The following is a 225,420-nucleotide window of genomic DNA, read 5'->3' on the forward strand; positions in this document are numbered from 1 at the left end:
ACTATTCTTGAATATATATCATAGCAGAACTCAAGGGCTTTATCAAAGCCGTATTTGCTATATTTCAAGTTGTTAGAAGTAAGAACAATTTTGCTAATTATCACTATGTTCCGGATTTGGACTTCACTTTTGGAGATGAATCCTTTCGCATTGGTTGATGGATGACACAACTGCTTTCAAGAACTTCAAAAAGTACATTTCTTCACTCCGGTTGTTTTTACCTTATATGTTTTTCTTATGTATATGCCAAGCTATTCACTAGCGTTTTAGCTTCAGTATTTTTATGTTTCAGTTGGTGGCAGTATTGAATTCCTAATGCCTTTTGGAAGAGTTATGAGTCCTATAGAGAAATTTATTCACGGGTTAACAAAGACCTTCTTTGCACGCAATATACTTTTAAACTCTAAAAAAAATTAAAAAAAATGTGCATAAATCGATTTATATCTTAGTTGAAGGATTTGGAACTTCAAAATTATCATCCATTAGTCAAAATGAACATATGATAAAGATTGAGTGATGGTAAAGTTTGATTATTGAGTATGGGTTTATTGATAACCTTTAGTTTTATTATTAATTTCTTCTTCTACTTAATGGTAATTATGCAATAGAATAAAAATGACAATTAACAATTAAAATATAAGTTAGGTGTAGAGTGAAACTATGTAGGTTCAAATAAAATTTCTCTTAGTCTAATAAATTATTAGCTAGTGCTGTAGTTAAAGCTTGTGTCGTGGGGAGTGGACCCGTAAGAAAACGCAATTACAACAATCATGGTTTTGTTTGTGTCTTCCACTAATGACGGGATTTGATTTCCAGCACATGTTCTCTCTCCCACACGCTACTATATACCCGCCATTAGACTACACCCAACACTGCACGTTTCTACCATTAGCGCATTTGTAAACCTAGCACTGCACGTTTCTACACCCAACACTTTCAAATAGAAGCAATCAGTCCAATTTTTCACTACTAATTTATTCATCGATCCTCACATTTATTGTGTAATTAATAACTAATAATTATATATTGTATTGTTTTTTATGTTTGAGCAACTGAGAAAATTAACCTACTCCAACTTCTGAAGCTTTCTTTCAGCTGAGAAGATTTGATCTACTCTAATTTCTAGTTTCAAAATGAGGGTTGAGAAAAAACAAATAATAATAATGCTACTCTTTTGCTAAGTGTCTTCATCTCATAAGGTGTAAGATGAAATGCTAAAATTGCTTGATATAAGCTTGAATACTGCCAAAACTACGTAACCATTAGAAGACTACCAGTGAAACAACATTGTATACTAAAAGTAAAGGGATGATGAGATATCATAATGTTCATTTATGTTGATAATATAATATACACTAGGAGCTGCAAAGAATTAATGGATGAATTTAAATTAGTTTCCAGAATCTACAATAAAAGTGATGAGATATTAGTATTATTATTATTATTGTTATTATAGATTGGTTTCTAGAATTTTAGTTTATTTATCAGATGCTATGAAATTAGCCTGAGGCCATCATACAAATGGAAGCAAGTACTCTGAAGGCTCTCCATTTTTAATGTCCTTCTCAGAGGACAAAGGCTAAAAATAAATGTTTTAAAGTAAATTTCAAAAAACTCTAATAATCTCACACAATTCGAATACTTTTTTTTCTCCATCTCGCAACTTTCTCTTGGAGTCTTGATTTTCATGAGTATAATCACTGATTTTGAGTGAACTCCACCTATTTTTTCACTCTTAAAAAGTTATTAAATGATCAAACTGTGGAATCAAATTCTATTTTTTCACTCCCATTCCACTTTAGTAAACATACAAAATACAAATATACCATTCCGAAGAAATTTCAAATTTAAATTTTGGTTCTCCAATTAATTAAACAAAATTATAACCAACTTTTTCACAAGTTCTGAACGGTTACAATCAGACAATTAATTTACAGACCATCTTATGTGGCCCCACTAACATGTTAACACCTGTAATATAAGATTATCACCAAACACCATCCTATCTTGCCAACCAAACATCCTCCACTTCCTTTGAACCTATAACCAAACATCATGCTTCATCCTTCACCTCCCAAACTGCCATGCAAGGAAGAAAATATCGGTAATATCGGAAATATCGGTAGTCCGAAAACACGGAAATATCGATGGAAATATCGGGATAATATCGATATCGATAAAAATTACATGGAAACCACGGAAATTGTAAGAAAAACTTGGAAATTTTTAATGAAACTTTGTAGGATGTTTATTTAGTCAATTATCTATTAGTTTATCACAAAAAATTGGAAGGAAATGCATTGCATGATGGATTTAACTGATTTAAGTTGATTATATAGCGAGCTGGCAAACATTGTGAGTGTAGAAAATATGTAGTAATTAATGAAAGAAGTTTAAACACACCATAATCATTTATATATAATTAATTAGTACAATATTTGGAGGTTTTATTTAGGATATTAAAAAAAAAAAAAGGGAAGTGAATAAAATGATGAAGAATAATGTGCCGAATTTGACAATTTAAATTTCTTACACATAAGCATGCGTCTAGGCGTTGAAGTTCCAAATTATAGTATATCAATTAACGATTGAAAATCAATACATTGAATAAGATTAAACTTTAATTTGGATGCCGATTATGTTTTTTCAACTTGATATAAAGTAAAAGTATTGAATTTTGGAAGCTAGGAGTGTGTCAATTGAATTTTGGCTGACGTGCAAGGTATCAATCTCTTCGTCTCTTCGAGGGCTACAACTTTCCTTTTTGTTTCACTCAATTTCGTTGCGTATTGAAAAAGTTATACTCATTTGAATCTTACCCAGTTTCCGGCGACCTCAGTAGATTTCGAGGCAATTTCCGGCCAAACCACAACGAGTCAGACGTCGTGTGAGGTACCATTCTCTTCGTCTCTTCGAGGGCTACAACTTTCCTTTTTGTTTCACTCAATTTCGTTGCGTATTGAAAAAGTTATACTCATTTGAATCTTACCCAGTTTCCGACGACCTCAGCGACCTCAGTGACTTTCGAGGAATTTTCCGGCCAAACCACTACGATTCAGACATCGTGTGAGATACCATTCTCTTCGTCTCTTCGAGGGCTACAACTTTTCTTTTTGTTTCACTCAATTTCGTTGCGTATTGAAAAAGTTATACTCATTTGAATCTTACCCAGTTTCCGACGACCTCAGCGACCTCAGTGATTTTCGAGGCATTTTTCGGCCAAACCACTACGATTCAGACATCGTGTGAGGTACCATTCTCTTCATCTCTTCGAGGGCTACAACTTTCGTTTTTGTCTTGCTTGATTTCGTTGAGTTTTGACAAAGTTATGGCCGTTTAAAGTGGGTGTAAAATTTCGGCCGAAATTTTGATTTTTTCCCCCATTGGGCGAGTCCCACATCGCCCATGCAAGGAAGTGAGCAATGAATTTTTCCTATAAAACTCACACTCCTCTGGTGAGATAACCAAAACTTGTTTGGCCTTTGGGCCATGATCAAGTTAACTATGTGTTAAGTTTTCTCAACATATTTAAGTATTTATTTAATAAAATATGTTGATATTATCGATAATTTCAAAAATATCGCGATATTATCGATATTATCAATAATATCGCGATATTTTGACGAAAATAGGTTGGATTGTTAAAAAAATTTCGGAACTTTAAAAAAACGATAATATCGGCGATATTTTGCCGATATTATCGATTTTTTCCTCCTTGCTGCCATGGCATATTTATCGACGTCGTACACACCGACCCAACGCCATCACCCCCTCTAATCTGATGCCTTCCTCGTCGACCCAACCAACCCACCCCTATTTCTCACCTCCGTTGACCTTCCTTCGTAACACCCATATTAAACCAATAAATTTGACCGGCAAAGAGGAGTGGGGTATCTGAATAACCAACTCGTCGCCGTCGACGAGGAATGGAGTGGGGTATCTGAATAACCAACTCGTTGCCGTCGATGAGGAATGGAGTGCGGTCGCTGTCGAAGTGCACTGGAGTGGGGTCGCCATAAAAGAGAGGGTTCGACATGGGTTCGCCGGTGAACAGAGGCGTTAGGGTTGTCGAGGTCGTCGGAGAAGATATGGGCGGAGTGGGGTCGCTGGAAAAAGAAGAGATTGGTGGCGATCTCGCCGAAGAAAAGAAGGGTTGGGGGTGGGCTTTCCGGAGAAGTGAGGGATTGGGTTGGTCTCAACGGAGAAGAGAAGGGGGAGAATGGAGGGGGATGAGGGTTTCCAGCACATAGACAGGAAAGAAGATAGAAGATGGATAGTGTTTGGTTACGGAGATAGTAGGAGTTTGAGAGAGGTTTGAGAGAGAAATTTCTTTTTTTTTTTGGTAAAAAGAGAGAATTTTCTTTGACTGGTGTTAAAATTTTAATGGGACACGTAGGATGGTGAACAAATTGAGTACCACCCGGTGAGGACCCAAGGATTGTCCGACAAAGAAAGTCATGAAATGGGATCCATTTGGAACGAGGAAATTTCAAACCTCAATCCAATGTCGATTTCAATCAGACAATGAGGATCCAAGGGGATCCTCTTCCGTACTTTTTATACCCATTTAGTCTAGTGGTATAATAAACTAAAACATAATCATTCTACTTTAGGGGATTTGATTTCCAACAAATGTTATCTCTCCCACTCCCTGGGGGCCTACACGCTACTGAGAAAATTAGATCTACTCCAATTTCTAGTTTCGGGTTGAGAAAAAAACAAATAATGATAATACTACTCTTTTGTCAAGTGTCTTTATCTCATAAAGTGTAAGATGAAATGCTAATATTACTTTGATGTAAGCTTGAATACTGTCAAAACTGTATAATCGTTAAAAGAGTACCAGTGAAGCAACATTTTACACTAAAAGTAAAGGGGATGATGAGATATCATAGTGTTCATTTATGTTGATGATATATCTTCGCTAAGAGATGCCAAGAATTCATGGATGAATTTAAATTGGTTTTTAGAATCTACACTAAAAGTAAAAGGGATGCAAGATATTATTATTATTATTATTTATTGGTTTCTAGAATTTCAATTTATTTATAAGATGTTATGAAATTAGCGTGAGGACCAGCATCCAAATGGGAAGAAAGCACCCTGAAGAGCTCTCCTTTTTAGAGGATATAGGCAAAAATAAAAGTTTTTGGGTAAATTTCAGAACTCTCTAGTAATCTCATACAATTCAAATACTTTATTTCTCTCCATCTTGCAACTTTTTCTTGGAGTCAATATCTCATGCCCCCTCAGTATTAGAATTAATGATTTTTCATGAGTATGATTATTGATTTTGAGCGGACTCCGCCTATATTTTCATTCCTAAAAAAATTATTAAACTTTTAAATCGCAGAATCAATTGAGAAAGAATTCAATTCCCGTTTTTCCACTCCCATTCCACTTTAGTAAGCATACCATTAATCTATGAACATTTTTGTTCGACAAAATCTTAAATTTAAATTCTGGCTCTCCAATTAATAAAACAAAATTATGATCGATTTTTTTTTCACAAGTTCTGAATGGTTTAACATATTGTGACAGCCCGTTCCGAATTAAAATATATTTTATCTTTGAATGCATAGAAATGACGATTTTACCCTCGTAGGGCTTGTGGCGTGGATATACGTAAATAATTTTAAATCATTTTATGTGGATGAAATTAAATTATATTTGATGCCACGGGAGTATCGACATTAATTAAGGGCCTAGTTGGGTTTGTAGTGGAAAAATTGTGAAGAAATAGGGGGAATTTAGGACCATTGAAATTGCCCAATCCGGGCATGTACACACACACACCCACACGTGCACCCCATCTCCTTCTCTCTTTCTTCTTACCCTCTCTCCCCGTCTGTACAACCAAACCCCATAACCCTTAAACCTCACTTTTCATCCACATATCGAGCTTGAGGACAGTGCTTCCCTTGACCTTACTAGTCGAGCCGTACCGTTGGTTTGAGGAGAAGACCGGTAAAATCCGAAATACCCGAGCTTCGGCGAGGTACCCTGTTACTCCGACGTGATTGTGGACGTTCCACGGTATTTTAAGGCTCATAAAGGGTCCTAAACAATTATTCTAGGATCCTGGGTTAGTTTTGGAATGGTTAGAATGTCGAAAATCTTGGATTTGTCGAGGTTCAAGTTCGGCCGGTTGTGTCGAGTTATTTTCCGACTGTTTTCCGTCGGTGTTAAAACTTCAAATTGTTTCTGGCGACGCAGATGACGGCCAGCGGCGGAGTCCGGCGAACCACCTGAGAAAAAGGAGGAATATTCTGTCAACTTTGACGAAATATACTTAACGGCGTCAAGTGAGACGTTTTGGGAGGACGAGCGCAGCCAGGCGTGACTCAGGGGTTACAACCCAGCTACATACCAGTGAATGGGCTTTTGGTTTTCTATATATACGTATATATGCTTACGTTTTCCCATAAATGAATTTAAATGGTTTTACGTTTTAAAATGCGATGTCATGTTTGCTTTACATTTTAGCATATGATTTAGTATAGCTTTGCATAATATTGCATGCTATTGCGGAGGCTAAGGTAAGTTCAGGTAAGTACATATTGTTGGTATGGTTGCACAGTAGTTAGTTATGAATCGATGTGTGTAGAATTCATTGTCCTGCATCCCGGTGTTAGTGCTTCACCCGAAGCCAGGACCTAGCCTTCACGTGATCGTTCACCTCCCACACCACACGCTCACCTTGGATCTAAGGCAGGTGCTAGCCTATCGTACATACCACATTAGGTGGTTTCGACTCGTAGGTGACTTGCGATACTTCGCATAGCCTTCACTTGATCGTAGCACTTGAGCATATTTATTTACACCTAACCTGTCGTACAGACCACATTAGGTGGTTCCAGCTCGTGTGCAGGACTTGACTGATGAGTTATAGACTCAGCCGTACAGGTCATGTTAGGTGACTCCGGTTGATATGTCATTTATTATTAATTCATTTCACTTGGTTTACTTATGCATTGTGGAGATAATTGACATGGCATACTTGGAGTTTTTACTACTATCGAGCATAGTTCTTATATATGTACGTAGTACTATTTTCTGGGAAACTATACGGGTTTTATAGTGAGGGGTTATTACTTTTGGAAAGATAAATTGTTTTGAAAAGCTTTGTTTTCGCCCACTCACATTTTCTGTTTTGTGCCCCTCCAGGTTCTAGGTAGAAGTTCGTATTGGTGGCTCACGAGGACTCATCGGCGGTTCTGACAGACATCTACCAGTGTAAGGTTTCTATCATGTTCTGTATAATCAGTAGTTAAACTTCTGGACTGCATTCTGATACCTATGCTCTGAATATGTGTGTATCTACACTCTAAATACTTTCCCTAGTACTTATATACTATACTAGTGTAAATTAGTTAGTTGGTTTTTATTTTATCCGTATTTTTATATCACGTACATTTCTGCACAGCGCACATGGCTGCGTCACCCTCACGTGATGGCCCGCATGCCTCGATCGAGGTCGGGATGTGTCACACATTCTATATCTTTTCCAAAATCTAAGGTTAAAAGCCTAAAACCCTCAATTATGAGAGTTGAGATCCTCTTCAGATCTCTCTTGAAAGGCCCAAACTCCCGAGTCCGGCTATTCTGGACACAAAAAAGGACATTTGTTTATGTCTTCCACCAATCAGGGGATTTGTTTACGTCTCCAATTTCTGACGCTTTCATTTTTTTTTCAGCTGCAAAAATTAGATCCACTCCAATTTTTCTAGTTTCAAAATGAGGGTTGAGAAAAAAAAAACAAATAATAATATTAATTAGATTTTATTTTTCAATGTTGTTTGCTACATTATCGTGTTACTTTATTATTAATAATACTAATTTGGTTTTGTAGATTAAGATTTTTAAGCGAGAAACAAGTTCAAAATTCAATTGAGGTATGAATCTTTTTGCTTTTTTGGGCTGTTGAATTCATCCTAGCCTTTACTGCATTTTTTTTTTTTTACCGCTTCTCTCTGCATGCTTCTAGCTGTTGTGTGTGTGTGTGTGTGTAGTATTCAATTGTTTTGCATTTATTTTTTGGAGTTTTAACGAAAAGCCCGCGGTACTCTTCACTTTAACGAAAAATCATATTTTTACACTAAAAAGTCAAACCTGATATTATTTACTTTACCCTTTATTTTGTCTTTGTCGTTAAAACTCAAAGTTTTCAAGCCATTTTCATTAGTTTCCTTTTTATTTTTTCCTTTCATTTTTACTCAATTTTTGTACTGTTTCTCCATGTGTTGCTTCATGTATGTTTCTCGATTGTTTGAGTTTACTCTTTGCCTTCAGTTTTTATTGAATTTTTTGACTTTTTGTGCATGAAATAATCTATTTGTTATATGTCATGGTTAAAGGTTTGGTTTCTTTCTTTTTTCCCTTTTATCAAAAGAAAACTAATGAAAATGGCTTGAAAACTTTAAGTTTTAATGATAATGACAAAATAAAGGGTAAAGTGAATAGTACCCAGATTGACTTTTTAGTGTAAAAATATGGTTTTTCGTTAAAGTGAACAGTACCGGGTGTTTTTCGTTAAAGTTCCATTTTATCAATCCTCTCTCTTTACAATTTAAGTTGAATTACCATGGGATGTACAACAAGGGAGGCTAAAAAGCAGTCTAGCCCCAGGAAAAGGCCATAAACAAAGAAAGAGACCAGTGCTTAAAAGAGGCTAGCGATGGTTAAACTTAAAAGAGGCTAAGTAGTCCGAAAGAGATTTAACAAGACATAAAACGCAACTTTTGTCCAAATCCTAGACATCCCACTAACCCAAAAAAAGTACAAAATGACAGCTGGCTACTCCAACGTGATCAACACCTTTGGTTCATTTTCCACGTTGGTGGATTACCCTAAGCCCCTCAAATAATTAACAAATCATCCAAACGTGTTTCACGTTGGTGGGTTATCCTGAATCTCTTAATAATTAACAAATAAATCAGCATGCTTTCACAGTGCATCTGCACATTTTGGTTCCAGGAAGTGATAAAACTGAAAGTTGAACAATGTTTTTACATCAGCTCCACAACATCATTAACTTTTGACACCTTCAATTATTTTGAATTAATAGCACAATAATAAAGCTACTTTAATTTTCTTCTTTGGGATTACTTTAATTATGCAGGCATCCTTGGTTGCATTGCCTTAAAAATGCATGCAATCTCGGACACTTAACAAAGTTGCTTACTTTGATGAGCAATTTTCCCCCAAAAAAGAATTGAGTGCATCAGGCACAGATCATGGCCCATAAATTATAAAAATAGTTACGAAAAACTACAAAAGCAAGTGCCCACTTAATATACGTCTAAATGTGTGTCTAAAAATTTAAAGGTGTGGTTTACTAAAAATAATAAATAAATTAATTAATTAAATGTGTGAACAAAAGTTTAAAATTATGTGAAAAAGTCTAAAGGTGTCAAAAAAATAGTATAAATGTGTATGTAAAAGTCTAAATATGTGTGTAAACGTCTAAAGCTGTGTGAAAATAAAGACTTTTGAACACTTATATTTTATGTTGTCGTGTAAAATCTCTATAAAAGAGATGTCTATGTATGTTTGTAATCAATCACATTCCAGCAATACGAAAATAAAATATTTTTGTTATCAGAAGAAACTTGTTGCTAATAGTCTGAAAAACATTCAAACTAATTTTCTAAAACCAGTGAAACATAATTTCACACTAAAAGTAAAGGGGATGATGGCATATCATAGTGTTCATTTATGTTGATAATATAATCTACACAAGGAGCTGACAAGAATTAATGGATGAATATAAATTGGTTTCCAGAATTTAGGCTAAACGTAAAAGGAATGTTGAGATATTATTATAATTATTATTATAGATTGGTTTCTAGAATTTCAGTTTATTTATCAGATGCTATGAAATTAGCCTGAGGGCTAGCATCCAAATGGAAGCAAGTACTGATGGGCTCCATTTTTAATGTCCTCCTCAGAGGACATAGGCTAAAAGTAAAAGTTTTACGGTAAATTTCAAAACTCTCTAATAATCTCATGTAATTTGAATACTTTTTTTTACTCCATCTTGCAACTTTCTTTTAGAGTCAAAATCTCATAGCACCTAATGATATTTATTTTTATTTGTAAGTGAAAGATTTTAAGTTCGAGTCTCGATTCTCAAATTAATTAAACAAAATTATAACTAACTTTTTCACAAGTTCTGAATGGTATTCATATTGTATCCCTTTTCCACAATATAGGCTTAAACGCCACAATTACAGGGACAAAGAAAGTCATAAATTGGGGTCCATTTGGAATGAGGAAATTTCAATGCTCAATCCAATATTGACTAGCAGAGAGCATACACTTTGTGTGTATGAACAACCGCCCACCTCTTCTCACGTTCTCATCAAACGAAACTGCTTCAGTTCATTCAAACTATCCAAAAAATATTATGATTTCACTTACCTGTATGAAAAAATGAGAGTGGGACAATTTTTCTTAATAAGTGCATATTTTTTTATTTTATGTAAATATTTTGATACAAAATTACTATTTTACCCTCCTCATCTCAACATTGTGTATTCAAAAGTGAGAGGCAAAATTAGAAAAAATAGGCAAAAAGGTTGATAAGGTGTATTCTCTTAATAATAGTATAGATTACAATATGAGGATTCGAGGGGATCCTCATCCGTACTTTTTAAACCCATTTGCAATTTTATTGGTATTCACAGTTTTAAATTTACCCATCGATCCTCACAAATTATGCTATTAAATTTAGTACACTACTAGCCTTCACGCACGTGCGTGAGCGCGAAGAAGGTTTTTTTTGAATCACAGCGCAACATGCGTGCGTTTTAAATGTATTTATAGACGTAAATTGACAAAAGGAAAATTAAATATTTGAAGTAAATGAATAATTTTCAATTATGCTAGAACAAACCTCTTATAAACCAATTAAAATCGTTGAATTAACATAATAAAATCAATTTCTATAGAATTTACATTAGGAATAGAGAAAATAATATTTAATAAACAATTGATTGAATCACATTATTACTAGCCGATGTACTAATTATTAAAAAAACAAAACAAAAATTGTACAGGAAAAAGTTAAATATTAAAAAACTGTTTAAAACTGTACACTGAATAGTTAAATATTAAAACACTGTTCATCACTGTAGACTATATAGTAAACTATTAAAACACTGTTTATATGACGAAAATACCCCTGCATTATTTGTTGTATTATTTTGAATTACTTTGTTTGGAGGGCAGTTTGGTCCTTGTAGAAGCTGAAACACTGTTCACACTATTCACCTTTCCTCCGGCTTTCTATATAAAAGATGAAATTTCTTTGATTGAAATCCCAATCATTCTCTAGTCGCATAATGAACTAAAACGTAATCATTCTACTTTAGTCTACAGTATTTGATTTCCAAGAAATGTTCTCTCTCCCACTCCCTGGGCCCACACGCTACTGTGTATTGCATTGCGTTTATGTTTGAGCAACTGAGAAAATTAGGTGATCTCCAATTTCTAGTTTCAAAACGATGGTTGAGAAAAAAAGATAATGATAATACTACCCTTTTGTCAAGTGTCTTCATCTTATAAGGTGTAAGATGAAAGACTAATATTATTTTGATGTAAGCTTGAATACTGTCAAAACCATGTAACCATTAAAACTTAAAAGAGTACTAGTGAAGCAAAATTATACATATTCTAAAATCCAACACAAAAAGCACTGTTCATTAACAGTGAAAGGCCTGTATTATAGATATGTTTTTTTATATCAAATTTTAAATTATCGGTGTTAATAAAATTGATTTGGTTTTCCAGATCATAATTTTTAAGCAACAAAATCAACCTGCAAATTCAGTTCGGATATGAATGCTTCTGCTTATTTAGATTGTTGAATTGATCTTTACCTTTACTAGATTTTATTTTTCAATGTTGTTTGCTACATCATCGTGTTACTTTATTATTAATAATACTAATTTGGTTTTGTAGATTAAGATTTTTAAGCGAGAATCAAGTTCAAAATTCAATTGAGGTACGAGTCTTTTTGCTTATTTGGGCTGTTGAATTCATCCTTGCCTTTACTGCAATTTTTCTTTTTTACTGTTGTTTGGTACATTCTGGTATTGATTTCATTGCAATTTTTCTCTTTGCCTTCAGTTTTTATTGAATTTATTGACGTTTTGTGCACGAGTTAATCTATTTGTTATATGTCGTGGTTAAAGGTTTGGTTTCTTTCTTTTTTTCTTTTTATCAATCCTCTCTATTTACAATTTAAGTTGAATTACCATGGGATGTACAACAAAGGAGGCTAAAAAGCAGTCTAGACCCAGGAAAAGGCCATAAACAAAGCAAGGAAAAAGACCAGTGGTTAAAAAGGCCAAGTAGTCCGAAAGAGACATATAAACAAGACATAAAGCGCAACTTTTGTCCAAATCCTAGACATCCCACTAACCCAAAAAAATAAAAAATGACAGCTAGCTACTCTAACGTGATCAACACCTTTGCTTCATTTTCCACGTTGGTGGGTTACCCACCCTAAGCCCCTCAAATAATTAACAAATCATTCAAACGTGTTTTATGTTTGTGGGTTATCCTGAACCTCTCACTAATTAACAAATAAACCAGTATGCTTTCACAGTGCATCTACACTGTTTGGTTCCAGGAAGTGAGAAAACTGAAAGTGGAACAATGCTTTTACATCAGCTCCCACTATATCGTTAACTTTTAGCCCTCAAGTCTTAATTAAGTTTTTTCTTTGTTAAGTTTTGTCTGCATAAAAACAAAGTCACCAGCTCCCACTACATCATTAACTTTTGACACCTACAATTATTTTGAATTAATAGCACATAATAAAGCTACTTTAATTTTCTTCTTTGGGATTAGTTTAATGATGCATGCATGATGCATCCTTGGTATTTTCTTCTCTGGGATTACTTTAATTATGCAGGCATCCTTGGTTGCATTGCCTTAAAAATGCATGCAATCCCGGACACGTAACAAAGTTGCTCACTTTGATGAGCAATTTTCCCTAAAAAAAAATTGAGTGCATCACAGTCACAGATCATGGCCCATAAATGATAAAAACAGTTACGAGAAACTACAAAAGCAAGTGCCCTTTAGTTTACGTCTAAATGTGTATGTAAAAGTTTAAAGATGTGAACAAAAGTTTAAAATTATGTGGAAAAGTCTAAAGATGCGTAAAAAAAAAAAGTATAAAAGTATATGTAAAAGTCTAAAGCTACGTAAAAGTAAAGACTTTTGAACACCTATGTTTTATGTTGTTATGTAAAATCTCTATAAAAGAGATGTCTATGTACGTTTGTAATCAATCACATTCCAATAATAAGAAAATAAAATATTTTTGTTATTGAAAGAAACTTGCTGCTAATAGTCTAAAAAACATTCAGAGGAAGCAGCATGCTGTTAGAAAATTAGTCTGAAAGTTTTTCTTACTATTAGTCTTCCGATTACAAAAACATTCTCTTTTTTTATTGTTGGAATGGGATCGATTACAAACATACAATGTTATCATTTGTTGTTCGAACTAGAACAATGTTTCTCCATATGTTTTGCATGTGAATAGGCCATTATAAGATCAGTACCCCAATTTTTTGTGTAAAAGGACAATCTAATGTTTTCAAATCTTTTATCTGCAACTACTGATGTGAATCAAGAACTAGGATGACTGCCAAGGGAGAATATCATATATAACCATCTGTGTATGTCAATGACAAAGTGTTTGCTAATTTTTTTTTTTTTGTATAAAATGTATAAATCTAGACATTGGCCTGTAAAAAATATTTGCTACATTATCTATACAACCTTCATTATCTTTGTGTAAATAGTATTAGCAGACACTCACATATATTTCCATGTATAAAATGAAACGAAGACCAGTCAATATGTTACTGCTGGTCTTAATAATTGAAAGTTGATTGTTTGCTAGTGCTCTGGTAAATGGGAAGCCACAATCATTCTACTTTAGTCTAGTAAGTATTGATTGATTACAATCAGACAAATTGGAAAACTGTTTGGGCTCAAAATAATAGTTTGGCCGAGGGTAGGATCATTCTCGGCCCGGGAGGCCGTGCGGCGAAAGGGCCATGGATCGTTCAGCTCATGGGCTTCCAAGCCTAGGTCGGTTAAATCAGAACGCAAGACGAGTCCTAGTACAACAGGGAGTCTCGACGGGATCAGTAATCCAGAAAGTGAATCCGGCTCAGTTAAAGACTAGGTTTGTAGTCCTAGTGAAGATAGGACTGGTCGAGGTGATGTTGATCCGGAGAGGGAAACCTAGTCCGAGTAGGATTTTAGCTCGGACTCAAGGTCCAGTGCTATAAATAAGGGAAGCTGTGCATCAAGGAGGGCCCTGCAAATCAATACAAAATTGCCCTGCGCAAATTCTCACAACTTGGGATTTTTCTTTTTCCTTTTTCGCTGACACATCTTCCGTTGGCATCAACAGCACTGTGGAAGCAACCGGTGATATCTTAAGTCGGCATAGATAGCTCTGTCACCATAGAATTAGTCGGTCTCGCAGTAACTTCTGTTGGCATTAACAACACTGCGGCGAGAACGATTGGTTACCTATCCGAGTCTCGGTCGAGAAGGATTTCTGAATCCTTATTAGCCGAGGTCATCTCATCAGCCTCCTCGGTGAAGTGAGGTGTTACAAGTGATTACATTCGGCACGTTGAAAGCCGAATTTGATATTGAACTTCGTAAAAATAGTAACCTTGTCTTCAGGTTCGAGAACCCAAGAGGCCGAGACGTGTTCCTTTCTCGGCCGCAATCGCAAGACGCAGAAGTCAGCCGCGCACCCAACGCAACATCAACAAATTTACTCCTCGGCCGAGCTCGGCATACGAGTTGGCACGCCCCGCAATCACCGAAGGACGTAGTTAGCTTATAGATTACTCGGCCTGCGCGCCACGTAGGCTTGGTAGTTTCTAGGGTCAACATTTTGGCACGCCCAGTGGGACCCAGTGCTAAACTACGAAGTTCATGCCAATTGAAACACGATCGGTAAAAAAGAAAACAGCTATGGGAAAGTCGACAGCCGATTTGCTGAATCAAAGCACGGGACAAAGTGTGCCACAGACGCAGAATCCCCTTAGCGCTGTGACACCTGAGTCCACAAGCGCGACCCGCCGAGAGAGAGAAGTTACTCTCGGCGGTCAGCTCCGCGGTCTAGAAATCCCTAACAGAAACACCTGCGTTTTCACTGAAGGGATAGTCGAGCAGACGTTTAGTCGAGGCATTAACAAGCTGCATGACGTGATACTCAGTTCCAATGAGTGACAAACTAGATTGCTCGAAATGCTGGTTAGTAAAGTCAGTGAAAGCAGGCCTTTCGATCTTCTCCAGCACTTACCACCAGGAAACAATCCGTTACCAATTGTACCAGCCGAGCCTATTCCTGCTCGGCTCAAACCAATTAACTTGGAAAAAGGAGGAGGGTCGAATAGTAGGTCAGACGGAACCGACCAGAGAGTCGAGGCAACACCTGTCGATATGACCGAAGTCCAGCGGATGATCGACTCGGCCATGAAGAAAGGGCCGAAGTTTCCTAAGTTTATTCATCCGTACCCATCTTACGTGGAAACGTTCGGATACCCGAAGGGTTTCAAAATCCCAGATTTCAGCCTTTTTGCCGGTGAATCATCCCTGTCTTCGTTGGAGCATGTGGCTCGTTTCACCGCGCAATGCGGGGATGTTAATAGTGATTTCCATAAGTTACGGCTGTTCAATTTCTCATTGACCGGATCAACATTTGCCTGGTATATCAATCTTCCTCCTAATTCCGTCCAAAACTGGGAGGAGTTGGTCGAGAAATTCCACGAGCAGTTTTATCGGCCAGGGATTGAGATGTCAGTTTCTTCATTAGCACGGATGGCTCAAGCGTCTGATGAGTCACCAATGGATTATCTTACCAGGTTCAAATCAGCCAGGAATTGGTGCCGAGTGCCTTTACCTGAGGTCGAATTTGTCAGGCTTGCTTTGAACGGCCTCGATGTCGAATACAAAAAGAAATTATTGGGGGAAAACTTTCGGGATATGTACGAATTAGCCCAACATGTCGAACAATATGATTATTTGCTCCGCGAGGAAAAGACTTCGAAAGCTCCAACTCGGGGGACGATTTACAAGAATCCTACTGTCAATTATGCATCAACTGAGGATGAATATGTTAGTGTGGATGCAGCTGAGATAGTGATAGATAAGCTATACGTTTGCAAGGCATTGACTCAGGTTGATTCTAGGGAAGTCAAAAGCCGCTCGGCCACGGAAGGAACATTGAAACCGTCAAAAGTTTACAATTTTGATATTACAAAGGCTGACGTAATTTTTGACCAACTGTTATCAGCAAGAATCATCAAGCTTCGGCCTGGTCACAACATTCCCAAGGCCGAAGAGCTTAAAGGAAAGGTGTATTGCAAGTACCACAATTCAAGCAAACATACGACAAACAATTGCGTCGTGTTTCGCGACAACGTGCAAAGCTGAATTGATAACGGCAAACTGAAATTTCCAGAGAAGAAGATGAGTGTTAATACTGATCCGTTCCCCACGGCAACAGTAAATATGGTCGATACGTACCTACTTAAGGACAAAAGGAAAGGAAAGGCTGAAGTTGTTGCAACGCAATGCTGGCGAAATCAGAATTCTCGGCCACGGTTCATGGTCGATTTTCGTGCAAACGAACCACCTACAGCTTTAACAGGACCCGCTATTGTCAAACCTATGATGGATTATAGCACCGATGAAGACAGTGGGACGGCGGTTTTGTGCAGAAAATGTAGAGCAAAGGTCGACAGTGAGCCAGGGGAGAAGCCCTCTTCGCTTGTAACAGAACGACCTATGGACGCAACCCGGCAAAAGGTAACTAACGTAGGCCAACATCAAAGGGTTTTTGATAGGCTCGGTCCTAAAGTACGGATGGAAGAGACACCCCCGGTCAAGCGGCGCCTCGATTTTGATGCTTCATTCTATGACGATGATTACTATAAACGTAATTCTAGCAGTTCAAAATCATCGCGGAGCCAAAAAACCTTCAAACCTCCCGAGCCTAGAGATCAACGTTGGTATACATATCATTCTTCGAAAGGTGTTTACACCGCGTTGTCCAAATCCCAGAAACGTCGGCATCAAAGGATAGATTGCATGGCCCGCCGACGGGCCGCCCAAGAAACTTCGGTCCTTAAATGGCGGCCGAAGGACACAATTGCTACTGATGATGAATGACCACCTCCAGCCATTATGACAGAGTTGGTTCAAGGGAAACGGTTGGTCGACCAAGATGTTGAAACCACGTTTGAAGAGGCCGATAAACGGATCAAACTTCTTTTTCGACCAGGGGAGATGAAGGCACGCCTTGAACATTTCAGGCAAGAGGCCGAAAGCAAATTAGCCCCGCCGGCTATACAAGAACCTTTGATTAAGATTCGACGGAATTTGCACCCCCCGTTCCTTGGGGAGTCTTTGGAATATATGCGCGAATTCCATAAGAAACATTCGGCCAATGATCTGTATGGCTTGCCAAAGGCATGCCAGGACACCATTGATCTAGTCCTGACTTGTCCTGATGCCGAGCGAATCATCCAGAAAACCTCAGACACAGGGCTGAAAGCAAGGTTCCAGCACATACGAGAAGCTCGTGTCCTTGGATTTGAAGTCGACCCATACACTGATATTGATGCAGCCGACCTTCCTTTCTCAATGGAGGACCTTCAGTATTTACGATATCACTTCGAAGTATTCTCGGCGATTTCGCTCTTCGGCCTTACGACCGATGAAATAGCACGTGTTGCACGTCTGGATGCTTATCTCGACACTAGGGATGCCCGGCTACGTTACCAGGAGCAGGTCCTGACCCCGAGCACACTGTCGATCTCAACCTCACATGAGGTAGGTACACAGACCCAACAAGTTGCCAAAGCAGCACCGCAGGATCAAACCATCGAAGAAGGAACAGAAGAGTCTTGTTGTCCAACCTTGACAGCAACAGAGTTCGTGGTTGCCGACCAGACAAGAGATGAGGATAGTGAGGAGGGTCCTAACCCGATGGGCTCGTCAGTCTTGGATAACATGGAAATCAGTATGGTCCATGTGTTACCCGCTGATTTTCAATCAAGCACGACCCAACCGAATTTCCTCGATGGTGACGTAGTCGCTGAAGAAGCCGGCCATGTTGATTTTGTATCTGTTGCTGAAGTTGAATCAACGACAAAAGCTGACAGTCTAAAGGCGGCTTTGGCCGAATTGTTTCCTCGTTCATCATCGGCCAAACTTCGCCATTTAAAGCCTTTGTATGTGACGGCCCATATCGAGGGGTATCCAGTTTCTAAAGTTTTCGTCGACTGTGGAACTACCGTCAATATCATGCCTCTAAACATCATGAAGGCCTTACGTCGCTCGACTGACGAGCTTATTCTGTCAGGGAGCACAGTGAGTAGTTTTGTCGGCGAAAAATCCCAAACCAAAGGTGTACTTCCGTTAACTGTAAACATTACCGGTCGCACTCACATGACCGCCTTTTTCATGGTTGATTCCAAAACCGAGTATAATGCACTGCTCGGTCGAGACTGGATTCATCAAACCAGTTGTATTCCTTCATCATTGTATCAAGTGCTTGTCTTTTGGGATGGCAACTCGGTCACTGTTCACCCGGCCGATAGCCAGCCCTTTGAAGCTAAAATGATCCAAGCACGGTATTATGATGACCACGTCGACTACATTACATTGCAAGGCTTCAATGAAGAAGGACGGCCGACTCGGATTTCGGTTCAGAAAGCTATCGAGGTTGGTGCCGAGACTGTCCAGCAGGATTCGGCGAGACTCGGATTAGCCAATTTCCTCCCCGAAGCTGATGTTTGACACCGATCGGGAAACACGTAGGGCCGCGGTTTCATCTACTATGGAACGACTGCTGGCCCATTGGTATACTATATCCAAACAACCAAATTCGGGCGTTAACCTCGTCGAGTTCCTTACCGAAGGAGATAATGGTCCTGTCTTGTCTCTTGATAAAATTCAAGCCGCCCCGGCCGAACTCGAAGATCATCGGCCCCAAGTTAAGGACCCCTTGGAAGAGATTAATATTGGGATGGCCGATGATCCACGGCCTTTGTTTGTTAGTGTGTTACTTCCCCAACAAATGAATGACGGGTTTCGTGCCTTGCTTACGGAGTTCAAAGATTGTTTTGCTTGGAGCTATCATGAAATGCCCAACTTAGAGCGTACTCTGGTCGAGCATGAATTACATATTAAGCCCGGATGCAAACCTTTCCGTCAGCCACCTCGTCGATTCTCGACCGAAGTGCAACTCGGCATCAAAGACGAATTGGTTCGGCTTTTGAAAGCCAGGTTCATTCGGACAGCTCGATATGTTGAATGGTTGGCAAATATCGTGCCTGTTTTAAAGAAAAATGGTGCACTACGCATTTGTATCGATTTCAGAAATCTGAATCTGGCAACTCCCAAATATGAGTATCCAATGTCGATTTCAGACCTGTTAATCGATGCTGCGGCAAATCATGCAATCTTATCCTTTATGGATGGACACGCCGGATACAACCAAATATTCATTGCTGAAGCCGATGTGCACAAAACTGCTTTCCGTTGCCCGGGGGCACTCGGGACTTACGAATGGGTTGTTATGCCGTTCAGCCTCAAGAATGTCGACGCCACATACCAGCGGGCGATGAATACCATCTTCCATGATTTAATTGGAACCATCATCGAAGTTTACATCGACGATGTTGTCATCAAATCTAAACGCCGACAGACACATCTGGACGATCTCCGACAAGCTTTCCTCCGCATGTGTCGGCACAACCTCAAGATGAATCCTGCCAAGTGTGCCTTCGGCGTATCGGCCGGAAATTTTCTTGGCTTCCTCGTGCATCACCGTGGGATTGAAGTCGATGAGAATAAGGCCCGCGCAATCATCAATGCCCCACCCCCAACTACGAAGAAACAACTCCAATCCTTACTAGGACAGATCAATTTCCTCCGCCGATTTATTGCCGACTCAACAGGTAAAATGAAAGCGTTCTCCACGCTTTTGAAACTCAAGGACTCCGATAAATTTGTGTGGAACGATGAGCATCAGGCGGCGTTTACGCAAATCAAAGTCTCCCTCACGAACCCACATGTCCTGGTTCCTCCTCGGCGCGGTAAGCCTCTTAAGCTCTACATCTCGGCGGCCGAAGAGTCCATCGGCTGCCTCCTTGCGTAAGACAACGACGCCGGACGAGAGCATGCTATTTTTTATCTCAGCCGCAATCTCAGTCAACCGGAGATCAATTATCCAGCCGTCGAAAAGCTGTGCCTGGCCGTGTTTTTTGCCGCTTCCAAGCTTCGACATTATATGCTCCCATCAGTCACCCAAGTTATTGCTCAGACCGACGTCATCCGCTACATGCTCACCCGACCAATCGTAAAAGGCCGCATTGGGAAATGGACCATGGCACTGTCCGAATTTAGCTTGCAGTACGTAGCCAGAAAGCTATCAAGGGCCAGGCACTGGCTGATTTCCTTGCTCAACATCCCTCCCCATACGGTTTTGGGGGCAACGACGTTGAAATCGGCATTGTTCAGACGCGCGACAACCACTGGACGATGTACTTTGACGACTCCAGTACGTCATCTTCGACGGGCGTGGGAATTGTCATTCAATCCCCGAACCACGATCACTGGTTATTTTCGCTTAAGTTGGATTTCGAATGCACCAACAATCAGGCCGAATATGAAGCCCTAATCGTCGGCCTTGGAATTCTTCATGACTTGCGGGCGACCCGCGCCCTAACATTATCAAGTTGATTATATAGCGATCTGACAAATATTGTGAGTGTAGAAAATATGTAGTAATTAATGAAAGAAGTCTAAACACACCATAATCATTTATATATAATGAATTAGTACAATATTTTACACTTTAGTACCACATAGAGTTCCTATGAGGTTCAAATTTTTCACTATCTTCATCATCTCTATGTGTAGAATGAGTGTATTGTGAAGAGTAGTTATCAAATGATAAATCCCCAAAATAGTTTTGCATGTAATTGTTAATATGCCACCCATATGGATCCGAGATTGGTTGAGGTTGTCCATAAGAAAAAACATTTGAAGATTGAGGCTGGGATTGTTTCCATGAGTCGCTCGATTCCATCCCAACAGGAATGGGATATGAAGGGTAGGGAAATGGTTGGTTATGAGTATAACCATAGTTACTACTTCCCAATCCAACAGAGTCTGAAGTTCTAGATAACGAGTCATCTTCTTGACTTGACAAAATCCCCTTGCCTCTTTCTCTGCGAGTATAGTCCTTCCCTATGGCACCAATTCCTGGTCCTGCCCGCCTACTGCCATGGTCATCATCCTGTGTTGCATGCGTGAAGTTTGCCTCACCAGTGAAGGGGCTCATATATCCGGGAGATGGTGGTCCATAATAGTTTCCATATCCACCACCACTACCTCCAACTCCACTACCTCCAGCTCCATTATGTCCTTCATCATTCCCACCTCCGGTGGTAGGTGAGTCTCCTGATCTTGTACTAGAGCTATCATTAGTATGAGCACGATGTTGTGGTTGTGTAGGATTGGAAGAAGGTGGAATTCCAGTGTTTCTTGGTCTTGGGTGCAAAAGTTCTTCGAAAGAGTTAGAGCTGCTAGATCCCACATCCTCCTCTAATACTCTTTCTACATTTATCCCTTCATTACGTGCTTCTTCAGCAACTCTGGGAGCTGGGTTGCCTTCATCATCATCTAAATGAAGAGGTCTAATCCATTGAAAAAATTGGTTACCCTCCGTATCATCATCTTCACCAACAATATCAAACACATCTAGTGGGTCACCACGGTCGACATGATCGATTTCTGCTTCCTTATCTCGAATTTGAAGCTTCATGTTGTAGTAGCAATAAACTAATTTTTCCAAGCTACTATGAGCCAACTTATTTCTTTGCTTTGTGTGTATGAGTGCAAATGTGCTCCAATTTCTTTCACAAGCAGATGAGGAAGCTGTTTGTGATAATACTTTTATTGCTAACTTTCTCACAGTTGGTGCATCGGTCTCATACATGATCCACCATTCAGCTGCAATGAAAAATAATGTTGATAAGCCTAATAACTCCAACAAATTCTATCATAAACTTATAGTGAAATATGTTTATACTCACTAGGAGACATATTTGTTCGAGCAGCAACTGATGTTGGTTCTCCAAATGTTCTTCTTGCATCTTTAAACCATGTTAGCTGAATACAATAAATTATGTTAGTTTAATCCAACAAAGTAATTATTATAAATTAAGTAATTGTGTACCTCATTTCCAAATTGGCCAACTGCTGGTGATGCAGGGTCTAATTTAGAGTATACATTATGTACAGCACGTATAAGGTCACCATCATCTCCAACACCGGGTTTGTATTGGTATCGGGGATTCAAATAATATGCTGTTCAAAGAAACACATACTCTAATAAGAGAAATAATACTTATGCAACTAAAGAAATGAATTGCAAATTATGACATAATTTATACCTGTTGCATGCAAATCATGGTATAATGTTTTATACCATCGGTCTTCAATTATTTTTATGACCCACCTTGCACCATGTTTTCTTTCCAATTCATCCTTCACTACACGCATCAACTCATATACTGCCCCCATAGTAGGATACACTTCTGTGTCAACGATCCGTAAAACTTTGTAAAGAGGTTCAAACACTTGACACACATGTTCTGTTTGAGTCCAAAAAGCATGATCAAGCACTATACTTTCCACCATACGACCTGTATTTGAGCGGCTGAAATTGTGGTTGGCCCAATCGTCACTAGTGAATAGTTGCTTCAACCCTGCTTTCTTCTTGAGTAGGCTGTTTAATGCAATATAGTTGGTGGCGAATCGAGTGGTAGCTGGACGAATAATTTCTCCTCTGCAAAATTCAAGCATCTTTGCCAACAACCAACCGTGATTGTAAATATAATTTGTGATCGTTCTAGCTCTTTTGACCATAGTAGCAACAGTCTCTCTCTTCCCCATTGCCTCAAACATGAGATCAATACAATGTGCTGCACATGATGTCCAAAACACATTATGATGCTTCATTAACTTTTTTCCAGCTTTGACAAATGCAGAACCGTTGTCGGTCACGACTTGGACAACATTATGCTCTCCCACCTCCATGATTACATCCCTCAATAATTTGTAAATATACTTGTAATTCTTTATATGGTCTGAAGCATCAACAGACTTCAAAAAAATTGTCTTTCCCTTGGAGTATACCATGAAGTTGATGATAGATAATCTGGTCGGGCCGGTCCATCCGTCACACATGATTGTGCAACCATTAGTTTCCCACTTTGACCTCAACTTGTTAACATACTCGCCAATGTCTTTATACTCCATATCCAAATATTTGTTTCTTATCTCATAGGGAGTGGGAGGTTGTACTCCAACACCGGCCTGTTGACATCCCACTACCATATTTTTGAAATGATGTGATGATGCCTTCGCAGCAGGGACATTTTCATAGATAAAGAACTTGCTAATTAGACGCCTCATTCCCTCCTTCACATTACCTCCCTTGAAATAACTCCAAACACTCTTTTGACGTGCGTTGGATGACTTATATAAACTTGGGGCTATTGGTGGTGTTGGTTGTGATTCTCTAAGACTGCCTCCCCGTCTCATTTGTGAACCACCACTTGTCCCGGAACCTTGTCCCCTATTAGGAATTTTATGAAGGTGTTCTCTTTCCCATGCTGACTGTTTGGAGGCACGTAATGCTTGTTTCAAACTGCGTCGTTCTTCAGGTCCCATGTCATCATTACATTCGTCCTCATCGTCATCATCATCACTGTCAACCGCTTGGCCATAGATTTCTCCCCGTAGCCCAGCTCGAATATTTTCCATTCCCTGTGTTATCTTTTCCTTCTGCTGTTTTTTATTTTTTAATAATGTGCTGATGAATGCCTTCACTTCTGGGGGGACATTATCGCATCGTTGGACATTTTTTGATGGATCTAATCCACCAAGATGATACTTCAGTCGTGTCACTCCGCCACTCTTCATTACCCGACCACAATATTTGCAAATTGTGCCATGTTTGTTTCCGTCTATTGGGTCTCCATATTCCCAAGCTGGATCACGTTTACTGGACATCTTAAACGTACCTATATTTATTTTTCATGAAAATTAGACAATTATTTTTTGATAAAAATAAGAGAACCTAAATAATAAAGTTATTCTACAGAAGAATTAAATACAAAGTAAAGAAAATGATTGTAAAAATTTAAGTAATTATACAAATAATATGGAATAATAAAACCTAATATTAATGAATAATAATCCAATTTGATAATAATTCAATTTAATGAATAATAATCCAATTTGATAAAAACAAAATCCTAATATAAAACATGGTGATGAATAATAATCCAATTTGATAAAAACAAAATCCTAATATAAAACATGGTGATGAATAATAATCCAATTTGATAATAATCCAATTTAATGAATAATCCACCAATTTGATAATAATCCAATTTAATGAATAATCCACCAATTTGATAAAAAAAAATAATCCTAATATAAAACATGGTGATGAATAATAATCCAATTTGATAATAATAATCCAATTTGATAATAATCCAATTTGATAATAATCCAATGTAATGAATAATCCACCAATTTGATAAAAAAAAATCCTAATATAAAACATGGTGATGAATAATAATCCAATTTAATGAATAATAATCCAATTTGATAATAATCCAATTTAATGAATAATCCACCAATTTGATAAAAAAAATAATCCTAATATAAAACATGGTGATGAATAATAATCCAATTTGATAATAATCCAATTTAATGAATAATCCACCAATTTGATAAAAAAAATAATCCTAATATAAAACATGGTGATGAATAATAATCCAATTTGATAATAATCCAATTTAATGAATAATCCACCAATTTGATAAAAAAAATAATCCTAATATAAAACATGGTGATGAATAATAATCCAATTTGATAATAATAATCCAATTTAATGAATAATCCACCAATTTGATAAAAAAAAATAATCCTAATATAAAACATGGTGATTAATAATAATCCAATTTAATGAATAATAATCCAATTTGATAATAATCCAATTTAATGAATAATCCACCAATTTGATAAAAAAATTTCCTAATATAAAAGAATAATAATCCAATTTGATAATAAAAAAACCTAATATTAATGAATAATAATCCAATTTGATAATAAAAAAATCTAATATTAAAGAATAATAATCCAATTTGATAATAAAAAAAACCTAATATTAATGAATAATAATCCAATTTGATAATGAAAATGGTAAGGAAAATAAAATAATAAATAATATTAAACATATTAAAATTATCCTAGGGAATAATTATACAACATTACTTAATTACTTAAAACAATTAACATTAACATTACTTAATTACTTACAAAAATTAACATGCAAGTATTAATTACTTAAAAAGATTAACATACGAGTCCACACAAATTTATTTGTTGTTGTATAAATTACAATAATATAAATTTAAGTTTGTAAACTTACCTTAAATATGGAAGCCTTTGTGTTCAAGCTTTGGAATGGATTTGGAATGATTTTGAAAATGGTAAGGAAAATAAAATAATAAATAACATTAAACATATTAAAATTATCCTAGGGAATAATTATACAACATTACTTAATTACTTAAAACAATTAACATTAACATTACTTAATTACTTACAAAAATTAACATGCAAGTATTAATTACTTAAAAAAATTAACATACGAGTCCACACAAATTTATTTGTTGTTGTATAAATTACAATAATATAAATTTAAGTTTGTAAACTTACCTTAAATATGGAAGCCTTTGTGTTCAACCTTTGGAAAGGATCTGGAATGGTTTTGAAAATGGTATGGGAAGAAGAAGAAACGAAATTTCTGTGAATGCTTCTGATACTCCACTGGGTGAAAGAATGTAAGTATATAACAGACATTGACACTGTTTTGCATGTGAAAGACTCTTACTGACTGTCACACGATTTCATTATGAAAGCAGTATTATTTGTTGTCCATGTTCTGAAATTGCAAAAAGTTATTTGGATCATTGGATCAGAGAGCTAGACATAGGTTTGGAATGATTTGGTTTTGAATAATTTGGAGCATTGGATGCTTTTTTTTTCTTACACGCCACCACTCAGACAGTAAAAAAGAGTGAGGAACTCACACTCCACCACCACACACACTTCGAGACCCCCCACACCACACCACACACGCACACCACACACGGAGCTCAGTCTCTCTCTCGATCATTCATTTCCCACTACCATATTCTCGAATCCTCTCAATCTCTCTCTTCTCTCTTCTCTCTCTCTGAGGTCTGAGCCTTCGTTCTCATTGAGAACTTCTCAGTCTTCTCCCTCCCTTACCCCTTCTCCAGTTCTTCCACACACACACAGAGACATCATCTCTCGAATCTCGATCCATCTCTCGATCCTTCTCGTCCGTGTCTCCGTGTCTCCCTCTGCTCCTCCCATATCACCCGCCCTAAACCCAGCCGTCAACACCACTCGATAACCGCCTTCTAAACCACCTTGATCCATGGAGATCGACCGGAAATCATCGTAGTCCCAGCCGTCGACACCACTGAGGAGCACGACGTTGTCCCAGCCGTCTTGGATTCGTGAGGAAGACGTGTTCCCAGGCTCCTACTTCTCTTCTTCTCGGCTTTTACTTTAAATTTTTGTACAGATTTCAATTTTTCTGCATGTTGCACCTTTGTTGTACTGAAATCGATTTTAGGGATTTAGGAATTAGGGTTTCTATTTTTGTACATATTGCGATTTTTCTGCATGTTGCTTGATTTTTGTACTGAAATCGATTTTAGGGATTTAGGAATTAGGGATTCAGTTCATTTGCTTTGAATTCGAATTTGGGGATTTAGGGATTCGGTTAATTTGCTCCGGCGTTCTTCTCGGCTTGTAAATTACAATTTTTGTACAAATTGCGATTTTTCTGCATGTTGATTTTTGTACTGAAATCGATTTTAGGGATTCCTGTATTGTAGATTCAGTTCATTTGCTTTGAATTAGAATTTTGGGATTTAGGGGTTTGGATTATTTGCTCCGGCTGTGTTCTCCGATGAGTCCATACCAAATATCGCGATAGTTTCGAAAATATCGCGATATTATCGATATTATCGATAATATCGCGATATTCTGCCGAAAACAAGTTGGATAGTTAATAAAATATCGGGGTCCCAAAAAAACGATAATATCGGCGATATTTCACCGATATTATCGATATTTTCTTCACTGGATGTGACTCAAATTTTGAATATTCGAGCTGCCTACGTATCCCTCCAAAGAAGAGATCAAGTCGTAACGTAGTTCAAATACATACATATTTTTTTTTGGTACTTTCTTTTTGTGCCGTTTGCAATTTTAACTCATGCAGGCAAGGAGTGTTGGTGTCGTTTGCAGTTTTAACTCGTGCAGACAATGAGCATTTGGTGCCGTGTTGCAGTTTCAACTCGTGCAGGCAAGGAGCGTTGGTGTTGCCTTTTATGCTCGTGCACACCAGGAGCGTTTGGTGCCGTGTTGCAGTTTCAGCTCGTGCAGGCAAGGAGCTTCGTGTCCTACAGTTTAGGCTCGTGCGGACAAGGAGCTTTTGGTTCGTGCAGTTTAGGCTCGTGCGAACAAGGAGCATTGTGTCTTGCAGTTTAGGCTCTTACAGACAAGGAGCTTTGGTGAATTTGTCAAGCAATTTTGGAGAGGCGTTCCTCACAATCTTCATAGCAAGGAGCCTTGACCGAGTGATTGAAGAGGTCTTCGGGTAAGAAATCACGCATCGTGATGGGGATGGGTGATCTATATGTCGAAATTTCATCATCTTCAACACGTTCACGTTGCTTTGAAGGTTGACAAGAGATGCTTTGCCCCCTTTCCGATTGGCGGACTTGTGGAGGAGACGTATGCTTCTTGTGCAATTTCTTATGAGTGACTTGAGTCCATCCTTCAACTTTGCTTGTCTTGGAGGATGCCCCCAATGGTTGAGGTGAAAACTTTGAGTCGGAAGAGCCAAAAGTGATGGTGGTATAGTTTGACTTCACCACATCATCAAGATCTAGCTCGATGATTCCTTTCTAAGCCAGCTTCATGATGAGATCTTTCAGCACGAAGCATTTTTCTGTCGGATGACTGATAAAGCGGTGGAATTTACAGTATCTTGGACTGTCGGTACGATTCATCTCTTCCGGCCGTCTGCACTCAGGTAAACCGATCACCTTCTTGTCCAACAGGTCATCCAGCATGGCAACCACATCAGAGTCGGGGAATGGATAAGTCTTCTCCTCAAGCTCCTTCAAAGTGCGTCTACGCATCTCTTGATCACGAAAAGCTTCGACTTGAATCGCCTTGCCTCGTGTAGAGATTTTGACGGGAGATGTGTTGACCGTCATCGCTTCCTTGGTGGGTTTCCATGCAGCCTTCTCCACCTTTGTCTCAAGAACTTTGTCGTTCTTGTAGTCGGCGATCGGTTCTTTCTTCCTATGATAGGCGATGCTCAACTCCATGTCATGGGCGCGAGTGGCCAATTCCTCGAAAGTCCGTGGTTTAATGCCTTGGATGATGTATTGCAAACCCCATTGCATGCCTTGGATGCACATCTCGATTGAAGAGGTTTTCGAGAGCCTGTCTTTACAGTCGAGGCTTAGAGTGCGCCATCTGTTGATGTAGTCAATGATTGGCTCGTCCTTCCACTGCTTTGTGCTCGTTAGCTCTAGCATGCTCACAGTGCGGCGTGTGCTGTAGAAGCGATTAAGGAATTCCCGTTCTAATTGCTCCCAGCTGTTGATGGACTCAGGCTCTAGGTCCGTGTACCACTCAAAGGCGTTTCCTTTCAGCGAGCGCACAAATTGCTTGGCGAGGTAGTCTCCATCTGTCCCCGTGTTGTTGCAAGTTTCGACGAAATGTGCAACGTGCTGCTTTGGGTTTCCTTTTCCATCAAACTGCATGAACTTTGGTGGTTGATAACCCCTTGGCATCCTTAGGGCATCAATCTTCTTGGAATAGGGCTTCGAGTAGAACAAGGAGGTATGTGAGCTCCCTTCGTACTGTGCCTTGATGGTGTTGGTGATCATCTCCTGCAGTTGCTGGATAGAAAGAGATCCCATGAGTGCCGCTGCTTGGTCTGGCTCCGGCTTCCCATCGATTTTCTTCACCAGGGGTTCTTCGTCCCCGCCAGCTCCTCCCTTTAGTGGATCATCCTCTGGGTCGGGTTTATCGCCGTCATGCGCCTCCAGTCGGTTGACTAGTGCTGCAATTTGCAAGTCTTTTTCTTCCACAGTTCGGGTTAGCCTTGCGATTGCTTCATTCATTTGAGCCAGCTGCTCATCGATTGAAGTTGCTCCAATGGTCATGACTTGCATGGCTGAACTGTCGCTTGAATCGGCATCAGAGAGCATGGATTCGGAGTATTTCCTTGGGCTTTCCCCCCTTGGTGCCCTTAGTAGGCTAAGGTGATCAAAGGCTCGTGCCTTGGGTGCTTTTGTTCCCTTGGCAGAGTTGATGCAGAGGTGAAAGAGGCAGCAGAAGTAGATCTTGCCATGCTTCGAGTCGTGATGCCCAAAGTGACACCAGTTGCGACGAGGACGCTTTTGTTCTTTGCGTCGGTTGCGGGAACAGTTTGAGCCTTCCTTGATGCCATTAATTTTGGAAGTGCGCTTGAATTTCTTGAACGGAGAAAGAGATGAGAGGCAGAGATGGTCCCACTGGGCGTGCCAATTTGTGAACACGGAAAATTCCTGAAACGAAAGAGACAAGAACAACGCGCACAAACAAATATTTGTGTTTGATAATTTTGGGTTACAATCTCTCTCTATTTTGATCCTCTGATTCGATCTCCATAAGGTGTGTATTTGTGGATGTGTGATTGATCCAAAGGGCCGTTGGGCTTGATCTAAGGATGAACGTTCTTCAAGGGCCGTGGACTTGATCTTGAAGGTGGATTTGAGCGGATCTTCAAGGAGCCGTTGGGGCTTGATCTTGAGTAACGGTGATGAACGGATCTTCAAGGGCTTTTGGGCTTAATCTTGAAGAAACAGTGATGAACTGATCTTCAAGGGCTTTTGGGCTTAATCTTGAAGAACGGTTGGATGTGTGTGGATTTGTCGACGTTTGTTGATCCAAAGGGCCGTTGGGGCTTGAGCTTGGATGAACGGATGATGAACGATGGTGCTTTCTTCAAAGGCCGTCGGGGCTTGATCTTGAATTGGTGGATGGTTGATCCAAGGGACCGTTGGGGCTTGATCTTGGAAGAACGATGAACGAAGAACGAGGAACACTTTCTTCAAGGGCTGTCGGGGCTTGATCTTGAATTGGTGGATGATTGTTGATCCAAAGGGCCGTTGGGGCTTGATCTTAGGATGAACGATGAACGAAGAACGCTTTCTTGATTCTTCGGGAACCTGGATGCTTGAGAGCTTCGAAGTTTCAGAGCTTCAGGGCTTCAAGAGTTTTGCCTAATGATTTTGGTTCCCCCCAAATGAATGAAATGGGCTTGTATTTATAGAAATTTCCAAGGCCTAATTTTGAATATAATATTCCAGATGAAATAAGTCGTTTCTGCCAGGTGTTGACACGTGTCCTATTTGATGACTTTTCCAACTCATTTCAATTTTCGTTGAGTCACACGCTACGTGTAAAATTTATGTAATACATGAGCGTTGAAACTTTGATTTATCGGTCAACATTTATTTACCGAAATTTCGATGTCTACAGCAGTACCTCGACAATCCCAATGGTAAACATGATCGCAAGACGAGAGTTCACGCCACAAACTATGTCATGTATCAGAGCGAGTTATACCGAAAAGGCGAAGATGGTTTGTTATTGCTATGCCTCGGCCCCCAAGAGAGTGTTCGGGCGATTACAGAAGTCCATGAAGGGATATGCGGAGCTCATCAATCCGGACGGAAAATGCGATGACTACTTCGACGGCACGGCTATTTTTGGCCAAGGATACTAAAGGATTGTATCGAGTTTGCACGAGGATGTGTACAATGCCAAATCCACGGGCCTATACAAAGGGTCCTGGCCGAATCTTTGCATTCGGTCATAAAGCCATGGCCGTTTCGAGGATGGGCCATGGACGTAATCGGCAAAATCACGCCGTCTTCTGGAGCCGCTAAGCACGCATGGGTAATAGTCGCAACTGATTACTTTACTAAGTGGGTCGAAGCGAAATCATACGCCGAACTAACATCTAAAGAAGTTTGCGATTTCATGGAGGAACACATCGTGACCAGATTTGTCGTACCAGAAACGATCATAACTGACAATGGAACAATCTTCACAGCCGAGAGGTTTAAAGAGTATACGGCAAATTTAAAAATTCGGCTCGAACAGTCTACACCGTATTATCCACAGGCGAATGGGCAGGCCGAGGCAAGTAATAAAGTGTTGATCGGCATCCTCGAAAAAATGATAAAAGAAAGGCCTGACATGTGGCATTTGAAGTTGAACGAGGCATTATGGGCATATCGAACATCGCCCCGATCGGCGACTGCGACAACCCCGTATGCATTAACCTACGGACACGATGTAATGTTACCAGTCGAGTTAAGCATAAATTCGTTGCGATTAATCGAACAAAGTAGTTTGTTTAGCGCCGAATATAATCAGTCCATGAGACAGGAACTCGAAGATTTGGAAGAAGTACGACTTGACGCTTATAACTTACTGGTGGCACAAAAACGGATTGCCGAGCGAGCCTATAATCAAAAGGTACGACAGAAAACATTCGGCGAGGGTGAATTAGTGTGGCAAACGGTGTTACCCGTAGGACTAAAAGACCCTAGATTCGGCAAGTGGTCGCCAAATTGGGAAGGACCGTTCGTTGTGCATAAAGTATACGGAAAATGGGCGTATCATCTTAAAGACCGGACCAGTTTGGTTCACAGATTGCCGATCAACGGGAAGTTTTTAAAAAAATACTACCCGGTCACGTGGGAAATGCGGGAATAGAAAATTAATTTATTAATGTGCAAGACGACTGAATTGATCGTTTTTACATCCAAGTGCCTTTAAGGCGAAGAGGGTAGGAGGGTGCCGAGCAGGGCCTTCAACTCCAACCACCGCACCTCGGCCATGATAACTTCAGCTTGCCGATTCCTCTTGTCCAGCTTCAACCGCTCGACCCGTTTTGTGGTCGCCGCGTACTCAGTTAGGCAATCCTTTCCGCCCGATTCGAAGTCTTTAGCAAGCTCGGAAGCAATGGCCGACCGACGTTTTGCTAGTTCGGCCATCTGACGGTCGAGCTCGGCTAAGGCGTCTCCTTTTGCCCTTAGATCGTCGATTTTCGGACGGAGAGTGTCTTGAACGGTCGTGGTAGCTTACAGGTCGTGTTCGGCCTTTAGAGCGGTCTGGAAGATACTAAATGTCTCCCGAACCCGTTCCAAGGCAGACGATGCCCGAACGATGGCATCTCCGCTCAGGCGACCGTCGGCTCCAAGGTCGTTCAGACATACGCCAAGCAGATCAAGACCGTTGTGCTTGAGTACTTGCGACGTTGAAAGCGACAAGACTTCTCGCAACTGAGTCAGAGCGCTTGGATCGGCAGCTTCAGTCGTAGCGGCCGAAGGACCGGACTCTGCAGTTGTGCTGGAGATGAGGGCTTTGAATTCGACCTCCCACGAAGCCTGCACATACAAATCAGGTTAAGCTTAAAAGAAGTCATGACAAGAATAGCAAGAAGGTTTCATTTTTTAACCTGCCGAGAGGAGACCTCGGCCATATCTCCAGGATTGTTGCTCGAACCTAAAGAACTCAATGGCCGAGCCCAGTGTCTCAGGGTGCTTCTCAGTTCACGCGGCCGATGGAGGTTATCTACGTTTGATGGCCACTGAGGCGACCAAGAAATATAGATAACGCCCTTCGGTGCGTAGAATTTTCGATGAAAAGAGTGTACAGGCACCTGACATTTAGTATTTTCTTCGTTTAGAATTCTAAAGTAGAAAAGCAATCAAGGAAAGACGGTAGAAGGTACTTACGAAGGCCGAAGTAACCTCCTGCGGAGGAATGTAGAAGCCCTGGTCTTGAGGATGAACGGGCGACTCCGCCGTTGCCTCGGGTTCCTCGGCCGGTCGTTTGCCACGGTCGGCTATGGAGGGGCCGACCGGGACAGCCGCTTCGGATGAGGCAGGGACATCCTGGTCCTGAGAATGAGCGAGGGGTTCGGCCACAGCTGTTGGTTCCTCGATCGGACGCTTGCCACGATCAGCCGTGGAGGGGCCGGCTGGAACCACCATCTCGGAGATCGGAGGAGGTTGTCGGCGAGTATGAGGACGATTTGCAAGTGGGACCTCATCGCTCCCCTCACTCTCTTCCAGAATGAAGACCGAGGGCTTTGGATTTTTAGGGGAAGTTCCCTCGGTCACAGAAACCGCCTTTTTCGGAACAGGTGCCTCCTCGACAGAGGGAGGCACAACTGGTGTACCAGCCCCAGAAACAGGCCGCGTTTGAACTGTTTCTACGGCCGGAGCTGGCGGTTTCTCGACCAAGGGTTGACCGACAACAGGAGAATGGGAAACACTGGGAGTCGTCGCCCCTATAGTTTGACTGGAGATGATGTGGATCTCCCGTGCGCCCTTCTTTGCCAGCTGTTTTACCCGCTTGGCAGGCGGCGGAGGTTCGACGGCCGGCTCGGCCTCTTGGCGAGGCCGTTTGGTCAGCGCGGCCCGACCAGCAGTTTTGTCCTTCTTAGTTACGACCAATTTTTTCTCGGCCGTAGCCACGGCAACTGCCTCCGTTTTTCTCAAAGGGTGACTACCTGAGAAGATAAAAGCAATTCAGTAAAGCAAATCAATATGCAAAGTTAAAAAAAAAAAAAAAAAAAATTGAACAGGTACCTGGAGCTTGGGGGGCCGGGGCCTTCTTAGGTCGATCACTGAAGAGTTTCCCCAACACATCTTCGACCGGAGCACCAAAGAACTCCTGGGTGTAATTTTCCCACCAATCACCGAAGGTGTCAGTGCAAAGGGTTTCTGGGGTGGCCGGTCGAAGGCGGAATTTTTGGCAGTGCTCTTGGAACTCCCTCGCAGCAGTTTTACATTCCTTCTCCGAGGAACGAGGTTCACGTCCACGGCTTAGGACTGTTCGGGAGGAGAGAAGGGGAACCAAGCAGCCCTGGAGGTAGCCGAGCTGTCGAGCAAGGAAGTTCGGGTGGTACACTTCCCAACCCGATCGTTTTCCATCGCAGCCGAGAGGGAGGTCGCGAGTGAGCACAAACGACCCCCAGGTCTGATGAAGATCGGCATCCTCCCCCGCGCCCCACATGGAGGTAGGCAGTCTGATGGAGGAAGGATAGTCTCGACGACGACATATCAGGAATTCGTCGTTCGAAAGGTCATCAAGAGCGAAGAGGTACCGAAATACCTCTTCGGCTTGATGATGAGGTGTTGGTCGGGAGGCCAGCTGAGGTCCAAGCGCCTCTGTTGGCGAGAAGTCAGCTATAGCCGGCCGAAGGGAAACGAAGTAAACTTGTAACAAGAGTTGGAAGACCCAGAGGGGACCATTCTGGTGTGGGTCAATCTTGTGGAGGGTCGCCTCAGCCATGCAACGGAAGAGATGGGCGAGAATGTTGGAGCTCAGTGCCAGGACGTGACCACTAGCCAGGGCCTCGGCTACCGGCATGTTCTCGACCAAGCATTTGTTTGACTTGGTACAACAAATGTACTTGTTGTACCAATAGAAGAGGAACGCTTCATGTTCCCCTTCTCGCAGGTCCTCTTCTCCTCGGCCGGCGAAATGGAGATAGAGGGTGTTGTAATTGAAGAAGTTCTTGTGGAGCTTCTGAATGTCTTCTTTCGACGGGATTTGACCTTCACGATTCAACGTCTCGAAAGCCTGTCGATCAAAAAGCGTCTTCAGGTCGATATTCGACGGGTACCCAGAGAGGGCCGCGTCGATAGGGATCCCAGTTGCCGAAGTGCCCAGAATGGCGGTAACATCAAGAATGGTGGGACCGATGGGCCCAAAATAATAGTTTAGGCCGATGGTAGGATCATTCTCGGCCTGGGAGGCCGTACGGCGAAAGGGCCATGGATCGTTCAGCTCAAGGGCTTCCAAGCCTAGGTCGGTTAAATCAGAACGCAAGACGAGTCCTAGTACAACAGGGAGTCTTGACGGGATCAGTAATCCAGAAAGTGAATCCGGCTCAGTTAAAGACTAGGTTCGTAGTCCTAGTGAAGATAGGACTGGTTGAGGTGATGTTGATCCGAAGAGGGAAACCTAGTCCGAGTAGGATTTTAGCTCGGACTCAAGGTCCAGTGCTATAAATAAGGGAAGCTGTGCATCAAGGAGGGCCCTGCAAATCAATACAAAATTGCCCTGCGCAAATTCTCACAACTTGTGATTTTTCTTTTTCCTTTTTCGCTGACACATCTTCCGTTGGCATCAACAGCACTGTGGAAGCAACCGGTGATATCTTAAGTCGGCATAGATAGCTCTGTCACCGTAGAATCAGTCGGTCTCGCAGTATCTTCCATTGGCATCAACAGCACTGCGGCGAGAACGATTGGTTACCTATCCGAGTCTCGGTCGAGAAGGATTTCTGAATCCTTATTGGCCGAGGTCATCTCATCAGCCTCCTCGGCGAAGTGAGGTGTTACAAGTGATTACATTCGGCACGTTAAAAGTCGAATTTGATATTGAACTTCGTAAAAATAGTTCAATATCAAATTCAGCTTTCAACGTGCCGAATTTGATATTGAACTATTTTTACGAAGTTCAATATCAAATTCGGCTTTTAACGTGCCGAATGTAATCACTTGTAACACCTCACTTCGCCGAGGAGGCTGATGAGATGACCTCGGCCGAGACGTGTTCCTTTCTCGACCGCAATCGCAAGACGCAGAAGTCAACCGCGCACCCAACGCAACATCAACAAATTTACTCCTCGGTCGAGCTCGGCCGACGAGTTGGCACGCCCCGCAATCACCGAAGGACGTAGTTAGCTTATAGATTACTCGGCCTGCGCGCCACGTAGGCTTGGTAGTTTCTAGGGTCAACAAAAACACAATCACTCTACTTTAGTCTAGTAAAGTATTAGCTGGTGCTCTAGTAAAGCTTGTGTCGTGTGGACCCGTAAGAAAACGCAATTACAACAACCATGGGATTGGTTTGTGTCTTCCACTAATGGCGGGATTTGATTTCTTGAGATTTGGATCCTCTCCTGAGCCCAATGAGAGGATCCTCCTGACGAACACACGTGGGCTGTTGGATTTTTATCCAACAGCTACAAACAAATGGATCTTTTTAGAGTTATAATAATTATAATCGTTGGATGAAAATCCAACTTTCCACATGTGTTGGTCAGAGGATCCTCTCCTGGGACTCGAGAGAGGATCCAAATCCGATTTCCAGCACATGTTCTCTCCCATTCGCTGGGCCCACACACTGCTATATACCCGCCATTTGCGTATTTGTACACCCAGCGCTGGACGTTTCTACACCCAGCACTTCCAAATAGAAGTAACCAGTCCAATTTTAGTGGTATCTTCACTACTAATTTATGCATCGATCCTCACATTTATTGCGTAATTAATAACTAATAATTATATATTGTATTGTTGTCTATGTTTGAGCAGTTGAGAAAATTAATCTACTTCAACTTCTGAAGTTTTCTTTCAGCTGAGAAAATATAGAACTACTCCAATTTCTAGTTTCAAAATGAGGGTTGAGAAATAAAAACAGATAATAATAATGGGGCAAAAGACTGTTTACTACCTTCATGTTTCGTGGTTTTCAATATTTAGTATATCAAGTTTTTTTCATCCCAAAATCATACCTAAAGTGTAAATTTTGGGACAATCTCATACATCCATTAGTCAAATTGTTAAGTCTCCCGTTAACTGTGACGTGGCGCCCATGTGGACAATGACTGGGCGCCACGTGGAAATTAAAAATTAAAAAAAAAACTCAAAATTTCAAAATTCAAAACCACCTTCCCATTCCTCCTCTACAACACCAATTCTTCTTCCAATCCGCCAACCCCACCACCACCATGTCCCAAAAATCCAAATCACGATGCAAAAACGCAAAACTCAAACAAAGCCCAGCACCTCCAATCTAAAACCCGACCCCTCAAAACCCTAACCCACATCGCCGTTAAGTACATCGGCGCCGTAGCCTCAGTCTAGGCCTCCTACGCCGCCATGGCCAAGCTCATCAACACGAACGTCTTCGACTTCGCCAACGCCTTTCCCTTCATCTTCCCCCACCTTCTCTAAATTTACCATTTCTCCAGTCCTCCATGGAACGCTCTCAGGCGTGAATCGTCACTACCAGAAGAGGGTTGACGCGGAAGCACGAATAAGACTTCAGAGATGAAATGATCGAGGGAGAACTGGATCGGAAAGTTCAAGCCGTCGTCGAAACGCGGGACGATCGCCCAGATCTCGTCGGTGGGTTTGCGAGCAGGTCCGGATTCTGGAGTCCATATTCTCATCCGCGTAACCCGACCGCCCATGGCCTCGCTCTCACCGCCAAAGAAGGTAGCATGCTCGCTGTTGTCTTTTATTTTGGCCAGTGTTCTTGGAGTTAACTGTTTGTTCATCTTTAATCTGAGCGAAATCTTGTGAGATTGTTTGGGGCTTAGGTTTTTTTTGGTAATTTGTATGCAGATGAGCTTGTGGACATTGTGGTGGACTGTGGAGCAGTTCCAGCGCTTGTTAAGCATCTGTAGGTGCCTCCGCCGGCCACAGACAACCGAAAAAGCCCGATCCCGTACGAGCACGAGGTCGAGAAGATGGTGGAGGGATGGAGGGCGAGGGAAGACGAAAAGGTTATGGGTGTGTGTGGATGAGGGAGAAGACGACTGTTTTTTGTTTGTTTTTTTTTTAATTATTTTTTTAATATTAAAGTGGCCCTATATTGACACGTGGCGCCCAGTAATTGTTCGTGTAGGCGCCACGTCATCAGTTAACAGAAATTCTAACGGAAAACTTAACGGATGTATGAGACTGTCCCAAAATTAAGACTTTAGGTATGACTCTGGGACAAAAAAAACTTCATGTATTAAATGTTGAAAACCACGAAACTTTAGATTAGTAAACAGAGTTTAACCCATAATATTGCTACTCCTTTGCCAAATGTCTTCATCTCATAAGGTGTAAGATGAACAGCTAAGATTGCTTTGATGTAAAGCTTGAATACTGCCAAAACTATGTAACCATTAGAAGACTACCAATAACATTGTATGCTAAAAGTAAAGGGATGATGAGATATCATAACGTTCATTTATGTTGATAATATAATCTACACTTGGAGCTGCCAAGAATTAATAAATGAATTTAAATTGGTTTCTAGAATCTACAGTAAAAGTAGAAGGGATGATGAGATATTATTATTATTATAGATTGGTTTCTAGAATTTTAGTTTATTTATCAGATGCTATGAAATTAGCCTGAGGGCCATTATCCAAATGGAAGCAAGCACTCTAAAGGCTCTCCATTTTTAATGTCCTTCTCAGAGGGCATAGCCTAAAAATAAAAGTTTTAGGGTAAATTTAAAAAAACTCTAATAATCTCACACAATTCGAATACTTTTTTCTCCATCTCACAACTTTCTCTTGGAGTCAAAATCTCATGCCCCCTAAGTATTGGAATTCTTGATTCTCATGAGTATAATTATTGATTTTGAGTGGACTCCGCCTATTTTTTCATTCTTAAAATGTTATTAAATGATCAAACTGCAAAATCATTTTAGAAATAATCCAATTCCTTTTTTTTTTCACTCCCATTCCACTTTTTTTTTTTTTTTTTGGAGAATTGCATAATAGCATAATCAGGGCCGAAGCCAGAGAAGTACAGAAAGCCACCACTGGCCAACACGAAAAAATCTCAAATATACCATTCCGAATAAATCTCAAATTTAAATTTTGGTTCTCCAATTAATTAAACAAAATTATAACTAACTTTTTCACAAGTTCTGAATGGTTACAATCAGACAATGAGTAATGAGGAAATTTAAGGCTAAAACCCTTTATTATGGGAACAAAGAAAGTCATAAATTGGGTCCATTTGGAATGAGGAAATTTCCAACCTCAATCCAATATCGATTACAATCAGACAATGAGAATCCAAGGGGATCCTCATCCGTACTTTTTAATACTTTATTCACTGATCCTTACAAATTATATTATTAAATTTAGTATACTATGAAATTTCTTTTATTGTATCCCCATCATTCTACTTTAGTCTAGTGGCATAATAAAGTAAAACATAATCATCCACTTTAAGATAAATTTTTAGTTGTGACAGAAATACAAGTGGTACACCACGTGTTTTAATAGGAGTGGCAAGAAATATTATTTTCTAAGTTATTAACTTTTTAACACACATATCCCACCATTTATATAGAGACACATGGTGTATTACCTGTGTACCAGTCATACTGAAAAACCTCTCATACTTTAAGGGATTTGATTTCCTTCTCTCTCCCACTTCCTGGGTCCACACGCTACTATATATTGTATTGTAGTTTATGTTTAAGCAACTAAGAAAATTAGATCTACTCCAATTTCTAGTTTCGGGTTGAGAAAAAAACAAATAATGATAATACTACTCTTTTGTAAGTGTCTTCATCTCATAAGGTGTAAGATGAAATACTAATATTACTTTAATGTAAGCTTGATTATTGCCAAAACTATATAATCGTTGAAAGAGTACTAGTGAAGCAACATTTTACACTAAAAGTAAAGGGGGATGATGAGATATCATACTGTCCATTTATGTTGATGATATAATCTACACCAGTGAAGAAAATATCGATAATATCGGCGAAATATCGTCGATATTATCGTTTTTTTTGGACCCCGATATTTTATTAACTATCCAACTTGTTTTCAGCAGAATATCGCGATATTATCGATAATATCGCGATATTTTCGAAACTATCGCGATATTTTCGAAACTATCGCGATATTTGGTATGGACTCATCGGAGAACACAGCCGGAGCAAATAATCTGAACCCCTAAATCCCCAAATTCTAATTCAAAGCAAATGAACTGAATCTACAATACAGGAATCCCTAAAATCGATTTCAGTACAAAAATCAACATGCAGAAAAATCGCAATTTGTACAAAAATTGTAATTTACAAGCCGAGAAGAACGCCGGAGCAAATTAACCGAATCCCTAAATCCCCAAATTCGAATTCAAAGCAGATGAACTGAATCCCTAATTCCTAAATCCCTAAAATCGATTTCAGTACAAAAATCAAGCAACATGCAGAAAAATCGCAATCTGTACAAAAATAGAAACCCTAATTCCTAAATCCCTAAAATCGATTTCAGTACAACAAAGGTGCAACATGCACAAAAATTGAAATCTGTACAAAAAATTAAAGTAAAAGCCGAGAAGAAGAGAAGTAGGAGCCTGGGAACATCGTCTTCCTCACGAATCCAAGACGGCTGGGACAACGTCGTGCTCCTCAGTGGTGTCGACGGCTGGGACTACGATGATTTCCGGTCGATCTCCATGGATCAAGGTGGTTTAGAAGGCGGTTATCGAGTGGTGTCGACGGCTGGGTTTAGGGCGGGTGAGATGGGAGGAGCAGAGGGAGACACGGAGACACGGACAAGGAGGATCGAGATTCGAGAGATGATGTCTCTGTGTGTGTGGAAGAACTGGAGAAGGGGGAAGGGAGGGAGAAGATTGAGAAGTTCTCAGTGAGAACGAAGGCTCAGACCTCAGAGAGAGAGAATAGAGAAGAGAGAGATTGAGAGGATTCGAGAATATGGTAGTGGGAAATGAATGATCGAGAGAGAGACTGAGCTCCGTGTGTGGTGTGCGTGTGTGGTGTGGTGTGGGGGGTCTCGAAGTGTGTGTGTGGTGGAGTGTGAGTTCTTCACTCTTTTTGACTGTCTGAGTGGTGGCGTGTAAGAAAAAAAAAGCATCCAATGCTCCAAATTATTCAAAACCAAATCATTCCAAACCTATGTCTAGCTCTCTGATCCAATGATCCAAATAACTTTTTGCAATTTCAGAACATGGACAACAAATAATACTGCTTTCATAATGAAATCGTGTGACAGTCAGTAAGAGTCTTTCACATGCAAAACAGTGTCAATGTCTGTTATATACTTACATTCTTTCACCCAGTGGAGTATCAGAAGCATTCACAGAAATTTCGTTTCTTCTTCTTCCCATACCATTTTCAAAACCATTCCAGATCCTTTCCAAAGGTTGAACACAAAGGCTTCCATATTTAAGGTAAGTTTACAAACTTAAATTTATATTATTGTAATTTATACAACAACAAATAAATTTGTGTGGACTCGTATGTTAATTTTTTTAAGTAATTAATATTTGCATGTTAATTTTTGTAAGTAATTAAGTAATGTTAATGTTAATTGTTTTAAGTAATTAAGTAATGTTGTATAATTATTCCCTAGGATAATTTTAATATGTTTAATGTTATTTATTATTTTATTTTCCTTACCATTTTCAAAATCATTCCAGATCCATTCCAAAGCTTGAACACAAAGGCTTCCATATTTAAGGTAAGTTTACAAACTTAAATTTATATTATTGTAATTTATACAACAACAAATAAATTTGTGTGGACTCGTATGTTAATCTTTTTAAGTAATTAATACTTGCATGTTAATTTTTGTAAGTAATTAAGTAATGTTAATGTTAATTGTTTTAAGTAATTAAGTAATGTTGTATAATTATTCCCTAGGATAATTTTAATATGTTTAATATTATTTATTATTTTATTTCCCTTACCATTTTCATTATCAAATTGGATTATTATTCATTAATATTAGGTTTTTTTATTATCAAATTGGATTATTATTCTTTAATATTAGATTTTTTTTATTATCAAATTGGATTATTATTCATTAATATTAGGTTTTTTATTATCAAATTGGATTATTATTCTTTTATATTAGGAAATTTTTTTATCAAATTGGTGGATTATTCATTAAATTGGATTATTATCAAATTGGATTATTATTATCAAATTGGATTATTATTCATCACCATGTTTTATATTAGGATTATTTTTTTATCAAATTGGTGGATTATTCATTAAATTGGATTATTATCAAATTGGATTATTATTATCAAATTGGATTATTATTCATCACCATGTTTTATATTAGGATTTTTTTTTTTATCAAATTGGTGGATTGTTCATTAAATTGGATTATTATCAAATTGGATTATTATTCATCACCATGTTTTATATTAGGATTATTTTTTTTTATCAAATTGGTGGATTATTCATTAAATTGGATTATTATCAAATTGGATTATTATTCATCACCATGTTTTATATTAGGATTTTTTTTTATCAAATTGGTGGATTATTCATTAAATTGGATTATTATCAAATTAGATTATTATTCATTAAATTGGATTATTATTCATCACCATGTTTTATATTAGGATTATTTTTTTATCAAATTGGTGGATTATTCATTAAATTGGATTATTATCAAATTGGATTATTATCAAATTGGATTATTATTATCAAATTGGATTATTATTCATCACCATGTTTTATATTAGGATTTTTTTTATCAAATTGGTGGATTATTCATTAAATTGGATTATTATCAAATTGGTGGATTATTCATTAAATCGGATTATTATCAAATTGGATTATTATTCATCACCATGTTTTATATTAGGATTTTTTTTATCAAATTGGATTATTATTCATTAAATTGAATTATTATCAAATTGGATTATTATTCATTAATATTAGGTTTTATTATTCCATATTATTTGTATAATTACTTAAATTTTTACAATCATTTTCTTGACTTTGTATTTAATTCTTCTGTAGAATAACTTTATTATTTAGGTTCTCTTATTTTTATCAAAAAATAATTGTCTAATTTTCATGAAAAATAGATATAGGTACGTTTAAGATGTCCAGTAAACGTGATCCAGCTTGGGAATATGAAGACCCAATAGACGGAAACAAACATGGCACAATTAGCAAATATTGTGGTCGGGTAATGAAGAGTGGCGGAGTGACACGACTGAAGTATCATCTTAGTGGATTAGATCCATCAAAAAATGTCCAACGATGCGATAATGTCCCCCCAGAAGTGAAGGCATTCATCAGCACATTATTAAAAAAAAAAAACAGCAGAAGGAAAAGATAACACAGGGAATGGAAAATATTCGAGCTGGGCTACGGGGAGAAGTCTATGGCCAAGCGGTTGACAGTGATGATGATGACGATGAGGACGAATGTAATGATGACATGGGACCTGAAGAACGACGCAGTTTGAAACAAGCATTACGTGCCTCCAAACAGTCAGCATGGGAAAGAGAACACCTTCATAAAATTCCTAATAGGGGACAAGGTTCCGGGACAAGTGGTGGTGCACAAATGAGACGGGGAGGCAGTCTTAGAGAATCACAACCAACACCACCAATAGCCCCAAGTTTATATAAGTCATCCAACGCACGTCAAAAGAGTGTTTGGAGTTATTTCAAGGGAGGTAATGTGAAGGAGGGAATGGGGCGTCTAATTAGCAAGTTCTTTATCTATGAAAATGTCCCTGCTGCGAAGGCATCATCACATCATTTCAAAAATATGGTAGTGGGATGTCAACAGGCCGGTGTTGGAGTACAACCTCCCACTCCCTATGAGATAAGAAACAAATATTTGGATATGGAGTATAAAGACATTGGCGAGTATGTTAACAAGTTGAGGTCAAAGTGGGAAACTAATGGTTGCACAATCATGTGTGACGGATGGACCGGCCCGACCAGATTATCTATCATCAACTTCATGGTATACTCCAAGGGAAAGACAATTTTTTTTAAGTCTGTTGATGCTTCAGACCATATAAAGAATTACAAGTATATTTACAAATTATTGAGGGATGTAATCATGGAGGTGGGAGAGCATAATGTTGTCCAAGTCGTGACCGACAACGGTTCTGCATTTGTCAAAGCTGGAAAAAAGTTAATGAAGCATCATAATGTGTTTTGGACATCATGTGCAGCACATTGTATTGATCTCATGTTTGAGGCAATGGGGAAGAGAGAGAATGTTGCTACTGTGGTCAAAAGAGCTAGAACGATCACAAATTATATTTACAATCACGGTTGGTTGTTGGCAAAGATGCGTGAATTTTGCAGAGGAGAAATTATTCGTCCAGCTACCACTCGATTCGCCACCAACTATATTGCATTAAACAACCTACTCAAGAAGAAAGCAGGGTTGAAGCAACTATTCACTAGTGACGATTGGGCCAACCACAATTTCAGCCGCTCAAATACAGGTCGTATGGTGGAAAGTATAGTGCTTGATCATGCTTTTTGGACTCAAACAGAACATGTGTGTCAAGTGTTTGAACCTCTTTACAAAGTTTTACGGATCGTTGACACAGAAGTGTATCCTACTATGGGGGCAGTATATGAGTTGATGCGTGTAGTGAAGGATGAATTGGAAAGAAAACATGGTGCAAGGTGGGTCATAAAAATAATTGAAGACCGATAGTATAAAACATTATACCACGATTTGCATGCAGCAGGTATAAATTATGTCATAATTTGCAATTCATTTCTTTAGTTGCATAAGTATTATTTCTCTTATTAGAGTATGTGTTTCTTTGAACAGCATATTATTTGAATCCCCGATACCAATACAGACCCGGTGTTGGAGATGATGGTGACCTTATACGTGTTGTACATAATGTATACTCTAAATTAGACCCTGCATCACCAGCAGTTGGCCAATTTGGAAATGAGGTACACAATTACTTAATTTATAATAATTACTTTGTTGGATTAAACTAACACAATTTATTGTATTCAGCTAACATGGTTTAAAAATGCAAGAAGAACATTTGGAGAACCAACATCAGTTGCTGCTCGAACAAATATGTCTCCTAGTGAGTATAAACATATTTCACTATAAGTTTATAATAGAATTTTTGCACCCAAGACCAAGAAACACTGGAATTCCACCTTCTTCCAATCCTACACAACCACAACATCGTGCTCATACTAATGATAGCTCTAGTACAAGATCAGGAGACTCACCTACCACCGGAGGTGGGAATGATGAAGGACATAGTGGAGCTGGAGGTAGTGGAGTTGGAGGTAGTGGTGGTGGATATGGAAACTATTATGGACCACCACCTCCCGGATATATGAGCCCCTTCACTGGTGAGGCAAACTTCACGCATGCAACACAGGATGATGACCATGGCAGTAGGCGGGCAGGACCAGGAATTGGTGCCATAGGGAAGGACTATACTCGCAGAGAAAGAGGCAAGGGGATTTTGTCAAGTCAAGAAGATGACTCGTTATCTAGAACTTCAGACTCTGTTGGATTGGGAAGTAGTAACTATGGTTATACTCATAACCAACCATTTCCCTACCCTTCATATCCCATTCCTGTTGGGATAGAATCGAGCGACTCATGGAAACAATCCCAGCCTCAATCTTCAAATGATTTTTCTTATGGACAACCTCAACAAATCTCGGATCCATATGGGTGGCATATTAACAATTACATGCAAAACTATTTTGAGGATTTATCATTTGATAACTACTTTTCATAATACACTCATTCTACACATAGAGATGATGAAGATAGTGAAAAATTTGAACCTCATAGGAACTCTCTGTGGTACTAAAGTGTAAAATATTGTACTAATTCATTATATATAAATGATTATGTGTGTTTAGACTTCTTTCATTAATTACTACATATTTTCTACACTCACAATATTTGTCAGATCGCTATATAATCAACTTGATAATGTTAAATCCCTCATGCAATCCATTTCCTTCCAATTTTTTGTGATAAACTAATAGATAATTAACTAAATAAACATCCTACAAAGTTTCAATAAAAATTTCCAAGTTTTTCTTACAATTTCCGTGGTTTCCATGTAATTTTTATCGATATCGATATTTTACCGATATTTTCGTCGATATTTCCGTGTTTTCGGACTACCGATATTTCCGATATTACCGATATTTTCTTCCTTGGTCATGCATTGGGGTCCATTTGGAATGAGGAGATTTCAAACCTCGATCCAATATTTTTATGATTTCATATAATATGGCATGCTTATTTATACATAATAGGAACAAGAATAATTTCGATTCTTCAGTTTCACGCGTTTACTAAAACAGGACATGTTGTATTTATAGAGAATAAGAATTAAAACATTTCGACGAGCTCACTACTAGTTTTATAGGTTTTCTTAATTAACTCAATCATATAGTAAAAATTCAAATCATTATGTTTTAATCACTCCATCCACGTGGACCCTTAAATTATACCGGTACTGAAATAGGTTTAAAATCACTGTTCACCTACAATGAAATGACTGTTTTGCGCCTATTTCACTCTACCTATAATATGATTATCTTTCCTCATATTACCATCATCTTCTTTCACTTCTCTTAGACCATCTCCAACCCTTGAGCTAAAAGCCAAATTTTTTAGCCCGGAAAATTTAACTTTTAGCCCAGAAATATCTTTTCTGCTCCAACCCTTCTACCCTAAAATTTTAGCCCGGAATTATTAAAGAATGAAATTAGCCTAAATTTTTTTCTTAAATCAATTTTTTTTTAAAAATAAATATGTAGATTATTATAAATTAATTTTATGAACATTTTAATATAAAAAAATTTAAATTCCGATAAACATTTCACATTTAGCCCGGGGGAAAGCTGGGGGGTATTTGACCCAAAAATAGCATTTGGCATTTAGCCTAAAATTTTAGCATGAGTTGGAGAGTGTTTGGGGTAATTTGGCTTTTAACCCAGAGTTGGAGATGATCTTACACTTTACTTTTTATCTTTTTCTTTATATAAAAAGTTATATAAAAATGTTAATATAATTTAATCATAATTGTCTAAATAAAACAGGAGATAAAGGAAAAGATATTAGAAGGGAAAAGAATTTTACAGCGCTCCCGAATTCTTAATTCCACCTCTCTCGATGAAAACACTACGACCAGAAAACCTCATCAAGTTGACCAAAAAAAAAAGGGTCTCTCCTCTCAACCTGCTATTCCATCTCTCTCGCAGCGGAAGTGAGATTCGTTCAAGGTAATTCCAGTTCAGAAGGACAAATTTTTCCAATTTCTGGGTTTCTTTTTGCTTCTGTTCTGTTAAACTCATCCTGAAGTTATTTGTTCAAAGACTAAGTATTGTTGTTCAATTAAAGATTTTTGGGTTTCTTTTTGCTTCATTTCTGTTAAATTACTCATCTTGAAGTTAATTTTGTTCAAAAACTAAAGTATTCTTCTTCAATTAATCTTACAAGAAAGCACATGAGAACGTGGCACACTAGATGTTCGATGAAAAGTGTCAATATTTCAATTTCTAATTTCTGTGTATATAATTTGTGACGAAGCAGAACGAGTAAAGCCAGCAGCTGTGATTTGTAAAGTGGAAGATTGGATGTGTTGATGTGTGGCATGCTCTAATTAGGTATATTTTTGTGTAGTAAGAAAGCCATAGAGAGAGAGAGAGTCGCGTTTTTTTTTTTTTTTTTTTTTTTCGGATTAGGTTGATGTTTCAGTCGTAAACTTGATTAAGCAATGAAAGTTGAGGACATACAAGTGACACATGTAATTGGGAATTTGTAAGTTACATGCAAAGCTCATGGAAAGTAAGCTTTTGTAATGTGTCTCTAATGTCTACTCTACAACGATTGTCTTCGAACACTGTTGTCACATTTTTGGGGAGAAATTTCAAAGTAAGGTGTTAATGTCTGATGTAAGACTATGTTGAAATTTCGAAGTAAAACGTTTATTTAATTGTTTCGTTTTTTATATGAAAAAACATTTACTATTGAAATTTTTCATGGTGCCTTGTTTTATAAAAGATTCAGGGCGGGAATGATTTAGATTTCATTGATTGGCATCGTTTTTCAAGTTTTGTCTGTGCTTTTGTTTGTAGGATCAACTTGCAAAAGAACATAGCAGAGAACAAACATTGTCAATTTATTTGTTGAAGTATTGCAGCTATCTGCACGACTCCAACAAGCCACACCAAGCATACAATGGAAAGCTCCATCTCCCTCTTTCCCTCCCTCCATTTTCTTCTTATGAGTTTCCTGCTAACATCAATTTGTATATCGATAAAATACGATTTGAACAACTCTTTATATGTATATAGAGTTGTCAACAACTACTGTATATTTATATATATATATACTTTGGCACTCGTTTTGGCACACCATCTAAAAGATTATGGTGGTGACGGAAAATTCACAATTGGAACTCAGTAAACAAAGCAAAATGAGGATCTTGTCTCACGGTTTAGAACAGTTCAAATTTATCACTGTATCTTTGATCCCAGCGAAAACTATTGGCATGTAAACTCCCTCCCGAGACGTAAATGAGTGAACCTTCAAGGTCACAAATCACAATTCATAGTCTTGTTTATTAGCAAGTTCAGTACACGAATTTCCTCATTTATCATACAATTCAAAAGCTTAAGATCTTTGACCACTCAGCTTTATGGGTTTCGCGCCTGAAGAGACGACAAACCAATGACAACAGCCAGTGCCAAAGATCTGCTCTGGCTTTTCCTCGCCTAAATAGCGCTTTGACATTGTTTTCATCCCCTGCCAGTACCTGCGAGCATTCATTCATCCAATTACAGTTAACACAGTTGCATTGACAATTTAAGGGTATTCATGATGAGGTAAATATCTGCCAACTCCAAGCGAAACAGAAAAATCAAATAATAGACGTTAGTTGCCTTGACAATGTACGGGTATTCATGAAAAAGGTAAATATCAGCCGACTCCATACTACGCAGAAAAATCTAATATTAGACGTTAGTTGCATTAACAATTTTAAGTCATAACAGCCATATAGTTTGAACAACAGGATGAAGCATGGTTAGTAACATACCAAAGAGACCGTCCGAGTACCACAGGACCTAAAATTCGATTATTGACTGAAGCATGGTTAGTAATAGGTTTTGTAACGGTAGTTTTATGAAACATTCAAAACAATAATGTAGAGGACTTATTGAAGTTAATTATGAGTTATTGATAGACCTGTTGTACTCCTAATAGATGGAATAAACCCACATCTCGCTCTTTAGCCTTGCTCTTACGAGGGAACAGGTCACTTTCATGCTGGATTAAGAATTACTCTTTTCAGTAGCGTGTACGTATCATACATACAAGAGTAGCATTTTGGTATTGAAAATGAAGAACAGTAGCTTTTTGAAGTGCGAGATTGTGTCTGAAGTTAAATTTTTTGATGATTGGCTATCCCGCCTTCTCTGGCTTTTCAGAACTGGGGAGGATAATAAGTGTTTTTATGTTTTGAGCAATTTTTCTTTGTTACAAGCTTCTCTCTTTCATCCTCCTAATCATTGTGTTTGGTTAATGCTTGGAGTTTTAGTTGTTTTGAACATGAGTTTCTCTTCAGAAATGTTTTAATTCGGGGCTCTCTTTATGTTCACTAGTTAATCACCCAAGCATGTTGGCATGATGGCGAATTTCTTGGGAAGTTGTGAGGTGTCGAATGACTAAACAGGTCCAGTAAAGTATAGATTTAAGAAATGACCAAATATAGAATCTAGTATTGATAGAAAATCACTAAGAGTGCCGAAGATTTTTTTATCTACACTGAAGAGAACACTCTTGATATGTTGTAATGCAGTGGGCAAAGAGATTGAGTAGAAAATAGGATGTATTCCAACTGACATTCAGAAATGAGTACCCAATTAAAGTTCCTAGTCCGTCGCTTGCACCAGGTAGGGTTCCGATGAAGTTTTTCGTGGCCGTGACTGTATCAAGTTCTATTTCTGGAAATAGAGAAGAGTGTAGAAAACTTATTATGTTGTAGTCTGCAAAGTCAGCCTTGGCACTGATGTAAATTGAAGTAAACTTCACTAGGAAGTTGGTTTAGCATATAGTGATCGAGGCACTAATGTATTTGCTTTCATTTCATTTCCTTGTTTCTACTTTATCTTTTGTCGTAAAAAAATTTACAATCCAAAATAGGAGGTTTTTCGAACTGGCCTTCCGAAATGAGCAGCAAAGAATAAGTTTCTATTCAATTTCGAGCACCAGTTGGGTTTCCGTATGAGTTTTTGTAGCCATGGTAAAATGTCAAGTTCGGCCTTGGCACTGATGCAAACGGGTTAACTCCCACTCACACTCCAGTTCAATATGATCGACGTAAACATGTTCAAGTTAATCAACATTTTAATTTATTTGACTTTTTGTAAAGTATGAGGATCAACTGACAAACTTTCCAATTGAGTTTATCATAGCTCACTAGAAAAAGATGGGCATTGATTTGTGCACTCCTCAACTGAGGTTACTTAGGGCCTATTTGGAATCTTATTTTGTCTAATTTTTTGTTTAAATAAATAATAAATGTAGCTAAATTACTTAATACGCATTAGTTTCAAAACAAAAAATTGGATAAAAATATAATACCAAACATCCCCTTACATATGAGTTAGTTTGAGCAAGAGGTTTCTATATCTCAAGAGATTGACGCCAAATTAGTAAGAGATGGATTGCAAAATGTGAGATTGGAGAGATTAGACCATTACAAAAGCATGTAAGAGGGTTTTGGATGCAGTTGAATATCAGAGTGCGCAACGAACGAGACTAACAAAATAATAGAAATATTATTAAACAACCGAGAATGCCGGAACGGCTACAAAACCCTAAGAGATTACATTGTGACTAACTTGATTTCGAATGAATAACAAAGCACTTTATTTATAATAAACTAACCCTAAACCCTAATGCTAACGGGCTAAGCCCAGAAAACCAAATATTAAGTAAACCTAAATACTAATATTTTCCAACACCCCCGTCAAACTCATGGCGGTATACGACATGGGTTTGCAAACAAGCAGATGCGGACTGGCTCCGTTAGGCGGACAGACAGACAGGCAGGCTCTGCCGCAACGCGGACAGACAGACAGGCAGGTATGCAAACTTGACTTGACTTGACTTGCGAACTGGTGAACTTGCGAACTTGACTTGACTTGACTGGCAAACTGGCAAACTGGCTAGTATTGAAAGTATGGAGAGAACCCATCAATAAACGGACGATATTTCCATATCTCAATTGTACCAACAAACAAACAACGCCTACAACTTGTGTGGGCCATCAAACCAAAAAATGGGTTGCAAACAGCCAACTGCCCGTGTGGGCCAAAACAAACAGCCAATTTTATTTATTTTTTTGTTCTTTTTTCTTTCTTCCTTCTCTTTGTTTTTTCTTTTCTCCTTCCTTTCAACCACTCTTTCTGGGCTGTGGTTTTCTAACAAACAAAACAACTGCGAGTGCAGTGATTAGATGGAGGTGCGCATACAGTGGGTATGAGGATGGCGTTGGACAGAACAGCAGCAAACTGGTGGGGTGTGGGGGCGACAGTGACTGGGTGCAAGTACGGTGCTGGTTCTGGGTTTCCGACTGACAACGAAGGATGAATGGTCGCTGCGATGCGGGTGCTGAATAAACAAACTCCAAACTTCCTTTTTTTTTTTTTTTTTTCTCAACTGGGCTTCTTCATACCTGCAAAACAAGCACAGCAGATGCAGGTTTGGAGGCATGACAGGGTTGCGGCGGGACGATTAGGCAGGAAAGGGGATGCGGGTACCATGCAAAGACAAGGCAGTGGTGGGTAGATCTGATTCTGCGATGGTGATGGCAATGGTTTGCGGATCAGAAAGGCGGCGGATCAGCGGGGGTAACCTACGGGTTCAATCTTCAAGTTGCTGGCGGCATGGTGTGGGGTTGATGCGAGTGAAGTAACAAGGCACAGATGCAGACGGGTCGAACTTTTTCCAGGCTTTTTTTTTTCTACCAACAATCAAACACAACTAGACATTCCGAACACGACAAAAACAAGCAAACAGATACCAACCAAAGCAGATTAAATCCCGAAGAATGAAACCTGCTCTGATACCAAGTTGAATATCAGAGTGCGCAACGAACGAGACTAACAAAATAATAGAAATATTATTAAACAACCGAGAATGCCGGAACGGCTACAAAACCCTAAGAGATTACATTGTGACTAACTTGATTTCGAATGAATAACAAAGCATTTTATTTATAATAAACTAACCCTAAACCCTAATGCTAACGGGCTAAGCCCAGAAAACCAAATATTAAGTAAACCTAAATACTAATATTTTCCAACAGTGTAGGTATTCAGTTTTCCAACATATTGTTAGCAAAACACAGTGTATAAGTAAATACATATTAATTGCTTGGTAAGGAAAAATCTAGATTAAATCATGATCATAGGATTGTTATCAATTGTCAATATTAAATATATGTTAATGATACAATGTCGCATGACTTGAGCTGACTTTAATTTAACCAAAAATCATATAACAACTTTATTTAATGAAAAGGATATAAAAATTAATGATGAGGACAAGCTAAAAGAAAACAAGCTTAAATAAAGGGCCACAAACTGGAACTAAGTCCAGCGTGCAAAACATTTTTTCTTTTTCAATCCATGCCACTGACGGAACATTACCTTCCATCAGCCCAAATCGTTAAATTTTGAATTTCAAACAGGAACTAAGTCCAGCGTGCAAAACATTTTTGCTTTTAACGATGACGGAACATTACCAAATCGTTAAATTTTAAATAAAGGCAAACTGGAACTAAGTCCAGCATGCAAAACATTTTTTCTTTTTCAAATCCATGCCACTGACGGAGCATTACCTTCCATCAGCCCAAATCGTTAAATTTTGAATTTCAAACAGGAACTAAGTCCAGCATGCAAAACACTGCTTTGAAGCTCATGTCGACTTATTGACCAAAAGACTTGGAGAGCTTGTTCATCCATCACATGTCGACTTATTCTTTGCTCATGGACCAAAAGATTGCTTTGAAGCTCATCAATAGATAAGGTGTCCAGTGTTGGAATATATTAGTATTCTAAGTATTATATTGTTTGAGTTTTCTTATAAGTTTAGTTTGGGCTTAACCTGTTAGCATTAGTGTTAGGGTTAGAGTTAGTTTATTATAAATAGCATGCTTGTTAGTCAGTTGAGAACAAGCTATTCACAATGTAGTCTCTTAGGGTTTTGTAGCCGTTTCGGCATTCTCGTTTATTTAATAATATTCTTATTTTGTTAGTCTTGTTCGTTGCGCACTCTGATATTCAACTTGGTATCAGAGCAGGTTTCATCATTCGGGATTTAATCTGCTTTGGGTTGGTATTCGTTTGCTTGTGTCCGTTGTCGTTCATGTTCAGATTGTCTAGTTGTTTTTTACAGTTTGCAAGGAAAAACAATGTGTTAATTTTTTTCAGTTGTGTTGACGGCCTGCTGTTTCGCCGCCGTCGTCGACCACCACCCATTGCCAGACCCACCTGAACAATCCACACCTGACCCATCTCTGTCAAGCCGTACTAGATCCTTTTGCACCACTTTGATCCGCACCTATTAAACCTGCATCTCGCTCGCCTCGAACCAGCCTCGCCACCTGCTTGAATCTCCCGCGCCGACCCATCACCTGCAACTCAGTCCTAAATCTCTTCGTCCTCGCTGCACTTGCTCGCACCCACCAAGCACCAGCACCGACAGAACCATACATGCTCCATTCGAACCAGACCACCAGCCATCCTCGTACCTTGCACACCTCCATTTGAATCTGTTGCACTCCCTGTACCCGCATCCTCGCCGCTGCTTGAACCGCTGCACTACTTCCGCAAGCCCAGACGACATGACCTGCTTCCTGTTGCTAGAATCACCGAAGCCCGTATCTGCACCTGCGTTTGTTTTGCACGAATTGAGCATAGAAAAGGGTTAAAAAAAAAGGAAAAAAAAAGTTATGGAGCCCACGATCCGTTGGCTATTACAATTTGTTTGAAGTAATAGTAATTTGTTTGTTCGTTTGTTGCTACAATTGAGATATGGAAATCTCGTCCGTTTAGTGACGGGTTCTTTCTATACTCTCAACACTAGCCAATTTGAACTAGAATTAGTTTGCCAACAAGAATCAAGAATCAAGAATCAATTGTAGATTTGCCAGTCAAGTCAAGTCAAGAATCAAGTCAAGTCAAGTTAAGTAAAGAATCAAGAATCAAGTCAAGTCAAGTCAAGTCAAGTTTGCATGCCTGCCAGTCCGCCTAACGGAGCCAGTCCGCATTTGCTTGTTTGCAAACCCATGTCGTATACCGCCATGAGTTTGACGGGGGGTGTTGGAATATATTAGTATTCTAAGTATTATATTGTTTGGGTTTTCTTATAAGTTTAGTTTGGGCTTAGCCTGTTAGCATTAGGGTTAGGGTTATAGTTAGTTTATTATAAATAGCATGCTTGTTAGTCAGTTGAGAACAAGCTATTCACAATGTAGTCTCTTAGGGTTTTGTAGTCGTTTCGGCATTCTCGTTTATTTAATAATATTCTTATTTTGTTAGTCTTGTTCGTTGCGCACTCTGATATTCAACTAGATCGTTGGATTCCTCAATGGAGCAAACTACATAATCATATTTCGGGGTCATGGACCTCAAAATTTTCTCTATGATTACCACATCATCCATCTTCTCCCCATGAATTCTCATCATGTTTGCTATAGCAAGTGTTCTCCCAAAATAATCATTGACTGTTTCTCCATTCTTAATGTGCAGCACCTCGAATTCCTTGCGAAGAGCCTGCAGTTGAGCACGTTTTACACGTGCAGTTCCCTGATATTTTTGTTTCAAAGAATCCCATATATCCTTCACAGTATCCTTCTTCATGATGGTCTCCAATATTAACCGATCTATGGCTTGGAACAAATAGTTCTTAGCCTTCAAGTCCTTCAGCTTCAAGTCATCCAGAGTCTTCTTCTGTACTTCACTGGATTCCAAACCTCCTGCAGCAGTGATCCCAAACTCCACCAAGTTCCAATACTCTTGGAACGAAGAAAGTTTTCCATCAGCATACTCCAATGGTCGTAGTGTCCATCGAACCTTGGAATGACTGGTTGCACAAAACTGTTCTCAGACGCCATGTCTTGTTTCTTCACTCTAGCACCTAGGTTGCAAGCTTTTGATCAGGCCCCGTAGTGGGGCTCTGATGCCAAATGTTAGAACCAAGAAAAACGCAGGAGTTTCTGCAATGCAACACTAGAGAGCTTTCATGAAATCAGGGAGAATTTCTTATTCAGTGAAAACTACCATCATGGCTATTACACTTGAACTGAAAGGAAATAACAACTGCCCACGATTTTACAGTTCCTATAATCGTGGTAAAGACTACGTCAAAACAGAAAATGCATAGTTATCCCTCAAGAATAGGGATTATTGAATAACAACCCTTAAAACTAGGAATCCTAGCTATACGGGGAACCCTAGCAGTAACGAAAAACCCTAACAACTTTAACATGGTGAGGCTTATGTTACTGTTGATGGGTTTGGTTAACAGGGTTTTCATTCCTTTTCAGATTTGTTTCGACACACACTTCTCGAAATTTGCAAGATGCTATGTGATATAATCAAATGAACAATTTGATGTCAGTAGTTTGAGGGATCTGACCGCAACACACAGCAGCAGCGATGGGGGAGGAGAAGCGGCACCAGTTGATGCAGAACCTATTCGGTGATCAATCTGAAGAGGAAGAGGAAGAGGTTGATTCCGAGCATGAGTCCAATCCCCAGCCCAATTCTGTATGATTCTCTAATTTCAAGTTTCCTATCTATTCTGATTCCAAAAGCATGTTTGGGAATGATAAGGGTTTCAATTTCTGCTTTAATCTTTTAGCTGAAGGAAGATATAGGTTGTTTTTCTGTTAATGGCGGTGGATGATTTGGATGAAAGTGTGAATCTTGGCGATTTTTTTTGCTTGCAGTTGTTTAGGCCTAACTCCGCCTATGTCTTACATGGCCGGTCCCAAGCCCGGATAAAAGAGGAGGGGGAGGGCGTCAGGTAGTCGACAGCCGGCACTCCATGATCACGTCGAATCCTTATGAAAATGAATCCAGAACAAAATCGCGCTAAAGCTAGGGCGTCACCCGTAAGTGGCGCGCTGTGTGGCCCGAGCACAGTGATAAGTGAGCAAGGGTCGCTGTATCTCCATCGGCACCCGGATGCAGTGTTAAATGAGCAAGGGGGCCATAGAAACTTCTTTTCGAACGACTCCACTCAAAGTTGTTTGGGAGCATATGCTCCTATCAACTTTACCCGGGACACACAAAAGAAGTACTTTGATCCTATTAGACGGGGGAGGGTGAAGAAGCTAGGACAGAAGGGTAGAGTTTAAGAGAGCAAAATGCGTTTAGGAACGTGGAATATAGGAACCTTAACGGGAAAATCTATGGAAGTAGTGGAAGTTATGGTGAGGAGAAGGATAAATATTATGTGCCTACAAGAAACTAAGTGGGTTGGTAGTAAGGCAAAGGATCTAGAAAACTCAGGGTTTAAACTTTGGTATTCGGGCACAAATAGAACGAGAAACGGTGTTGGCATCATCGTGGACAAGACCTTGGTACAAGATGTTGTAGATGTCAAGAGGGTCGGAGATAGAATCATGGCAATCAAGATTGTAATAGGACAAGAACTTATCAATGTGATTAGTGCGTACGCACCTCAAGTAGGGTTGGATACGAGTTCAAAGGAGAAATTTTGGGAAGATCTTGGAGACTTGGTGCAAGGAATTGCTCAGACGGAGAAGTTATTTATAGGAGGAGATTTAAATGGACACGTGGGCAGGGAGACAGGCAACTATGGAGGTTTTCATGGTGGCCATGGTTTTGGGGAGAGAAACGAGGATGGGGAAGCTATCTTGGATTTTGCAATGGCATATGATCTCTTCTTAGCCAACACCTTCTTTAAGAAGAGAGAAGAACATGTGATCACCTACAAGAGTGGATCGTCAAAAACACAAATAGATTTTCTTCTAATGAGGAAAGGGGATCGTATAACTTGTAAGGATTGCAAAGTTATACCAGGAGAGAGCGTGGCTAATCAACATCGCTTGTTGGTGATGGATGTACATATCAAAAGAGTAAGACAAAAGAACAAGACTTGGAAGTGCCCAAGGACTAGATGGTGGAATCTAAAAGAAGAAAAACAAGTCATTTTCAAAGAGAAGGTAATCACCCAATGTGTGTGGAATAGAGAGGGGGAAGCTAGCCAAATGTGGGATTCCATGGCTAGTTGTATCCGAAAAGTAGCAAAAGAGGTATTAGGAGAGTCCAAGGGCTTTGCCCCACACCAAAAGGAATCTTGGTGGTGGAATGAGGAGGTACAAACAAAGGTGAAGGCTAAGAAGGAATGCTGTAAAGCCTTATACAAGGAGAGGACCGATGAAAATGGTGAAAGGTATAGAAAAGCGAAGCAAGAGGCGAAGAAAGCTGTCAGAGAAGCTAAGTTAGCGGCTTACGACGATATGTATAAACGACTAGATACCAAAGAATGAGAGTTGGATATCTATAAACTATCTAGAGCAAGGGAAAAGAAGACAAGGGACCTAAACCAAGTGAGGTGCATCAAGGATGAGGATGGAAAGGTTCTTGCTACAGAGAACGCGGTTAAAGACAGATGGAGAGGTTATTTTCATAATCTTTTCAATGAAGGACATGAAATGAGTGCTTCTTTAGGGGAGTTGAGTAACTCAGAAGAGTGTAGAAACTACTCTTTTTATCGTCGAATCCGGAAGGAAGAAGTGGTTGTAGCTTTGAAGAAGATGAAGCATAAAAAAGCAATAGGCCCAGACGATATACCAATTGAAGTGTGGAAACTTTTGGGAGAGACAGGTATAACATGGCTCACTGACCTTTTCAATAGGATTTTGAAAACGAAGAAGATGCCAAATGAGTGGCGAACGAGCACTTTGGTGCCTATCTACAAGAATAAAGGCGACGTACAAAATTGCATGAACTATAGGGGTATTAAGCTAATGAGTCATACAATGAAGCTCTGGGAGAGAGTCATTGAGCATAGATTGAGGCAAGAGACACGGGTTTCGGACAACCAATTCGGGTTCATGCCAGGGCGCTCAACCATGGAGGCAATCTATCTTTTACGAAGATTGATGGAAAGATATAGAGATGGGAAAAAAGATTTACACATGGTCTTTATAGATTTGGAAAAAGCGTATGATAGGGTCCCAAGAGACATTCTTTGGAGGATTTTAGAGAAGAAATGAGTACGAGTAGCATATATCCAAGCTATAAAGGATATGTATGAAGGAGCAAAGACTGCCGTAAGAACTCATGAAGGACAAACCGAAAGCTTTCCCATAACTGTAGGATTACATCAAGGCTCATCCTTAAGTCCTTACCTTTTTACGTTGGTAATGGATGAGTTAACAGGACATATTCAAGATGATATTCCTTGGTGTATGCTTTTCGCAGACGATAGAGTGTTGATAGATGAAACTCAGGAAGGGGTAAATGCAAAGCTTAACCTTTGGAGAGAAGTGTTGGAATCTAAAGGTCTTCGCCTAAGCCGATCAAAGACAGAATATATGGAGTGCAAGTTCAGTGCAAATGGAGGCCAAAACGAGTTAGGGGTGAGGATCGGAGATCAAGAAATACCAAAGAGCGACCGTTTTCGTTACCTAGGATCTATCTTGCAAAAGAACGGAGAATTAGATGGAGATCTCAACCATAGAATACAAGCTGGATGGATGAAGTGGAAGAGTGCATCCGGCGTGTTATGTGACCGCCGTATGCCACTGAAGCTCAAAGGAAAATTTTATAGGACGGCAATAAGGCCGGCGATGCTGTATGGCACAGAATGTTGGGCGGTGAAACATCAACACGTACACAAAATGGGTGTAGCGGAGATGAGGATGCTTCGTTGGATGTGTGGGCACACGAGAAAGGATAAGATTAGGAATGAGGATATCCGGGGTAAAGTAGGAGTAGCCGAAATTGAAGGAAAGATGAGAGAAAATCGGTTACGGTGGTTTGGACATGTGCAAAGAAGGCCTACTGACGCTTCGATTAGAAGATGCGACTATGGGACAGAGGTTCAGGGCCGAAGGGGTAGAGGAAGACCTAGGAAAACTTTGGAAGAGACTCTAAGAAAAGACTTAGAGTACTTGGATCTAACGAAGGACATGACACAGGATCGAGCGCAATGGCGTTCTAAGATTCATATAGCCGATCCCACTCAGTGACTTGGATTTTCCAAGTCTCCAACCAAGAAGTTTTCCTCACTTGAAAAATTAAGGGAACACTACCCCAACCTACATGCTCCACTCAGAAAGCTTCAACATACAAGCTTCAACAAAAGAAAATTCAAAGAACTTAGCGAAGAAGGCTTTGGTGTATTTAACACAATACGTTGAAATGAAGGAAAGCTTATTTATTGATATCCCCGATAAGCTACAAATATGTCCATATACATGAATCAAAATAAACACACAAGAGGGAGCCTTCACAAAGGTTGCTTAGGAGAAGTCTGAGCAGTCGGTAGAGCTCCAGAAAGAGAAGGCACCGGAGGGGGATCATTTGGAGCCTCAGTACTGGACAGAACCTTAGAAGGAGGAGGCATCAGAGGTTGATCATTTGGAGCTTCATTACGCACTACAGCCCCAGAAGACGAAGGCAATAAATGCCTTTGGAACAAACCCACAAATCTCTGATGATCAAGTAAAACCTGACCATCAGTTTCCTTCATCTGGTCAAGCTTCCTCTTCATGTTTGTAGCATAGTCATGTGCGAGCCGGTGCAACTGTTTATTCTCATGCTTGAGCCCCCTAATCTCCTGTTTGAGACTCATCACTTCAGCCGCCAATGATTCAACTTGGCGGGTTCGAGCAAATAGGCGTTGGGCCATATTAGACACAGAACCTGCACACTGAACACTAAGAGCCAGCGAATCCTTAACAGCTAACTCATCAGACCGTTTGGAAAGTAGTCTGTTATCTTTGGGAGTGAGAAGGTTCCTGGCCACCACCGCAGCGGTCATATCATTCTTCATCACGGAATCCCCAACGGTAAGAGGACCAGTAGGGGAGACGAAGGATGGGCGCCATATGTTGTCTGGAGAAGGCGGGGCTGCCTCTTCAACAAGGTTCAAGTCAAAACGACGGTCAGAGGGGCCAGACATTTTCAAAGGTGTTGAAGAGAGAAGAGGTCGGACAAATCAAGATCTTAGAAGTGCAAGAATGAAGCTTCTACTGGTGGAGATTCAAGTGTGCTTTGGAACTTAATGCTTGATTTAGCCCCTATAAAAATCTGCACTCGACGGAGCTTCAGATATCGAAGAGGCGCCTGCTCAGAAATCGAAGAGGCGTTTGCTTTCTCAAAAGCTGGGCTGCTTAGAGATCACGAGGGTTGATCTCAGAAATCGAACAGGCGTTTGCTTTCTCAAAAGTTGGGCTGCTCAAAGACCACGAAAGCCGATCTCAGAAATCGAAGAGGCGCTCGCTTTCTCAAAAGCTGGGCTCCCAGAGACCACGAGGGCCGATCTCAGTAATCGAAAAGGCACCTACTTTTCCAACCTTGTCAGCACCTGTCACACGCACACTCAGCTTTGCGGAAATTATGGGCATTCTGTCGAAGACTTCTGGGGAAGGTAGAAAACACATGAATCTTACTGTTCAATCACCCACTTCCCACACGCAACAATAGCTCATGGGTACCGCAGATAACTTTGCCAAAGTTCTCTGCCAAAGTTGAGCACGTGAAGCTTGCAGCTCCCACTACATCGCTCTGACCAAGAAGGGTAAAAGAATAGCAAAGAAACAGCACTAACAAAGTTTAGACCCATAAATTTTGAAGGTCTAGCTACCATATTATTACCCACAAGGGTAAAGGAACAGTACCACTGCTGGATAATTGGAAAGTCCCTGTGTGTCAACCTCTGTGCTTCGCGGCAAGATAGACTAGCAAACATGCCCAACCTTTACTCACATTCGAGAAAACACTCCCAATAAGATTGCTTGCTCCAAAATCGAAGAGGCACCGTCCTCCGAATCTCGAGAACTAAACTCCCAACATGACTACTTTCTTAAAAATCGAAGAGAGGGTAAAGGAACAGTACCATTGCTGGATAATTGGAAAGTCCCTGTGTGTCAACCTCTGTGCTTCGTGGCAAGGTGGACTAGCAAACATGCCCAACCTTTACTCACATTCGAGCAAACACTCCCAACAAGATTGCTTGCTCCAAAATCGAAGAGGCACCGCCCTCCGAATCTCGAGAGCCAGACTCCCAACATGATTACTTTCTCAAAAATCGAAGAGACATTGCTCCCCGAATCTTCGAGAGCCAGACCCCCAGCATGATTGCTTTCTCAAAATCGATGAGGCATCGTTCTCCGAATCAATCGAAGAGGCGCTCGCTTTCTCAAAAGCTGGGCTGCTCATAGACCACGAGGGCCGATCTCAGAAATCGAAGAGGCACCTACTTTTCTAGCCTTGTCAGCATCTGTCACACGCACACTCAGCTTTGCAGAAATTATGGGCATTCTGTCGAAGACTTCTGGTGAAGTAGAAAGCACATGAATCTTACTGTTAAATCACCCACTTCCCACACGCAGTAATAGCTCATGGGTACCACAGATAACTTTGCTAAAGTTCTCTGCCAAAGTTGAGCACGTGAAGCTTGCAGCTCCCACTACATCGCTCTGACCAAGAAAGGTAAAAGAATAGCAAAGAAACAGCACTAACAAAGTTTAGACACATAAATTTTGAAGGTCTAGCTACCATATTATTACCCACAAGTGTAAAGGAACAGTACCACTGCTGGATAATTGGAAAGTCCCTGTGTGTCAACCTCTGTGCTTCGTGGCAAGGTAGACTAGCAAACATGCCCAACCTTTACTCACATTCGAGAAAACACTCCCAACAAGATTGCTTGCTCCAAAATCGTAGAGGCACCGTCCTCCGAATCTTGAGAGCCAGACTCCCAACATGACTACTTTCTCAAAATCGAAGAGAGGGTAAAATAACAGTACCATTGCTGGATAATTGGAAAGTCCCTGTGTGTCAACCTTTGTGCTTCGTGGCAAGGTAGACTAGCAAACATGCCCAACCTTTACTCACATTCGAGAAAACACTCCCAACAAGATTGCTTGCTCCAAAATCGAAGAGGCACCGCCCTCCGAATCTCGAGAGCCAGACTCCCAACATGATTACTTCCTCAAAAATCGAAGAGACACTGCTCTCCGAATCTCGAGAGCCAGACCCCCAGCATGATTGCTTTCTCAAAAATCGAAGAGGCATCGTTCTCCGAATCTCGAGAGCCAGATACCACAGACCATTTTTTCAAAAGTGCTCTGACAGAGTTAAAACATGTGAAACTGGCAGCTCCCACTACCGTGCTATGACCAAACAGGGTAAATGAATAGCATTACTACTTGTTGTTAGGAAGACTCCTATATATGTCGACCCCCATCCCCAACGGACAGGCAGACCTGCAAAAATGCTCAACCCTTCATCATATCTGAGAGGACACTCCCAACGAAGCCTTTCGAAATATTCAGCTTTCTTTCCCCCCGATAATACCTCTACAAACAAGCTATACTAGAGCAAGAATATCTCATATCATCAGGGTTAAAAGCAAGAGTATCCCATATCATGCTTTTTCCCTATCTTTTCCTTTGGCCTTGTTTTTACCTGCAAGACAAGGAGAAAGAGAGCAATCAGTCAGCACTTGGAATCAAGCTTCCAGCCAGGAACTGACTGCCTGGAACCCCTTACCTGATTACTTACCTGGCATTGCTCTCGAGTACTCATCTTCAACATCTTATGTTTCCAGGGAAGATTCCGCATCTGCTTGAGGAACAGATAGGGCAAGTGCGAAGGATATAAGGAAGCATGTGGAGACAAGCGTAACAGCACACGTGCCGATACATCCATTACTCTGTCAAAAGCAAAAGTATCCCATATCAGCAGGGTGGAACGTACTCTAGATTTGATGGACTTGTTTTGACCCTCAAATTCTTCAGTCGGCCTTATACTCTGGAGGAAACCAGAAAACCCTCCAGCTCAGTTCAAGAATAAGCCTGTGGAAAGTTACTTCTTCAAAAGCAAAAGTATCTCATATCATCTCTTCTCATTTTTCTTCTCTTTATCCTTCATGCTGCTGCAAGATGGGGAGAAGGTGAACAATCAATCGGAGCTCTGATTGCTTACCTTGTCTGTCACCTCTTTCAGCAGACTCCTTAGCTCGGCGACTTGGGGGACTCCTACTACATGGTTTGTATCGCGCTTGACCAAGCCTGAAACTACAAGTAAGCTTCAAGTGAAATTGATACATTACCTTGTGCATCTCCACCAGTTAAAGATACCACCCCTGGATGGAGGAAGAGTACTTCCAGAGAAGATGCCACATCTACCTATGAGACAGATAAGGCAAGTCAAGACAACACCATACTCCGATACTTAGAAGTTTCGTGATTACGAGATCATTCTCACACAATATTTCCTAATGTCATTTGTACTAAATCATTCACTTGTACTCACTAAAGGAGAGCTTGAACCTATGTACTTGTGTAAACCCTTCACAATTAATGAGAACTCTTCTATTCCGTGGACGTAGCCAATCTGGGTGAACCACGTACATCTTGTGTTTGCTTTCCTATCTCTATCCATTTATATATTTATCCACACTAATGACCGGAGCAATCTAGCGAAGATCACAAAAAGCGACCGTTTTCGCTACCTAGGATCTATCTTGCAAGAGAACGGAGAATTAGATGGAGATCTCAACCATAGAATACGAGCTGGATGGATTAAGTGTAAGAGTGCATCCAGCGTGTTGTGTGACCGTCGTAGGCCACTGAAGCTCAAGGGAAAATTTTATAGGATGGCAATAAGGCCAGCGATGTTGTATGGCACAGAATGTTGGGCGGTGAAGCATCAACACGTACACAAAATGGGTGTAGCGGAGATGAGGATGCTTCGTGGGATGTGTGGGCACACGAGAAAGGATAAGATTGGGAATGAGGATATCCGAGGTAAAGTAGGAGTAGCCGAAATTGTAGGAAAGATGAGAGAAAATCGGCTCCGGTGATTTGGACATGTGCAAAGAAGGCCGACTGACGCTCCGGTTCGAAGATGTGACTACGGGACAGAGGTTCAGGGCCAAAGGGGTAGAGGAAGACCTAGGAAAATTTTGGAAGAGACTCTAAGAAAAGACTTAGAGTACTTAGATCTAACGGAGGACATGACACAAAACCGAGCGCAATGGCGTTCTAGGATTCATATAGCCGACCCCACTTAGTGGGAAAAGGCTTTGTTGTTGTTGTTGTTGTTGTTGCAGTTGTTTAGGCCTGGACTGAAGAAGTTTTGTAGAATGAGATTCTTATGAGTAGTCAATTTTAGTGGGATTGTTGTTTCAATCTAGATAATGAATGATGTCGTTTCCCTATTCGGTCTGTCCTTTGACAGTGTAGCAGATCTGGAATTTTGTGAAATGCTCTTTATTGAGAATGAAGAGCCACAAATTGAAGACGAATAAAAAAAATTTGCACATGTTCTGATTAGAAATATAGAATTGGTTTTAAATTATTTTCTTGACTGTTTGGTTCTGATGTGCTTTACCGATAAATCATGGGTTTGCAAGATATTTTTTGTTGTTTTCTCTTGCCGTTGACTGGGGATGTGGGTGATCCTGTTACCCTGTACACCGCAGTACAGGGCGGTAACAAGATTATCTATTGTGCTACTGCACTCTCTATAATCAGCGGAGACCTCTATAGGGCTGATCAAGGAGGGGTCTACAATCTTACCAAAGCATTTCAGGTGTGGTCGTTATTGCCATATCCTTGAAATGCTCCTTTTTTACATTTAGTAATCTGTTTCGGTTTTGATGTCTTTTAAGTTCTTGGGTTTGTTCAATGTTGGATTTGAATTTTACCCTTCGAGAGTCGCTTATGTGAAGCTTTTGACTGTTTGCATTGCAGGACTATAACAACAAAATGGCGCAATTACGAGCAGGAAAGAGTGGCAAGAGCAAACTTACAATTGTAAAGTTCAAGACTCTGGAGTCAGTGGATGGATGGGAAGTTCGTCAGGGGACTTATTTTCAGGATGTGGTTGCTTCCAAGTATGATGGAGGAATGGATGCCAAGTTCGAATTCACTTCACCAGAGATGCTGTTTTCTTTTACTCTATTTCTTGCTGCATTGTAGGATATGTTTTCACCACGGGAGGGTATATTGAGCTGTCTGAAAAGCTTTCACTTCCTTTGGGTCAAACCCTCGACCGGTATATGCCATATTTGCATTCTCAAATGGAGCTACTAAGCTAAAAGCAGCTTCCCAAAATAAAATTCATGGTATTTTTCTTATTATTATTTTCTTAGAATTTGAACACAAAATGAATTCATTTAATAGAAAATCATTTGCAACAGAAATTACCTGATGAATTTGCTGCACAGCTACGACATTCTAACAACATTTAGTCAATTTGAGAAGCAAGCTGTGCAAGTTAAGTTGCATTCTGTTTACTTAATTTTCTGTGTTTTTTCTTTTGCTGTTTGGATTTAGGAGCTAAAACATTCGTCTTTTGCAATGTTTTTAGGTGGATGATGCTATCTGGGCTGCTGAAAAAGCCACATTTAAAGCTGAGATGAGTGGAAAGAAGCTAATGCACTCATGGAACAACTTCAGACATTTCAAGCGTGGCTTTGGGATTCTGCAACAGTCCCGGGTTTGAGGATTACATAAAAAGAGGGCTGGAACCCAGCTAGTCGAAGCTGGGGGGCTAGGCCCTCACGCCCATAATATATTACTTGAAAAAAAAGACATACAACGGGAGGGACATAATACTTAAACCCCAATGATAAAAAAGCAAAATCATATACAACCACTCTAAGCAATCAACATGGGCATCACATATTGAATCCAAAAGGTTGACGCCCCATATAATTGAAAATAAGGAAATTAAAGAGACTAAAAAAGAATAATTGAAGTTGGTGGGTGAGAAAGCAAAAGTGTGGACGACGAAATCTTTGATCCATATGGTATGTCATCTGAAAAGAAAAATAAAATGCTGGTGACAATGAATGAAGAATTGAAAGTAAGAAACGAGATTGGCATGTATTTCAGAGTTTATACTGAATTAGGCTAGTGTAAATTGAAATAAGTTAGAAAACGCACCTTAACGAATGTCAATGTGTGGGATGTGTGCAATCTTAGGCCAGTCCTCACCTGTTTCTTTCCGGCACCTTGCGCTTAAAATGGGGCAACAAAGAATGTGCAATGTAGAAAGACAGGGGAGTGCACGAGTCCCTTCTGGCAGTGAAGTTAGATTAGGACACCAGTTGATATACAACGTAGAAAGACAGGGAAAAGAAGGGAACGACATATTTTCCGTTGATGAAGAAGAAGAAGCACTGTTTTGAGTGTGCGCCCTCCACCATCCCTTCAGAACAGGGCAATGTGCTATGGAGAGCTGCTCCAGGGAGGGAAAGAGTGAGATCCTCATCATCTCATCACTCATACTATTACTGCTCTCTTTCTCTGATATGTACTCCAACTTCTCCAAACATCGAAGTTCAAGGGACTTAAGGGAAGGCAAATGATCCAAGGGTGGAAGATGTTGGCATCTCTCACATCCATTCAATCTGAGATTAACAATATTAATGAGAGAAGAAACCCAACTCGCAAACCTCACACCACCATATAAGTTTATGGACAACTGCTTTAGATTAGAATGGGGTTGCAATACTTCCATTGACTTTATAATATCCTCCTCATCAACTGCGCTTACATCTTCTCCAAGTTTCCAGGATAAATCCAACGAATGGAGATGCTGTTTGTCCTTGAGAGGTGTACCAACATTTGATTCTGACACCACATCTTTCTCCTGCCTCAAATTGCTTATGACTAATTTTCCCCTTAATTCGTTAAGGGTCCCCAGCTCAGCAAGACCAGCACTACCGCCCCTCCCCAAACAATTGCTTTCGCTCAAAACAAATCTATTCAATGTACGAACACCTTTCAATTCACCAATTCCACGTGGCATTCCACTCAATCCCCAACAGCCTTCCAAGATGAGATGCCTTAAGTTGAACATTTTTTTAATGTCTCTAGGCAATTCCACAAGACTCTGACACCAACTGAGATCTAGTGTTTCCAAATTCGAAAGTCCAACTATCCAACCTGGAAGTTTATTGATGCCAGAATTACGACTAAGATCAAGATATCTCAAATATTTCATTTTTCTAAGACATTTAGGTACTCCTTTAATTCCTAATTTACTGAGACTCAATATACGCAATGACTTAAAATTTGAAACAATTATAGCACAAAATGAATCACATAATGACCCATCTATATCACTCAACTCATTCTGGCAAAGAAAAAGAAAAGTTCGTATCTTTTTTGCTTTTGGCAACGAAGTTGGCACTTCCCATTCTGACGGATCGACTTGAAAATTGAAAGATACATGACGAAGCTTTTCATGAAAATTCTTTTGGTCTGGTTCAACTACGACGCTTCCAATCCCCGACACTAAGATTGCAAGTTCATTCATGAGATCATGCATTTTACAACTTCTTATTATACCAAACTCATCTTTTTCTTCTTCTTGAAAAAACGATCTCCACAACAACTCCCTGTAATATTCATACGCAACATCCTCCAAACCCTTGTTTTCATCGGATGACTTAATGAACCCTTGCGCCACCCAAAGTCTAATCAATCTCTGCACAAAGATCTTATAATCAGGTGGGAACAAGCTACAATAAGCAAAACAATGCTTCAAATGTGATGGGAGCACATCATAACTCAATTTAAGTGTTGGTAAAATATCATTTTCTTCTTGACTTATTTTTGAAAGTTCCTTTTCTTTGAAATTCAACCAATCACTTTCGTCATCTTTGGCAAACAACATCCCACCTATCGTCCTTATAGCAAGTGGAACTCCCTGACATTTTCTTGCAACCTCTTTCGCAACTGCCTTAATTGTTGAATTCTCTGTCTCCTTTCCATCTTTATAAGCCATTTTCTTAAATAAAGACCAACTTTGCTCTTCATTCAAACCCTTTAAGGTGTATGATTTAGCTGTGTCTGATATCGTCGCAACGGTTTTACTACGAGTGGTTATTAGTATTCTACTACCTTCTCCACCACCCATTAACAAGTTCTTCAAGCTAAGCCACTTCTCTCGATCCTCATTCCACACATCATCCAACACAAGTAGGTACTTCTTCCTAGCTACTTTTTTCCTAAGATCTTTTTGCAACTGCTCAATCTCGTCATGATTTTTGGATTGAAGGATTTTCTTAACAACTATATCCAACTCAAATGCATTAGAGACGCATGTCCATATTTTCAACTCAAAATGATTTTGAATCACCTTATTGTTGAATATGAGTTGGGCAAGTGCAGTTTTCCCCAATCCCCCAATTCCAACTATGGAAATGGTTGACACATTCTTAGTTGAGATAGGATCCAACAAAAGTTGGATAATAGCCTTAGTATCTTCATCCCTCCCTACAATATTTTCCTCAGGGACAAATGAGTGAGTGACCCTCTCTCTCTTTATAAATCGTGTATCTTCATGGTTGTCTTTTAAGTCACTGGGTCTACGAGATGCAACCTCACTAATCCTCTTGTTAATGTTTTTTATCTTGTGACCCATCTTTAGCCCAAACACAAGTTGATTTGAGTTAGAAAAGAAAAGGTGCACCTATAAGAATTTGAGTAGACATAATCATTATTTTGATAGAAGGATATTAATTAAGTTAATAGAGTTTTGTAATAGTAGGTTATATGAAACATTCAAAATAATAATGTAGAAGACTTCCTGCAATTAATTATGAGTTATTTAGAGATCTATTGTATTCCTAATAGGTGGATATCAATAGGCTTATGTGACTATGAAAAGGTTATACGTGATTTAACCGCACAAAGCCTCTCGTTAATATCTTTTTAGTCAAATGACTTTGGATGTGATTCCTAGTCACCAATAGTGTTTGACAGAAACCTTGTTAGCTTTTTTTTTTCTTTCTTTTTTTAATCAAAATCATTGACTTTGTACATCTCATTATATTGATATTAATGTATTTCCATGTCAACTATCTATTTTTGAAATTCCTTAATTTATGGACTTCAAACTTTATAATAAACTATTCCCTTAAAAGAGTATAAAAGAAACAATAAATAGTAAAATTTGAAACCAACAAAACATTAATCTACTAATAATCAAGCGAGTACCTTCTAAACACATAAAAAAAATGTTTACATATAATTGGATTCTCATAGACACGAATCCAAAACAAGAATTGCAAAATCATACATATATACATATATATATATATATATGGGTACATTTTGCATAGAAATGTATCCATGAGACTAAAAAATGCATTCAACTCATATATCATATATGGGTACATTCTAAACTCATAAAAAACAATAAATGCTGCTAAATCCACCCCATTATCTTATTTTTCTACTCACTTTTTAGTGGAAGTGTTAATTACATATTTATTCTTTTATAAAAAGACTTTTAGAGCATCTACAAAAGATATGTCAAATATAGTATGTTAAAATTTTATTTGATGGCTGATGTGGCAAATTGAATACAAGTGTTAAATCTTCTTATTTTACAATGGATGTGTCAAATATTTATTTTATTATTTTATTGTGCCTAGAATTACATTAACTACTAAAAAATAATCAAAATTAGTTTTAATTTGTATTATATTGGTTGTTAATGAGATTCATGCATTAAAAAAAATATTAAATATATTTGACTCCTTCTTTATTTGCTGTTAAAAAAGGCAGCTAGAAAGCAAAAAGTCAAATGACTCACATGTCATATCATATATGATATATCTATTGAAGAACACTTGAATATCTTTTAATCCTATTTGACATATTTAACATTTCTTTTGAAGATGGTCTTAGACCCTTATTTATAAATTCATTATAATTTTTTTTTTTAAGAAAAGAGAACAAAAGGCCAAACAACCAAAGCCCACCATACATCCCGACTTACACAACCCCTCTCCTTACCGCCGCCGCCAAAACCCCCCATTTTCCAGGCGCTATCTCTCACCTGCACCAGTATACCATATCCAGATCTAAGAAACCTCCCAAGGCGCCAAACCCACTCACACCCATCAAACAAAGATATCAATTCCTCTCAACTACAGATCTAGGAAAGCAGTATACATGAACTTGGATGGAGAAGTGTGAGAGAGTAGGTCTTTCTCTCAACACAGACTCATAGTCTCTCTCTTTCTCTCTCAAGTAAACCTTTCACAATAGGTAGATTATGGATATGGGTGGAGAGGTGAAGAGAGAGAAATGGAGGTTTTACCGTCCGGACGGGATACGTCAAGAGATTGGGTGGATCGGTGGTAAAGGAAAAGTGGAGAAAAAGAGTGGCTTTTTTTTTTCTTTGAAGTTTTCATTTGAAGAGCGAGACAATGTTTCTTTCTTTGTTGGATATTTCCCAGACGTTATTTTAGAAATAAAGTGAGTGAAAAAATAATATTTTAATTTTTTACGCTTTTTAAGATAGATGAGATTATAATATGAGTAAAAAAATATGACAATAAAGAGAGTCTAGCAGCATTCAAAACAATTGCAATTGTACCTATTACATATATACGGAAGGTATAATTGTAGTGTTTTTATTTTTGGACAAAGGAAGGTATAATTGTAGTTACTTGTCAAAAGAAAGTACCCATACAATTGCCATATATAATTATGGTACAATTCCTGCATCCTCCCAAAAGTAAATTGTTTTCATGTGTGCACCCCAAAGTTTTTTTTTTATAAAAAAATGTACCCGTATAATTAGACACAAATTTCAAAAGAATGTACCCATTTAGATTTATAAAAAAAAAAAAGAAAAAAAAAGGAGGGCATCCATAAGCGTTCTAGCAAATAAAATGGACCCATGATTATTAATAAAAGATTGATAAATTCAGTCAAACGAAAAATGAGATGAAACTATTGGAACGTATAAAAATTCATATTTTAGTTTCAAATTAAAGGGATGTTAGGGATATCTAGCTGCAATAAAATCCCTTAAATGATGTAAATGATCAATTATCCTAAACAGAAATGATATAAAAGGAAATGTTTAAATAAAAAGAAAAGGAAAATCTGACATGGAATTTAATTAATTTTAAAAATTTGATATGGACATAAGTCAAAGGCCTTCAAACAAAAATTTAAAACTAAAAATGTTTCATCAATAAACATTAGTGACTTGGGATCAGACTTAATTATCCCCATTTTTTATTTTATGACGCATCTTTAACCCAGTAACAAGTTCATTTGAGCTAGAAAAAAAGGGCGTAAATGTAAGAATTTGGGTAGACACCATCATTAGGTCAATAGAATTGTATTAATTAAGTTAATAGAATTTTGTAATGCTAAGTTATATGAAACATTCAAAACAATAATGTTGGGGATTTATTACAATTAATTATGAGTTATTAAGAAACCTATTGTATTCCTGATAAGTGGATATCAATAGGCTTATGTGACTACAGAAAGGCTCTACGAGATGCATCCTCACCAAGCTTCTTGTTAGTATCTTTTATCTTATGATCCATCTTTAGTCCAAAAGCAAGTTGATTTGAGTAAGTTAGAGAAGAAGAGGCGTACCTTTTTTGACACCTTTGTATTTTCTGGCACCATTTGTCTTTGTTGAGCTTTAGTATTAAACTCATCCAGCACATCATCGGCTTCATAGACTGCATCTTCTACGCTTTGGAGCCACAATTTGACTTCATTGTTGGCTTGCTTTTGCTCAGCGTCAAGAAGAACAGCTTGGAATGCTACAACTGTCTCCTTAAGCTTCTGGAACTCATCTTGGACACCCCAGATCAATCCAATCTCTTGGAAAGCAAGGGAGCCTAGCCTTCCGATGATCCCTTCTGCAATGTTGAAGAGAACTCCTTCCGCCATTTCTTGTATTCAGGACAAGCAAAAACACAAGTGAAGTGAATTAAGGTAGAAACCTATAACTGAGAATATGGTTTTGCGTAGTACTAGATAGCTCGTCCCTGCTCGTCTTTATATGCCCACTCATCCAACCACTCATACGTTATTCCATGAATAAATTAAAAACAAAGACTTGTCACCAATTCACTAATGCCAACCTGGTCCTTAACGTTTAGTTGCATTTTTTAAACCCATCTGCAATTTTATCAGTTGGTGAAACACAATTATAAATGGACCAAAACTAAATATACGCCACCAATATATATTGAATTAATTGCACTCTTGTCCGACTACCCATACACCATTCCATACATAAAATAAAAACAAAGCCTTGTAGCAATATCACTAACGCCAGCTTGCTTCTTAACTTTATGTTGTATTTTTAAAATCCACTTGTAATTTTATGGTTTTGCGTCGTGAAAGATGCCCCTCCTGATGGTCTTTAATCTCTGTATGCCCTTCTCTCATCCAGCCATTCACACATTTTGACCGATGGTTTGGTTCCACTGGTTAATATATTAAAGGAAACTTTAACAAAAAGTTTTCGATACTATTTATTTTAACAAAAAATCATATTTTTACTATAAAAAGTCAATCCTGGTACTATGTATTTTACCCTTTATTTTGTTCTTATCATTAAAACTTAAAATTTTCAAATAATTTTTATTAGTTTTCCTTATATTAAATCCATTTGCAATTTTGTTGGTAACTCTTGTACTAATTTATTTATGGAAAAATTAGGTTCTCATCCTTCATTTTGCTACTTCATTGATTAAAATCATATTCCTTTTCAAATTTTTATCAAGGTCCTTTGGTATTAATAACATCATTAATTATTTTAATAATAAAATATTTTTTTATTTCTAAATATATTCATTTAATTTTAAAAATGTTACAATTAGTATATTTATATTTATGACTTAATTTTTTATCATATATTTTTAGTTTTAGTTTGTACCCATTTTTAATTTGTAATTCTTTTTTAATTTGTATCAATTTTCTTTTCAATTTTAATTTGTACCAATATATATATATATATTTTTTTTGTGCCCATATTTTTTAAAGTTTATTTGTATTTGTACCCATATATTTTTTTATTTGTACTTTTTATTTTGCTAAATGTACACATGCTAATTATATGTACCCATTCATGTAAAACTTTTTAATCTTAAAATGTACTTATTCTTAAATATACCAATTTGTTATATTTAAAATGTACCCTTTTTTTTTTATATAAAATCTATTCAATTTTTTTCTAATCCATTTTTAAACTTATATGGGTACATTCTTTTTTTCTTTGATTTTAAATGTATCCATGTCAAGTTTAATCGAAGAAGTTTACTAATGTTATTAAGCTATTATCTTCTTCTTCTTTTTTGTGATTTTGAAGAATGTACCCATGTTTTGATACAATAATTTTTTTGGTTAAATTTGATGAATGTACCCATGTTTATATATACACACACAATAGTATATTTATATTTTAATATTTTTAATCCCACAAATTATGGTTTTTTATTTAAAATCTCATTTATATAAACAACTAAAATTTCTAATTTTTAATTTAAAAAATATAGTAACGTACATAGAAATAAATTATCACATTAATTTCAGGGACTTCGATCAAAAATTAAAAATCAACAAGATTTCAATAAAAGAATATTCATAGCTAAGGACCGCATCCAAAGTCTCCCTTTATTTATTCATCCATCCTCACAAATTAATAAATTATAGCCGTTGGTTCGGTTCCCCTCCTTTTATTTCCCTCTACTTTTGTGTTCCCACGCCATCACGTGGCCACCCCTTAAATCCGGCTCTCCCCACAGGATTTAGAGAGATTTTTCAATGTGACCGGTATATGGGATGATACATCACGTGTCACTATATAAATAGTGGGATATGTGTGCTAAAAAGTTAATAACTTATAAAATAAAATTTCGCACCACTTCTATTGAAATACATGTTATACCACTTGTATTCCTATCATAATTAAAAATTTCTATAATATTTGGATCCAAATTCCTCCCCACATGTTCTCTCCCACACACCCGGCCCACACTCTACCATATTAATATACCCGCCATTTGCTCATTTGTACACCCAGCTATGCACGTTTCACACTCGGCACTTCCAAACACTCACACATGATTTCATGTATAAAATAAAAACAAAGACGTGTCAATATGCTATTGCATGAGAGATTTTTCAATGTGACTATCACATGAGGTGGTACATCATGTGTTCCTATATAAATGATGGAATATGTATGTTAAAAGATTAATAACTTAAAAATTAAATTTTTTTACCATTTACATAAAAACACATGATATACCATCTGTGTTCCCATCACAACTAAAAATTTCTCTTATTTGCTAGTCTTAATAATTCAAATTTGATTTTTAATACCAGCTGGTCCTTCACACTTCTTAACTTTTCGGCAGGCTGCTGCACGTTCCTTATTTTTGGGCAAACCGCTGCACGTTTTTTTTTTTAATTTTTGGGCAGACCGCTGCACGTTTTTTTTAAAAAAAAATTTGGGCAGGCCGCTGCACGTTGTTTTTTTATTTTTGGCAGACCTCTGCACGTTTCTACTATTTTGTCAAGTATCTTTATCTTATAAGATGTAAGATGGAAGATTGAGATTGTTTTGATAGAAGTATGAAGATTGCCAAAACTATGTAAAGTTAGGACACTAGTAGCACGTTTATTAATCCGTAATCAGATTGAGAGGAATTGAATTGAAAATGAATTGGATTGATGAGAAATTATAATGAGGTGTAATCAGAATTAGATTCTTGTTGAAGTTGTTTACCAAAACTGTCTGAAATCGGAGTAGGAATGACATTGATGCATATAAATTATTTACTAATTCACATGAATCAGAATGATAACTAATGTGATTCCTAAAGTACCCCTACTTAAACTAATTTATTGTATATGCTAATTATTTTTAGTAAAACTTTTATTCTTTTATTTTTTTTTTAATTTTTTACTAGAGAGAATAATTTTTTATCTTTTATAAAACTTTTAAATTTTCCTAATCGCATAGATTACTTCCAAATTTGATATGAAAGAATAGTTTTTTATTTGCTTCTAACTCTTAATCACCCTAAACCCTATTAGAAATAGGGAACTTTAATGAAAAGTGTAGACATCGAAATTTCGGTAAATAAATGTTGACCGATAAATCAAAGTGTCAACGCTCATGTATTGCATAAATTTTACACGTAGCATGTGACTCAACGAAAATTGAAATGAGTTTGAAAAGTCATCAAATAAGACACGTGTCAACACCTGGCAGAAACGACTTATTTCATCTGGGATATTATATTCAAAATTAGGTCTTGGAAAATTCTATAAATACAAGCCCATTTCATTCATTTGGGGGGACCAATTCATTAGGCAAAACTCTTGAAGCTCTGAAGCTCTGAAACTCCGAAGCTCTCAAGTATCCAGGTTCCCGAAGAATCAAGAAAGCGTTATTCGTTCATCGTTCATCCTAAGATCAAGCCCCAACGGCCCTTTGGATCAACAATCATCCACCAATTCAAGATCAAGCCCCGACGGCCCTTGAAGAAAGTGTTCTTCGTTCATTGTTCTTCCAAGATCAAGCCCCGACGGCCCTTGGATCAACCATCCACCAATTCAAGATCAAGCCCCGACGGCCCTTGAAGAAAGCACCATCGTTCATCATCCGTTCATCCAAGATCAAGCCCCAACGGCCCTTTGGATCAACAACGTCGACAAATCCACACATCCAACCGTTCTTCAAGATCAAGCCCAAAAGCCCTTGAAGATCCGTTCATCACTGTTCTTCAAGATCAAGCTCAAAAGCCCTTGGAGATCCGTTCATCACTGTTCTTCAAAGATCAAGCCCAAAAGCCCCTTTGAAGATCCGCTCAAATCCACATTCAAGATCAAGTTCACGGCCCTTGAAGAACGTTCATCCTTAGATCAAGCCCAACGGCCCTTTGGATCAATCACACATCCACAAATACACACCTTACGGAGATCGAATCAGAGGATCAAATTTGAGAGAGATTGTAACCCAAAAACATCATCAAATACATAATATTTGTTTGTGCACGTTCGTTCTTGTCTCTTTCGTTTCAGGAATTTTCCTTGTTCACAAATTGGCACGCCCGGTGGGATAATCTCTGCCTCTCATCTCTTTCTCCGTTCAAGAAATTCAAGCGCACTTCTAAAATTAATGGCATCAAGGAAGGCTCATAACTGTTCCCGCAACCGGCACAAAGAACAAAAACGTCCTCGTCGCAACTGGTGTCACTTTGGGCATCACGACTCGAAGCATGGCAAGAGCTACTTCTGCCGCCTCTTTCACCTCCGCATCAACTCTGCCAAGGGAACAAAAGCACCCAAGACACGAGCCTTTGATCACCTTAGCCTCACTAAGGGCACCAAGGGGGGAAAGCCCAAGGAAATACTCCAAATCCATGCTCTCCGATGCCGATTCAAGCGACAGTTCAGCCATGCAAGTCATGACCATTGGAGCAACTTCAATCGATGAGCAGCTGGCTCAAATGAATGAAGCAATCGCAAGGCTAACCCGAACTGTGGAAGAAAAAGACTTGCAAATTGCAGCACTAGTCAACCGATTGGAGGCGCAAGACGGCGATAAACCCGACCCAGAGGATGATCCACTAAAGGGAGGAGCTGGCGGAGACGAAGAACCCCCGGTGAAGAAAATCGATGGGAAGCCGGAGCCAGACCAAGCAGCGGCACTCATGGGATCTCTTTCTATCCAGCAGCTGCAGGAGATGATCACCAACACCATCAAGGCACAGTACGAAGGGAGCTCACATACCTCATTGTTCTACTCGAAGCCCTATTCCAAGAAGATTGATGCCCTAAAGATGCTAAGGGGTTATCAACCACCAAAGTTCATGCAGTTTGATGGAAAAGGAAACCCAAAGCAGCATGTTGCACATTTCGTCGAAACTTGCAACAACGCAGGGACGGAGGGAGACTACCTCGCCAAGCAGTTTGTGCGCTCGTTGAAAGGAAATGCCTTTGAGTGGTACACGGACCTAGAGCCTGAGTCCATCAACAGCTGGGAGCAATTAGAACGGGAATTCCTCAACCGCTTCTACAGCACCCGCCGCACTGTGAGCATGCTAGAGCTAACGAGCACAAAGCAGTGGAAGGACGAGCCAGTCATTGACTACATCAACAGATGGCGCACTCTAAGCCTCGACTGTAAAGACAGGCTCTCGGAAACCTCTTCAATCGAGATGTGCATCCAAGGCATGCAATGGGGTTTGCAATACATCCTTCAAGGCATTAAACCGCGGACCTTCGAGGAATTGGCCACTCGCGCCCATGACATGGAGTTGAGCATCGCCCATCATGGGAAGAAAGAACCGATCGCCGACTACAAGAACGACAAAGCTCTTGGGATAAAGGTGGAAAAGGCTGCATGGAAACCCACCAAGGAAGTGATGACAGTCAACACATCTCCCGTCAAAATATCCACACGAGGCAAGGCAATTCAAGTCGAAGGCTTTCGTGATCAAGAGATGCGTAGACGCACTTTGAAGGAGCTCGAGGAGAAAACTTATCCATTCCCCGACTCTGATGCGGTTGCCATGTTAGAAGACTTGCTAGAAAAGAAGGTGATCAGCTTGCCTGAGTGCAGATGGCCAGAAGAAATGAATTGCACCGACAGTCCAAGGTACTGTAAATTCCACCGCTTCATCAGTCATCCGACAGAAAAGTGTTTCGTGCTGAAAGATCTCATCATGAAGCTAGCTCAGAAAGGAATCATCGAGCTAGATCTTGACGATGTGGGGGAGTCAAACTGTACCACCTTCACTTCTGACTCTTCCGACTCAAAGTTTTCACCTCAACCACTGGGGGCATCCTCCAAGACAAGCAAAGTAGAAGGATGGACTCAAGTCACTCCTAAGAAATTGCACAAGAAGCATACGTCTCCTCCACATGTCCGCCAATCGGAAAGGGGGCAAAGCAGCTCTCGTCAACCTTCAAAGCAACATGAACGTGTTGAAGATGATGAAATTTCGACACATAGATCGTCCATCCCCATCACGATGCGTGATTTCTTTCCTGAAGACTTCTTCAATCACTCGGTCAAGGCTCCTTGCTATGAAGATTGTGAGGAACGCCTCTCCAAAATTACTTGACAAATTCACCATGCTCCTTGTTCGCACGAGCCTAAACTGCACGAATCAAAGCTCATTGTCCACACGAGCCTAAACTGTAGGACACAAAGCTCCTTGTCCGCACGAGCCTAAACTCGTGCCTCGTGCCTGCTTGCCATGTGTTCGAGTCAACCTTCAAGAATCAAGCCTCAACGGCCCTTGAAGAAGCTTTCAGCCAAATTCGAAATCAAGCCTCGACGGCCCTTGAAGAAATTCCAAACAAAAGTTCAAGAACAAGCCTCAACGGCCCTTGAAGAAATCTCAAGCCCAATTCAAGATCAAGCCTCGACGGCCCTTGAAGAAATTTCAAACAAAAGTTCAAGAACAAGCCTCAACGGCCCTTGAAGAAATCTCAAGCCCAATTCAAGATCAAGCCTCAACGGCCCTTGAAGAAATCTCCAGCCCAATTCAAGATCAAGCCTCGACGGCCCTTGGATCGACATCTACAGTAAGGGACTTCAAAACGCATCTCCTACACGTGACAATCACATGTATACGACGTGCTTTGAAGTGGGGGCATTTGTAGACATCGAAATTTCGGTAAATAAATGTTGACCGATAAATCAAAGTGTCAACGCTCATGTATTGCATAAATTTTACACGTAGCATGTGACTCAACGAAAATTGAAATGAGTTGGAAAAGTCATCAAATAAGACACGTGTCAACACCTGGCAGAAACGACTTATTTCATCTGGGATATTATATTCAAAATTAGGTCTTGGAAAATTCTATAAATACAAGCCCATTTCATTCATTTGGGGGGACCAATTCATTAGGCAAAACTCTTGAAGCTCTGAAGCTCTGAAACTCCGAAGCTCTCAAGCATCCAGGTTCCCGAAGAATCAAGAAAGCGTTCTTCGTTCATCGTTCATCCTAAGATCAAGCCCCAACGGCCCTTTGGATCAACAATCATCCACCAATTCAAGATCAAGCCCCGACGGCCCTTGAAGAAAGTGTTCTTCGTTCATTGTTCTTCCAAGATCAAGCCCCGACGGCCCTTGGATCAACCATCCACCAATTCAAGATCAAGCCCCGACGGCCCTTGAAGAAAGCACCATCGTTCATCATCCGTTCATCCAAGATCAAGCCTCAACGGCCCTTTGGATCAACAACGTCGACAAATCCACACATCCAACCGTTCTTCAAGATCAAGCCCAAAAGCCCTTGAAGATCCGTTCATCACTGTTCTTCAAGATCAAGCCCAAAAGCCCTTGGAGATCCGTTCATCACTGTTCTTCAAAGATCAAGCCCAAAAGCCCCTTTGAAGATCCGCTCAAATCCACATTCAAGATCAAGTCCACGGCCCTTGAAGAACGTTCATCCTTAGATCAAGCCCAACGGCCCTTTGGATCAATCACACATCCACAAATACACACCTTACGGAGATCGAATTAGAGGATCAAATTTGAGAGAGATTGTAACCCAAAAACATCATCAAATACATAATATTTGTTTGTGCACGTTGTTCTTGTCTCTTTCGTTTCAGAAATTTTCCTTGTTCACTGGTGAGGCTTATGTTACTGCTATGATTGGTGAGGCTTATGTTACTGTTGATGGGTTCGGTTAACTGGGTTTTCATTCCGTTTCAGATTTGTTTCGACACACACTTACAGAAATTTGCAGGATGCTGTGGTGATATTTTCTATGATTTAATCAAATGAACTATTTGATGTCAGTAGTTTGAGGGCTCTGACCGCAACACACAGTAGCAGCAGCGATGAGGGAGGAGAAGCGGCACCAATTGATGCAGAACCTATTCGGTGATCAATCTGAAGAGGAAGAGGAAGAGGTCGACTCTGAGCATGAGTCCAATCCCCAGCCCGATTCTGTATGATCCTCTAATTTCAAGTTTCCTTTCTATTCTGATTCCAAAAGCATGTTTGGGAATGATTAGGGTTTCAATTTCTACTTTAATCTTAGCTGAAGGAAGATATAGGTTGTCTTTTTTGTTAATGGCGGTGGATGATTTGGATGAAAGTATGAATCTTGGTAATTTTTTTGCTTGCAGTTGTTTGGGCCTGGACTGAGGAAGTTTTGTGGAATGAGATTCTTATGATTAGTCAATTTTAGTGGGATTGTTGTTTCAATCTGGATAATGAATGATGTCGTTTTCCTATTCGGTCTGTCCTTTGACAGTGTAGCAGATCTGGAATTTTGTGAAATGCTCTTTATTGAGAATGAAGTGCCACTAATTCAAGACGAATAAAAAAAATTTGCACATTTTCTGATTAGAAATATAGAATTGGTTTTAAATTATTTTCTTGACTGTTTGGTTCTGATGTGCTTTACCGATAAATCATGGGTTTGCAAGATATTTTTTGTTGTTTTCTCTTGCCGTTGACTGGGGATGTGGGTGATCCTGTTACCCTGTACACCGCAGTACAGGGCGGTAACAAGATTATCTATTGTGCTACTGCACTCTCTATAATCAGCGGAGACCTCTATAGGGCTGATCAAGGAGGGGTCTACAATCTTACCAAAGCATTTCAGGTGTGGTCGTTATTGCCATATCCTTGAAATGCTCCTTTTTGACATTTAGTAATCTGTTTCGGTTTTGATGTCCTTTAAATGATTGGGTTGGTTCAATGTTGGATTTGAATTTTACCCTTCGAGAGTTGCTTATGTGAAGCTTTTGACTGTTTGCATTGCAGGACTATAACAACAAAATGGCGCAATTACGAGCAGGAAAGAGTAGCAAGAGCAAACTTACAATTGTAAAGTTCAAGACTCTGGAGTCAGTGGATGGATGGGAAGTTCGTCAGGGGACTTACTTTGGGTCGGACCCTCGACCGGTAAATGCCTGTGTGCAAAGGATTGTCATGGCAGCGAGATCATGTCGCTCTGGGAAGCTCTTTTGACGGCCGCCGTTGTTGGAGGTCAGTCTCTTCCTCTGCTTCCACTCCACTCCATTCATTTTAATTTTAATTTTTTGTTTATAGAGAGAGGACTTAGAAAAACAAAAAATATATTTATTTTTGTAATGGTTGTCATGAATTTCCTTTTGACTAAACAAAACATAATCAGTTTATTTGCTTTACTGAGAATGTAGCGTTTATTGTGATTAATTTCGGGTTTTGGAGCTGATATGAGTTCCGAGCCGTATCCAGAGTAGATTTTGGGGTTGCTTGGGTCTAAGAATATTCGGTTACTCTAGCGCATTGACGATTAATAGACGTAATTCTTTTTACCGTTGTTTGTGTATAAGTATGCGACTTATATGGTATAACGTGACAAAGGTTGTTTCTCTTCCAATACATCAACATATATTAAAAAGAAATATTTAAAGAGGGCTGGAACCCAGTCGAAGCTGGGGGGCTAGGCCCTCACGCCCATAATATTTTACTTGAAAAAAAGATATAAATGGGGGACATAGTACCTAAACCCCGACGATCAAAAGCAAAATTGTATACAACCACTCCAAGTAGTCGCATCACATGTTGAATTCAAAAGGTTGACGCCTCATATAATTGAAAAGAAGGAAATTAAAGAGAAACTAAAAAAAATAAAAAATATTGAAGTTGGTGGGTGGGAAAGCAAAAGTGCCGACAACGAAATCTTTGATCCACACGGTATGTTATCTGAAAAGAAAAATAAAATGCTGATGATGATGAATGAAGAATTGAAATTAAGAAATGAGATTGGCATATATTTCGTAGTTTATATTGAATTAGGCTAGTGTGAATTGAAACAAGTTAGAAAACGCACCTTAATAATTGTGAATGTCAATGTGTGGGATGTGAGCAATCTTAGGCCAGTCCTCACCTGTTTCTTTCTTGCATCTTTCGCTTAACATGGGGCATTTCTCAATCACCAATGTATTTAAACAGGGGAGTCCACGAATCCCTTCTGGCAGTGATGCCAAATTAGAGCAATCCTTAATTGTAAGCTTCTGAAGTGACGTCAGATTGCTTATTTCTTCTGGCAGTGATCCCAAATCCTCAATTTCTTGGAGCCACATAAATGTTAATTTGGAGAGATGAGGGGAAGAAGAAGCGGCAGAAACATCAACACCAACATCATGTGGAATATCAGATGCTCCTCTAACAAACAAGGATTCAACAACCTTCCAGCTGCTCCCCTTGAGAAGTATTCTCTCCACATTTGGATACAGAGGCATGGAAGTTAGATTAGGACAATTCCGGATGGTCAATGCAGAAAGAGAGGGAAAAGAAGGCAACGACAGTATTTCCGTTGATGAAGAAGAAGAAGCAGTGTTATGAGTGTGGGCCCTCCACCATCCCTTCAGAACAGGGCAATCTGCTATGTAGAGCTCCTCCAGGGAGGGAAAGAATGAGATCCTCATCATCTCATCACTCATACTATTACTGCTCTCTTTCTCTGATAGTAATATGTACTCCAACTTCTCCAACCCTTCAAGTTCCAGTTTCTTAAGGGAAGGCAAATGATCCAAGGGTGGAAGATGTTGGCATATGTTACAACTCTGCAATTCGAGATTAACAATATTAATGAGAGAAGAAAACCAACTCGCAAACCTCACACCACCATAATACGACACGGTCAACTGCTTTAGATTAGAATGGGGTTGCAATACTTCCATTGACTTTATAATATCCTCCTCATCAACTGCCTTTACATCTTCTATCTCTTTCCACCTTAAATCCAAGGAATGGAGATGCTGTTTGTCCTTGAGAGGTGTACCAACATTTGATTCTGACACCACATCTTTCTCGTGACTCAAATTTTCAATTTCCAAGTCTCCCCTTAATTCCTTAAGGCTTCCCAGCTCAGCAAGACCAGCACTACCGCCCCTCTCCAAACAATTGCTTTCGCTCAAAACAAATCTATTCAATGTACGAACACCATTCAATTCACCAATTCCACGTGGCATTGCACTCAAAATCTCACACTTATCCAAGATGAGATGCCTTAAGTTGATCATTTTTTTAATGTCTCTAGGCAATTCCACAAGATTCCAACACCCTGTGAGATCTAGTGTTTCCAAATTCGAAAGTCCAACTATCCAATCTGGAAGTCTCTCCATGTGATTCCTACTAAGATCAAGATATCTCAAATGTTTCATTTTTCTAAGACAATTAGGTAATGTTGTAATTTCTAATTCATTGAAACTTAACATCCGTAATGACTTAAAATTTGAAACAATTGTAGTACAAAGTGCATTACATGGGGAACTTAGGTAACCATCCCAAAAATCTTGCTGAAGAAAAAGAAAAGTTCGTATCCTGTTTGCCTTTAGCAAGGACGTTGGCACTTCCCATTTCGACAAATTAATCTCATAATTGAAAGATACGTGAAGAAGCTTTTCATGAAAGTTCTTTTGGTTCAGATCAACTACGGCGCTTCCAACCCCTGACACAAATATTGCAAGTTCATTCATGAGATCGTGCATTTTACAACTTTCTATTATACCAAACTCATCTTTTTCTTCTTCTTGAAAAAACAATCTCCACAACAACTCCCTGTAATATTCATACGCAACATCCTCCAAACCCTTGTTTTCATCGGATGACTTAATGAACCCTTGCGCCACCCAAAGTCTAATCAATCTCTGTACAGAGATCTTATAATCAGGTGGGAACAAGCTACAATAAGCAAAACAATGCTTTAGATGTGATGGGAGCACATCATAACTTAGTTTAAGTGTTGGTAAAATATCATTTTCTTTCTGACTTATTTTTGAAAGTTTATTTTCTTTGAAATTCAACCATTCTGTTTCGTTATGCTTGGTGCGCAGCATCCCACCTATCGTCCTTATAGCAAGTGGAACTCCTTGACATTTTTTTGCAACCTCCTCCCCAACCGCCTTAATTGTTGGATTATGTGGCTCTTTTCCTTCTTTAAAAGCCATTTTCCTAAATAAAGACCAACTTTGCTCTTCATTCAAACCCCTTTAAGGTGTATGATTTAGCTGTGTCTGATGTTGTTGCAACGGTTTCACTACGAGTGGTAATCAGTATTCTACTACCTTCTCCACCACCCATTAACAAGTCCTTCAAGCTAAGCCACTTCTCTCGATCCTCATTCCACACGTCATCCAACACAAGTAGGTACTTCTTCCCATCTACTTTTTTTCTAAGATCATTTTGCAATTGCTCTATCCCATTATGCTTGGATTGAAGGATTTTCTTAACAACTATATCCAACTCAAATACATTAGAGACACATGTCCATATTTTCAACTCAAAATGATTTTGAATCACCTCATCGTTGAATATGAGTTGGGCAAGTGCAGTTTTCCCCAATCCTCCAATTCCAACCATGGAAATGGTTGACACATTCTCAGTTGAGATGGGATCCAACAAAAGCTGGATAATTGTCTTAGTATCTTCATCTCTCCCTATAATATTTTCCTTAGGTACAAATGAGTGTGTGACCCTCTCTCTCTTTACAAATCGTGTATCTTCATGATTTACTTCTAAGTGAAAGATTCTACGAGATGCAACCTCACTAAGCCTCCTGTTAATATCTTTTATCTTATGACCCATCTTTAGCCCAAAAACAAGTTGATTTGAGCTAGAAAAGAAAAGGCGCACCTGTAAGAATTTGAATAGACATAATCATTATTGCGAAAGAACTGTATTAATTAAGTTAATAGAGTTTTGTAACGTTAAGTTATATGTAACATTCAAAATAATAACATAGACAACTTATTGCAGTTAATTGAGAGACCTATTGTATTCCTAATAGGTGGATATCTATAGGCTAATGTGACTATGAAAAGGTTCTATGAGATGCAACCTCACCAAACCTCTTGTTAATATCATCTTAAGACCCATCTTTTAGCCCAAAAGCAAGTTGATTTGAGCGAGAGAAAGAAGAGGCATACCTTTTTTGACAGCTTTGTATTTTCAGGCACCATTTTTCTCTGTTGATTTTTAGTATTAAACTCATCCAACACGTCATCGGCTTCATAAATTGCGTCTTCTACGCTTTGGAGCCACAGTTTGACTTCATTGTTGGCTTGCTTTTGCTCAGCGTCAAGAAGAATAGCTTGGAATCCAGCAACTGTCTCCTTGAGCTTCTGGAACTCATCTTGGACACCCCAAATCAATCCGATCTCTTGGAAAGCTAGGGAGCCTAGCCTCTCAATGATCCCTCCTGCAACGTTGAAGAGAACTCCTTCCGCCATTTCTTAGATTCAAGACAAGAAAAAACACAATGAAGCGAATTAAAGTAGAAACTTATAACTGAGAATATGGTTTTGCGTAGTACAAGATGGCTCGTCCCTGCTCGTCTTTATATGGCCCATTCATCCATCCACCCACCCATACGTCATTCCATGAATAAATTAAAACAAAGACTTGTCACCAATTCACTAATGCCGGCCTGGTCCTTAACCTTTAGTTGTATTTTTTAAACCCATCTGCAATTTTATCAGTTCGTGAAACACTATTATAAATGGACCAAAACCAAATACACGCCACCTCCAATATACATTGAATTAATTGCACTTTCATCCAAGTACCCATACACCACTCCATACATAAAATAAAAACAAAGACTTGTCACAATATCACTAATGCCAGCTTGGTACTTAACGTTATGTTGTATTTTTAAAATCCATTTGTAATTTTATCGGTCCATGAAACATTAATATAAATTGATCAAATTAAAAAACACACCACCACCACCAATATATCATGAACTAATTGCGCTTTCATCCAACAACTCATGCATCATTCCATAAATAAAATAAATATATTAATAAGGATGAGAAGCTGGAATAACAATAAACAACACAACGAACACGTATGATTGAAAGTTTACTTTCTAAACACATTTGCAATTTCATCGGTCTCCAACATGACCAATACTAGTTTATTCATCCACCCTAATGTAAATATAGATTTTATATAGCTAGACGAGAAATGCTAAGAGGACTCTCTTAAAAATGGCACACTTATAAGTTCATAACTCTATATCATCTCATATTTTTTGCATAATACTATATAATGTTGACGCAATTTCATTGGGCTCCAATACCAAATTTATTCATCCATCATTTTTATATAAAAGCATAAAGCAAATGCACTAATGTCATACTATAATTTTTTTTTAACAAACGATATTATATACATTAGGGGAAAAAAAAGTTGGGTTTAGCCTCACAATAAGCTAGTAATAATGTAATTCACATTCCCCTACGGTGAAAATCAAACTTAAAACTTTTCACTTACAAATGAAAATAAATATCAATAAAAGTAGTACAAGTGACAATATACCATTATATATATAAGCTGAAAGCAACTGCATTCAAAATTGAAAGAGAAAGAGCCAATTGCATAGTGGTGGGTCAACCAACGACATTAAAATTTGAAAATATGAAGAAAAAAAACCACCCGTCAAAATTCTCATCTCATCAAACCAAATTGCAACCGTTGGTTCCCTTTCCATTTCTTTCTCACTACTTTTGTATTCCCAAGCAGCGTGGCCACCCCATAAATCTAGGAGGATCTTTTTTGTCGTATATTGTGTATTCAATTTTCGTTAGATATTATTTATGTTCTTCTATGTTGATGGATTCTACATTGGGGAGCTGCCAAGAATTAATTGATGAATTTAAATTGGTTTCCAAAATCAACACTAAAAGTAAAAAAGGATGCTGAGATATTATTATTATTATTATTATAGATTGGTTTCTAGAATTTCAGTTTTTTTTTTTTTTTTTTTCAAATGAGATGTTATGAAATTAGCCTGAGGGCCAACATCCAAATGGAAGCAAGTACTCTGAAGGGCTCTCCATTTTTAATGTCCTTTTAAAAAGACATTAACATAGGTGTTCACACGTTACTGCGAGTTTTAAAAGCGTATAAAACATGCAAAGAGTATTATGTATAACCATATTAGGCATGTATGAATATAGGTTGAATTTGTAAATTTTGAAGAATATCTTTATATACAGAAGAAGAAAATGTACCCTCTTATAAATTCTGAAAATATACTAAAAGAAGAAAGAAAAAAATATGAAGGCAAAATTGCGTCATAACGATGTATAATGTACATTGATTTTGAAGTGGATTGCATACAATTGTTTAATTTTCTTAAATTCTTTAAAGCATATTTAACCGATAAATAGATTCTTCACAAAAATAATACAATTACATTTAGTGCCTAGTAATTTTCATAAAATGTCTATTCACATTTGCTCACAACTTGAGTGATGTCTAAAACAAATGATAGATGAGGGTTATAGGTTATGACATTCACATTCACATTTGCTCACAACTTAAGGGTTATAGGTACATTAACGAGACTCACACAATAAAATAATTAACAAATTTGACATATGAAAATTCATATGTCAATCCACATAAGATTGACATATCGATTGGAGTTTACTTCTACCTTTAAATTTGATTACATGACATTTCACTTAGGATTTGTCATCTTCTTAGCAGATGTTTTAAGTGTAAAAGATTAAAAAATGTCAAATGCGTTTAGGTATTTTTTCCTTCGAGATACAAATAATTATGATTAGCAAAAGAATGAAAATGTCCCTAATGGACTGCAATTCAGATACAATTTGATTTGAAGCACTCAAGCAATTCAAAAAACGCTTGAAAGATGAAATTCAAACACTGATTTAATCTGCAACTCATTCACATGAGTCAAAGTATTTCGGGACTGGATTTTGGGCTTTGGGCTTTTGGGCTGAAATTTGAGAGTTTTGTGCTGTGGGTTAAAATTTGGGCTTTTGTACTAAATTTTTGTCACCCAATTTCATATCAATTGAAATTAAGTTTTTTACCTCATACCATCTAAGTTTCGAAGTTCCAAACTACTTAATTTCATACTCCTATTTCTAATATAGTTTACTATCAAACTACTTAAATTCAACACTTATGCATGCAACGCAACGCAACTAAAATATATATATATATATATGTCGGTTCGTTTTGAGATTCCCAAACCATTGAATACGTAATCCTAATTCCAGTACCCAAACATTCGAGATCGATTCAGTATAGAGTCTCGAAAATTTCGGTATTATCGATTTGAGAATTTTTCGGTATTGGATCGGGATTTTTTTTTTGTTTGGTTTCGAATTTTCGGTAAAAATTCCAGTGAAAAAAAATAAAATAAAATAAAAAATGGGACTTTTCAGCATATGGTATATGCCAAAAGGACAGTTTATACAAATAGGACAGCCCCACGAGACATTTTTCTTTTATAGCCCCTTGTTCAATGGAGTCTCAACGCGTTGGCTCCCCATGTTCCTTCCAATAATGGTTCAACTCTTTCATTCAACCTTGATCATCACCACCACCATATCACTCTTGCAGAGTTGTAGTAGTTGTAGGAAATTTTAGCTTGAGCTCATTTGGCCGATTCCTCGAGTCCGAATCTCCGAGGAGAGTATCCGGAAAATGTATGAGCCAGTTAAACATAGTATTCCTCTATTCATATGTATGGAAGGCCTCATTTGTACATGATAGACCTCGCGTACATGTTTCGAGAGAAAGGTTATAAACATGTAAAACCTTGTCCGAACTATTACCCATGCCCTTATAATATCGTACCATTGGAGAAAACGGGGCTCCAATCATGGTTTACCTTGCAAACCGGCGGGGGACTCGAGGCGTGGGAACGACTACATCTCGACCAGATTTCATCAAAGCGAGGCGATCCTTGATTGTGTTGTCAAACAATCTGTTGTCTGGATTCTCTGCATAGCAGACAAAGTAACTACCTACACAAGCATGTGGTAGTGCCATGGCTATCCTCGTCTGGAAAAAGCATCAAATTAATAGAAATTTGTTAGGTTAAGGTGTTAATTAGGTATTTAAATAACTAATAAGCAACAAAGATTAGAGAATTAACAAGTTGATCACATCGTTCATATGCATAAAATGAATAATAGAGTATGAAAAGTGACCAACCATAAGGTATCCAATGAGGAATGTAAGGAGGGAAATGGTGGCTGTGAAACCTTGGTGCACTCTAGCAGTCCAAGCCGCCACAATTATGACACAGATAGAGCCGCTGCAGACGCCGGTTAGGAAGCAGATTGAGCTGGTAATGTCGGAATCAACAATTGGTTCCATTTCTTGCCGTTCAAAGAGCTCCCAGGTGTCTTGTGATGCCCTCACAAAACCTTTCCCATACACTGCTATCTGCAGCAATTGGTCATATTGTGTTGTTGAAATATTGATCAGCTGGCAAAACTAGTATACTTTGCTGTGCAAAATAAGGACTCGTTTGGAAGTATTTTTAAAATGACTGAAAGAGCTTTTGGCAATGGTTTTTGGTACCAATCTTTAGCAAAAATGGAAGTGAATCTTGGAAAAGCACTTGAATTGCTTTTTGCAAGAAGCACTTGGTTGGTATGCAAACAGAATCACAAAGTCAATTGACAATGGCTTATAAATGTACCTGTATGAAGGCCCAGCCGTTGCCATATCTGAAGATGCACTCCATGACTTTGAGACAGCAATGTGCACAAGAAAACATGAACTCATCTTCTCCCTTGAGTAAATTTAAAGCCCGAGCAACAATTCTCAGTGCTTCAATTGAAGGTACAAAGAGTGAACCCAAACAAGCACTTCCAAGATTTTTACTCAAGGCTCTCTGGAAGCAAAATTGAGTATTAGATTGCATTCCTCTGAGATAATAAAGAGAAATTACCCTACTGACGGTCATATTTGCAACGTTCCTCATTACTTCAGCTATCCAAGCTAAGCTCAAGACCAACAAAATTATGATCAGTGGAGGAAAGTAGAAATTCAAGGCTCCTATCACAGCTAGAATCAACAGGGACATCCACAGAAATCCGACCCCAAGCATCCAATAAGTGGGTTGATTCAAATCGGGGAACTTTGATACGGGTTCGAGCGATTTGATCAATATCTTGCTACAAAATCCTATCCGCTGTGTGATCCAACAAGCGTATAAGCCATTGCCTATCGCAAATGCAATAAAGCAGACTGCAACGCCATCGGTGGGAGGCTTTTGGAAGCAAATTAGCAGAATTCCGGCAGATAGAGACATGACAAAAGTGGTCCATAGTATGAAATGAATAAAAAACTTAGGCCATAGCCTGACTGCCTTTTGCCATGCAAATGCAAGAACAATGCTTAAAAGAGATGCAGCTTCGACTTGTGGTAGAAAAAACTTCAACACTCGTTTCTCGGCTCTTTTAACCTTGTTGTCTGATGCTTCTATCAGCCCTTGAACTCCCTTGAACAGAAGGAAACCGACTAGCCCAATGGCTGCAACCATGTGCAGAAGAAACAGAAACAGAGACATCTTGTTGGTGTATTTTCTTGAATTCAGTGTTGTAAAAGATGGCTGGTCAAAAAATTGAGACAAAACCCATTAAAATATCAGATTGATAACTCAAAAATTCTCCCCAAAAAATTCATGCTCTACCAGATAAATGGCTGCCAAACTGATTAAAAATATTTAGGACCACAAGTTCTACAATTAATCTTTTTATGTCAGTGGGATCGGCTATATGAACCCTATAACGTCATTGTGCTCAGTTTTGCACCAAGTCTCAATCTCAATAAACAAGTCCCAGAAAAATGGCTTGTATCATTTCCTTTCCAAACTCATCAAAAGATATTTAGGATAAAATAACTTATTTCTCAAATTTTCAAGAATAAAAATGAGATATCTTTGTCTAATCTTTCGTAAACATCACTTAACTGACAAAACCTTATATCACTAAATGGATCGGCAATATGAACCTAGATTGCCACTGCACTCTGTTTTGCGTCAAGTCTCAATCTCAATAAACAAGTCCCAGAAAAATGATCTGTATCATTTCCTTTCTACACTAATCAAGGATATTTAGGAAACAAACATAAAAATCTCAAATTTTCAAGAATAAAAATGAGATATCTTTGTTTAATCTTTCTTAAGCATCACTTAATTAACTTGAAAATCACTCAAATTGCTTTAAAATTACAACTGAAGAAAGTTGGTATCCTAAGTCGTTTAAAAACTTTAATTTTGTTTTGATGAGAAAGATTAAAATAAAATATAAAAAAAGAAAGAAAAAGAAAACTTACTTGTGGGGTTGGTGTAGAACGAGGCTGAGAATGCTGGGGAGTGTTGGTGTGAGAGGCGAACTGAGGAGGGGAAGGAGTAGCAGTAGCACCACCATGACCACCACCAAAGCCTCTGATATTAGAGAACCGAGCCGGCGGCGGCGGCGGAGTTGCAGCTCTGGTTTTGCTATTTATTACAATTCTCAAAGGGTTTGTTGGATTCAGCCTCTGCAGCATTGACATATGAACATCTCCTTCACTCTCATTCTGATTGATATTATTATTTCCATGATTAGTATTAATATTAATGTTTCTCTCAGCTGCCACCGCCTGTTCTTCAAAACCCACCTCCCCTTCCTCAACATCTCTCACATCCTCCTCCTCCTCCTTCCTCCCATAGTCCTCTCTCTCCTCAAGCTGCTCTCTTTCTCTCTCCTCCACCTACATGCCACAGCAAAGTGGACCTTTTGGCATTAACTGAAATGTACACAGAGCTAATAAAAAACAAAAAAAATTTAAACAGCAAAAAAGAAATGAGAAAGATGGGTTGCTTTACAGGCTCTGCGGCACCCATGCCGGCGGTATGACGTGACACCGGTGTCAGCGGCGGTGGTGTTGTCTGGAATGTTTCGTGTTTTGTACGTATTTGTGTAATTATCTCTCCGAAGTCTATCTATCTATCCATGGTTGTGGTGGTGCTGTTACTGGTGCCGGTGGATGCTGACTCTTCTCTCCTATTTTTCACAAACGTAAATACTGACCTCAGAGGATCTGACTGTGTGGGACCCGCCCGGTCATAGCACAGGTATGGCTAACGTGCTCCAGTGGCGCGTGTGTGACTTTGACCAATGAGAGAGGGCCTGGTGGGTTCATGTCAGATTGAGGATGAAGCACGTTTAAAATAGAGTTTTTCTGCGGTTGGTGTCTGGGAGTGAATTGTCAAGAAAAAGCAGCCTCTACTGGTAAATGACCAATGTTTTCATTAAAAATACGTTTGAATATATAATAAAAAAATTAAGGATTCGTTTGGATGTTCTTTTAAAATGACTGAAAGCGTTTTTAGAGAAAATATTTTTTTATTCCAAAAGCCCTTAAAGTGCTTTATGCAAGAAGCACTTTCCAAAATATACTTGCATTTTTACTAAGAATTAGTTCTAAAAATATTTTCAATAAAAGAGCTTTCAGTCATTTTAAAAGAACATCCGAACGAGTTCTAAATGTTTTTTGAAAAAAAAATATGCAATATGCGCTTTTTAAAAAAAGTGCTTATGGAACACTGGTAACTTCTATGTGGAAGATAGTTACAAACACGGAAATTTTTCATTACTATTTATCAATCAATGAATGATAAATAGTATGCAATATGTGCTTTCAGTCAAAACTATTTATCAATCAATGAATGATAAATAGTACGCAAAATGTGCTTTCAGTCACAAACACGGAAATTTGTTCCATACTATTTATCAATCAATGAATGATAAATAGTATGTAATATTTTCAACAAAAGTGCTTTTAGTCATTTTAAAAGCACATCTAAACGAGCTATAAGTGTTTTTTGAAAAAAGTATGCAATATGTGTTTTTTTTTTAAAGTGCTTATGGAACACTGGTAACTTCTATGTGGAAGATAGTTACAAACACGGAAATTTGTTCAATACTATGTATCAATCAATGAATGATATGGGAAGAAATTACATACATTAATAACGAAATATTTCTAACAAAAAATATGAAAAATTAAATTTAATAATAAAACACTCGTAACATTAAATGTTGTGCAACATTAACCTTATAAACGTTTTTAGTTGTAAAAACAATTTTGGCCCGTACAAACACAATTGTTTCAAATTGGATATATCTATCTATTCTATTAAGAGCACCCTCATTGTCAACTTTTTTTCCTCTTTTTTTTTCAATTTTGCCCTCACTTTTTGATACACAATACTTATATAAGAAGGGCAAAATAGTAATTTTGTATCTTTTGAGAAAATGACAACCATATCCTCATTTTTCTTATGGGAGATTATATTCACACACTCCAAATTACTTCTTTCATACCCTTTTAATTTTTTAATAATTTTTTATCAAGTGTTAGTGGTGTGTAGAAAATATTAAAAAATTAAAAAGGTGTGGAAAAAGTAATTTGGGGTGTGTGAATATAATCTATCTTTCTTATTTTACCCTCACTTTAGATACATAATATTTACATAAAGAGGGCAAAATGGTAATTATGTAATATTAAGAAAAATATGCCCTTATTAAAAGATTCCATACTCTTTTTAAAAAATGTAAAAACTAATTACACTCCTTAATAAAAAAAACAAAAAAGAAAATGAAATTGTTTACACACAAAGTGTGTGCTCATCTTCTAGTACTTATAAATGAAATGAACATTAACTTATTCTGAAATATAAAACTATTTATTGACCTAAATTAAATTTATTACCATTTCTAAGGTAAATGATAAACTCACATTTTTGTTCCCCTTACACAGCCACTACAAGCCCATGTTTAATCTTGTTCTTTATTTTCGTTTAATTTATTCAACTTGTTGGCTAAAAATAAAAATTAGTATTTGAGACAGTAGAGAGGGTGTGTGAAGATATGCTGTTTATTTTCAAACAACCCTCAATGCATAGAGAAACTTTCTTGAAACACCACCGATAATATAGATAAGTGTCATCAGTTGTATGAGAAAATTCATTTTCATCTTCAAATGAGTTGTCAAATTTTAAACATAAAATTCAAATTCTGCAGATTATGTGGCACTTTGACATTTTTAAAGTTGTATTCTCCACTCTATATGTCAAATTAAACTATTATTTTATTATATTATTTTATTTTCAAAATTTCTGATTTATATTTTAAAAGTTACATTTATAATAACTCATGATAAAAAATGATAAAAAATGAAAACTAATGAAAATGACTTGAAAACTTTGAGTTTTAATGATAAGGACAAAATAAAGGGTAAAGTGAATAGTATAAGGATTGACTTTTTAATGTAAAAATGTAATTTTTCATTAAAGTGAACAGTACCTCGAGCTTTTCGTTAAAACTTTCTAATAAAAATTCTTAACAAGATATGTGTGCTGAAGCTGCAAATACGAAGAAGCTACAGGATGCGTGTTGCCGGCTTGTCAATCAAATACGAAGAAGCTGCAATGTATGTTGAAGCTGCAATTCGAGACATCTGCAAACTCATTGGCCATTTAAATTAATATAAATTCAGTCTAAATAAAAGCAGACATGAAACATCATAAACCCATTAATTAATCAATAAAATGCATTAAATAATTAATTAAAAAAATTTGAAGCTGCTGTTAATTTTGGCAGCAAGGGTGACATATGTCAATCTATGTCATGCCACATCAGATTTAAATTTTTGGTTAGAAAATATTGTTGCTGTCTTGTTTGAATGTTAGTGCTAAGTTAGACATTTTGACATCTCTTTTAAAAATAGTTGAAGGGTTTAGACTAACGGAAGTTTGGATTTTATGGTTGCGGAATTATTGGACAGATGAGATGAAATTATAAAAATGAGTAATGGTGGCATAAGAAGCAAAGCATTGACTTTTGTGTGAGTAAAGGAGAAAGAGGCGTATGCAAAAAGAAAACAAAAACCCACCTTTTCGTATGCTTGTATTAATGTTGCATGAAATTCCATAAATTGCTTGCGTTTACCAATTGGGAACAAACAAGCAAGCAAAGTATAAACTTAGTCCTCAAATTAATATAGTTGTGTTCAACATTAAAAAAAAAATGAAACCGCTTAAGTGGTGTTCACTCATTGGTCGCTCAAGTGTGTTAACACGAGGTTTATTTATATTTTGGTCAAATTGGATTAATTATTTCTATGGTCATGTGGTACTTGCATGATGACCTATATGGTAAAAAAAGAAAATTAAGATTTAACTCTTATAGTGAAAGACGGTTATGAATTTTAACTCAAAAATGTGATTTCTATTAAAAGTCTGTTAAGAGTAGGGGTAATATTGTATTTTCGGCCCCAATTAGCATAAAAAACAAAAACAAAAAACAAATAAAAATCATACTATTTAATTTTACAAGAATAGAAAGAGAAAAAAAAGCACCAATTGAGAGCTCACGAGTCACAACCGCCATAACCTCCTCATTCACGCCCAAATTCCCCATATCCCAAAATTCTCAATCTTCTTATCGCTTTGATTAGTGATAGTTCAAGGGATGGTTTATTGGTCTTTAATCTTAAAATTGTGGTTAGCTCGCCGGTTCGGATCTAAAGCAACGAGACACATGAAAACAAAGAGAGTAGACGAAAATGTTGAGAAAAGCGACGGCAACGGTCAATGGTCGGACCCATCACCAAAGTTCACGTTGTTGATCAATGAAGATGTTGGGGTGTAGACTGTGTAGTTTATCAGTAGGAGCCATATTATTATAACGATAATGTTAGAGAAATTAAATTTATAGACAAAATTTTGAAAATTAAATGACTAAAAGTTAATGATTAGTTTATTATTTAAGCATGATAAACATGTTTATTCATATTGATGACATATTATTTAATTTAAAATTTTTGTCTTTATATTTAGGGAACTTTAACGAAAAACTTTCAGTATTGTTCACTTTAACGAAAAATCATTCTTACACTAAAAAGTCAATTCTGGTACTATATAAAGGAAAACTAATGAAAATGGTTTGAAAACTTTGAGTTTTAACGATAAAGACAAAATAAAGAGCAAAGTGAATAATACCATGATTGACTTTTTAGTGTAAGAATGTGATTTTTTGTTAAAATGAACAGTACCATAAGTTTTTCGTTAAAATTCTTTATATTTAATCTTCCTAACAATACATGTATAATAAAGAAATACTTAAAAGGTGAACTCTTTAATATATTTCATCTTATTAGTCAAGACTAGGGGTGGATTCGGTTTAAATTGGTTCGGTTTTTTGCCAAAACCGAAACTAAACCGAAATTTCGATTCGGTTCATTTTTTTCGGTTCGGTTTCGGTTCGATTTCGGTTTTTTGTTTTTTTTTTCTTTTCAAAAAATGAAAAACATTGAAATTTTAAATTTTAACATATCCAACACAATCATAACATAAGCATTCTAACTAGAATCAAAGACAATGAAAATAAACATTTAAAGTTGAACTAAAATCATCAATCAAGTCTTCCAAAGTCCAAACTAACAACGTCACAACACAAAAATCGTACAAATGACTTAGAAAAGTTAAATTGTATGATGTTGTTCAAAGATCAGGGTTGTTTGCTTGTAACTGCAAGTTGACAACTTGATTAGTAAAAGTAATACGTGGGTGGATTTATTTAGTGTGTGTTGAATTCTTTTCCATCACAAATTACCCAAGTAATCTACCCGAAATAAATGTTTATGGATTATGTTACATGTTATATGAGAGTAGATTTGGAAAAGAAAGTTGAGGCAGAAGTAGACAGTGCTATGGAGATGGATGTAGGTACTTCAGGAGGAGGTTTGGTTCCGGAACCTTATATGAGGAGAAATAATATGTTAGGGTTTAGAGTTTTTATAGGCTTTTTTTTTAATATTTTGAGCTTAAAGTTTGGCAACACATTGGGTTTAGCACATTTTAACTTACAAATTGGGTTTAGAAAATAATACCAAAACAAATAATTAAATAAAAAATTAATTTAATTAATTCGGTTTGGTTCGGTTTCTAAATCACTAAAACCGAACCGAACCAAAAGAATTCAGTTCGGTTCAATTTTTTCAATTCAGTTTGGTTTTTTCGTTCGGTTCGATTTTTTCGGTTTCGGTTCGGTTTGGTTTTCGGTTTTTTTCGGTTTTCGATTTTTTGAACCCACCCCTAGTCAAGACTCAAAGTATTATTGTTCTTTACTACGCGCATCACTGAATTTTCGATGCTAGTCCAAGTCGTGTAAAATCTCCATAGTTCCATATGCTTACCCTTTTGACCTGTAACAAAGTTGAAGTTGAAAAGTAAAAATTGAGAAAAGTCAAAGCGAAATTGGAGAACTACATGCACCAGAAACTCCACGTGGATGTGACAGACCATCTGGCGGGCCCCACCTTCGGGTGAGAAGATGTAAAGGTGTTGAGATTAGTGGGCCTGGCCCATCAGATGGATGACTCAGATACACCTCAACTTCGTTTTATGCGTCTGCATCACAGTCCCGTCCTTTTGTATTAAAGGACGGAAAATTATTGTATTACAAAGTAGAAATAGACAGCATCAATTTTTATTTTTTTTATTGAACAATATTATCTTCGTTGAAGGAAAGGAATAAGTTTAACTTCACAATGAATTAACAATAATATAATTAAATTCGTATTTGATGAGAATCGAACTTAAGACTTCTCACTTACAAATGAAGAGAAATATCACTAGACCATAGTACTAAATGACAAAGAGCACCAATATTAGAACTAAACGGTTTTTTATTTATAAGTAAAAGATCTCATATTCAACTTACATGAATGACAATAACGTATTATAATTGTGTGATGTTTAATACCTAGTTTGTGACTAGCCTGTTGTGTGGTCTAGCCCAGATATCCCTCCACTAGAATAGAATATCCCTTTAAAGTAGAATATCGTTGTATTTAAAATTAAAAAAATCAAAAAGTGAAAGATTCATGGTTCGACTCAAATTAATGACGTTTTCAATAAATTATAATCTTTTTGTGGCTTAGCTCAATCTCCCTCCCCCTCCTAGAGTCCTAGGGTATAAAACCCGTTTAATTTCACCATAATATTGTAGCGACATTGGTAGTGCTATGATGAAATCATACTTAATTTCACCATAATATAGTAGCAACATTGGTAGTGCTATGTGTAAGAACTTGTAAACAAACAAACACCAAGACCAAAGCATGAACCACAAACAAAAGGAAACCAACCCAGTTATGTGCACATAAATAACCAGAAAGGAAAACATACCTGCAGCTGCACCAAAACCCGTAGCCATTGCAGCAAACTTTCAGTGATCCTTCTCTTCTCTTGCAGATTGTCAAGAGCTCGACTCACAGATAGGTTATGGTCCAATATGAGCGTTAGTTCTGTGAGAAGAAAGGTCACTATATATATACATATAGACTTCACCAAAATAGATCAGGATTTCCTATCAAAATCCTCATCGGAAACAAACACTTGTTTCCTAATGCTAACCAAAATCCTTTTCAGTCAAGGATCAACATTCCTTTCATCAATAGGACTTTCTATCCAAATTGAATACCTATAACTGGTCCTAAAACTTCTCTATCTCATACTCATACTCATATTCTTACATTCTCCCACTTGAGTATGAGAACAGTTTCAAGTACTCAGTTTATCCAATCATACTTAGATAGAAGTGATCACTAACAGATAATCATCTCAAATTATTATAAAGGTGATCACATAATTAAGTCATTCACCAACACACAAGTACATAGATACAACCAGCTTACATAAACCAAAACAATGAATTTATAATTGCCTCTGCAACACAAAATACAGATTTAACTTACAAATCACAATGTCCAGTTCATGTTCATAGCAATGTATCTAAGCTCAAAAGTAAACCAAGACGTCTACTCTCACTCATATAGCCACCAAATCTTTTGGATAACAAAAGCTTAACCTCACATACAACTTACCCATGCATTTTAAAATATTGAACTTAAGAATTTTTTCTGTTACATCGCAGAATTAACTCAAAAGTTACAACATACTTAATTTGCACTTTGTAATTATGTGAACCAATATAGCAAAAACCAAACCAATTTGCTCCCACTTATCTAGGCTATACTTAACACAAACAAGTTAAGTATAAGTTAATATCAACTGTATTAACTAACAGTCATTGCAATACACTAAATGTCTTATCAATGTGATCAATTGCCGCAACCAATATGCAAACAAATTCCATGATCACATTCATCCAATTTGTATTTACAACAATGTGATTTTACTTGACCAAAACAAACACATAAATTGATTTGCTCCCACTATATCAAGTTAAGTTTAGTTCCAGCAAATAGCACTAAACTTCTCATTACTTAAACAAATTAAGTAACATAAATAATTACCAATTGCTTCAATAAAACCATAATCTGGTTTTCAAGCATCCAAATGAATTATAATGGCCGGCCTAAATAACCTTATGCTTACATTCGAACATATGATTCTCCCACTTAAGCATAAGCAGAATGTACTGCACAGCCAATAAAGAAACTGGAGATATGAACCAATTGATTCCCGATTCCTTACCAATTGCATAATCTCAGTTTAGTCAAATACACCTAAATCATTATGCAAACAGTCTATGTATCAAAAAATAGTCACAATCCATTCGGAAAAACTTATCTCACATAAACCCAAAATCACCAGTTTCAACAATAATCAAAATCAGAATAGCAAGCACAATATTCTTGCATTCAATTTGATCCTAACTAGTTCAATACCCATCGAGCAAGATCAACTAAATTTTGATAATGTCTGGATATAAAGGCACAAGTCATCTTGATTAAAACAAGATAATCAAGATGATCATCCAATAAAATTTAGTGTACTTATAGATTTAATACATAATATCAAATCTCTTACACTTACAATATATCAAGTGAGATGAGTTTCAGAATACATTCTTGCCAACAAGGTTTCACTAAACAATTTATATCATTTCATGCAGGTACTAACACAAGAGTCTTCACATGTTTTTGGTTATACAGTGCAGATATTGGCATTAACGAACCCAAAAATTTCGAACTACATCATTCACATATATGGCAACACCCCCAAAACCTATTATATATAGTGTAACCAAAATTGGGATATGAATTACACTCATAATTTTAAAAACGTCATTATGGATACTCGTATAATCCAATTTTGCTTTTCTAGAATAATTCAAACCAATCAGACCCACATAAAAGCCACAGGTATTTGGTAGCAACAATAAGTCAAATTCTATTATCATAATTCATAATGGAAAATCATGATGCAAGCTTCCAAGTTTCAAGCAAGTTAATGAGAAATCTTACATCTGCTTGAGACAACAAAATAGCAACAAAACATTATTTTCCACCCAATCCAATTACACAGGCTCTAACTCAAAAATAGAAGAGCAATGTGTACACCAAATATTAGTCTAATGAATCTTTATGCAGAAAGAATGATTCCAGTCATCTCACATAAATCATAAGTTGACATCTATAGGGACTTCGAGTTTAATTGTGCCTTCACAAAATAAACAAGCATACTCGGAATAGCAAAAGCCCTGATTCATTATGCTCCAACTCATCGCACTATAATCACGCATATAGGAGAACAATTAATTATGCATGAAACAGTGAATTGAGTTACCTGAATGCATCATTGGACTCGTATTCGACAACCCGATTGCAATTCCTTTGCTCCAAATCACGAAACAAATTATCCATCAATGCTCGAGACTCATCCATACGGATTGCCATGGTTACAGACACGCCGAACCAAAATCATCGCCAAACCATGAACGTTAATATCTCTTAGACAAACAAAAACTTATTAATGTCGTCATAATCAAGATTTCATCTTTCTTTTATCTTACTAATATTTGGTCAGGCATATTTTATACACATCTTTATTCATATAAAGGATTAAGAAACCACAGCTACCTCAATCTTCAGACATCATAATGAACACAGCGGAAGCAATAATTCTCAAAATTAGAACTATGATGTTTAAGATAAATGTGTTTTGCTAAATCACTTTATTGATCTCCAAAGAAGCAAGCAAGAATAAGTTCACCCTTTCCCACGTGCAGCATAATATAAATTGTTATCATACCAGATTTATACCTGATTCACATAATCTGCAGAAGCAAAGCATATTCATATACGCTAAAACATACACAGGTATTGAAAGAATTAAAAGCAATCATACCTTTTAATCACTGCAGACTTATAGACAACATATGCAACAACAGGCATCAACAGACGTCTCATGCATAATGATCATTTTTCATGGTTGTTTAAGAAAACACAAAACCATCAGTAGAAAATGCAAATCAAAATTTTTCCGCATATATGGAAAAATTCAGCCTTGATTATCAGCTCTAATCAGAAATATCAACACATACCTCCTGCAGATTTCAATTTGGAACAGCGCAATGGAAATAATTATCCAAATTGAAAAAATTAATTTAAGAGTTGAGAGAATCACAAAACCCAGAACATGTTTTGATCAATGAAGTTGCTAATCAAAACCCCAAATTGAGAAAACAACCTCAACCAATAGATTTGCAGAAAAAAAAAAACCAATGGTAATAGTTTAAATATATTTTGTCATTATCTGGAGATCACATACCACCGATGCATCTAAGATGAAAACATTGAGGTTTGCACCAGCAATTGGCCACATATCAATCCCCAAAAATCCTGACGGTCAATTTTATTTTATTAATTCTCTGCATATTGAAAACGCAATGTCGTTTTTGTGAAACTCTTTTCCAGCGAATTCGTTTAAACCAATTTCGAAACCTAGAAGTCGCAAAATTTACTTATCTATTTATAAACACATTCGACTTTTCTCCTTTACAGATTTGAACTCATGTTTGGGTCTTGTGGCTCTGATACCACATGTAAGAACTTGTAAACAAACAAACACCAAGACCAAAGCATGAACCACAAACAAAAGGAAACCAACCCAGTTATGTGCACATAAATAACCAGAAAGGAAAACATACCTGCAGCTGCACCAAAACTCGTAGCCATTGCAGCAAACTTTCAGTGATCCTTCTCTTCTCTTGCAGATTGTCAAGAGCTCGACTCACAGATAGGTTATGGTCCAATATGAGCGTTAGTTCTGTGAGAAGAAAGGTCACTATATATATACATATAGACTTCACCAAAATAGATCAGGATTTCCTATCAAAATCCTCATCGGAAACAAACACTTGTTTCCTGATGCTAACCAAAATCCTTTTCAGTCAAGGATCAACATTCCTTTCATCAATAGGACTTTCTATCCAAATTGAATACCTATAACTGGTCCTAAAACTTCTCTATCTCATACTCATATTCTTACACTATGATAAAATCATACTAAACGGGCCCTTATGGTATGCAGAAGAAAAAACTGTAGTATCCAATCCAATTTATCGTAGTCGATTAATTAACATATTGACTACCAATTATCAATATGTTAGCTGACATTCACCTCTCCCAGACCCTGCGTAAAGCGGGAGCCTTGTGCACTGGGTATGACCTTTTTTGACTACCAATTATCAACCCAATGGGTTGATTTGTCACATTCTCAAGTATCAAATGAGGGATGTTTCACGGCATTATATTAGATGAAACAATATGTAGTATTGGAAATGACACAAACAAGTCTCAATTACCATCCCAAAACTTCGAAGCCTAATCGAATGATACAAACTATTTTACGAGTTGGAGCGGAACACGAAATCTAACAAGACCACTAACATAAACACCACAAAATTTTCAACCATAGTTTTTCAAGTGTTTCCTGACAACCTATCAGTCTCCGCATCCATAGTTCCGCAAGCTTTGGAAACTACTATTGCTTTGTAGTGTTACCGGATGCTTGAGGTGTTTTGACAATACTTAATTGACCGCCTTCCTTGTTTGCAGCAGTGGCCGCCTTCATCTCATTGCAGTGGTTTATGAACTTTGTCATCTCCTAAATCCATCAGATAAGAAAGTAAGAACCAAGAAGAAAGAAGAGATGTAAAGCAAAATGCTAGTTTTCATAAAGGAGATACCAATCGATATCCATATAAAGAAAAAATGGAATTACGGCATAATATGAAAGGAATCGGGAGTAAAAGTTGCACACAAAATGTTAGGGTTCCGCATCCTATATATTCAAAAACAGATAAATGCCGATGGAATCCATGAGCACATCCAACGCGTTACAATGAGATAAATATTCAGATTAGTGAATTTGAATATATTGTTAGGGAGGTATTGACTCAACAATATATCTGGTTACTAGCACCTACTTCAACGGGTTTATGTACTAACACGGATGTAGCAAGGTGACTAGAACCCCCAACTTCCCACACTACGGTTCCCTCGTCTCTGTAAACCTCATATGACATCAACAAATTTCCGGTACTCGGTAATTATGACAATAGATGGTAATGCACAATTTACTAACTTAAGAAAAAATGTTATGCATTGGAACAAATGGCAAAATAGCACCACGGTTCCTAGGAAATAAATAGACTGGCTACACTCAATATCATTTAAGATTTGGGGGAACAATGTCAGCTTATTAACATTTGATGTAGCAAGCAACATACTACAGTTGAAAAAATGGAACAACAGAACGCCTGTTGCTATTTAATACGCACGACCGGAAATCCATAGTAGAAGTTGTAGCATACAGTTGTTTTTTCAAGTTATTCCATACACCGGTGAAACATAAACTTCTCCCCTCCCCTCCCTTCCCCTCACACTTTTTCTTGTCTTTCGCTCTCTATAAAGAAGTCAACACAAGAAGTTGATGTTGCTTAATCATGACCGTTCAAATAGGAGGGGACGGAAGGGGAGGGACATTTAGAGGGGATGGAATCCTTCTCCCAATAAAAGAGGTAAGAAAGGAAATGAATCAGAACAGAGTTTGGGCCCGTTTACAATTCCTTGTATGGAAAGAACTTCCACTAGAAGCGCTTTCTATGAGCCCAAAGCACTAATAATTTTTCTACAAAACGCAACCAAAAGTGTTTTTGGCTGTACGAAAGCGCTTTCGGCCCTCTAGAAGCAATCCCAAACAAAATCCTACGGAGACATCAGTACAAGAGGATTTGATTTTTCCTGATATATGAACCAAAAGAAAGACATAACCTGCTATCCTCAGAGAAATAACTGCATTTGGAGCAATTCCTTAATTAAATGTGCCCCAAAAAAATACTCTCAGTTCAATCTATTTAACTCTCCAATATTACTAATTCTAATTAATAATAAAGAATCAATTAATGAGACTGAAATTAATCAAACAACAAATGAAATAAAACTTATAGATGCCGTTTTATCGCAATAGCGGAAAGCAATAATGCAAGCTCGATCCCCACCGGTCCACCTCCCCTTAACATTTAAGAATTTAACTCACTAACGCTATCGTTTGAAAAAATAAAAAAGAAATGAAATAACAATTAGGTTCACTTGAAGCAGAACAAAAATTGATAATTCTGGACTGAAATTAATCACCAATCAAATCAAATAATACAAAATCATGAGAGAGAGAGAGAGAAGGGAAAAAAAACATACCCGATCGGAATCCATCTCGCCGGTGACCTTCGAAGGCTTGATTACTCGCTTGCCTTTGCGAATTTGAGTCATTTTTCCATGGCGGTTGGGAGGAATCGTTTTCCTCTTCTGCTGCCCTTTGAACAGCTTCCCTTTCTGCGTCATCTCTCTCTTCCTATTTCTCACTTCTCTCTCTTCAGCGCCTCTGCGGCTTTTTTTTTTCTTTTCTACTCGGACTCGACTAGGGTTTTGTTCAGGGCTTTTGGTTTGGGTAATCCCTGTGCACCCAATGATATGCTCAAGAAACCCAACATTCCAAATAAATCTCATATTCCCAGATTTACCCCTGTGATTGAATAATCTAAATTACATTTTCCTTCCTCTATATTAATGCTTTTTTCAATTTTATCCTCTTAATTTTTGTTTTATGATATAGCGAAATATTTTCACTAAGGGGTAGGAGAATAAATAGGTATAGAACTCGTTGCCACAATATTCAAATTTAAAACGTCTCAAGGTGAAGAGGAATAATAAATTGTAATACTAAATGACTATTTTGTCCTCCTAATTAGTAGTTACCTAATAGTTAAACAATTATTAATCTAATTTTTGGATTGCAAATTTTCATGAGTGGTGATATTCCCACCCTGATGTCTTATTTCCTCACCCACCATTTAATGAAAATGTTAATAACATATTTATCTTTTTAAAAGAAGACTCTTGAATCCCTATTTAATTCAGTACTAAAATTTTGAAAAAACAAAAAATAATTTAAAATAATAATAAATAATGGTGGGTGGGGTGTGATATCTTTGGTGGAAAGAGGTTGGGAAAGATTTGGGTTAGAATCGATGGAAAGGTTGGAGGAAGGAATGAGAGTGTGCTAGACGAAGGCGAGAAACTTCAATAGAGAAAAAAGAGAATTGGGTGTAAGATCTGCGGTTTTGACAAAAAGGGAGGAAGAAGAGTGGTCCCAAGACGGGGGTCTCTGCAGGACGGCGATAGGTGTGAAGGAGATGATGAACGTCTAGGTCTTATGTCTTGCATTTTCTTTCATTTTTTCTATTTTTATATATTTATTTATAATATTATTTAAAGATATATTAGAGTTATTTAAAAAAATATATAATATGGTTATTTTGGGAATAATGATGGGTGGGGAAATAACATTTTATTTTTTTTATTTTTTTATGGTGGGTGGAATTATCATGTGGGTGGAAAAATAGGACATTGGGATGGGTCTAGTAACACTCATTTTCATTTCTATTGAGAAATGTATCTTAATATTACCATTCAATAATATTCTTCTTATTTTGTAAAATGAAAGTTTTAGGTTCAATTCCATCCCAAACCACCCATATAAATTCTGCACCTACTCCCTCCCCTTCCCCATCACCCAATCACCATAAATAGTTACGAGCACTTGGGAGTCAAAAAACAGTATCATGGTTCCTTTCGAGTTGGTCGTCGCACTGTGTATAAATGAATGGGAACAGTGTGTGTTTATTATTATTTTTAACTGCGCCTCGACTGATTTTACAAACCACCAATCTGCATCAGATGTTTGAATTAAGTCAATGTGAACCTGGAAGAACTTCTCATTCTTCTAGTGTTTCTATAGTTTTGATTGCACTGTGTATATGAATGGATAGGTGACAGGAACATATATTAATCTTACTCATTCAGGTGATAATTACTATATTTTTAACTTAACTTGTACCTCTGACTCTTATATTGCCAGATTATGAATCTAGACCATTGATCTGGTTGATTTTAATGATCTAGCAACGTTTGTCTGGTATTACAAGTCCGGCAAGAGCGTTACTCTTTATATATATTCAGCAGAAAATAAAGAAGCAATCAAATGATCTCCCTATTTCTGGCAATGTCTTCGACTTTCTTTTATGTCCATTTTCCTTACGTTGGTTCAGTTTATTTCCAAATACACCGATTTGAGCCGAATGCAGGGAACATATAGTCTATGAGGGAGACGCAGCACCTTCCTTTGGAGCAATTCAACTAATTAAGAGAAATGAGTATGCTTGTAGTGTTGGCTTCCGCTATATATCTACGCCGAGAAAGTGCCCCTTTTGGATTCTGCGACTAGGAAGCTCACTGACTTCACAACTCACTACTCATTCATATTTGTTTACACAAGGTAACCTTAGAGTTTCTGTGATCAATTATCGTATTGGATAATATATCTAGATTTTGAGTCTTTTGAGTACTATGAGTGCAAGCAAGTTTTCGAGCGTTGTTGTATCTATGGGGACTACCGTCATTTACAATATATAGGTGCACACTTGGAACTGAAAACTGAAATCAAAACACGGATCAAATTGAGTCGCACACCAGACAGTTCGATTTTTACAATTTTGCAACAGTTTTGGTTTGAAACCTAACTGCAAGCTACAAAAACAGTTTGGTTGAAACCTAAATGCCTTATTGTTTGGACTCAAATTTACACTATCGGCCCGTGTAGTCGAGGCCGTTAAATGAATATCATTTTTAAACCGTGGGATGATGAAGTGGTTGAGATAATTTTCAATTATTATTATTAAAAAATAATATTATGATTTTAATCATGATATTATCTCTTAGTAATATATTGAATTATTTAAACCTGATATTTGTCTAAATCCCAATTGATTTGAATAATGATGGAATACGGGGATATGCATAAAGCACGGCAGCAGATAAATATGTATGCAGGATGAGATGATTATCATGAAAAGCACAAATTGTATATACCTTTTGGTTTTGGCCACGTAAATGTGTTTTTTGGGATTATATTCCATCTTATTTTGGGTGCATGGATACACCTGGATCAATGTGGTGGAAATAGAGTTCTAGTTAGACTAGGTGACAGTCTGGCGGCATGGGTTTTTTGGAAGGAAAACATGGGCTTTTTAGAGCATGGTGATGGTATTGTCAGATTACAAGCAAAGTCATAAGAATTGATGATATGCTTGCCGTGTGAAAGGGTTTCAAAGGGACACATGTTGCTCATCTGATAAGAGTCTACGGGCATAAAGAGACTAAGAAGATTTATGCCGAAATATATTAGAAGATAATATCAGTTGTTTTGGTATTGTTTTGGAGTATATTCGGAAAATGACTCTTTTTGATTGGCGGTCAAGGAAACTTGGCTATAAATACAAACACAATGGTAAGGGAAAAAGGGTCTCCAATTTCAACACACAACTGTCATGCGCAAACTCTCTCAACAACTTTGAGATTTTTATTTTCTCTTTTCGCTGACACATCTTCCGTTGGCATCAACAGCACTGTGAAAGCAACCGATGATATCTTAAATCGGCATAGATAGCTCTGTCGCCGTAGAATCAGTCGATCTCGCAGCATCTTCCGTTTGCATCAACAACAGTGCGGCGAGGATGGTTGGTTACCTATCCAAGTTTCGGTCAAGAAGGATTTCCGAATACTTATTGATTGAGGTCATCTCATTAGCCTTCTCGGCGAACTGAGGTGTTACAGTTTACTGAGCTCGGCGCATTGCACACCGAGTTATTTTATGATTGGATACTCTCTAGTGGGATTTAGAGTTCGGCATTCAAACGGTCGAACCACGTTCACTATTAAGACTTATATTCGCTTTGAGTATTTATGCCCTTACACTTTGGTGTCGATTCGAAGTGAGTTTACTCTAACGAATAACATCACTGTGACCGAATCCGACGACGGCGATTTGTGAACTTCGTAAGAATAGTAGCCTTGTCTTCAGGTTCGATAACCCAAGAGGCCGAGACGTGTTCCTTCCTCGGTTGCAATCGCAAGATACAGAAGTCAGCCGCGCACCTAACGCAACATCAACAAATTTACTCCTCGACCGAGCTCAGCTGACGGGTTGGCACGCCCCGCATTCACCGAAAGACGTAGTTAGCTTATAGATTACTCGGCCTGCGCGCCACGTAGGCTTGGTAGTTTTTAGGGTCAACACTTTGGCACGCCTAGTGGGACCCAGTGCTAAAACTACGAAGTTCACATGATCTATCTCGATTAGGCTTCATGGGATGAGTGTCATCATCTATTAAAGAAGCAAAAACAACTCTTAGAAAGATTAGGAAGAATTTCTGAAAGGCAAGAGGTTGGGGGGGGAATTTTCTCTCCGATCACAACCAATATTCGGCCTAAGAAAATTGTTAATTTGGCCGAAGAACAAAGGCCACCTATTTTTTCGGTCGAGATTGAAAGTGTGGTAGGCCTAGAAGAAAATGTTCAAGTTTTTGAGCCACAAATTGACTCAAAAAATGATTCATCAGAGGAGTGCTCCAATGACGAACATGGCCGAGAGCAAGGTTTAGCTGGAAAAATCACGCCAATCGACATGATTATTGGCGATAAAGCCGATATGGAGAAATCTCATTCAGCTTAGTTGCTAGAGTTAAAAGTTGAAATTGGTGAAATAATTATGCCCGGGGGGCATAATAATTGTTCAATACATTCGGTGGCCAAAAAATGAAAAATATTTCGTCAAGTTAAAAATGTTTGAAGAAAATTTTGTATTCGGCTTGGAATAAAACATCGTTGGCCTCCTCCTTCTCATGGATCAGCCACTTCTATTCCTGTATGTTAGATTTTCGTTTTCTTTTTATATATTCTTATCCATCTGGCTGTTTGAGCCGATGATGCATAAGAAAATAAGGGGGCCAACAAGTCTATTTCGGCAATGGGAACAGATGTGCATGGCAGCCTTATGCAATCACATTGGAATCTCGGTATAATTGCGAATTAGAATCTCAGTCAGATCGTCGACCTCGACCCAATTTCAATTCGTCGACCTCGGCCCAATTTCAATTCATTGACCTCGGCCCAATTTCAATTTTTCTCGATATTGGTGGCAGGCCGAGCTCTAGGAACAATTTCAATTTCATATATATAGGCAGGACTAGCCCTCGCCAAGAAGGTCATCTACACCTCTGCGGTCTTCTTCATCTTTGTCAGCACCATCGAAGAAATCTTCTCGAGCGAGAAAGTCTTCTCGCAGCTATAAGTTGTGTGGAGGTGGCGTTCTATTCATGGCGTGGTGAGCTTGCTAGGGTATCATTGAGGATACCCACCAAGCTCGGCATGTACCTTGAGGGATTTGCGTTAAATATTTTTGGCAAGGCAGATAAGCGGGATCATGCTGGTTGAGCAGATTTGACTACTGTGAAAACATTCTATGCTGCAAGCATTTTGGCGTGCAGTGTGCAGTCGGCCTCAGGCCAATGCATGTGATTATGCATAAGAATTCGGTCGAGGACCATTAGGCCGAAGTCGAAGGTAGAAAAATCAAGGAAAATGGGTTGAAAATTAAGATCAATAAATACTTTTAACCCTTAAGTCATGATTCGGTCGCCATTTGGTTTACCTTTACTCGATCTTTCGATGTAAAAGTGGGTGACTTTTCTCATCTGGGCGAGAAAAGTGGATTGAAACCACTTTCCCTGACATGATTCCACCCTTCATTTATTTTATAATAGTTGAATGGTGGGCAGTGGTTTGGTGAAGCAGAAAAATTTGATGTGACTCAAATATGGTGCAGTCGTGACCCATATATATATGTATAAAGGCAGGCCGACTGTCATAGACTTTCCTCGGCCACTTTACAAAACTGCATATATAAGCCTTGGCCAAAACTATATATATATAAAGCTTGGATGTGAAGTTTTTGAGTTTTTCGAGGAACTAAGCGGTCGAGGGATTATATGGTAAAATGTGGATGCGACTACGAAAAAGTGCCAGTCAACAGAGTATTATCTCAGCGCCATGATGTTCACTGTTGCTGCATTCTTTCTGCTTGCCTTCGTTCCGAGCTTCTTGACCTCGACTTAGTGTGTGTGTGTGTGTGTGTATATATCTAGGCAGGACGAGCTGCCAAGAAAAATTCTTCTCGACCTTCTGGCAAAATTGCCGAGCCTAGTATGGAGTTGTGGCAGTCAAGGGAGGCCGCAATGTTGGTAGAACATACATGTTATTGCCGAGGAACAAAGTTTTTTTTTCGGCAATACGACGGGATTTTGTTGGTTACGAACAATTAATTTCCTTAACCTTTTGGCTTACGAGCCGAAGTTCAAGGAAATTGGGGGGCAATGTTTGGACTCAAATTTACACTATCAGCTCGTGTAGTCGAGGCCGTTAGATGAGTACCATTTTTAAACCGTGGGATGATGAAGTGGTTGAGATAATTTTCAATTATTATTATTAAGAAATAATATTGTGATTTTAATCATGATATTATCTCTTAGTATTATATTGAATTATTTAAACCTGATATTTGTCTAAATCCCAATTGATTTGAATAATGATGGAATACGGGGATATGCATAAAGCACGGCAGCAGATAAATATGTATGCAGGATGAGATGATTATCATGAAAAGCACAAATGGTATATACCTTTTGGTTTTGGCCACGTAAATATGTTTTTTGGGATTATATTCCATCTTATTTTGGGTGCATGGATACACCTGGATCAATGTGGTGGAAATAGAGTTCTAGTTAGACTAGGTGACAGTCTAGCGGCATGGGTTTTTTGGAAGGAAAACATGGGCTTTTTAGAGCATGGTGATGGTATTGTCAGATTAAAAGCAAAGTCATAAGAATTGATGATATGCTTGTCGTGTGAAAGGGTTTCAAAGGGACACATGTTGCTCATCTGATAAGAGTCTACGGGCATAAAGAGACTAAGAAGATTTCTGCCGAAATATATTAGAAGATAATATCAGTTGTTTTGGTATTGTTTTGGAGTATATTCGAAAAATGACTCTTTTGGATTGGTGGTCAACGAAACTTGGCTATAAATACAGACGCAATGGTAAGGGAAAAGGGGTCTCCAATTTCAACACACAATTGTCCTGCGCAAACTCTCTCAACAACTTTGAGATTTTTATTTTCTCTTTTCGCTGACACATTTTCCGTTGGCATTAACAGCACTGTGAAAGCAACCGGTGATATCTTAAGTCGGCATAGATAGCTCTGTCGTCGTAGAATCAGCCGATCTCGCAGCATCTTCCGTTGGCATCAACAACGCTGCGGTGAGGACGGTTGGTTACCTATCTAAGTTTCGGTCGAGAAGGATTTCCGAATCCTTATTGATTGAGATCATCTCATTAGCCTTCTCGTCGAAGTGAGGTGTTACAGTTTACTGAGCTCGGCGCATTGCACGTTGAGTTATTTTATGATTGGATACTCTCAAGTGGGATTTAGACTTCGGCATTCAAACGGCCGAACCACGTTCACTATTAAGACTTATATTCGCTTTGAGTATTTGTGCCCTTACATTTTGGTGTTGATTCGGCGTGAGTTTACTCTGACAAATAACATCACTGTGACCGAATCTGACGACGACGATTCGTGAACTTCGTAAGAATAGTAGCCTTGTCTTCAGGTTCGAGAACCCAAGAGGCCGAAACGTGTTCCTTCCTCGGTCGCAATCTCAAGACGCAGAAGTCAGCCACGCACCCAACGTAACATCAACAAATTTACTCCTCGGCCGAGCTCGGCCGACGAGTTGGCACGCCCCGCATTCACCGAAAGACGTAGTTAGCTTATAGATTACTCGACCTGCGTGCCATGTAGGCTTGGTAGTTTTTAGGGTCAACACTTATCCAGCCTGATCACAATCTCAAAACCTTCTAAATCTTCAAAGAGTAAGTGTCCAAGAGGAAAGGGGTCAGAAAATGGTTGAACGATTCAAAGTGTCAATGTAGTGTCTTGAAACACCAATTTTTTTTTGTTGAATTGCATAAAACCATAACCAAAGTAGTGCTCAGTCGTTAAATAACTGGTTAGTTTGGGTTTACCCGTTACCACCTGTTAATTGAGTGTATTTCTATGATTTCAATAAAGACAAAACCTAATGTGTCACTCCTCACTGAGTTCCCCTTCGACTGAGACAAAGTCACAAGGTCATCCCTCGACTGCCTCGTCTACACCCATTTTTCTTGTTTACGGGACTTTGATTTCATGGTAAGTCCTCTCTCTCCGTAGTATTGTTTGGGATTATCTCTTTATGTATCTCTCTTCCCTCAATCTTTATGGTCATATGTTGTTTTAAAAAATTGGGAAGTTTGAATTTCTTTCTGGGGTTATATGGTTTTGCTTCCGATTGAATATGCTTTTGTTAATCATCCTCGAAAACAAGACATGGGTTGTTCGTATGTTTTTTCTCCTCCCTTTGGTAGGTCGGTGCTTTATTTTTCATATTCTTAAGTTCAATTTTTAAATTCTGTAGTAATCGATTTTGTTTCTCTTTTTTGAAGTGTTAACTTGAAGTTAATTTCAAAGATTAAGACAGCGTATAGCTTGAAGATGATGATGCTTCTACTTATTTAGATTATTGGGTTTTGTCCATTTTTGCATAGCTTGCGGTGGTATAAAAATTAATGTGATGGTAAAATCGTTTATTGGAATATGATTTTTGCTGGTTATGCGCAAAATTCATTTTCAACAGAATCATTGATTATACAAACTTGTAATCTTGTACAAAGTTTCTTACCTTTATTTAAAGGGAGTTTTAACGAAAAGCCCACGGTACTGTTCACTTTAACGAAAAACCACATTTTTACACTAAAAAGTCAAACCTGGTACCATTCACTTTACCCTTTATTTTGTCTTTATCATTAATACTCAAAGTTTTCAAACATTTTCATTAGTTTTCCTTTATTTAAACTCTCTCTTTTAGTGATACTTATATATTTTTAGAGGCGGCTCTGAATAAAGAAACCCTAGCCGCTCTCTCCCTTTTCTCTTTCGCATAGAGTAAGTCACAAACTAGTTCTTGTTGGAAAATTAGTTATTATTTTATTATTGTTTATGGTTTTCTTGTGGGCTAAGGATATTAGAGTTTTTTGCTCGTCAAGGATTAAGGTTTTGCTTTAGTTTTCACTATATATAGTAGTGATTGTATTAGTTTATATTAGTTTATTTCAATTAAGTTAGTCACAATGTAATCTTTAGGATTTTGTAGTCGTTTCGGCATTCTTGTCTATTAATAATATTCATATTATTTTATAGTCTTGTTTGTTTCGCACTCTGCTATTCAACTTGGTATCAGAGCAGATTCGATCATTCAGGGTTGATATGTTCTTGGTTGTATCAATTTGTTTTTCAGTCGTCGGATATTAGTTCGGTTGTAGTTTGTTTTGTCTTTGTACCTAGATTAGGGTTTTGTCGTTGAAAAAAAAAACACAAAAATTGAACTTGTTGTTGCTTGTTGGAATTGGTTGTTCGCTTGAATTGCTCGCTTGAATCACTTGCCTTGTCTTGTCCGCCTAACGGAGTTTACCTTGTCGTGTCTGTGCCTAACGGAGCTTACATTTACATCTGCATCTGCTTGTTGGCAACTCATGTCGTGTACCTCCATGAGTTTGATGAGGGTGTTGGAAAATTAGTTATTATTTTATTATTGTTTATGGTTTTCTTGTGGGCTAAGGATATTAAAGTTTCTTGCCCGTCAAAGGATTAGGGTTTTGCTTTAGTTTTCATTATATATAGTAGTGATTGTATTAGTTTATTTCAATTAAGTTAGTCACACAATGTAGCCTTTAGGGTTTTGTAGTTGTTCCATCATTCTTATCTATTAATAATATTCTTATTATTTTATAATCTTGTTTGTTCCACACTCTGATATTCAACTTGGTATCAGAACAAATTCGATCCTTCAGGGTTGATATGTTCTTGGTGGTATCAATTTGTTTTTCATTCACCGGATATCAGTTCAGTTGTAGTTTGTTTTGTCTTTGTACCTAGATTCGGGTTTTGTCATTGAAAAAAAAAACACAAACATTGAACTCGTTGTTGCTTGTTGGAATTGATTGTTCGCTTGAATTGCTCGCTTGATTGATCGCTTGAATCGCTCCCTTGAATCGCTTGCCTTATCTTGTCCGCCTAACGGAGCTTGCTTTATCGTATCTGCCTAACGGAGCTTGCATATGCATCTGCCTGTTGGCAAACTCATGTCGTGCATCGCCATGAGTTTGATGGGGGTGTTGGAAAATTAGTTATTTCTATTAAGGATATTTGAGTTTCATGCCCGTCAAGGATTTAGGGTTTTGCTTTAGTTTTAACTATATATAGTAGTGATTGTATTAGTTTACTTCAATTAAATTAGTCACAATGTAGCCTTTAGGGTTTTGTAATCATTCCGGCATTCTTGTCTATTAATAATATTCTTATTATTTTATAGTCTTATTTATTCTGCACTCTGATATTTAACTGTTCTCAACACTGCCAACTCCTTCCTTGGGTTGGGGTCGGCCGACAACCCCTTTCCCATTTCCCTTATTCTTCTTTTCTTTTCTTTTATTTGTGCGTGTGTACTTTGTAGTTTTCCTGGCATTCTTTCCCGTTTTCTAGAGTTCTTTGTTGTATTTCGGTGTTTATTACTGTCTTTTATGTCTTGACAAGCCCAACCCCCAGCCCACAACCCTTGCCCTGCAATCGAAAACATTCATCATCTTCCATCTTGTTCATTTCCTCCTTCTTCCCACTTGCCATCCCTCTCACAACCTCTTCCGCATATCTCAGCCTTTACTTCACGTCTTTGTACCTGACTGGCATGCCGGAAATCCAGGGCCAAGCGTGCTGCAGCTTTGCCCAAAGCGCGAATGTTTTACATGCCGCCTTAGGGGTGGTTTGAGAGTGAGGTGCTTAAAAAAAAAGCACCCATGAAAAAAAGCTGTGAGGGTTTTAGGTGTTTGGTAAACTGAAAAAAAAAGGCTTATTTTGGAAGCTGCTGTAATAATAAGCTGAAATCAAAGGAAAAAGCTGAAGCTGCTATTTGCAGCTTTAGAAAACTAACTTTTTTTTCAAAGCACACGGAGCTACATTGCTCATTTAATGAAAAGACCCACTATCAGACTGCTTTTTTTTTCCAAAAGCACTTTTACAAAAAAGTTTACCAAATACTCTGTTGATTTATTTCACAGTCGCTTATTCTCACAGTACAACTGCTTATTCTTACAACAACTTTTTTTCAAAGCACAACAATACCAAACTAGCCCTTAGCCCCATCCCCATCCCTTTTGTTTGGGTGTTGGTTCTACTTGCAGGGGCTTGTTATGGTGGTTTAGATATGTTGGCTCTTTTCCAGTATATGGTAGTTTTTGTGGCGAATTTGGGTTGGGGGTTTTTCCTTGTTGTTGGTTGTTTTGTGGTGCGACTACTTCGTCGAATTCAACGCGAAGTTTGTTTTCTTTATACGATTACCTTTGTGGTCGCTGGCGAGGCAATGGCATCGGCGGCGGTCGGCCTTTGCTGGTTGCGGCTCTTGGTTTTTATTATGTCTATTTTTTTGTTGAATGTGCTTTGGCTATCCCCACTTTATTGGGCTAGTTTGTTTTATTGTATAGCCTTTCTCATTTAATGAATTTACTTGTCTGTTGTCCAAAAAGATATTTTCGCGTCACACTTTCGATCAATTTACCATAAAAAATCCTGGCGCAAGCTTGGTAAGATTTCTTCCTAGTTGATAAGCTTAATTCACCATTCGTACTTCGTACTCCATATGGCAGCAATACTTCCAAATTCTTAACATAAATAAACAACACTTACGAAAATGAGAGGAAGAAAATCTGCAAATACAGCCTTGTCTAAAAAAAAAACATGAAATGCTGGCATTTCAGAAGCTTATCCAGGGAAGTTTATGGATTCAATATAGGGTTAGGATCAGCCACCGATTTTCACCTTATAAATTATTTTTAATGATGCAAACAGTTTAAAATGAGAATAAAACTGATCACACAATATACGATGAACGGACATGATTTGAGGATTCCTGGGATCCTCACAAATAGGATCCGGAACGGATCCTCATTCTATATTTTAGTATATAGCAGCCTCTTCAATGCACAGATATCCACAAGAGTCGACAAGGCTTTGTGTTATGTAAATGATCATTTCCGGATTCCTTCCTCCAAATTCACATAATCAATTCGGGATGTGATATCCACACACCTCTTTTTACTTCTCTCACACCTTTTTGGTTTTCGACTGTCAGATCGGATGAATTGAAGAAGATCAATAGATATAAATTAACAAAGGGTGTGTGAGAAGTAAAAAGAGGTGTGTGGATAGCACACCCCATCAATTAATCCGGACATTTGAAATTTAATCCAACGGCTAAAGTTAGTAGTCATTTGATCAAATTTCAAAGATCTGGATTAGTTGATTTTGTGGATTTAGAAAAAGGGATCCGGAAAAGATCAATTTCATACTCAAAAGCCAGCCGTCTCCTACAGACAAGGTACACGTAATTCCCTTCCCATGCAGTTAACGCTACGTGTCAATATTGGTCAATCCTCTATACAAATACACAGATTTCTCTCCTCCAATTCAGAAAATAGATAACACCGCTAAACCTAAACCCCAAACACCGGCCGGTAGCAATAAAGCAAAAAACAAAACAAAAAAGAAAAAAGAAAAGAAGGAAATATTAAGAGAAAATGTCACAGATGGAGAGGAAGCTGGAAAAACCCATTGAGATAAAGAATGATCAGGAAAGCAAAACCGAGCATGAGGAACAACAGAAACACAGCAAGGAAAAAGATGAGCAGAAGGAGGAAGACGATTCACTTCCTCTAATGGCGTTGAACCACGTATCGAGGTTGTGCAGAAATGTGGAGGAGTCGGTGGATTTCTATACCAAAGTGTTAGGGTTTGTTAAGATTGAGAGGCCACCAGCTTTTGATTTTGATGGGGCTTGGTTGTTTAATTATGGAGTTGGGGTTCACTTGGTGCAGTCTGAGGATGAGGAGAGGCTTCCACCTAATCAGGATCACTTGGATCCCATGGACAACCATATCTCTTTCCAGGTTCCAAAATAATTTAATTCAAGTTATTCAGTTTTTCTTATTGGAAAAATTAATTAATTTCTACATGTACAGGTCGATTTTTTAATTTTTTAAACACAATCTCTTGGATGAGGGAAATAAATTTGAAATTTTAGTAAAAGTCAGAATTTATAAATTGATATGCATCAATTCTATTGTTTGGATTTACAAACATAGAAATTTAGAATTTCCGTGTAGAAAAAAAAACTTGGAATTTGGAACCTCCAATTCCCAAGTTCAAATTTCATGTAAATATGGGTCATTTTCCAATTTCTATGATTGAGAGTTTAAAAATAACAAATTTCGTATTTAATTCCATTGTTCTTTTAGGTTAACCAAACAAGAAAATTTACAAATTCTAGAAAATAAAATCTTGTCATTTCAATTTCTGTTATTTTGAAATTCCTTAATAATCTTAAATTTCATCATCCAAATATAGTGTAATTTACTCTAAGCCTTGGGAGTGTGGTCAAACTATACAATCGGCCAGTCATAGTAATTTGGTTTGAACTTTTCATTTACATAAGTTGAATCTAAGAGATTCCATTTGTGAGTGAAAATACCACCATATCCTTGTACTAATTGATATACTTGACGATTTGTTGAGCTTTTAATTTGAGAAGACAAATTTAGATGAATTTAGTTTGGACTTTAGTCAATTAGTTTGAATTACTTGCAGTGTGAAGACATGGAAGCAATGGAGCGGAAGTTGAAGAAGCTGGATATAAAGTACATAAAAAGAGCAGTCGAGGATGACGAAAACGGAACCACAATCGACCAACTCTTCTTCAACGATCCAGACGGATTCATGGTTGAGATGTGCAACTGTGAGAATCTCAAGCTTGTTCCTGCAGGTTCCTTGGGCAGAATAAAGCTTCCAGTTGATAGGCATACTCCCCCTGTTGAACTCAACCAAAACGACAATGGCAAAAGACAACAACAATGATACTAAATAATCAAGTTGTTGAGGCTTCTTTTAAATTATCAACATATGCATGCTGATGTTAAGGGTAGCTTGGTCAGTTGGCAATTTTCATAGAGATCTTTTTTTTTCTTTTGGTAATTATGAGCTCGTTTGGATGTGTTTTTAAAAGTAGTTCTCAACAAACCCTATATTTTTTTTATATGTGTATTTTTATTCATTTGTTTTGACAATTCTCTTTTTGGTTTTTTGTTTTTTTCAGTAGAACACAATAGCTATCTAATGTAATGTATTATACAAATTTCGAAAAATTCAACGGCATAGACTATGAAGGATGATATATTATAAGATATGTTTCTTGTCATCAAATTTCATTCATGAGATGATGCTAAACCTAAAAGTGGTTTCGTCTTCTTATCTTGTAAAAAGAGGTATGGCAATATAATGTAGAGTTAAAAATACACCATTGAATTTGGATTTGATACTTTTTAAGCTGTGAATCTATTTGATCATGGTAATTCTAACTGGTCTTTTTCGAACTCAAAAGAAGTGAATAGTCAAGATGCGTCACCAGTTATCCTCCTTTTTGGAGAAAAAAAACACGATTAAGCAAAATAGTGTATACATACACTATTTAATTTTCGTGTACTCATCAGTTGGTAAAAAGAGTAGCAATGATTTCTAAATTTTCTACTGTCTAAGTATATTCTTTTTCACTTATGAGACGTTTTATGTTCGAGTTTGTGTATATATCCTTGTAAGCTAGGGATATCCAACTACAAATGACTTGAAATTATTGAGGTCATTTCACTCAAACAAAAACAGCATCGATAGTTTTGGGCCGGCTATTATTCATCACCCGCAAAATATAGGCCCAAAACTTTGTCCAAACAGGTTCTACTTATGGCCCAAAATCACCCTTGGTCCCCAAAAAGAGAACAAAATCGGAGAATGCCTAGCATTACACTTGTCATCATCTAAGTGGAAGTGCTTACAAAAAACAGTGTAATTCCTCCAAAATCATCCTCTACATCCACACATTCCCCTCACCTCCTAAATCATTCCCCTACAAAACGCATCAGATCACGCCGTACAACCATCCACAGCGCAAACACCGAAACACCCACAGTGCACCCGACCGCAGAGGATCAAGTATCCCAAACCCGCTACAACAGCTCTCGCACACCATCTCGTAACTCCAACGATTGCCAAATATCAAAGACGGAGAGAGGAGAGAGAGGGAGGCCTCGGAAGCCAAAGTGCACACACAGAGATCACATTCAAAACCAAACCCTAAAAATTCGAGAAATTCGCAGACGGAGATACAAAATTGCCCCAATTCTTCTCTCAGATCCGTTCCCCCAATTCTTCCGATTCCAATAAAGATTGAGTTGGGGTTGGGGTTCGCTCAGTTTTCGAGCCATGGCGTGCGTAAAGGGGGTGAATCGATCGGCCTGCGTGGCGTTTGCTCCGGACGCGCCGTACATGGCGGCAGGGACGATGGCCGGAGCAGTGGATCTGTCCTTCAGCTCCTCCGCCAACATTGAGATCTTCAAGCTTGATTTACAGTCAGAAGATCGTGATCTCCCGGTAGTGGGCGAGTCGACGAGCTCTGAGAGATTCAACAGGTTGTCGTGGGCCAAACCCACTGGATCGGGGTCTCAAGAATTCGGGCTTGGGCTCATTGCTGGTGGACTCGTTGATGGCACTATTGATATCTGGAACCCACAGACTCTGATCCGGTAATTGGATTTGAATTTGCCATTTGCTTTTCGTTTCGATTGGGATTGAATTGAATCGAAATGAATTGAGTTTTGCTTGTAAAGTTCGGATTATCTGTGTGGATTTGGAATGTGGGTTTTCGTTTGGGTGTTGGAACAATGTGGGAAAGTGGAAAGTTTTGCTAATTCTGTAGTTTCTTGGTGCTTGACTTTGATCTGAGTGAGTGGTCTTTTTGGGGTGAAGGGAAATGGGGTTAAAGTTAGCTGATATTGCGGTTTATTGTTGTAGTGTGAGTGATTAGATCTTATCTTAAGCTGTGATTATATGCCCAGTTCCCTTTTTATTTTATTTTCATTTTTTGGGAGTGAAATGATATGTTGGAATTTTCTTGGTTGCTGGAAGTCTGAATATGTAGATAATGTGAAATGGGATTTTCATGAATTCTATCGTGAAGATGAAATCTTGGGCGTATTCTCTGACAGAACGCCTTTGAACATTTTCAGTTCATTATGTTATTTTGTGGTTTAGGTTCTTTGGTAATGTGTATGTTTACTTGAAAATTTTGCATTTGGCTTATATTTTCAGTGTATTTGTTAGTAGTGCAATAATCTGAGCCTCCTGCTAATTTTAGTTAGATTTGATCTTTCCCTTACAAAATTATGCGTGGAACTACATGCCTTCTGGTTTTGTGGAATTATTTTTGTATTTCAGAAAGCATTTTTTGGTGTGCTTGGGAAAGGCCTTATTTTTTATTCTTTCATATCCTTAGTCCCGAGGCAGGTGTAAGTGCTTCAGTTGGACATCTCACAAGACATAAAGGCCCTGTAAGTATTCTTCATTTTCAGATGCATGTCTTTTTGGTGATTCTTACAATGCTAGGACATATGATCACTACGTAGGGTCTTTTTTTTTTTCAAACTCTAAACCTTGATTCTTGTTATTTTATTCCAGGTTCGTGGTCTTGAATTTAATGCAATTGCACCCAATTTGCTTGCATCTGGGGCTGATGATGGTGAAATTTGCATATGGGACATGACCAATCCTGCAGAACCATCTCACTTTCCACCTCTCAAGGTTTGTGCTAATTAGTTGTCAGTTTATCTGAAGTATTGCAAACTCTTTCTCTGTAGTTGGTATTATATTCCTTATCCTCAATTTTTGGTGTGGTTCTATTTGGCCACACAGATTTTTAGTTTATTCTGGCCTTAGAGCCTTTGATTTGGTTGTCATACTTCACCTTACAGTCTACCTGAAATGCACTTGTAGAGTACAATAGTTAGACATCATTAAAGATGTTTATAGTTTTGTTACCCAAAGGTAGCAAAAGAAATAAGACTACTAGTTTTTACAGTAATCAATTGTAGATGTAGTAATCAATATACAATCAATATACAATCATAATAAACATAAAGAGGTGGACAATTGGAAAGGATGAGAGGTCCCTTTCTTCAAATTATTCTCATCACCTGTGGACGCCAATGTTGATTTTGACCGTATTCCTTATTTTATGAGAGAAAGTCTATAATTAGATCGCTTTCTGTCTCCGTCTTTGCATGAAATGATTTTTCTCTCTTGATTTTGTTATAGTTATGAATATATTAAAAGCAATCTGGACATCATCTGATCCAAAGTGTGATATCTTTATGCAGGGTAGTGGTTCTGCCGCCCAGGGTGAGGTTTCATTTTTATCTTGGAATAGCAAGGTCCAACATATATTAGCATCCACTTCATTAAATGGGACAACTGGTGAGAAATATACTTTTCTCTTTAGGTACTTCTTGTCTAGTAGTTTTATTTAGCGTGAGAATTTAATATTTTGAATTTTTCAGTGATATGGGACCTGAAAAAGCAAAAGCCAGTGATAAGGTGATTTGATTATATTCTACTGTGAATCTATTATATTAAAATCTCAACGATTATTGGGATTGGTCATTTCCATTACCTAACTTGACATTGGTTGACCGGCAGTTTTACAGATTCAGTTAGAAGACGGTGCTCCGTTTTGCAGTGGAATCCTGATATTGCCACTCAGCTAGTTGTTGCTTCAGATGAAGATGGTTCACCGTCTCTGAGGGTAATGGTATTGAAGTAATATTCTATTTGTTTAGTGGTCAAACATTTTAACATTTATGTTCATGCAGCTGTGGGATATGCGTAATATAATGTCACCAGTTAAAGAGTTTGTCGGGCACACAAAAGGTAACAACAACAACAACAACAAAGCCTTTTCCCACTAAGTGGGATCGGCTGTATGAATCCTAGAATGCCTGTTAACGAGTCTTTGTTTCCTTTCTTTTTGTTTGGGAGCAGTTTTTGCTTTGGGTTTCATAAATCTATTTTTACTCTAGTGCTAATTTCCATTATAATGGAGTGGGGTAGCAGAACTATGGGGTAGAGTAAGATACTAGGCATCCCTCTGGGCATCAGTTTCGAATGAGTTCAGGGATTATTCTCTTTCTCATATAGTGTGGGATGTGTTAGCAGCTGTGAAATGATTTTGGTTGAGGTTCTGTTACTTGTAAATAGATCTACTTGAGAGCTCTTAGCTAGTTTTGCTAGATGGTGGATTTCTTATCCACTATTTTGTAATTCGTGTTATTGTTTTAATAAATTGTTATCGTTTCTTCTCCAAAAAAAAAAAAAAAATTACTGGGTATAGGAACAGGTCAGAGAAGAGCTGTTCAAATATCCTTCTCTACAACATGATATGCTATGAGATTTTTGTATAGTCCTTCCCAATGTGGTTTGAAATCAAATTGCATTCAAATATGAAGTGGATAATAAGTCTTATGAACCTGGAAGGATATATGAAATTAAGGGCTTGCCACGTATTGTTCATTTAATTAGAGCCTCAAACTGCTAGTCTACTTGGGTTGTCTTTTACTTTAGTAAACAAGATCCATTCACGGTCACTAATTGTGAAAGTGGGGGTGCGAGAGAGCGCCAAGATTTTCAATGGCCACTCGGATATCATGCTTTATGTGCGTGATTGTACTTGATTAGTGGCTTTTTTAGGTTAAGGCTTTGAGGCTTTCTTAAATAGTACACAAGTTTCCCCATTATGTTTCTATTTCTGCTTTTAGGAATTGTTGTGTCAACTCGTGATCCATGTGTTTGAACTTGCATTCAATTATTTTTGGAACTTGAAAGTGCTATTACTGATATTATTTTGATCAGAAGTTATTTGGATATGCTTACGATTCTGTTACACACACATCTTATCCCAGGTGTAATTGCAATGTCTTGGTGTCCGAATGACAGCTCTTATCTGCTTACATGTGCCAAGGATAATAGAACTATTTGCTGGGACACAGTTTCTGCAGAGGTATGGTTTTTACCTGCTCTTCAAGGAGGCCAATATTTTTGTTCTGCACCTTTCCTACACTTTAAATCTCTTCCGTACTTTTGGTTTCCGTGAGGTGCACTATCCTCTTCTGTATTTTTGGTTTCAGTTGAAGTGCACTATCGTTTGTCTGACTGTAGGGTTGTTTTTTCTTATATATTGGTTCAGATTGTATGTGAATTGCCGGCAGGCACCAATTGGAATTTTGATGTGCATTGGTATCCAAAAGTACCTGGAGTGATTGCGGCATCTTCATTTGATGGAAAAATTGGAATTTATAATATTGAGGTATAGTGAGGTTCTTATCATATTGGAATTTACTGTTATTTTATGAACTGCATAAATATATGTGCGCGCGCTTGTGTCTATGTTACTTCATGAACTTACCATGTTTTAAATCTCTTCTATTCTTTTATTTTTATTTTTCTCACAGGGTTGCAGCAGATATGGAGTTGGGGAAAGTGCTTTTGGTGCAGGTAATGCACAATTAATTAGCCATTGCATGGTAACTTATTTAAAAAAAAATTAAGGGCCCTTTTGGTGTCTTATTTAAAAAACTTGAAAAAACTATGATCCTTCTTTAAAAACCCAAGTTTTCAAATACTAGATTTTGTTAATTAAAATGGTCGTTTGGTATGGAACTTGAAACCTTTTGTTTGTAAATCTTTAGCTTAAAAAACCTATTTTAAATGTTAAATATTGAGGAAAAATGCCAAAATAGAGCTAATTCCTTGATATATTAGATGATTATTTCTCATTACAAGATGAACATATATATAGGGAAAGAAAGAAGACATAAGACCTAACTTGCCTAACTTGCCTAACTTACCTAACTTGCCTAATTTACATAAAGAAAGTTGACTAGCCTAATTCCACTAGCCATTCAATACTCATAGTTGCTTTTAGTTGATACTCCCCCTCAAGTTGGTGCGTAAATATCTCGAATGCCCAACTTGCTGGGTGAAAGATGGAAAATCCTACTTGACACTGCCTTTGTTAAAATATCTGCTAGCTGGTCATCACTCTTCACATAAGGCAAGTTAATGGTACCATCAACCAACCTTTATTAAGTGCCTATCCACTTCAACATGTTTAGTACGATCATGTTGAACTGGATTATGAGCAATGCTAATGGCAGCTTTGTTATCACAATAAAGTTTTGATGGCTTTGCAGAATTAAAACCTAATTCTCTCAACAAAGTCCTGAGCCATAACAATTCTTGCACACCATGTGCCATACCTCTAAATTCAGCTTCGGCACTGGATCTAGCCACTACATGTTGCTTCTTACTGCGCCAAGTAACTAGATTTCCTCCAACAAATGTAAAGTATCCAGAAGTCGATCTGCGATCAGTTACTGACCCAGCCCAATCTGCATCAGTGTACCCTTCAACTTCTTGATGTCCATGATTGGAAAACATCAAGCCTTTTCCAGGGGCAGACTTCAAATACCTGAGAATGCGTTGTACATCATCCATGTGGGCTTCACTTGGCCTGTGCATAAATTGACTCACTACACTTACAGCATAGGCTATGTCAGGTCGTGTATGAGACAAATAAATCAACCTCCCAACTAATCTTTGGTACCTTTCCTTGTTAGCCGGAACTTGATCATGATAGTCTCCCAATCTATGGTTTTGCTCAATTGGTGTGTCTGCAGGTTTACAAGCTAACATCCCAGTCTCAGTTAATAAGTCTATAACATATTTCTTTTGAGAAAGAAAAATGCCATGCTTTGATCTTGCAACTTCAATACCCAAGAAATATTTCAGAGTACCCAAGTCCTTCATTTCAAATTCCTTGGCTAGATACTTTTGAAGTTTTTGAATTTCCTCGACATCATTACCTGTAACCACCATATCATCCACATAAACAATTAAGGCAGTAAGTTTACCTCTATCATGCTTAAGAAATAGGGTATGGTCAGCTTGAGTTTGCTTGAACCCATAACTTCTTATTGATTGAGCGAACCTGCCAAACCATGCCCTTGGTGATTGTTTCAATCCATACAAGGACTTTCTTAACCTGCATACTTTGCCAATATCGCAAGTGGTAGTGAATCCTGGAGGAAGATCCATGTATACCTCTTCATCCAAGTCTCCATGTAAAAATGCATTTTTTACATCAAACTGTCGTAGAGGCCACCCTAGATTTGCTGCCAATGACATAAGAACCCTGATAGTGTTGATCTTTGCTACCGGAGCAAATGTCTCCTGATAATCAATGTCATAGGTTTGAGGATAACCTTTGGCTACCAGTCTAGCCTTGTATCTTTCCACTGAACCATCAGCTTTATGCTTTACTGTGAACACCCATCTACACCCAACAGGTTTCTTGCCTTCAGGAAGTGCAACCAGTTCCCAAGTGGAGTTTTTTCGAAGTGCTTCCATCTCTTCAATCATAGCCTTTTTCCATTTTGGATCTTTAAGAGCATCCTGTAACTTATTAGGAACTGAGACTGATGACAATTGGTTTGCAAAAGATATATAAGAGTCTGACAAGCGATGAGATGAAACAAAATTAGATATAGGATATTGAATACCCTTTGTAGAAAAATGACCATAACGAACAGGGGGTAAAAGGTCGTACCCAGTGCACAAGGCTCCCGCTTTACGCAGGGTCTGGGAGAGGTGAATGTCGGTTAGCCTTACCCCCATTTTATGGAGAGGCTGCTCCCAAGTCTCGAACCCGAGACCTACCGTTCATGGGCGAAGGCACTTGCCATCACACCAAGTGCGACCTCTTATAACGAACAGGGGGTATCCCTCGATTTTCTCGAATAGGATAAGGAGAATCCCGAGACTCATGATGTGGTTCATTTGAATCATTTGGATCATCACTTAATGAAATCTCATGATTGGACTCATCAAATATAGTAGGCTGAAGAGAAGGAGAATGAGTGGTTACCTCAGGATAATTCGTACTATTAGCAGCTGATTGGTCAGAGAGTTGGTCAATGTGGGGATCCGTCTGTGGGTGGTCTATTTCATCATCCCTTTTTTCTTTATCTCCCTTTTTTCTTGTCCTCTCATACACCTTCAATATTTTTTCACCTTGTGCCTCATCATTAGGCAAATTTGCACCATCACCGACATCTGACAAGTGTTCATCTGAAAAATGCATACCACCAATGTCAAGCGGCAACTTCTTTTCCTCCTTACTCCATATCTCCCCCTGAAGAGAAGTGACCAAATCTTCTTTTGAAAAAAATGCCTCGTTTTCCCTAAAGGTAACATCCATAGAGACAAAAAATTTCCCAGTGGGAGGATAGTAACATCGATACCCTTTCTGAGTAGCAGAATAGCCAATAAACACACATTTGATGGCTCTAGGATCCAACTTATCACGATTTTGCATGGGTACGTGAACGTAGTAGACACAACCAAACACTTTTGGAGGAATATGAAGGAGTGAAGGAAGAGAATGATATTGGGAAAGGGTCTGGATAGGTGTTTGAAATTGGAGAACACGTGATGGCATGCGATTGATAAGAAAAACAGCTGTGTGAATGGCATCACCCCAAAAACGTTTAAGAACGTGCATAGCAAAACATAAAGAGCGAGCCACATCCAAGAGATGACGATTTTTACGTTCTGCTATACCGTTCCGTTGAGGAGTATGTGGACAAGATGTTTGATGAATGATACCGTGTTGTTGAAAAAATGTTCCAAGTCCATAATTCAAATATTCTTTCCCATTATCAGATCAAACAACTTAAATTTTAGCATGAAATTGGGTTTGAATCATTTGATGAAAGATTGGAAAAATAGACATAACCTCACTATTATTTTTTAGTAAGTATACCCAAGAAACTCGAGTGCAGTCATCAATGAGAGACAAAGTATTTAGCACCAGTATAAGTAGGAATATGAAATGGTCCCCAAACATCAGAATGAATAAGAGAGAAAGGAGCATTACTTTTATGGGAACTTAAAGGAAATGAGACACGATGATTTTTAGAAAGAATGCAAGTTTCACAATGGAAATCAGAAACCTTGACTTTAGAAAATAAAGAAGGGAATAGATATTGCAGGTACTGAAAGGAAGGGTGTCCCAATCTTTTGTGCCATAACCAAATTTTTTCAGAAGCTTCAAATTGTTTGGCCTCCGCTTGACAACTGTAACTTGTCTTCTCAAAATCTGGTGGTAAGTCCAAGTAGTATAGACCTCCCCTCTCTCTACCATGACCAATCAATGCTTTCGTTCGAATATTCTGAAACCAACAATGGGTAGGAGAAAAGATGGCAAGACAGTTTAGTTGATTTGTAAGTTTACCAATGGAAAGCAAATTGTGAGAAAGATTAGGAACATGTAAAACATATGAGAGAGATAAGCCTGGTGTTAATGAGATGGAGCCTGCTCCAAGCACTGGAGTAGAAATACCATTAGCAACTTTAACGGTATTTAAAGGTGGAGTAGTGTGAGAAACAAACCATGTAGAGTTATTGGTCATGTGGTCAGAAGCCCCTGAATCAATGATCCAAGGTTTATTGGGAGGAACAATTGTAGTGTTCAAGGCAAAACCAAAGTTACCTGCATCGACTAAGGAAGTAGAAGCAGTAGTAGGAGAAACTAAGTGAGCAGATTGATCCACCCGAGGTATGGAAGGCGTTGGTGTCAGGTGTGCTTGTGATCCACCAATGCCTTTCTTTTGATTTTCCTTCTTTTGAACCCACCAATCAGGATATCCATGCAGCTTGAAGCAAGTGTCTCTAGTATGCTTATCCTTGTCACAATAAGTACACTTCCTTGTATCAGTAGTTTTGGGTCCACCTAATCGAGAATTGGAGACTCCACGGGGAAATCGAGACGGAGCAACTACCATGGCGGATCCTTCCACTTGTGGGCCAACCAACATAATGGTTTGCCTACTTGCTTCAGCATTCACAAGAGCATAAGCAGCACGAACAGAATGTAGAGTTGTTTGAGTCAAAACTTGACTGCGAACATGATCTAAATCAGGATCAAGACCAGCTAGAAAATCATACAATCTTTCTTCCGAAATTTCTGTCTCTCGGGTAGCAATATCATCAGCGCACTTCAATTTTCCAGGACTCAAGAAATCAATTTCTTGCCATGTTTGCTGAAGTTTACCATAATATGCAGATAAAGGTTCTCCATTTTGGCGAGTTGCCAGTGCTTGACGGCGAAGTTCGTATAACTTTGATGCATCTTTTTCAATTGAGTAAGTTTGGGTAACAGCATCCCAAACATCTTTTGCAGTAGAGAGTCGGAGAAAAATGGCCCGTACATCTCTGGTCATGGAGTTGAGTAACCAAGATTGAACCATGGCATTCTCTTCCTCCCATATAGCATACAAGCATCAGCTTCTACTGGTGCCACTTTTGTTCCACTGACAGAAGACCATTTACCTCTGCCAGTGATGTAGATGCGAACACTTTGGGACCATGAGGAATGGTTGGACCCATCCAACTTGTCTGGGGTGATATGTAGAGACATATCACTTTGAGTAACAGTAGCTGAAAAGTAGCTGAAACAGTGGTCTTGGAGTCACCCATTATTACTGCCTCAGAGGTTATGGGTAAATTTGTTGGGTGATTCCAACGGGTATGGCTTATGGGGTATTGGGTAGTATATTTTTTTTTTGTGTGGAAAGATTTCTGGGTTTTGCAGAGATACTGCAAATGGGAAGAATATGGGAAAAGATGCAGCGGAATATGTATGGCTAACAAGCTGGATATGGGTAATAATGTTGGTAGATATGGCCAAATGAAAAAAGAGTAAGATTGGATTGGTATGAAAGTAGAAGACCTGCAGAATAGCAGGTCTTATTGGGTAGATGGCAGTAGTGCCAGTAAGTGAATCAGAATAGAAACTCTTTTTGGATCAGAATTGCTCTGATACCATGCCAAAATAGAGCTAATTCCTTGATATATTAGATGATTATTTCTCATTACAAGATGAACATATATATAGGGAAAGAAAGAAAACATAAGACCTAACTTTGCCTAACTTGCCTAACTTACCTAACTTGCCTAATTTACATAAAGAAAGTTGACTAGCCTAACTCCACTAGCCATCCAATACTCATGGCTGCTTTTAGTTGACAAAAAAAAAAAAAGCAACCGGGTCTGACGGGCAAAGAGAGTGAAACAAATAGTATCTCTCTCCAAAAAAGCATATTTTTTTTTTACCGCCGCACAAAGAAAATGTTTTGCTGCGATTGAGGAATTGTCCATACGTAAAATCATAATTATTGATACGAGCCTTTTCCACATAAAAAGGGAATCCTTTGTTACAATAGAAGCAGAAGTGATTTGGATTATTCAAGAATCGAAGTCGATTTGCTTTATAAAAAGAAGATATCAGATCAAAGACGTTTACCTTTTCGAAGGGCAATGGGAGTCCCCTATTTCAGGGACATCTCCTTGTTAGGTAGGGCCAGGGATCACTAATTAGTCGAATGAGCCCATCCCTCTGGCCTATCATTTATCGGTCGATCCGGCTGGCAGCTCCTGCATCCCCGCTGACCACAGTTCACAGAAAAGAAGGAAAAAAGGAGAAAGAAGGGAAAAATAATAAAAAGATTATTTCAAAGAAAGAAGTGGAACAAGAAAATGGAAAAAGCAACTAGAAACCCCATCCGCAAGAGTATGAAACTTTGTTTGCAGATCCAATGATAATCAAAGAGCAGAAAGAGAAGGAGAAGGGACTGAGAGGAGAGAGGATTCGAGAGGGAGAGTGGCTGGATTGAAAACTTAGAGCCTAACTTTTAGAGTTTTAAAAAAGTGGGCATTTTTTAGTTAGTTTGTAGTTAAGACTTAACAGTTTTTGAAAATGGGTAACAAGATTTATGAGCTTGGGACTCAAAAAGTGTTTTTGAGTGTAAAAGTTTGGATACCAAACTTTCTTAATCATTGCATTGACAATTTTAAATTTTCTTTTTGGGTTGGCTGAACTCTGTTAACAACAGCACTTCATTGGCTATTTCTTCTTCTTGTTTCTTTTTCTACAAAGATGATCTCTTACAGCAAGCAATAAAGTTTGGCAGGTTTTAGGTTGGAATAGGTTTAATTTGTACAGAACAGTAGATCTGGGGTGTTTCAAATTTTCATTTGTTATTCTTTCTTTTCAGGACCTCTGAGAGCTCCAAAATGGTATAAGCGCCCAGTTGGAGCATCTTTTGGCTTTGGAGGCAAGATTGTGTCCTTTCAGCATGGTTCTGCTGGTTCGGAGGTACGCTTTATTGGCATGCTCCCTGTGTCTTCTGCTCTGATGCATTTTAGAGTTCATTTTCCTCCCTTGTGTCCAGGTTTATATACACAGCTTGGTGACTGAACACAGTTTGGTGAATCGCTCATCCGAATTTGAAGCTGCTATACAAAATGGGGAAAGGCCTTTACTTCGAGCCTTATGTGAGAAGAAATCACAGGAGGCTGAGTATGTCACTTACTAGAAATAACTTTTTTTTATGAGCTTTGAGAGAGTTAATATCTCTTGAAAATTAATTCTCTTCTGCTTCTGTTTGCATGATTCTGTTCGGCAGATCTGAGGATGACCAGGAAACATGGGGCTTATTAAGGGTTATGTTTGAAGATGATGGGACTGCAAGGACGAAGCTGATCACTCATCTTGGTTTCAGTATGCCCGAGGAAGCAAAAGAAGATGTTCCAGAAGATCTATCACAGGAAGTCAATGCACTAGGGCTTGAGGATACAATAACTGATAAAGTGGGTCGTGGGAATGATAAGGAAGCCACCATCTTTCCATCTGATAATGGAGAAGATTTCTTTAATAATCTTCCTAGTCCTAAAGCTGATACTCCTGTGTCAACCTCTGGTGGAAAATTTTCTGAGGGGGATGCAGTTCCTGTTATGGAACAAATGGAACAAGAGCCTGATGGACAGGAGGAGAGTGCTGATCCATCGTTTGATGAATCTGTTCAACATGCTTTAGTTGTAGGAGATTATAAGGGTGCTGTTGCAAAATGCATTTCAGTAAATAAAATGGCTGATGCTTTAGTTATTGCTCATGCTGGTGGTGCTTCGTTGTGGGAGAGCACGCGGGATCAGTATCTTAAGATGAGCCATTCGCCTTACCTTAAGGTATTTACAATCCACTTTCTTAAAAGGCTTCGAAACACTTTCTGTTTCGTATTTTGATAATATATGAATGTAGATGTAAAGATGTGAAAGATTGATTATACTGTGTCTTTAAGTTGTGTCATAATTGTGTTTAACATGGCTAATTCCTACAATCAGATTGTTTCTGCAATGGTGAGCAACGATCTCTTGAGTCTTGTCAACACCAGGCCCCTAAAATTCTGGAAAGAAACACTTGCTCTTCTGTGTAGTGTAAGTTTCCCAGCTCCTCAAAATGTTAATGCCATGATACATTGTGTCATTGTTTACATTTTTTGATAAGTAATGCGTTGTAAATGAAGTGTTTTTGGTTACTTGACTCATTAGTGTTTCTGACTTACCCTAAACTGCGCTCTTAATAGCTGTATCATAAGAGCAAATCATGAGCAAGTCAACTTTAAAATCTGTATAATTACTAATTGATTTATGTTTTTCAATGTGTCATGAATGGACAGTTTGCGTCCAGAGATGAGTGGACCATGCTTTGTGATACACTTGCTTCCAAACTTGTAGCTGCTGGTAATACTCTGGCGGCAACTATTTGTTATATATGTGCGGGAAATATTGATAAAACTGTAGAGATTTGGTCAAGAAGTCTGACAACTGAGCATGAAGGGAGATCCTATGTTGACCTTCTCCAGGTAAATTTTCATTTAGACCAGGCCAGTCATGTTCTTTTTGGCCATGAGGTTAAATATGCTTTTTTTTTTCAGAGAGAACGAGGTTAAATATGTTATGTTATTTGGTTTAGGAATTAATGGAAAAGACAATTGTCCTTGCCTTGGCATCTGGGCAGAAGCGGTTTAGTGCATCCTTGTGCAAACTTGTTGAGAAATACGCTGAAATTTTAGCTAGTCAAGGCCTTCTAACAACAGCATTGGAGTACCTAAAACTATTAGGTTCTGATGAGTTGTCACCTGAGCTTGTTATCTTAAGAGATCGTATTTCTCTTTCAACCGAACCTGGTATGTGCTTCTTTAAAAGTTACTGAAGTAACGTTTTAATATATGCATTTTTGTATGCTGGAAATTTCGATCAATGGCAATTAATCTGATCAAAGTGATTACTGAGTGGTCAATATTTTAATTAGTTCAATACACAAAATTCGATGGTTACAGCTCTTAAAATTACAAAAGCTTCTTTCTTGTTACCTACATTATTTATTTTCTTCCCATGTTATTTGTTGTGTTATTGCACCAGAGAAAGTTACCAAGACTGAAACATTTGGAAACCAACCTGCAACAAGTGGGCCTGAATACACGGCTGACCAATCTAGTTTTGTCGGGTCCTCTCCTCCATATTATCAGGTGTTCATGAAGTTTTTCGTTGCCGTTTTATTTTTATTTTTTTCTGTCGTTTGTTTCCAAATCTGTTCTCTCGATGTGGATTGACTTTTATTTTCTCTCTTTAAATGGTTAGGAAACAGTGCCATCACATTTGCAATCAGGTGTTCCTGTAAGTCCTTATGGTGAGAGCTACCAAGAACCTGTGAATCCTTCATATGGAAGAGGAGGATACGGCCCTCCTGCCTCGTATCAACCTGCATCCCAGCCCCATATGTTTCTTCCTAACCAACCACCGCAGGTTCCACAGGTAATTTGTTGTTTATTAGCCTCTTTAGTAAAGAGTTATTAGTTTGTTTACTTTCTGAATATGCTATAACATACTAATACCACGGAAAAATATTCTTGGAATCAGTGCACTGAAATTCCTTTCTTTGAAGTAGATCCAGTGTGTATTCTTGCTGGTTAAGGGTTACAACAACAACAACAACAACAAAGCCTTTTCCCACCAAGTGGGGTCGGCTATGGTTAAGGGTTATTAGGATTTATTTTTTTGGGTAAATTGCAGGATGCTACAAAATTATAAAATTATTCGTTAGTCTTCAAAAATGTGCGTGTTATTTAATGATTATCTGAAATTTAGCTGTTAATGGCACTTGGCTGTGAAATCCTAGTTGGAATGAACTTTTTGTTATTAAGAAGTTACTGGTCACTTCTCACATTTTTCAATGTTCAAGGGTCTGCTTCATTGGACTTTTCATGGTGTACTTGTAGGAGAAATTTTCTGCACCTCCTGTTTCCTCTCAGCCTGCAGTAAGGTCTTTCATTCCTTCAACTCCTCCTGTGCTGAAAAATGTGGATCAATATCAGCAGCCAACATTGGGTTCTCAGTTGTATCCTGTCCGTATATCTTCGTTTGATGTCAAATTAAATATCAGAAACCATGACCATGATTGTTTTTCTAACGTTTTTTTTTTTGGTTGGTGTTTCAGACTTTCCAACCTATGCAACCAGGGCCTGGTTCAACTGCTCCTCTTCAATCACATGTCCCTCCTGTTCCTGTAAATCAACCACATGTTGTAGCTGCTTCTGTTCCTCCAAGAGGATTTATGCCCGTTACTAATCCAGGAGTTGTTCAGGGGCCTCATGTGGGTTCACTGCAGCCACCTAGTCCTACTCACCAAGCTCCAGCTCGAACCCCCGTGGCAGCGGCAGCTCCACCGCCCACCATACAGACAGTTGATACAGCCAATGTTCCTGGTAATTTGAGATTTCCTTTTATCTTGTGGAAATTTGCCAACTTCTCTCCTGAACTGCTTTGCTCTTTATATCTGTTTAACTTTTCCGATTTTGAAATATGAAGCTAGCTTCATGTCGTAATTTTCTCCTTGTCGTAGCTCCCTCAATTTCAAACTTGAAGTCAGAGGAATTTAGGTAGAATTGGTGGACTATTAAAGATATACATGCAATTAAACAGTAATACGCTGGTAGGATTGTCAATATTTTGATTTGCAGTATTTGTTAAATAATAAGATGCAGATCCGAACTTTAAGTTATTGAGGTCTCGATGATATCATCAGTTCTCATGATTGGAAATTTGAAACACGGAAAAAATGGACATGAGAATGTTGGACCACTGTGATCACTGCAAGCAAGAGTGGTTATGGACAAATTGCATTGATATTCATTTGGACGATGAAGACAACAAGTATTATGAGTGGAGGTAATTAGGAGATACTTGACAAAAGTATGACTAGGAACGAAAATATCGTCCAATTTCAGATTGGTAAAGGAAGAGGTTTTGTACGGTTGACTCCAATTATAGATGAGAGAAGTCTCCGTTTTTGTTTTAGTTCCTGAACACCATGTAATAGAGGGTCCAAAATTGAGTTCTACCTAGGTTCTATGTTTGTTAGGTATTATATAGTGTAGGCTGTTTCCCTACTTTAACATTAAAATCGACCTGACCTCAATGATGGACTCTCCATATTATTTGAGCTGTCCTCTTGTCTGGCATGCAATTGTTGGCCCAAAGAAGTAGAGGGAATGAAATATTTGTAGAGACCGCAGTTAGTTGAGTGTATGTATTGCAGTTAGTATCATGGAATGTCCGACACTTGAACTGGGATATATGGTCTATGAGACATTTTGACATCTAGACGTTAGTGTTAATTGTGTATTTAAACAAGTACAACAGTTGGGAGACTGCTAATTCTATTTCCTTGAGTGTGTGTAGTCTGTAAGATATTCTCCTTCATTTGTGGTTCCCTATTTATCACATAGAATTTCCAACCTGTGGTTGTGTGACAATCTTTGCCTTTTTTGTGGATAATGTGGTACAGCCCATCAAAAATCGGTAATCGCAACATTAACAAGACTTTTCAATGAGACATCGGAGGCGTTGGGAGGTGCACGTGCAAATCCCGGTAAGAAGCGTGAAATAGAAGACAATTCAAGGAAGATAGGTGCATTGTTTGCCAAACTCAACAGTGGGGACATATCTAGAAATGCTGCTGATAAGCTTGTTCAGCTTTGCCAGGCATTGGATAATGGTGATTTCGGTACTGCCCTGCAAATCCAGGTACGTTTTTTAAAACTTCAAACTTTTTTTTTCTTTTTTTTTGATTTTTGCATTGCATAAATAATGAGCTTTAATGGGGGCTCCTTTGGTTTCTGCTTGATATCAGGTGCTTCTTACCACTAGTGAATGGGATGAGTGCAACTTTTGGCTCGCAACTCTAAAGAGGATGATCAAGACAAGGCAAAATGTGAGACTATAAGCCTGTTATTACGCAAGTTTCGGATTGTTTGGTTCCCAGAAATCTTTCATGGCCTGATCTGCAAGAGTGCGGGACGGTTTGTTTTCATGCATTCAAGAAGTGCATATCTAGATTTTGGCTTCGGGATTTGACTAGCTTTCGATTAATTCTACCTTGGAAGGCAAATAGTGGGTTTCAACGCAAATAGTGAAGATAGTCTCTCCGCACATTAAAAGGACTTCATGGTGGCTCTTTCGGTTTTACTTTTGTAGTGCTTAGAAATAGCATTGATTTTTTTTTTTTTTTTTTATCACTTTCGACATTTTACATAAATTCATAGAACGTTTACTCAGCTGCTTTGAGCTTTTCCTAGTGATCTGGGTACCATTTTGTCATAGGCATGAAATTGTACCACCTTTGTGTCTTTGTTATATGAACACAATTAGAATTCCGACTTCAATTTTGTTGAAAATGACTGGCTGTGTATCATTTATGTGTTACTGTTTTTGCAATCTGAGATTTCGGTATGGTTTGGGCACATGAATTTGAAGGGGCCTCTTATTATTCATGTCAGCGTAAGTGCACTTGGTCTCTTTAGAGATTTCCGCTGTCTAACGGTCATATATGATATTATCTTTTTGGTTGCATATCGGATTGTTAGATGCTGAATGTATTAAGTAAATGCTATTTTCGAGTTTATTACGAGGAGGAAGATAAGTTGTAAATGTGCATTCTGCAAATTTGTATGGATAGATTGGCATTATATCGATATATATGCTACATTTGTATTAGACATTGTTCATGTGATGTTCACATTTCCATACCAAGGTGGCATGACCAGATGTGGTCGAGTTGAAGCACCCCAAGAACTAAAAACTAAGTTGGAGGACTAAATTGTAATTTGAAAGTGATGGATAAGTTTAGGAGCACCTACAAGTTAGCCCTCGAACTTATCCACCACTTACAATTTAGTCCCCAAATCATCCACCACTTCGAATTAATCAAGTTTTGTTTTCATTTGTCCCCTTTTGGTAGTGATTCTTGGTTGAAATTGAGAATAAAATCTATATTTTCAACGTGAGATTTACTTTTACTTTACTTTGGTGTTAATAAACGCATATGATATGTCAAGAATTATATTTACCTTTGCTGTCATTCTATTTCTTGGCAGATTATATTTCTTGGTATCTTGTGGACTCCACTTGTGTTTTCTTTTTCAAACAATTAAACACATTAGCAATTTGTAATCGAAACCCACCTCCTTACTTTTATTTCGAAGAAAAACTAATAAAAATGGCTTGAAAGTTTTGAGTTTTAATGATAAGGACAAAATAAAGGGTAAAATGAATAGTACTAGGTTTGACTTTTTAGTGTAAAAATGTGATTTTTCGTTAAAATAAACAGTACCGCGGACTTTTCTTTAAAACTCCCTTTATTTCGAAGGAAAACTCATGGATTATTACACTAGTGACTACAACATGAACCTAGTTCTTTATAAATAAGTGGCTTGCTATTGAAACTCTTTTTTACTTTCTACGCACCTTTCTCAATTTTCAGCCGTTGAATCGAAAGAGTTGAAGAATATCAAAGAACATTTATCGACAAGAGATGTGTAAGAAATAAAAATTGATGTATGAATAACATGGAAGAGGATCCTCTCCTGAGCTCATGATGAGGATCCTCCTGACCACGAAATCAGGAACGTTCAAATTTAATCCAACGGCTCCAAACAGGGGGTCTCTCTAAAAGTTATAATAATTGCAACCGTTAAATTAAATTTGAACGGTCCGGATTTCTTGGTCAAGAGGATTCCCATCCTGAGCTCAGGAGAGGATCCTCTTCCGATTAACATCACCAAACAATGAATTTGAGCCAAAAAATAAAACCGCGCCACACGCTAGGCTACAGTGATATAAGGCCTATCGAGTTTCAGAATTTCAAAAAAGTAGAGGCCAAGAAGTAGCTGTAAAGCCTTGACAAAGGGATACCTAATATGCTTGTTTCTGCTTGCTGCCAAACAGCTAAAAACACAATTCAGTTTGAAACCATGTTTGGAGAGCAGGCTAGCAGTGCTCTGGAATCTTTTGATATCTTTCAAAATTCAGTTTGTCTTGTACTTGATTGTTTTATCCAGTCCAAAGGGAAACAAACAGTAGATATAGCCACAGCTACATGCCTACAACATAAAGAGAATGTTTGGCTGCTGCTACAAATCCATGCGAGTGCTCTTAAACTTGGTGTTTGTGCACTTTTCCACTCCTTTTCTTGGACCCGCAGAACACTCGTGTTCCCGGAAAATGCGTCATAAAACAAGCTTCTCACAACAAAATGAAGAGTTTCTTTTGACCATTCTCTTCTTTATTACTAACGATATTTTTACTTTATTTTATGTTAGACATAGGAAAAGAGTGTTCGAACTCAAAATGTTGCGAGATAAAGTAGAATAATAATAGCCATAGTAATTAAGGTAACAAGCATTCTTCGGTTGCTACATAATATAGTAAGCTAATGTGGCTCATATATAGGGATGGGCAAATACCCATTAGTTATGGATAACCGCGGTTACCCGCTTATTTAAATTTCACGGTTACGGTTATGGGTATAACCGTTTACTTGTGAAATTTAAATTGGCGGTTATGAGTATTAACCACGGTTATAAACGGATAACCATTTACCCATTTATTTTATATATGTAAAATTAACAAAAACCATGTTCCCTATCGGACAAAACTTAGATAAATGCTATTTACTATAGTGCATGATTTCTATAGCTAATATAATATAATTTTTCTTAAACACTTTAAATTTCATGGTCCATTATATATATTATGTTAATATTTTACATTCCGAGTCAAATAACTCAAGAATAATGTCTTTTAATAGTTTTCGTAACCCAATAATACTTGGCAAATTTTATATTACCTTCATTGCTAACAGTTAAAAATATTGTCTGTAAACTATTATTTCAATTATTGGAATGATATACGGACTTAAAAAATTAAAATGCGGAAATGTATGATGAATGTACCTATAACGGTGTTTAATTGTTAGAAAAAAAAATTATGACAAATTTTTCTTTTTTAATTTTCAAGTTGTTAAAAACACGTAGATGGGAGAAAAAGAAGTAAATGGTAAAAAAAAAAAAGGATAAACGGGTTTAAAATGATAAATGGGTAAACGGGTACTAAACGGTTACGGTTAAATGAGTACACGGTTATGAGTATGGTTAACCGTTTATAAATGGTTATGGATATGAGTATAACTGTTTAGACAATTACCCAACAGGTAAACGGTTATGCGGGTATGAGAATAAACGGTTATGAATAAATAACCGCGATTACCCGCCCGTCATAACCGTGCCCATCCCTACTCACATATGTAGTATATCTAGCATTATTCACAAATCATACAATATGCCTTTGATTTATATACATGAGACTTATCTACGAAAAGTCAATGATCATTTGATTTATCAGCACTTATGACGTATTTATGACGTATTTACCACACGAGATTAGAGTGGGAAGAAACAAAATCGCACTCTTCACTATGCATTCGAGCATTTGCTAGCATTTAGGGCATCAGAAGAGTTCACCTAATCTCATAATTGGATTACTCAAATAGAGAAGTCAGATTCTTACTTCACCCATATTTCAACTCCTCCTTAATTTAATTTTTCTTAATCCGATTGCGTATTAGTAAACCAGCTATTTAGTATATGAGGTGGGTATCTATCAATAAAGGGGTAGAAATTAGGAAATTGAACAGTAAAAGTAAAGGGACTGTTACAGATTAAAATTAACTGACAAGACTAGGCATTTTCATGATGGGTAAAGCAACAGTGTGATACTGTAAGAGAGTCAAACAAGAATTCAAAGTGAAATGATCTAAGTTGAGCCCTTCGATATATTCTTGGTTGAAAATAATTCTACCTTGTCGACCTAATGTCAAACCCATCTAGAAGCAACAAATTGTCTACCATGTTACATGTACACGGTATCATCATCGAGTGCTTGCGATTTCTCATTTAATCCAAGTACGAGTCAATAAAGCATGATTAATCTATACCTTCAAAGAGAAGAATTAAGTCGTGCATCTACCAGCTACATCTGCGTTTTTTACGCAACGTGAATTTGTATTGTGGAAAAATCCAACTTAAATCGTGCTTTCAAATGGGTATTTACTTCGGGTCAAAGATTTAGAAAAAATGAGAGATTGGAGAAACTCAGACAAAAATAGTTATTTAGGACTCGTTTGGAAATGCTTTAAAATGACTTGGGTTCCACAAACACTTCGGGTCAAAGATTTAGAAAAAATGAGAGATTGGAGAAACTCAGACAAAAATAGTTATTTAGGACTCGTTTGGAAATGCTTTAAAATGACTTGGGTTCCACAAACACTTGAAGTGTTTCGAGCAAGAAGCATCAATTATGTGTTTCTTCCATGAAGCACTTCAAGTGTTTTTTTTTGTAGGGTTCATTTGCAGTTTATTAAAGATTGATTCAAAAAATATTTTCATCAAACCACACCACTTTCAGCGATTTTAAAAGCACTTTCAAATGAGGAGTCCAATTGATGATGATTAGTGATGAGTAAAAATGTTTATAATTTAATTAGTTTGAGATTGCAATGATGCGGGGAAACAATCAATACAATAAAGATGAGCAAAAGGGCACGTTTCTGCCAAAATAACATAAAGCTTTTCATCATGATGCACTATACACTTTCATGGCTTCTGTTGCAAGAATACGTACTAAAATATGGAAAGAAAAAAAAATTGAGAGTAATTTTCGAAGCATGGGAAATTTTGGTCAAAAATAAAAATAAAAATAAAACTTGTAGATTGATACCATTCTACAATTTCGTGTGGATTAGAAGAGACGTTTTCTTCGTGACTTGTACATCTTCAACTTTCAACTTGAACAAAAGTATCCATTGCTTCCTTTGACACGCACTGAATCCAGTGAATTATCGAATACGTGGACACCAATCAAAGCCTAACAAAAAACAAAGTCGCATAGACATCTATGAGGCTCACAACTAAACATAAATCTAGTGGTATGCACACACACTTGAACCAAAAACAGATTGCCTGTTCTTCTGTTCATCTGAATATAAACAAGACATTACAAAATTTGAAGGCATATGCAGTGCAACGAGCCACAGTTCTTCAAAACATTACTCTTGACTCGGCAAATCCTAAGGATCCCTGAAATTTGAACAATGCGGTAACAAAGATGCAGAACTACAAAGATCAAAAGCGGTATCACTTGGCATTTGACATATGTGAACTTTCAGACTACAAAAATCTTCATATCATTCGTCGACATTAAACAACTTACAAGACAAAAAACAAAAATGATCAAACAACTTACAATTGGGGAGATCAATTAACAACACATTAACAAATTAACGAATCACAAGACGTGAGGAAGCAAAACCAAGAACAAATAAGAGAGCAACAAATCTGCATCAATGTAAAATTTGCAAGCAAGAAAGCTTACATGCCTTCGTTCTATTCACATAAATCAAATTTATGCAGCAAGCTGTATACCAGCAGCTGCACGAGAATTGCCGCTCACATGAGGCATTGCATCATCTCTCCTTGAACATGTAAATGACTTTTTCCCAAAAGAATGATTTTGCATCAAATCAGGGACTCCTTTCCCATTACCAGGAGTTGATTGATTACTCCTACCAATATATCTTGCACTACCAAATCTAGAAACCAGATTCGCCGATTTTGAACTGGAGTTATCTCCATCTGCGTTACCATGGAACTCCGACTCCCCATCAGTACCTGCCATAAGCTCCATCAGATTGGTGCTAAACCCCAAATCTGAATAAACTCGCCGCGAATTCCTCAACGCTTGCCTAGTCAATTTCGCTTCTAGGGCTTCCAAATTCTCTTCTCCAACACCCTCTAGCTTCGAAGTCAAATGTGCATTCCTTGATTCAACCGGGCGCCCCATGGTCTCTACCATTGTACATGGATTGTTAAAACCATTCCACGAATGCAGGGGAACCAGTTTACTCAACCCAGTAAGCCAAACCACGACCTCCTTCATCGATGGCCTACGCTCCCTACAAGACCTCACACACTTGGCTGCAATCACAGCTAATTGCTTCCTCACAACAGGGTCTTTAGGAGGTACAATTCGCGGATCATAAACCGTTATCAGCTTCCCTCGCTTTATAAGCGGGATAGCCCAATCAACGATCGAAGGCGGAGAATGCCCAACATCAATAGCCTTCCTACCACTTATAATCTCCAACAACAAAATCCCAAAACTAAAAACATCAGTTTTAGTACTCAAATTGTCGGGGGTCACATAGCAAGGGTCCAAGTACCCCATCGTCCCCGCCGGCGGGGTGGACCGGAGCCTATACTCGTCGAACTGGCAGTACCTCAGAGCCAATCCAAAATCCCCCAACCGGGCATTGTAACTACGATCAATCAAAACATTAGCAGACTTAATATCTCTATGAATTACAGGTGGGTTCGATGAATGTAAAATGTCAATTGCCTTAGATGTTTGCAAAGCTAATCTAATCCTACGACCCCAATTCGGAGGCCGATTTGTACTCGAATGCAAAACATCGTACAGCGTACCGTTGCTCATGAACTCCACCACCAAAAGCCTTTCTTTCGAATCATTCGAAAACCCCAAAAGATTGACCAGCCTCGGACTCTGAATCTTGGACAAGATCTCGAGCTCATTGTCGACCTCGTTCGCGGTCTCCGGCCCAGAAGACGAGGTGGGTCGGAGTCTCTGGCTGTGAGCTCTCGAGGGTCTTTTGACGGCAACAAGACGGCCACGGAGCACAGCTTTGTAAACGTAGCCATGGCTGCCTTTGCCTAAAAGCTTCTGGTCGGAGAAGCCATTGGTGGCGGCGACAAGATCACTGTAGTCGAAGTGTTGGATCTTGATGGGGTTTTCCGGGGTGGCGGTGGCGGTGGTTTTGGACGATGAGGTTTGGGAATTGGCGACGGAGATGGCTGATTGAGCTCTGCAGGAAAGGTACCCCATTAAAGTAAAATCGAGATTTCGACTCTGTGTTTTGGTTTTCTGGATGGATTGAATGGGAGAGACGAGAGTTTGGTGTGATGAAATATACGTGACTTCGATTATATGAAATTTCCAGGACCAAAGTTGGTTGAAAATTGGGTTTTGTTGGTGTCGTGTTCTGCAACTGTTTGTGCGGTGTCGTTATTGTATATAAGCAATTATATTGACCCAAACAAAAGATGGTTGAAATTTGAGTTTTCTTGATGCCCTAGGCAAATTAGTATTTATTAAGGGAATAATTGTCTTTGTCTAATTAATGGAGTGATTTTTCAGTATGATCGGAATACGAGGTGATACATCACATGTTATTGTACAAATAGTGAGATATGTGTGTTAAAAATTTAAAAAGTTAAAATATTAAAAAATTTCACTATTTTATATAAAAACAGTTAGTGTACTACTCGTGTTCCGGTAACAATGAAAATTTTCTCCGATTGATGGGTCAATTCTTGCCAAAATAGGGTGGAGTTACTCGTGAGCAAGTCTTCTCTTACTCAATTGCTACCATCTCCACCCCAGTCCAAAAAGTCAGACAGTTCATGGGCTCACAATTGCCTGACAAGCCCAGGTGGCGATTTTAGCCAAACTCTTAGCCCGAGTTTGATTTGATGCCAGCATGAGTTCGGCCATGTGCAAAAAAAATTCTACGTCAGACGCGTGCAATACAATGCTCGTGGGTGGCCCGTCATGAGACAAAAAAGTATCGTGAGGCCTGCGTTGCAAGTTATCTAAAACGTGATAGAATCTGGGCTGTTGGATTTCCAACTGTCCTCATTACTTCAGCCATTTTTTTTGTTTAAACAAAAAAAAAAAAGAAAAAAAAAAGAAAGTGACCATTTTGTCCACATGGCACAATTTGGCACATTGTCTTGAAAATTAAATGAATCTAACAGTCCATATTAACTTGGTTAAAAAAATAAAAATTGAGAAAAAGTACAAGACAAGAATTTTAATGTAATTTGGGATAATAATACGTGGCGTGACAAAATTGATATATTTTTTTTAAAATAATGTTAATGTTTAATTTGGTTCGAAAATAATTTAAAAAAAAACAGAAAATGGAAAAAAATATTGAAATATTGCCTATAAATATCCAAAAGGCTACAAACAAAAAAAAGAAGAGAGAGAGATAGCAAATGGAGGGAGAGATGATCAATTTCTTGAAGGTATGGTTCACAGTCTATCTGTGTCTATGTCACTGCTAATCTGCTGTGCCACTGCTATGGCACTGCCAAGTTAGTCTCCAAAGGGTGCAAAAGCGCGGTGAAATGTTACGACCCAATTCTAAGAGCAATTTAAGAGCTCTTGAGCACCATTTCTTTACTAGAGAAATGCTCTCCTACGCACATGATTGTGCGCATGAGTTGCACATAACCTATCCCCACTATATTGACAGTATAATGATAGTACAATTAATGATGATATAGTATCCATATAAAGATACGATGTCAATACACTATCAATACGGGTTGCAGCCCACACCCACAACCCGCGTGCACTGGAGAGAATTTTTGTTCTTTACAAATCAGTTTTAAGAAGCTAGTTTTACCCAGATGCTCTATAAAGGTGGGAAGCATGAAAGGTCTTTGGATGGAGTGAGTAGATTGGAAGAGACAAGTAAAACATATGACAACTTTATATACGTGGAATATGTATATTAACAAAAGAATATATTTGTCGGATTTCTATATCTACATTATCTTCGTTGCAGGTTCATGAATCTGATATAAGAACTTATCATGTCCCAAAGTGAGAACCTGGATGCGAAGAACCGCACGTTTACTGACTTTTCCGATCCATCTCTGAGAAATTCCAAGTCCTTGGCAAGGTTGTTCGGCATACCTTCAGGGGCATCAAGCAAAGGTAATGCAACTGAACCCTCAGTCTCTAGGTTTTTGATCCACCCGCGTAACAAGTAATTCACAACCTGCAGGACAATGACAATTAGTCTTCTAAGAACACAAAACAAGAAAGGAAATCATCAAACGGGAAATCCAAAAATCCAATCGAAAGTGCTCCAACGAAAGGCGGATAGTGAATATGGTTTATGTACATTTTTCTTCGTAGAAAAATCCAACCAATCGACTTTTGCTGAATCTCTCAGAACTTCGATGAATGAAATATCTACTTATCTAAAAAGAGTTACTCTTGATGTATAAGAAACTTATTAACAAAATCACAAATAATATACAAGATTTACTTTCCTATTTTACTGATCTAAACACACAAACTTTTAATATGTATCCAAATTAAAACATATATAACAGCGATAATATATGCCAACTTTTCCTGCAATAGCAAGTATTCAATGCACGAAAAAGGATATTTCGGTGCTAATTAGTTAACTGCTTACCTCCGGAACTTCATCATGAGGGCAGTGACCAGCGGGACTGATCTCGTAATATGGAGCTTCAGGCACCTGTTGCTTCACCTGAAGGCCCCAAATAGGTTTCACCCATGGATCTTCTTTTCCATACATAAGACAGATTGGTATGTTGTTCATTTGACATCTATGGAAAAAAAAATGTACTGGTGCCTCTCAATTAACTTGCACCAGAAAAACGAAAGCACATACAAAATTGTCTTTATGCATATAAGTCATAACCCTTGTATTGTCTACCTGGCCAAAGCCTCCTTAAAGGATAATCTTCCTTGAGGAGCAAGCATAATCGAGGCCAATGATGCAGCAGCGGCTGGATGCTCTGACGTCTCAAGTATACGGGAAAATACTTTGTCAATGTTTGTTGAATGATCTGCATAAACTTGTTTGAGTACCTCTGCAATACTCTGAGGATCACTTATTTTTTGCCAACTGAAACCAATGAAGCAAATTAGAGCAGTTTATGTACTAACTTACGACCTGAATCATAAAACATATCCCCAAGAATTTTGCCAGCTTTAAAAACTTACAGTATTTCTGTGATCTTTCTCACACTGGCAGGTAAAGGAAATGATCCTGCAGACGGGAATATTTTTGCTAGTCTTGGAGATCTTACGGGATTAGGTAAAAATCCCCAGAAAGGAGTTGCATTCAGCAAGGTAACACCTTTCACCAAATGAGGGTTACATGCAGCAAAATACAAAGCAACAAATCCTCCTAGCGAGTTCCCCGCAATATAGACAGGTTCACCGATTACCTGCAAAGAAGAATGGTTGCATTTATATTGCTCATGAGTAACAACAGTCCGGGAAGTGATGAAGAAAGCTACTTCTCATATAGAAGAGAAAAAAAAAACTAAAATTAGATGTTATTTCGCCGCAAAAAAGTAGAAGTCATACAAACTCAAGCAAAGGAGCCATGTAAGATGCTCAAATTAGCACAAACAACGATGGAAAGAGAAGAAAGGAAATAGACCAAGTCATCAAAAATGCTTCCCAAACTTTAACAAACAGAGGTGCCATGAGCTATAGTGTACCTCTTCTATGAAGTAACGAACTTGATCCTGCCATAAGTCAATAGAGTAGACAAGCTCGCTTGCCCATGGTTCGGGTTTTTCTCCAAAACCCCACGCTAAATCTTGGCCGTCGGACATACCTTCTTCGCTCTTACGAGGGGCAGGGTCCTCAAAAGGCAATGACCTACCCTGCCCGAGGAAATCAATTGCCCACACTCTAAAATCACGCCCCAAATCTTTCAGTTGCTTCTCGTAGTGAAAAGAGCCAACCCCAAAACCAGGAAGAAACAGCACCGGAGGGGATCCCAAGTTCTCACATCCGGCTTTCTCGTAATGCACATTGAACTTGGGCTTCCATTCCCAAAAACAACTACTCACTGGGGCACCAAATTCGCCTTTGGATTCATCCGGTAGACCAGGAATCAAAACCTTAGTAACGGATTCCGCCGTTTCTGAAACATTTGCATCCTCATCCGCGCCAATTACATAGCCATTCGAGCTTCCACTTGATAAAACCGGACCAACATGCTTGAAGTTTTCACTGGTGTTCAATGACCTAAAACCTCCCCGGTATCTTAGTTGCTTCAAGAAAGACCGATCTAAACTGTAACACCTCAAAAGCTCGCTTCTGGGATCAAATTGAACACCACTAACTCCTTTTTTACTAACATCTGGGAGCCCGAATCGACGTAAATTTGAGCTTTTCTCTACTAATTTTCCCCTTAAATTTACAGCATCACAGCACGGTGCAGAACTGTATGAGAGTGTTTCCATATCCACTAAATATATTCTGCAAACATGAACCAAATCTGATATGAACAGAATTTCTAATCAATTTATCAATCATTAACTTGCAAATTAACACCTAAAAACAGTATAAGATAAATAACTTAATAGAAATTCTTCTTCTTTTTCTCTGTTGGGTTACCTTTAAATTCAGCAGAGAAGTGTCATAACAGTTGCGATGGCTTTCGTGGGATGCTCAGTCATTCTTCTCCAAGTATTTAGGAGATTCTGGCAGAATCTAGAGAGAGAGAGAGAGAGGGAGTTGCTTAAACGCTTCTTCTTCCTTTCGAGACAAGGAAAAAGAAAGTGACTTACAAAAATTGTGTTGAATAATTGTCCGTTAAACAACAAAACCCCACACCCCTCTGCCGACCTAAAAACACTAGAGAAGTTTAGTACCTTGTGATGAAATTACTTGTACATTTGTTTTATAACCTTCTCCTAAACACGAAGCGTTCAACTAGTTAGTAACTTAATTTGAAGCGAATCATGTATTTGTGCTTGTTCCATAGCATTTTTCCATGTTTCAAATCAAAAAGTGTTTTAATATCTGATTGTGACAAAATAATTGACAAATCAAATGTTGTTGAAAACACAATGAAATGTTCACGATAATAATCGAATAGCTCAATGATTTCTAATTAAGATTATTTTTTTAAAAGTGATTTTGAATGAGGATCTAAAACAAAGGACGGTCAAATTATGAAAAGAAATATTATAAAGTGCTCACAAAAGCATAATTAACTTTATATTAAATTGCTAACTGATTAACGTTGAAGCGCTTTTATCTTCTTAGTAAACTGGTTAGCGGTCCAACAAAGAAAAACAAGATTGGATTTTACAAAAAGGTTTGGGTAGAAAAAGCAGAAAAAAAAAACAAAGGAAGGAATAAGAAAGAGTAAATTGTAGCAATAGTCACTTAACTTTAACTTAATTGGAGCAATGATTATTTAAGGAAAAATTCATTACCATTAGTCACTCAACTCATCAAAACGTGCAACTATGGTCCCTCAACTAAAAATTCATTACAATTGGTCCCTCAACTAAAAATTCATTACAATTGGTCCTTCAACTTTAATCCAACTGGAGAAATTGTCTCTCAACTTTAACCCAATTTGGGCAATAATCCCTCAACTTTAACCCAATTCGAGCAATGATCTCTCAACTTTAACTCAATTGTAGCAATAATCCTTCCAACATAACTCGTTTTGACAAAATTCCGAAATTGACGAAAATTACCATAGCTACACGTTTTGATGAGTTGAGAGACCTCAATTGTAGCAATGGTCTTTCCATTATAACTCATTTTGACAGAACTTTGACGAAATTGATGAAAGGGACCATAACTATACATTTTGATGAGTTGAGTGACCAATGGTAATAGATTTTTAATTGAGGGATCATTGCTCTAATTTGATTAAAGTTGAAGGATAATTGCTACAATTTATTCAATAAAAAAACCGAGAAAAAGACAAGTGTATAGAAGACAGTAACATCAATATCATTGGTTCAACCAGATTCTTCAAAAGCTATGTTCCTCTGCAACTGAAATAGATTCCAATACCTACAATCGGATTCCAAGCGCCAATCAATCATGTTTCAGTGGGTCCAATCGCTTTGCAAAATCGAAGGGCATCATACGCTGCCGGTTCGGGTACAGTGCTAACACGTATTCTGGGTCGCAGCAGAGTGCGCCTAAGCGAGCTATTTCTTTACGCAAATGGATATATTATTTCCTCTTCTTTGTATTGCTTGACACGTTTAATGCACCTAAGTTTGAAAAAGACCTATTTGTTGATTTCTCACTCGAATCGAACTTGTGAGGTGTGATAATTTCTTTCTGAATTAATTTTAGCCAATTACCTCTAGACTTTCATAATTAGCCAAAATCATTCATGCGTTAGATTTTTTTTTCATTTTTATTTGATATTTTATTCATTTTGGTCATGTGATATTCATGTGAGAAAATTATAAACACAAAAACGTCATTTTACACAAAAATTAACCTATATCTTCCTTCACTCACTTTGACTAGCTCAGCTCAACTCGCCACAACAACCTCCTTTGACGCAACACATGACAGATGATATCTCCTGATTTCTTGGAATTGTTTCCTGTTTCATCAAGATTTCCTATATCATTAAAACATTCCTTTTATGTATTCATTGACAATTCACCTTCTGGATTATCGAGGGATTGAGCCAGTTTAGCTTCTCTTACCTTTGCTATATTTCCTGCATTTGCTGCTGTGCATTATCTTTTAACACAAGCTAACGAAGACACAAACGTAAACCCTAAAAGAAAAATATTCTCGAATCCACCAGAATTAGGAGAAAACCAAAAGGTTTATTTGACTAATTCTTGAATCCCCATTACAATAAAAGCCAAAAGGCTCCAATAGACTTAACTCAGCCCTGGAAAGTTCATGGGTATTTGGGGAAGTGAAATGACATAAATCAAACAGAAAACCAGAAGTTTGATTTTATTACAAACATTAAACGTTGTTTAGGAGGCTGAAAACCATCATTTTTTGCGTTAAACATGATGAGGTCATGGTAACTATGAGTCTTGTTCTTCTTGCAATTCTCCTTAAAACAACGTATTACACGTCCAATTTTGATTCCAGAAGATTTCTTACTGCATTTTCTATAGTCATCGATTGAATTCAATATTTCTCTGCTTTATTTCTTCTATTCTAGAATTTGAAACATTTTTTTCTCATCTTTCTTCGATGAAATTGACCTATCTCTTATCTTACATTAGACTTCTCCACTTGAAAGAAACTCAACTGCGAATTCGTCTTTAAATTGACTCTGACATTAGGAATCACAAAGCTAGATAATCACATATAATCTTTAACATGAGGAGCACAAACTTCTTCAAACATGGATGGTATAACCATGTATTCGGTTCCATAAATAAAATTTGAATAAGTAGTTGACTCATCTTGTCGTCCGGGTTCACATGCTTGGTAGTTCCTCGTGTTTGATAATGGCTTATCTTCAATCGCGACATCACTTTGTATTGGGGACTCGATTCATGTGCTTGGTAGTTCATCGTGTTTGATAATGGTTAGGTATATTCATGTGCAAGGTTTTATGTCTAGTTAGATGACCATTATAATAAATAAACATAAAATCATGTACATGAATCTTAACATATTTTGGCATGAAAACCATTCACAATGCAGGTATAAGGCCACATGGCTGAATCAGAGGTATTGAGAACTCAGAGGTATTCATAATTAATGTCTAGTTATTTATATGACAATCATTCAACTGTAACAGACTACTCAAGCAAAGTATGATCGTAAGTTAGCAAGTCAACACTAAACTACAATAATGTTTTCCTGTTTTTGACTGGAAGTCTAATTAAACAAACACTCTATAAGAAAAGAGAGAGAGCTTACTTAAGCTTGGAGAATTGCTTACTTGAATATGTACACTTGCTCTTTAATTAATATAATATGGATTACAAAAATATGGAAGGTTACAGAGATGAAAGTTTACAAAGTATGGAAGAAAGCTTTGAATACTTGCTCAGTGTGAGGGTTGAGGAGTTTACGTTTTTCTCGTGTGTTTTTTGTGAATGAAGGAAAGCCTTAGTTTATACAGATACGAGATTGCAAGATTACAAATAACTTTTCAAATAGTTACAAGAGTACAATTATTTACAGAGAATTTTTTTTTTCAAAGAAAAACTTATGGAAAATATTTGGAAATTTTAAATTTTAACCATAATGACAAAAATATATTATAAATAAATAGTAAACCAGCAATATTTCGTTAAAACTTTATTTTTTTTCATGGTTGTCACTATTTCTTCTTGAAGTATTCAGACTGTTTCTATTGGAATAAGTCAATATTTAGAAGAAAAAAAATGTAAATATCTTGTAATTATTAGAGTCATGTTTTAGGAAGGATATTGTGTCATTTACTTTGTTTCCTTTTGTAACAAGGATTGTATGTACTATTTATTCAGAATATGCAATACATGAAAATTAAGTCGTAAAATTCTATTTGGCATCAGAGCCAAGCTGCCGTAACCCTAGAAACTGTAAAACTTTTTCCATCCGTTGTTGTGTTGGTCGAATTGGTTCCTGCGCAGTTGTTGCAGAAATCAATTCAGGCCGTGTATTCTTGTATTGCAGGCTGTGATCCTGCTGCTGCTTCAAAGTACAAACTGTGCCGTGCTTTCGTGCTACTGGTGTCGTGAGGAACGAAGGAGAACAACTGTTGTGCACTGCAATTTTTTTGTTTCTTTTTTTTCCGCTGCATACCTATAGGAAGAGACAACTGTTGTGTCGTGTGTCGTGCACAATTGCAAGTGTGCTTTTATTGTTGCTTTCTAAGTTGCTGCATGAAAATAAAAAAAAGGGATTGTCTTTCTTGTTTATGACGTGTGTTGGTCCTAACGAAGGGAAAATAAGGGATTGAAAGTGTAATTTTGTTTTTCAAGTGCTGCTCTCTGTGTCTCTTGCAACGTGTGGTTCCGTAATTTGTTTGGTACTATAATTACCATGTATCGGTGTCTCGTGAGTTATTACAATGGTGAATATAGGTTGGATTTTGGATTCCGGTGTAACCGATCATATGACTTTTGATAAGAATTTATTTACTAGTATGACAACCAGTTCACGGAAGTGTATTGCAACTGCTAATGGAACAACAACACTAGTTTTGGGGGCCGGCACTGTGAACCTCACGCCAGCCCTTCCCCCTCATCACTGCCTACTTGTTCCCTCGTTGTCTCATAATTTGCTATCTATTCCTCAAATTACTGAGCAATTAGATTGTGTTGTACTTATGTATCCAATGTTTTGTTTGCTTCAGGATATTCAGACCAATGAGATAATTGGGCGTGGCACTAAGAGAGAGGGGTTATATTATGTGGATGACGTCGTTCCTGGCAGAGCTAATGCAGTTCGAGCATCCCGTACCAATAATTTACAGGAAGTTTGGTTATTGCATCGTCGGTTAGGACATGCTTCGTTTGGTTATTTGAAGCGTATGTTGCCTAATTTATTTCATGAAATAAAAGAATCAGACTTACATTGTGAGGTATGTATTCTCGCGAAGAGTCATCGCGTTTCGTTTCCTCCTAGTATGAATAAAAGATTATTTCCTTTTGAACTTGTGCACTCTGATGTTTGGGGTCCCTCTCCTGTTAGTACTTTGTCTGGAATTAAATGGTTTGTTACCTTCGTTGATGACTGCACTCGTATGACTTGGATTTATGTGATGAAGAATAAAAGTGATGTGGGTATGGTGTTTCGATCATTCGCTCAAATGGTTGCAACACAATATTCCTCTGTTATTAAGGTTCTCCGCTCTGATAATGGAGGTGAGTATATTGGTTCCGAGTTGTCCGGCTTTCTTCGGGATCAAGGAATTCTACATGAGACTACTTGTCCTTATACCCCACAACAAAATGGGGTTGCTGAAAGAAAGAACCGTCATATCCTAGAAACTGCTCGTGCCTTGCTCATTGGTGCATCTGTACCTAAACGGTTCTGGCTTGAAGCTGTCACCTATGCCGTGTATGTGATTAACCGTATGCCATCCCGGGTTGTGGATTTTCGTACACCTCTCCAAGTATTGACAGAGTTTGTTCCAGTAGTGTCAACTAATACTCTTTCTTCTCATGTATTTGGGTGTGTAGCCTATGTTCACATTCACAAGATTCATCGTAGTAAGCTCGATCCATGTGCTCACCGGTGTGTTTTTCTGGGATTTGCTCCTCAACAGAAAGGGTATAAGTGATACCACCCTGAAACTCGTCATATGTATGTAACTATGGATGTTACCTTTTCCGAATCCGAGTTCTTTTATGCTTCGACTCCATCACCTTCCGATCACCCGGGGGAGAATATGAGTGGTGATCTTGGGTGGTTGGAAATATGTAGCTCATGGGGAGTATTTATTGACAAAACAAGTTGTGAAAGCTCTCGGCAAGACACTGCCGAGAATGGAGACAGTGAATCTCGGCAAGACACTGCCGAGAATGTGAGTATCATTCAGCCAAGTAGCACTGAACCAGTTGAGTCTTCTCGGCAATGTGCTGCTGAGTGTGATGCAGAGTGTCAACAGGGAGTTGCCGAACCAGTTTCACCGCTCCAGCAACCATTAGATACCGAACCCGCAACCCCCTCTCTCTCAAGCTCAATAGTGCCACCCAATATGTCTTCTCTGAATATTCCTGAGGTAAGTACTACTGATGCTCATGTAACTAATCCAGATAATGTTATGAGTACATATAAGTTGCCGCCAAGGCAAAATCGTGGTGTTCCTCCTGACAGGTTTTCTCCAGAAGGAAAAGTGAAGTATCCAGTAGCTAATTACGTGTCATGCTCAAACCTTGCACCAGAACGTCAAGCCTGGGTAAACAATGTGGAAGCAATCCAAACACCAACCCGAGTTGAGGAGGCCTTGAAGGATCCTAAATGGGCTGCTGCGATGGATAAGGAAATGATGGCATTACATAAGAATAATACATGGGAGGTAACTGAGCTACCTAAAGGGAAGAAACCAGTTGGGTGTAGATGGGTCTTTACGATCAAATACAAGGCAGACGGATCGGTAGACAGGTATAAAGCAAAGTTAGTAGCAAAAGGCTATACTTAAACTTATGGTGTTGATTATCAGGAGACTTTTTCTCCAGTAGCGAAGATGAATACAGTACGAGTTCTGATTTCTTTAGCTGCAAACTTGAATTGGCCACTAAAACAGTTTGATGTGAAAAATGATTTTCTTCATGGGCACTTGGAAGAAGAGGTATATATGGATTTTCCTCCAGGGTACAATGCCAGAGGGAAAACCGGAGTATGTAGGTTGCGAAAGTCACTCTACGGACTTAAGCAATCGCCTCGTGCGTGGTTTGGTAGATTTACCCAAGTTATGAGGCGGATTGGGTATTATCAAAGTCACTCGGATCATACATTATTTGTGAAACGGGAAAGTGGTAAAGTGACAGCTTTAATTATTTATGTGGATGACATGATAATAACAGGTGATGATTCGGAAGAGATGATGAAGCTAGAACAAAACCTTGCCGCCGAGTTCGAGATGAAGAATTTGGGAGATTTGAAATATTTTCTTGGCGTGGAAGTTGCTCGGTCATCTAGAGGTATTTTCTTGTCTCAACGTAAATATGTTCTGGATTTATTAAAGGAAACAGGAATGTTGGGATGTAAGCCTGTGGACACTCCTATCGTAGAGAAACATTATTTGGGTATTTATCCAGATCAGGAACCGGTTGACAGAGGTAGATATCAAAGACTAGTGGGGAGGCTGATTTATCTTTCTTACACTCGTCCAAATATTGTCTATGCTGTAAGTGTGGTTAGTCAGTTTATGCAGTCACTAAGTGTGGATCATATGGCGGCAGTAATGAGAATCTTGGCATATTTGAAGTCTGCCCCTGGTAAAGGAATTTTGTACGAATGTCATGGACATATGAGGATTGAGGGATTTACTGATGCTAATTGGGCAGGTGATGTGACTGATAGACGGTCTACATCTGGGTATTTTACTTTTGTTGGAGGTAATTTGGTTACGTGGCGAAGCAAGAAGTAGAATGTGGTATCACGGTCTTCTGCCGAAACCAAGTATAGGGGTATGGCACATGGTGTGTGTGAGATTCTTTGGCTACGAAAGTTACTTTGGAGTCTTGGTTTTAAGTAGAATGAGGCAATGAAGTTGTATTGTGATAATAAGTCCGCCAGGGAAATAGCCGAGAATCCAGTACAGCATGACAGGACTAAGCATGTTGAGGTTGATAGACATTTTATCAAAGAAAAGCTGGAGAAAAAGATTGTGTCAATACCGTTTGTGAATTCAGAAGAACAACTTGCAGATATCCTAACCCATGCCGTGTGTAGTAGAAGATTTGGTAATTCACTTGTCAAGTTGGGCATGAGTAATATCTATGCTTCAACTTGAGGGAGAGTATTGGAATAAGTCAATATTTAGAAGAAAATGAATGTAAATATCTTGTAATTATTAGAGTCATGTTTTTGGAGGGATATTGTGTCATTTACTTTGTTTTCTTTTGTAACAAGGATTGTATGTACTATTTATTCAGAATATGCAATACATGAAAATTAAGCCGGAAAATTCTATTGTTTCTGCATGATGCGATGAGTTTTTCATTAATTTTTCCCAAAAGAATTGAAAAATGAAAAGTTGACCTGGTGAGTTAGTTAGGGAGAGAAGAGATCCATTCTTCTTCTTCGTGAAGACCATAAGCAGCAAAGAGACGAAGTCTCTGTTCTCCTCTCCTCCTCCAAGATCTTATTTTCTTTATATTTCTCAAAATACAAGCCCAAATTTGATGCCGTTTTCAACCACGAGATCCATGAAACGAGCTCTAAATATCAAGGTATTTTTTTTGTTTGTTTGTTTGTTTTTGTTTTGGTCCGTTTTAGAAATATCCTCAATTCAGAGTTTTAATCTAATTGAGATAATTTTGTAGCTTGAAGTGTTGTTTGAGTTGCTTATGAGCTCGGGAAGCTAATTTGACGAATTGGGGACTCGATTGATACTTTTGGGTAAGTTTCTAATCCGTTATGTACAATTCCAATGAGGAATTGTTCTTTTAGTTGGAGATTTTTACCAATTGAGTTAAAAATTCGAAATTAATTTTTAGTTAGTTACTTGATAGTGAATTTGGAATTTATGTAATGGGTAGTTTTTTGCATGAAGAACAAGTAAAAAATCTGGAAAAAATGTCCCTGCTGCTGCTGTACTGTTTTCTGCAGTGCACAGAGCCATTTTATAAATTTGAATTTACTTTTGCGGCAGTTTGATGATTTTCTAAAAATAGAGGGTTCCAACTGTAGTTGGTAGAAAGTGCAGTGGTAATTTATAAATTTAAGCAAACTTATTGGGCAACATGCTTGCTATACAGCAAGAGACCATGAACATGCTTACTCGAGGGTACTTGGGAAATTGGGAATACAATGCTACGGCGATTGAGCGTTGTATTTTTGGGATCGTCTTGGGGCGTGACGACGAGCATTGCTCTCTTCTCTGTTATTTACTTTGTCACATCCTTGGTTATTCTAATGTTGTCCAAATAGCTCAAGAAAGTTTCCCCCAGTAATGAATACACCACCACTTGTTTTCAACCAACATTTTTCTTCTGAAATAATGAAGTGCAATAATTTTTTCTCCTTTCTGGTAGATAAATCAAGTACATTTTATGCCTTTTTTCAAAATAAAAAATGAAAAATCTCGGGCTTGGTTGACGAAATTGTCCGAATTAAAGGTTAAATTGCTAGTTAGGTTAAGCAATATATGGCATATACTACAATTCTACAAAGCAACAAGTTGACAGCTTTCTTTCTCTATACATTTATGTCTTTCTGTATCTCATTTGACTTACTCCCCTTCCCTCTTTCTATCTCTCATTTCCTCAGAAACATAAACTGCAACCATGCCTTTGAGAAGAGCCTTTGAATCTGCTTCTGTAAGCCTGCTGCTTAACAAGTTGGCCAATCAAGATGTAATTGATTTTTTCCTCAAGTGGAAACTGGACAGCTCGCTCTTAACAAAGCTCAAGACAAATTTGCACATAATTCATGCAGTTCTCAATCATGCTGAGGAGAAGCAAGTCAAAGACTTATATGTCAAAGCTTGGATTGAAGAGGTCAGGGTTGCAGCCTATGATGCTGAGGACATTGTGGATGAGCTTGCTAACGATGCGCTTGAATCGCAATACAATAATCAGGCATTGAACTATGTCTGTGACTCTTTGAATGCAAATGAAACAGTCAAGGAAAGCCTGGACTTTAAGATGAAAGACGTTGGTAATGCTCTGAATCCATTTAAGGAACGTGTAGAGCCAAAGTTGGAAAAGATCATAAAAAGATTAGATGAAATTGCAAAGCAAAAAGATATTCTTCGTTTGAGAGAAGATGCTGGAGGGATGTCGTCTGGGATTGATAGATTGCCAACAACTCCAATGGTTAATGAATCTCATGTTTATGGCAGAGAGTTTGATAAGGAGGAAATAGTCAAGTTGCTGGATTTGGGTAAGGAAAATGATGATGGGATTTCCATAGTTCCAATTGTAGGCATGGGAGGCATGGGAAAGACAACACTAGCTCAAATTGTGTATAATGATGAGGTCGTGGGTCGGCATTTTAACTTGAAAGCTTGGACCTGTGTGTCTGATGTATTTAATGTCTGCAGGATAATTAAAACACTTGTTGAGTCGGCGACCAAGAGTACTTCAAGCACAAACAATCTGGAATTACTTCAAGAAAATCTGAAAAAATTGTTGGACAAGAAGAAATTTTTGGTCGTTTTGGATGACGTCTGGATTGATGTCCGGAATGATCAAATTGATGCCCGGAATGATCAAAGTTGGGATGCATTAATGATACCTTTCAAGGTTGGCGCTCCAGGGAGTAGAATTATAATAACAACACGCTCTGAAAGTGTTGCATCAACTGTGGGTGTGAGCACTGTTGTACCTTACAATTTGAAGGCATTGTCGGAAAATGATTGCCAGTCATTATTTGAACAAATTGTGTTTAATAACAGAAGTTTAGATGCCTATGGAAACTTCAAAGTGATTGGCAAGAAAATTGTAGAGAAGTGTAAAGGGTTGCCTTTGGCTGTGAAGGCACTTGGGGGTCTTCTGCGTGCTGAACCTGAAATGGATGAGAATTTCTGGAATGATATCTTGAAAAGCAAGATGTGGGAACTTCCGGACAACAACATTCTACCAGTGCTAAGGTTAAGCTACCATCACCTCCCTGGGAATTTGAAGCGATGCTTTGCTTATTGCTCAATGTTTCCTAAGGACTATGAATATGAGATAGAGATGTTAGTCATGCTATGGATGGCCGAGGGTTTTGTGGAGCCAGATGGAAATAAAAGAATAGAAGATGTAGCTGGAAGATATGTTTCGGAATTACTATCTAGGTCCTTCATCCAACATTACCTCAATGACGCGAAACGATTTGTGATGCATGACCTCATCCATGATCTAGCGCAATCTGTTTCTGGAAAAACATTTTTCAGGTTGGAGGAAAATGCAGAGAGTAATAGTGAGCTGCCCACAAAAACTCGTCACTTGTCATACATTCGCAATCCTGAAGATGTTTTTCAGAAATTTGAGCCATTCAGCAAAGTTGAGTGTTTGCGAACATTTCTACCATTACATCCGTTGCATGGGTTCAGTCTTAGCAGCATAACTGACAAGGTTCCTCGTGATATGATGCCAAAAATGAGATTCTTGCGGGTGTTATCCTTTAGTGGTTATCTCATAGCTAAGTTGCCAGATTCAATTGGCAATTTGAAAAGTCTTCGTTACCTTAATCTATCTCATTGTGAAATAGAAGAGCTACCTGAGTCAACAAGCAGCCTATACAATCTGCAGACGTTGATATTATTTAGATGTGTATCCCTTACCACACTGCCTACAGATATGGGAAACCTTAAGAATTTACGGCATCTCAACCTTATTGGAACTAACCTGAAAAGTATGCCTCTGGGAATGGGAAGATTGACTAACCTTCAAATGCTGTCAGATTTTGTTGTGGGGAAAGCCACCGGATCAGGGATAGCTGAGTTCAAGGATTTGTCACATCTTCGAGGTTCCCTTTCCATTTCTGGTTTGCATGAGGTGGGCAGCATTCGAGATGCAATTCAGGCCAAATTGGAGGCAAAAAATTATCTTGATGAGCTAGTTCTGGATTGGAGCAGCAATGGTGATAGTTCACGAACTGAAAAAATTGAGACGGATGTACTCGATGCACTACAGCCTCATGAAAACCTGAAGAAACTCACCATCAAGTACTATGGTGGTACCGAATTTCCAAGTTGGATGATTGATCCTATGTTCAGTAACATGGTATATCTGCATCTTTACGGTTGCACAAAGTGCACATCTTTACCATCCCTTGGCCAACTACCTTCTCTTAAAGACCTTGTAATTGAAGGAATGGATGGAATAAATCATGTTGGACTTGAATTTTTTGGGGATGGTGATGATTATCGAATTCCATTTCCGTCGTTGGAGACTTTGAGATTTGAGAACATGAAAGAGTGGGAGGAATGGTCATCTATAGAAGATGGAAGACTCGATGGATTTCCAGGCCTTTGTGAGCTTTCCATATTCAGATGTCCGAAGTTAAGAAAGTTCTCGCATGGATTTTCCTCCCTGAAAAAGTTGCGCATCAAGAACTGTGCAGCTTTAACTACTTTTTCTCGTCTTTCTGGACTTGGAAACTTGGAACCTGCAGAATTCCCAAGCCTTCGACAGCTTGTTCTTGTAGGTTGTAGTGAGCTTGATGAACTTCCTGTTACGATTCCTTCATTGGAATATCTAGAGATAGATGGTTGTAAAAATTTGGCTGCACTTCCAAGGCTAATGGGCCTTATTACATTGTCTGTGTTAGATGCTAGTGTTGAACTACTTGGATGCATGATGGAACTAAGCTCACTAACCTCTCTGCACTTGAATAATGTTTCACAGGTCAAGTCTCTGCCTGAGGGCTTGGTGCAACATTTCACAAAACTTGAAGAGTTGAGTATTGATAGCTTTCTCGAACTTGAATTCTTGTCAATTGAGAGATTGGGACTGGCAGGTCTTGCATCCCTTGGACGCTTGACCATCTCCAATTGTCCTAATTTCATTGCCTTGCCAGATGAAGCGGATAAGCTCCCGCCTGTGCTTAAATATTTGAGTTTGAAACATTCTCCAAGCCTGGTGAAGTTTCCACATGAGCTCTACAAACTGAAGTGTCTTACAGAGTTGAGAATTGAATGGTGTCCAACGCTTGAATCATTTCCAGATACAGGGTTGCCGTCCATGCTTAAGCGTCTTGTAATCAGTGATTGTGCTGGTTTGAAGAGCCTTCAGAAGGAGGTGATGAGCAACAACAATAGCCTTGAGTACTTGGAGATACGTAAATGTTCTTCTTTGACATCATTTCTTGAGGAAGGAAACTTGCCTCCCACCCTCAAACATGTAAAAGTTTGCTATTGCAGAAGCCTGCAATCATTGCCGGAGGGTTTGACGTGCAAAGACAACATGACGCTTCAGTTTTTGGAGATAGACAACTGTCCCTCTCTCATGTCATTCCCAAGGGGTGAGCTACCCAGAACACTTGAACGCCTTGAGATCAGCGATTGCTCTAAACTCTTGACCTTGCCATCCAGCCTTCTCAACCTCCTGAATCTGGAAATCTTGCAAGTAACTGGATGCCCCTTTCTTGAGAGTTTTCCGAAAGGCGGGTTGCCAGCAAACATAAAATCAGTTATAATTTCTGAATGTGAGGAGCTCAAGTCCCTACCGGAGTTCATTTACAAACTTAAACGTTTGCAAAAACTTGAGATATCTTGTTGTTCTAATCTCATCTCCTTGCCAAAGCAAGGTCTGCCCACCAGTTTAAGATTACTCACAGTTACAGATTGTGAAAAGCTCAATCCCATACATGAATGGAAGCTTCACAAACTCCACTCTCTTCATGATCTCACCGTCGGTGGATTTCCTGGCCTTGTATCCTTCTCAAACGAGTACCTTCTTCCCAACAATATAACATCCCTCATCATCCAAAGACTCCCAGATCTTGGATCCATATCGGAGGTGCTTGAAAATCTCTCCTCGCTTCACAAATTGGTTATCAGGGAGTGTGATAAGCTCCAATATTTGCCAGTGAAGGGGCTGCCAGCAACGCTTTGTCACCTATCAATTCATCGCTGCCCTCTTCTGCTGCATCGGTGTGAACGAGACAAAGGAGAGGATTGGTCCAAGATTGAAAACATCCCCTATGTGCATATGAGTTAATGGCATTAAGATAATGAGAAACACAGAAGTTTTCTCAGGTATGCTTCTCATTTCCTGACAAATTTACGTTCATATTTTAGCACTATTTCCACACAAGTTCATATTATCACCCCGCTTTGTAAAAAATTGCAGCAGCACTACGACTGACGAAGGACGAGCAGCTTACATTCGCTGCCCGTAGCTGTGACCTTGTTACAGCCAAGATGTAAATACAAAGCATCTTCTTGCTCAAAGCACCTCCCGTCTCACATTCATTGAATTCAGGTCAAGTACTGTTTGTTATTTGGCTCCAATTTTTTAAATACGAACTCTACTTAGACTCATTAAATGTAAGAAGTCATTCTTCTTTACAGTCTATCACTATTTGACAAACTTATGAAAAACCTCATGACGAGTACAAAAAGAAAAACTTCTACAAACGTTTCAAAACATACTTTTCCTACTAGAAGGGAAGACTCATTTGTCATCACAGACTTTCTTATGGTATTTAGGAGCATCGGATAATCTAGATTGGGATTAGCATGGGTGTTGGCATCAAATCAGTATTCTCATTTGTATTGAAATCACTGTTATAAAAAACGCACCCCAAGGCGCGTCTAGAGGGCTTTGGATGCGGGGCGGGGGTGAGGTCTGCCCAATGGGAGTAGGCGAAAACTCGCCTACATGTTGTTGAGGCGCACCTTAGGGCGTTCTGAGGCGGTCGAAATCCTTGAAATTTTTTGGGACCCCTCGAAGTCAAAGGTTGGGCCCCTAGGCTTTGCACTTTTTTTCCCCCTTCAATTGCAGCAGCAGCATCTTTGAAGGTGATTGCGAAAAAGGTTTTTTTTTATTTTCATTTTTTTTAAGACATGGGCTAAAACAATGTCGTTTTGGCCAAGTCTTTAAATTTTTTTCTTTTTTGGATAATTTAGCCCAAAACGACGTCGTTTCGGCTCTATACTTTAAATAATCCACAAGTCCTCTTTTTTTTTTGTAATATAATCCACAACAGTCTCCCTTTTCTTTATCCCTTTTCTTTATAAACCATAGCAGTGCCCTATTTTTTATAACTCATATAGGTCCCTAATTATCTAGGTCGCAGAAGGCTTCATCTCAAGTCTCAAGGCTTTTGTCTAGGCGGGACTATCCATAAAACATCTCAGCTGCGCCTTCGCCTTTTAAAACATTGATTGAAATTGACATCGGTAATTAGCACCAATTTTCTTTTTGGAAAACTCATGATGTGGTATGATACCATCATGAATTCGACGACTCCAACAACAATATAGGAGAACAACAGTATTATTACTCATTTCCAGAAGAGCGTCTGCGGCTGCCCCACCAAGCTCACTTATCTGTCCATCTCCAATCTGCCGAGTCTTTGGACCATCCGAGGCAATTCAGTTTGAATCTCCCGACTTGGACTCGACGACTCTACTCTTACTCTCGGCTGCAGATCTCGTCCGAGCCTTGGAACCTTCGGACCATCCTACCAGCCCAAAATTCTTCTCCTCCAAAAAATACGACGACCGTTTTGTCACATTCCCTTTCATTTTATGACCACTAATTCACAAGTCGACAGCAAAAAGAATTTTATTTACAAGTTCCACAAATAAAGGAAATCTATATCAGTTGCCAAACAACTTTCAGTTTTCATTTTATTTGTAAATTAAAAACTGTTACCAAAGAAGTTTAAAACAGGCCATTTTATGGCCACAAAGTACGAGAATAAACCCAATTTAAAGGAAGAAACTGAAAGGGAAATGTTGTTTAAACCTAAATAAAGATAAGTGTGTGAGAAGTTAAAATGAGTGTGGAAATTAGCTCCCGAGCTGAAAAAAACGAATACACTGTGACACTGGCACATATAAAAATATAAAATATGCCATGTGTAGTATCTGAAGACCGGGAATAAAACTGCACCAGTTAGTACTGTAGATGTTTGACATTTTATCCTCCAACAAAAGTGCTGGAGTGTTTGACTTCTAATCGATCATGTTCACAGAATCCTAGGCAAAAATCAGGTAACTAAATCATACTGCTTTCACAAAGAATTCCACAGTTTTCTGCCTCGTCTTCTTGCTTTTCATATATTCTGCAACAAAAGTCTGCTTTTTATATTCTGTTCTGTTCCATCATATGTTATTGCCCCACTTAAAGTTGTTCTCCTCACCACCTGTGGAATCGAATTTATCAATTACTTTCTACTTCTGGTTTCAGCTCATGGTTGATTTTATGCTTATATGTTCAAATAAGTTAACTGAATATTTTTCAGAGGGATCAGCTGCTTGTATATATTCTTGAATTGTATTTGATTTGGATGCAGCTAAAGGAGACTCTGCCGAAATTTTGATAAATTCCTTTCGCTAATGAAATTTGTCTTGAAAGTTCATCTCACTTCAATTTTGAATTCCGGATCCGTACCTGCAGTCAAAACCTCATACTTTTAAGTAAGAACTAAGTTTGGTTTAATTATGCTTCAAGTTATTATAATTTGTATACCAATAAAATGGGAATTGGCCCAATTGTTTATTTTGCAGATACATATTTCTTGTGTTGTTTAGCTTCAAGTAGTTCTTATTTCAAGTAATCAAAGAAAACATGGATGATGGGGAGGTGGTTGCTTCAGACCATGCTTTGCTTCCAAATCCCAATTGCTCTAGCAATTTTCCTGGTTCAACTTCTGTAGATACATTTTTTGATGAAATTCTGAACACGCAGACATGCACTCACACTCACACTTGCAACCCTCCTGGCCCTGATGCTGCACATACACATACTTGCTACCACACACACACTCAAGTTCTTTCGTCCGAAGATGACGATGATGATAGCAAGAATAAAGAGCGTTCCATCCTGAAACCACGAAGAAGAAGGCCTCTGGGCAATAGAGAAGCCGTTCGAAAGTACAGGGACAAAAAGAAGGCGCACGCAGCTTATTTAGAAGAGGAAATCAGGAAATTGCAGGTGTTGAACCAGCAACTTGTTGGGAAAATACAGGCACAGGCAACTCTTGAAGCTGAGTTTTTAAAGCTGAAAGGCCTTGTGCTGGAACTTAGACGAATGATTGATAATGAGTTGGGTGCTTTCCCCTTCCAAAAACAATTGAACAGTAATACTTATTTCAAGGAAAGCCAGTGTAATCTGCAGTCTAGTGTTGGGGCAATGGGACTTCATTGTCAAACCGATTTACCATGCTCCTGTCCACCTGTTGGGTCATCCGTCCAGGCGGGTATCGGTGCAAGGCAAAAAACGATGGTGTCATCAGGAAGAAATTGTCAGCCTGCAGTAATTGATTGCCGAGCAAATACAAATGAGGCATCAACACAAGCTGAGTAATTTACTGAAGCAACTATAGCATGTAAGTTCCTTGTATACCAGAGTAAATATCCGTAAACTAAATATGACGATAAGAGCATGTTTGCTTATTAGGTATGGAATATAAGGATGGCCCGTATATAAAGAAAATTGAGGTTCCACCATAAAACCAATTGACAATATATAGAGTAGCCCAATCTCATTCAAGTCTATGCAAGGCCCTTCCTCCTATCAATGTAGAACTCGTTTTCAACACGCCCCCTTACATGTGGTGAATTTTCGAGCCTAATATGTGGACAAAACAACGGGGTGACGGGAGCACATGTGGCAGTTTGACTTCACACGTGGGACAACCTGCTCTGATACCATAAAGAAAGTTGAGGTTTCACCATAAAACCGATTGGCAATATGGGGAGTAGCCTAACCTCTTATAAGTCTATGCAAGGTCCCTCCTCTTATCAATGTGAGACTCATTTTCAACAGATGTCATTCTCATTCCTAACATACTATCCTTCATTATCTAAAAGATTAGGAATGAAAATCTTGTGTGTGTCATGTTGTAAATATGTGTTTGATTCCCAATTTCAACAAGATATCATTAACAAGGGACCCGTAACAAGGGTTTTATCCTATACCAGAATAATTTCCCGAAAATGTAAGTAAACGTGTCCTATCATATTTTAGGGTGTAATACATTGTGTAGAAGACATGTGAGTTTATGTTCATAATATTTGTTGTTTTGGTATTTCTGAATAACTCAAATCATGACTTCTCTTTGTTTCTTGATGCATGCTTATAACATTTTTGTGGATGGAGTTTAATTAGAAATGAGAAGTCCTTTCTCAGACCGTATATTGGGACTTGATTGTTGTTCTGCCACCAATCTATATGATGTTCGACAACATGATGAAGATGCTAAGTTTTCTTTTCCTAGCTTCCTTTCTCTGTCAACTTTTCCCGACTGTGTTTTCATCGTTTCAGTCTCTGGTCGTCTGAATATTTCATTTTGCTTCCCTGGAATTGTTAAACCTTTGAACTATGAGCAGACCTCATCTTAGAAAGCCAGGTTTTCACAAAAAAAGGGCGTTGAGGGTGCACACTATTACCGTGTGTAGCGTATAAAGCCCATTGTCAATTATTTAATCCAAAAAAGAAAGACGTTATCAAAATTGATCTTATGGTGTCCATTCCGTAGAAATATTCTCTTGCAATTAAAACATGGTTTTAATAAAATCAATCATCTAATAAATGCTTGCCATGTATTTAAAAAGTGCAACATCGGTCGAATAAATGTTTGTTACATAGTGTCTTCGGTTACATGAGAGACTCTCTCTTTTTTGTTAAGATTAATCACAACCCTATTATATATAGTATTGATTTGCTCAGTTAATATTCTTTTTTTTAGCATAAAAGACATTTCACACTAATCTACACTAAGGAGAAATGTGAGGTTTGAATCCAAAATACAGTGGATTGAACCAGAAGACCATAACCACCAAGGGTATCTACCATTTGTTGAGTTGATATTTTTGTCAGTCAACCTTTGCACATGATTCTTCATCTGTTTATTATTTTGTTCCTGTTCCGATTTTTTTAAGGGAATTTTAACGAAAATCTCATGGTATTGTTTACTTTATCAAAAAAACATATTTTTACACTAAAAAATCAATCATGATATTACTCACTTTACCCTTTATTTTATTTTTTTCATTAAAATTTAAAATTTTTAAGCTCTTTTCATTAATTTTCCTGTTTTTTTAATTGACCTTCAAATATATATGAGGTGAAGGTTTGAGGAATTTCAAAGAACGGGGTGGATCAAAGAGGCTAAATTGTGAAGTTCACTCTGACTTTGGGACTTGGTTATAATATAACCAAGTATTGAGTACAATAGGGTGCGTTTGTTGCACCGGACTAACTCGGACTATATTAGCTTTAGGGACTAAGCTGGATTAGCTTATACTAGACTAAGCTGGATTGATTTAGTGAAGCGTTTGGTAGAATGCCGGACTAAAAAAAAAAGAATAGTTAACAACTATAATTTTATATCATTAAATACACATTTAATAATATTTTATTTTTTATTCAAGCTTTTTCTTTGTGTTTGTGTCTGGAACACTCTCCTCTCCCTGGGAGTTCATTCTTTTCTTCCTCGTTAGTGCCGCTCGCCAACACTCATTTTTTCTTGCAAAACAAAAGCCTTCAAAACGATTTTTCCTGCAAAATCGTCCCTAAAGCTACTCTCTCCTTCGTCTCTCCATTTCTCTTTGTACCAAAGCTACTCTCTCCCTTTCTCTATCCATTTCTCGGGAATATTCTAGGAAAATAATTTTTTTTTTGGGAATTTTTTGGGAATTATTGGGAATAAGGAAGAATTTTTATATGGGGATTGTTGTTGTTTTTGTTTTGATTTTTTTTTTAAAAAAATTTGGTGTGGAGATTTAGGCAGTGGGTGGGCTGGGTTTCAGATCTAGGAAAGAGAGAAGCAGATAGATGGGCAAGGGAGAGAAAAGCAGATGAAGCAGAGTAAGGGAGAGAAGCGGACGAAGAGAAGCAGATGGAGTGAAGCAACGAAGGTCTTAGCAATCCGATGCCTTTCGATGGGACTCGCTAAGACCGTCTAGCGACGTCCTTTGTCGAGGCGAGTCCCGGCTAGTCCCACTAAAGGTTATCCTGCTGCGTAACAAACACGGTATTGCTCTGAGTTTTAGTCCTGTCCAGTCCAATCCTACTTAGTGAGGGCAAACAAACGCCCCCTTACCGATTAACTATCAGATATAAAATAATGATATCTAACAATTATATCTGACCATCAATAAGCCACTCAGTATTACGATCTGGCGGTATTCTTTTTCATTTGTAAGTGAGAGGTTTTAGGTTCGAATCTCGTATATGGCGAATTCGATACCAAATTAGGTTACCCATTATGTGGCTAAACCCATTGTCAATGATTTAATCCAAAAAAGAAAGATGTTATCAAAATTGATCTTATGGTGTCCGTAGAAATATTCTCTTGCAGTTAAGACATGGTTTTAATAAAATCAATCATCTAATAAATGATTGCCATGTATTTAAAAAGTGCAACATCGGTCGAATAAATGTTTGTTACGTAGTGTCTTCGGTTACAAGAGAGACTCTCTCTTTTTTGTTAAGGTTAATCACAACCCTATTATACATAGTATTGATTTGCTCAGTTAATATTCTTTTTTTTAGCATAAACGATATTTCACACTAATCTACACTAAGGAGAAATGTGAGGTTTGAATCCAAAATACAGTGGATTGAACAAGAAGACCATAACCACCAAGGGTATCTACCATTTGTTGAGTTGATATTTTTGTCAGTCAACCTTTGCACATGATTCTTCATCTGTTTATTATTTTGTTCCTATTCTGATTTTTTTAAGGGAACTTTAACGAAAAACTCATGGTACTGTTTACTTTAACAAAAACCCACATTTTTACACTAAAAAGTCAATCATGGTACTATTCACAATTTTAAGTTCTTTTCATTAGTTTTCCTGTTTTTTTAATTGACCTTCAAATATATGTGAGGTGAAGGTTTGAGGAATTTTAAAGAACGGGGTGGATCAAAGAGGCTAAATTGTGAAGTTCACTCTGACTTTGGGACTTGGTTATAATATAACCAAGTATTGAGTACAATTACCGATTAACTGTCAGATATAAAATAATGATATCTAACAATTATATCTGACCATCAATAAGCCATTCAGTATTATGATCTGGTGGTATTCTTTTTCATTTGTAAGTAAGAGGTTTTAGATTCGAATCTCGTATATGGCAAATTCGATACCAACTTAAGTTACCCATTATGTGGTTAAACCGAACTCCACATTCGCTTAATATAAAATATATCGTTGTACTAAAAAAAACAATTATATTTGACCATCAATAGATGATCGTATTAAGTACTTAACGTAATGTACCCTAGTCAGTCCCGAGACTTTCAATAGTTTCTAATTTGGCTAATTGTTTTCAAGTAGTTGTCTAGGGGTTCTAATTCGAGGACAATATCTTAAGTACGTTATAGTTAATAAATAAGATCGTTTCACACTACTTTATAGGCAGTTAGCGAAATGCCCACACGCTTCAATTGTTAAACAATATAAAAGTCTCAGATTACGGAGTGACCCTCGATCAAGGTATAAAATATAGATGATATCGAAAATATCAGTAGTCCAAAAACACAAAAATTTTGATGAAAATATCGGGATATTATCGATATCGATAAAAATTGAATAAAAACCACGGAAATTGTAAGAAAAACTTGGAAATTTTTATTGAAACTTTGCAAGATGTTTATTTAATCAATTATCTATTAGTTTATCACAAAAAATTGGAAGAAAATGCATTGCATGATGGATTTAACTGATTTAAGTTGATTATATAGCGAGCTAGCAAACATTGTGAGTGTATAAAATATGTAGTAATTAATGAAAGAAGTTTAAACACACCATAATCATTTATATATAATGAATTAATACAATATTTTACACTTTATACATTGTATGGTAAGATACATGTGTGACTTAGCAAGGTCTAAAATATCGATGATATCGGAAATATCGGTAGTCCAAAAAAATATCGATAGTCCAAAAACACGAAAATTTCGATGGAAATATCAGGATATTATGGATATTTTAGACTATAACATGAGCATACCACAATCTCAACCCTAAGGCCATCTTCAACCAAAGGCTGGCCAGAGGGCTCGTTTGAGTCCTCTGGCCCTCCAAGATTCCCCAAAATATTAATATTTTAATGAACAGTACAGGGCCATATTTGCCTCCGTCTCCAACCGAGGGCCAGAGGGCCAAAGGGCTCGTTTTAGCCCTGTCACAAAAAACCGTCTCCAACCGAGGGCCAAAGGGCCATAGGGCCAAACATAATTTATTATTTAAAAACTACAATTTAATGTTGTATAAATGGCCTAGGAAGTTATACGAAAAAAATAGAATTGAAAAAAAATATGAAACAAATTTTGTGAAATAGAAGTTATAGGAAAAAAAATATGAAACAAAATTTGATTCATATGAAAAGGAAAAAAAGGGAAAAAAAGAAGTTTAAATTCATTAAAAAAAAAAAAGAAGTTTAAATTCATTAAAAAAAAAAAAAAAAAAAAAAAAGAGGCCTAATAATCCAACGGCTACTAGCCGTTATATTAAAAAACATTTCAAACTATTAATGTCGGTTATAACCGACACTAATAGTAGAACTATTAAAAAAAAAAAAAACCTCTTCAATGCTGTCGGTTTTAACCGACAGCAATAGAAAACATTAAAAAAAAAATAAGCCAGCCCTCCAGCCCTCCAGCCCTCTCCGATTCCGTGGGGCCCTCCCAGATTCCAGAGCCCTCTGGCCTAGCCCTCGGTTGGAGACGGTTTTAGGGCTATTTTCGGCCCTCTGGCCCTCTGGACCCTTCGGTTGGAGATGGCCTAATGGGCTAAGCAGATCAGCGCAATGAAGACGTCGAAAGCCCACAACAATAATTAGGCCCCAAGACATCACTTGCCAGGAACTCTATCAGAACACTTGGCTCACAAGCAAGACACCACTCCTCTCCCGAGAGGAGTGGCCAACTACCATATCTCAGCTCAACCAGTAGGGCACCCAAACAACCAGTGCAAGGCTCCTTATAGTGTCCTTATGGTCTCACTCTTCCCTACACAACTCCATCTTAAAGACTACCTCCTACATGTATAGTTCAGGATAAGGTAAAAGACCTTTGGATGTCTCCTAGGCATCCACCAAAGAAAATATTTCTCCACGGGCAGAGGACACCGCATCCACACGTCGGCTTGCATAGTAAACACTGTTGAACTTCTGCTATATAAATAGCCACTCACTAAATCTGGTAATTGAGAACTCTCTATGAACTTTTCAGTTTTGCCTAAACCTCTTATCGTCTTAAGTATCGAAGACTCTTTAGCAAACATAGCACCGGTGTTAATTAGTTGATTTTTGGTGTTCTTTTTTTTTTGGGACAATTTGGATGCGGTCCCTATCTATCAATATTCTTTGATTAAAACCTTGTTAGTTTTTAGTTTTTGATTGAGGTCCCTGACATTAATATAATAATATAAGTTACTATATTTTTTTAAATTAAAAATTAAAAATTGAAATTTGTAATTGTTTAAATTAATGAGATTTTAAATAAAACCCATAACTTATGGGATTAAAAATAATAAAATATAAATTATACTCTCTATTATATTGTGTGTGTGTGTATACACATATGTATGGGTACATTAACCAAAATTAACAAAAAAAGTTATTGTACCAAAACATGGATACATTCTCAAATCAACGAAAAAGAATGTACCCATATAAGTTTAAACATGGATTAAAAAATTTGAATGGATTTTATTTTAAAAAAAAGGTACATTTTACATATAACAAATTGATATATTTGAGAATGGGTACATTTAAGATTAAAAAAATTGAAAAATTATATGAATGGGCACATTTAAGATTAAAAAATTGAGAATCTTTTTATATATAAAAAAAAAAACTAATAGGTACAAACTTAATTTAATTTAATTTTTTATTATTTTGGAAATGTTTGAATTGAAAATTAATAAGAAGTTTAATAGAGGTGTGAGTATTAAACCCTAAATTAATTACTAATTTTTATATTAAAAAATTATATAATAAACATGTAAATTCATTATCACATTAATGCTAGGGACTTGAATCAAAATTTAAGAACTAATAAGGTCTTAGTCAATGAACAGTAAAAACTAGGGACCGGATACTAATTTTTTTTTTTTATATATATTTTTTCCGGTCAATTCGCTTGGACAAAAATTTCCGACCACACAGTCCTTTTGAAAGTGACCACAAACCTCAGTGTGTAATTACCTCTTTGTGCATGGCCTCTCTTCACGTGAAGCCAAATCAGCTCTGCAACTGCTCAACAGTAGTGCAGAAAATTAACAGTTGTGTATGTGGACGTGCATCGACCGCTCGATCACTTGCATACAACAGGTATTCAAATTTTTCTTGTCAAATAATGATGGAGAGAAAAGGACATCTTTAACAAGGGCCCATTTTTGTCAGATTTCCACTTTGATTGGAGAGGGAAAGGATGCAAGGACTCCACTCTTTATCAGATATCTCCTGTCGATACCACTTATCATTAATACACAATATTAGGGTTCAACATTTTATCTGATTGAATAGTACATTGTGAATACTTTCTACATTATGTATTGATTAATTATTAACTACATGAAAACTTAGAAGGAGGGACTTTTTCTTTAGAGAATTCAGATCAATACCAACTAAATTGTATTTTTCAAGGATAAACACTTAGTTTAAGGAAAAGCATAGTAAGTTCAACAAAATATTTAGGGTAGATAGAAGCTTTATTGCATGACAGACTATTACTAAATGAGATTATTTTCTCGAACGCAAGCTTATTTCTTTTAAGATTTTAAAAAATTTGTTGGGTTCTTGGGTTAACTGTTAGGGTGCGTTTGTTTGGGCTCGTTAACCCTTATTGAATTGGACTAGACTATACGTTAGTGTAGTCCCGTGTTTGTTACTTACAGGGACTAAGTTTAATGGGATAAAGCGGAACTCGTGTGGACTATCTCCCTCACTAGAAGGTCTTAGCGAGACCCCTCGAATACCATGGGATTGCTAAGACCTCGTCTGCTTGCTTCGCCAACATCGCCTACACCCGCCAACCCAAAACCACGGAGAACCTAGAATCCATAATCAAGTCAACTCATTTCGAATCGTGGAGAACCCAGAATTGCCAACTTTTCATCTGCTTGTTTCGAATCGTGAAGAACCCAAAACCCAGAACTCAGAATCACCAACTCTTCGTCCGTTCGTTTCAAATTGCAGAGAGCCCAGAATCTCCAACTCTTCGTCTTCCCGTTTTGAATCTCGACGTACCCAAGATCAAGTTGCGCTCTCTCTCCTCTCTGCTCTCTCTACTCTCGTCGTCGTTCGTTCACCTCCGAGCTCGCCTGGGTCCTCGCCGGTAGACAAAGATAGAGAACTTGGCAGGTGGACAACCATGGTCGACGCCCACTTCCATCTGTAACCACATCTTCATCTTAGTCTTCTGCACATCTGCACAAATTCGATGGAATAAAAAAAATTCCAGATTCGGTGGAAGTGCAAAACCAATCTTCGAATCATGAAACCCAGATTCGAATTGCTTATTGCAAATCCCAGAGAGAGAGCGTTATGAAAAACTAACCTATTTTCAATAGAGGGAGAGAGTGTTCATGTGAGAGCACCTCCAGCGGGGGAGGTTGCTCGGGGGCCAGTGGGTCAAACAGTAGCAAATTGCTGGGGGGATGACCTCCAGCGTATGGAAGCCCCAGCGACAGGCGAGGCCCGAGGAGCAGGCCCGTCGAGGATTGCCAGCCCGAGAGCCCGAGGGCTGCGTCAGGCGCGTGCGTTTCACGCGCGCGTGGGCGCGAGTCGTCCGACAAAAAAACAGGGCAGGGGCCCGCGATTTCAGTTTTGAAAAGTTACCGTTGGGGAAGCCACGTGGCTTCCCCATGTCCGTTTGATTGAAACGGTCCTATTTTATGGGCCGTTGGATTTCCAACGGTAAAAAACATTTAAAAATCTAATTTAATTTCATCCGTTTGATCTAAGATCAACGGTCCACGTTATTAGGCTTTGTAAATTAAAAAAAAAAAAGAAAAAACAGTTTAAAAATCTAAAATGTTACCGTTGTGACACGTGGCACAATCTGGAGTGTTGGAATTTAAATTTTTTTAAATCCAACGGCAGAGATTAATTAGGTGAATAAAAATTAAAAAAAAATGTAAAAAAATTCTTAAAAATCCGAAAAAAAATTATGAAAAATTATAAAAAATTTTGATTTCACTTCACCTATAAATACCTTCTCATTATCTTCTACCCTACACCACAATTTCATATTTTCTCAACTACTTTCAACCACATTCCTATCTTTCTTTCAAAGTTTCAATCCAATTTTTTTCCAACAAAATGACTACTCAACCAGGTACGAATTGGACGCTTCTTGAAGATGTTGCGTTGTGTACTAGTTGGGTTCAAGTTACTCATGATTCGATTACGGGTAATGAGATGCAGTTGCGAGAAATGTGGAGTCTTATTCATACCAATTATCTTGAGAAAATGGGTGGGCAAAGAACTAAGGAATCGATGTCCAGTCGTTGGAAATTACTTAGTCAATCGTTTAGTACGTGGAGAGACGCCTTGGCACAAGCTAGTGGTAATCTTCGAAGTGGGGAAAATTTAACGGATCAGGTAACAATATATTATTTATTTGTTAGCTACTTTCATTATATTTATTTGTTTGTATTATTTATTTGTTACCTTCTTTCATTATAATTATTTGTTAGCTACTTTCATTATATTTATTTGTTTGTATTATTTGTTACCTACTTTCATTATAATTATTTGTTAGCTACTTTCATTATAATTATTTGTTTGTATTATTTATTTGTTACCTACTTTCATTATAATTATTTGGTTGTATTATTTATTTGTTACCTACTTTCATTATAATTATTTGTTAGCTACTTTCATTATATTTATTTGTTTGTATTATTTATTTGTTACCTACTTTCATTATAATTATTTGTTAGCTACTTTCATTTATAATTATTTGTTTGTATTATTTATTTGTTACATACTTTCATTATAATTATTTATTTGTTACCTATTCTCATTATAATTATTTGTTTGTGTAGGAACTTCAAGCACAAGCTTGGTATGGTGCCAAAACCAAAAGCAAAAACAAAACATTCACCCGGTTTGAATGTTGGAATATTGTCAAAGATTGTCCTAAATTTAGAGTTGTGAATGTCGGTCCAGAAGTTTTCATGAACAGCACCCCTCTACACTCTACACCTGAGCATGCCTCGCATGATCATGATGAAGATGATGAAGAAGTGCCTGAAACGCCCCCCGTTGAACAAGCGTCGGGGTCGACCCGTTATCCAATTAGGCCTCAAGGTAAGAAGGCTTCAAAGAGAAAAGGTAATGCTTCCAAGAATGATTATGCAAAGTATATGGAAGATCTTGCCCGCCAAGGTGAATTGAATTTGGCCCGGGAAATGGCTAAATTTGAGGCTGATAAGGCTAGAGAGGATGCAAAAGCTGCAGCTTTTGAGAGAAAATTTGAAGCTGATGAGAGAGAAAGAGAACTACTTCGGCAAGAAAGGGAACATAGAAGAGAAGAAAGAATGGCTGAACGAGATCGTGACATTATGAAGGAGCCTTTAGAAGGGAAGTCTCCAGACTCTAAATATTTTTGGAAGTCAGAGAAAGCGGATGTGTTGCGAAGGAGGCGTGCAAGAGAAGCGAGAGCAAGAGGAGATGGTCCTAGCACCACAAGAGAAGATTATCCTAGCATGACAAGAGAAGATCATCCTAGCACCACAAATTGGTTAGGTGATGGTTATCATCCATTCATGAACCCATAATTTTCCAATCAATTCGGGTTGTAATTTCTTATTCGGGTTGTAATTTCTTATTCATTGAATAGAGTACTTTATGTTGTTTCCAATTTATTGAACTTAGTACTTTATTCAAAACACATTTAAACACACCAAATAAAATAACATCAACACACCAAATAAACACACCAAATAAAAACAAACACCAAATAAAATAAAATTACATTTCAACTCACTAAATGAACTAAAAAAACACACCACATAAAATAAAATAAACACACCAAATAAAAACAAACACCAAATAAAATAAAATTACATTTCATCTCACTAAATGAACTAAAAAAACACACCACATAAAATAAAATAAACACACCAAATAAAATAAAATTACATTTCAACTCACTAAATGAACTAAAAAAACACACCACATAAAATAAAATAAACACACCAAATAAAAACAAACACCAAATAAAATAAAATTACATTTCAACTCACTAAATGAACTAAAAAAACACACCACATAAAATAAAATAAACACACCAAATAAAAACAAACACTAATGAACTTAAGTATCGTCAGCACCCCTCAATTCCCACAGGTGCTCTATCAAGTCAAGTTGGCGGGCATTGTGCATATTTGACCTTTGAAGTGCAGTATATCGTTGGATGATCCTTTCATTGTAACGTCCATCCCTTTCTAATGGCTCATGTTGCACGGGCTCATCGGTGGCGTCATGAGCACAATATATACGTGTTCTTGAATTGTTCATCGTGTCTGGCTCATATTCATCAACGGCTTCATAATCGTACTCATCTTCCACAATCATGTTGTGAAGAATGATGCACGTCATCATGATGGATCGAAGCGACTCTACATCAAACAATCTGGCAGCACCCCTGATGATCGCCCAGCGAGCTTGGAGGATACCGAAACAACGCTCCACATCCTTCCTGTACCCTTCTTGACATCTTGCAAAGTGTTTTTCCTTTGCACTGCGCGGACGTGGCACTGTTTTGACAAATGTTGACCACCTTGGGTAAATGCCATCAGCTAGGTAGTATGGCCCGTCGTACATACGTCCATTGACCTCATACGTGACTTTTGGTGCATTTCCTTGCAGGACATCGTTGAACACTGGGGATTGGGCAAGGACGTTGAGGTCATTTTGAGCTCCCGGAACCCCGAAAAAGGCGTGCCAAATCCATGTATCAAAAGATGCCACCGCCTCCAAAATGATACTTTTTGATCATTTTCTGTCCCCATAAGCGCCTTGCCATGCACTTGGACAGTTTTTCCAAGTCCAGTGCATACAATCAATGCTTCCAATCATCCCTGGAAAACCTCGCATCTCGCCTTTCTTCAGAAGCCTTTGCAAGTCCATATGAGTAGGTCTCCGGAGGTACTCTGCGGTGTAGATAGATTCGATTGCCGAACAAAACCTCATGAGGGACTCAAGAATGGTTGATTGTCCCATCCTCGTTATCTCGTCCACTTGGTCTGCAGCTGCTCCATATGCAAGCATCCGCAAGGCAGCAGTAATTTTTTGCTGAGGCAGGAGACCCATAGCACCAAAAGCATCCGGCTTTTGCACAAAGTAAGAATCATGGTTGCAAACAGCGCCCATGATTTTGTTGAACAAATGTCGTTCCATTCTAAAACGACGTCGGAAGTATGTTTCAGGGAATGCACTGTTACGGACAAAATAATCGTCCAAGAGCTCCTGACCTCGTCGTTGCCTGTTTCTATCAATGTTTACAGCACGGTTGGGCCTGCAGATATGAGCCACAGCTTGGACGACTCGACGGGATTGTGAGGCTCCTGCCATTCTTGATTCGTCATCTCTCCGTCTACGCTCGTCATCCTCTTCCATCTCATTTTGGGCCCAATCCCTAACATTGAACATTCCTTGTGATTGGTTAAACAATTCTTCCTCTTCTTGCTCGATTTCCCACATCATCTTTGAAGAAGAAGAAGAAGACATTGTAAAAAGGAAGCAGAAACTATGAATAATGATAGGGATTTTGGTGAAGAAGGAAGCAAAAACTATGAATAATGATAGGGATTTTGGCGAAGAAGGAAGCAGAAACTATGAATAATGATAGAGATCTTGAGAAAATTGGTGTGAGATTTATGAGGATGGATGGGGGATTATATGGAGGATTTAGAAGGGATTAGGTTGTAGATAATGCCACGTGGCATGCCGTCATTCGTTAAAAATCTGGTGGAAATCTATCCTCAAAGATTGTAATCGGATTGTGACACGTGGCACGACGTGATTGGTTAAAAATCTTATCAGAAATCCATCACCAATAATTGTCTTTTCAGATAATGACACGTGCCTTGACACAACGATTAAAAATCTTATCGGAAATCCATCACCAATAATTTTCTTTGCGGATAATGACACGTGGCGCAACGAGAACGATTAAAAATCTTATCCGAAATAACAAATATAATTATTTTGAATTATTTTATAAATACAAAAATACAAAAATTTTATTGCTATTGGCTTTTCGGATAATGACACGTGGTGCAACGAGAACGATTAAAAATCTTATCCGAAATTACAAATAAAATTATTATGTATTATTTTATAAATAAAAAAATATTAATATTTTATTGCCAATTGCCAGGGCTATTCAGTGCAGGGGTGGAGATGCAAAAGGCAATTGACAGGGGAATGCACTATTCATTAAGGGCAGTTACTGTTCACTAGGTGGATTAAATAGTGAATTGCCTGGGGGGAGGGCTCCTACACTGGAGTTGCTCTGATAGAGTTCTGAAAAACTGACAGAAAAGAGGGAAGAGTGTTCCAAAAAAAAAGGAACAGAAAAAAGAAAAAGAAAAAGAAAATGGAAAAAAAAATTATTATTCAATTTGTTAGTCAAATATTGCACCAAACATTTCACTAAGTTAGTCCAGCTTAGCCTAATCCAAGCCAGTCCAGTTTAGTCCATGAAGCTAGTCCAGTTCGAGATAGTCCGATACAACAAACGCACCCTTATGGTTTTAGTAGGTATTTTAGAGTTTAGGAAATTAGAATGTCCTGAGGAAGAGCCTAGTACGTAGAACTCAAGTTTTGGGCAGAGCCTAAAATTCGTGAACTAAATCATGTGCCCTAATTGATAAACGTAGTGATTTCTTTTGTTTTTTTTTTTTTTTAGTATTATGTTACGTATGCATGTTACCATTCGGAATGTAATGACTTAATATGGTTTTGATGGTTGAGTTGGATATTTCTGTCTTTACAAACAAATTAGTTCAACTAGTATTAAACTAAAAAATATAGCATTTAATTTAGATTTGATATGTAAACTAAACTCAAAACTATTCGTGTAACCTCAATCATCAATTCAATTTGATGAAAAGAACGTATACCTTTTGAAAATAACCACCAAACAGGAAAACATTTTATCATATAATTTTAAACAAAAAAGTTGATGAACATAATGTTTCCGGTATCAATGTAGTCTAGTATCGTAGTGAGTTGAGTTTTTACCCATACATCCCGGATTTAAAACTCCATTCTTTCCTAAATTATTATAATTTCGAACTCTCTCCCCTAATAATAGTACTTTTTTTTAGTACATCGACATTTTTTCATTATGGGGAGGGGGAGTTCAGTTAAATCACACAATGAACAACCTAATTTGATATCCAATTCATCATCCACGAGATTCGAACCTAAGACCCCTCACTTTTAAGTGAAGAGAAATACCACCAGATTGTAGTACCAAATGACAATAATAGTACTAAATTTAAAATAAAATAAAAAATAATATTCCGGCGAACATTATGTATCATATTAAGACGATAATAAAATGATCTAATCATTTTCCGTTTTGCTTATTTTTTTTAAAGAGATGATTCTTAAAAATAAATCCTGCTAAAAATGATCTTACTCAATATTGTAGAGTTGCCCATCATTGTGGTCCACTCTTAGGAGGAGCCTTTCATTTACAGCACCAAATCTAAAGCCCCATTTCAGCATCGCGGGACTCCTTCCTTTGGTTTAGGTCGCGGCAACTTCCTTTTTTAATGATTTCTCTCTTTTTTCCCGATCTTTCTAGTCATGTCTTTGTAGGAGTTGGATTGTATGCCCTCCTCATCCCATATATTTTCCATATCTTCCTATTTATGTGGTCACGGTTAAGCCACGTCAACATTTTATATTCTCATTATTTTTTGTCTTATTATTTCTATAAAAAAAATCAATATAAAATATTGACGTGATTTAACCGTGACCACATAATATAAGAGGGCATGGAAAGGGTATGGGATAGGGAGGGCAAACAATCCAAGTCCGTATTTGTATTGCTCTTCCTACGTCCCTGGTTATCCGTTTGAGAAGTCACATCTTTATTTCTCAGCTTTTTTTTGTAATTTTTTTAGCGATCTTTGCCGTTTCCCGGTGATTTAGATTTGTTGATTCTTTTCCGTGTAGCAGTTTTTTGTGGTGGAATTTGGTTTGGAATTTTTCCTTATTGCGGGTTGAATTGCTTTGCACTGCGATACCTTCCTCAACGTAGATTGGTTTTCATAGAACGGCTACCATTGTGGTCGATGGTGAGATGGTGAGATGGTGACGGTAGCAAATGTCAGCTTTTGCGGATTAAGGATTAGGATTTCTTTTCTATTTTCTGTCTTTTTGCTGAATAGGCTTTGGCTATCGCCACTTTATTGAATTAGTTTGATGTAATTGTATTAGGCATTTCTCATTCAATGAGTTTTCATGTTTTTGACCCAAAAAAAAAAAAAGAGGAGCCATTCATATTCATTACTTAGTTAAGAGGCAAAGCCGCAAAGCCGCAAAGGTGCTTTTCTTGTTTTTCTTGGTTTTTACTTTTCGCTTTTTGGATAATTGAAATCTTATATTGTAACTGCATTTAATTTTTAATAGAAAATAAAAACAAAAGGATTATCAAACAATTCATAAAAAAAATTTAGTATAAAGTAAAGTACCACCTAGTCACTCAGGTGCATCCACGAAAGTGCTACATCTCACTATCTTCCTAGATCTCGTTGATATGCGAAGGACCCATATGAATCATTCATGCAACTATTTCATCCATAATATCATACATAATATTGTAGCTTAGCGATAACAACTATTTGCCTCATAAACCTCGAGTGAGACATTTCATGGACAACAGAAGGGGACATTAACATTGTCCCATTCCTCTTGTTTTCTTAACTCTGTCCCCTTTCTGTAATTTAACTTCATCTTCCGACCTTTCCTTTTCATCTTATTTTATTCCATTAACATTTCAATTACCATTTCTTAGATGTTCTAATATCATGATATACTAAAAGGTGGATGAAATAAATTAATTTCAAACTCATCATCTATGAAATTCAATTCTAAGACATCTCACTTACAAACAAGTTAATTATAGATTATGAATACAGGGTTAAAAAGGTTAATTTATCTTTTTCTTTTCATTCTTTCAGTATATTATTTAAGGAAAATTAATGAAAACATATTCAAAACTTTACATTTTAATAAAAAACCATCTAATAAATTTATTTAATGATAAGCATAAAAAGGAAAAAAAACAAAAAATATAAACATGTGTGCCTAGCGCGTGTTAAGTTTCATAAACAATGTAGTACCGTTAAGTTTCATAAATAATGTAGTACCGTTAAATTTTAGAAACAGTATAGTTTCATAAACAATGTAGTAAGTTTCATAAACAGTATAGTAAATTTCATAAACAATGTAGTACCATTAAGTTTCAAAAACAATGTAGTACTATTAAGTTTGATAAACAATGTAGTAAGTTTCATAAACAGTGTAGTACCATTAAGTTTTATAAATAGTGTAGCAAGTTTCATAAACAGTATGTGTGATGACGCGCGGGTCTCGCGCATCAGTTTTTTTTTTAATATTAAAATTATGTCTTTTTCATTAAAATTTAAGTTTTTTTGTCATTTTTATGAAAGTTTAAGGGTTTTTCATTAAAATTTAAGTTTTTTCAATTAAATAAAGTTATAACATGGTTTTTGGTTAAAATAAATTTAGTCCAAACCCTTTTCATGAAATTTTCCTATTATATTTTTATACTTTTACCACTCAAAACAGACCAAAAACAAAAACAAAAGCTTGTGGTAACACAACAAGGGGACCATTATTCATATATGCATAATATTATAAATGTTACAAGTAGTACTACTTTGATTGATTTTATTTTCCTTGTTAAAATTACTATTTTAATCTTTAATATTGTTAAAATTTATGGCACAAAATGCATTAAGATATTTGATTGAGCTAGCGTTGCTCGATCAATGCTCAATGCTCAATGAATAATCATTCAATCCAGCCGGAAATGACAATTTTTTTTTTTTTTTTTTTGAGAAATGCTAAGAAACTCCTTCAAAGTGGGATTCTCTGTTAAGAAGTTTTCAATGTGTTGGAAACACACTCATTCCAACACACTCATGTATACCATAACAAGTGTCATAATATAAGTGGTTGAAATTTTTTTTCTAAGTATCCAACCACTTGTATTATGACACTTGGTGTTTCTCGGTACACTGACAAATCTATCCACACCATACATTATTTGCCACATTACAGTTTAATGTTAATTCTCTTACCAATATTACAAAATATTGTGCCAAAAACATGAGGTGACGGGAAGTCTATGGAGACTCCCATAGTACAACTTACGTATCCTTAGAAAGAACTGGCAACAAAAAGAGCGCCACTTGTCAAACAAAGCATAAATAATTATATCATCCTACAACAAAACAGAACATGAAAGAAAGCGTTTTTATCACAAATGGTCCCTGAAATTGACTATACCATCAAGATGATCTCTGAAATTGAAAATCAATCAATATAGTCCCTGAAAATGGGTGTCGCAAATCAATGTGGTCCTTCCATCCCAATTTCATAAAAAAATCAGTTATGTGCTTAAGTGGCACATAACTTGGTCCCACAATCTAATTACATATTGTCCATGTGAATTTAAAAAATAAAAAATGATTTTTATATTGTAAAATAAAAAACTTAGAAAAAAAAATGATAAAGTGGGCAACGGCAATAGGGCTGTTGGCGCAGCTGCTGTCGGCTCGACTGGGGGTGGTGACTGGGCGACACTTTGCAGAGTTGTGTAAGGAAGAGTACCTAAGGGCGAGGATGTATTGTGGGTGATGGTGGAGCTGGCAATGCTGATTGGGGCGGATATGCAAAAGGTGATTGGGAGTGCGATTGCATTAAGATTTTGAGTAATAGGGCTTTGCCTATCTAGTTTGGAGTCGTCATAACAGCTTTGGATTTTGGAATTTACCCTTTGTGTTTTTGAATCGTTTTTGTTGATGCACAAAACCGGAGGGGTCTTGGAACAACGTAAATCCGACCGTGAATCTGCAAGAAAGTAAAGAACACAAGATGTATTGTGGTTCACCCCAATGTTCGGGCTACGTCCACACTGATATTGTATTTCTCTGTTTGTGAGAGGATTGTGAGGTAGAGAGAGCTTTGTATGTAAGGATGAGAGTTCTGAATATGAGAGTGAGCCCCGCTATTGTAAGGGTGAGGAGGCCCTTTTATAAACTAAGGGCTCCTCCCCTTTTTACATATTTGCCATTTCATTTATTACATAATTACATTTGAGCCCCCCGAGTATTTATACGAGATCTAAATACAAATGCCCTAAGTATGGTACAAACAGTAGTCCCCCAAGTCTTCAGTCAAGAGAGTCTTTTGGCTGGAGACTTGAAATTCAGTCCATGTGTAGGCCGAAGTAACTAGATGTCGTCTATAACTGATACTCGATATGAGGCGGTGCCCAATCTAAAATGATGCTCAACTAGAAATAGCACATGTTGGGAGACTGCTCGGCTTGTGGCTTATGTTGCCTTGGTTGGCTCGACTTGTGGCGTTGAAGGTGAGGGAGTCCCTTTTATAGAATAAGGGCTCGCTCCTCAATACATAAATGATGGGCTAGAGTTGATGCTCGCGGCGAGGCGGTTGCTCAGTAGGGGGCGATGCTCTCTAATGATGGTGAGGGAGTCCCTTTTATATAATAAGGGCTCGCTCCTCAATACATGAATAATGGGTGCTCTCTAATGAAAGTAAGGGAGTCATTTTTATAAAATAAGGGTTCGCTCCTCAATACATAAATAATGGGCTAAGTCTCCCAAGTATTTTTATGAGGCCCAATATATGGTACATAGTGTAGTCCCCCAAGTCTTCAGTCAATAGAGGTTGTTGGCTGGAGACTTCAAATTTAATCCATGTATAGGCCGAAGTGGCGGTTGTTCGGAGGTGGTATTTGTATACCCTGCACTGAAGCTTTGTAGGTGAAGTTTTTGCAAGTGAAGCTTTTGAAGCTGGAGCTCTATAAATGAAGCTTTCGAAGCTAATTGACATGAATGATGCTCATGAATGTTGACATCAATGATGCTCATGAATGTTGACATGAATGATGTTCATGAATGTTTATGTATGATTGACATGAGTGATGCTCATGAATGTTTATGTGTGATTTGACATGAGTGATGTTCATGTATAATTTTGGAGTACTAGACGTATTTTTGATCACCTGGTTGGTGATAATAGCGGCAGGCTGCCGAATAATTTTGGAGTATTTGGCGTACTTTTGATCACCTAGTTGGTGATAATAGCGGCAAGTTGCCGAATAATTTTGGAGTACTGGGTGTACTTTTGATCACCTGGTTGGTGATAATAGCGGCAGGCTGCCGAATAATTTTGGTTGGTGATAATAGAGGGCCTGACTCTTTTAGGCATACCGACCTTCGCCCTCCACATAACATTCCAGCCCATTATTTTGGGCTTGCCATTTTTTTTTATTACCCTCTGATGGGGTTATACAGATGTCTCCGAAAGATAAGAAAAATAAATCACATCATTCAAAAATAAGAAAAGTAAATCACATCATTCTAGGGGGGGTGTTTATTCCTTACTTTTGCAGTGTCCCCATGTGCTCTAGCAGAGGAAAGCCTATCTTTTGCTTTCTGCTTTTTCTCGGTTTTTTCTACTTTGCTTTCGCTTTTATTTCTGCTTTTTTATTCTTTTCCTTTTCTCTTTTTGCTTTTGCTTTCTCTCTGTTCACTGCGCCTCTTACTTGCCGTAGCTCACTTCATTGGTGCAGTGTAGTGGTGCACTGACAGCTGCCGCTTTGTTCTGTTCCGTGGCTTTTTCAGAAGGTGATTTCACATGGCTACCACCCCATCAATGAAGCTTCAAGCAGGTGGGTCCTCCACAGAACCTGATCCATCGGCGACATAGTCCCAAGCTTCACACCTTTGTTCTGGATCTTCACAATGCTGATGAAGCTCGAGATTAAAATCATAGACATGGTCCTTGCAATCGTTTTTACAGTGGCTGGATCCTTGCCCATTTTTACCTGTGCCGTCTAGAGCCATGACCACAGCTTACGGGGGCTTGGCGTGGAGGAGGACAAACGTATCTTTGGTGACGTTCAAAACGACGCCGAGTTGAGCATTGCTCTTGAAGGCCACACAAAGACAGGAAGTGTCAGCTTCGAGCACAGTCTTGAGGCCATTGCAGCAAGTCTCTGCTAGGTGGGGAATCTTCTATGAGAGCTCAAGTGTCACCTTGGCATTCATGGTGGGACCCAGGAGCGTCAGGGATGCCGTACTGTCTAGGAATCAAAGGCCTTAAGAACCAATTCCACCTGGGATGCCATACTGCCCAGGAATCGAAGACGGTGGTGTCATCCCCATCCCATCGCCGTGCGTATTTGACCTACTTCTGGGTCCTTGACCCTGACCCGGCCCATCTGACTTGCCCTTTTTTCCCATCAAAAATGGAGATCTGAAAGTGAGACGCAGAGAGAGAGAAGAGAGAAAGAAAGCTTCGGCGAGCAATCAGCAACTTCGCCACCTCGAAGCGGCTTGAGGAGACGGTGACGTGGAAGATGGAGCGGCCGTCCTCGTTCCTGAGGGAGAAAGCTTCGGCGAGCTATTTCTGGATATGCAGGATCTTTCTTATTGTCGTGATGAAGTTTCTGGAAATGAAGCGAGATTTGCTGCGCTTCCAGGGTTGTGAGAGGATATATTTTGGGTCGGTTTCTGTGTGCGACTGACTGAGAGAGGAGAAAGAGACTGTGACTTTTTTTTTGGATTTCTTTTTGTTTAGGTTTCTGTGTATGACTAACCGAGAGAGGAGAAAGAGAGAGATTTGGTTTCTTGGGTTTTTGTGATTTTGCAGATTCACGGTGGAGGTGAAAAAATGAAAGAGAACAGACATAGCTTTTCATGTCGTTTCCCACAGACGGCGCCAAATGTTGATGCACAAAACCGGAGAGGTCTTGGAACAACGTAAATCAGATCGTGAATCTGCAAGAAAGTAAAGAACACAAGATGTATCGTGGTTCACCCTAATGTTCAGGCTACATCCACACTGATTTTGTATTTCTCTGTTTGTGAAAGGATTATGAGGGAGATAGAGCTTTGTATGTAAGGATAAGAGCTCTGAATATAAGAGTGAGCCCCTATATTGTGAGGGTGAGGAGACCCTTTTATAGACTAAGGGCTCATCCCTTTTTTACTTGTTTGCCCCTTCATTTATTACATAATTACATTTGAGTCGCCCGAGTATTTATACGAGATCTAAATACGGAGGCCCTAAGTATGGTACAAACAGTTTTAATCTTTGAATTTTTCTGGGTTCAAATGTCAAATTTTGTTTTTTTTTTTTAGAACTGAAAATTTTGGTTGTACAACGACGCTAAAATCATGGCGACGATGTCGATGAAGGTGATGACCAGAAACTCGTTGTTGAGAAAAATGGAGATGGAGGGTTTGCAAAGCGGTTGGTGTATTTGGCTACGGTGGAAGGGGAAGAAGTTGAGCAGATAAAGTACATAGTTTTTAAGTTACTTTTCTTTTCTCTTTTTTCTTATTTAGTTACTTTTCTTTTCTCTTTTTTCTTTTTTAAGTTTTTAATTATATAAAAAATATGTTTTTAATTTTTAGATATTTTAAATCCAAATAGATAATATTTAATTTGTTTATGGGACCCAGTTATGTGCCATATCAGCACATAACAAAATTTTTAATGGTATTGTGAAGGAAATACCACATTGATTTGCAACACTCATTTTCAAGGACTACATTGATTGATTTTCAATTTTAGTGACCATCTTAATAATATAGGTCAATTTCAAATACCATTTGTGATAAAAACATAAAAGGGTTTTGTTTATACCATATTTAGGGCCTTCGTATTTAGACCTCATATAAATACTCAGGGGACTCAAATGTAATTATGTAATAAAGGAAGGGCCAAATATGTAAAAAGGGGAGGAGCCCTTATTCTATAAAAGGACCTCCTTACCCTCACAAACCCTAGGTCTCTCCTATCTAGAGCAAAGCTCTCACACTCTCTCCCTCACAAATACTCTCAGAGAAATACAATCAGTGTGGACGTAACCCAAACCTTGGGGTGAACCACGATACATCTTGTGTTATTTACATATCTTGCAGATTCATGGTCGGATTTACGTTGTTCTAAGACCTCCGGTTTTGTGCATCAACATTTGGTGCCGTCTGTGGGAAACGACACGAAAAACTATGTCGGTTCTCTTTCATTTTTTCACCTCCATCGTGAATCTGCAAAATATGTAAAAATCTGCAAAAACCCAACAACCCAAGCTTTCCCCCCCTCCCCCAAAAAAAAAAGAACCCAGAAAACAACAAATCAAACACTATTTCCAGTCAATGTTTGGCAGCCGAGAAAACCAGTAAAAAAAAAAGCAGCTCAGAGATACAGCTGGGTTGTGGGATCTTCAACATGTGGCGCGTTGTGCTGCTGCAACGATTTGGGTCGTTCTGCCAAAATGCTCAACCTGTTACTCGAAGCTCCTCGGCAGCTTAATCCCACAAGGCGTTCAGAAGCTGGGTCTCTATCCAATCCTGCCATGCTGCCTCATTTTTATTCATTAGTCCACTTTTCTTTCGCTTTTACCTCCAAATCTTCTTCTTCTTTCCCGATTTGAACCTCCAAATCGCGTCTCCGGGATTCGGTTGTCTCTGCGAATTAAAGATTTCGTGCTTTTTTCGGATTCAAAGTCAAGAGGAATGAGCGTGACGAAGTCTCAGGTTTGGCAGCCCTGCAAGAAGAAGCGGTAGTTTCAGTATAAGCAGCTACTGCATGTGCCACGCCATCAAGCCCCTCTTCTGCGGCATGGGCATCAACCCTATTGTGCACGTGCTGGACGAAGACCCCAGAGGTAAGGATTTGGAGAGGGTGTTGATGAGGCTGCTGGGGACCTCCTCCGCCGAGTCTACCTCAAGCATGAAGCGTCGGCTTACAGTTGGGCGGTTAACCAAGCCACCATGGTTCATTCTTCTTGTCACCATGGCCTACATTGCGAAGCTCTGTCCACCAGTCCTGGAGTTCAGAATCAACTTGGACCGCATCATCAAAATCTGTCCACCATGGCCTACATTTTCTCTTGGGTCGGATCGACGAAGCTTGATTTTGTGCATCAGAATCTGTTCTTCAATCTCATATCCTTGGACGTAGCCTATATCACCGCCGCCAAGTCCTTCTGCAGATTTTACGATGCCTCGGCCATGGCGGTGGATACAGCTTTTTGAAACCCCGTCTCCTCCGTTTTACTCCCCTTCTTCCCATTTCAGCCCGCAGCGCCACTTCTACCTTGCCGTCGACAGACACCAGTTCAAGATGGAGACCTTAATGGACTTATTGGGCTGGCGGGTCGGCGTCCGGGGTTGCCTATTGTGGTCTGCTGCAGCTCACGTGACGAGCTCGACACCATTAGCTCTGCCGTCGCCAACGTCCCCTGTATCTCTTTGGCTTCTCTGGACTACGCTTATCTATTTGATAGAGATGGTCATGGCACATAAGTTTTATATTCTCTATTTGACGGAGATGGTCATGGCACGTGATTAAAATGGAGGGGCTGAAAGTGGAGGTGGATGACGGTGGAGAAGGGGATGCAATTGTCACTTTGGCTGCAATTATTACCACGGAAATATCAGTTGTCAAGCATTTGTCACGTTAGAGAAAAACAAAAGAAAGCAAGTGGGTGGTACATGCAGGAAATGGAAAAGAGAAAGAAAAGCAAAAGAAGAAAGCAGAAAGAAAAACAATCAAGTGAGCTGCGGCACAAAAGCAAAAGATAGAGACGCAATAGAGAGAAAAGAAGAAAAGCAAAAGATCTTCGTATTATTATGATTCCTTCTGTTTGCCATATGAAGAGACAGAGAGTGTAGCAGAAAAACACAAGCAAAAGCAAGGAATAAACACCTCACCAGAATGATGTGGTTTACTTTCCTTATTTTTTAATGATGTAATTTATTTTTCGTATCTTTCGGAGATATCTGTATAAACCTCATCAGAGGGTAAAAATAAAAAATAAAAAAAAAGGGCAAAGCCCAAAATAAATGGGCTGGAATGTTGTGTGGAGAGCGAAGGCCCATAAGCCTAAAATAGCACCAACCAGGTCATCAGAAGTACGCCCAGTACTCCACAATTATTCGGCAACCTGCCGCTATCACCACCAACCAGATGATCAAAAGTACGCCCAGTACTCCACAATTATTCGGCAACCTGCCGCTATTACCACCAACCAGGTGATGAAATGTACAACTCGTACTCTAAAATCTCGTCTCTGGGATTCGGCTGTCTCTACGAATTAAAGGTTTCGTGCTTTTTTCGGATTCAAAGTAAGGAGGAATGAGCGTGACGAAGTTTCAGGTTTGGCAGCCTTGCAAGAAGAAGCGGTAGTTTCAGTATAAGCAGCTGCTGCATGTGCCACGCCATCAAGCCCCTTTTCTGCAGCATGGGCATCAACCCTATTGTGCACGTGCTGGACGAAGACCCCAGAGGTAAGGACTTGGAGAGGGTGTTGATGAGGCTGCTGGGGACCTCATCCGCCGAGTCTGCCTCAAGTATGAAGCGTCGGCTTACAGTTAGGCGGTTAACCAAGCCATCATGGTTCATTCTTCTTGGCACCATGGCCTACATTGCGAAGCTCTGTCCACCAGTCCTGGAGTTCAGAATCAACTTGGACCGCATCATCAGAATCTGTCCACAACCCGCCGCTATCACCATCAACCAAATCATCAGAAGTACGCCCAGTACTCCATAATTATTCGGCAACCCGCCGCTATCACCACCAACCAGATGATCAAAAGTACGCCCAGTACTCCACAATTATTCGGCAACCTACCGCTATTAGCACAAACCAGGTGATCTAAAGTACGTCCAGTACTCCAAAATTATTCGGCAACCCACCGCTATTACCACCAACCAGGTGATGAAGTGTACAACCCGTACTCTAAATATCATTTGGCAACTAGCCATTCATGCCACCAACCAGGTGATGAAATGCACAACCCGTACTCTAATATCATTTGGCAACTAGCCGTTCATGCCACCAACCAGGTGATGAAATGTACAACCCGTACTCTCCTTCATGCCACCAACCAGGTGATCAAAAGTACGACCAGTACTCCAAATTATACATGAGCATTACTCATGTCATTCATACATAAACATTCATGAGCATCACTCATGATCATCATTCATGTCAACATTCATGAGCATCACTCATGTCAACATTCATGAGCATCACTCATGACAACATCCATGAGCATCACTCATGTCAATCAGCTTCAAAAGCTTCATTTACAGAGCTACAGCTTCAAAAGTGTCATTTATAGAGCTCTAGCTTCAAAGCTTCACTTGCAAAGCTTCACCTACAAAGCTTCAATGCAGGGTATACAAATACCGTCTTCGAACAACCGCCACTTCAGCCCATACATGGATTCAATTTGAAGTCTTCAGCCAACAGACTCTATTGACCGAAGACTTGGGGGACTACATTATGTACCATATATTGGGCCTTAACTAGGCTTCATGAAAATACTTGAGGGACTTAACTCATTATCTATGTATTGAGGAGCGAACCCTTATTCTATAAAAGGGACTCCCTCACTTTTATTAGAGAGCACCCATTATTCATGTACTGAGGAGCGATCCCTTATTTTATAAAAGGGACTCCCTCACCTTCATTAGAGAGCAACCGCCTCGCCGCGAGCATCACTCCTAACCCATCACTTATGTATTAAGGAGCGAGCCCCTACTCTATAAAAGGGACTCCCTCACCATCATTAGAAAGCATCGCCGCCAGCTGAGCAACCGCCTCGCCGCAAGCATCACTCCTAACCCATCACTTATGTATTGAGGAGCGAACCTTTACTCTATAAAATAGACTCCCTCACCATCATTAGAGAGCATCGCCGCCTACTGAGCAACCGCCTCGCCGCGAGCATCAACTCTAGCCCATCATTCATGTATTGAGGATCGAGTCCTTATTCTATAAAAAGGACTCCCTCACCTTCAAACGTCACAAGCCGAGCCAACCAAGGCAACATAAGCCACCAGCCTCGCAGCCTCGCAGCATGTGCTACTTCTAGTTGAGCATCATTTCAGATTGAGCACCGCCTCATATCGAACATCAGTTCAAGACAACATCTAGTTACTTCGGCCCACACATGGACTGAATTTCAAATCTCCAGCCAAAAGACTCTCTTGACTGAAGACTTGGGGGACTACTGTTTATACCATATTTAGGGCCTTCGTATTTAGACCTCATATAAATACTCGGGGGACTCAAATGTAATTATGTAATAAAGGAATGGCCAAATATGTAAAAAGATGAGGAGCCCTTATTCTATAAAAGGGCCTCCTCACCCTCACAAACCCTAGGTCTCTCCTATCTAAAGCAAAGCTCTCACACTCTCTCCCTCACAAATACTCTCAAAGAAATACAATCAGTGTGGACGTAGCCCAAACCTTGGGGTGAACCACGATATATCTTGTGTTATTTACATTTCTTGCAGATTCACGATCGAATTTACGTTGTTCCAAGACCTCCGGTTTTTTGCATCAACAGGTTTCAACCCAAAAAGAAAAATACTCCTCGTAGGCCCAACAAATAGAGGCCCAATAATGGCTAGTAGAGAAAACATAGAAGATTAGGGGATGGATGACCTGTCACAAGTTCCGCAGCTGCCCGAAAAGCAAAGGCAACCAACAACCCACACCACCAATTTCGCACCACAAAAACAAGGGTAGGTACGGTTTTAAGGTAAAATCAAAACCGAAATTTACTTGTTTTCGTTTTATAGTGTGAACCGAAATGAAACCAAACAATTTGGTTTTTTTTTCTGGATTAAGCCCATTTATATGCAAAGTTATATCTTTTTTCTTCTTTTTTCACAGCACAGTTTTCAAATCCAATAGTCTTGCGCAAGTGTTGCCATGATGATTAGGTTTTCTTTTTCAATTCACTATGTTTCTAGTTCAAACATGTCCCTTCTTTTTTAAGTGATTTAGAGTAAAAAAGTGTCTTTTATTCGATAAATCTAATAGTCTTGTGTTGAAAATCAACAATTTTAGTTGAAACAAACACATAACATATTTCTTACTTCTTATGGTTTTACAAAGGCGAATATTTTTAACCTAATAAACAATCATCACAGGCGGCTCAGTATTTGGGGATGAATTACAAGTTTGTATTCTATACAACACGTCCTGAGTTCGATGGTGGTCAGGAAATGTTGAAATGCTTCTATGAGTCTTCCAAGTCCAACCCCCCCCCCCCCCAAAAAAAAATAGACTATCATGATGAAGCTACAAGCTATTTTCCTTTTGAGTAAAAAAAAAAAAAAAAAAAAAAAACCTTAATAAATCTAACAATTTGAAGCACATAAAAATCCAATAGTGCATCCACCGTTCTAATTTTTAAGCGTAGTAAACAAATGAATAAACTCGGATTTCAAGGGGTGGAAGAAATTGAGATAGCTTGTGAAAGCCTCCTTTGCATTGCAGTTTAAAAATTCGAATCATGCTTTTTACTTCTAAAGCTTCAGCCAAATATCAATCTAACAAAAATTCAATCATTCTATTTTTTTTTCTTTTCTGAACAAAGCTTGAATTACAGCGATGATCCTTTACGAATCTTTACAGACATACAATCACAATACATATACCTTGTAATGGAATGAAAAAATTGTGAAAACCAAATATACACTTATGATTATACTGAAGTCCAAATTCAATGACTAACTGACTGTCATGTTTGCTTTGCGGAAAATATGCATGAATTATGTTTTTGAAAATGAGAAATTAGGTTCACATCCTATTTTTTACTACTTCATTGATTAAAATCCTATTCATTTTCAATTTTTGATCAAGGTCCTTGGTATTAATAACATCATTAATTATTTGAATAATAAAATATTTTTATTTTTAAATATATTCCTTTAGTGTTAAAAATGTTACAATTAGTATATTTATATTTATAGCTAAATTTTTTTATCATATATTTTTATTTTTAGTGTTAAAATATTTTCTTTTCATTTTTAATTTGTACTCATATATTAGTTCCTTTTTGTGCCCATATTTTTTAAAGTTTTTTTTTGTGTTTTTACCCATGTGTATACCGTCATGTGACATTGTATATTTAATCAATGATAGAAAAATTACATATGGTATATTTATGTTTTATGCCTAAACTATGTATCATATATTTATATTTTTAGTTTGTACCCACTTTTAATTTGCAACATTTTTTTAAATTTGTAGTATTTTCTTTTTAGTTTTATTTTGTACCCTAATTTATTTATAATGCAACCATTCTTCTTTATTAATGTACCACTTTATTATATGTGAAATATACCAATTTTTTTGTAAAATGTACCAATTTTTTTTAACACTGAATACATTCTTCTGCCATTTAATATTTCTTATTTTTACATAGTTTGTAAGATCTCATATCGCCCAGGGGAGTGATCCTTATATGTATATTCTCATCTCTACCTAGCACGAGGCCTTTTGGGAGCTAACTGGCTTCGGGTTTTGTAGGAACTCGGAAGTTAAGCGAGTAACGTGCGAGAGCAATCACATGATGGGTGATCCACTGGGAAGTTCTTGTGTGAGTTTCCAGGAACAAAACCGTGAGGGCGTGGTTGGGGCCTAAAGCGGACAATATCGTGCTATGGTGGAGTTGAGTTCGGGATGTGGTCAGGATCCGGGCCAGGATGTGACATAGTTTTTATCCATTTATTCAATCAAAATGTTTGAATTTTGTTGTACCATATATTGGGCCTCGATATTTGGGCTTCATTACTGAGCCCATGATTTATGTAAGAGGAGGAAACCCTTATTCTATAAAAGGGATCCTCCTCACCTTCACTGAGGGAGAGAAAAAGATACAGAGAGGCAGAGAATAATACAGAGAGCAAATACTAAGCCTCTATAGCCTCCATGCATACTGTAACCTTCATCAACATTTAACGACATCAGTGTGGACGTAGCCCAACTTGAGGTGAACCACGATATATCTTTGTGTTCTTGTGCATTTGTGTGATTCACAGTCAGATTTATGTTGGTCCAAGATCCGCAAGATTTTGTGCATCAACATTTGGCGCCATCTATTGGAAAGCTTTACCTACAAAAGAGTTTCCCGAAACTACTTGACCAATCCCGAAACTACCAAGCATCGGTCAGCGTTATACCGTCAAGGACCCAGAAGAGTTTCCCTCAAACTAGGAGGCCAATCACAGCATGACACGTATAGACATCAGAAACCAATCATAGCACGACACGTGTCAACATTAGAAGCTAATCACAACACGACACGTGTCAATATCAGAACAAAGCTACAAACTCTCTTCTATAAAAGGAGATCATTCTCCCACAATATTTGCTAATGTCATTTATACTAAATCATTCACTAGTACTCATTAAAGGAGAGTTTGAACGTATGTACTTGTGTAAACCCTTCACAATTAATGAGAACTCCTCTACTCCGTAGACGTAGCCAATCTGGGTGAACCACGTACATCTTGTGTTTACTTCTCTGTCTCTATCTATTTACATACTTATCCACACTAATGACCAGAGCAATCTAGCGAAGGTCACAAACTTGACACTTTCTATTGTACCAAAGTCCTCACTGATTTTGTGCATCAAAATTTTTTTTTATTGTAACCGTTTCTAATAGTATTATAATGAGGGATTTAAAATTTATAGGATTACAAATCTCATAAAATATCAAACAATTAATGTCAAAACTATAAAAATAAAAATATTAATTGTAATATAATGAGGTGTACAAAGTCAATGGACTTTGATCAAACTTTGAATACCATTAAGATTTTAGTCAAAGAATGTTAAGGATTAGGGACCGCATCCAAAGTATCCCTTTTGAAAATTAGTTCTCTGAGTTGAATGATGTCTTCAATAGTTGACTTTATTCTTTAAGGAAGTTGCGCCTTGTCACTGATGATGTCGCTGTTATAAAAATCCCATCTAGCGCCACCTAGGCCTTACCTAGGCATTAGGCAGTTGGTCACCATACCGATTAACCCATAGACGTTTGAAAATAAGAAAGGGTGCCTAGACTTGCTTAGGTGTCTGCCTAGATCGCCTATGTGTCCGCCTAGACCATCTAGACTTGCCTAGACACCCGTCTAGTCACGACTTTTACTTAGATTGAAAATAAATAACTTTCATTTCACAGTTTATTTATTTTTCAATAAATTTCAAGAGACTTATTGAATATTTAGATGACCACGCATTATATGCTTTTTTCTCATGTTTTCATTATGTTTTTACTTTATAATTCATATGTCATTCTATTTTGCAGTTTATGTATCCTAGTAAATTATGTATTTTTTAAATATAAGCAGACATTTATTTATATGACATATAATAAATTTATTTAAATTCGTCTAGGCATCCGCCTAACCGCATAGGCTCTAGGCCTCAGCCTCTCGCCCACCTAGCGCCTAGCATCTTTTAGAATCTTGGATGATGTTGATGAGAAGAGACTTTTCAATGTGTACAGAACACAGGTACATACACATATGTTATTATACAAGTAGAGGGACATTTAAAAAAGAAAAAGAAAAAAACCTTCCCTCTGCTCATATGATAACTTATGGCATACCTCTATATATTCCAAACACATTGAAAAATCTCTTTTCGATGAGAACCCGTAAATCTCCTTCTACCTGAACGCGAGTGATGCCTAGTATCAATGCCCATAAACTTAAGGCCTTGTTTAAGACATGTAGCTTCTGCTTACACAATTGACGTATACATAGCCTAAGAGAACTGCTCCTGCAGCTTTTGAATGTTTATAACATTAGGATATACGTATAAACGTTGAATATATCCCTAACTAGTTTGCAGCAACTTCGATCACATTTCTTTTCTTAGTTATTGTCCAATTGTTATGCGGAGCCAGGATTTTGGCTTAGGAGGGGTCAAAAGTCTCACCTTAAAACGCTGTTGTGATTTAAGAAAATAAATATATGTCGTGTCCTAACTACCGACCACCATCATTTGAGTTTAGTATAATGTCATTCTTGTTATCATCTTTCTCAACTCAACCTCATGCCCAATATCATGACTCAGATTCAAAATAAAAATAAGAACAAAGAAAAGTAAAAGTAATATTATCAAGAGACTTCAAAGAAAAAAATTAAAAAAAAATCAAGCAAAAATAAAAAATAAAAACCAGCACTCTCTCACGACCTGGCTAATTCATGTCTCTCCCTCTTCTGATCACCTAAGTCTCTCAAAACTTGCCACTGGTTAACTAGATAAGGGCCACCAGCCTCAAATGGAACTCAACAATGAAAATAAGGAAAAAGTTCTGGTTGAGACTCTAAAACCTTAATAAGTCTTTGGAAATTAGAGGAATAACTCTAATTTTTTCTGTGCGGAAAAAATGGTAGAATGGTCTCGGGACCATTCTGATATCTTCATGGTTCCGCCCATGTAAACCTTGTCCTTTTTTTTCTCATCAAGTAGCACATGTGCATCACATTCGCATATCCTTATAGATATATATAGTTTCAATACATATATTAAAGTTCCTTTCTTTAATCTGATGGGGACTTTGTATACGCATACAGACAAAGTATAATCTAAACCTGTATGAGGAGGACCACTCATGTCTCTACTATATAGTATATACAGCCGCAGCGTCGCATCGCAAATGAAATCACGTAGCTTTCTCCCATTTTTTTGTCTAAAGAAAATAAGTTCTTTCTACTTTATTTAATCATACTTGACCTCCTTCAAGTTATTTTGTAGTTTTCAAATAAAATTTTATGCATCTGCATTGTGTTTGTGCTTAAATTTGGCACAATTTCACTTATTTGTGTCTAAAGCTAAATTATGGCTTTTTGTGAGGTTATTTTGAAATTAAACTAAACGATGAGTAAATTTTATATTATATATTTTACCCTAATCTTAATATATTTTGGAAGAATTTTGATACTTTGAATTGTATTTACAATATAGGACTTTCAACTTCCTCTGGAGCAAAACAGGATCAAATGGACGAATTTTGGAGTAATTTCAGTTGGAAGACGTTCATGAGTTACTTAGCTTGATCGTACCAAAATCTGGGATTTTTCCACCAAACGGTTATTTTCTGGCGATAAAATAAAGGAGCGATACGCAGGGCTGGAAAATGACGTTTTTGGGCTTAAATTGCGTTTTTGGAGCCCAATATGACCTCGGATGGGTTCGTGGCCTTCTGAAGAAGTGTTCAGAATATTTCAAACATTAAATCCAGCTATATTGGGCTAGTTTTGGAGCAGCTTATGGGTCCAAAACGTGGCTGTTCAGATTTTGGGCGAATTTTACCATTTAATTTAGGGTTATATTTCCTATTTTATTTTATTATTATTTTTAGTTTCCTAGTGGGAATAAAGGACCTGTTTTTAGGGTTTGTGTGGGGGGGGGGGGGCTTAGCAGATTTATAGCTTGGCCATCTGCAATTTTTCTCTACGCGCTTCCTTCAACTTTGGAGACAGAGAAAATTGCTAGGGTTTTGGAGATTTTCTACTTGAAGGTGTTTTCAATCATTTTCTTAATAATATTTTCTATGATTTCAATTATGAATATGCGTAACTAATTCATTTTGCTAGGGCGAAGCCTTGAGCCTTAGCATGAATATGTGATTTTTATTACTTATGATTGATTGCATGCATACTTTGAATTGTTAATCACCAGGATAAAAACTATCTAATTGTCTTAATGCCTGATCACCATTAGGATCTTTAGAAAATTAATTTGATGCAATTTTGGTCGGAAGATTCCCTGAAATTGACGCTAGCTTCTTGTGATTAATAATTGTAATTTCACTTAGGATGAACACCACGTCTTAAGGGTTGCATGGTTTTTCAAAGTGTTTTCATAAAGCATAATGAGTCTTTCATGTTCAGATTTGATCCGAACGAACGGGTTGCAAGTTAGATATACGTTCTATGTTGGAGGTTCCAAGTAGAATATAAATTAGGAAAACCTAACCTTCAAAGTGGCATGTGTAGATCATAAGTAATTGGTAAAAGTTCATAGGATTGCTAGGTGATGATGGAACCCTAGTGCTTTCTTAATTTGATTTCTCCCAAAAACTGTTTTCTTTTTCCATCTAGTTTTAATATTGCAGATTATCTTATTTTTATTAATTAAACTCGGTTTTAATTTAAGTAGGTTATAAAATCAATCATCTCAATTTCTACTTTACAATAATTAATTGGAATTTGGTTTGTTTCAAATTATTTAATAATCCATGTGGAGAACGACATTGCGAGATCCGTTTATACTACAACAACCTTGTGATTCTTGCAAGTATAATAGGAGTTTTTAGCCCATTCACATGAGGAGTAAAATCTCTATCACTAAACTTGCATCAAGTGACATATACTTGACTTACAGATGTCAAATGACATCCATTATTATATGTTATATGCTTATAGATATTTTTCATGAAAGTGCAGCAAGTAGATTTGCTTCTACACTATGGTTTGTTCTCAATATATCTGAACCCAAGGCAAAAAAAAAAAAAAAAAAAAGAGACACTCAAACAATCGAACAAATCTCTCTCTAGAAAACCAACAGCTGCACCATTTTCATTTTAAATCTTTATTCTACTAGCAAGTTTAGCAACCTTTTATATCAAAAAATCCTTTCAATATTGCAAGCTCTTTCATTTCTTTTAATTAAAGTCAAATATGGTTCAGCTGAGGGCACTGACTAATAACTACAACATTTTACAACCTCACAACTTGAAGTTTCTTGCTTCGGTTTTGATGTCGTATCTATTTAGATCTTTCTATGAGCTCAACCATCTGGGCAAGGCCATAGATCACTGACTGATGACTAACTACATTTCACAACCTCGCAACTTGAAGTATTAGGTTTCAATTATGTTCTCTCGCTTCGGTTTTGACGTCGTATGCATTTGGATCTTTGTATGAGCTCAACCATCTACTTCATGAGGATACTGGCTAGAGCAAAGGCCATAGATCACCGACCGATGACTAACTATATTTTACACCCTCGCAACTTAAAGTATCGGTTTCAATTATGTTTTCTCGCTGTCCAGTTTTTTTGACGTGGATGTATTTGGATCTTTGTATGAGCTCAACCATCTTCTTCATGAGGGTACTAGCAAGAACAAAGGCCATAAATCACCGACTGATCACTAACTGCATTTTACAATCTCTCAACTTGAAGTTTCGGGTTTCAATTATGTTTTCTCGCTTCGATTTTGACGTCATATGTATTTGGATCTTTGTATGAGCTCAACCATCTGCTTCACGAGGGTATTAGAGCAAACGCCAAAGATCACCGACTGATGATCGATGAGGTGGAGATGGAGAGTACAAAGCTGACCTCTTCCTCTCCCACTGTTGCCATCACTATTTTGGTGGCTACTTTTTTTTTTTTTTTTTTTTTTTTTTTTTTTTTTGGTGATGCTCATGGAAACAAACCGCATGGGTTTTGGCCCCAGCCAGAAATGAAAGAAAAGCGTGAGAGAAATAAGGCATGGGCGTTATGGTATTGGAACGCTCAAAAAGGAACTTTATTGGGAACCAAATTTGGCAAATAGTGAAAGCTGACGATGGTTCACGTGAGAACTGAGGAGCGTTCGGGAACCCTAATTCTCATTACTTTTTAAAGCCTTGGAACTGTGAGTGTATGTCATGCCCAATTGGTGGGAGACAAATAGTAACCATGCGATTAAGGACGTGTTTGGCTACTTTGGAAATGTGATCTGCGGCTTGGTTAAAGAGAAAAGGCAGTATCTTCATTTGTACTATAAAACCATGTTTTCAATTAACATTTTCCTAAATTTTTGTAAGAGAATATTTCCTAAATTACTCATCTCTTTTTTTGCAGAAAATCGATGCCCCACTTACTAATCGGGAGGCTACCAACTGATACAACATTATGTATGTATAATTAATGGTATTGGTAATTTAGGAGGCTAGCTGTGGAAATTAAAGGGTTTAGAAAATTGGATAAAATACATAAGCAGGAGTTGGTGATCATAATTTAGTAAAATATTTAAACTGAATTATACCCCAAGACACCAATTAAGTTCATTAATAACAGGCTGATTGTGAAGTCCAAAGATAATGTTTTCAAGTCGTTTGTTAATTAGTTGTATTTTAAGGTATTTGAGCTTATTCATGATGAGTTGAATTATTCCGAACAATTTTGAATGAAGCAGTATGTATTTCTTAATGCTGTTAGAATGTGGCTTTTAGTGTGACAAAGACACCCCAGAAGTTTGTATATGGGAATATTATTATCTCAACGCTTTAGAATAATTTATTTTAGTTACGTTGTTTCTTTGTGTATACAATAATCTTCAAATTATATGGTTGTCACTTGTTACAGGTTGGAAAATGACTCTTTAAGTGTTATTTTCGCTCTCCGATTGACTGATTTTGATCCTCCTTGGCCTCTTCGTACACAACGGTCTATTTGTTTGGATAACATTTGAGAAATGACTTTCTACGCCTCTCACATATATCACTAGGGAAATGTTGTTGCGGACCATTTTTGTTAACATGAGTTTGTCTTCTCCAACTTTGGTATGACATGGTTCCCCTCTGCCGCTGCTCATGCTGCTTTGTTTTTAGACTATATTGGCTTGCTTGGCTTCCACTTCTCAAATTAATGTGTATCTTGGCATATAGATTTATCTCACTTTTTTTTTGTTCCCTAACCTTGTGGAATTGTTCGACTTGTTTTGCAAGTTTAGACCTTTAGGTTTGGCTTTATATGAGGTTAGGTTTTATGCCCCCTCCCCCTCCCCCTTCTTTTTCTTGTATCTTTTTTGTTTTCGCTTTAGAGGGATAAAATTTATGTTCCTCTTCTTTTTCATGATGTTACGAAGAGTAAGGTTTATGGTCCCCTTAATTAGGTGTAACTTTTTTTTTTTTATCAATAAAATCTCTCTCATGCCGTTGAAGTTAAAAAAAAATCACTTTCCCGAAGTTAGTATACTAATCAGCGAAATTTCCATCATAATTTGGTGTGTGGCAATACACGGAGCAATGGACGGTAAATATGTTTTTTTTCCTTATTTAGTAAAAAAGTCCAAAAATTCAACGTCTTATTGTTTGCATATTCGAATAAGGAAGACATAGCTTTAAATACATGCAAACTTTTCACATAATCAATAAAACACATTTATTTTTCGGTCTTTTTATATAAGATAGTACTAATAACCATGCTCCTCTAAAGGCATCTCTGCTCCAAAACCTTAGTTCGATGCATAAATTTCCTCCAACCCTACTCTTAAACACAGTTCCAAAAATGTTAATTTTTTTGGATTATCAATTATTCTACTTCATATATGGAGTAGATGTCACATCCCAACCCGAGCCCCCACCACATTCCTAGCTCGACTCCACCGTAGCACGATATTGTCCGCTTTGGGCCCCGACCACTCCATCACGATTTTGTTTCTGGGAACTCATACGAGAACTTCCCTGTGGGTCACCCATCCTGGGATTGCTCTCACTCGAACTCACTTAACTTCAGAGTTTCAATAGAACCCGAAGCCAGTAAGCTCCCAAAAAGCCTCGTGCTAGGTAGAGATGAGAATATATATATAAGGCTTACAGGATCCACTCCCCTAGCGATGTGGGATCTTACAATCCACCCTCCTTAGGGGCCCAACGTCCTCGTCGGCACACTTCCGACCAGGGATTAGCTCTGATACCAAATTGTCACATCCCGGACTCGACTCCGCTGTAGCACGATATTGTCCGCTTTGGGCCCCGACCATGCCCTCACGGTTTTGTTTCTAGGAACTCACATGAGAACTTCCCAGTGGGTCACCCATCCTGTGATTACTCTCGCGTGAACTCACTTAACTTCAAAGTTCTGATAAAACCCGAAGTCAGTGAGCTCCCAAAAGGCCTCATGCTAGGTAGAGATGAGAATATACATATAAGGCTTACATGATCCACTCCCCTGAGCGATGTGGGATCTTACAATCCACCCCCTTAGGGGCCCAACGTCCTCGTTGGCACACTTACGGCCAGAGATTAGCTTTGATACCAAATTGTCACATCCCGCCCCGGGCCCCCACCATATCACAGGCTCGACTCCGCCGTAGCACGATATTGTCCGTTTTGGGCCTCGACCATGCCCTCACGGTTTTGTTTCTGGGAACTCATATGAGAACTTCCTAGTGGGTCACCCATCCTGGAATTACTCTCGCGCGAACTCGCTTAACTTCAGAGTTCCAATAGTTACCGAAGCCAGTGAGCTCCCAAAAGGCCTCGTGCTAGGTAGAGATGAGACTATACATTTAAGGCTTATAGGATCCACTCCCTTGGACGATGTGGGATCTTACAGTAGACACCATCATACTCTATAATTTGGATTATGTACTTTTTTCTTATAATACCTATACTACTCATTTTTGCTATAGTACTTTTTTTTTCCTTTCATATCTCTTTCACATTATAACTATTATCATATCACAAATTTGATTTTAATTTTTTTTATCAAAAATTTTATACCATTACAAATATTTCATTGAGATCTTTAATTCAAGTCTAATCTTGACTTTATAATACAAATTTTGAACTTTACTAGTTAAGTATATGAAGTTAGTATAAGATAAATTTTAAGATGAGTCATGTGTCACAGCCCGTCCCAAATTATTACTATTGATGATGTAAAATGACGGTTTTATCCTTGGACGTTGAGATTGTAGAGTGTGTAATGTGCTTTGGGACTTAGATGTGTTTTCTTTGGTTGGTTGGTGACCCACGTGGAGCACATACACACACCCAAAACTCTCCCTTTCTCTCCCGTGCCTTCCCTCTCTCTCATTCCTTTCGGATTTTTGCAGAAAGCTCGTACAAATGTACGGACAAACTCCAAGCTTCCATTTCAAGCACGGATCGACGTCAAGAAGGTAAGATTTGAACTCCTTGCAAGTCCTTGAGTTCATATATGCCATTTTTAGGACCTGAAAACCTCAAAAACCCCGAGAACTCTAACCTTCGATTTGGTGCACTATTCATGCACACGTAAATGTGAAGGTTTCAGGTGATTTGAAGCTTGTAGGAAGCTTTAAAACATCCCTACGAAGCTCGGAGAAGAAAAACCAAGCGATTTGCACGTCGGGATGGTCAGTTTCAAGCTTGGCTGATTTTTCTTGAAATTCTCCGGTGAGATCCCATGAGATTTAGGCCCTAAAACTTGTATGGGTTTGTTCTACAAGTCCTAAGCTTCATTTTGATATATAATTTGTGAAATTTGGTTGAAAATCGAGTGAGATATCAAGATTTAAAGATTTTCCCAGTTTCCAGCGCCGACGACGATAGCCGGAGTTTTGAGTTAGGGATGACGGAATATTCCGTCAACTTTGACGAAATATTCCAACGGCGTTAGTTAATTTTAACAGATTTCGTTACTATTTAACGGAATATTCCTAACGGCAGTTAGGGTTTCTGTTAGGGTTCCCTGCGCGTGGCGGCGCGTGTTGCCGTGCCTTGGCCGGCGCGTGGGTGGTCGGAAAACTATTTTTAAAATATGGGGATGTTCATGGAGTTGTGTAGATCACGTTGGTATACTCAAACACCCTATTTGAGCATTGTATAAGAAGTTATTAGCTAGTTTTGTTTATGTGCTTTAAATAACGTTTTTATAGTGATTTCGCATATAGGGGAGGCTTATCCCGAGAACGAGCGCAGTCAATGGCGACTAGGGGGTTACGACCCTTCGACATACCAGTGAGTGGGCTTTTGGTTTTCAGTATATACTTATATACTTGATATTTTCCCAAAAAATGCGTTTAAATGAAAGTATGCCTTGAATGCCATGCATCTAAATTTATATTTCGTATATGAATTAGTTTATGATGCTTATATATAATTATGGTGATGTGGACGCTTAGGTAAGTACCAGGTGAGTTATGTTTTGTGATGAGAATTAATGATTAATGGCATGTGATTGAATAACGTTGAGCTCATAAAACTGCATATAGGGTGATTGTGATTTAGCCAAAGATATGGGACATGCCTGTTATTACAATGTCACCTCCCGCACCATATGCTCATATTGGATCCAATTTAGGTGCATCATAATCATGTCGTACAGACCTTTACTATGGTTCCAACTTGTAGATGACTAGTGATTTATCGCCCAACTATTATGAGAGAGTAGTATTGAGCATAATTATATTACACCCACTATTGTCGTACATACCTTTTCATTTGGTTCCGACTCGTGTGCAGTAGAGTGTCGTATAGATCATTGTAGTGACTCCGACTAGATTTGATTATTGAGCTATGAATTCAACCGTACATACTTCCATAGGGGTTCCGGCTAATATGTTATATTTCTATGAATTTATTCTCACCTGAATTACTTACTCTATTATATCTTGGTATGACATACTTATGATTATGAATATGTGAAGCATGATTTGAATTGATATATTTGAACGCTCACTTCATATTTTGTCTCCTTTCTTGCCATAATCTTGTAGTACTCGTCATTATGAACGCTCAAGCGTAACATGATTTGATCTAAACAAACGGTGGGCCTATTTTATAGAATATTTGTTTTCTGTTTTAGAAATATCTCATTGTCTTTTATGTGAGATATTCATATTTAAAGAAATATCACAATTTGGGAAATCTTCCCACCGACACATATCTCTTTCCACCATCTCATCTTTCTCTCTCTCATCTCGTCCTCCCTCTTCTCGCCACAACTCAAACAAACGACGTCATCTCAAATAGATTAACTCTCAAAACTCCACGTTTTCACTCACCTGGTCACGTCGAACCTAGCCATGGGTTTGGATTCGTGATAATCTGAACCAAACTGTAAAAGCAAAGGCTTCGACAAGGCCAAACTTTCCGACGAGTTTTTCATCGTTTTCCCAGCAAAGGTAAGCTTCTAATCCTCTTAAATCGTTGCACCTTATTTAGTAGATTAAATCTTGTGATTAGTTGTCGAAATGGTGAGTTGTGGACACAAATCGCAGAAGAAGAAACCTACTGCAGTTCTAGCAAGTTTTGGAGAGAAATGACATGGGTTTTCTGACTTGATCTCGTCGATTTTAGACGAGATCGTGACCACCAAACAACTCTCCAATGTCCCTAGGCTCAGTTTCGAGCAACCAGTTGCAGTTTCGAGATTTCCAAATTCGGGCTGAAACTTTCCTAGCCTATTTAAAGGCTTGCCATTTTTTGGGCAAACCAAGGTGATGCTTGGATTCTACACCCTCAATTTGGCCTAGGTTGTGAATTTTTTAGTCATTGGTTGAATACTTCAAGCTCATCGTGTGTTTGGAAATTTTTCGACAAATTTCCCAGTTTCCGATGACACAGGCAGCTGACGAAACACAGTTGACCGGCTCACTACAGAAGATGAAGAAATATATATTCTGTTAATTGGGCGAAGTTAGGCAACCGTTACTTTTTCCATTAACCTTAAATGAATATTTCTTCCGGTCTTGGTATGCAAACACGTGACATTCATAGCTGAAGTATGGCAGTTCCGGGCGGCGTGTGGCAGCACGTGAGCCCTGTTTTTAACACTTTTAACTCCATTTTGAGCAAACAAAAGACATAATTTTTCAAGTCTCTCCTTAGTATTTACAAACTTTGGTTAATTTAACCATGAGTATGTAATAATTTCCCATATAAGAAAAACTTAGCCCGAAGAGTTTAGAGGCCAAGCAAAGTAAGACGACTACAACCTGACTACATATCAGTGAGTGGGCTTTGTTTTCAAGCATATATATATTTGTAGTTTCCATAACTGCTTGGATAATGTGTTTTTACATCATATCATGCTTTTACTTATGATTATAAGTATTATTTGAGGGTGTGTGATGTGTATGAAATTATTTTGGCATGATCACACGTATATTTTTATTTGCTTATCATGCATGCTTACATTGGTGTCTATAATAGTCGTTTGGGCTAGGATCGGCTAAAGTGTATGTTCACATCGCACAATTATGCTCACTATGGATCCATTGCAGGTGTTAGCATGTACTAGTTTCCATTAAGCAACTAGGACTCGTATGTGATGCGCTTAGCACCAGCTTCATGTGTATGTAGTACTTGAGCGTAAACACCCAACTTGTTCCACGTAGCTATTTTCTAAATGGACTTGTGTCTATACTATTGTGATAAGCATACTATTTTATATAGTTGAGATGTTGCGGTTTACTGTACATTTGAATATTTGTATTTACCCAGTAAATGTGAGAATTTAATTTCCTGTATTTATGAGAATAGGATGAGAATATTCTTCTGTAACTACACTCTTATCTATGCTCTGACATTACATTTATGTAATATGGATACATCTTGCACACATTCTTGTCAATTAGTTTTAGGTTTCGATTTTAATTTATTCACACCTTTACCCAAAAGATTATCATAATATGACTTCGTCACCTTCCAAATATTGGCCAGCACGTCTCGGGTTTAAGTATCCACCTAAATATCCGGCTCGGGATGTGTCAAAAAGTATAGAGTATTAAGAAATATTTTGTTTTAGAGTTTCAAATATAGAGTACGGTTGAGGTAGGAAACTTTTAGAGTTGGAATATTATGGGGATATATCATTTTAAAATCAAATTTTAGAGTTTGAAGTAAGAGTAGAATTGGAGATGTTCTAATGACTCCTACATTGAGAAAGAATAAAGGAGCTTCAAACTGCTTATAGCACTAATTAATACTGTTTTAATAATATTATAAATAATAACTTTAGAAAAATCTTAATTACAAAGTCAATATACCACTTCCGGTCAATGTGACTCCTTATGAGTTCCAATTACTTTTCATGCATCATGCGTGTTGGAATTACTGATATTTCTTGTTACGGCCTAATGTAATAAGGCACTAACAAGTGGCAAACAATATCGTATTACATATATGTCAATTTACTTGTACCATGTTATACTGTGCGTGTTAATTAAGATTAGATTTCCTTGCATAATTCCCAAAATCGAAAGTTTCAATGCATGTACATTTCCAAACGTATTTTGTCGCCTAGAACACCTAAGGTAACATCCTTCCATCATATCATTTTTTTAATAAACAATATTATCTATAATAAAAAGGAGGACATGAGCTTAGTCTCACAATGAACTAGCAATAATGTGGTTCAAATTCACCTTTGATGAAAATTGAACCTAAGACCTCTCACTTATAAGTGAAGAGGAATACTACTAAACCGTAAATACTAACTGACATTCCTCCTAACCTAATAGAATGTGCACAAGCATGATCCTTGTAGGGTTTGGGTTCGAAGGTTGGTATCTGCAATTTGATGTTCTTCATGGTCCCTCCATCATATATTTGAGTTCGAATTATTTAACCATGTTGAGCCATATCTGTACAATTAAACAGAAAATTAATAACTAAAGAGTTAAGATTAATTTCAGTGAATCTTCGTAGAGATAGTTTTCAATATATACTCATTTAAAAATGATCAGTTTGCAACTTCAAATTATGAAAAATTCTTATAAAATGGATCCCAATGACTAATTAGTTTTTCTGTCGAATGTTACTAATTAGTTAGCGCTTTAGTGTTCTTGTATGTTTTAAATTTTATACTTTTGCTATTTCGTTAGCATAAGAGCTTATTGATCAATCTTCCCTTATTTTGAAAGAAAGTACACGTATTTAGTAACAATGTTATTTGTTTTTGGGAATAATTAAAAATGTTACGATATAATTAAAACAAGCAGTAGTATTATTCTCGTATCCTTAGAGTGCTTAAAAATAAATGAAACAATCCTGCAAGATTCAAAATTGGAAGAGATGTCAAATCGAAACTTCTCTTCTATTGATCAAAAGAACTGTTACGAATCACATACGAACCACAAAAAAACACTATCTTTTAGGCTATATAAGATTAGAGAAGTAATTCTTAACACACTCTTTTTATTTTGTGCACATCCTATTTTAATTTTGATCATAATTTTACTTTAATTGTTTAATGTAACTGTTACGAAACTATATATGTGTGTAAAGTGAGAAAGAGTGAAAATCAATTCTCTAATATTATTCTCAAACCATTTTTTTGCAGTGAAATAAATATGTAATGGTACAATAATCTTTACATTTATGTGGTAATTATTTTTAAAAAATCAAAACCCAACTAATCCCATATCTATTGACCATCTATCATGTCATTCAAAGGAAGCTATGATGTGAATTGATATAAACACAATACTTCAAATAACTTTTTGGATATCACGATTCAAGAATCCAACATTGTGTTGTACCATTACATAATAGGAGGAAACCATCCTTTTGGGATTAGGATCCTCTCCTGAGCTCAGGAGGCTCAGCCTTCTGAGCAAATCCATCAGACCGTTGAAATTTGATCCAACGGCTACAAACAGAAAGCCTCTCTAAAAGTTATAACAACTGTAGCTATTGGATCAAATTTCAACGGTTCGATAGATTTGCTCAGGAGGCTCAGTCTCTTAAGCTCTAGAGAGAATCATGCTTTTCATATGATACTGATTTAATGGCATTTTAATTTATTTTTCCAATTCCCACCAAGGACCAAAAAATAATAATAAAAAAAAATTGACATTAAAATTAATCATTTACTACTTCAATTTTGAAAACTCTAGCTCTAAAGAGCAAGTCCTAGACCAAGTTAAGGATGGAACATATATATTTGTACAATTAAATCCTTATAAATTAATAGTATTGGGAATAAATAAATTTATTAATTTAACGAACAGTTTCTATCATTGATTTGTGATTTTCCACACGTATCATATAGATATCACATTTTCTTCTCTCTCTCTCTCTCAGTCTGTGTCTCTCTCTCTACTCTCTATCTCTATCTCTGTCGATCGAGGTCCCTCACCCACCACATCAACACTATCTTCGTCGATTGAGGTACCTCCCACCCACCACCTGACCACCATCTTCGTCAATCAGGGTCTCCGTTGATCCTAGGTTTGGTTTGGGTTTGGTTTGGGTTTGATTTGAGTTTTTTTTTTGTTCTTTCACTGATTTAGGTTTTTCTACATTTTGGTTTTAGTAGGAATTTGTAGAGTGAGGAAATAGAACATAAACTCAAGCATTACTCAGAGCTGGTTTGGTATTGCTGTGCTTTGAAAAAAAGCTGCTGTGAGAATAAACGGCTGTGCTGTGAGAATAAGCGGCTGTGAAATAAATCAGCAGAGTGTTTGGTAAACTTTTTTGTAAAAGTGCTTTTGGAAAAAAAAAGCAGTCTTATAGTTGATCTTTTCATTAAAGAAGCACTGTAGCTTCGAGTGCTTTGAAAAAAAGCCAGTTTTCCAAAGCTACAAATAGCAGCTTCAGCTTTTTCCTTTGATTTCAGCTTATTCTCACAGCAGCTTCCAAAATAAGCCATTTTTTTTTCAGTTTACCAAACACCTAAAACCCTCACAGCTTTTTTTCATGGGTGCTTTTTTTTTTAAGCACCTCACTCCCAAACTAGGTTCAGACAATTCTCCGCATCAGGTTTTTCAGGTTGCACAATGACATGGACCTAGGGGTGGGTTCAAAAAACCGAAAACCGAAAAAAACCGAAAACCAAACCGAACCGAAACCGAAAAAACCGAACCGAACGAAAAAACCGAACCGAATTGAAAAAACCGAACCGAACCGAATTCTTTTGGTTCGGTTCGGTTTTAGTGATCTAGAAACCGAACTAAACCGAACCGAACCGAATTAATTAAATTAATTTTTTTATTTAATTATTTGTTTTGGGTATTATTTTCTAAACCCAATTTGTAAGTTAAAATGTGCTAAACCCAATGTGTTGCCAAACTTTAAGCTCAAAATATTTAAAAAAGGCCTATAAAAACTCTAAACCCTAACCTATTATTTATCCCCCATATAAGGTTACGGAACCAAACCTCCTCCAGAAGTACCTACATCCATCTCCATAGCACTGCCTACTTCTGCCCTAGCTTTCTTTTCCAAATCTACTCTCATATAACATGTAACAGAATCCATAAACATTTATTTCGGGTAGATTACTTGGGTAATTTGTGATGGAAAAGAATCTAACACACACTAAATAAATCCACCAACGCATTATTTTTACTAATCAAGTTGTCAACATGCAAATACAAGCAAACAACCTTGATCTTTGAACAACATCATACAATTTAACTTTTCTAAGTCATTTGTACAATTTTTGTGTTGTGAGGTTGTTAGTTTGGACTTTGGAAGACTTGATTGATGATTTTAGTTCAATTTTAAATGTTTATTTTCATTGTCTTTGATTCTAGTTAGAATGCTTATGTTATGATTGTGTTGGATGTGTTAAAATTTAAAATTTCAATGTTTTTCATTTTTTTGAAAGAAAAAAAAAACAAAAAACCGAAACCGAACCGAAAAAAAACCGAACCGAAAAAAACCGAAAAAAAAATGAACCGAACCGAACCGAACCGAAATTTCGGTTTGGTTTCGGTTTTGGCAAAAAACCGAACCGATTTAAACCGAACCCACCCCTACACCCATGGAAACGTTAGAACAAACGGGTCGGGTTGGTCTATTTTCAATTTTGAAAAACAGCCAACCGCGTTTCATTTCCAAACAGATCCGATCCAATTCTTTCAAATTTGGATCTGACCCTGCTCATGCCCACCCCTAATTTTTTATTTAAAAAAATATATTCATGACCCAATGGCCAATCATACATTAGATTAGAGAAACAAAGTGAAAAATTTCGACCAAAAAAAAAAGAAAAGTGGATTTATTCCCACGCGCTTGTTTAAGCTTCAAGATGTCACGCGCGGAATTGACTAGCAAAGAATGTTGTGATTACATAGCTCAAAACATGCAATTGTTTTGTTTTCATTTTGGTTCAATGGTTTGATTAATGTTTCGATTAATTACGAAATTAAAGAAGACAATATCGTGGAGCATAAAGTACTCCATGTAAGAGGATTATCATCATTTTTGGTATTGGTAATGAATGCATGATAGGAATCTCTTGTTCGATTGTCTAATAATTTTTTTCAATTAAATCGTCATAAAATTGAACTCTAAACTTATTTTAATTTTAAATATCACTTACCCTTCCTCACTAGTAATCATTTGCTTAAATAGTTTACTTATTTATTATGTCATCAAACTGTAAGTCTCATACTAATTACGTGAATAATTGTGTTAATAATTTGAAAAATCGACTGAAATGGTCAATTTGTAAATCTCAATTGCTAGACTTGTCAAAATCAAATACATACAACATATCAATCAACCATTGAAGATACATGAATCGAGTATTGAAAAGTAATTGTTTCACAAATTAGCATGTATAAGTGATTGTTACGGCCAGTAAACCAAACAAATCTATTTGACGATGACATAATTTGTCAATTTTGTTTGTTACAAATGAGAGTTTTGAATTTTGAATATGTAGCTTACTCATATCCATCACCATATCCTCAACACTGGACTAATCCTGTTATCTAAATTTTCTGAAATGTATGGTACAAATTGAGAATCTCACACATGTGAATAAAAATAGGATACATAGTGCATACCTCATAACATGAACATTTGCTTGAAAGTAGAATTATGAGATTGGCCATACACCCCATGTGGAAGCTCTCCATGGTTCCCTCTCTCTCTCTCTCTCTCTCTCTAATGAAAAGCTATACTTTTCAATTCCCAACTACTTTTGTTACTCACCACCAAGAGGCAACAATTTTGTACTCCCTCCTTTATCTTTCTTTGTGCATATAACTGAGTAATGAACATAAAAAGGTGGGGGAGAAAAATGATTGGGGCTCATTGCCTCTTAAAATTATAATGTGATATGAGTTGGGTGCTTGGACAGTGAGAAAAGGAGAGGAGATAAGGGAAGGATTCAGTCATCATTTATTTGTTTGTGGGGCATCTTATTCAAAAAATGCAAGAGCATGAACCATGCTTCCCTATCATATACAAATCCCCATACCATTTGTAGTTTTCACTCACCATAAAAAAAAATCTCAAAAAATAAACAACCCATCCTCCCTTTTTGCGTATGTTTTTGTTTATGTTGGCATGCTTGATCTCTTTTTCTTTTCTTGATATTTTTTTTAAGTGGTTTTAACTGTGAGAGGTTTTTTCAGAAGCCTTTTTCTTGGGCATGCCCAATCATCTTCTTATACGTTTTGGATTGTTTTGTTTGAAATGAGATCTATCTTTTCCCCTCAAAAACCATCATCATAATATCAATTATTTTCAAGAGAGTGAGACATGACCTCCAGTGACCCCTAATTATGTGGTTGATGAGAGAAAATTTAAACACTTTGTAAGGCAAATTTTTATATTTTTACTCGTTTGGAAACGCTCTTATTAAAAATATATTTCTCTACAAACTCACTTAAGGAGATTGTTTAAAATGATTTCTTTAACAAACACTCGTTTAAATTTATTTATAATAAAAATGCTTTTATTAGAAGTACATTGAAATTTTTAATAAAAATGCAAGTATTTCTTAAGAAACAAATAACGCAGATTCTTCTAGAATGCACTTCAAGTACCTTTTTTAACCCAAAAATATGAGTAATGCTATTCATATCATGTTTTTATACCACATTTCTATATCACCTTAGGTGACATCTGATGTGGACAGCCACATCATTTGAAAAATTTGCAAAACCCAAGGAAATGAAGGAGAAATACTTCTCGTATACCACAATCATCATTTAATTAACTAGTTTTTTTTATTATTAGTTTATTAAATAATGAACTAAATTTAAAAATATGATTAATTCTAATGATGTGACTGTCCATATCAAATGCCACCTAATGTGATATGAAAATGTAATACAAAAATATAGTATGAATAACATTACACTAAAAATATTAATTTGTTCTGCCAAATATAGTCAAAAGTAATTTTAACAATTTAAAAGCATTTTAAGTTATTTTAAAGTATTTTTAATTAAGCGAGTTTATTTCAAACCAGAAGCACTTAATTTTTTCATTTAAACATATAACAAACGCTTTTTGTAATATAAAATTGCTTTTAATTATTTTAACCTAATTCCAAACAATAATACCCAGAAAAATCCCATTTGCGGATCACTCATCTTATTAATACAGATAGAGGCATTGACTCACTTACAGAAACACAGATAGAATCCGTCCACAAACCAAACCCCAAGAGCGTGCAAACCACACTGCAATCAACCACTGTCCTCGATGAATCCCTTAAGATCACCATTGGCGCGTGTGCTGACCTCCCCACACAAGCAGCGTGGAGTCAAACCAGGTTGTTTTCGAGTTGGGAAATAAAAACACAATTAGAGGGAGAAATTTAAAGAGTGTCAGAGGTTAGGGGCAAGAATACGTGCAGTATTTGAAGCAAGCACACAGATCTGGATCCCACTCAAAGCACTCGACTCGGACACTCAGCACACTCACTCACTCTCTCTCATCACTCGGTCCTTGTCCTCTATAAACTTCAGAGAGAGACCCAACAGAGAGAGATACGAGGAGGAGAGAGAAGAAAATCGAAACCAAACCAAAGCTAGAGAGAGAAAAGCTCAGAACCCAAAATCCCAGCAGTGCAGCAGCAGCAGCAGTGAAGCAATTGATGGTTCTTCTGCCGCGGCAAAAGAGGGCCTAAAAACTAGAGAGAAAAGGCGGTGGTTTGCTTTTGTAGTAAAAGTTTGACTCGGATGTTCCATAGCTATAAGATTGGGATTTTATACAATTTATAGCAAATAATATGTTTGAAGTAGTTGAGCTGCAGGAAGACACACAGAAACCAGAACAGCAGCAACACTCCTACTCCTTTCATCTTTCGTGGGTAAGCGTTACTTTAGTCACAGATTTTGGTTTCAGCTTTCAATTTGGCATAAAAAACTTCGAAAAAAAATTGATTATTTTGTTGGGGATTTTATTTCAGTTCAGTTGAGTTCAAACTTTTCAATTTTGTTGCTATTTCTTTATACTTAACGAGTCCTCCCAACTTTCCTCCTCTTCAATTGCTTTTTGGAGAAATAAGGTCTCTCTCTCTCTCTCTCTCTCTCTCTCTTCAGCCTCAGCTACTAGTTGCTTCCTTTTAATCAATCAAACCACACGAGAATACTACTTTTAACACTCAACTTTTTTTATCATAATTTTTTTCCTTTTCTCTGTACCTTTGTTTATTTATTTAATTTTTCTTGGGTTTTGCAGGAATATTAAGATAGAAAGAAAGAGAAAGAGAACACTACTCTCTATCTCTCTCTCTCTCTCTGTTGTACTCTTCCTCCTACTCATCACAAAAACAAGTTGGTAGGTAAAAGGGTTGGGAAAAAGCAAAAGAAATTGAAATTTTCACTTGTTCCTCCCAAGAAACACAGAAATTTTTTAGGGTTGGTGGTGCGAGTGAAGTACCAGTTCCTGTTCCAAGACACACACCAACCCAACTTCTCTATCCGCCATGGATTCCTACGAAGCTACAAGAATTGTGTTCTCAAGGATCCAAAATTTGGACCCAGAAAATGCTTCAAAAATCATGGGTCTACTTCTGATACAAGACCATGGGGAGAAGGAAATGATAAGGCTTGCTTTTGGGCCTGAAGCTTTTCTCCACTCGGTCATTCTCAAGGCAAGGAAGGAGCTGGGAGTGCCTTTATCATCGAACTCTTCTTCTACTCCTTCCACCCCCCCTTCTCCTTCCCCCTTCACAAACCCCATTGCTATCTCCAGGCAGAACTCTTGCTCTTCCGCCTCGAGGCTCTCTCTCACTATCCCAAACCCTTGTTCCTCGGCTTCCTGGGCTGCTCTCTCCGAGCTCAGAAACCAAGAAGAAATAAACAGCTTTTATGGAGGAGTTCCAACTGATGTGATGGATGAGTTTCAGCTCCAAGAGCAGCTGTCCTTCCTTAACGACGGCTGTCCGCCACCAATGGTGGGACCCAAGTCGCCTGATTTTTTCTACCCTCAGTCCGACTTGTCTTCCAGTCCCAGTCTCACCACCGCTTCTGATCCGAACCTTTTCCCCTCCTTCCACGGCTCTGCTAATTGGGGTGGTGGAGGCGGTGGCGGTGGTGGGCCGCTCCACCGACGAAGTTGCTCAGTCAGCGACGTGAGCTTGGAGGACCCCAACTCAGGGTTTGGGTGGAAACCCTGCTTGTATTTCGCCAGAGGCTACTGCAAGAACGGAGCCAGCTGCAGATTCTTGCACGGCGGCGGGCTTGGAGACGCCGTCGTCGACGGCGGTGGACAGGTGGTTGTTGGGTCGCCGAGCAAGCTTGAGATGATGGACCACGAAGCACTTCTTAGATCTAAAACCGCTCAGCAGCAGAGACTTGCTACTGCTTCTCAGCTCATGGCGGCGTCAGCCAACTCCTTCCCGTACTCCTACAAGTGCATGAACTTCCTTCTTCAGCAGCAACAAACTGACGCCCAAAGGTACATGATTTAAAGAAGTTATTATCTGTTTTTAGAAATTAATTAAAGCTCTTATCTTTAATCATTTGCGTTACATGTAAGTTGATCGTTTCTGTTGATTGTACATGTAGGGCTGCAGCAGCTGCCTTGATGGGTGATGATATGCACAAATTCAGCCGATCCCGCCTCGAAAGATCCGATTTTTCGATGAATGGCGGGGCGGGGATTGTGAACCCAGCTTCAAGGCAGATATACCTGACTTTCCCGGCCGAGAGCACTTTCAGAGAGGAAGATGTCTCAAACTATTTCAGGTTAATTTCTTCTCTTTTGTTTTTTATTGGTTCCGTTTTAGTGTCAGTTTGAAGGTCACGGGGTGTTTTCGTTTTGCTGACCTTTGTTTCTGTTGTCCTTGATCGGCAAACAATGAAGTATTTACGGGCCGGTTCAAGACGTGCGAATCCCGTACCAGCAGAAGAGGATGTTTGGATTCGTTACATTCGTTTACCCGGAGACGGTGAAGCTCATCTTGGCCAAAGGGAACCCTCATTTTGTTTGTGATGCAAGAGTGCTTGTCAAGCCTTACAAGGAGAAGGGCAAAGTTCATGAAAAGTACACGAACTCTCACTTTCTCAATTGATCTTGTTTTAATTTTTCCACTAATTATTATATCATTACCTTAATTAAATTATATTTTAGTGAATAATAAGCTAATAATGCTGCTTTGCATGTTATTAATCTTCCAGGAAACAACAGCAACAAGGAGAAAGAGGAGATTTGTCTCCCTGTGGTACACCTACTGGGCTGGATGCTAGAGACCCTTATGATCTCCAACTAGGTTAGCTAATTAAACAAAAATATTTACATTGTAATATTTATTAATTTTCACACATTGACGATATGCATTCCATTTCTGTCACATGCTTAATTATTTTTTTATTTTGTTTTTTATTTTAGGACCGAGGATGTTTTACAATCCTCAAGATATGCTATGGAGAAGGAAGCTGGAGGAGCAAGCTGAGTTGCAGCAAGCACTTGAAATTCAAAGTCGAAGACTGATGGGCCTGCAGCTACTTGATGTCAAGAAGCATCACCACTGCACGCTTTCTGCCAGCAGTCCGATTCACTCCCCTACCCAGTCTCCCAACATGTTCAATCAAAACCTGGTGCATCCTTCGGTTCACAGCGGCCAAGAAGTTCCCCACGGTACGTATTTTGTCACTCATACCCTGGTCACAAAACCGTGTCATGGTTCAATGCAGTTGGTAATGTTTATTTGTTCTTGATTGCAGATAACTGTTCTTCTCCGATGCCACACATGACTCCAGCAGTGGATGCCGATCAGCTGCTTAAGGAAGCAGCTGCCGCTGTTCTAGGTGAAGGTTCAATTGCCAACAATGACGAAAATGGCAGTGGTAGCCAAAGTGGCAATAGTAGTGGCAAGGAGACCCCCCATGATGAGATTGGTGACTTGCTCGAAGGGTAAGCCGGGTTATGCATCAAGTTTACCCATATTTCAAATTTGTAAGGACAATGTGTAAGAAGCTTATACAATTGAGTTCCTGCAGCTTGGAGCACAATCTTCCCGATAGTCCTTTCGCATCTCCAACAAAGGCCGCTGGAGGGTACGCCTTGTCCGCCTTCCCCAATGGGACTAGCGAGGCCAATGGTTCCGATGCCCCAGCTGCAACCGCTAATATTAACGTGGCAAATTCCCTTCTTCCAGCGTCTTCCACCCTGGACATGGCATCCTTCAAGTCTTTAAACTGCCAAATTCCACGGTAAACCCTAATGTCGTACTCTCAATTTTTTTTCATTTCATCACGGTGTGAAGTGAATTATATATATAACGTGCAAGGTTTAATTACATTTCAGGTTGAACTCCGGCCACGGAGCCATAGGGATGTACGCCGGCACAGGAGCCGGGCCGAAATGCCCGGTTGGAACTTCCTAATCAAGCTTAATTAGGTAAAAGTTACTTTCAAACCTAAGATTAGATTTTGTTTAGATAAACACTTAATCTATATGATTAATTTGTCTTTTTTTGCAGGAGGGTCAACATGTTTTAAGTATAACCAAACAAAAGCCACCCCCGACAATCTGTAGAGAATCAAATGATATCAAATCTCTCCACCAGCACCACCAGCACCACCACCACCATCACCGCCAGCAGCAGCAGTACCACCATCCAAATACCCAACAATACTACTTACTAGTTACTACCATACAAAAATGCATACGTAAAAAGGGCAGTGAAAGGAAGGAAGTGGGTCCCCGTCCCATCCCCATTAACCTTTTCCTTCTTTTATTTGTTGTTTGTACTATTTTCGGTCACATCTACTCCCCCCATTTTCTGCACTAGCTTTATCAAGTCGGAAGAAATCAAAGCACCACAGGTTAAAAGAAAAGGAGACACGGTAAAAAAAAAAAATGTTAGTTTGTTGTAACTTTTGGCACTGTAATTTTAATTTTCACCCTTCCAAGTGAAACAATTGCCTAAAGGTTTAGTGCTAGACGAGTGTTACTGTTAGTCTCTGTTATTTCAAGTGTAATCAAAATCTTTGTACAGCAGAAGCAGAAGAACCCAGAAGAAGCTATAAGCTGAAGAAAGAAAGAGGTAAAAAGTAAATTTGTAAGTTTGTAACTACAAAGGCTGATTCACTGATATGAAGGGAAAGCTCGGGAAGAAGGATAAATTACTGTCAGATGAGCTCCAGTTAGATATTGGGAAATTTTTTTGTACCACTATCAATCATGTGTTCCTGCTGCTTGTAGTTGTTATCAAACGGTAAGAAAAGTTTAGGAACAATATCAGAAATGAAACAAGTCAAGTTGATACCCTTTACTCTTTTCTATACCGTCATTGCCCTTATATGTATTAACGATTTTACATGAAACGTATTCATTGTCATGTGGTATTCCGGCTAATCTCATGCATGTCTATTGTCATTTGGTCTTCCGGTTTAATCCCAGGCACGTCTAAGCTCCTGTTCATGTGACATAAGATTATTAGATTACATGTAATGAGACAGTGAATCAGTTCCATGTAAGTTGTTATATTGTTTTTAGAGAAAATATTCTTAGGAAGCATCAGTTATATATTTTTTAATGATGTTTTAAAGTGTTTTCTCAAAATTTCACTTGCGTTTTCATTAAGGATTGATTTTAAAAATATTTTTACCAAAAATAATTGGTTTTATATTTTATCAAAAGTTAGTTTTAAAAACATTTTTACTAAAAATGCTCTCAATACTTTTAAAGGCTTATAATTCAGACTTTTAAAATTTGATTTAACGGTTAAAGTTATTATAACTTTTAAAATGAGTTTTTATTTATAGTCGATCAAATTTTAATAGTCCGAATGATGAGACTTTATGGATTAAAACCAATGGATCCATGTGCTTTCTAAACGAGTTCAAAGTTTATTTTGTTATGTTGTCCGTTTGTGAAAAGCTTTTTCTATTTTTTTTCATGTTTTGTAATTGGCGGGATACATGGGGCCCTAAGGACCAAAGCTGAGTGGGGACCGCAGTGCACAGTGTCACATGGGATTGCTGACGCTGCAAGCGGGTCCTACTCATTTATATAATGCCAGATTGGGGGTTGGGTCCCTACGCACCAAATACCCCACCCATGTGAGCAATCTATGCCATGCCACTATCTCTCTCTAAGCTTTCTCTCTCTACTTTCTCTCTCTTTTTATTGACAGGAAAAAGAGAGGGGACATGCATAGATCTAAAAGTAGATGTGATGCCCACACGTATGACAAAAGTGCACGGATACTGGAATCTTTTGGGCTCCGTAGCCCTATTTTGTGAATGCGTGACAAAATTGGCAGTAACTGCAAGATATATTATTTACTCTTTGGCTCGGAGTTTGTAGCTAACCTACTTGACCAGTAAAATAAAAGGAAAACTAATGAAAAGGGCTTGAAAACTTTGAGTTTTAATGATAAGGACAAAATAAAGGGTAAAGTGAATAGTACCAGGATTGACTTTTTAGTGTAAAAATGTGATTTTTCATTAAAGTGAACAGTACCGGGAGCTTTTCGTTAAAGTTTCCTAAAATAAAAGAATTAATAGAAAAATTTTGAAAACTTAGAATTTTAACGATAAAAATAAAATAAAATAAAGTAGTATTATAATTGATTTTTTAATATAAGAATGTGGTTTTTCGTTAAAATAAACAATACTAGAGCTTTTCATTAAAGTTTCTTAAAATAAATCTAAGTTAGATGGATAAAATGGAAAGAGATTCTTTTCAGATCTCTTCTACCAAAACTACCAGATTAAATGATTTGGACTTTTCAAATTTCATCCAACAGTAAAAAATTATCACATTTTTTAAGGAATCAAAACAAATGGGCTGTTTGATGAAATTTAGAAGGTTCGGATCACATGATCAAGTGGCCTTGGTGGAAGAGATCCGGAGAAGATCTCTTTCCGGATAAAATGGATATGGGTGGTGAGAAACATGGATAATTTTAGTTCGGTATTGATTAACTTATTTATTATTTATAATGATACATATTTAATTTATAAATTTAATTTAAAATTTTGATCTTCTTAGGATTGTCTGAAAAATAGGTAGGCAAAATATTTCGGCAACTACAAAATTACTATTTTACCGTGTAAGACCATATCCTTGCGCTGTTTCCCAACTGGTTTTGGGAATTTATGATTAGGGTTTTGGAATGAAGGGCTCAGCAATTAATAAGTCGTTGAAGTCTTTGGCCCCTTTTGACTATGACGTTTTCGGTTCGTTGTTTTAACTCCGGTAAATTAAATAGATGAAAGTGACGGGAGTGAAAGGGGTAAAAGCAAAAATCTTACTTAGTGTTGAAGGATAATTAATGTTATGGAGGGCTAAACGTACGTAGTCTTTAATTAGAGTAGTCATATACTTACCATCTAATTATACAATTACTTGTACTATTTTTTATATTTTTTGTAATAGAGATAAATTTCAACAACGCATGTGTGTTTCATCTCTATAGAGAGATAGTATAAGTGATTGTACAAATAAATGGTAAAAATAACATTTTTGCTTTAATTATGCTTTAGTCTTTCAAAATTAATATTTTAAAGAATAGAGTTACATTTTTTTCATCTCCAGTCATGCATGGCTGAGAAGATCGTTTAAAAGTGCTTTTAAATGATTGAAATCTAAAACCGCTTTCAATCATATAAAATCACTTTTCAAACGAGCCATAAGTCTCTCCATTGATGCTGGTTTGCTAGGTGAAGCGGCTAAATGTAGCCCTAATTCTGTTGAGCATATTCTTTGGGCATTTGGCTTGATACGGGTTTTGTATAAACTATATGCTAATGAACTTAAATTATGAGGCATGGCATGATTATTAAGTTGAAGAAAGGTGATTACTTGTGTAACTAGAATACTAAGTTAGGCCATTATGCGCATGACTTCAGTTGATGAATGGTTACTTTGGCATGTAATGCCAAAATGAGGTAACCTTTTTACCCAAAAAAAAAGAAAAAAGAAAAAGAGGTTACCTTATGCGGTAGCGCACTAAAAAGACTGAAACGGGGCAAGACATTTGTTGATTGTCACCCTACAATGTGGTGTCAACATATAGCAATAGTAATCATCGTGTTATAATATATTTTGACAATATGATTATTTCATTGTTAAATTTAATGTATATTATGTACAAATAAATACATGTGTTATCTGAATGAATTGATACTACCATGAGATACACGAGCGAGGCTACATGGGGACAAGGAGGGATGGCCACCCCTTCGATTGCTGGAAATCACTATTGAGAGTAGGGAGTTCGCCCTTTAGATCCTTTGAACTGCCGTCGAAATCTGTTGCGCTACTTCGCTGCTTCTGTGTTATATGCTTTGCTACTTTTTATGCGTTTTATATTTTTTTAAATACCCAGGCCAAAACAACGTCATTTTGGTACTAGGATTAAAAAAAAAAAAAAAAATCGAACAACGTTGTTAAGGAAAATTGTTATTAGTCAAGAGTTTGTTAAGTTATTTGATAGTATGAAGGAATTGGGTGTACGGAGAAGTTTCAAGTCCTATTCAGCTCTATTTAAGGCCGTTATGCATCACAACCGGTATATAATGGCCAAGAGGTATTTTAATGCAATGTTGAGTGAGGGAATAGAGCCGAATAGGCATATTTATAAATTATATAAGTCACTCGGTCATGCTTGCAAGGTGTTTGATGAAACACCCCACTTAACTGTCACAATTTTGAATGCCATGCTTAGGAGCTAGTGTAGAGAGAATCGATGAGAATATACCTTGTATCTCTTGCATAACATGATATCTGAGTCAAGAAGCAATGATAATAAGCCTGATAATTTTCCATTCCCACTACTCTGAAGGTGTGTGTGAGGTTAAGGCACTCATATATGAGAAAATAATACATGGATTTGTGAAGATACATGACAAGGTTGCATTGAATCCACTACTCTGAAGGTGTGTGTGAGGTTAAGACACTCATATATGAGAAAATAATACATGGGTTTGTGAAGATACATGACAAGGTTGCATTGAATACGTTTGTGGTTATGCGTTGATTGAATTGTATTTCAAATGAAAAGAAATGGGCACGGATGTGAAAGAGTTCGACGAGTTTTCGCAACTGAATATGTTTTTACGAAGCGTGACAAAAATAAAGCAGAAGCTTCTACCCTTTCATGTTTTGTCCCTTCCTCCGACAATTTTCATCTTTGCCACTGATGCGACAGTGGTGAAGTTACATAGAAATTTTTTTGCTGTGCTATTAACACAAAGAACAAGACTGTTTCCTTATAAGATTTTTTGATTAGTTGCACTTGGTTTATGTATCTCTATACGTGAGCAATTTTGTGTAATGTCTTTATCAAACCGTTTTGATGTTTTTCAAATATGAATGTAATTCAATAAAAGAAAATATGACTTACATATTAAAGTAACGATTGCCTAAGTCATAAATAAGACAACAGCTTATGAAAATAACTGTACTTTTCCGTTATATACCTTTTTGTTTAATCATGTTCGTTATATTTGAATAATTTTTTGGAAACATAATGATAAGAATAAAAATTGTGTAAAAAGAAAAAAAACTAGTAGGTGCCGATGTGGTATGATTTCCTAGAGGAGAAAAGGCGAATATTGGCCCAGAATTGGGTGTAAAGTTTGGGATATGATTGTGTGAAAATTAATAATGCCAAATGAGAAAATGCAGAAAGTAAAAAAGAAAAGCTGTGTTTGCTCTGCTCTATCATCATTCTTTCATGCATGTACCACGTCTAAATGAACATGATTATGCCGGAAGAGGATCCAAGGTATTCTCTTTTGGCTTTTTCATTTTAATTTTTTTATTAGAATATTGTAGGATTAGGATTTAGGAAAGTTCAAAGACAGGGAAACAAGCTCGATAAGAGGGGCCATAACAACCCCAAAACGTAAAACACTAGATTTGGAACATAAAAGCAGCCGGCTCCACCCAAATTAACAGCCACTCCATTGCCACGAAACTGCCGCCACCGAGAAGTAGAATCAAAGAACCAAAAAGACGAATGGAGAAGTAGAATCAAAGAACCAAAAGACGAATGAAAAATGAGGTGGTCAAGCCTCCCGCGATGAGCGCTCTTGTAATTCTACTAAATATTGTTAAATGCACTCCAACAGCCACCCAAACTCAAAGCACGTCTTCCGATGAGATCCATGGAGCTCTAGTAGCTCAGAATATAAAGATACACAAGTTTCTTGGTGCACATATAAAATCAAAGCTTATTTTTTAGTATGCCCTATAAAACTCAAACTTAATCTCACTTTTCCTTTCGAAACATAAATTTCACCACTTTTTACCACTTTATCACAAAACCTTTGCCGACGCAATCCTATGTCGCCAACAAATGGTCGCCGAAGTCAATCCAACCCCAACCCCCCCCCCCCCCCCGGCCGCGTGTCTTCCTCTTCTCCTTCTCTCCGTTTCCATATTTTTGTTATCTTTTCTGATTTTTATACAATATTTTTTCTGTTTTTCTATTCAATTTCTTTATGAATTTAGTATTTTAAAACTTTTAAACTTTCATTTAATATGTAAATCCAAGTGGCGTCATATCGTTGTGTGAAGGGTCCAACATGTCTGCCACATAAGCAACTTAACAGGATCTAGACAATTTGGGATGAAAATCTAGTTTTAGGGAGTGTAAGATGGTGATATTTTTATTTCACGGATGAAAATGAAATGAAATTTGAGTTTCACGGTTGCTAAAAAAATAAGCTTAAGATTAAAGAGGGAAGGTTCAAGGCTCGATGTGCTAATCTGTATTGTATAAAGAGTGGGGACACATTTTTTTGACACATTCTTAGGGCTCACTTTGTATTATATGCAGCAATCTGATCGCCTATTTTTAGGTCTTTAGTCAAAAATTATTTCTACCAAAAATTACTCAATTGCAAAATTATATGACTCTTGGATTAAATAATAGTGATCTAGGTGTTTCTTTTTAAAATTGTATTTGTCTAATTTTTCACTACAAAAGATGTCTTAATGGTTTTGAATTTATCTAATTTTTGACAATAATGATCTATGAATTAAAATTGAAATATTTGATGGTTCAGATCTTTGAAAAAATGTTACAAAATGAGAACCACAAAAAAGTATATTAAAATGTGCCTATATTTGTGTCCTTTGATCCTAATTTATATGTGTGTGTGCGTGCATATGCAAGTAACTATAGCTTCGCAATGACAACCTTGATTGAATGTGTAGGGTAGGTGGGACATGGTGACACACAACACCAATTCGGAAAGGTCACTCTCTTGCTTAAGGATGCCTGTGAGGTGGGTAGTTTATTTGGAGCAGATGCGTCCTAAAGAGTAACGGAGGTGTGTGACAGTAGGCTCAAGCTAAAATTTTTGTTGTTGAGAGTATTATAAGCTTGCTTGATTGTGAGACCTATTAGTCGAACATAGATGAAAATCGGCCATAATGATTCGAGGGACCTGTAGGAAAAGGCTCTCACTCGACAGATCAAAGGTTCGCTTGGAATGTTGGAAAATTACTTATTATTTTATTTTTGTTTATGGTTTCCTTGTGGACAATGATATTAGAGTTTTCTATATTCTTTAAGGATTAGGATTTTGTTTTAGTTTTCACTATATATAGTAGTGTTTGTATTAGTTAATCAACAAGTTAGTCACGATCTAGTCTCTTGGGATTATGTTGTCATTTCAACATTCAGTTTGTTTAATAATATTCTTATTATTTTGTTAGTCTTGTTCGTTGCGCACTCTGATATTCAACTTAGTATCAAAGTAGGTTCAATCCTTCGGGATTTAATTTGCTTGGTTGGGTTGGTATCTGTTTATCAGTATACCCGTTTGCCTTTACTTCTGATCTGAAGCTGTGAAAGATTTGATGCGTCCTGACGATTGACGGGAACCTTGCACCATCACCAGACGACAAACTTGTGCCCACATCATGCTGCCACTTGCCGTCGCACCACCTTGTACCCAACTTGAGACCCAACGACACACGCACAGCTACAATCCTTATTGCCAGAAATCCCGACCTACAACCTGAAGAACTCGATCCGACGAACCCAACATCGCGTTGTCACCTGAACCCATATCAGACCTACATCAAACCCGCCACCACGCCCACCTGAACCCTTGAACCCGTCTGCCCCACCACCGCTGCTGCTCGACCCGAGAACCATAAACTCGGATTGAGTTTGTCCTCTCCCTGTACTCTACTGCAGTTTCGAACCCACTGGAACAACCGCTGCACCAGAATGCCATTGCCATCAAACGCTGTTACCAGCACTTGCCGTCTGCAACCAAAAGTCTCGCTGCTGTTTGCACTTGTTCGCATAGAAAAAGAAAGAAGAAGGAAATGAAAGAAGAAAAAGAAAGGAAATAAAAAATAAGAAAAAAGAAGGCCGGAAAAGAGAAAAAAAGAAAAAAAAAGGTATGGAGCCCACAATCTGTTGGGCTATAATGATTTGTTTGAAGGCCTTTAGTTGGGCCTTGTTGATTGCTGGAATTGCTTGTTCACTCGCTCGCCTGCTCGTTTGGATTATTTGTTTGCTCGCTTGAACCGCTTGTCTTGTCGTGTCCGCCTAACGGAGTTTGTCTTGACTTGTCTGCCTAACGGAACTCATCTTGTCTTGTCTGCCTAACGGAGCTTGCATCCGCATCTGCTTGTTGGCAAACTCATGACGTGTACCGCCATGAGTTTGACGGGGTGTTGGAAAATTAGTTATTATTTTATTTTTTGTTTATGGTTTCCTTGTGGGACAAACATATTAGAGTTTTCTATATCCTTTAAGGATTAGGATTTTGCTTTAGTTTTCACTATATATAGTAGTGCTTGTATTAGTTAATCAACAAGTCAGTCACGATGTAGTCTATTGGGATTATGTAGCCGTTTCGGTATTCAGTTTGTTTAATAATATTCTTATTATTTTGTTAGTCTCGTTCATTGCGCACTCTGATATTTAACATAACAGACTGATGATATAGGGGTGGTCAAATTGTGTGTGTGGAGCTTATGTTTTCATTTATGCATACATTTTCATCTCATGTCAAAATTACGAGGCAAGTAGCCTGGATTTTATACTTTGGGGGGTACTCAACTCTTAACAATGATAACAAAGACAAAAAGGAAACAAGGATCACCGATTTGGCGGTGTCAGCATACCTACATAATTATATCCTTTTGGATGTTATCGGGTCGCTGATAATTTGTGTGACAACCCGTCCCAATTATTATATATTTTTCTTCCCGAGTGTGTAAAGTGACGAATATGCCCTCATTGGCTTAGTGACGTGGATGTGAATATGTAGTTTTAAATTATTTTTTCGCCGTTGTAATTAAATCGTACTTGATGTCACGAGCACGTCGACGTGAGTTAGGGTCGAATCAGATTTCTAACGAAAGTGTTATGATGATTAAAGATCAAGATTTGCTAGAATTTAATTTTGGGTGGCCTATCAAATATCCACCAGTTATCTTCCTTCCTACAATCTTGAGCCCAATTAGAATTTTTGGGTTTATTTTATTTCCTTTGGACCAATTAATTAGACCCTAAATCCCATAGCCCAATCAGGGCTTGTGACCCCTTTTATTTTGGCCAACCCGTCACACACGCGCACACACACATGCAACCCTTCACCCTCATCTTCTCAAAATTTCCCTCGTCCGTACACCATACGACCATCACTTTCAAACTTACCAAAATTTCCACGGATCGACCCTACTGAAACTATCATCATACTCCTCTCAAGGTTACGAGTTCATCCATACTATTAGGTTGAGGAAGCTCTTAATCAACTCCATAGAGACCTTAGAGTAGTTTTAGGGTGGAGTTGACATGGGGATAAGAGGATTCACGGAGTTCCAATTTGGCCGGATTTTTTCCAAGCTTTATTCCAACTACTTCTCGTCGGTTTTAGGATCTCTAATAGGTAAGGTTATGATCTACTAGTTGAGGGCTTCAAATTCATATAAGATCTATGAATTTTGGTGATGAAATGAAAGAGATATTGAAGTTTGAAGTTTTTCCAGTTTCCGGCGTAACAGACGGCGGCCGACGGCGGATTCCGGTGAGTCATCGGAGAAAAAGAGGAATATTTTGTCAACTTTGATGGAATATACTGACGGTGTCAGGTAACTCCATTAGGATTTTAATGGAATATTCTACTATTTAACGAAATATTCCCTAACGCCG

The 225,420-nt window shown here is 37.9% G+C and overlaps 14 protein-coding genes, 2 long non-coding RNA genes and 1 pseudogene across 24 annotated transcripts; 9 read left to right on the forward strand and 8 right to left on the reverse strand.

The window, feature by feature from the left end:
* Positions 1 to 20,851: 20,851 nt before the first annotated feature.
* LOC139197300 (uncharacterized) lies at positions 20,852 to 44,003 on the reverse strand. Its single transcript, XM_070824392.1, has 5 exons — positions 43,466 to 44,003; positions 22,518 to 23,653; positions 22,301 to 22,431; positions 22,158 to 22,233; positions 20,852 to 22,074 (listed from the first exon to the last, which is right to left on the reverse strand). Exons 2-5 carry the CDS (start codon positions 23,539 to 23,541, stop codon positions 20,915 to 20,917), a joined length of 2,391 nt encoding a protein of 796 aa, XP_070680493.1. The 5' UTR covers positions 23,542 to 23,653; positions 43,466 to 44,003; the 3' UTR covers positions 20,852 to 20,914.
* Positions 44,004 to 46,952: 2,949 nt separating this feature from the next.
* Positions 46,953 to 48,484, forward strand: LOC108171108 (uncharacterized). Its single transcript, XR_001787531.3, has 3 exons — positions 46,953 to 47,114; positions 47,425 to 47,498; positions 47,970 to 48,484. It is a non-coding gene; the product is annotated as an uncharacterized lncRNA (long non-coding RNA).
* A 6,935-nt stretch (positions 48,485 to 55,419) lies between these two features.
* Positions 55,420 to 81,095, forward strand: LOC103438466 (protein HIGH CHLOROPHYLL FLUORESCENCE PHENOTYPE 173, chloroplastic-like). 4 transcript variants are annotated; one of them, XM_070824383.1, is made up of 3 exons: positions 55,422 to 55,673; positions 64,868 to 65,241; positions 65,487 to 65,572. In XM_070824383.1, exons 1-2 carry the CDS (start codon positions 55,563 to 55,565, stop codon positions 65,093 to 65,095), a joined length of 339 nt encoding a protein of 112 aa, XP_070680484.1. In that variant the 5' UTR covers positions 55,422 to 55,562; the 3' UTR covers positions 65,096 to 65,241; positions 65,487 to 65,572. The 4 variants fall into 4 exon arrangements, with proteins under 4 accessions (XP_070680486.1, XP_070680484.1, XP_070680485.1 ...); XM_070824384.1 differs by lacking the exons at positions 55,422 to 55,673; positions 64,868 to 65,241; positions 65,487 to 65,572 and adding exons at positions 79,425 to 79,563; positions 79,648 to 79,886; positions 80,710 to 81,095; XM_070824385.1 differs by lacking the exons at positions 64,868 to 65,241; positions 65,487 to 65,572 and adding an exon at positions 80,710 to 81,095 and having other exon boundaries at positions 55,420 to 55,673.
* On the reverse strand, positions 65,538 to 71,924 carry LOC139187650 (putative disease resistance protein RGA3). Its single transcript, XM_070824382.1, has 3 exons — positions 71,540 to 71,924; positions 66,065 to 68,600; positions 65,538 to 65,937 (listed from the first exon to the last, which is right to left on the reverse strand). The coding sequence occupies exons 1-2, from the start codon at positions 71,840 to 71,842 to the stop codon at positions 66,066 to 66,068; spliced, it is 2,838 nt and encodes a 945-aa protein (XP_070680483.1). The 5' UTR covers positions 71,843 to 71,924; the 3' UTR covers positions 65,538 to 65,937; position 66,065.
* A 242-nt stretch (positions 81,096 to 81,337) lies between the features above and the next one.
* LOC103438529 (putative disease resistance protein RGA4) lies at positions 81,338 to 85,269 on the reverse strand (annotated as a pseudogene).
* Positions 85,270 to 88,108: 2,839 nt separating this feature from the next.
* LOC103438464 (protein PNS1) lies at positions 88,109 to 91,808 on the reverse strand. Of its 2 annotated transcripts, none has more exons than XM_008377003.4 (5): positions 91,586 to 91,808; positions 91,051 to 91,470; positions 89,411 to 90,325; positions 88,918 to 89,151; positions 88,109 to 88,764 (listed from the first exon to the last, which is right to left on the reverse strand). In XM_008377003.4, the coding sequence occupies exons 1-5, from the start codon at positions 91,601 to 91,603 to the stop codon at positions 88,588 to 88,590; spliced, it is 1,764 nt and encodes a 587-aa protein (XP_008375225.2). In that variant the 5' UTR covers positions 91,604 to 91,808; the 3' UTR covers positions 88,109 to 88,587. The 2 variants fall into 2 exon arrangements, with proteins under 2 accessions (XP_008375225.2, XP_070680488.1); XM_070824387.1 differs by having other exon boundaries at positions 91,051 to 91,506; positions 91,586 to 91,756.
* A 10,489-nt stretch (positions 91,809 to 102,297) lies between these two features.
* On the reverse strand, positions 102,298 to 104,602 carry LOC103438467 (uncharacterized). Its single transcript, XM_008377007.4, has 2 exons — positions 104,275 to 104,602; positions 102,298 to 102,682 (listed from the first exon to the last, which is right to left on the reverse strand). Exons 1-2 carry the CDS (start codon positions 104,581 to 104,583, stop codon positions 102,560 to 102,562), a joined length of 432 nt encoding a protein of 143 aa, XP_008375229.2. The 5' UTR covers positions 104,584 to 104,602; the 3' UTR covers positions 102,298 to 102,559.
* An 11,978-nt stretch (positions 104,603 to 116,580) lies between these two features.
* On the forward strand, positions 116,581 to 118,487 carry LOC103438528 (glyoxylase I 4). Its single transcript, XM_008377064.4, has 2 exons — positions 116,581 to 117,067; positions 117,765 to 118,487. The coding sequence occupies exons 1-2, from the start codon at positions 116,699 to 116,701 to the stop codon at positions 118,029 to 118,031; spliced, it is 636 nt and encodes a 211-aa protein (XP_008375286.2). The 5' UTR covers positions 116,581 to 116,698; the 3' UTR covers positions 118,032 to 118,487.
* Positions 118,488 to 119,067: 580 nt separating this feature from the next.
* Positions 119,068 to 135,760, forward strand: LOC103438530 (protein transport protein SEC31 homolog B-like). Its single transcript, XM_017333400.3, has 22 exons — positions 119,068 to 119,749; positions 120,499 to 120,553; positions 120,681 to 120,803; positions 121,379 to 121,475; positions 121,559 to 121,595; positions 121,698 to 121,803; positions 121,871 to 121,928; positions 122,957 to 123,054; positions 123,241 to 123,360; positions 123,506 to 123,548; positions 130,169 to 130,269; positions 130,346 to 130,473; positions 130,580 to 131,138; positions 131,295 to 131,387; positions 131,630 to 131,815; positions 131,926 to 132,139; positions 132,375 to 132,481; positions 132,594 to 132,767; positions 133,232 to 133,357; positions 133,450 to 133,717; positions 134,800 to 135,038; positions 135,145 to 135,760. Exons 1-22 carry the CDS (start codon positions 119,430 to 119,432, stop codon positions 135,235 to 135,237), a joined length of 3,345 nt encoding a protein of 1,114 aa, XP_017188889.2. The 5' UTR covers positions 119,068 to 119,429; the 3' UTR covers positions 135,238 to 135,760.
* LOC139197297 (uncharacterized) lies at positions 127,026 to 128,492 on the reverse strand. The gene is made up of 2 exons (XM_070824388.1): positions 127,606 to 128,492; positions 127,026 to 127,285 (listed from the first exon to the last, which is right to left on the reverse strand). The coding sequence occupies exons 1-2, from the start codon at positions 128,360 to 128,362 to the stop codon at positions 127,251 to 127,253; spliced, it is 792 nt and encodes a 263-aa protein (XP_070680489.1). The 5' UTR covers positions 128,363 to 128,492; the 3' UTR covers positions 127,026 to 127,250.
* Positions 135,761 to 139,798: 4,038 nt separating the features above from the next.
* LOC103420467 (serine/threonine-protein kinase-like protein At3g51990) lies at positions 139,799 to 142,418 on the reverse strand. 2 transcript variants are annotated; one of them, XM_070824389.1, is made up of 2 exons: positions 140,725 to 142,418; positions 139,799 to 140,213 (listed from the first exon to the last, which is right to left on the reverse strand). In XM_070824389.1, exon 1 carries the CDS (start codon positions 142,245 to 142,247, stop codon positions 140,751 to 140,753), a length of 1,497 nt encoding a protein of 498 aa, XP_070680490.1. In that variant the 5' UTR covers positions 142,248 to 142,418; the 3' UTR covers positions 139,799 to 140,213; positions 140,725 to 140,750. The 2 variants fall into 2 exon arrangements, with proteins under 2 accessions (XP_070680490.1, XP_070680491.1); XM_070824390.1 differs by having other exon boundaries at positions 140,721 to 142,418.
* Positions 142,419 to 143,898: 1,480 nt separating this feature from the next.
* On the reverse strand, positions 143,899 to 146,869 carry LOC103438468 (pheophytinase, chloroplastic). Of its 2 annotated transcripts, none has more exons than XM_008377008.4 (6): positions 146,610 to 146,869; positions 145,703 to 146,471; positions 145,197 to 145,423; positions 144,907 to 145,098; positions 144,640 to 144,796; positions 143,899 to 144,213 (listed from the first exon to the last, which is right to left on the reverse strand). In XM_008377008.4, the coding sequence occupies exons 2-6, from the start codon at positions 146,453 to 146,455 to the stop codon at positions 143,983 to 143,985; spliced, it is 1,560 nt and encodes a 519-aa protein (XP_008375230.2). In that variant the 5' UTR covers positions 146,456 to 146,471; positions 146,610 to 146,869; the 3' UTR covers positions 143,899 to 143,982. The 2 variants fall into 2 exon arrangements, with proteins under 2 accessions (XP_008375230.2, XP_008375231.2); XM_008377009.4 differs by having other exon boundaries at positions 145,703 to 146,490; positions 146,610 to 146,806.
* A 7,630-nt stretch (positions 146,870 to 154,499) lies between these two features.
* On the forward strand, positions 154,500 to 160,736 carry LOC103428390 (putative disease resistance RPP13-like protein 1). 3 transcript variants are annotated; one of them, XM_008366496.4, is made up of 4 exons: positions 154,500 to 154,846; positions 154,947 to 155,015; positions 155,886 to 160,305; positions 160,400 to 160,736. In XM_008366496.4, exon 3 carries the CDS (start codon positions 155,903 to 155,905, stop codon positions 160,265 to 160,267), a length of 4,365 nt encoding a protein of 1,454 aa, XP_008364718.3. In that variant the 5' UTR covers positions 154,500 to 154,846; positions 154,947 to 155,015; positions 155,886 to 155,902; the 3' UTR covers positions 160,268 to 160,305; positions 160,400 to 160,736. The 3 variants fall into 3 exon arrangements, with proteins under 3 accessions (XP_008364718.3, XP_008364719.3, XP_028960933.2); XM_008366497.4 differs by having other exon boundaries at positions 160,403 to 160,736; XM_029105100.2 differs by having other exon boundaries at positions 154,560 to 154,846; positions 154,940 to 155,015.
* On the forward strand, positions 160,413 to 164,294 carry LOC103428389 (basic leucine zipper 23-like). The gene is made up of 3 exons (XM_008366495.4): positions 160,413 to 160,531; positions 162,573 to 162,696; positions 162,787 to 164,294. Exon 3 carries the CDS (start codon positions 162,848 to 162,850, stop codon positions 163,583 to 163,585), a length of 738 nt encoding a protein of 245 aa, XP_008364717.2. The 5' UTR covers positions 160,413 to 160,531; positions 162,573 to 162,696; positions 162,787 to 162,847; the 3' UTR covers positions 163,586 to 164,294.
* An 8,132-nt stretch (positions 164,295 to 172,426) lies between these two features.
* On the forward strand, positions 172,427 to 174,109 carry LOC139197298 (uncharacterized). Its single transcript, XM_070824391.1, has 2 exons — positions 172,427 to 172,845; positions 173,292 to 174,109. Exons 1-2 carry the CDS (start codon positions 172,564 to 172,566, stop codon positions 174,024 to 174,026), a joined length of 1,017 nt encoding a protein of 338 aa, XP_070680492.1. The 5' UTR covers positions 172,427 to 172,563; the 3' UTR covers positions 174,027 to 174,109.
* A 28,923-nt stretch (positions 174,110 to 203,032) lies between these two features.
* LOC139197866 (uncharacterized) lies at positions 203,033 to 204,705 on the forward strand. Its single transcript, XR_011583241.1, has 2 exons — positions 203,033 to 203,266; positions 203,363 to 204,705. It is a non-coding gene; the product is annotated as an uncharacterized lncRNA (long non-coding RNA).
* Positions 204,706 to 211,467: 6,762 nt separating this feature from the next.
* Positions 211,468 to 216,558, forward strand: LOC103438469 (zinc finger CCCH domain-containing protein 53). Its single transcript, XM_008377010.4, has 10 exons — positions 211,468 to 212,145; positions 212,517 to 213,737; positions 213,848 to 214,027; positions 214,146 to 214,325; positions 214,460 to 214,551; positions 214,671 to 214,919; positions 215,006 to 215,195; positions 215,282 to 215,494; positions 215,589 to 215,681; positions 215,764 to 216,558. Exons 2-9 carry the CDS (start codon positions 212,764 to 212,766, stop codon positions 215,665 to 215,667), a joined length of 2,157 nt encoding a protein of 718 aa, XP_008375232.2. The 5' UTR covers positions 211,468 to 212,145; positions 212,517 to 212,763; the 3' UTR covers positions 215,668 to 215,681; positions 215,764 to 216,558.
* Positions 216,559 to 225,420: the final 8,862 nt, after the last annotated feature.

This window comes from Malus domestica, chromosome 07 (assembly GCF_042453785.1).
Source record: "Malus domestica chromosome 07, GDT2T_hap1".
Taxonomy (NCBI): domain Eukaryota; kingdom Viridiplantae; phylum Streptophyta; class Magnoliopsida; order Rosales; family Rosaceae; genus Malus; species Malus domestica.

Coding starts and splice junctions, on each gene's coding strand:
- LOC103438469 (XM_008377010.4), top strand. CDS start 212,764: ATGGATTCCTACGAAGCTACAAGAATTGTGTTCTCAAGGATCCAAAAT. Junction 214,028..214,145: donor GATGTCTCAAACTATTTCAG/GTTAATTTCTTC, acceptor CAAACAATGAAG/TATTTACGGGCCGGTTCAAG. Junction 214,920..215,005: donor CGGCCAAGAAGTTCCCCACG/GTACGTATTTTG, acceptor TCTTGATTGCAG/ATAACTGTTCTTCTCCGATG.
- LOC139187650 (XM_070824382.1), bottom strand. CDS start 71,842: ATGGCGGAAGGAGTTCTCTTCAACATTGCAGAAGGGATCATCGGAAGG. Junction 68,601..71,539: donor ATACAAAGGTGTCAAAAAAG/GTACGCCTCTTC, acceptor AAATTCTTATAG/GTGCACCTTTTCTTTTCTAA.
- LOC103428389 (XM_008366495.4), top strand. CDS start 162,848: ATGGATGATGGGGAGGTGGTTGCTTCAGACCATGCTTTGCTTCCAAAT.
- LOC103438468 (XM_008377008.4), bottom strand. CDS start 146,455: ATGGAAACACTCTCATACAGTTCTGCACCGTGCTGTGATGCTGTAAAT. Junction 145,099..145,196: donor AGAAAGATCACAGAAATACT/GTAAGTTTTTAA, acceptor CATTGGTTTCAG/TTGGCAAAAAATAAGTGATC. Junction 144,214..144,639: donor CTCATGATGAAGTTCCGGAG/GTAAGCAGTTAA, acceptor ATTGTCCTGCAG/GTTGTGAATTACTTGTTACG.
- LOC139197298 (XM_070824391.1), top strand. CDS start 172,564: ATGACTACTCAACCAGGTACGAATTGGACGCTTCTTGAAGATGTTGCG. Junction 172,846..173,291: donor GGGAAAATTTAACGGATCAG/GTAACAATATAT, acceptor TTGTTTGTGTAG/GAACTTCAAGCACAAGCTTG.
- LOC139197300 (XM_070824392.1), bottom strand. CDS start 23,541: ATGAGGCGTCTAATTAGCAAGTTCTTTATCTATGAAAATGTCCCTGCT. Junction 22,432..22,517: donor CCATGATTTGCATGCAACAG/GTATAAATTATG, acceptor TTCTTTGAACAG/CATATTATTTGAATCCCCGA. Junction 22,234..22,300: donor TTGGCCAATTTGGAAATGAG/GTACACAATTAC, acceptor TATTGTATTCAG/CTAACATGGTTTAAAGATGC.
- LOC103438464 (XM_008377003.4), bottom strand. Junction 90,326..91,050: donor GTTCTACACCAACCCCACAA/GTAAGTTTTCTT, acceptor TTTTTTGACCAG/CCATCTTTTACAACACTGAA. Junction 89,152..89,410: donor ACGGCTGGGCCTTCATACAG/GTACATTTATAA, acceptor CAATTGCTGCAG/ATAGCAGTGTATGGGAAAGG.
- LOC139197297 (XM_070824388.1), bottom strand. CDS start 128,362: ATGGTTCAATCTTGGTTACTCAACTCCATGACCAGAGATGTACGGGCC. Junction 127,286..127,605: donor TACTTCCTTAGTCGATGCAG/GTAACTTTGGTT, acceptor TGTTGGTTTCAG/AATATTCGAACGAAAGCATT.
- LOC103428390 (XM_008366496.4), top strand. CDS start 155,903: ATGCCTTTGAGAAGAGCCTTTGAATCTGCTTCTGTAAGCCTGCTGCTT.
- LOC103438467 (XM_008377007.4), bottom strand. CDS start 104,583: ATGAGATTTATTTGGAATGTTGGGTTTCTTGAGCATATCATTGGGTGC. Junction 102,683..104,274: donor GCGAGATGGATTCCGATCGG/GTATGTTTTTTT, acceptor TGATGGATTTAG/GAGATGACAAAGTTCATAAA.
- LOC103438530 (XM_017333400.3), top strand. CDS start 119,430: ATGGCGTGCGTAAAGGGGGTGAATCGATCGGCCTGCGTGGCGTTTGCT. Junction 130,270..130,345: donor ATGGTTCTGCTGGTTCGGAG/GTACGCTTTATT, acceptor CCTTGTGTCCAG/GTTTATATACACAGCTTGGT. Junction 132,768..133,231: donor AACCACCGCAGGTTCCACAG/GTAATTTGTTGT, acceptor GTGTACTTGTAG/GAGAAATTTTCTGCACCTCC.
- LOC103438466 (XM_008377005.4), top strand. CDS start 80,357: ATGGGTTTGCAAGATATTTTTTGTTGTTTTCTCTTGCCGTTGACTGGG. Junction 80,549..80,709: donor ATCTTACCAAAGCATTTCAG/GTGTGGTCGTTA, acceptor TTTGCATTGCAG/GACTATAACAACAAAATGGC.
- LOC103438528 (XM_008377064.4), top strand. CDS start 116,699: ATGTCACAGATGGAGAGGAAGCTGGAAAAACCCATTGAGATAAAGAAT. Junction 117,068..117,764: donor ACAACCATATCTCTTTCCAG/GTTCCAAAATAA, acceptor AATTACTTGCAG/TGTGAAGACATGGAAGCAAT.
- LOC103420467 (XM_070824389.1), bottom strand. CDS start 142,247: ATGGGGTACCTTTCCTGCAGAGCTCAATCAGCCATCTCCGTCGCCAAT.